Source organism: Notamacropus eugenii, chromosome 1 (assembly GCF_028372415.1).
Source record: "Notamacropus eugenii isolate mMacEug1 chromosome 1, mMacEug1.pri_v2, whole genome shotgun sequence".
In the NCBI taxonomy this organism is placed as follows: domain Eukaryota; kingdom Metazoa; phylum Chordata; class Mammalia; order Diprotodontia; family Macropodidae; genus Notamacropus; species Notamacropus eugenii.
This window is the reverse complement of record NC_092872.1, coordinates 550,381,994-550,637,061: the sequence shown is the minus strand read 5'-3', so window position 1 is coordinate 550,637,061 and position 255,068 is coordinate 550,381,994. Positions and strand designations below refer to the sequence as shown.

Sequence of the window (255,068 nt, the reverse complement as noted above, 5' to 3'; positions counted from 1 at the left end):
CCCCTTTTCTCTTTTTCTCTACTAACAAAATCTTTGTGGATGAAGACCAGATATGTCTAACTTGCCCCATAAGAGGTAATCATATCTAATGCCCTCCAATATATAGAAATAATTATGTACTGATATTTCTAGAATTATTGTTAAGGAGATTTGCATTTGTTCAGTGGGTTTCCTTGGCATGCTTGGTAGTTTACATTATACTAGCTTGGTATGTTTGGTGCTGAACTAAGAATTTCTCTAGGGTCTATATCTGAAAATCCCTATTAAATATTTCTTTATAGAGCAAAAACTGAGCAATTATTTTGTACCTTTTTCTTCACTAGGATCCTAAAATTAAGTCCAAAAGATCCTAGGAATCCTGGCACCCCAATCTATTTTCAGGGTGTAGCAATCATAACTAGTGAAAGTTGGCAGGGATTCCCTTCTGCCTCCCAATCCCAGGCCTGTTACCCATTTATATTCACTATCAGTGATAGTGGAAAGAACACAGCTTGTAACTTAGGACCCAATGTGAAATACACGATTACTCACAGTGAGGCAGAAGAAAAGAAAATGGATCTTAAGAAGTTAAAGTCAAAACAGGTAGCTAGACTAGAGTTAGGATACCTAGATGATATTGGTGCTGAAGGTGACACCATTTTGAAGGTGCTAAGGGATTCAAGGGATCTTCATCAAGATCTCAAAGAAGGGAAGATAAAAGGGCGTTTACTGGAGCCAACTACTACAAGATTTTTTAAATTTTCAGTTTGAACACTTGTACCTCAGAATTCAGTGAACACTACAAATTAAGGCTTGATTTCTTGTTTTGATGACTGTCTAGACTCAAGAAAGCAATGGCGAAAATGTTAATAATGAAAATTGGTCTTAAAAGTGTGTCGTGTATGTTTTGTTGTTAAATATATTTAGTAGCACATTCCTAGAAAGATACCAAAAGAATGGAAAAATCAGGGGATATGATTACTGCCTCCTCCAAAAGTGAGTGAAGAAAATGTTAACTTGCTGATATAGATTTACTTTTTTATCTTTATAAAACCTTTATGATAATTCCTTATGATGTACTGAGAGCACATAAGTCAGTAAGCATTTTTAAGTACTTCCAATGTGCCAGGCAATATACTAAGTGCTAGGAATACAAAAGATGGTAGAAACATGTTCCTGGGTCTCAAAGGAGCACACATTCTAATTTGTTGTTGAGTCATTTCAGTTGTGTCTGATTTTTCATGACCCCATCTGGGGTTTTCTTGGCAAAGATAATGCAGTGGTTTGCCATTTCCTTCTCCAGCTCATTTTACAGATGAGGAAACTGAGGCAAATAGGGTTAAGTGACTTGTTCAGAGTCACACAGCTAGTGTCTGAGATCAGATTTGAATGTAGAGGAAGACAATATTCAAAAATATGTATTTAATTGTAGTGTATTTTAAAATAAATAACATATACACATATAATCACCAGGAAAAGCAAATATACATACATATACTATCTATCAATCTAGCAAATAGAAGATAGGGACGGAAGTAGCAGCTAGGAGGTATTATAAAAGGTTTCTGACAGAAGGCAGGATTTGAACTGACTTGAACAAGTTAGGGGGAAACTAAAAGCTAGAAGGGAGGAGAGCAAGTATTCTAAGTACAAGGGGCAGCAAAAACATGGAGGAAGGAGATGGAGTGACATGTGTCAGTAACTACAAAGAGGCTAGTATAGATAAATTATATAACACATGAAGGAGAATAAGTTCTAAGATGTATGGAAAGGTAAGAAGGGATTTTGAAGAGTCAGAAGAAGTTAATTTGATACGGGTAGGAGGGAAGGAGGGTGGCATGGTCAGACATGTACTTTAGAAAATTCACCTTGGCAACTGAGGACAATAAATCAGTGGTATTACTTGTTTGGGAGACTAGTTAGAAGGCTATTGTAGTAGCCCAGACAGAAGATGATGAAGGCCTTCAACTAGGGTAGTGCTATGTGAGTAGAGGGAAGAATAGATATATGAGATATATTATGAAGGTAGAAACAAACCATTTGACTTGTGAACAGGTTGGGGTGAGAGGAAGTGAGAAATCCAGGATGACAAAGATTGGGAGCCTGTGTGATTGGGAGAATGTTCAGAAGAGGGAAGGCACGGTTTGAGAAGCAATGATAGGGAATAGATTGAGTTCTGATTTGGACATGTTGAGTTTAAAATATATACAGGACATTTATTTTGAGATATTCAAAAGGATATTGGTGATATAAGACTGGAGCAGAGAGGCTAGGGCTAGATACAAAAATGTGGGAATCATTTGCATAGAGATAACTGAATCCATGGTAACTGATGAGATCATTAGTGAGATAGTATAAGGGGAGAAGAAGGCCTAGAATATAACCTTGGGTGATACTAATGGTTAGAGGACATGATCTAGTTAAAGATCCAGCAAAAGAGATTGAGAAGGAATAGTCAAGCGAAGTAGGTGAGAGCTAGGAGAGAAAGTAGTTTCACAAAAGTCTAGAGAGGAAAAAGCATCCAAGAGAAGTGGATGATGAACATTGTCAAAGGCTACGGAGTTGACAAGAAGAATGAGGACTGAGAAAAAAGTCGTTAGATTTGACAATTAAAAGATCACTGGTAACTTGGAAAGTGTAATTATTTAATGATGAAACCAAAAGCTAAACTATAGAGAAAGGAAAAGAAATATGGGCACTGATTTTACATTGAGTTCTCAAAGACTTAAAAATAGAAGTTAAGGGATGATAATTCATGGGGATGCTTAGATCAAGTGAGTTTTGTAGAAAGATTGAGGAGATATGGGCATGTTTGTAGGCAGTAGGGAAGCAGTCAGTAGATAAAGAGAGATTGAATATTAGTGGGAGAATGATGATAGTGGGGGCAAACTTTTGAAGACCACATGCGAAGGGATCAAGAGTGCATCTAGAGAGGTTTGCTTTGGCAAGGACGACTGCCTGTTTTTATGAGACAAGAGTGAAGGAAGACCTAATAGTGGAAGGTATCTAAGTAACAGAAGATGAAGAGGGGAGCAAGGGAGCTCACAGAAAATAGTCTTAATTTTCTTACTTAAGTATGCTTCTAGTCTTTGTCAGTGAAGGTGTGGGGGAGGAGGTCCCATGGAAGACATGAGAAGGGATTAAATGGTTTGAAATAGGCACTGTGGAAGGTTAGATGACTCATCAATTAAAGAGACATAAAATTATTGCTTTGTTGTATTGAGGATCCAGTCTAAATTACCTAGTTTAAATCTATAGTGGACTCATTCAACATGGTTTCCTGATCTTTTCCAGCTCCATTCAGAAATATGTGAATGTGATAGATGGTGAGAGTAACCCAAGGTTGGGGTTTGGTAAGTCATGATTGACAACAAAGGGGCAAGATATTCTCTTGCAGAAGACAGTGTAGAGTTGGGTGGCTAAGATTGGGAAGGAAGGATAGTGTCAATTGACCAAACAAAACCAAGGCTGATATAGTATCCAGTATTTGGAGATAAAAGCAATCACATGGAAGGGAGTCATTAGTACTCTGACTAGGCAGCAGCCTCACCTTGCACTAATGTTAGATCTGGCCTATGAGTGAGGTTCTGTGTAGGAACAGAAAGAGGTACCGGTAGTGTTGTCTGCTGAATGCCACCAATCTTGCATTATGTATCCTTGCCTTGTGTTTGAGGATTCACATCAGATCACTCTAATTCTAATTCTCAACATTTAGGCCTGACACCATATCGTTTTGTATTAGAATCAAAGTGTGGTAATATTAACTGGACAAGAACTTACCACAAATGACTGAGTCAGTCAAGCAATCAAAAAGCATTTATTAAGCACCAGCTCTATGCCAGAAGCAAAAAAAGTCTCTGCCTTCAAGGAGCTCACAATTTAATGGGAGAGACAACAGGCAAACAACTATGTACTAACAAGCTATATGCAGGATAGATAAGAAATCAACAGAGAGAAAGCACTAGAATTATGAGGGATTGGGAAAGGCTTCCTGTAGAAGGTAGGATTCTAGTTGGAACTTTAAGGAATCCAAGGAAGCCAGGAGGTAGAGATGAGGAAGGAGAGCACTCCAGGAATGGGGGATAGCTAAAGAAAATGCCTGGAGTCAAGAGATGGAGAGTTTTGTTAAGAGGAATGACAGAAAAGCCAGAGTCACTGGATAGAAGAGTTTGTGAGGGGGATATAAAGTATATGGCTGAAAAGATAGGGGGGAAGATAGATTATAAAGGACTCTGAACACTAAACGGGATTTTTTATTTGATCCTGGGTATGATAGAGAGGCACTGGAATTTATGGGGGCAGGGAGCAGGAAACAGACCTAAAGTTTTGGAAAATCACTTTGGCAGCTTTAAGTATGAACTTGAGTAGGGAGAAACTTGTGGTAAATAGATGAGCCAGCAGGCTACTGCAACAGTCCAGGTGAGGAGATGGCTTGTACTAGGGTGGTGGCAGTATCAGAGGACAGAAGGGAGAATATTTAAGAGCTGTGGAAAATGTGAAATCAACAAGCCTTGGCCAAAAAAAAAAAAAAAAAAAAAAAAGATATGGGGACCGGGGGCAATGAGCAGTAGAGAGAAGAGAGTGTGAGCCTGGGGCACTAAGAGGACAGGATGATGGCACCCTTAACAGTAACAGAGACATTTGGAAAAGGGGAGTGTTTGGGAGGAAAGATAATGGGTTCAGTTTTAGACATGTGAGTTTAAAATGTCTGATAGACATCCAGTTCAAGATATCTAATAGACAGCTGGAGATGCAAGACTGCAGATCAGCAAAGATGTTATTGAATTATCAGCATAGAAATAATACTTAAATAAGTAATAATTAAATTAAATTAAACAAAAAACAAATAAATAATTAAATGAGATCACCCACTGAAGATGCAGAGAAGAAAAAGAAGACCCAGAAGAGAGCCCCGTAGGACACCTACAGTTTGTGGGCATGACCTGGATGCAGATCCAGCAAAGGAAATTAAGGAGGAAGGGTCATATAGATAGGCAGAGGGCCAGGACAGTGTCCTGAAAAACTGAAGAGAAGAGAGTACCGAGGAGAAGATGACCAACGGTATTAAAGGCTGTAGAAAGGTCAAGAAGGATGAAGACTGAGGAAAAGTCACTGGATTTGGCAATGAAGAGGTCACTGATCACTTTGCAGAAAGTAGTTTTGTTGAATGATGAGGCTGGAAACCTAATTGTAGAGTTAAGAAGACAGTGAGAGGAAAAGTAGAGGCATATATTGCAGATATCCTTCTCAAGCTGTTTAGCCACACAAAGCAGGTGATATTGGGGTGATAGTGGAGATGGAAAAATCAAGTGGTGGAGAAATGATATTTCCAGTAAGTAGGGAAGCAGTCAGTGGACAGGGAAAGACTGAAGATAAGTGTGAGAATGAGGGTAAAAGAAGGGGCATTCTGTTGAAGGAGACAGAATGGAATGGAATTACTTGTGAAAATAGGGAGGTTTGCCTGAGAGGCCCACATATATGGCATTCTGACAAAAATGTGGGAAAACTTAACTACAATTCTTTTCTGTCCCATAACTGTGCTCAGTAATACTTGGGCAGTGTTATTTATGATTACAGAATACACATTATCTGCTGGCGTTTAGGAAATTGGAGTTCCTGGTTTTACTTGATGGACAATTGTCTCTGGTGTAACTTTTTCAACTAGTTACTGCTACCATTTTTGGGTTGGATCAGATAGCAAAGAGATGATGTCTTGCTTGGGTCTCTTCATTGTCTGTACTTAAATAAAAAAAACAAACAAATAAAAAAGGATCTGTCATCTTGTATCGCCACAACTCAGAACCATACTTGTGGAGGCCATCTAGTCGATTTTAGAGATGCTGAAACCAAGGCACGGGAAGCTTACATAACTTGCTCAAGTTTGAAGTGATAGAAAGCATCAGAGGTAGGATTTGAACTTAGGTTTTCTGACTCCAGAGCCTGTATTCTTTACCTTGTATCACAGTCTCCTGAATAAGTCTATGCCTTCTGACAGAGGAGCTTCAGTGAGAGTCATGACAATGTTGCATCATCATTGTTCACGTTAGGACATGATTGATGAAATCGTTCCTTAAGGAAAGCGTTCAGTTATTTTTCTATATACTTGTTTAAGAATTCAGTGTGAGCCACTATAGTATGCTGAGTAGTCAACAAAAATGCATTAGCCTAATTTTGTTAATTTTGAATTCTTGAAAAGTATTCATGTTTCCAACAATCCCATTTTATTAAAACAAACACATTCAGTTATACTTATGAATACATGAGTTCAAATGCCAGAAGATCATCCAGTGAAGGGATCACTTATGATAACTTCAGGTTAAGTTTTTAGGCCTAGTAATAAGTTGAACAGAAAATTTTCCTAAAGGACTTTACTTTGCTGTAGTTCAATCAGAAGACTTTGAAATTAGTAATGACATTCAAATTTTTTTAAACTACTGTTTAATCAATTTTAAAGACACACAAATTAGAAAAACATTTATATGTAAGTTAAAAACACCTTTAAAACATTGCAGTATGCTACCAGTGCAGCTTTGACAAAGACTAGAAATGGATAATTATTAAAATGACATCACAATGTAACAAACAGTGGTATTTTAAATTTACCAATCACCAACACCTAGTTTATGGATGTGTTGAAAAATAACACTTTTTAAAAAATATATTTTGTAATAATAAAAATGAAAATCACAGACACTATATTCCAATTTCAACAAGGGAAGGCAAGGGGAGAAATACTGTATTGACTGCTAGAATTGTTAGTTTCCCTTTAAAGAAAGGGTCTCTCTTCTGCAAAGACATAAAACTCTTTAAAGCAGAACCAAGGCATGAATTAAATTAATTACACATTCCAATTTCTCAAATGGAGTAGCATCCTCAGTTCCCTGAATGAGTTTTTGCTTTCCCTCCTTTTGCTTTCTGCTAGGCCCTTTTGAAGACAGAGATCATTCTTTTCTAGCTGATCTAATATAAATTTTGTGTGCTGAACTGGAACAAATGACTATTTAGTGGTCAATTCTCTTTTCAAAATGAAGAAAAACTAGAAACAAGTTTATTCTTATAGACAAACCAGTATAACTGAATTTAAAATATACTTAAACTGAGGAATCTTATGCAGATCATCCAAAATCTATGTTAGGCATTTTGACAAATGAATAATTGTTCCATTAAAGAGACAGCACAGATTATTACCAACTAACCTCTCAGAGAGAGATCAGACTCAAGTAGAGATTGTGTAGGAGCCAGATACTGTCCAGCAGATGGCAGCTTGTGCCCTTCTCTCCCTTAGGACTTGGACAAACCATTTATTTCCTTGGTGGGCCGTCCAATCTCTAGTAGTAAACATGGCCAAACACCACTGGAGAGATAGCTTCGGATGGGATAAATGTGGTTTGACCTGGGCCTTTACACAATGATTTTCTGCATTAAATAGCTTGGTTTTTTTTTCTTTTAAAATGTAGCAGTAAAACAATAAAATAAAAATCACTTTTAAAGACATGACAAATTAGCTTTGAAGTAAAAATGTGCATTGAGCCTATATTTTGGAAAATTGTTTTCTTCCTCAAGTCCTACCCTGTGGTTTACATAACATTAAAAAATCTATTAAAATCATTAGGAACATTATATTAAAATCATTAGCCAATGAGACTGAACTGGCTATTTCCATTATACACTAACAGCCTAGATAAAAGCAGCTAAATCACTGATGATGAGGGCATGATTACAAAATACCAACAAGGCAAATCTTTTTCTTTTAAAAGGATATCTATAATTTAAACAACTATAAATATATACTTTTATCACATTGTATATGCAAACATAAATAGGAGATGTGGGTCTTAAAATTTGTGACATCCTAGGCTCCAAATCCTCAGATTTTTAAGAGAGAAATTTTTCTTTTTGAAAATAATTTTTTTCTTGTACATCAGAAATAAACATCAATTTCTAGTGCAAGAGACAGACATAAACAAAACACATATCCAATTAAGTCTTCCAGTTTTAATCTAAGACAATTATAAGGTAGGTAAGGGCAGTATGGAATAATTTCACAGTGTTCCTTATAATTCTATCTATATTAAATCTGATATTTTATTTTTCAGCTTGGATGGAATTTTAATGACTTAGAAATCTCCTTAGGATATAGATTTATAATAAAAATTCTAGAGAAACGTTTAGCCAAAACCATAATAACAGGTACCATACAAACTACTTCTCTTTTATGTCATTTATATCTGTCATGATAATGCAATAGTCTGGAAAACTTATGAATGCATAATTACAAATAATTGGTAGCAAGAGGAAAATTAATTAAGCATATATTAGGAATGTATTAATTCTCCAGCTTTTCCATTTATGTTCCAAATAAGTGTATATAAATTACAAACAATGAAAATTAAATATTTAACCTTGCAAAAACCCTATCTCAACCTTTATCTAACATATGAATTCTCTGGTTAAATTAATGGTAAATATTTAGTTTTATTCAAGTAAAGTACTTCTTGTAATTTGAAATATAAAATAATTTTAAAATGAAATGTCTTAAATAATTTATAATGAAATAATTTAAGAAACAATTAACTGGTACTATTTTCTGGGTAATAAAATCAGTAAATGAGAAGGGGGATAAGGGATTATTTAGTGTTACTTTTTTTCTTCCTGATTTAAAATCATACTAGAAAAAAAAAGCAGAGAAAGCAAGAGGAAAATTTGCCATATTCTCATGTATGCAATTTGATATATTATTAGGGAATCATTTTAAGAGATCTATTCAGCAGAAATGCTACAAGGACAGGCCTTTTGATTCATTGGACCCAAGGATTTTTTCCTATGTTACCATGACAACCTTTTGCACAGTTACAGCTCTATTTCATGATATTAAATGAAAACAATTATGATGGTGGTCATGTTCTTACACATATGTACAGAACTTGCTTACTGATTCCACCCATGGCACTCCAACCCCTCTATGTACAGTGTGTCAGGATTTTGGAGTTGAAAAAAAACTAGCTAATAGCTAATCAAACTCTGTAGTTTTATAGATAAGTAAAAATTGAGACTTGGGTAAGTTAAGTGACTTGCCCAAGGCCACACACTGGTCATTAATCTAAGAACCAGGGATAAGAACACAGATACCTGGACTTTCAGTTTTACTAATACCAAGGGACAACAATAATATAAATGAACTGGATTTCCTTAAGTGTTCCCTTGGCCACACACTTTCGTAAGTTCAAAATATTCAGAGCTGGGAGGGACCTCAGAACTCATCCAATTTAATTTCCTCATTTTACAGATGAGAAAAATGGTGCTTTATGTACACATACACACACACAAACTCACACATCCTGATCCTAATAGAGTAAAACCCAAATGTTGATGCCATGAGGTGAATGGACAGGTGGTTTGTCAGACAACTCCATTTTCTCTATTATTCACAATTCCAGAGAAAACGTGTATTTTAAAGTTAGAGAATTGTACTATGTAAAACAGTGATGGAGTTTTACTGATTTCAGTCAATATGATATTGATGATTGCTCATTTAAATTATAACAGAAATGAACTATGATTAAAAAACAAAAACAAGGAGGAAACTGTAAGAATAATTAAAGCGCACACTAAAGGTCTAACATCCTCAAATCTAAACTGTGCATTTGACAGAGTTTGTATGTAATCATCACAAAGTAAAATTATGTGCTATTTCACCAATGCCAATTTAAGAAATAAAAAAATAAAAACTGGCTCCACTATTATTTCAGTGTTTTTTTTTAAAACAAGTGCCCATTAGAGTATAGTCCTCCAAAAGAAGTAGAAACAACATATTAATCTTTATAACATTTCACCAATAATTGATCAATCAACAAGTATTCAGTAAGGTCTGCTTATCAAATGCCAGGCACTGTTCTAGGGATACACATATAGTATAAGTGCTCCTCTATTTTGACAGAAGATGAAACAATCTCTTTTTTAGTGAAAAGTAAAAGCTAAAAAAAAGTGCACTGATCTTTCTGAAGCAAAAGCCTATGCCATAATCCTTCCTGGACCTGAGGAAAAACACTTATTTAATTTGGCAAGAGGAATCAGCTACTTGGATATTAGGTAGATTTTATGCAAACAAACTGAGTGACTGAAAAAGATTTTCACTTTTTGAGTGGCTACAGTATTATCATATAAGCAGATGATGACCAGTGAACCTTATAAAGTAGTTGCTTAGTGTGGGAGGCAGCATTATGGGATGAAAAAGCTCAGTTGGAGTTCCAACATTCACCAGGTGTAAGACTTGGGGAAAATCACTTTACCCTTCTGGGCCTCAGTCTATTCACTTGTAAAATGACAGACTTGCTTAGATGATCTTCCAAGGTCCCATTCAGCTTTGTAAACAGATTATAACATACTATAATGGATGGCTATTTCCTTGAGGGCAAAGCAGACTAATAAAAAGAAAAGTATCTGAGCTTCCCTACTTACGTACAAGGCTGCAATCTGGTGCTTGTGCTTTCCACTAGCCGGAATGTCTTAATAAAACCAGTGCCCTTATGGTTCCTCTTAAAGAGCGCTTAGATCCTCTGCTACATTCATCAATGAGTGAAAACTCTTTTGCCAGCAAATTTAACTGGCCTTTCGGTGTACATTCATTCCTGTCCTCTTGTATTATTTGTGCATCTTAATTTCAATATGTTTCCATTTTCCATTCTTTCCTGGAAAGTTCTTAGGACAGGGCCAGCCCCACCTACATTTCCAAACAGGTGTAAAACAAGAAGTTTCAACAGAGACTGAGCCAAGGCAGTCTGTGATATTATTTCTAAGGCTCAAAAAAAGTTAGATCTACATTTTTGCTGATTAGAACCTGCTGAATGGCATGTGTCTTAGCTTTCTTTGCTTTTCCTAAAAAGAAAAAAAAAACCACCATAAAACCCACCACTATTTGGTAATTCCTACATCACAGGCGGTTTTACCCTTAACTCAATTTGCTAATCATAATTTGTAAATGATAACATATCAAAAAGGAATTGGACAATGTGGAAAGTTTGCATTTAATGAAAATAAGGCAAAATAAAATGTCAGCTAAAAATAAAATGAAAATACATCTTTCTTCCTTTCCTGTGCATACCAAATATCACAAGGTTTAGGAACTTTGCATGATTTTGTGATGCTTCCTGCCAACTATCCTTGTACAAAACTGTGCTATATTTTAGTCACGACTAAGATCAAATTAATGTAAGGAATTATGTGGCCCTTGGGAATAATGAGAAAGTTGTAGTATATTTCAAGGGAATTGTAAGCACGTGAAAACGTGCAAACTGAAACAAAAACATACTTCTGTACTTAGAGAACTTAAAAATCCCATTAAAAGGTGCTGACAGCATTTTATACAATATCTAACAATTCTAAATATTACTTGGATAGGCTTTTCTAAAGATATGGTTAATTTTTTCTACCAACAGTCTTATGTAAATCCCCTTAAGCTTTTCAAAACATGAATTAGGTTGGTCTATTTAAGAGGCAGATAGTTCATGATTAACCTAAAGGAACTTGCTTTTATTCTTAACCAAGTAAAAATGTTTTACTTCCATGATACTGTTTTTAGCTCTATTATTTAATAATGCTTTCCTAATTCTATAGGTTTTTATGTCTGATAAGTTGAGTTTTAAAATTCTAAAGAAATTTAGTTGTTAAATCTGTGAATATCCTAAATACAATAACAAAATAAATTCAGACATATAGGGGTAAGTAGCACTTCTGCTGAGCACCTGGTACTTACTTACAATATATTGATCTGGGTCCTGTGATTGCCAACTTGTCTCTAATTGCAAGGTCCACTTAGTGTTTTCTTCTTTTTTTTTTTTTTAAAGTAAAAAAACCCCATAAAATATCAGTTTTGCTATATTTAAATTATATGTTTAAGAAAATCTTCTTAGAAGGGCTCAATTTGACTGATACAATATAATTAAAATCAGCCAATCTAGGTTACCTATATTTTGGCATTGGTAATGTTTACAATTCTGCGTTCCATTTAAGTTGTTTTGAGATAACTGTAAGAAAACCCTCAAAATACTGAGATGTTTATTGCATTTTACAAACCATTTACAACATTCTGTTTAAATTCTTTCTTCTAATTTCCTTTACAGCATTTAACATTAAATATCTGAAATCTGCTTTTTACACAAATATTAAACATGAAAATACCATTTAGAAACAATTATTTCAGTAAATAGAGGGTTTAAGGCAAAGCATTCATCTGGAAAAGTTAAATTTCCCTCTCTTCATCTAGGTCGACACAATTGTTTCTACCCCCTCAGTGCCTTAGGATACACAACGTACATTCATCAAAGGGGCACACATATGACCCTATGGACATACGTTGAAGTCCTGAGTGCCCATTGAAATAATGGAAATATTTTCATATAAGGCATGACCCACAGGGACATGGCACAAGAGGGGTTAATTCATTCTATTTGCAGTCTATTATACAAGATATTCCCTATATATATATGTCCTTTTTGTCACTTAATTTTGTTTCAGTTGAATACAAACCCCTGTAAAAGGTGCTAAAACTGTTTTCTGAAAACATGAAAAATAGCCAGCTTAATATTCTCTCCATCATTGTTTTAGTGCTGAATATCTGGGAGATATTTTTTGCTGCGGATTGCGGATGTTATTTGTTGCTAAATAACTGTTCAGTCCCAAAGGACTTTCTTCTTCCTCTAATTTTTTGGATTGTGAAAGGTGGTCTTCTTGCAGTATTTTCTTTCCTCTGTTAGTTTTTTTTCCTGGCAATAATACCACTACCAAGATGCCAGTAATGTGAAGGCAATAATACCAGGAGCTAAATGAAAAAAAAAATCATTTCATCAAATTGTGAGTTATTATTCATGCAAAAGTACATGTTTTGTAGATGACATATCCAACTTAGGATGTTCCAACAAAGTTTCACTAATTTTTTCTCATGTTATAATTTGTAAGCTATCACTGCTACTGGATATTCTTAAAATACTACTATTTAAACCTGGACTGCATATAAACCTGCTATTAAGTATCACATTCTATTTCCCCATAAGGGACACAGTGTGACTAAATATGGTAAATTAAAAACAAAAAAGATACTCATGGGTAACCAGATGCCCTGAAAATGACTTCCAAGAATCCACATTATTCAATGAAATGCTGAAAGTAGTAACTCAAAGACAGCCCAGTAACTCAAAGAACAGCCCAGGTTAAATTTTTTTTTATAGCCTACTATGCCACTATGCCTACTATGCCACTATGCCTACTATGCTACTATGCCAGTGGCATAGTAGGCTATAAAAAAAAATTTAACCTGGGCTGTTCTTAAATATTTAAACTAACTTCTAACAAAATGGGATATAGTTTTATGAAGGCCATGCAAACTCAACAAATATTAAGAATGTGAAATTTTGATAAATTAGACAAATGGAAAAATAGATGAAAGAAAACAAACCCTTTAAATACTGACATGATTTAAACGAAATACCATCAGGCACAAGCAACATTATTAAAAGGACTCTGGAAACAAAATCCAGTCCACATTGCTTGAGCATAGCTATAAAAATTTAACAATTTAGTTCAACAGTTTTTCAGAGTAAGTTTTTTGATGTCTCACACTTTATGATGATGACCAGGAAAACGGAAAACATACATCTGAGAAATAGCATTAATAGTTCTTTAATTGAAAGAGAGAGAGAAGAGTTAAACATTCCATATAGGAACCTGCCATTTTAATTGTTTATTAAAATTAATTTCATCATTTGATTAGTCAACCAACAAGTATTTCTGTGCTTGCTATGTTCCAGGAACTGTGCTGAGCTCCAAGCCTTCAAGATCTTTCATGCAATGGTTACCCAGCTTTTTTCTCCTTTCAATATGGCCAGATATTCATTTGAAATGTCTGGTGAAAATTATTCCACCCAGAAAACTGGCTTCCACCTTCATTTAAAAGTCTCATCATATTTAAAGAGCATAAACTGATAATGTATCCAGATGTAAGTAATGTGGCCAAAATCTATTCTACCTCATTTCCAAGGAAATTCTTTTAAAAATAAAAAACCTTAAAAAAAAACTCCACTGAGACATTTTAAAAAGATATACTTACCTGAAAAACAAAATGGAAGGTTTTATAGAGAGAAGTACAAATGGTACAACTGTGTAACTTATTGCTACTTGAGTTGCTATCCATGTTATAACATCATAAACTAATTTAACCTCTGGAGGTTCAATAAAGTAATGTCTAATGTTATTTCTCATCTGCAAGACAAAAATACAACAGCAAAATTATTAGCTTTCTTTCGTAAATTACATGATCGTATTTAAGATGCTTTAACTTTTGAACTTGTTAAAAACAGATGACATGCATCATATGGTTATCAAGTAACGTTTATTGAAACATGTCAATACTATAATTTTATCAAGAAATGAAGAGCAACTACCTCTAAAGAAATTGTTCAGAAGAATATTTCAAAGGCACAAAACTCAGAAACACCTTTTTTTTTCAATTTCAAGGTGGTCATACATCTAAAAATAATAAATTCTTAGAATTAAAAAAATAAATGCTTATGTTTCATATAGGGGTAGATGTGGTCATATTTAATTTATATGGATACTGTATCTACCTTTCAAATAGGTTATTTAAGGCTATTTAATTGAACTAATGGTTCCCTCCCCTTGGGGGTGTCATGGAGCATTCTATATTTTTTAAATACAGGTTTGACTGTGTCACTCTACTGCTCTTCTGTTTTTACTTCTTTATAATACTTCCTCCCCACAAAGTGATGGTGATTTCTTCTCTTCTCTGATCTTACTGCAGCTTTATCCTGATCTTATGAACTTGTTCTAATTTTATTAGATTAGCATAAACTTGTAGAGGGAAGGGACTATTGTCTTATTTATCTTTTTTTCATATTTCCAACACCTTGACACTCAACATGTCAAGTTCCCAATCAATATTTGATAAATGAGTGGATCTTTGCCAATTCACTTTCTTCCTTTCCTTCAAAATAAATATGAAGGATTTCTCCAAGAGATAGTTTTATTTATTAACTCTACTCCACAGTGACTAACCATGGCAGGGCTCCCTGTTTTAACTCTGTTTTGTACTTGCTCCTCTTCTGTGTGCAGCCCCTGATAGATTTTAAAGTCTTTCTAGGCAGAGGCACTCCTCTTGTTCCATTTGATGTGGAAGGCACAGTGATCACACTGGTAATGGAGAATATACCATTTAATCAACTCCTAAGGTCAAAGCAGAGCTATTTCTAGCTGGCAGTGCAATGAAGTGATGATTTGAAACACATTTTAAAAAATGAAACTGCTGAATTGTCCTTGCAAATATCCTAAAGGTAAAAATACACTGATTTTGAAACATATAATATCTAAGTACTCACAGTTCGTGCTGCTAATGTCATTACCATCCCTGTTAAAAAGGTTAAGTAATATCCTGGATATACACCATGCCAAATGGCTGAGAGGATGAAAGTCTGAATGGTTGGGCTAAAGGAGGCTCTTTCATAACAGACCCTAGGGACATAAAGGGAAAGACACATACATATATGAGAAAAATGATGATAATGATTACAGTAATACCAAATAAATGTCATATAATCATATGTCATTCCTTATAGCTAATCTGAATTTTTTTTTAGGGAATCTTAATAGACCAAGCACATCTTTCTTCTATCAATAACTTGCTGTCACCCTAGGTAGGTTACTTAACCTTTAGGAAGGTCTACACTTGGAAAAAACAATTTCCACCTATTTAATTTGCATATTGTAACATTAAATGCAATATTCAATGTATTGATGATTCTTACTTTTTATATAATTTTATTTACATTTCACAAAACACCTAAATTTTAAATATAAGAATTATAAGTGGTAGGTACATGTGTTCTTTCTATACCAATTATTTGCTATTGCTAAAAGAAGGTAATGCTCCCTCTTATCCTCAAAAAACAATGTGGTATTAGAGATCACCCCCATTTCAGAGAGATCAAAAATTAGAATAAACCTTAATGCTATTTTAAAATGTGGAAGACACTACTAATTTAGCCAAGGAGTAGAACTCAGCAATTTTCAATGGAGAAAAATGCAAAATGCCAACAAAGACTGAGTTGATAAGAATCACATGTCTAAAAACACTTACCTTTTAAGCCAAAGAGCTGTCTGAATATTCCAATTATCAAGAAACATTTTAAAACTTGTTGAAAACTGTAAGGAAAATGTTCTTATTATTTTGGACCAACAAAAATGAATTCCAAAGACAGATAATGTTCATTCCTTTAAAATAACTTATGCATTTAATACTTTTACAACTATATATACTTAAAAATGAATTTCTATACAGATCATACCTGTAACTAGTATACAACACTATTCAGAACACTGCAGCATGCAACAGATTACTTATTATACTGGGCTCACTGCAAGCAACAATTAATTCAATAGGCTGGATTCCTTTGGACTTCTCTATCATGCCCCATACCAGGTGCCTTCTCTCTAATCCATCCTACCCTTGTACCTCCCCCTTATTTTTCAGCCTGCCTTTTTGTATTGTCTTCTCCCTTGGATTGTAAGTTCCTTGAGGGCAAGGACTGTTTCTTTTCTGTATTTACATCCCTAATGCTTAGCACAGTGCCTGGTACATAGTAGGAACTTAATGAATGTTCAATTGATTTATTATCAAATGTTTACTAAAGGGAAAATCATCTCTTAAACCCAAATGATATACTTTTATTGATGTAGACTAAGAGTGCAGTAGTTTTCTTGCCTGCCATATTAACTGTTAGACCTACCTAGTGGTAGCTGTTCACTAAAAAAAAAAAAAACAAAAAAAAACCGGGTCCTTTTTAGTAAAGTAGACTCTTTGAACCTGAGTAAAACTTTAAATTTATTCATATTGAACTTAGTCTTATTTGACCTAATCTAATGGCAGGGATTTTTTATATAGTCTGTCTCTGCCATTTAGTGTGTTAGCTATTTCCTCACCCCATCATCTGAATATCAGATAAGTATGGCTTATATGTCTTTATCACTTGCATTAATAAGAAATGTAAAGTAATATTGATTCAAACATGCATCTTTCGAGCACACTCCTTGGGAACTTCTTTTCAAGCTGACATCAAACCATTAATGACTTCTCATTGTCATTCATCCGGTTCCAAATTAATTTAATTTTTAAAATTTATTTTATTCTGAACTTAAGAAATAAAACAAGCATTTCCATAACAAAGTCGAGTAGAAAAACAGAGGATTGCATCTGAAATGGCAGGTTCATTATGTACCACTCGCTATTCCTTCCAAATGTACAACAAAATTATCATGTAACTTTTTTTTTACCCTTATCCCCCCAAACTTAAAGATGGCTATCGTTAGACACAAATGTGTGCATGTGTGTGTACGCATGTGTGTATGTGTGTTCTTCTGGATCCAAATAGCATCTTCCTTCATAGGATCTTTATGGTTAACTTGGGTATTTATAATAGAATGACTTGGTTGCTCAAAGTTGTTCCTAAAACAATACTGCTGTTACTGTATACAGTGTTCTCTTGGTTCTGGTCATTTTGCTATTCATTACTTTGTGGAAGTCTCTCCATGCTTTTCTAAAATCACAGAGCTCATCCTTTTTTATAGCAGAGTAATATTCCACCATGAACATACACCACAATTTATTCAGCCATTCCCCAACTGATGCGCATCCCTGAAAATTCCAGTTCTTTGCCACCACAAAGAAAGCTACTATAAATACTTAAGAATATATAGTTCTTTTTGTTTTGCCCTAATCATCTTGAAAAACAGATCAACAGATCTGTCAGATAGTGGCATTTCTGGGTCAAAGGGTAGAGGCAGTAATTTTGGGCATAATTCCAAATTCTCAAAATGGTTGGGTCAATTCACAGATCTACCAAGAATGAATTAAGGTCCTAATTTTTCACATCTCCTCTAACATGTGTCACTTTTCCCTTCTATCATTTTAACCAGTCTGATAGGTATAAAATGATATCTCAAAGTTGTTTTAATTTGTATTTCTCTAATCAGTAATGATTTAGAGTATTTTTTCATATGATTATAAATTGTTTTGATTTCTTCATTGGAAAATTGTCTGCTCATATCATTTGACTATTTATCAATTGGGAAATGACTTGCATTCTTATACATTTGACAAAGTTCTCCCTGAAGAACTGCCTATAAATTTTTCTCTCAGTTTTCTGTTTTGCTTCTGATCTTGGCTACATTTGTTTTATTTATACAAACCTTTTTTAATTTAATGTAATAAAATTATCCATTTTACAACTCACAATGCTATCTCATTCATAAATTGTTCACCTATCCATAAATCTGATAGGTGATATGTTCCATGTTCTTCAAATTTTCTTGCAATATTTCCCTTTATATCTAGGTCATGTATTCATTTTGACCTTATATTGGTAAATGGTATAAGATATTGGTCAAATTCATTTTATTAATAAACAGTGTCTAGCTCAAATCTATTTTTTCCAAAAGAAGAGCATGAAACTTTATCAATTGCTTTACTAAAACCTATTTGAACCACAACTACAGAATTTTACCAGCTTACTAACTTTGTCAAAAAATGAAATAATGCTAGTCTAGTATATATGGCCTATTCTTGATGATTCCATGCCAATTATTCCTTTGCATAGCTTCCTTTGCGAGACATTCAATAATTAGTCTTTCAGTAATATGTTCCAGAATTTTACCAGAAATAAAAATCAACCTCAAGGACTGTTAGAGACTTCATCACCTGGTAATTGAATGGCTCATCTCACATGTAAGACATCTAAATATATGAATATATTCAACAATTAAGCCCCATCTAAATGTTAACCTGCTTATTACACCTTTACCATGGTTTTAAGAGTTGACTCAGAAATTCAGGCTCTTAACAAAACAAAATGGCACCCTTGTTCTTTGTTTTGCCATGTTGCCCCTTATGAACTCATAAATATCTATGTAGAGCAGTGAACCCCCTGGGTTCTGGGTAAGTTTCTCAAAGTCTATAAAAGGACATGGGAGTGAGCATAGGAATCCTTCAGCTTCAATCTCTCTCAGTATCAAGGATTACAGACATGGATCACCATGTCTGGCTTCAAATTTGCTTTCTTGTGTTGGATAGTTCTTTTTGCTTATTACCTACTAGTGTATTAGTTTAGAGATGTATGAGGCCATGGGTTTTATTACGAACTTATTTCTTGAATTTTGTCTCCTGACAACTCTAGATGTCATTATTACTATTTTTCCTGACCTTGCAGTTACTCTTTATGGTCTCTAGTTTGGTTGATCTAGCTGATATGTGTAAGCATATCAACAGAACTGTTCAATGGAAAAATGCTGGATTTGGAGTCAGAAGACATCACCACCTGCACCTCCAAGATCTTTCATTTCTTGCCTGTGATGCTGTCATCTTCTAAGTTGTTCCTCACAGCATCACTGTGCTCATATAAGTCACAAGAAGCGTACAGTAATCATCCATCTGGGTAAGTATTGGGTATCTCTGCTTCCTTTCAGATATATATCCTTTGAAGACTTCTCTGAATGCTATCAGTGGATGAAGAGCTACCCAAATATCCATCAACAGAGAACCACTGACCACCAGTTCTCCTCATTTTTTCTTCTGATCGTTATGGAATAAGTTTTCACCAGAATAATTCTCTCTCGTCATAACTTGACCCCTTACTACCTTTCCAGTCTTTCTGACATCTTACCCCTCCTCTCCATGTGTTCTACGATTCACTGACACTGGCCTTCCTTGCTGCTTCTTGCACATTTCTTGTACATGCTGTTACCTGAACTGGCTGTTCCCCATGCCTAGGATGCTTTCACTCCTTTGCTCTATCTCTTGATTTTCCTGGTTTCTTTCAAGTCTCAGCTAAAATTCCCACCATCTAAAGAAAGCCTTTCCTGATCCCCTCAATGCTACTGACTTCCATCTTATCTTCTCCATACCTTGTTCATATACAGTTGTTTCTATGTTGACTACTCAATTAAATTATAAGCTCCTTGTGGTCAGGGAGTGTTTTTTGCCTTTAAAAAAATCCCTAGTGCTTAGCACAGTGCCTGGCACATAGCTGGCACTTAACAAATGCTGGTTGACTTGAGTTGGCTAGTGGATTCACTTTATTATTCCTTAAAGGACAAGAGGCTGCTTCCTCTTCTATGGGAAGAACTTCAAATAGTTTCTTAGGTCCAAGTGTTCAGGGTTCTTTCTCTTTCTCTTCTTTCTATGTAAAACTGTTCACTGTCCTCCAACTTTTTGTTTTGTTTTTTCTTTGTATGCACCTGAGATGCATGCTTAATAAGTGCTTGTTGCCTGACTGGCACAGAACAGGATTCAAACTCTGTTTTTTTTCAGATCCTTTTCCCTCTTAATTTTCACACTGAGACCTTATTTTTTGCTTTAAGTGATACTTTTGTTAACCCTGAAAGGCAACAGGGAAGGAGGCAGTAGATTTAGAGAAAATGAAAATCAGAGAAGAATGAAGTTCAACGCAGAGCTTAAAAATAACCTCCACTACCACAGGCCCAGTAAGTAGTCACTCACACTTTTTTGCTGAAGACTTCCCATCAATCCACTCATTCCTGAGGCTGTCCATTCCTCTTTAGTAGAGTTTTAATTTTTATTAAATTTATCCTGACATCAAATCTAAGTCTGACTCTTTGTATCTTCCACTCACTTTTTTCTAACTCTTCTATCTGGGGTCAATAAATAAATAAAGTCTAAACCTGCTTCTAGGGGACAGCCCTTAAAATCTGAAAACACCTATTTTGTCCTCACTGAATGCTGTTGTTCTTCAAACCCGATGTCTCTAGTTCTTCCAGCTAATCCTCATATGGCATGGATAAAAGGCTTTTCACCATCCTGGTTTCCCTTCTTGGAACAGTCTCCATGTTACTGACGTCCTTCTTAAATTGTAACATCTGAAGCTGAACAACAGAGGTAGTCTGGCTTGGGTAGGGAACAGTGTAATTATCAACTCCTTTTTCTTGGAAGTCCAAAACTGTATTGATTTTTCAACTGCCATATCATATGGTGTACTCATATTGAACTTACATATCTACTCATAATTCTAGACCTTTTGTCAGACAAATAGTCATCCAATCAATCAATGCTTTGCTTAGCTTAAACTTGAGAAGAAAAAATTTCAAGGCTAAGTATATATTTTTCCAGCAGCTAGCACATACAGTGGATAGAATACCAGACTTAGAGTCAGGAAGACTCATATTCTCAAGAAGATGAATTCAAATCTGGCCTCAAACACTAGATGTATGACCCTGGACAAGCCACTTAATCCTGTTTGCCTCAGTTTCATCATCTATAAAATGAGCTGGAAAAGGAAATGGAAAACCCCTCTAGTATCTTTGCCAAGAAAAACCCCAATGAAGTTAGGAGGAGTTGGTCATGACTGAAAATGACTGAACAACTGAACATTTATCCATACTGAGTTTTATTAAATTCAGCCCAGTGCTCTAACCTATCAAATTCTTACTGGGTCCTTTGTCATCCAAGGAAGACAAAATTTATATCAACTGAAAATCTGATTTACACAGATGTCTTGATCCAACTTATAGTTAAAAATATTCAACATCATAGGGTAAGCTTAAATCCCTGGGGAATTCACTCCAGACCTTCCAAACTGAAGTTGAACCACTAATGACCACTCTAGGAATCTGGATATTCAAATAGTTCTATATCAGATTTTAAATATTGCCTAGTCCAGTGGGTCTCAAAATTTTCCAAAGCAGCAGACCCCCTTCAATGTAAGCAAAACTTTTGCAGAACCCCTATAGTGAAATCTTGTAAAATTATTATTATTTTTAAAGCCTATTAATAAACAACATAAAGTTCATTTAAAAAATCTACATTACTACCCTGAAATACTCATTTAGTAATGCCATTAAAAAAAGAAAGAAGGTTAATCTGGCCTCACCTGTTTTTCACAAGTGATAACAGCTCTTTGTGATCATCACTTCCTTTTCTAGAAATTCATTAATCGTCTTTTTTATTAATCTATTCTAGAATTTTGCCAGGGGTAGAAGTCAAGGTCAGTAGTTTATAGTTTTCAGATTCTACTTTTTTGGGGGGGAAAACTGGACATTTGCCTTTCTGCAGGCTTGACGTACACCTCTTGCATCCTCCAAGATCTCAGCAGTCACATCTGCCATTTTCCCTATGATTAAAATTCCTCTGGGCCAGGTGACCTGAGTTCAATAAAAAAAGCTAAGTGCTGTTTTACTATCTCCTTACTTATTCTATCAGTCACTTTTGTCCTGTCCTGTCCTTCCCAGATTATGGAGTGGAGAAAAAAGAAGCAAATTAAAAGTAAAGCAGATTTGTTTTCTTTCTAATGGCAGTTACCACTGTCCTATCCACCCTGAGTAATGATCCTATATCTCTTCTATGATCTTTTTTCCCCCAATATAGCTTAAAAAACAATACAAAATGCTTTTTGTTACCTTGGCTTTTCTTGCCTAAACTTACTCTGATCTTTAGCACTCCTGGTATTATCCTTAAGGGACAGTGCTATGCTTTTGTATTGATCATGGTATTTCCTCTTGCTTCCATTCTCTGTATAGATCTTGTAAAAATTTGAGCTGGACGATGAGTCCTGTGTGCAGCTCCAACTCCATTATTTCTCCTTAATGGATTTCTTCTCTTTCTGGTCATTCTGTTGGTCTGTCAGTAAGCATTTATTAAGCACCTATTATCTGTAAGGCACTGTGCTAAGTGAGTGCTGGGATTATAAAAAGGCACAAAAGTCAATTCCTGACTTCCCACGCTTCCTGGGTTGTTTTCTTTTGCAGAATTTTAGTCTATGGGATCCTCCTTTCTATTGAACTCTTTGATATCTGCCCTCCCAAAATTAAAGGAGAGATCTGAAGAACTAAAATAAAATTTGGAATAGCTGCTATGGGGAGGATGAAAGTAAATCAGGGAAGAATAAAATGGTATCTGTGAAGTCTTCAGAGCCCAGGTGAGTTTAAAATAACAATTTTATAATTGGCTGAGTCAGCACAATTTCTTGTAAATTAAGCAGCATATGAGTAGAAACCAAGAAGGGAGATGAGGGAGGTAAGCTAGGTTTGGAGTCTGGCAAAGCATGAGCAGAGGAAGAAGAAGCCAGAAACAGATTCAAGGGTAAAGGACAATGCAGATGAAGTGTGATGGAATGGAAAGAACACTGGATGGAGACTGAGCAGATCACAGTTTTCTAATCTTACCTCTGTATTTACTAGCTGTGTGACCTTGGGCAAGTCATTTCACATCTAAGTCTTATGTTTCTCAGATGTAAAATAAGGAGGCCAAGGTTCCTGATAGCTTTAAGATGCACACACACAGACATACACACAGACTTTATTGTTATTCTAGTTTTATTTCATTATAACTCTCTTTATATTTTACAACATGCTGGTAGGCAATGTCTGTGAAAATTAATTAATGTGTTCTTTTTTCCCTCTTGAGGATGAATTAAAATTCATGGACTTCAGTTATACATTTTACCAATGCCTTACAAACTACATATCTTCAAATACTGTTAATAAAACTTCTATTCCACACTTACTTAGGATATTATAACTTAAGCAGTAAGGTCGGGTCTATAAAGCACTATATAACAAATCATTCACCTACCTCTATTTGCTGGATTCTCAAATTGGAAATTAAATCCCAGCGTTCTTCTCCATTTTTATCATAGCCCTTAAAACCAAATCCAGCTGCATTATTAATAGCATCAGCTGTATTGAAAAAGAGTCAAGGAAAAATGGTTATTGTTACTAGCGGCCATATCATCCCAAGGAAGCTTTACCATTGTACACCATTTGGACATTTGCACCACATTTTGACAGTCTAAGGTTATCCTAATTTTAGTTGATTACTGTTGAAATGACATGCTGGTAGGCAATGCCCTTGGAAATGACTGTAATATTTTTGCAAACAGTAAAGCATATACATGAGGTGTTAGAACACAATTATTTTAATTTTGCACTTTATCATGCCTCAGCCAATCTAGTTCATGTATGAACTGTCCCTGATATTTAGCACATATGGTCTTTTCTCAAATAATTTTAATTTTATATATTTACTTGAAAAGTAACAGAGAAATATGCTGCCTCAAACGGTCCATTTCCCAGCAAATCACGCAAGAGAAAACAATTTAGAGACTATGTGTTGCTCAACTATTTGCCTAGGGTACGTGACTGTAGGGTTCATTAAATAGTAACAAAATAATATAATATGCATATACATATCCAACAAAGTAACAGAAGATATGTGTGTTCATAACAATGCCTACTTAATGTTTTAGCTATTATAGCTATTACCACCCTCCTTGATCTTAGTACATTAAAAGGGCATTTTAAAAAGAAGTCTTGGAAATAAGAGAAAATCACAAATAGAATATAACACATTGACAGATTCAACAATAATTTGCTAATATGTATGTTACCTGTAAAATTTCAGGCAAATCACTTTGCCTCTGGGCTTCATACACAGATAAATCTGAAAGGAACCCTAAAAGGCATCTAGTATGTTTTCCAGAAGAACAAACTGAGTCCTAGAGAACTTCAATGATTCTCCCAAGGCTGCAGTACATGGCAGATACAGGATAGAACACAGGTCACGGGATTATCAGTTTAGAGATGGAGGGGACCTTAGAGGTCATTGAAGTTTAATCCCTTCATTTTTCAGTTGAGGAAACTGAGGCCCAATAAGGCTGTGACTTTCCCAAGGTCATATAACTATCAAGTGGAAGAGCCAGGACTCGAATCTGGGTCTTGTGACTCCAAATCCAGCACTCTTTCCACTGTATAGCACTGCCTCTAGCTTCCTCATCTATACAATGAAAGGAGCAGACTAAAAGATCTATAAGGTTTATGATAACTTTAAATATATGATCCTACAGATAGTTTGTAAAGAGGTCAGCAATGAAGTAAGCTTAGGCTACAATGTAAACTGAACTAAGATAAAACAAAAAATCGTAAATAAAACAAAGATAAAATGGTGATCAGTCACTGTCTTAACGTAAGACTTTCCTTGCTCAAGTTCACACCTATCCCACAAAAGAATAATTGGGCCTTTTTGAACTATCTGAGGAAGCACAATATAAATACTAGTTGTTACTGGGATGATAATTAAGATGGGAAAGCCAATATTGCTAAAGGGCACTGAATTTGAAAACAAGAAGACCTAGATTCAAATTCTATTTCTTCTACTTAACTACCTATATGATTTTGGGCAAGACCAGTGGTAGGGAACCTGTGACCTTGAGGCCATATATGGTCTACATCCTTGGGTGCAGCTTTCTGACTGAGTTCAAGTTTTATAGAACAAACCCTTTTGTTAAGGGGATTTGTTCTGTGGAGTTTGGATTCAGTCAAAGGGCTGCACTTGAGGACCTGAGGGTCACAGGTTCCCCACCACTGAGCAAGACCCTTACCTTTTGGGGGATTCACTCATCTATAAAATGAGGGCATTGAACTAAATGATGTTTGAGATCCCTTCCAGATGTAAATCTATGAGCCCATGAGCATCCACAGTGGGAACTGGTAGCAACAGCATTTAAACCCCTCTGGGCTTCAGCTGAAGTAGTTAAAATAGGGCATCATACTAAGTATGCATTAGCTGCAGCTGCATTTCTAATCACTATTAGTTTTTAAAGCTTAATTGGTTTTTCTTGAAAAAGTGAGAGTCAACTTACTGCAAATGATTTTTTATTTATTCTTCATTTTCCAAAGGCCACAAATTTAAAAATTAGTTTTGTTAATCATTCTGCAAATATTTTTATCATTAGTACTGCAATAATTAAGAAAATGCTGATAAGATAATAGAATCTCATTTTATAAAACTACAATGACATTCATCTAGATTTCAAAGTTTTTTGTGAAGATGAACGGCAGTTCCCAGCAATTCCACAAATTTAGCTGTATTACTAATTCTGATAGGTTTGAAAATATTAAGAGGCCAGCCTCACAGAGCATTTTCATGTAACCTACAGATTGCTCATCTCCTTAAAAATCCTGCATTCTGACAAATGAGCCACACTTGTTATAGAAGCCTTAGCAGCATCATAGGACATAGATAAACACTCATTCCTAAATCAAAGTCAGTATTTACTTTAGGTAACAGACATGACTGCATTAATATGCTGTCTGTAAAGATGGCATTTTTAAAAAGTTGTCAATTTTAGATATTTTTAGGAATAACTGCTGTTGAAAATCATGTTAATAACATTAAATTCTACAAGAACAAAAAAAAAAACCTTTAAGGAATACTGTAAAATTCACATAAGACAACAGAGTATTTTAATCTATAATTAACTATAAAAATTAAAATAATAAGCAAATTCATTTGTTTGGTAAGAAGAATGGGAAAAGTTGACCAAATTACATGCTTACTTCACAGACTAATAATAGACCAGATAATAAATGCAAATCCAAAATGGCCTCTATATTACCTTAACCCTCTTTGGGGTTAATATGCTGATTTATTTATTAATTCATATAGGATTTATTAAGGACCAATCCTATGTGAGACTAATAATAGTTTCTCTAAAGACATTAATGAACTGGATATTAAGACTCATTTAAGGGAAAGGTTCTGGAGGCATGGATTTTTGGGAACCATAGTTCTGACACACAGTGTGAGTTTTTCTCCCTTCAGCTTAGTAAGCCTTCAAAGAGACGTGGGCAGGTCAACTCAATGTTTTGAACTACATTTCCCAGAAGTTCATGCGCCAGGTTCCAGAATATTTCCCTGTCTATAGGGAAATCAGTCTGATGCCAGGTATACAAAGATAAAGAAGAAACATCTGGCCCTCTGTGAATTTACAAACTAACTCATGAAATAAATCACAGAAGAAAGTAACTATAATGGAAAGTAGTTGAAATTTGCCCAGTGCAAGGATAGAATCAGTGTCTTATGTCTTGTAATCTAAGATAAAACTATTACAAGTAGAACTTCATTTGGAAATTGCAAAGGAAAAGGTTTTTGATGAAATGTACCCTTTTCTTTAATAAACTCTCTTTATGGAAAAAGATGGCAAGTGAAAGAATAATGGCATTCATCATTTACTCTCTATTTAATTTTAAGGAACAGTTAGTTGATAAATAAGGCCAGTTAGCTATAAATGATAATGATAACTAACATTTATGTAGCACTTTAAGATTTGCACAGTGCTTTGCAAATATTATATCATTTGATCCTCACAATAACACAAAGAGTAAAGTGCTATTATCATCATCACCATTTTACAGATGAGGAACTAAGGCAAGCAGTGTTGTTAAGTGATTCACCTAAAGTCACAAAGCTCCTAAGTGCCTCAGACCAGATTTGAAATCACAGCCTCCTGATTCCTGATCCAGTATACCCACTATACCATCTAGCTACAACAGCCACTAAGGCTACTATGTAATAAAACTGACTGATTAAAATATGGTCTACTGGTGCACAAGTGAGACACTCTTTTAAACAACAGTAAATGTATTTGCAATAACTAGGCATTTATTACAAATAGAAGGATAATAACATCCTGAAAGGTGAACTTAGATGTAAAGGAATAATTGGAATATGAAAAAAATGAGGCTTACAGGTCACAGCTTGAAAGGACCTGAAAGGTTATCGAATCCAACGTTTGAATTTTATATGAGTAAACTGAGACCCAGAGAAGGCAAGTGACTTGCCAAAGGACACACTAGTTTCAAGTGGAAAAGTCAGACATGCTTAAGGGGAAAATATAGTTTTATTTGCTAAGTCACCTAGTAGCTATCAAAGTTAAACTTTTCCATTAGTCATTGGAAGGCAGAAAAAGACAGAAAGAAGAATATGATCAATGGTGCACATGAATTTTATTTTATTTTTTGCTTAGATTTCAAAATTGAGATTTTTTTTGCAAATCAAGTGAAAGTTACCAATTTATCTGGCAACAGTATGTTGTATAATTGAATATTTAAACACCAAATTATAGTACATTCCGTTTAACAAGTCAATCAGAAGGGAAAGCTTAAATACAAATGTCCAAACTTCCTTTACCTTGTTTCAAAAACAAATCCATACTCAGACAAAGTCAAGTTGTGACTAGAAATCTGGGGAAAAGTTATTTTTTTAAACAGTTGCTAACAAGCTTCGAAATTAACTCAAAACAACTGTGAGAACTCATTTTTACAACATATAATTTTACAAGGACCTCACATTCACTCTGGTTCTAATTTAAAAAAAAATACCTACCATCATCCTCAAGATGGCACTCTCAATCACAAAATAAACTGACATAAATAGCTTTAAATGTTACTTACCTAAAGTCCATGCAAAATAATATTTGGGTCTGGCAGCCATAAGTGAGACATATAAGTAGATAACCTTTGTTGGTAGTGAAGCTGTAGCTTGAAAATGATCATCAATGTTGTATTCTACAGGTAATGTTTTGGAGATAGTCAAGTGAAATAATAAGGAAAGCCCACAGATTAAGAGCTTCTGCATTACTGCAACCTGAAGCACACAATGCAAAGAAAGATTTAATTACATCAACTCCCTGGAATGGAAAGAATATAAAATCCTTCTAAAAAGTATACAAACATGAATTAGTTTCTGTTACAAACATAGAGAGATGCTAGAAGTGTAGGGAAGTCACCATTTGGCATGTAAAAGAAAAATACCCTCAGTTTTTCATATATATATATATATAAAATCAACCAGTCCATGAGGATAAAGTTGAGACTATCTAGAAATCAATCAATCCTACTCTCTCCTTCTCCAATATACTCTTCAGGTGTTACTTTTGTGACTCTTTTAAGAGCATTTTTTGGAAGTGCTTCTTTTGAAAATAATAAATGTTGGAGGGGAATGTGGAAAAATTGGGGCACTAATGCAGTTGTGACCTGATTCAATCATTCTGGAGAGTAATCTGGAACTATATGCAAAAAGCTGTCAAACAGCGCATACCCTTTGACCCAGCAATATCACTACTAGGTTTGGATCCCAAAGAGACTAAAAAGGGGGGACCTATTTATACAAAAATATTTATAGCAGCTCTTTTTACAGCACCAAAGAACTGGAAATTGATGGGATACCCATCAATTGGGAAATGGTCAAACAAGTTGTAGTTTATGAATGTAATGGAATAGTATTGTGCTATAAGAAATGATGAACAGGCAGATTTCAGAAATACCTGGAAAGACTTATATGAACTGATACAAACTGAAGTAAGTAGAACCAGAACACTGTGCACAGTAACAACAACAATATTGTATGATGGTCAAGTGTGAATGACTTAGCTATTCTGAGCAACATAGTGATGCAAGACAATTCCAAAGGACTCATGATGAAAAATGTTAAGTTCAAATCTGAGGCCAGTTGTTTCTGGGTAACACTGAGCAAGTTAATTAACATTGCTGAATTCCCGAATTAGACAATTTACCCAGGTCCCTTCTATCTCTAACAAGCTATGAAAATAAAGATTTATCCCTGCTGCTTACTCCCTGGGAATTTCTATACCAACATACTGTATTGATCCAAATAAGAAGCCACCATTTCCCATGTATGTGTTAAGATCATTCAAAACGTCTTGGTAAATGCAATCATGGAGATTGATTTGTTGATGGATCCTGACCAATGTTAGGTCAGGAATAAAACCAGAAGATACAAGTACACCAAAAGCGTTCACCATTATAACACAGAATGTCCAAGCCAATTCAGTTTTCAACAAGCATGTGCAGGACAACACTTAGCTGCTAAAGATACAAACATCAAGTGAGAAATTGTCTCTGAACACAAGAGGCTTACACTGTTCTTGTTCTATACAAACATAGGAATGTATGTATATACATATTGATCCTTATATGTGTGTATATGCATACATGTATATATAATGAAAATTATTTGAGGAGATTGGCAGCACTTACAACTAAAGAATCAGTTCAGATTTCCTATAAGAGGTAACCTGGCACGTGAGTTGAGCCCTGAAGGAAGTCAGGAATTCTATGAGGGATGGAGAAGAAGAGAGAGTGAATTTCAGGCAAAGGCCTATGAAAAGGTAAGGAGACAAAAGGAGGAATGCTCAGTTTGAAGGAAAAGCAAATTGGGTTAGAGTGGCTGACACATAGACCATGAAAGGAAATAAAATATGGCAAGAACAGGAGACCTACTTTGCAAAGGATTCTGAAATGCCTAGATGAAAAGTTTTTGTTTTATCCTAGAGGCATCAAGAAGCCACTGAAGGAGTGACATGACCAGATATGTGTTTTAGAAAGATTAATTTGGCAGCCATGTAAAGGGAGAGACTAGACATTTTTAGGTTTTCTTGGAAGAAACAAGAAATCCAAATAGGAAGCTGCTGGAATAGTGCAGGAAGAAGTGATGAGAACATAATCTAGGATGGTAGCTAAGTACAAAGAAGGGGACAGATGAGAGATAAATTGTGTAAATAGAACAAGTAACTGTCTAGAAATGGAGGGAGGAGGGGAAAGATTAAAGCCACGGCAGAGATTTCAAATCTGGGTGATGAAAAATAATAGTACTCTTAACAGAAATAGGGAATTTTGGAAAATGATAGGTTTGGAGAAAAAACATTGAGTTCTGTTTAGGACATGCTGAATTTGAGATGCTTACAGGACATCCAAGCAGTAATGTCCAAAAGTCAGTTAACAGTGGTGAAATGAAACTCAGGAGAGAGATTAAAGCTGGATATACAGATCTAGGAGTTATTTGCATAGAGATGATAACTGAACTCACAGCTGATAAGACCAGAGATAGAGTATAGAAAGGCTGGAGAAGAATGAGCAGTCTAGAGCCTTGCTGGAATCCACTGGAGAGTGAACATGGATAAGGATCCAAACAAAGCCAAAATGAGGAGTGGCTACATTGATAAGAGAACTAGGAAGAAATAGGGATTATGGAAGCACAGGAAAGAAAGTATTTACGAGTAAAATACCAACAATGGCAGATGCAGCAGAAAGTTAAGAAAAATGAACAACTTAATCTCCCTCTACAAAATAGCGTGAGAGAGGAATTATGCCTGCAGGCAGTAAGGGGAAGAGGAGACATTTGTATATTTGTTCTTGCTATACCTTTGAGGTAAATATTCCTTTGTAAAAACTTTTTTTTTTTTAAAGAGTTCACTGGTAATCTTGGAGAAAGCCGTTTCAATTGAATGGTGAAGTCAGAAGCCAGATTAGAATGGGCTGAGAAGTGAAGAAGAATGTATGGAGATTTTTTTTTTTGGAGTTTGGTTGTGAAAAGATCATTCAATAAATATTTCATAGGTTATAGGACTCATCATACATATGGAGCAGGAAGGAACTTCAGAAGCCATCTAATCTAACCTTGTCATTTTACAGTTGAGTAAACTGAGATCCAGAGAGATTAAATGTCTTGCCCAAGGTCACACAGGTAATAAGAGAACAGAATACAGTTTTGAACTTAGGTCCTCTGACTTCAAATTCTACATATGTTTTACTGTACTATATTGCGCAATAACTTTTTTAAACATCAACTGGGTCTTAGGCCAATAATAGAAACATAAAGAAGACACAGCCCTTGCCCTGGAGGATCTATGGAGACAGGAGATAGAAGTTTATGAGTGAGGGACACTAAGCAGGTCAATTTGGCTAGAACAAAGAGGGTATACAGGGGATTAACATGCACCAAGTATGGAAAAGCAGGCTGGATCCATACTGTGAATGAATTGGTGATGTGGGGTGGAGTAAGGCTGGGTATACAGATCTGGGAGTTATCTCCAGAGAGATGTTAGGTGAGCTTCTGAGAGCTGATAAAGTCATATAAGTGAGACAAGTCTCTCAGGAAGAGAAGTCTCAGAGAGATAAGTAAAATGACTTGATAATTGGTAGGTTGATCATCTATTTGTAAAGCATGTGGGAGACCTAGACATGTTTACAGGCAATAGGGAAGGAGCCAGTAGACTTAGAGAGAAGAGGAATGATGGGAAAATGCAAGTTTCTGGAGGAGATGAGAGCAAATGAAATCAGGGCACTAGAGGATTTCCTGCACATGACAAAATCTCCCAAGATGTTCATGTTTGCAGAGATATCATTCTAATTTTATCATTCCCCAATGACTATGGAACCTCCTCAATGAGATCCACACCTAAACAATGGCCCAATAATCCAGAGAGAGAAAAACCAAACTATAACTATTCACATGTACATGTGCATTTTACACTCTCCACCCCCCCAAAAAAACCTTAGTGAAGTAGGAATAATAGATGAAATACATATTTTGCCCAGATTTTGATATGTAGTTGGATGGGCAACCCATTAAGTTAGTATATCAGTATATATTTATGTCTTTAGAAGAGCATTATAAATGTAGAATCCAGAGTTGAATAGATGGAAGGAAAGGATCTATAATTCACCTTCTTAATAACAGTATTTTTTGCTAATGCTATATAATACAAATCATGGAGCCCTACAAATGCTAACAAATAAAAACTGTAAATGATACAAAAGGCAAGGGACAGATATGTGGTGGGCTTTGGTTGGTTGCAGAATATTGCTCATGATGAGCTTTTACATGCAAAAATTATTTAAAAGATATGATCCAGGAAAAAAATGATCAAAATGGAGGCAGAATGGTCATGTTTCAAAAGTGAGGTGTTCAGAAATGGAGAGCTTAGTTGTTGCATGATACCCCTGGATAAGAATTATATTGGATGGAAGGCACAAAGTGTCTACACTTCACCAATGGAGGGAACACCCACACTGAGGAGACCTCAGATTCCATGAAGCCCAAGATTCCTAAGACTGGCATGGATATATGCAAATATTGTAATACCTCACATTGTTTCAAAGCTTTTAAAAAAATAACAAAAATATGAAAGCACTGAAGATGTTCTCAGGAATATGAGCACTGTCTTAATATAAGGAATATCTGGAATTCTCTTCCCACTAGAAAAAAAAATTACAGAAAGTCAACCGATGTTAGAGATTATCTAGTTTAAACACCACATTAATACAGATGAAGACTCCACAGAAATGAAATGTCTACCTAAGGATATTTTGGGAGTTAATGAGTAGCAGAGCTATGTCTAAATTCCAGGTAACCTAACTCCCTCTCTGGTGCCTTTTCCAGTATTGGCACAGGCTTAACTTCAGTTATAGCAAATAAATCCTTAGAAAAGTTGTGCTGAAGGTAATAAAGGAAAAGACCATTCACTACAGTGCTATATAGACAGGAGAGGTAGCTAGGTGGTGCAGTGGATAGAAAATCAGTGCAGTAGTCAGGAGGACCTGAGTTCAAATCTCACCTCAGACACTTGACACTCACTAGCTGTGTGACCTTGGGCAAGTCACTTAACCCCAACTGCCTCATCCTGGGTCATCTCTAGTCATCCTGATGAATATCTGGTCACTGGATCCAGATGGCTCTGGAGAAGAAGTAAGGCTGGTGACCTGCACAGCCCTCCTTAACTCAAAACAAAGTCAAGAGCAAGTTATGTCATCATTTCTCTGATGGCATGGTCTTCTTCAGCAATGAAGGATGAACACACATATATACAGTCAAGCTATATCTACTCAGGTAGACAGAGGGCCCAACTTCTTTTTTTGTTTCTGTTTAGTAAGGCTGGACTAGGCCAATCTAATATGAGGACTAGAAAGCCTTGGAGGGGAACACTGAAGAAACAAGAAGCAGTTAGAGTGCACTGAGGAAAAAGAAGAAAAAAATTTAGTTTCTCTTATACTGCAATTAAATATTGAAATTAAACTAATTTGTACATTATTTCTTTGATTCCAAGTGAACTTTAATACTTTCTGCAAGAGAAATACACAATATTTCTCCACAATAATTGTCTATAATCATTGGTACATAGATCATAGAGGATCATAGGATTTAGAGCAGTAGAAAGGCACAGAGATCATTGACTCACTTATTTTACAGATGGAGAAACTGAATTCAGGTGAGGTAAAGTGGTTTTCCCAATGTTAAACAATTAAATGGCAGAGTTGGGCTATAATCCCAAATCTTCTGACTCTAAATTTAGTGACCTTTCTACTAAATCTGCTATACCACTGAATTTCTTCAAAATATTTCCCCCCCTCAAGAGAAATAGGAAAAAAAAAAGCCAAACCTCAAGGACCTGATCGATGAAATAAATCAATCAACCAACAAGTGTTTATAAAGCAGCTACTACAGTCAAGGGTGGACTTGTTGCTGAAGGCAAAAATGAAGTAGCTCCTCAAGGAATTTATCTTCAATCAGAATTTCAGACAATTATTAGGTGGATAACCAAAAGGTATTCTTTTCCCCTAAATTTTATTCATTAGAAAAACTTATATCTCATTAAGAAAAAGCAGAAAAAGTACCTTTCCACAGAACTGTAGCCATGGTATATTTAAAAAAAAACAGACCTGAAATATTTCCAGTAACTGATAACTCACTGGACATCAGACAAGGATGTCTGATTCACCGGTGTGAGAGAAGGTAAAACAATTAAGTTTCTGTCAAAATTCAATTTCTGTAAAGTTTTTTGAACAGGACCTATGGTCTCACATATAGTGAGGAATTACCCCCATCAATGCAGACTGGCAGCTTCTTGGTAACATCTAGTCTTCAAGAGTTGCCTTGGAGTAGTAAGAATTTAAGAGACTTGCTCAAGGTCATATAACTAGTCAGAAGCAAGACCGGAACCCAGGTTTTTCCAATTCTAAGGCTAAACTCTCTATCTATTATGCCACACTGCCTCAATCAAAATTATTATATATTGTAATAATTAAGTTCATCCTATCAAAGGAAGCAATGAACATCAATTTTTCTCCCAGATGAAATCACATTTATACAATAAAGCATAAAATAAAGGAAAAATAAGTGTACAGTCAGTTCATGACCTCTCTTGCATGCTTGGCAAATTAAACGCTATTTAAAATTATTTTAAAAGTGAAAAAAAAATGCTCAATCAGCTCTTCCAAGGTAAGTTTTTACTCTGGATCAGCAATCAAGATAATGACCGACAGTAAAATCACAGTTCACATTATGTTCTCAGACAGTCAAATTCTGATTCATCATAAAGTAAGACTAAAGAACACATCATTTATTGAACATGATCAGGGAATGAGATAATTCATATGAATTAACTTTCCAGAAAAGTGAAGGTTATCTTTTTCAGCATCAAGTCTTTATTTACAGAAATCTTTCTAAAAATTATCATTTCTCCTTGATGTCTTAAATACAGTAATGATAAATAATCTTAACTGTCTTGATGACCGGGTCATCATTATGATCTTCATTTATCATACATGTTCACGCAATGAAGAGATACCCTCAGGGGCTCCTGAGGTAAGTGGCGCACACTGTTATTTGCCTCTACACTGAATAGCCCCATAATACTGAGCTTTCTGAGCTCCTGTATTATCTTTTTTGTTTATAATTTATCTCACTTTCATCTATTGCTTCCTGTTACTGTCATATGCTGGTCTCTAGCTAGCAGAAATCTTCACCACCCTTTCCCGCATTTTTAAACTACATCAGGCAGGGAAAATTGGACAAATGACTTGCTAAAAGTGTATTTAATATATACTTGGTGAGGACCCTGAATGCTTTTCCTATGGATCAAGTATGTGGATTTTAACATCTCTTAAGAGGTTAAACCATTTCTTTGTGAAATGAAGGGAGAGGGACTCTATGATCTCTAAGGCCCTTTACAGAGCTTTAGCACTTGATGGACTATGTAACACTTATTTTGGGTTCTCAGAGACTTTTGGGGGGCTTAGTCCCAATCGTTTTGACATGTTCAGGTTAGATGAGCTTGCCTACAAGGTGATGTCCAGGTAGATGAGGAGTTTGCTAAATTATTGTTAGCTATTTGTATAATTTCAAGCTATTCTGAATTTCTATAGTAAAAATCTAAAACATTAATGATTATTTTAGAATTTTAAGTCATTATCTAAGAAATAACCTTTAATGATCCTGATTTCTCAAAAAGTCTTAAGATCACAATGAATTTTCAGTGATTAAATACTTCTATAAAGACGTTGAGAGTTTGTTTCAAGTTGTATAGTAAAACCAAATGCTTTGAATGATATCCTTTTATCTTCCTGATTTTATTTATAATTATTCATTAGAACTAAACTATGAGAAGCTCTCAAAAAGTTTCTGAACAGTAAATAACCCTATTCCTTAAGCTACAAATAGCCAAAAGTAGCTAAGACCTATAGAAAAGTATCTCTATGCCTAGATAAAATTTGGATCCACTCATAACTCTTGTTCTAAAATCGCCATCTTTTCAGAAGCAAAGTATACTAAGAATTTGTGTGTTTAAATATTTGTGTTTGTGTCTAATATTCCTCCTCTGGCTCGTACTCAATATACTTGACTCCTAATCTCTGTTTCTTGTGATCACTTATTTTTCCTTCATAGTACTCTTCTCTTTTTCCTATATTGCAGTATATCTTATATGTAACTTTTATATCTAAGAGAGAAGCATGCTCAACTTAAAAATGTCCAAAACTAACTCATTATCTTCCCCCAAAATGATTCCCTTTTACAAACTTGCTGATTTTTATCTAAGTTACCAGTCTCCTGGGTTCATAACCTTGGTGTTATCCTGGACTTCTCACTTTCCCTCACCACATATCCAATGTCTAAATCTTACCATTTCTGTTTCCACAATATCTTCCATTCAAACCCTTCTCTCTACTCAGAGATCTCTCACCTAGAGACAGCCTCTTAATCTTAATTGGTCTTTGCCTTAAGTGTCTCATCTCTCCACTCCACCACATATGCTGCTGTCAAAATGATATTCCTGAAGTGTAGATCTGACCACATAACTCACCTAAACTCCAGTGGCTTCCAACTGCCTCTAGGATAAAATATAAACTGCTCTGTTTAGCTTTTAAAGCCCTACACAATTTGGATTCCAGCTTCATCAGACATTACTCCCTCTCTCTTATATCTGAAATCCATCAAACAGTCCCTCTCTCTTTTCCTTACACATGATGATAATGATGATAAGCACCATTTATATAGTGCTTTAAGATATACAAAACACTTTAAAAGTGTAAATTCATTTATTCCTACAATAACATTAGAATCCGAAGCCAAGATTATTGACTCCAAGTCTAGCGCTCCATCCCCTACACCACCCAACTGCTCTACCTCCCGTCTCAGCCTGTATGAGGGCAGTACCACATACCTGGAATGCACTTTCTTCTTACCTCTTTCTCAGGGTCCCTCTCTTCTTTTAAGATGTACCTCAAATACCATCTTCTGCATGAAGCCTTTCCTGATTTCCCCCTCCAGCTGCTAATGCCCTCCCTTTCAAACTACTTTATATTTAACTACTCTGTATATATTTGCATCTATTTTCTTTATATGAAATAGTCCCATAGTATCACAGTATGTATCTGGAGTTGGAAGGGACCTCATCTAGACCAATTTCCTCATTTTTAGGAAACAGAGGCCCAGAGAGAAGTAGCATACCTTAAGTCATACAGGTAGGATTAGTCGTAGGATTCAAACCCTGATCCTATGAGTCTAGACCCCATGTTTTTCCCAGTCACAAGGACTGGGAAATACATAATGCAAGGAAAGTGCTATGTAAAATCTCAGATTTCAAACAGATTTGCAATATCACTGATTGCATCTCTCCCTCCACTGAAGGGAATTTTAAATGGCTATGCCAGAGGAACACAAACTGTGTAAAGTTCTATATCTGCCAGAAAGGCTTTAGCTATGGTTCCAGCAAAAGTACAGTCTACTTTTCAAGGATAAACCTAGCTAAATGTGGAGCTTCATCCTCTGTAGGATGGTCATTTGGCAATGAAGTTCTTATTCATATCAATGTATAAAAAGAAAAGAAAAATACAAAATAGCCTTTGTCTCATGGAACACCCACAGTTTCAACCTTGTAATACTATTGGCAGAGTGACAGGAAGGGGGCAGGGGCAGAGTCTGCTAAGAAATACCTCATTTTTTAAACATCCATGAACTAATGTAGTTGATGACATTTTGTACGTGAGCTCCTCATCCAATGATCAATGAGTAAACATACTGCTGTAAGAACTTGTTATCAAACTCAACAATCCCATGTATAAAAAAACCAGAAAACAGAAGGAAGTTTTACACTGTTAATAAGCAGAAAGATGGCTCACAACAACTTCCTGGAAAGGCAAATGGAAGAAAAGGTTTTATTTATCACCTGTTCACAAATATGAGAAACATTATCTCATGGGATAGTTGGTCATCTCCTGTGGCAATGCTGATAAACACCCAATACCTTCTGCAGAGAATGAAAAGGTAGAGGAATTTCATGAAGCATCCAATAGGCCCCTTACAATTAATCAATATATACTTTGTAGCACCTTTGAAGCATCACACAAATAGCAGTTATTATTAATTTTTATTATTTTTAGAAGCCACTTTCCCCATGATCTTCTTCGTTAACTCCTGCTACTTCTACTACTTTCCTGCAGTTTCATGCAGGTGGCCAAGGAAAGGAATCAATAATCATCATCTACATTTATAGACTGCCATATAGTTTACAAAATATTCACATGAACAATTACATCTTCTCCTGATAACAACTCTATTATAAAGTTAGGTATGAAAAATTTATTACAGCTGGAGAAGCTAAAGGCAAGAGAAGCTACTGCCCATGTTCACAATCTACTAAATGGTGGAGGTGATGTTCCAACTCAAATCTTCTTAATCTAAGCTTTTACCTATTTATACTCTGGAGCCTCCTGGACTTCAACAAGAGGGCAACCAAGGTAAAAGTGTTTTCCGAAGTACCACCTAACAGTATTATTCACAGGAACAGTCATGAAGTAACAAACTGCTTTTCCTCTGGGAGATGTAGATAACTAGGACTCACATACTGAGTCAGATTAATCACTAAGGAACTTTTCATCTTGAGTTTGGACTATATCTAATTGCATATTATTGATATACCCCTTCTATGAATACATAATTTTTAAGGCCAAAGAAGACAGAAGTATTACAAATAAAGGATATTCTTCTTTGTATCTAAATGTCCCCTTAAGTCTGTTATAGAATTACTTGTTAAAATATAACAAAAAGCATGTAAGAATCATCAAGATATTTATTCATAAGCATTTCTTACTATCTTTTCAATGAATATGTTTTGAATACATTTTCCCTTAATAGTTAATGTTTCATTTTATTTGCTATGACATATTTAACATATTCACTACTTGTGTGACCTAGGGCAAATCACTTAAGCTTTGAAGGCCCATTTTCTCATTTATAAAAAAAGTAAGTTATACTAAAGGACCTCAAAGGTCCCTTCCAACTCTAAATCCATAAACCTATAAGCATCAATTACATCATCTGAGGTAGAATTTAACATCGTTTCTGAGGGAAGCAATCTCGTCTTTGTCCATGAAACCAACAACAGGTATAGATATTTATCTATTTAAATATCCTAAAATATTTTAAAGAACAATTTTGTTTAGATAAGATAAATCCCAAAATATACTTGAAAATACTGATGTCTATAAATAAATAATTCAAAATAAACTTTTCATGCAACATTCTGGTACATAATAGCCCCATAAAATTTAGAGATCTTACATTTGGAGATGGTTCTGTTCTTTCATATTGTATTTCTTCTTTTCCATTTGCTTCAGACTGTGTCAGTTGGTATGATCTGCCTTCAATGAAAGTAATATAGTCTTTGTAAGAGCATAATGGGCCTGCCAGGATACCCATGAAATTACAGTTGTAACTTAAATACTCCAGTAGACTTGGCATGCGTCTGGAATTTAAAGATAAGCATCTTGTAAGATGTAGCATAATATTTTAAGAGGTCCACTACAGGACTAGCCAGTCCTCCTACTACTGTTTTTTCTATTTCCAAAATAAATGAGATGGTTTTTTTCGCTTGAATTTCTGTAATGAGAATGTGTGATAACAGAGTGCATCAAAGATCAATGATGAGTTTTTAGATCATAAATCACTGTAGAAGTATTCATTCTTAAGTTTCCCACTAAGAATAACTTAAAATACATGTATAATGATGTGGAAATCTATGTATATTATTAGCAGACAGAGAATTTTTATTCTGGGGTCTGCTCATTATTCTATGTGAACACTGTGAGTCCAAACATGCTGCTGCTCAATATGGAAAAAAGTTAATAATTTTGATAAATCTTAAGTTGTATATGAATAAGGAGAATTTATGTTTTTGTCTTGTAGACCTAGTTCTACGACTGGGGGCTATGGATTTCTGAAAAATGAAAAGCTGTCAAAGAAAAAAGGAATATCCTGGAATATTTCAATACTTCAACAACCTGTGATTTCAATGGAGTGAAGATTCTCTCTACTCATGCAGACTACAACCTCTCTATGACTTAGAGGATCTTTAAAAGTTACTATAGCTGAAAAATCTCATCACCTGACAGCAAATATGGGTATGTACCCCTCCAAATTTTGCTAGGCTGATCCTTGGATAACATAAATAGACTCTATCATAGGGTCTGGCCTTGAAGCCCTTGCAGTGTAGAAAAGCTTGTCAGAGCTTGCACATGGAACTTCATGGTCATCTCCATGCCATAAGGAGACATGGCACCAAACTAGGGTTTGAGTGGAGAATCTTAGGACATGCATTTCCTTAATTTGAAATATCTTTCTCCCTAAAAAAATAGCAAGGAAGGACTATAAGTGGACACATTTAATTTTCAGTAAATGGGACTAAAATATTTTCTATGTCACATAAATATCCTATCAAACACAATCATTTAGCAATATTGGAAAACTGGCATGTTCTATTTCATTTAAAATTATTCTTCCCCCTCCTCCGAGGTTTAAAGGCAGTCACATGAAAAATTATTCTTAATAACTATTTAAAAAGATGAACTGGAGTCAAATACTTTTCCTTTAGGCTTCAATACCATGGAAATAAGAACAAGATTTATTAACTTATAGTTTTAGTCTTTTGGTTGAAGTTCTGAAAGTATATTCTCCTTCCATCCCTTCCATCATCCTTCCCATTGCTCTGTCACCCTCCTCCACTGTCAAACATCAGAATGTTTCTGATGATCAAGAAAAATAATAAAAGGGAGCTACAATAAGTCTGTTAAAAAGATTTGAACTTGAATCACAGAACTTATACTCAGGCAACTAAGGTCATTTTTATGATCAGTCACTTCAATAACAAAAACAAAACAGTTATTAAAACATTACTAGCTTTACCATGGTCAAACTGGGTATAACAATCTATAGGGACAGAAGATTATAATTCTAAAACTTCAACAAAAATGAAATTTACTAAAATAATGTTTGGTTCAACATTTATAACAGTCAAGAAAATCGTTTAAATACTTAGGCTTTTTTTTTTTTTAGTAACTTGATATTTGCTAAAGATTTATATTTCTATATTATAATAATGAGAATAGCTAGGTGGTACGGTGGATAGAGTACTGGGTTTGGAATCAGGAAGACGAGTTCAAATGTGGCCTCAGACACTTACTAGCTGACCCTGGGCAAGTCACGTGACCTTGTTTGTCTCAGTTTCCTCATCTGTAAAATGATCTGGAGAAGGAAATGACAAACCATTCCAGTACCTTTGTGAAGAAAACCCTAAATGGAGTCATGACTGAAAAATGATTGAATAATAGTACTATAATGATGATGATAATTAAAATTTACATAGAGCTTTACAATTCACTAAGTACTTTATATACATGGTCTCATTTTGGTGCTTACAATAGCCCTATTTCCCATTTTATAGATAAGGAAATGGAAATTTAATTAATAAAACCAGTGACACATCAACCACAGGAAGTAAGCCTAGGTCTTTTGACTGTAAATCCATCACTTTTTGTACTATATAATTTTGTCTCTCTGAGTCTACTATGATGTTATCCCATTTATGTAATTTAATAGATCAAATAAAATTAAATTTTCCATAATTTTATTAACTGTCATTTTGGTATCCTTTATGTATATTCTAACTTGTTTTCCTAACAACTTTCTATTAGCTCTAGTTTTATATATAGCAAGAGATTTCTTAATGAAACTATTTTTGTGTTACAAAGGATAATTAGAAATTTTAACATTTTTAATACATTAAAATTGATAGCCATATAAAAATGAGGTACATACACTACTAACAGTTAGCAGAGTACAATATTAAAGCAATGATCAAGACATAAATAATAACACAAATGTTCATTTACTAAGCCAAAAGATCCAGCATCTCCAAATATGCCATTAGCCAAATCAATAAACAAAGTCATTTATTTGTGAAAATCAGAGTTGTTCAAAATTTTGGAAATTTTCTGACTCTATTAACATGGTATTAACAAAGAAAACCACATCAATTCACTTTATTATTTATATTAAACCTTAGGTCATGATAATAGAAATGAGATCCAGCTTATAGATATCCTCTTCCACCTCTCCCTTCTCATCCCTACTCATCATAGTCATATGCACTTTAATATTCATATTGAAAAATCTAACAAATTGACCTCATAATTTCTATGCTTTCTCTATAAAAACAATCTTCTCTTTATCCATCCTACTTCCACAAAATATTAGCACTGTCACATCTTAGACTTCTTTCTGAAATAGGTCATCTCTAGGATCTGGAGACACGTCTAAGATATAAATATACTATCTTTAAGACCTTGAAATTCCCCTCAGACACAACCTCTTATCTATCTCTCTCATTAAGTTTACTTGTTTTCCCTTATCATAACCAACATAGGGGATAGGTCCAAGATCTGAGATTTTATTCATCTAGGGAACTCCTAGGTTAGGAAGCCACCTCTGCCAATGCAGGTGGGCATCATCTCCACAACTTACAGTCTTTGAGAACTAACTAGAACACAATAACATGCCCAAGGTCACAATGAGTATGTGTCAGAGGTGAGATGTGAACCCAGGTCTTTCTGACTTTCAGGCGAGCTCAACATCCACTAGTCCCATATTCTCAGAACCTGCACATGAACCTTTACTCCTGAGCTCTGGATTCATTTGCCTCCATACCTGTTCACTAATCACTACCCCATAACCCCTGATCTCATGATCTTCCATCACTCTCCACCTGTGAATCCTCATCTCTGGGTAGTCTTTACCATCCAATTTCTCTGATTCTGCTTCAGAATTAGTAAATTTGCTGGAGAACATAATGAAATGGAACTGATTTCATTCTCTATAAATTTATGGGCACAAAATAACAACAATAATGATGGAATGTACATAATATTTTGAAGTCTGCATACATTCATACAGTGTTTCACCTAAAACAGCACTATGAGGTAGATGCTGCATCTGTTGTTACCCCAAGATTTCTAATGAAGAAGATAAGAGTCAGAAATATTGAATAACTTGTCCAAGGCTGGTAATGGCTGCAGGCAGGAAATGAACTCAGATTTTCCTTACTTCAGCTCTAGCAATGTATCCACTATACCACATTCCTTACCTAGCCTCAGCTAGACCCCTCTTGTTGCTCTTTCACCCTTCTCTGCTCCGTGTTTCAATGCTCACAGTGACTGTTTCAGACCAATCTCTCATCTTTTAAGCTCTAAATGTACTCCTAACTCCCATCCTTTCAGCAAGATGTCCTAGCCTTCAACTTCACTGAGATGATTAAGCCCGTGTGACAAGCTCCCCAGTCCTGCCTCTGTTCCTCAAAACTTCTTGGTTTCATCAAATACTTTTTGTCCTTGCTTCTAGGTACAGAGGAAGACAAATTCTTAATTCGGCGAATGGCCTTCACTTGTTCTCCTTATCTCCTTCCTTCCTATGTCCTCCAGGAATCTGAAGAGGCAACCATTCCTTCTCATGTATCTTCATCTATCTACAAAAATTCTCAGGTTTTTCCAGCATTAAAAAGTCTTTTCTTAAACCTTAACATCAAAGGCACTATCATCCTCTCAGACATTCAAGCTCACAACTTAGGTGTCATCCTCAATTCTATACTCTCTCACACTGTTCTCCCTTCTTCCTCCCATATCCAGTTAGTGGCCAAGTGTCAAGATTCCACTTTCCCAATATCTCTAGAACATGCTTCCTTCTCTCCTCTGACATTGCAACAACCCTAATGCAAGCCCTCATCTCCTCACACCTGGATTACTGCCCTAGCCTGCTGCTTGGTCTCTCTCCACTCCAGTCCATTCTTCACTTAGCTGTTAAAGTGATCTTCCTAAAGTATACATTTGACAAATTCACCCCCTGTCCCATTCAAGAAACTCCAATGGCTCCCCATTACTTTCAAGATCAAATACAAAAACCAATGCTTGGTTTTTAAAGACTTAACTTGCTCCTCTGCAGTGTACAAAGTCTCCCCCACCCCATACCTCTCTAGCCTTCTTACAACTTACTCTCCTTCCACATACTCTGATCCAATGACATTAGAGTCCTTGCTGTTCCTTGAACAAGGCACTCCATCTCTTGACTTCAGGCATTTTCACCAGGTATCCTCCATTCCTGTAATTCTCTCCCTGTTCATCTCCATCTCTGTCTCCTGGCTTCCCTGACTTCCTTCAGATCTTTGCTAAAATCCTACTTTATACAAGAAACCTCCCCTGATTCCCCTTAATGCCAGTAGTGCCTTCCTTCTGACATGATCTCCAATTTATCATATGTACATATATATATGTGTATATATATATGTGTGTGTATGTATATGTATATATATATATACATACACACACACACACACATATATATATATATATATATATATATCTTGTTTGTACAAAGTTATTTATGTGATGTCTACCCCATCAGATCGTGAGTTCCTTATAAGGAGGAACTGGTTTTTTTGTCTTTTTCTATACTCAGCACTTAGCACAGTGCCTTGGCACATAGTAGGTTGCTTAATAATGCTAGACTTCCAATACAATCTGCCTACAATTCCTTCTCTCCTCACTTCAATGTGAAACATCTTGATAGGGGGTTACACAGATTGCTTCCACTTCCTCACAATCCACTCCATCCTAAAAACCTTCAAATTTGACACTGACCCTCACCACTCTACTGAAACTATTCTTTAAATGATCACCAATGAGCTAACAGCAAAATCTAATGTTTTTTAGCATTCATCCTGTTTTACCTATCCATAGCAGACACCACTGATCACTTCCCTAACTAATCACTTTCCTAACTAATAGTAAGTCACACCTGTACAGTATGTGATTTAAAAATCGTTTACCACAAAACAGACCTGGTAAGATATTAATACATTTCAAAAATGAGGCTCAGAGAGGTAAGTGATTTGCCCATTATCACAGCACTAGAAAAGGATTTGAACCCAGGTCTTCTGAATCCAAGTCCCACATGTTTTCTACTACATAATGCTTCTTCTTTTCCAGGGCATTGTCTATCATTCCTCAGTCTTATGGACACCTCATTCCCTTTTATTCTCCTACTGCCACTTCTCTTTTTTCCTGTGCTAGCTCGTGATCTTTCTAACCTCATATACTAGTCTTCCAAGGGGCAGTAGGTGGTGCAGTGGATGACCTGAGTTCAAATCTCACTTCAGACTCTTGACACTCACTAGCTGTGTGACCTTGGGCAAGTCACTTAACCCCAACTGCCTCATCCTGGGTCATCTTCAGTCATCCTGATGAATATCTGGTCACAGGATTCAGATGACTCTGGTGGAGAAGTGAGGCTGGTGACCTGCACAGCCCTCCCTCACTCAAAACAAAGTCAAGTGCAAGTCACGTCATCATTTTTCTGATGGCATGGTCTTCTTCAGCAATGAAGGATGAACATACACACACTAGTCTTCCAAAGGCCTGTCCTTGTTTCTCTTTTCTTTATCTATACATTCTCCCCAACATTTTCCTTCACTCAGAGTTTCAGCCTCTAGACAGGTGACTGTTCAATCACTCTCTCTAGTCTTGACTTCCCTTCTGAAACTGAAATCAAATCTTCAGTGATCTGTACGATAATGGCACTGGTGTGTTCTATTTGCATCTTCCTAAATCTAGTCCAGAAGGATGATTTCTCTAGTTATCTAAGAAGCCATCTGTTTCCCTATTTTCCATACCTGAAATGTGCAGTGGTCTTTCATACTTTGTTCTCCCTCACCTTTGGCAGTATTTGTGAATTTCTCTTCCCCAAGATCTCTCACCTATCCTCTTCTCTCTATTCCCACTAATATCACTATCATACAAGCCCTCATTAGGCACTGCCTAGACTACTATAATAGACTCTTCAAAAAGTTTTTCCACCTTTTTCTCTTCAGATTCAACTGATCTTTTACAATCCTTCTAGAATAATCTTTGCTTCACACAGATCTGTCTATCATACTCCAGAGATAAAAAACTTCCAAAAGATACTGACTGCCTATGTGTAAAGTATGAATTCCTTTTCCAGGCACTCCTAGCCCTTCAGGATCTGATGTCACCCTACTTACCCTACTTTATCTTATATTACTCTATCTTGCTTTCCTCCCCATTCCAATCCTACTCCTCCAAGCATTTTGCACACTCTGGGGTCTTTGTCTTTATTCACATCTTTCATTCTCCTGGGAATATTCTCTTCACCTATTGAATTCCTACTCATTCTTTAAAAATCAATTCAAGTACCTTCTTCACCCAATGAAACTTTCCCTGATTGCCACCCCAAAGAACTGCTGATGACCCTCTCCTTCTGGTCTCACATATCACACTTGGTTTTACAACTCTTGAATGGCCTATACAACTAATATTGCATATTACAGTAAGGTGGCTTTGTATTTTTACCCCTCATTGTGAGATCCACGAACTACATTTCATCCAAATCCAGAATCTAGCATAATGTTCAGCATACATCTAATATTTGTTACTTGAAGGCTAGTGAATGAAAATAGGGGAAGATGTATTTTTTGCTTATGAGGGAGATGATTTTTTTTATTTCTTAGTTGTCACATATAATACACATTAACATTCTTTTTCCTCTCCACAGTACACAGTAAACATTCCAAGAAAGAGATTAAACTTATCAATAAATACATTGTAAAAATATTATTTGCTTTTAAAAACTTTAAAGACTATTGAACACAAAAGCCCAAGAGACTAGGAATTAGGTATTATAAAGAACATACCTTACAGCCAAACCTTTCTGTGATGGAGTTAGTTCTTCTTCTTTTCGAAACATACCTATAAAACAAAAATAAGCTACTTCATAAATGATACTTTTTTTAAAGGACAGACAGCATCTTACAAAACTGGAAAGGGACTGTATAGATATGGTCTATGCCATTTTACTAAAAAGAAAACTGGCACACCCTTCAGTTGCTTGAGAGGGTGAAAATGTAGAATATAATAGGATCACAAATTTTTAACCAGAATGGGCCTAAGATGCCATCTAGTCCAAATCTTTCACTTTACAGAAGAGTCGGACATGACTGAAACAACTAAATAAAAAGAACAAAGGCAAGTCACTTAATTTTACTGCATGCCTGGTGGTTCTCAAATACCAATTATTGCTTTTCTATATTGTTGAGAGCAATTTTCAATTCAGGGAGTTTATTTTAAATCAATGAAAATACTTCTGGACCAAAAAAAAAACCCCACCAAAAAAACAAAAACCTGACAATCATTCTTTTGTAAGGTACCAGGTATAAAAGTATAATTTCCTTTGAATGCTGTGCTTCTCAGTCCTAAACACTGAAGATGATAAAGATCTCATCATGATATCTAAGTTATACTTCCAATCCAGGAAGCATTTATTTGGCACCTACTACGTGCACCAGAGATACAAAAACAAAACAAAGGACAGTTCCTAACCTCAAGAAGTTTATCTTCAACTGTACATCTTTAAGTTTCAAAATCTAACATTGTTATCAGCTGGAAAAATGTTATTCATAATAGTTTTACTGATGACATTATTATGGGTGCACTGTGTTGGAATATAGATGGCAGTTCCCCTGATTAGTCAAATAATTCCTCATCCACTTAACAGATCTTTCCACTCTATTTGCTAAATGACTGCATTAGTAAGTAGGTTACTAAGTACCACCAAAATGCACAGCTGAAGGGTCAGGTTATTAGTGCTACTGAAAGTACTCTGGAAGAAAATATTTAAATATCATCCCACAAAAAACACAGGAAACTGCATTTTTAAGGAAATGCATGTTAGTATTTAAAAGCACTCAGCAACTTGCTAGTGGAAAAACATTTCTTTAAGAACACTTTAAAAAATGTAATTGAATATAACAAAAAATATATTTGAAGCAGTACATTTTGTCGGGTTCTAAACACCTTAATTTAATACCCAAATCCACCACCCCTTTCAAAAATAACCCTCTGGTATCACCAACACCCACCAAGAGGATTAAGAACTTGTAAGAGGCCTATTTTTACCACAAATTTAAAATAATGGCACTGACCATTATTAGCTGAATGACTTTAGGCAGATCTCTTCCTAATAGTTCACATTTACATAGGGCTTTTAGGTTTGCAGAATGCTTTACATATATTCTCTAACATGATCCTCACACAGCTACCATAAGACGTAGATGCCATTGCTCTCTTTCTTTATAGATGAAATAACAGGTTCAGAGGGATTGTGACTTGTCTTGCTGATAATTAATACTATAAACAGATAATGATCTTGCATCCCCAACTGCCTTTCAGACATCTTGAACTGGATATCCTGTAAATATCTTAAATTTAGTATGTCCAAAAGGGGAGCACATGATGTTTCCCCCTAAACTCTCCCTTTCTCCTAGCTTCCTTATTTCTGTAAAGGATATCATCTTTCCAGTAACTCAGGCTTGCAACATAGGAGTCATTCTGGATCTCTCATTATCTCTCACCTACTATATCCACCTCTGTGCATTTGACCATACTTTCTCATGCCTGGAATGTACCCTTTTCTCATTTTCACTTATTAAAATCTTTATCATTCTTCAAGGTTTCTGTAAATGTTCCCTGAGACATCTGGTTATTAATGCTCTTTCCTCATTCAGAGTACCTTAAACTTACTTATCTGTATACAGATCGCATCCCCAGTTCCAACAGAATGTAATCTCCCTGATGGTATGAAGTTTGTTTTTTTTAAACTTCAATTCTCGAAAACCCCAAGTACCCAGCAAGTGCTTTGTACATAGTAGTTTTAATGTTTATTGAATTAAGTACTGGATCAAGAAACACTGATTAAACACACTTCTAGGTGACAGAACGCAGTTGTATCAAACAGGGTTGAGAATGATTGAAAATGAAAAAAGAAAAAATTGCCAGGTCCCTTGGCCACACATGATCAAGTCATGATAAAAATTTGTAATAATTAATTCATGACCAATTGTAGCATTTTATCAAACTAAATGGTGGATATTTTATTGATAAATTCATTACATAACTGAAAATGTTAAACTTGTATTGCTGTTCTTTATTTTGTAGCCTAGTATATTCTTATTAAAAATGAAGACAATAAGAAGAGGACAAGAGTCTTGTAGAAGAGTACAAAACAGTACTACTGACAGAAAGCTGATTATGTGAAAAACAAAGCATATGTAGTTTTATATTTATTTAAAAATTGCAAAACTCTCATGAGACATTATGTTTTCATACAAATTCCCTGAAAGGAAAAATCACCCAAACTTATACCAGAACATTTCAGCATAGCACAAATAAGATTTTGTAGGATGCTCTGGTAAGAATAGTTAATACTAAAAATTTTGTTTTCCTTTTCAATTGGCATAATTAAGAGTTTGCCATAATAAAATAAATTTTACAACATTCCTATAAATATGAAGACTCAATACTTTTTAAATGCTGAAAATCAAAAATGTGCACATTACATTGGATTCTGATTATATTTACAAATAATACACACCAGAATACCATTAAGGAAACATATATGTGAACCACCACCAAATGAATACATTAGAACATTATTTAACTCAAAAGCACATACTACATGTAAGGTACTGTACAAGCCACTTTGAGGAACAGAAAAATAGGGCATATCACTCAAGGAGCTTATAGTATAGAGAAAATACACAACCAAATCTAAAATGAAATACACAAAAGTACACAAAATGTAGAAAATAAGGTGGGAATTCAGATATTTATAGTAGCACCAAAGTTCAACTCCTGCTCCACTACGAAAAGGCCAAAAACAAGGTTTTAGAGTCTAACAAGGATCCTATTTCAGAATTTCAATGGAGGTATGACTTTGTCAATATTGATTCTTCCTTCACCTGAACACCATGACGCATATTTCTGTCATCTGCTGCTGTGCAATTCTCTTTCATGCCCTCATGTGGATCATCCATGGGAATCTACCTCTAAGATCTAGAGGCCTTCCTATAAATGGATCAGGTGGATTCTTTACCAGCAAGCCCTTACTTTCTCTAAATGACTGGCTCATCTCCTTTTACAGTCACACATCTCTCTAATGATAGTGACTTTTTAAAGTTTTGATGTGTTTTGTTTTTACATTACAAACATTTCCAGACCACCTACACCCTGTGAGGCTTCGCTTATAGCAAAGTAAAACAGTTAAGCAAAACTAACAATACAGTGACCTTTATTCAAAGTACCTATCACATTTCACACCTGTACACTGCCCCCACGACCTCCAACTTAAGTATTTTTTGAATAAATAGAAATCTATTTTCTCTCCCTCTTATACCTCCTTCTAACCCGTTGAAAAAAAGAGAAAAGAATAACAAATTCTAAGTAATAAATATGCATAGTAAAGAAAAACAAATGCCCTCATTAGCTCTGTCTAAAAATGTTTCTCCCTTTGTACCCTAAATCCACCACTTCTCTGTCAGGGTGTGGATAGCATGTCTCATAAGTCCACTGGAATTGTGGGTAGTCACTGCACTGATCACAGTTCTTACAGGTTTCAATGTTGGTTGTCTTTATAGGGTTGTCACTGTATAAACTGTTCTCCTGGCTCTACTCATTTCATTCTTCATCAGTTTACAAGTGTCTTCAAAACTACTTCATTTTATAATATTGGTAACATATATATAAATTGTTCATCTGGTTCTACTCACTTCATTTAGTATCAGTTCATTTAAGTCTTCCTATGTCTCTGAAATCATCCATTTCCATACTTATTACAGCACAATTCATCACATTCATATACCACATTTTGTTCAGTCTAAGTGACAGGCATCCCCTTAGTTTCCAGTTTTTTGTTGCCACCAAAAGAACTGCTACAAATATTTTATACATATAGAGCCCTTTCCTCTTTCTCTGATCCCTTTTGGGTATAGGTCTAGCAATGGTAAAGATGGGTCAAAGGGTATGTATACACTACTAAATGACTTTCTGTGTATAATCCAAATTGCTTTCCAGAATGATTATATTTATTCATAGGTCTACCAAGAGTCAATCAATATATCTGTTTCCATAATCTCTCCATCATTTAACATCTTCCTTTCTGTCATCTTTGCCACTCTGATGGGTATGAAGTGGAACCTCAGAGTGACCTTAATTTACATTTCTCTAAAAAGTAATAATTAGGAGAATTTTTTAATATGTCGATTGATAGCCATGATGATTATCCTAAGGGCTGCTTTTCCTGAACAATTCTAATGGGTAATATCTTGAAACATATTCACTATTGTTGAGGGCACTGCCCTTAACTTTGGTTGTATCCCCAACTCCTCACTCTTACAGCCTGATAACCAATCTGTTGCCAAGACCTGATGATTTTCACTTTTGCAATATTTTTTATATATGCCCCTTTCTCTCCTTGCAACCTTGAACCCACCCTAGTGCAGGTCTTCATCATTCCATGCCTGGAACTATGGCAACAGCTGGATACTGGGTCTCCCTGCCATAAGCTTCTCCCCCCTCCACTCTATCTTCCATTCAGCTGTCAAAATGTTTATACTAAAGTACAGGTCTTTCTATGTCATTCCCTTATTTAATGTATTCCAGTGACTCCTTATCACCTCCAGGATTAAAACAAACAAACTACTGGTTGTCAAAACCCTTCATATTTTGCCCCCTTCCATTTTCGTTACATCTATGCCCTGCCCCATCCCGATATTCCAGGTACTCTCTGATACAGTGACACTGGCCTCCTAGCTATTCTTCTAACAAGACACTCCATGTCCTGATTCTGGGCATTTTCATTGACTGCCCCCACCCCCCCACCCCCCCGGCCATGCCTGGAATGCTCTCATTCCTCATCTCTGCCTCCTAGACTCCCCTTCAGGCAGAAAAAAAAAAAAATCTCATCTTCCACAGGAAGCCCTCTGGTCCCTCTTAATTCTAGTCTCTTCCCTCTGTTGTTTATTTCCAATTTATCTTGTATGCAGATTCTTTTTATAGATAATTGTTTGCATTCTGTCTCCCATTAGACTGATAATTCTTTGAGAACAGGAGCAGTTGTTTGTTTTTCTCTGCATTCCCAGTGTTCAGCACGGTGAACAGCACATCATAGGTGATTAATAAATGTTTATTGACTGACTGGTTCATGTCCATCATCCACCACTCTTTGGGAGACCCTCAACTTGAGTTCTTCAGAGCCTGTGGTGTTCCAGGATGCATAATACCACCAGAAAATTAGTGTTAAAAGATGAATCCTTGCTTCAGGGAGAAGCCTGGGCTAATTAACAAGCTGCTAGAATCCTAAGAAAATCAAGATCATTCTGTATATAATGGATATAACACGATGGGGTTGCTAGCTAAAAAGATTTTCCACACATATAAACCAATACTCTCAAAATGAGGGAATTAAAAAGAAAAGCAGGATGAAGAAACTTGCCTGATTATCTGAGCCCACCTCTGTCACAATAAAGGACCCAAAGAGAAGAGAGAAAGGAAATAAGCATCTAAACAGCACACACCATGTTCCAGGCACTGTGATAAGCATTTTTACAAATATTATCTCAAAATTTACTGGGGTCCTTTTCCTAGTATATACCTCTGTCTACTTGCAATGACAATAAATTTGCTGTTAAAAGGGAATGCCTGTCCATTCTCTTATGCCTATTACTCCTGAATTGGGTAAGGGGAAAGATAAGTGCCTCTGAAGACACAAATGGGGAAAGCCAGGAATTGAGCTGTTTCATCTCCAGATCCCAAAGCTGCCATTACAAAAATCTCTGCAATCTCCTTTAGGACACAAAGGAGGGAACCCAGGAACTTGGTGAGGTAGAAACAACACAGGACCTGAGGAGTCACAAAAAAGAATTCAGTACTGGTTTTGATCATTATTAGCTATATGACAGAAATCACTTAACTGTGTCTGAGCCTTGATTTCCTCAGCTCTAAGTACTGAAATGATAATAACATATAGACCATCTTCTGATGAAAATATTTTGTAAATCATTGTGTTGAGTGGAGATTGGACTCATATGTAAATGAGTCATTATTATTGTTGCTCCGCACAATTACTCTTCTGGTAATGTGATCCTAGATCATCAGGATAGTAGAATGGGAGCCATGTATAGCATGTACCTCAGACTGAAAAAATTTAAAATACTGGCCTAGCCACATGCTGTTTGTATACTCTGTAAAGCCTGCTAGTATGGAGAGGCTCTTAATTAGACAGGCGATCACGAGCTGATGGATTTTTCATAATGACAACTTTAAAAACTGTGATAAACAGGAAATAATCCTGTATGAATCCTTTTTTCTGTTGCTTTGATGCTGGGAGAGTAGGGGAGAGATAGACAGACAGTGCTAAGAGACTATCTGAGACTATCTAGAAAGTTTAGTTCACTGTTAGTACTTTTCAAGGACACTGTTTGCCCAATGAATAATGGTCTTACAATAATGGAAAACTGAACTGCTGCCATAGAAATTAATTTTCCCTATATATTAAATCAAAGAACATGATGATGAAGTTGCTTCTATGTAGAGAAACAGCTCTTATGTTCTCTTTTAAGAGGCCAACAAAGGAATTGATAGAGTTGGTGTTATCTTATATCCCAAAGCAAGAAGGCACATTTCATTGGACACTTTATCTCTTCCTACAACACGTAAGAGGAAGATAAGCTAATAGAATACCATGAATACAACTGTAGTTTATGGGCCAACTTCCAGATTAGGAGATGAAATAAATGATTTGTAAGAAGAAATGGCAATATCTTTCAAAATAAGTCAGTGTATACTTTGATATTTATGACTTCCATGAATAAATAGAAAAATATTAAGGTGAAAATTATATTATAATATGATTTGGGGAGATAAAATAAAATACTCAAAAAATCTCAATATTTAATATATATTCTCTTCAAGAAGGGAGATGGAGAGCACTAAAGTAAACTATACTGTACTATCATAACAAAAATGAAATTGACTTTATCTTGATAGATACAGCATAAATAGAAAGAGAAGTCATCAAAATTATCTTTCTGTGTTCAGTCAGGAATATCAACTGATCAAAATGAATGCCAACTTAGCAGAAAGGACAAAGATGAGAAGCAGAATGTAGTTTAAGTAGGTCAAACATGATCACTTTTTTAAAAAGCTGTTAACTTCTTCCAAGACAAGCAGTTAAGGTAAAGATCCTAAAGATGCAGATTTCTTAGTAAAGCTGAATGGACACATAACAGTCACCACAAGATGACCACCAAAAAAGGGCCAAAAAACCACCTCAACTGGGAGACACAATCTTTATATCAAAAGAAGATGCAGCCACCAGGGACAATAATGGTTTAGAGTACAAATTTATTTGTAAAACAATACAGAGAAGCAAGAATAGAAAATTCTAAGCAGCGTTACTTCATAATACAATGAAAAGGAGCTAGACAAAATTATGGGGAGATGACATACGAAGACCTAGAAGAGCCCACGTACCCCAGAAACACTCAAATAAAACTCTAAAAATGCACTATTAAGGAATACTGATGAAGAATCACAGCTATAAACTTCTCCATTCAGTCCAGGATAGCACAAAAAGACTAGCAGAATCCTGCTAAATCATGGAACGAAGACAAGCTAGGGTAGGTAGAAAGTAAAATATGAAACCACCAGACTCCACACTGAGACAGTGGACCAGGGCAGTGCCCAACACAAGCTACTCTGGGCCTTTAATCCCAACTGAGGCAAGGGACAGAGCTGGCGCAAATGCCAAGGTGGAAGGACCCAGGAGCCCAACCGGTGGGAAGAGACAAGGTGAGATCAGTGACCATCGTGGGTGATCTCAGAGTTCAATATGAAGCAGGAACAGGAAAAGAGCAGCACCCAGTACAGATGATTCAAGGGCCTTCCCCATCCTCACCCACGATTGGGAGACAGGAATATAATAGTGCCCAGTACAAGTAAAAGGAGTCCATGCAGTGCCCAATGTGGGGTGATTCAGGAGACTTATATGAGGCAAGAAACAGGGCCAGAATCCAGGCAACCTGTATCTAAAGTAGAATTCAGGCAGCCCATGGTCAATTCAGCATTCAGATAGTCTGGGTCAGAATCACAAAATACAAGGTTAAACAGTTTCGACAAAAAGTGGAGCCTAGTCTTAATCACTGAACTCAGAATTAAACAGAGCCTATTCACAGCATCCAGGAGCGCAGGAGTGTATTTTGACCTGAGCACAAGCCCACAATCCAGAAAGTGAGGCTGGAGAAATGCATAAGCAGGAGAAAATGTCAAATACAATGTAGAAATACCTTGGACTGAGAGAAGCTCAAGGGGGTAAACCCAGAAGAAGAGAAAAATTCCACAAGTCCAAGTAGAACCTCAGAGAAAAAGAATGTCCTGGCCACAAGGACTACAAGAGTACCTGGAAGAAATGAAAGAAGAGATACAAAATGGAACATATAGGGAGGAAAAAATGGCAGGGAGAATTAATATCTTAGAACAAAAGGTGGTAAACTGGACTCAAGAATTCAACTTTCTGACTCCAGGAGACAGTAATAAATATTAAACAAAACCAAAAGATTGAAAAAAAGAATAAAATGTATGGTATATATTATCAAAATAACTGACCTGAAATGTAGGTCAAGAAGAAAGAATCTAAGAATCAGTGGACTACCTAATGACCAGAAAAAATAAAGCTCAAATATAATATTTCAAGAAGTCATAAATGTAAATTGCCCAAATAACTTAGAACTAAGTGCTTCTAACAGAAAATAGAAATAATCTCCCTATCATCTCCTAAAACAAACCTCAAAAGGAAAACTTGTAGTAATGCCAAAGCCAAAATTCAAAGCTTCCAAATTAAAGAAAAAATACTGCAAGCAGCTAAAAAGAAAGCATTCAAGTACCAAGAAACCATAATGAGGATCACACAAGACTTGCCGATTGACACTATAAAGTAATAAAGAAGTTCCAAAAGAAATAAAGAAGTTCCAAAAGGAATAAAGATAAAACTAATCTTTATCAATATTGACAATACTTAGTAGGTAGAGAAAATCAATTTAAAACACCTATAAGAATGTAAAAAAAAATGCTATAGAATTAGACTATAGAATATAACTACCAAACATTTTATTGAACACATGAAGAGATCTAAATAATTTGAGAAAAATTGAATGGGGTAGGTTGAGCTAATATAATAAAAATGACAGCTCTGCATAAATTAATTTTATTTATTCCATATCAATGAAAACACAAAAAGATTACCATATAGAACTAGAAAAAATAATAACAAAATTCATCTTGAGGAACAAAAAGTCAAGAATTACAAAGAAAATAAGTGTTAAAAAGTCGGAAAGAAGGTAGCCCAGCAGTACCAGATCTCAAACTATATTACAAAGCAACAATCCTCAAAATGATTTGGAACTGGTTTAAAAAAAAAGATAATCTAATGTCTGATAAATGTAAAGACTCCAGCTACTGGAGTAAGGAGTCACTATGTGATTTTTTTTTTTAAACTGCTAAGAAAAATGAACAGTAGTCTAGGAGAAATTAGATATAAGCCAACATCTCACACAATATTCAAAGATAAGTTCCAAAGTGATAAATGACTTAGATATAAAGGGTGACATTATAAATAAATTGGAGGAGTAAGGAAAAAATGAGCTTTCGGATGAATGGATATAGGAAAACTTCACAACCAAGTGGAACAGAGAGAGTTGTAGAAGACAAAATGGACAATTTTAATTACATAAAAAGGTATGACCCAAGCAAAATCAATATAGCAAAAAGTAGAAGGGAAAGAGGCAAGTGAATGAAGAAATCTTAGTAGCAAATTTCTCTTATAAAATTTCATATTCAAAGTATCTAAGGAACTGACTGAAATTTATAAGAAAATCATTTCTTAACAGATAAGTGGTCAAAGTTTTAAAGGAAAAGAAATCCAAGCTATCAACAACCATTTTCTAATAATTAGAAAAAGCTCAAATTACAGTAACTCTTAGTTTCCAACTCACAGCAGTAAGAAGGGCTAAGATGACAATCTTTAGAAGAGCTGTGAGAAACCAAGCACACTAATGCACTATTGGTAGAGCTGTGAATTGGCTTATGCAACAATTTGGAACTATGCCCAAAGTCACTAAATTATACATATATCTTTGACCCAGAAATATAACTACCATATCTATGCTCCAAAGAAATCAATGTTCTTGTATTAGCAAATGGCTAAAGAAATTCTAGTATATCCAAGTAATGGAATATTATTGTGTCATGAAAAATGATATAATTAATAGTTCCAGAAGAAACATATAAACAGACACAGAGTGAGGTAAACAGAACCAAGAACAATTTATATATTTGAAAAACAACTTTGAAAGACTTTCAAACTTTTGTCTTCAAGCAAAAGAGAAACCATGATTCCAGATGATCAAAGATCATCTACAAGCTACTCATCTCCTGACAGAGTTAATGGACTCAAAATTCAGAGTGAGACATATATTTCTAGACTTGACAGTTTGCTTTTCTTGAGTATGCTTATTTCTTACAATACTTTCTTTTTTGTTCAGTGGATGAGTCATGAGGAGCAGATGGGGAAAATTCAGGTGAGGGTCCAAGAGGAAGAAGGAGAGAAAAAGAGAAAATAAGTGCTCATTAAACAAAAAGAAGTTACCTTTCAGATCTTTGGATAGGGAAAGAGTTTGTGACCAACATAGGATAGAGAGGATCGCAAAAAAAAAAAAATGAACAATTTTGATTATAAAAAATTTAATTTTTCAAATTAAACATAATTTAAATTATGTTTATAACTACATAAACAAAAACAGGACAGTTAAAATGAGGAGGAAAACCAGTTTAACAGGTGGGGAATAACTTTGTTGCAAGTTTCTCTGAAAAAAGTCTCATCTCACGTCCACAATATATAAGGAACTGATTCAAATTTATAAGAATAACAACTATTGATGTTTGGATAAATACTCAATGGATATGGACACACAGCTTTCAGAAGAAGGAATTCAAACTATAACTCATATGAAAAAATATTTCAAATCACTACTAATTAGAGAAATGCTACTGACTGCCAATCTGAATGCTATCAAATTGGTAACTACAAAAGAAGAAAATGAAAACTGTTGGAAACCAGGGAACCTGGGAAACCTTCGGAAACCAAGCAGACTAACGCACTGTCAATGGAATTATTAAATGGTCCAGCCATTTTCAAAAGCAATTTGGAACTATGCCTAAAAATTCAGAGAAATTATGCATACATACCTATTGACCCAGCTATATTAGGACTATACTCCAACAAGATCAAAGAAAAAGAAACCTAAAAAATTACACATAGTAGCTCTTTTTATTAAACAAAGAACTAGAAACTAAGGGGGTGTTTATTGTGAAACTGTTAAACAAGTTTTGGCATATGGATGTAATAGAATACTACATGGTAAAAAATGACATAATGCACAATTTCTATGAAATCTGGGAAGACCTGTGTGAAATGATGCAAAATAAAGCAAGCAGAACCAGGAAAACAATTTATACAATAACAACACTACACACATAGAAAAAATGATGACGAATATGACAACTCTGAGCAATGTAATGACCAGTAATGATTCTAGTGGACTGATGATGAAGCTCAGAACTAGCCACTCAGCCCTTGACAAAGATGTGCGGGACCCAGGATGCTGCCTATGACATATATTTTCAAACACAGACAGTGCAGGAATGTATTTTGCTTGAATATGCATATTTGTTACCAAGGTTTTCATTTTTTTTTTCTTTTTAAACAAAATGGTGTGGGGTAGGAGGAAGAGGAGGAATAAGGATGTGGGGGTTAGAGGAAGGAGGAAGAAGAAGCAGTCAATTAAGACATCTTCTTTAAAAATGCTGAGACACAAAAAATAACAACTGAGAGGCCAAGAAGAGCCATAGAGAATCAACATTGCTCTGAATGTTAAAAGGTTGAACTTATCATATACTTAGTAAGAAAAAGCAAGCTATACAAAACAGATTTGCAGTTTTTTGTACAGTCCTCTTTTTATGTTTTATTATAATGTTACTTCTACCCTATGATGAGGTACTGAAATAAAAGTGGAGGCAGGATAGTATTGTTTTATTTATTTTAAATGTTAACTATATCTTTTGTAGTTACATTGCCTTAATTTTTTAACATCTTTCACTCGGTGAGCTAGCTCTTCTAACAAAAATAAAAAGCATTTTAACAAAGAATAAAAAAGAGAATAAAGCATTTCAGTAAGACTAGTTAACACATTAAATGAGTTCAACCTAGGTTCTCTGAGGAAATCCTCTATGCTTTCCACTATACTATTCTGCTTCTAAATATATTACCAAATCATTCATAGCTTTTGTTTCAGTTTTGGTTGCTAATATGCATGTGTACATGCATACACATATGTATTAGCACACATGAATATATGTATAGTGTACATACATACAGATACATTGTATCTATATGAACATAGAGATATACTATAAATAACTAGTATCTAAGCTAGTTATCCTTCCCAAATTCTTCCATAGATTTTTCTGAGATTTGAAGTACTACAAAAATGTCATTGGAAAAAAATAATTATTGCTTTGATTTTTTTTTAAACTCTGAACCTATGATTTCATTGTTGTAGGGAACTCCTTATGTAGAAAGTCTTTTCTTAAGTGGAGACTGGCAATGTTTTTAAAGTTTCTAGTCTTGGAGGGAACCGAGAGGGTAAGTGACTTGTTCATGGTCACATGGCTAAGAAGTGTCTGAGGTCTGACTGAAGGCCAACCCTCTGTCCACTGAGCAGTACTACTTCTACAGCAAAAATTACTTAGCTAAAATAACAGGGGAAAAAGTTTCAGGGAAGAATTTAAAATAATTCAGCTTAAAATCCTTACCATCGTGAATCTCATAAGCCAAACTAGTGATCTTCTGTGTAATTATCATCATTGGGCTGTGGCAAAGAAAATGAAAACATTTTAAAAGAAAAATCATAAACACAGTATCTACATATTTCAAAAAGATTTCTTCATTGTTTCTATGACGACAAAAGTTGATTAGAAAAAACCTCATTCCACAATTTGTTTACAAAGATACAAAGATTTTGTTGACAAAGATATGTTTCAAGGATGTGAATAGCAACAAAAAACAAGGTATCTTCTTTAATTCTTCAGTTTAGTTATAACATTTGTTTGTATAATCTTTGTGTAATAATTTGTAGGAACAAACAATATAAAAATGAACTTCTTAGGTCTATAGTAAATCACGTATGCAGCTATTTCAATAAGGGTTACATTTTTAAAGAAAAAGATTTATATTGAGAGAAATGTCTTTTCCTGATCCCTCTGGACAGGTATTTCTGGGAAGCAGTCCTTCACCTCTTTGTAGACATTATAATTTACCTGTGATAGCTATCAGAGATTTAAACCTGTGTATAATAATGAAATTGAGTACCTATGAAATAAAGAAATAAAGTGCACCTAACAAGAGGATTTCAGCAAAACTAATCAGAGCATTTACCAAGTCTAACAGCATATGTAATGTTCTACACACAGTCCTTTGCCTCTGCAAAAAAAGAAAGTTAGGTGAACCTTCTCATCTTTTCTGTGGTAACAAGTCAGGTTATTATAATTGCACAGCAGCATTTTATTCTTTTTCATTGTTGTTCTCTATATTTACACCTTTGCAGTCATTATATATGCTTTTTAAATTCTGTTTACTTCATACTCTATCAATGAGTATAAATTTTTCCAAGATTCTCTGAATTCTTCATATTGATAATTTTTATAGCATAGGAAATTTCATTATGTCCATATAACAGAATTTGTTTAGCCATTCTCCAAATGATGGGCATCTACTTTCTTTTTACTTCTTTGCTATTACAAAAAGTGCAGGTATGAATTCTGCATTGCATATGGGACCTTTCATTTCGTCCTCTGTCCTCTTTGAGTATGTATCTAACAGTGGAATTTCTAAGTCAAAGGGCATAGACATTTTAATCCATTAAAAATGCCAAATTGCTTTCCAAAAAGATTAAACTAATTCACAGTTCTACCAGCATTAGTGGGTACCACTTCATATTAAAAAAGTATACAGGAACCACAGGGACCAGATATGGGGGAGGGCCCTTGGATGAATATCCAGAGAGGTAGAAACAGAAATTACAATTAGTGAAGTATATTACAGACTCCCTTAACAGAAAAGAGAACTAGACGAGGAATTTGCCTCTGCCCTGCCACAAAGACATGACATCAATAAAAGAAAATTTCAATTATCAGTCAATCAGGTTTGTTAAGCATTTACTATGTACCAGGTACTGTGTCAACAGCTGAGAATACAAAGAAAGGAAAATACATGGTCCCTACCTTCAAGGAGCTCACATTCTAATAGGGGACACAACAAGTAAACCAACTATATACATATAATACACACATAGTTGTATATGTAAACTCAGAGAAAGAGTAGCATAAGGTGGGGGAAGAGGGGAGACTACCCCTAAGTAAAGCCCTGAAGGAAGCCCAAGGATGGAGGTGAGGAAGGAGAACATTATAGGCATGAGGAATAGACAGTGAAAAAACATGGAACTGGGAGATAAAAGTGTAGCATCGGAGAACAAGAAGGGTATGGTCGATGAACTGTGAAAAGGTAAGGAGGCGTCAGACTGTAAAGGGCCTCAAAAGCCAAGCAGATTTTATATATGATGCTGGAAATAATAGGAAGCCCCTAGAGTTTATTTACTAAGGTGGTAACATGGTTACAGAATTGAGGTTGACAATGATAGTGTGAATATGGTCCTTAGGAGGATGGCAGTGCCCTTAACAGTAATTAAGTTGGTAAGAAGAAAGTGTTTGAGGGGAAAGATAATACTTCTGATTTGAACATGTCAAGTTTGAGATGTCTATAAAACATCCACTTCAAGATGTCCAAAAAAGCAATTGGTTGTGTGAGATTAGAGCAGTTTTAAGCTTTAATCATTGAAAACTGTGTTAAGATTTTTTAGGACACCCTGTAGAAATGAAAATCATCTGGAAGACAATAACTGAACCCATGGGAGCTGATGAGATCACCAAATGAGATGGTATAGAGGGGAAAGAGAAGGAAGCCCAGAACAGAGCCATAAAAGGAATACCCAAAGTTAGTGAGTGTGACCTAGAGCAGGAGTCAACAAAGCAGCCTGAGAAGAAGCAAAGAAACAGGGATGAGAAGTAGGAGAGACCAATGTCATGAAAATCTGGAGAGGAAAGAGTATCTACGAGAAGAGGGTGACTGACAAGGTCAAAGGCCACAGAGGGGTCAAGAAGGATGAGAATTGAGAAAAGACTATTAGATCTGATATTTAAAGCATCACTGGTAATAGTGTCAGTTAAACTGATGAGGTTGGAAGTAAGATTGCAGAGGGTTCAGAAGAGTGAGAAGGAAAGGAAGTGGAGACACCAATGGCTTTCTCCAAGAGTTTAAATACAAAAGAGAGGAAAGATAAAGGATTATGTCTTTTGGGGACCATTGGATCAAGTGAGGATTTTTAAAGAATAGGGGAAGATACCAGCACATTTATAGGCAACAGGGAAGCAACCAGTAAAAAGGGAAAGAGTGAGAGCAATAAATGGAAATCTGCCAGAAAAGATGAGATTATGGGCATATGTTAAGGATTTTGCCTGGGCAATGGGAAGGGTCACTTCAATTAATATGGACAACTGCTGGACTTTTCTCTCTGCCAAAAGCAAAGCAGGAATAAGGTTCCGATTTGCCTTAATGATAATTTCATCTTTCAAATGCTTGAGGAAACAATATGGAGAAACAATTTTGAGAAGCAAAAAAAAGAATTATCTAAATTATCTAAAACCATACTATGGATAATTCACCAAACACCTTAACTTTTTAAAACACATGTAATAACAGATGAAAGAAGTATAGATAATAATGTAAGAGGAATGCTACAGTTTGGCACAGTCCTATAAGAACTGTGTTATGAATGCTAAAGCTCAAAATAAACTTAGTCTAAAAAGAAAGCTAAGAGGAACAAAAATAATTATTTTCAAAACCATAGTGAATTTTAATAAAATGTAAAAAAGAGATAACTTTGTTCAAAGACTCGTCATTAACATCAAGATAGGCACAAGACATGGACATGTACGCAAAAAGGCTATATTGTCATATAACATGTCTAGCAGCAAAGAGTCCAAATAGAAGAGGGGTTCCTTACTGATCATCAAGTTCCCCCAGATCCTCTTTGCAGACAACATTCTGGTGACTGCATCATGACCAAGAACAAGGCAATTTCCTAAAAGAGATTCATAGTCATTTAAAAGAGTTTGGGCTGCATTAGGATAGGTATCACTTCCAAAAATAAAGTGGTGATAGTCCTACTGCACCACATGCTTGAGTCAGACTACATCTGGAAGGACACTGGCAATCTGAAGAATATCCAGAGGAAGGCAACCAGGAAGTCACAACAAAATAACAACAACAGCACAAAGGATTGTACATGAAATCACAAATTTCTATTGCACGCCGTTTGCTTTACCTTTTCAGCATGTAACAAATTCAACATTTTACTTTCAAAGCTATTCAGCCTATTTCCTTCTCATCTTCTTTCTGTTCTCTTCGATGAATTAAACATTTTTTCAATGACCCTCTTTGGTTTGTTTCTTTCTATTTTATAATCTTACTGTTGCTCTCCTCATTCCCTTTGCCTTCCAGCACTACCTCTCCCAATTGAAAATAAAATCCTTGCAACAAACATGCTTTGTCAAGCAAAAACAAATTTCTACATGAGCCTTGTTTGAAAATGCGTCTGAAGTCCATCTGTCAAGAGTCAAGTAGCATGCCTCTTTATTATTTCTGTAGAATTGTGACCTCTGCAGTGAACCAGTTCTTCTATCTTTCCACATATTGTGGGTTTTGTATGAGTTGTTCTCAGGATCCTGTTCACTTTGGTGTATATCTGTTCAGACAAATTCTCCCAGAATTCTTTGAAATTGTCCTTTTTGTCACTTCTTATGACACAATAATATTCCATTATATTCCCACACCACAACTTGTTCAGCTATATATTGATGGGTACTCCCTTGCTTTCCGGTTAGTTATAGCAAAAAGAACTGCTATAAACATTGATCTCTTTGAGGTACGCAGGTCTAGTAATAGTGTCCCTGGGGTCCAAGTATATGCTCAGTGTAGTGACTTTTGGGCACAGTTTCAAACTGTCTTCCCAAAATGATTGAACCAATTCACAGTGCTACCAACAGTATAACAGAGTGCCTGTTTTTCTGTAGCTAACACCTCTAGCAACTGTCACTTCCTTTTCTGTCACCCTTACTTATTTGATGGGTGTGAAATGGAATCTGAGGAATTTAAATTAAATGGAATTTAATTTGCAGCATTTAGTCTTCAAAAATATTCTTCACAGCTAAGGCTCGGGGTCCATTTTAAGGATACATCCTCTACTAATCTTTTGCATACAGATGTAGAATAAGTGATGTTCTATTTATGTTTTAAAGTTAATTAAGATGACCATTAATATTTCCTCTTATGGTAAAAAAAATTCAAATTTTAATTCTTCCTCTTAAGTTCTCTATTCTAACCTTTTAGATATTTTTATTCTGCCTAATAAATTCTAAGAATACCTAGGCTTCCTGGGAGTTGAGTAAATCAAGACTGATTTCACTCAATAAAAAGACATACTCTTTAGTATAAAATGTACCTTCTTTAAATGAAGAAAATTAGAAAATTAATGTCTTAATTTTCACAGTATTTTTCAATAACTTCATATATTAAAGTCTTAGATTCTATAATTCTATACAAAATACATAAATGATATAAATGTAATAATGATAAATATTGTATTTTGCACATCTTTGTACCTTTCTTCCATGATGAAATAGGATTTAAAAATTCAGCTGTACAACACTCCTGTGTATTTAGGTAGTTGTAGTTGTTAAGACTGCACATGTGAATGAAAGCAGAAAAATTTAAAAGGATTTTCCCTAAAGTTACATGCTATCAGTGGCAAAACCAAGAAGGCTGAATTGAACTATTACCTACTTCTTAGTGAAAAGACTATCCATTCTCATATTAAATGAATGTGATAAAGATTAACGAAGTAGAATAAATCTATCAAACTACTTTCTAAAAAGTATAAAAACTAAATTGGCTTTGTCTTCTACTAAGATAGTATTAAAATTCTATTTGTAAAAATACTTATCCTAATCAACTAGGTCTTTTATTATCTGGCCCCGATCACAGGACAGACTGAAAACCAGAGTTCTCCATAAAATAGTCTTTTAGACAAATGTACATTTGGCATTAGAACATGAGCCAGCCCATCAGAGTTGTGCTCTCTACAGCAGAGTTTCAATGCCTGGCAGTTTGAATTGAGAAAGGGCCTCGGTGTACCTTATCCTGCCAGATGTTCTTCAGAATCTTCCTAAGACAATTCAAATGGTGATTCAGTTTCCTGGCATGGCACTGCTATCTATTGTCCAGGTTTCACAGGTATACAACAATGATGTCAGCACAACAACTCATTAGGCTTTCAGTTTGGTAGGTTCTAATATCTCTTCTCTCCTACACTTTCCTAAGTAGCCTCCCAAACATTGAGCTAGCTCTGGTAATGCATGCACCAACTCCATTATCAATGTGCACATTCATGGAAAGTATATTACCAAGGTAAGCAAACTTCTGCACAGTATTCAAAACTTCTCCATTTGCTATATGGTTCCATGCATGGATGGCATGCTGCTGGCTGGTAGAGAACCTGTATTTTCATGGTGTTAACTGTTAGGCTAAAATTAGCACAAATAGCAGAGAACTGATCCATATTCAGCTTCAGAGGTTGCACTGAATGCACAATCATCTTCAAACAAAAAATTTATGCACCAACTCTCCCTCTACTTTAGTTTTGGCTCACAGTCTTTTCAAGTTAAATAATTTACTCTGATTAAAGAGGGTAAACAAATATACCTTTTCATAAGAAGGAAGAAGATATACATGAGGATTTTTATCACCTAGCTCCCTTCTTCTACTCCTTGCCACCCCCCTCCACTGGCTGAAGATCAGAGATCTCCTTAAGAATTGGAAAATAGGGAAGACTTGCTATTGCTTACCTAATAGCCTTTAACAATCTTCAGTCTTATGGCTGAAAACTATCTTTACCATTTCAAAAGAAACAGGAGGCTTAACAAGTTCCTAAAGATATGACTAGCAAAATTGGGGAGCTAAGTTGGAATACTTCCCATGGAGCCCTCTGACTTCATCAGGAGGGACACGTGTACTTGGACCTCTTGATCATGGTTTGTCCCTTGTTCCCTGTGACATACAGTGGGAAAGAGAGATGTGCTAAATAGTTTAAAATTATTAAAGCTTCAAGCAGCACTAAGGTTTTTGGGACACTGTATTTATATGTAATTGTGATTTGCCCTGTTGGAAGTGCAGATGAGGTGGGATCTGGGATGAGAACCTAGATCCATTTGAGTAATTTATATGTGTACATGTTTTCTATCCCCAAGAGAATCTAAGCTTGAGAGTAGATATTTCATTTTTATCTCTGAATCTCCAATGCCTAGCACAGTACTTGTCACATAACTGATGCTTAATATGTGCTTTCTAATTGAATGACATTTTACTATTAACAGTATAAACTTGTTTACGTAAAAACTTTGTTGATCCCTTAGCCCCCGTTTAACTTTGATTGTAGAGATACCTTCAAACTTCATCACCTCTGTCACCTCTAAAAAGATTTGAGATAAGACAAACCTTATTTGAGTCATAAAAATCAGCCTATTTCCAGGGCAGAAGGCTTCCAAAAGGAGTTGCTTATTGTTTTAAGAAAAGCAATAAGGAAATTGAACAGCTTCTTACCTTCTTGCTATAATGGAAAGCACGCTGTATTCAGAGCTAGAAGATCTAAGTTAAAATCTGGTTTTGTCACTTATTACCTTGGTGATCTTGGGCAAGTCATTCAACCTTTGGGGCTTTGGTTTCCTCATTTGTAAAAGGAGGGAAGAGACTTAGGCAACTTCCAAGTTTTCTTTCAGCATTAAATCTATGATGAAGTTTTACTCGTGGGTATTGACTGAACAAATAGAACAATGACACTCAGCCCTTCAGGTAAAATTCAAGATGTTATCATGACAACTTTAACTAGATGAGAACTCTTGCCAACTTATTTGATTCTAGGTTAACTGCCAAAAAAACCCAAACAAACCAACCCTGGAACCATTTATATGACTTTGAAAGCCATTTGATGAACCTGAGTGATATTGCATAGCAAGCCTGTTTGGAGTGGATGAAAAAATCTAGTCATGCTCTGAGAGTCCTCTATAAACTAACACAGAGTTCAAAGCCAAGGATTCAAGCTTTTGACAGCTTAAATGTTGTAGATTATGAGAAGAACTACTGAGGGGTGGAAGAGAAGAATCCACACCTTGGTCTGAGGAGGAGCATGTGAGTTTCAAAGGGTCTGGCAAATGTGGGATTTCCTGTCAGCCCCCCACCACTATCCCTGAGGAGCTGGCAGCAGCATCTTCTACTGGGAGATAAGAATATACTGGATACACTGAGGAAAGGCAGTTTCAAAGCATACTAGAAGGAAACCAGGAGAAAGGTCTACCCATATCCAAGGAGAAAAATGACGTCCAGCAACCAGGAGCTGTGAATTACCTCTTGGTTACATATGCTCTCAAAGCTTGGGTCCACTTTCCCCTGGACTTTGTATGTATTTGCTGAAGAATTTATCATAGTCTTTTTTTTCTTCCAGGAGAGCAGGGTGGTGGTACAGAGAAAGATGTTTTATACCAGCTCTTTTTAGTATCCCACCTTTGTAAATATTCCTTTCTAAAAGCTGGTTAATTCAAACTGACTAACTGATATCAACAGATAAAGTAGGAAACACGCCTGTGGGGGCTTGTGAGCTATAATGCATTAGGGAGATGCCCCCAACCCTTCAGAACTATCCTCTAGGACCCTGAAGGGAGATATACTATTTGAGCTCTGGTTTGCTAGTGTCAGTTGAGATTGAGTAAGTTCAGAGCCTATATATACTACATTCTGGTGGCTTGAATCAGGTTAGGTATAGCTACATTTTCTCTATCCACATCTGAAGTGAGGAACAAATGCTTCCTCTACTAAGGGAAAACGTCCCAACATTCTCTGAATAGTGTAATTTGTATGTAACATAAAGTGTTCCCAAAATGTTATAACTAATGGAATATAATGGGTTGGAAAAGGACAAATTGTCCAACATTTCACAGTTTCAACTAATAGGAACCAGGTTATCAGTCATGGGATTGTATCTTTGGAATGAGAAGGGAGTTTGCCTAGTCCAATTCCCTCATTTTACAGATAATGAAACCAAGCCCATGAAGCTTGAGTGATTTACTCAAGGTCACAAAGAGAGCAAGGATCTCAGTCAACATTTGAACCCTGAGCTTCTGACTTCAAATCCTGTGTTCTTCCTACTACACTAAAATAATCTTAAAAATGAAGAAATATAGAATTTATTTATTATAAGAGAGGGTAGTATTTCCACCATAAAATACAGTGGAACATTTTCAGAAAATTAACATTAAAATGGAAAGAGAAATTTTAATATCAATTGCAAAGATCAAATGCTATGTATAGAAGACTGTTAAACTAAGCTCCAAAGCTGATATTCTCATATAAAACTTGTGCATGATTAAACTTAGATTGTAGAGCAATTAGCATCTCTGATTACCTTGCTTCCAATAATAACCTAAAGACAATACTTTTACTCAGTTACTTTAAAAAGTGAGAGAATAGGTATTCTATAGAGTCCAGAGTCCAACATATATGTAACTTTACAGGCTCTATGCTTGGATAGTGCTTCTGTGAAGAAGAGGGACCCAAGTAGACATTATCCCACAACTAACCAGTTGGTGTTATCTTTGGAACTTGGCTTCTGGGAGACAGAAATCATAAGCTATAATGAGTAGCCATTTTTATTTCCCACCATAGAGCAAGCATGGACAGAGCTGAACAGGTAACTTATCTCTGAGTACCAATTCCTCTGCCCCTTCCTCTGGTTGTAAACAGTGGGAATTGGAAGTGGAGTAACCTTCCTTCCCCTTACTGGCCAGGAATTAATGAGGCATGAATAGTGTGTTATTGAAGACCAGCAGGAAAGAACTTTGCATTTCCCCTCACATGATGGTTAAAGGGTGATTAGTAACTTAAAGTCTGTATCTCCATTAAGACAGTGGGCATTTTTTTTTCTCCTAGTCTTAATTTAGAAGAAATTGATTCTGCCTCATAGATGACAGCAGAAGTCCTGAGATTTTTCCTATTCAGACTGCTTGCTAACCTTGATTCTATGACTTATCCCATACATACAGTTTATGTATGTTTGTCTTTGCCTGATTAATGCTGCCATGCGAAGAGATTTGAATCTTTGAAGAAAGATGAAACACCCCTGCTTTAAGCTGAAGTTCAAGGAGAAGAGGAGATATTGTCTACATTTTGACACTCATTGAAATACTACCCCTCTAAAAAACCAGCTAGTTTCCATAAGAAGAGTCTGTAAGTGGAGAGACTATGTGTGTATACATTTATGTGTATACATGTATGTTTATGTACGTATCTTCTTTAGACTTTAGAGGTTCTTAGCCCAATTAATTGTCACACTGACAAATAGATCGGCTCAACTGTAAAACCCAAAAGGTCCTTTATCCATTTTCTACTCTCACTGGTAAATTAAGCCTGGAAAGCAGGAAGCTATAGACTTCTCCTTAGGGTTCTAGAAAGTACACCCTGAAGTGACAGTGGGTATTTTCCAATGTTATCAGCTAGAGTCTCCATTCCAAGGTGTTCCTCCCCCCTGAATATTATTAGTTACTAAGGGGCAGCTGGGTGATGCAGTGGATAGAGCACCAGTGCAGGAGTCAGGAAGACCTCAGTTCAAATCTCACCTCAGACACTTGACACTCACTAGCTGTATGACCTTGGGCAAGTCATTTAACCCCAGTTGCCTCATGCTGGGTCATTCCAGTCATCCTGATGAATATCTGGTCACTGGATTCAGATGGCTCTGGAGGAAAAGTGAAGCTGGTGACCTGCACAGCCCTCCCTTACTCAAAACAAAGTCAAGTGCAAGTCATGTCATTATTTCTCTGATGGCATGGTCTTCTTTGGCAATGAAGAATGAACACACACATATTAGTTACTATCAGCTAATCAGCCAGCCTTAATTATCTTTTATAAAGAAATATTTATAAGTCCTTTGGTACAAAGTTGACACAAAACATTCCCCCAAAAGTCTGTGATACACTCACTCTACAAGTACATAGCTGGAGTACAAGAGAAAGTGAACTCAAGTGTGGCAAAGGGGTAACTCAAAGATACTAGAGTCCTTCTGCTGGAGTTCTCAAGATATTCTCAGGTATGGTGTTTCTTTTGTGCCATTGATGTCCAGTCTGTCCTTAGCTCTACTTTTAGATGCTGTAGTCAGTTGATTTAGGAACTATGCTGGGATGCAAATGGGAAGGTGGAAAAGTCTTCCAGACCTCCTAAGTTCATCAAGTGGGAAGGGAGCAGACTGGACCAAGGCTCTGATCACTCACTTCCCAAATCAATGCCTTCCTAGGCTGTTAGCTTGAATGTTCTCTCCTGTCAGTCTGTTCAAATCTCCCTGTGTTCTGAATTAGTTCTCTGATTTTATGTCAGCTCCAAAAGGAGTTACCTATAAAACCCAATTCCTGTGTAATATCATTCCAGATGACAACTGATTTGCTCACTCAATACCTTTCCTTACACATATGTTATAAATATACGCATATGTATACATATGTGTATGGACATATGTATAATGTTTCTAAAATTTTAAGCTTTAATAGCTTAAATACAAATACATGTGTGTATATATATGCATATATACATCTTTCTCCCTACTCCTCCCCACCTTCTCTCTCTCTCTTCCCTTCCTCATAAACTCTTAAAGTAAAAAGGTGATCTTTGCTGCCCATAGTGTGTTCACCAATGAAACTTTCAGCTACAAAAAAAAAACTTTCCTCAAATTATCTGAGTTACAGGTGAAGGGGACCTATGTCTATATTAGGAAATCTAGCAATCAACCCACCTGCTATGCTACTTGTCCAGGTTACCACTGGCCTTAAAACCTGACTGGCCTTAAAGAGAAATACATCTCCTAATGCTATAGATTGGACCCCATAAATTCCTGACACGCAGGAGCTTTCTCCATTTAACACTGTATAATATAGTTTGATAGAACATAAATCTCTCAGATAGAATGTAAACTTCTTGAGGGCAGGGTCTGTTTTATTTTTACCTATGTACTCTCTAACCTAGGTACCTATTCACAAGGTCTAGACCTTGGCAGGTAATAGGCACTTAATGAAGTGCTTGTTGATTAACTAATATGCAAACACATAAGCACAACAAATTTAAGACCAAGAAAGACTAGACCTGGGAGATAAATACATAAATGCTTTTTATTTTGAGGAAACTAATACATACTGTATAAGAAATTAAAAGAATGGATCTGTTTATCCAAACTTGGGAACTAAAACTAAATAGTAATGATTAAGATGGGTTACTGAACTTGTGACCCTGACTTCATGGCAAATTCAACTTTGAGGATACCAATAAAGCAATGGAAGGATCTGCTACTTTGCACTTAACTCTAACTAGTCAGGAAGTTCAGTCAAATCAAAGTTAGTTATAAGAACCCTAATTTGACCACACAGTCTGTGCTTAGAGATCTTAAGAGAAATGGAAGAATATAGTCAGATATATACTTTAAGTTAAAGAATTAATAGCTATGATCTTAAGAGAGACTGAGATCTCAAAAATAGAGAACTCAAGAAGAATGAGAGCCTCAATTGGCAGTGCATCTGCAAATGATTCTGATCAGAAACAAAAGGGAAGTTATCTAAGGTTAACTAGAATGCCTACAGAGGGAGTTCTCTATTTGGCAAATTTTAAAAGGAAATGTACAAATGATAAAAGATAAAAGAACAACATAGAATCTTCCACAAAATCAAGTTTCACCAGCCTTTAAGAATACTCTGCTCCAAGAGGCAGAACCAAGATGTGGGGGAAAAGGTAGGAACTTATTTGAGCTTTCTCAAATTCCCTTCCAAACAACTTTAAACCATACCTCAAAACAAATTCTGGAGCAGCAGAACCCACAAAAGGATGAGGTGAAACAACTTTCTAGCTCAAGATAACTTAGAAAGACTGCAGAAAATGTCTGTCTCAGGCTAAAAGGGAGCCCAGCACAGGTGGTATTACCAGCCAGCAGGAGAACCCAAGTCCCAGCACAGGTCAGCAACTGTAGCCCAATGGCCCCAGAGCATATGTGACAGAGCAGACCAGCTGTGAGGCCTCCAGTCCCTGGCACTGCAGGCGACTGGCCAGGCCCAGAGGCCATAGTGCAGCAGGTAAGTTGCCAACTCTGGAGATCCTGGAGCAGCAGGCAAGTGTCCAGGTGCAGAGACTCCAGGACAGCAGGTCAGAGGCCAGGGAACAGACCTTTGGTACACGGAGCAAGAAGCTTAGAACAATGTCCCCTGTACCTCGTGAGCAGAGCTCAACTTTACAAGTTACTAAATAGGCTGGGAAATGAGCAAAAAACAAAACAAAACAAAACCCCTGACCATGGAAAGTTACTATTGCAACAGGGAAGATCAAAACAGAAGAGGGCAACAATGTCAAAACGCCTACATGTGAACCCTCAAAAAGAAAGACAAATTGATCTCAGGTCCAAAAAGAACTTCTTGAAGAGCTCAAAAATGATTTTTCAAATCAAATAGAGAGGTAAGAAAAAACCAAAAAGAAAAGAGTGTTATACAAGAAAATCATGAAAAAAGTCAATAGCTTTGTAAAAGAAACACAAAAAAATTGAAAAAGATGTACAAGAGTTAAATTAAGAAAATAATGCCTTAAACTTAGAAATGGGCAAGTGGAAGCTAATGACTCCATTACACATCAAGAATCAATAAAAAAAATCAAAAGAATGAAAAGATAAAAGATGTGAAATATCTCACAAAAAAAAAAAACAAAACAAATCCTGAAAATATATTAAGGAGGGATATTTAAGAATTATAGGACAACTTGAAAGCCACAATGAGAAAAGAGCCGGGACAGCATCTATCAACAAATTATCAAGGAAAATTGCCCTGATTTCCTAGAATCAGAGGATAAAGTAGAAATTGAAAGAATCCACTGACCACCTCTTGAAAGAGATCCCCAAATGAAAATCTACAGGAATGTTACAGCCAAACAGAACTCTTAGGTAAAGGAGAAAATACTGCAAGCATCCAGAAAGAAACTATTCAAATATCAAAAAGCCACAGTCAGGATTACACAGGATTTAGCAGCTTCTGCATTAAAGGATCAGGGGGATTAGAATATGATATTCCAGAATGCAAAAGTGCTAGAAATACAGTAAAAAATCATCTACCCAGCAAAACTGTCTATAATTCCTCAGGGGAAAAAAATAGACATTCAGTGAAATAAAGAACTTTCAAACATTCCTGATGAAAAGATCAGAGCCAAAAAGAAAATTCAATTTTTAAGTATAAGATGCAAGAGAAGCACAAAAGGGAGGTATGAAAGAGAAGTTATCCAATGAAATTAAATTGTTTACATCCTTACATGAGAAGATTATACTTGTAACTCTCAAGAACTTTATCATTATTATGGCAGTTAGAAGGAGTATATACAGATAGAAGGTATAGATATAAGTTGACTTTGACATGATGATATAAAAAAATTAAGGGGTGAGAAAGATTATAGCACCGAGAAAAGGAAAGGGAGAAGGGAGAGGTAGAATGGGGTAAATTGTCTCACATGAAGAGGTATGAAAAATCTATTAAAGAAGATGAAAAAAAAGGGGGGGGGGTGAGCATCATTTGAACCTTACTGTCACCAGAAGTGGCTCAAAAAGGGATTAACATGCACACTCAGATATAGAACTCTATCTTGTCCTTTAGAGAAGTAGGAGGGCAAGGGGATAAGAAAAGGAGGGGGAGTTGATGGAAGGGAAGAGCAGATTAAGGGATGTGGTAGCCAGAAGTAAAACACTGGTGAGGAGGGACAGTGTAAAAGAGAGAGAGGAGTATGAATGGGGCAAAAGTAAGATACAGGGAAATACACAGTTAGTAATCATAATTGTAAACGTGAATGGGACAAACTTACCCACAAAACAGAAGCAGGTAGCAGAGGGGATTAAAATCACCCCAGTCCTTTCATGTAAAAACTGCTAAATTCTGCACAATCCTGACTGTGGCTCCTCTATGTTTGAAGTGTTTCTTTCTGACTGCTTGCAGTATTTTCTCCTTGATCAGGGAGCTCTAGAATTTGGCCACAATATTCCTGTGAGCCTGCATTTGGAGAGGTCTTTTAGGATTATTTCAATTTCTATTTTCCCCTCTGGTTCTAGGACTTCAGGGAAGTTTTTCTTGACAATTTCTTCTAAGCTCTTGTTTTTCATTGAATCTTTCAGGTAGTCAAATAATTCTTCAGCTATTTCTCCTGGATCTATTTTCCAGGTCTGTTATTTTTCCAATGACATGTTTTACATCTTCTTCTATTTTTGCCATTCTTTTGATGTTGTTTTATTATTTCTTGATGTCTTGTGGAGTCATTAACTTCCACTTGCCTAAATCTAATTTTTAAGTAATTATTTTATTCATTGAGCTTTTGTACTTCCTTTTCCATTTAGCCAATTCTTCTTTTTAAAGAGTTGTTTTCTTCAGTGAATTTTTATTCATCTTTTTCCCTATTTTGGGGCTTCCTTTACATCAAACTCTTGACTTTTTTTCATGACTCTCTTTTACATCATTCTCATCCCCACCCAACTGTTTTTTCTACCTGTTATTTTATTTTGGAATTTTTAAAAATTATTTAGTTTTAGTTTGCATTATTCATTTCCACAAGGTTTTGAGATCCAAATTTTCTCTCCATCTCTGCCCTCCCCCAAGACACTGTGCATTCTGATTACCCCTTCTCCCAATCTGCCCTCTCTTTTATCACACCCTTCCCTTCCCTTATCCTCATCTTCTCTCTTTCCTTGTAGGGCAAGACAGATTTCTATACTCCATTAACTGTATTTCTAATATCCCAGTTGCATGCAAAAACAACTCTTAACATTCATTTCTAAAACTTTGAGTTCCAACTTTTCTCCCTTCCTCCCTCTCTACCCATCCCCACTGAGAAGGCAAGCAATTCAATATAGGCTATAGATGTGTAGTTATGCAGAAGACTTCCTTAATAGTCATGTTGTGAAAGACTAATTATATTTCCCTCCATCTTGTCCTCCCCCCCCCCATTTATTCTATTCTTTCTTTTGACCTTGTTCTTCCTCAAAAGTGTTTACTTTTAATTACTCCCTCTTCCCATTTGCTCTCCCTTGTATCATCCTCCTCACACTCCATTTACCACTTCTCCCTTATTTTCCTGTAGCGTAAGATAGGTTTTCATACCAAATTGAGTGGGCAGGTTGTTCCCTCCTTGAGTCAAATGTAATGAGAGCAAGCTTCAACTTTTTCCCTCTCACGTCCCCCCTTTTTCCCCCACATTTAAAAATCTTTTTCTTGCCTCTCTTATGAGACATAATTTGCCTCATTCCATTTCTCCTTTTGTCTTCCCAATATATTCCTCTTACCCCTTTAGTTTTTTTAGATATCATCCCTTCCTATTCAAATCACCCTGTGCCCACTGTCTATACGTATATAATCCCTCCAACTACCCAAGTACTGAGAAAAGTCTCAAGTTACAAATATTATCTTTCCATGTAGGGATGTAAATAGTTCAACTTTAATAAATTCCTTATGATTTCTCTTTCCTGTTTACATTTTCATGCTTCTCTTGATTCTTATGTTTGAAAGTCAGATTTTCTATTCAGTTCTGGTCTTTTCATCAAGAATGCTTGAAAGTCTTCTATTTCATTGAATGACCATTTTTTCTCCTGAAGTATTATACTCAGTTTTTCTGGGTAGGTGATTCTTGGTTTTAATACCAGTTCCTTTGACTTGTGGAATATCATATTCCAAGCCCTTTGATCCCTTAATGTAGAAACTGCTAGATCGTGTGTTATCCTGACTGTATTTCCACAGTACTCAAATTGTTTCTTTCTGGTTGCTTGCACTATTTTCTCCTTGACCTGGGAACTCTGGAACTTGGCTACAATATTCCTAGGAGTTTTTCTTTTCAGTCTCTTTCAGGAAGTGATGGGTGGATTCTTTCAATATTTATTTTACCCTCTGGTTCTAGAATATCAGGGCAATTTTTCTTGATAATTTCATGAAAGATGACGTCTAGGATCTTTTTTTGATCATGGCTTTCAGGTAGGTCCATAATTTTTAAATTGTCTCTCCTGGATCTATTTTCCAGCACAGTTGTTTTTCCAATGAGATATTTCACATTGTCTTCTATTGTTCCATTCTTTTGGTTTTGTTTTGTAATTTCTTGGTTTCTCATAAAGTCATTAGCTTCCATCTGTTCCATTCCAATTTTTAAAGAACTATTTTCTTCAGTGAGCTTTTCCATTTGGCTAATTCTGCTTTTTAAAGCATTCTTCTCCTCACTGGCTTTTTGGACCTCTTTTGCCATTTGGGTTAGTCTATTTTTAAAGCTGTTACTTTCTTCAGAATTTTTTTGAGCATCCTTTAGCAAGCTGTTGACTCACTTTTCATGATTTTCTTGCATCACTCTCATTTGTCTTCCCAATTTTTCCTCCACCTCTGTTAAGTGATTTTCAAAATCCTTTTTGAGCTCTTCCATGGCCTGAGACCATTGCATATTTTTTTGGAGGTTTTGGATGTAGAAGCCTTGGCTTTCATGTCTTTGTCTGATGGTATGCTTTGTTCTTCCTCATTCAAAAAGATGGAAGAAAATATGTGTTCATCAAAAAATTAACCTTCTATAGTCTTATTTTTTTTCCCTTTTTCGGTCATTTTCCCAGCTGGTTACTTGACTTCTGAGTCCTTTGTCAACTGGAGGGTATACTTGAGGGACCTGTAAGCTCTCAGTTCCTCCAAGGAGGCACAATCAAGTGAGAAGACTTTACTCCTCTCCTGGCCTGCCCTCTGTTCTGGGAGCAACAACAACCTTTTCTGCCCAGGATCTGCAAACAGAATCCCCTCTCCAGAGGCTCCAGCAGCTCCAGCAGGCCAGTGCTCCTCCTCACTCCAGGGCAGCCACTCAGGGCTGAGACCCAGATTTGATTCTCCTAGGGTCTTTAGGCTGAGGGCTCCTAAAATGGACACTACTACAGCAATGATAGCCCCTGCTCTGGGGTCAGGGTCAGACCTCATTCCCTTCTCACCCAGGTGAAAGTGCTTTCTCACTGATCTTTGAAGTTGTCTTTGGTGTTTATGGGTGGAGAAAGCTGGGAACTGCAGCTACGGCCCATGATTTCACACCTTGAAGTCTGCTCTCATCCTGTGTGAGCCACGATAGCAGCCAAGGCTGGGCTAGGCCCTGTGGGCTACGCTCCACTCTGAGCCTATTGCAATAGACCTTTCCTGACGGCCTTCTAGGATGTCTTGGGCTGGAAATCTCTTTTTCACTCTGTCATTTTGTGACTTCTACCACTCTTGATTTTGTTTAGAGTCATTTTTACAGGTATTTTATGGGCTATGGAAGGTCTGTCCTTCTACTCTACCCTTTTGGCTCCGCCCCCCTCTGTCAACCTCTATTTTTTAAAAAACCTTTTTGAGCTCCTCCAGGAATTCTTTTTGAGTGTGACACCAATTCACATTTTTAAAGTTTTGAGGCTTCACATACAGTTGTTTTGATATTTCTTTCTAAATTTGTTTTGATATTCCCTGTTACCACAGTAACTATAGTCAGGTTCTTATTTTGTTGTTTGCTCATTTCTCCAGCCTATTTCTTGACTTTCACTTTTACGTCAAAGTTGGGCTCTGCTCCTGAGGTGGAGGGGGCACTGTTCCAACAATAACAACCTCTCCCAAACTTCAGGCTTTCCATGTTGCTGTTTTCAGAGCTAATTCTAGGGACTTCTAAGTTATCAGTTCTTTCAAGATAGTATGATCTAAGGAGAGGTGTCATCACTGCTCTGTTGACCTATGCTTGGGTTTGTGAGCAATTCCAAGCACTCTTTTCCAACCTAGACCTGCAACTAGGATCCCTGCTCCCCTGTGGCTGTACACTGTAGTATGCTAGTGCTTCTCCTCACTTCACGACTGTAACTTGGATCTGTGACCCAAATTCCCGTTGGGCAATGCAACAGAGTCCAGTATCCAGTGTCAGCAAAGTGTCCCCTATAATATGATTCTGACCAGTTGTCTGTCCCCCTTGTGGGCTGAAAACTCCAGAAGTCACTGCTACTAATTCAGTTGCTCCCCAGGCCTGCAGTGGCCTACTTCTGGCCAAGCATAGGGTCTCATTGCAAGGGACTTCACTGCTAGTTCACAGAGGGGCTCAGAGGCTCCCTCCTAGCTCAGGCTGCTGCCTTGCTTGGGAGCAGCCTGCTACTGACTTAACCTGGGTCACCTGAGCTGGACTATGCGCCATTCTCACCTGGGTGAGACAGACTCTTTCTGTCAACTGTCTAGGTTGTCGTGGGATGGAGAATTGTTTTACCTCATCCTTTTGTTGGCTCTGTTGGTCAAGAAGTTGTTTTGAGGCATTATTTTAAAGTCGTTTGGAGGAGAATTTGGCCATCTCGGCTCTGCCTTGACAATACCTTCTCTACTGGATCCTTTCTCATGACATAAAAATATCCTCAGGGAAACATTATCAAATATGTTTCTGTGTTCCTGTCATTCTGTCATTCTATCATCCCTCTTTGTTGCTTCTCTATGACATTATTCTCTTGGTTCTCTTTCCTTCTCAGTCTGCTTTCTTGGTTTATCAGCCTTCTCCCATCCTCTAAGTCTTCTCAAACAATCTGTCCACACCATTTTTTTTTCTCTACACTCTTTGTTATCCATTCTCATGGCTTTGTCACCTCTAATCAAATGACTCCCAAACCTACATATACAGTCACAATCTTTCCCCAGAACTTCAATTCCTACATCTCCAACTACTTGGTGGATATTTTCACTAGGATAAATAGTAACAATTTAGATTTATCTAACACATTACAGCCCTTTTTGAGGAAAGCACTTACAATATTCTGACAACTCAAAATCAATATGTAAAAAATTGAATTTGTCATCTTTTCCTCATAAACCTCTTCCCTCCACCCAGCTTCCTTATTTCTGTTGATGCTCCCCATCACCCATGTTTAAAACTTTAAAATTATCTTTGATTCATCTTTCTTCTTTATTTCCCATATTCAATTAGCTATCAAATTATGTCAATTCTACAATTTTCATCCTTCTTTTCCTTCAAGTTAGTGGGTGTGACATGGATGACAATTCAACAAAGGAAGCTAAAAAAAACCAAGTAGAAGAACCAGGAGAGAGCAGAGTCATAAAAACCCAGAGAGAAAAGGGTAGTTACCAGTGTAAAATGTTACTGATAAATTAAGAAGAGTGAAGAAGCTTCCAAATAGCTATGGCTCTGTCATCAAATTTTCTAATAGCACTTTCTTAAAGCCCATGTCATTTTTCATCTTTATATCTCCCATCAAGACAGACTGAACTAAAAAATGCTCTAAGGGGAATAACAAAGTTTGAGACAAAATCTGGTAAATACAGGAAGAATTAAAAATTATGTTTTGAATTTTTTCACTAATTTAATTCAATTCACGAATGTTTTACAGTAAAATGAATATTTAAATGTATTTCATGTCTAAATTGGATTACTTGAATAAAAAACAAACAGAAATGGTAAAATAACAGAGATAAAACTAAATGTGGTTCAGAATATAACTATTTAACTATCAAAATACTTTATACAGATATTATGTAATGTATCTTTCAAGATAAAAATTTTACTCTTACCCTGAAAAATCAGCAGAATATTGTCCATAATCGAAGATATAGACTCTGGTAATTTGGCACACTGTAAGGTATCCCAAAGCAAACACAAAACAGTATCTGGAAAGTAAAGAAACATGATAAATTATATAATGGAATAATTCCAAATTTTCTACACTAAACTCTAAAGTAATTGTTCATTAAAATCCAACTAACATTACCATGGTCTTCTCTTAATCCTCACCATTTTCAACTTCTCATTAGCATTTTGCACTGAAAACTATCCCCTTTTGTCTCTGTATTTTCACAACCCTGCTCCCTTCTGGTTCTCCTACCTTGGTCTTTCCTGATTTCTTCTGCTGAATTGTCATCCATGTCATACCTACTCACTGCAGGTATTTGTCAGTGGTCTATATCTTAGACCCTCTTCCCTTTCTATATGTTCTCATTTGGCTATTTCAATTTCCACTGGTTTAGTTATCATCTCTATGCAGATGATTCCTTGATCAAAGTATCTAGTTATAGGTAGTACAGTGAATAGTACTGAGCTTGGAATCAGGAAGACCTAAGTTCAAATCCCACCTCAGATGCATACCAACCATGTTACCCTGGGCAAGTCACTTAACTTCTGTCTGCCTCAGTTTCATCAACTTTGAAATGGGGATAATAAAAGTTCCTACTTCACAGAGATGTTGTGATGATCAAATGAAGTTACTGTGAAGTACTCAGCATAGTGCCTGGCATATAATAAGCACCATATGTTTCATACATACATGTACAAACACATATGTGTGCATGTAAAGCCCTAATCTTTCTCCAGTGCTCTAGCCCCTCATTACCAACTGCCCACTGGATATTTCAAGTGACTGGATATCCCAGAGACATCTCAAACTCCTCATGTCCAAAACAGAAGTCATTCACACCTTCCCCCATTCAGCTTTCTTCTATGGGTTTTCTTTCTCTACTAGAATGTAAGCTTCTTACAGAGGCTGTCTTTTGACTTGTATTTATTTTCCCACCACTTAGAACAGTGTCTAGCATGTAGTAAGCACTTGAAAAATGTCTGCGGACACAATGTTTTTTATTGTCATTTAATACCTGGATGTGTTCCCTCATACTGCTATTAAATCTCCTCTCCAAGTACTGAGAGTATTGACAGTTAAGTTCTTTATTGAGGGATTTATAGAATCAGACATCTAGAGCTGGAAACAATCTCAAAGAACATCAGCCCAACCCCTTCATTTTACAGCTGAAGTACAGAGAAGATAATTCTCTGAGTTTACATAGGAGTTAATTACAATCTGTGAATTATCCATTTCAGCCCATTCATACATTTCTCCTTTAGACTATCTGTCTTTTGGCTCAACATCATATCCATTACACATGGATAGGGATAATAAAGGGTAATGAATTTCTTCTGATAAAGTTAGCAATTTTGGTTGGGTTGGGATGGAGACAGAAATTTTTCACATAATTTTAAAATTACCTGTGGCTTTCAATGACTTAAAAGTATATTTATCTTCACCACCAATGAAGAGGAAATTAAAGCACTAATTAGGAACTATTCTGCCCAGCACTGTGCGAATAAATCTGAATCTAAATAAAATGCATGAATATTTACAAAAATATAAATTTCCTAGAGTAACAGAAGAGGAAATAAATGACAACCCCATTTTAGAAAAAGAAATTGAACAAGTCATCAATGAACTCCCTAAGAAGAAATCTCCAAGGCCAGATGAATTTACAAGTGAATTCTACCAAACATTTAAAGAATAATTAATTTTTAATACTATATAAACTATTTGAAAAAACAAGTGAAGAGCAAGTCCTAGCAATTCTTCTTGTGATATAAATATGGTCCTGCTATCTAAATCAGGAAGAGCCAAAACAGAGAAAGAAAATTATAGACCAATTTCCCTAATGAATATTGATGCAAAACAAATATTAGCAAAGACATTACAGCAGTTTGTCACAATGATAATACACTTATACAGGTAAGATGCAGGGCTGGTTCAATATTAGGAAAATTATCAGCATAACTGACCATATCAATAACAAAACTAACAGAAACCATATGATTACTCAACAAATGCAGAAAATTTTTTTGACAAAATACAGCGCCTATTCCTATTAAAAACACTAGACAGCATAACAATAACTGAGTTTTCCTTAAACTAATAAGCAATATCTATCTAAAATCATCAGCAAGTATTAAACGTAATGAGGACAAACTAGAAGCATTCACAATAAGATCAGGAGTGAAACAAGGATGCCCAATATCACCACTATTTCAATACTGCACTAGAAGTGTTAGCTTTAGTAGTAAGAGACAAAAAAGGAATTAAAGTAGATAAGAAAGAAACAAAATATCACTCTTTGCAGATGACGTGATGGTACACTTAAAGAATTCTAGAGAATCAACCAAAAAAACTACTTGATTCAATTAACAACTTTAGCAAAGTTGCAGGATATAAAATAAACCCATATAAATCATCGTCATTTCTATATATTACCAACAAAACCCAGTAGCAAGAGGTAGAAAGAGAAATTCCATTTAAAATAACTTTAGACAATATAAAATACTTGAAAGTCTACCTGTTGAGACAAACCCAGGAACTATATGAACACAATTACAAAACACTTTTCACACAAATAAAGTCAGATCTAAAGAACTGGAAAACTATCAATTGGTCATGGGTAGGCCAAGGTAATATAATAAAAATAACTGTACCTAAATTGATTTACTTATTTCGTGCCATACCAATCAAACTACTAAAAAATTGTTTATAAAAAGCTAGAAAATCAATAACAAAATTCATCTGGAAGAAGAAAAAGTCAAGAATATCAAGGGAATTAATGAAAAAAATGCAAAGGAAGGTGGCCTACGCAAACCAGATCTAAAATTATATCATAAAACAATAATCATCAAAACTACTTGATACTGGCTAAGAAACAGAGTGGTGGATCAGTGTAATAGGTCAGTACACAAGAAACAGTAGTTAATGACTATAGTAATCTACTGTTTGATAAACCCAAAGACTCTGGCTTCTGGGATACGAACTTACCACCTGACAAAAACTGCTGGAAAAACTAGAAAGTAACATGGCAGAAACTAGGCATAGACCAACATCTCACACCTTATACCAAGATAAGTTCAAAATAGGTACATGATTTAGACATGAAGGTTGATACCATAAGCAAATTAGGAGAGCAAGGAGTAGTTTTACCTGTCAGATCTAGGGAAAAGGGAAGAATTTATGACTAAACAAGAGCTAGAGAACATCATGAAATGCAAAATGGATAATTTTTATTACATTAAATTAAAAGGTTTTGCACAAACAAAACCAATGCAACCAAGATTAGAAGGAAAGCAGAAAGCTACAAAACAATTTTTATACCAGTGTTTCTGATAAAGGTCTCATTTCTGAAATATATAGAGAACTGAGTCAAATTTAGAAGAATACAAGTCAATCCCTAGTTGATAAAGGAATTAAAGCTATCTATAGGCATGTGAAAAATGCTCTAAACCACTACTGAGAGAAACACAAATTAAAACAACTATGAAGTGCCACATCACACCAATGAGATTGGCTAATACAACAGAAAAGGAAAATGATACATGTTGGAGAAGACGGGAGGAAATTTGAACACTAATGCATTGTTGGTAGAGTTGTGGACTGAACTAACTATTCTCAAGAGCAATTTGGAATTATGCCCAAATGGCAATTAAACTGTGCAAACTCTTTGATCCAGCAATACCACTACTAGGTCTGTATGCCAAAGAGATCATAACAAAGGGAAAAGGACCCACATGTACAAAAATACTTATAGCTGATCTTTTTGTGGTGGCAAAGAATTGGAAATTGAAAGGATGCCCATCAATTGGGGAATGGCTGAACAAATTGTGGTATATGAATGCAATAGAAATACTATTGTTCTATAAGAAATGAGGAGCAGGCAAATTTCAGAAATACCTGGAAAGACTGATGATGCTGAGTGAAGTGAGTGAGCCAAACCAGGAGAACACTATACACAGCAACAGCAACAATGTGTGATGATAAACTAAGATAGACTTATCTCTTCTCAGCAACAGAATGATCTGAGACAATTCTAAAAGACCTGTGATGGAAAATGCTAACCTCATCCAGATAAAGAACTGTGAAGTTCGAATGCAGATCAAAGCACAGTATTTTCATTTTTTTTCCTTCTCATGGTGTTCCCCTTTTGTTTTGATTCTTCTTTCACAACATGACTAATGTGGAAATATGTTTAACATGATTGTACATGTATAACCTATATCAGATTGTTTGTTGTTTTGGAGGGGGGAAGAGGAAAGGTGGGAGGGAGAAAAATTTGGAACTCAAAATTTTACAAAAATGAATGCTGAAAACTATCTTTACATGTAATTGGAAAAAAATTAAATACTATTAAGGAAAAAAAGAAAGAAAATAGATAATCTAAACTGAGGCCACTTGAGAATTGATGGCACTAAATTCTGAATCTAAATGAAAAATATATAATTATGGAGGTCTTTAGGCAAGAAAAAGCATAACAAGTTCAAGAAATGTAATACTGAATAGTAGTTATTAGAATAACTGGCACTTACATAACAAAAAAAAATGTTAAAGAAGGTTTATAAAGCATTTTAAATATATGATTCTCATATGAGAAACAGAAGACCCTACAAGGAAAACCCTACACTGTTATCCCTTAGAGACAAGGAAATAGCAATTATCAGATGTGAGATTCCAACCAAGGTCTCTCTGTATTTCAATCCCAAAGTGCTTTTCCACTAAGATGAAACAAAATATGGAGATGAAAATTATGCTAGAAGTAATAATGAAGTTGTATTTTTTATTGAATTTTTTAGAAATCATACCAAAAATGAAAAATATTTTCATAACTGTCAATGTTTCTATCATTATACATATGAGTGTGCATGGATTTACAATCCCAGAAGCTGTTTGCACAATCAGAAAATAAGCAGTCACTTCATTTTTTAAGGTTATAGCTTCCTCACCTATAAAAATGAGATTGGAATAAATAATTTCCAAATCTTTCTACTTCTTCTTGGGTACTACTACTACAGCTCAGATAAACTCACAATGCAAGTGATGGCAGAGCTATGAGCTTATCATAGTGAAAACTCCCATAGGCATTTTTAATAGTCACAAATTGGCATATTTTACCACTATCATTAAAATTATATCAAACTGCAATCTACCATTGCTAATATGATGTGAGGACAGATTAACTGAACTTCAGAAGCAATGATTTTGTATATTTAATCTTGTTTTTTTCCTACAAAAACAGAACTCATTACAATAACTAAGCATAAATATTAGTACTGGTTTCTCACAGGCACACAACCTATTTTAACTGGCATTATAAGGCATTGTTAGGTCAAACGATTCTATGAGGTCATTTAGTTTTTTATACCACGTTTGAGAAGAGCATAATTTTCTAATTCAAAATGAACCTTCCTTGTTGTCTGACCCTCTGAGGCCTTATCAGTAATAGCTTGAGGATGCTCTCTGTAATTTCACAAGGTATTAATACTATCTTCTCATTCAATTTTTTCTTGTCTTAGTGAAAGAATCTTTTCTAAGGAAGCTTTATGGCGTCCTAACCAACTTCATTTGACAATATCACAATAACATTGTTAAGATATTATAATCAAACTCAGAGCAGCATCCTAAGAAATATATACTTAACATATACTTCAAGGGATCAAGAAGATAAGGAGCCAGTGAAAAAAAACAGAAGAGCAGTAGAAGGGTATGATGACTTAAGAAAAAAGACAGTATCTTAATAATGGAGGGGCAAAAGTAGTAGCAATGTTGTTAAATGCTCTAGAAAAGTAAAGAAGGATGCTAACTCGAGAGGAGAACATGGAGAGGGGAGGATGGTGGGAAACAGAAAATAAAGCGTGAAGAAAGAAAAAAGAAAGAGAAAAATATTGGATATTTTAATATCCATTAAAATAGAGAAGAAAAGGATCAGATAATCTCGAGATTCAGATCTAAAGGGCACCACAAAGGAGAAAAAGTCACTTTACTTATTTATCATTTTTTTTAAAAAATAGGAACCTAGATCTAGAACTAAAAAGGCCATTAAAGCCCTTCTAGTCAACATCCTCATTTTTAGTCACTGCACTGATAAGTTTCTAAGTCAAAGTTAGCTATCTTTGCAATATTGTTATTATATAAACAGCTTTCCTGGTTCTATTCCCTTCACTTTGAATCAGTTCAAACAAGTCTTTCAGGTAATTCTTATACTTTCTTGGGGAAGGTTTTGTACCTCTTTTTTCCAAGCTGTTAACTCTCTTTTCACATCATTCTTCCAAACCTCTCATTTATTTAACCCATTTTTCTACTATTGTTCTCATTAGGTTTTTTTAAAAAAATTTTAAACCCTTAAAACCAAAAGCTCTTGCTTTATCTGTTTAAGGAATTCTGAGTGTACCTGTGTCCAAACTGCATTTTCCACTGAAGCTTTTGTCTATAGATATTTTCAAATCATTCTCTTATTCTAAGTTTGTCCTGTGATTCCCTATTTCCATAATAGCTCTTTATAGTGGATTTTTTTTTCACTTTCTTCTCTCAGCCTACTTCTTTGACTTTGATCTTTATGTTAGGGCTGGGTTCTGCACATTTATGAGGCGCATATCTGAGCTGAGCTTTTGTTCTCTTGCATCCTGCTGCTTTCAGAGGTCAGGCTGGGGACTTGCAACCTTTTAGTGCTCCCAAAGTGGTATCTGTTCACTGCTCTCTGTGTCTGAGCAAGTTTCTGACCCAGGTTTGGGTCAGGCTTGTCCCTGGTTTGAAGTTTCATTTAGACTGCTGCTGGACTCAGCCACCGGGAGGTTCTATAAGTTCAGAGTCACTGAATTTTAGGTTCTTCTTTTGTTTGGAATTCTTGTCCTGATTATTCCATTACAGGTTTCAGCCTGAGCTAGAAGTTAGGACTGAATTCCTGTTCTCCTCCTTGGATCAGATCCACAGAGCTACTCTTTGCTTCCAAACTTGTTTCTTGCTCAGTTCACAGTTAAGGCTCACAATCCTCTCTGCCACCCCCAAGTGAAAGCCCTCTCCTCTGCCTGCCCTGGATCTGTAAACTATCTTGGCCCACATTATCTCCCAGCTTCCAGTCCAACTCTTAACCTTCTCAAACTCAAGGGTATGAGAGTTTGGTTGGTCCTGGCATGGAGAAACTCCATAGCAAGATGGCCACAGCAATTTTTAAAGCACTTTACCCCTCTGGTTGGGAATCCCCTGGCATAGCAGTCATGGTCCCTTTAGTCTGAAAAGTTGGTCAGTTTCAATTATCTCTGCTATTGAAAGTGCAGAGATTCAATTCAAAAGCCATTTATCAAGCACCAACTATGTGTCAGGCCCTGTTTTAGGTTCTAGCATTGTAAATACAAATGAAACAGTCTCTTATCTTCAAGGGTAAGACTTTCAGATTGATTTACTACCACAAGGGACAGGAAAAGAGTCACCATAGATAAACCTTGAAACAGATGCCTATTAGGTTTCTTGCACTTGGCACAGTGGCACATTGTAGAGCTAAGGTGATACCATGTTGCAATGGAAAGAGTATTGGGCTTTGGAGGCTAAGAACCCAAATTTGAATTCCAGCTTTGCCTGTATGACTTTGGGTAGGTCAATTCATCTCTTTGGGCTTCAGGTTCCTCATCTGCAAAATGAGAGTTGGATTAGGTGGCTAAGCTCACTGAAAATTCTCATTATTTGATCCTGTAGTTAGGGTGAATGGGAGCTTCAGAAAGTTGGCACCTCCCCTGCTACTTCAAAGGGCTTTACATTAGAGAGGAATTCCTATCTTCTCTTTCAGCTGATGATACAAAATGATCCCAGCTTTCAGCACAACCAGAATGTGATCAATGATTTTTCTTTTTAACTTTTAACATTTATTTTCACAAAATTTTGGGTTACAAATTTTCTCCCCTTTTATCCCCTCCCCCCCCCAAACCCAAGCATTCTAATTGCCCCTGTGACCAATCTGCTCTCTCTTCTATCCTCCCTCTCTGCCCTTGTCTCCTTCTTCTCTTTTGTCCTGTAGGGCCAGATAGCTTTCTTGACCCCTTAACCTGTATTTCTTATTTCCTAGTGGTAAGAACATTACAGTTGATCCTAACACTTTGAGTTCCAACTTCTTTAGCTCCCTCCCTCTCCACCCCTTTCCTTTGGAGGACAAGCAATTCAATATAGGTCAAATCTGTGTAGTTTTGCAAATGATTTCCATACTAGTTGTGTTGTATAGGACTAACTATATTTCCCTCCATCCTATCCTGTCCCCCATTACTTCTATTCTCTTATGATCCTTTCCCTCCCCATGAGTGTCAACCTCGGATTGCATTCTCCTCCCCATGCCCTCCCCTCTATCCTCCCCCCGACCCTGCTTGTGCCCTTGTCCCCCACTCTCCTGTATTGTGAGATAGGTTTTCCTATCAAAATGAGTGTGCATTTTATTCTTTCCTTTAGTGGAATGTGATGAGAGTAGACCTCATGTTTTTCTCTCGCCTCCCCTCTTTATCCCACCACTAATAAGTCTTTTGCTTGCCTCTTTTATGAGAGATAATTTGCCCCATTCAATTTCACCCTTTCTCCTCCCAATATTTCTCTCTCACTGCTTGATTTCACTTTTTTTTTTAAGATATGATCCCATCCTCTTCAATTCACTCTGTGCACTCTGTCTCTATGTGTGCGTGTGTGCATGTGTGTGTGTGTACTCCCACCCAGTACCCAGATACTGAAATGTTTCAAGAGTTACAAATATTGTCTTTCCATGTAGGAATGTAAACACTTCAACTTTAGTAAGTCCCTTATGACTTCTCTTTGCTGTTCACCTTTTCATGGTCCTCTTCATTCTTGTGTTTGAAAGTCAAATTTTCTTTCCAGCTCTGGTCTTTTCATCAAGAAAACCTGAAAATCCTCCATTTCACTGAAAGACCATTTTTTCTCCTGAAGTATTATACTCAGTTTTGCTGGGTAGGTGATTCTTGGTTTTAGTCCTAGTTCCTTCGACTTCTGGAATATCCTATTTCATTCCCTTCGATCCCTTAATGTAGAGGGTGCTAGATCTTGTGTTATCCTGATTGTATTTCCACAATACTTGAATTGTTTCTTTCTAGCTGCTTGCAATATTTTCTCTTTCACCTGGGAATTCTGGAATTTGGCCACAATGTTCCTAGGAGTTTCTCTTTTTGGATCTCTTTCATGCGGTGTTCTGCAGATTCCTTGAATATTTATTTTGCCCTCTGGTTCTAGAATCTCAGGGCAGTTTTCCTTGATAATTTCATGGAAGATGATGTCTAGGCTCTTCTTTTGATCATGGTTTTCAGGTAGTCCCAGAATTTTTACATTGTCTCTCCTGAATCTATTTTCCAGGTCAGTTGTTTTTCCAATAAGATATTTCACATTATCTTCCATTTTTCCAATCTTCTCGCTATGTTCTGTGATATCTGTCTTTCTCATAAAGTCCTTAGCGTCCATCTGTGCCATTCTAGTTTTGAAAGAACTATTTTCTTCAGTGAGCTTTTGAATCTCCTTTTCCATTTGGCTAATTCTGCTTTTGAAAGCATTCTTCTCCTCATTGGCCTTTTGAACCTCTTTTGCCAATTGAGTTAGGCTAGTTTTCAAGGTGTTAATTTCTTCAACATTTTTTTGGTTCTCCTTTAGCAGGGAGCTGATCTGCTTTTCATGCTTCTCTTTCATCCCTCTCATTTTTCTTCCCAGTTTTTCCTCCACCTCTCTAACTTGATTTTCAAAAATCTTTTTGAGCTCTTCCATGGCCTGAGCCCATTGGGTGGGCTGGGACACAGAATCCTCGATTTCTGTGTCTTTGCCTGATGGTAAGCATTGTTCTTCCTCATCAGAAAGGAAGGGAGGAAATGTCTGTTCTCCCAGAAAGTAGCCTTCAATAGTTTTATTTCTTTTCCCTTTCCTGGGCATTCTCCCCAGCCAGTGACTTGACCTCTGGATATTCTCCTCACACCCACCTCGCCTCCTGGTCCTCCCAGCCAGTGTTTGGGGACTGAGATTCAAATGCTGCTTCCAGCCTTAGGGCTTTTGGCGGGGGCAGGGCTGCTATTCAGTGTGAGAATTAAGTTCAAGTGCTGAGGTTGGGGCAGGGCCACCTCTCAGGCCCATTTCCCTCAGGGGGTTTATGTACAGACCTTCCACAATGGATCCAGGCTCCCGCCCGCTTGGGGAGCCCCTGTCTGCAGCCGCCTCTCAGCTTCTATCTCTTGGGGGGGGCCCGAGCCATGGGGGCACCCCACTCCCCTCTCAACCCGCCAAAGAGACTCTCTCACCGACCCCCGTCATCTGTGGGTGGAGGGGCTTGTGCCGCCGCTGGAGATCCTGTCCCTGAAGCCTGCTCAGATCTGTACCTCTCAGAGCCGCGGCCGCCGCAGGTCTGGACTGGGCTCCGCGTCTGCAGCGCAACGGACCTTTTGCGAGAGGTTTGCAGGTCCCTCTGTGGGTGGAGGGACCCGCGTCCCGCGTGGCCACTGGAGATCCCGTCCCCGTAGCCCGCTCGGATCTTTTCTTCACAGTGTCGTGGCCGCTGCAGGGCTGCCCTCTGCTCCCAGTCCCAGCGCCCAGTCTGCAGCGCGAAGGACCCCCCGTGAGAGGTTTGCAGGTCTCTCTGGAACAGAAATCTACCTCGCTCCAATATTCCGTGGCCTCTGGGTGCAGAATTCACCGTGAGTTGGTCCCCTCTAGCCGTTCTCTGAGTTGTGGGTTCGGAGCTATGTGTATGTGCGTCTTTCTACTCCGCCATGTTGGCTCCGCCCCCCCAATGATTTTTAATATCAAACTCAAAGTACTTAAAGAAACAAATAGCAGTCTTAGACGAATTAATATCAAACAACTTAGAAGGGTTTTTTAACTAAGGATCTACGAACTTCACAAAAATTTTGATCACTTTATTTCAATAAAATTGATTTCCCTTGTACTTTTATTTATTTTCTGTTATGCATTTAAAAACATTATTCTGAGAAGGGATTTACAGACTTTGGCAAGTACCAAAAGAGGTCATGACAAAAAAAAATTAAGAACCCTAGCATAGAACATTATGGAGGAGACTATAAAGCAGCAAAATATAACTAAAAGAGCAGCAGATTTTTGGGTCCAAAGCACTAGGTTTGAAATTCCAACCATTACTACTTCTGTGATTCTGAGGATATTATTTAATGTCTCTGGGCTTCAATGTCCCCATCTATAAAAGGAACTACACTGTATGACCTAGTACTGAGGTTTCTTCCTATGATCTTGTGAAAGAGCAACACAACAACCATCTACGCAAAACCCTAAGGAGGTGTCTAATAAAACAGAAGCAATACCTGAAGAACACACACTGGAACTATCAAACTCAAGTGATTTTCTCCATCTAGTAAAAATAAAAGAGTCAGCTTTGTCAATTTAGTTAGCAGAAATTTAATACCTGTGATATTACCAAAAACAGTATTTCCTCTGGGTTATTTATACTCAAACCAAAACAGCAACACACTCATTCAGTATATTCAGCACATGTTCAAAAACGACCTTGAGCCCAAATCTGGTTTTGCTGCGAAAGAATTGTTACAGTTTAGGATACATAATAAATTGTTGAAACCTTTAGAAGCAATGCAGCAGGGGAAGATAGGACTGAACATAATGCTATTGGGAAACAAAAAAAAAAATAGCATAGAATTGTAGGGCTTAAAGCTGTTAGGCACTTTAGAGTTTATCTAGTTCAATCCCCTCATTTTAGAGATGAGGTAACAGAGGTCTAGAAGGATTAGATTGCTTGCCCAATATCACATATGGGAAAGCTGGTCAGCACTGACTTTCCTTTCTTTTTAGTTACCTATTATCCCTATCCCAACTTTAATCACATAGAATTCTTACTTCCTGTTTTGTTTCACTTATATACAGCTCATTTCAAGAACTTTATTTCGCTAAAGGACTAAGTCAACTGCTAAAGAGAATAAGATTCCATTGAACTTTTATAGCAAAAGCAAGTAGAAATAATGTAAGAAAAAGCATTACACAGAGAAATAGCATGTTTTAACGGAAAGAACACTGGATAGGCAGAGGAAGTAGATCTGAAATCTTGGCTCTGTTACTTGGTAGATAATGTGATCATAGAATCTCTATGTCTGTGGACCTCATTTGTATTATTTAGGAGACCTACTCTCATTAACTAAAGGTTGTTATGAATAAAGTACTTTGTAACATTGAAGCATTACATAAATGTTAACAGTGTACTGGAGGCTTGGAAAGACAGGAATGGACAGTATTCACATAACATCTATTCTAAAAACTGTAGGTACGATCACTTTAGATATGATTACTTTAGAGCAACTCCAAGGGGCCCTCCTTTGTCTGAGCAATGCAAATGAACTGATATGGCTTGCTGGAGGACAGATATGTTTATATAAGCCATAGTAACAATTACAATGATGAAATGAGGTTATTCATTAGCAATTAAGACAGATTTTCTTATTGATAATATTTGATAGAAGCAGCATAGTAGATACAGAGCTAAGTTAAAGTACTGTCTCTCACATATGCTGGCTGTGAGGCCAGACGCAAATTTCCCAACCTCACTGTGCCCTAGGCCAATGGTGTCAAACTCAAACCCAAACAGGGTCACTAAACAATACATAAGAATCCTAGCAGAGTACATCATGGCTTAGTTTCAAATTTTAATGTTAATTATGTTTTAGTTTGTTTTCATTTATTTTGTTAAATATTTCCCCATCATGCTTTAATCGGGTTCAGGCTATACTCAGGAGTGTCAGGGCTGCACATTTGACACCTCTGCTCCAGAGAAGGTGCAGACCTGTAATGATAAAGTTCCTCACTGGAAGCTTCCTACATCAATGAAATCACAGACCCAGTCCTTATGTAATCAAGCTTTTGCCTTCTTTCTAGGATCTTTATGTATTAGAGGTTTTTTCTTCTTCCCCTACAGAATTTAAGGTAGTATTCAGATGTGGAATCCCAAAAGAAAAAGCTATAAGCACCTCATTCAAAAGGCCCTTGATTGTCACTTGAGAGAATTAACATAAGACCAGCTTCTTGGCCCTGACCAGAGAATTTAATGACAGAACTTCTCAGGAATACTCAAGCCAATAGTAATTAGCTAAGTGTTTCCTGCTTTCTTGTGTTAACTTCTAAAACCATCCAAGTTCTCCCCCAAGTTATCCAATTATAACTTCATAGATAAGTATATACCTGGACCCAAATGGCCCCTATGGACAAGGGGGGAAGAGGGATCGCAAATAAGATCCTTCACATGTTGTTAGCCAACTGTGTATACCCTGGGGAACATTCCAATACCACATGCTTGTCTACCTTAGCCAATAAATGCTCAAAGATCACAAAGCATAAATCTAGAAGCAGAAGAGTCTTCCAATACATGAGGATTCTAGTATCTTACTCCCAATCAATCACCATCCTGTAAACTCTGATACTAGAGATAAAGTTTCTTCTATACAGAAAAGGAAAACTGAAAAGCTATTTTGAGAGCTACTACAACCTCTTAATCTAGGTGCAGATCTGGGTGTTATACTTCCTGTCTATCCTTCCTGAGGCCTTAGTAAGCTGTACGGAACATTCTCTAATAAATGTCATTTAGACAAATAAGTCTTATTGCAAGGGGTTTTTCCTCTTTCTCCACTTTTGTGTGGATGCTGAGTTACCAAATAATCTTTCATACGGAGATTGCTATCAAATGTAGTAGTTAATTTGGGTGGGAGAAGCTAATCAAATCTCCTCATTTTGAGACTCCAACTTACACCAAGAGCTCTCTCATTCAAATCGTTGTGGTAAACAGCCATAATTTAATTTGGCTAAAGAACATAAGCTCCTTTTGAGCATGGATTGTTTGTCTTTGTATCACTAGCACCTAGCAGGGCAATCAGGCAGTGCAGTGGATAGAGCACCAGTGCAGGAGTCAGGAGGACCTGAGTTCAAATCTCACCTCGGACACTTGACACTCACTAGTTGCGTGACCTTGGGCAAATCACTTAATCCAAATTGCCTCATCCTGGGTCATCTCCAGTCATCCTGATGAATATCTGGTCACTGGATTCAGATGGCTTTGGAGGAGAAGTGAGGCTGGTGACCTGCACAGCCCTCCCTCACTCAAAACAAAGTCAAGTGCAAGTCATGTCATTATTTCTCTGATGGCATGATCTTCGGCAATGAAGGATGAACACACACTAGCACCTAGCACCATGTTTGGCACATAGCAGGTGCTTAATAAATGCTTGTTAACTGATATAAGACAAAGTTTGAGCAGATTTTTACCATGTAAGGAGAAAAAAATTAGAAAAAGTGTCATAGGGAAAACAGCATTTTATTTGTGCTTTTAAACTGTGGTCAAGAATTTTTTTAATGTTACCTTTTACTTTTTAACATCATCTTCATTTGCAAATATACCATTGCACTATCCAAAGAGCCATCCACCATAACAAATAATAAACAAAGAGGAAACGCACTTCAGCAAAATTAACCAATATTTCAACCAAGTATAATGGTACAACATTCTGTACTCACAGTCCCCTACTTTTACAAAAGAGGGAAATGATAACATTTTTTCATCACTTCAGCCAGGACAGGCTTGGCCATTACAGTTACACAGTGTTTAGTTTCATCTTTTTTTCCTTTCCATTTACATTATGTATATTGTTTTTCTTGTTCTGTCAACTTTACTCTGCATCAGCTCATGTCTTCCTATGCTTCTCTGTACTCATCGTATTCATAATTTCTTATGATATAGTAATATTCCATTATGTTCTTATATTGCAATCTGTTTAGTCACTCCTCAATTTATGGAAATCTATTTTGTTTCCAGTTCTTTGCTGCAACAACGTGCTGGTATAAGTAATTTTGTATATATAGGGCCTCTCTTTCTTCCTTTGACCTCCTTAGTTTGTATGTTTAACTGTGAAATCTCTAGGTAAAAGGATATAGATATTTGGGTCACTTTCTTAGCATAATTACAATTGCTTTCCAGAATGGCTGGACCATTTCACAGCACCAAAAGTGTCTGAGTATGACCATCATTCTACATTCTCTTCAGTATTGACTATTTCCCTTTTTTGTCATCTTTATCAATTAGTTGGTAAAATGTTAATCCTCAAGACTGTCTTGGTGTGAATTTCTTTTATTTTTAGTGATATGGAACCACATGTCATATGACTTGATAGTTAGCAACTCTTTTGAGAAATCTTGTACATGTTCATTTGTGATTTTATATATGTGTTATTTCCCTATATATCTTAGACTTCAGAACCTGATCAGAATGTGATACAAAGATGCTTGCCACATAACAGCTTCTTTTCTTATCCTAGTTGTATTTTTTGTTGGTAAAAGATGCTGAATTTCATGTAATGAAAATTATGTATTAAATCTGTCACCACCTCTATCCCTTGTTTGTTGAAAAACTCCCCCTTGGCCATGTCTATTATAGTACATGATATTGTCCCGGATCCAGTTCTAATCCTTTTATGGTATAACCTTTAAAATTCATGTCATGCATCTATTTTGAACTTATTGTAGTATACAATGAAAGATGTTAGTCTCTAAATCAACCTTCTGTCAAAAGGTTTTCAAATTTTCCAAGCACTTTTTGTCAAATAAAAGTTCTTCCTCAGTTAACTTACATTCTCTGTGGTACTAAAAGATTAAGCCAGTATGTGTCAAAGGCAAGCCTTGAACTCAGGTCTTTCCAGTCCCAAGGTAAGCTCTCAATTTCTGACATGACATCATCTTTCTATTTAATAGACAGCACTAACAGTTCTGATGACTACTGTTTCACTGGATAACGAGGCATGATAGTGCTATTCTCTTTTCATTGCTATTTTTTCATTTTCTATTGAGATTCTAAACCTCTTGTTTTTCCAAATGAATTTTGCTATTGCTTTGTTCAGCACTATAAAATATCTCCTCAGTAGTTTGATGGGAATAGCATTAAATTTGTAAATTAAAGTAATATCAATTTTATTATTTTGGCATGGCCCCGTCATGAGCGTTGAATAGCCCTCTAGACAGGCCTTTTTAAAATAAAGTTCTTTAAAGAATGTTTTGTAATCATATTCATACAAGTTTTGAGAGTACCTTGGTAGGCTGACCCCTAGATGTTTTACATCTTTTGTAATTACTTAATGGGATTTTCTATTGTTTCTTACTGTTATATAGAAATGTTGCTAATTTTGTTATTTTGCTGCCTGCTACTTTACTAAAAGTATTGATTGTCTCAATTAATTTTTCTTGTGACTCTGGGGTTTTCTAACTGATCCATTATGGGAACAATAAATAAGGCTGGTTTTGTTTAATCTTAGTTTTGTAAGCATTTCTAAAACTATATCAAAAAAGCAATGGACAGGAATTTAATAAACGAAGAGAGGAAGGAGACATCTGAAGAAGATGGAGACCATTTAAGAAAGTGTAAACGAAGATACAGAGGTGGGAGTCAATGGTGATTTTAGTGTGACTGGAGTAGAGGACATGGACTAGAATAATATGAGATGAATTTAGAAAGAAAAGGTGGTACCCAATCATAGGTACCTTGAAGACTAACAAAACAGCACAAACTTTTACTAGAAGGGCAATAGATGGCCAGCAAAGATTTCTGAGACTAGCAACATGACCAGTGATCTATATACAGGAAATTTATTTTAGTAGCACTATATAGGATGGATCTGAAGGGCAACAAAAGAAAAGCCAATAGGTGTTTTAGGAGGCTTTGACAGTATTCTCAGCCTATAGTAATGTGGTCCTGTTTTGGAAAATTTAGCAATGGGTAAAAAGCATATGGACACAACAGATGCTAAAAAGATAATAGACCCTGTAGTTAACTGAGAGTTGAAAGAAAGGAAAAAATCAAAGATTACAACCTGGTAAAAAGTGGTATTTCAGATAGAAAAAGCAAAGTCAGTAGTATTTTAAGGCAAATCACTTATCTCTGGGTCTCAGTTTGCCCATCTATAAAATGAGTTGAACTGACTGACCTCACACATCCCTTTTCAGCTCTAAATCTACAACTACATGATCTTGGGGGGAAAGATAGCAAATTTTATTTTGAACATTCTGACTTTAAGCAGTATAATGCTAATTAGAGAGTTAAAGATCTTCCCCACACATTAATGGACCTTCTTCTTAAGCACACTGCACCCATTATTATACCCCTAATCTTTTCATTGACTGGTTTCTTCTTTGCTGTCCACAAACATATAGTGTCCTTAAAAAAACAAACAGAAAACTTCACCATACTCTACCAACTTTGCCATCATTCTTCTCCTTTTCCCTTTCTCAGCCAAATTTCTGGAAAAACTGTCTATACAGAGTATCTCAACTTCTTTCCTTCCATTCTCTTCACCACTCTACATTCAGGTTTCTCACCATTCAACTGAAACTGCTCTCTCCATATGTGATTACTAATGACTTCTTCACAGCTAAAGCAAATAGCTTTTTCATTATTTCTCATCCTTCTTACCTCTATGTAACATTTACCACCGATTACCAACTCTTTTTTTTTGGTCACTTTCCCCTTTCTGAGTTTTGCGACAACTTCTTGAGTCTCTTTCTATTTCCATAACTTCTTTTCAGTTTTCTTTGCTGGATCATCATTCATGTCATGCCTACTGTAGGTGTCTCCCAAGGTTCCATCGTGGGCTTTCTTCTCTTAACACTCTTGACTAGAGAGATCTCATTTAGCTACAACAGGTTTAATTATCATTTCTGCTGATGACTCTCAGAACTACACATCTAGTCATAGTATCTTCTGAGATCAAGTTCTTTCTCTTGGACATTTAAATTGGATGTCCACAGGCATCTCTCACTCAACAAATCTAAAACAGAACTCATTATCTTTCCCCATAAACCCATTCCTCTTTCAAACTTTCCTATTATGGTGGAGGGCATCCATCATTTTTCTAGTTACTCAGGTTCACAATATTGGTGTTATCTTCCTTTCCTCACTCTCACTCATCTTGCATGTCCTACAAAAAAACCCCAATACCTCTCTGTTGGTACTGAAATTAACAAAGGGCAAACAACAACATCTTGCATATCTAATAAGAATCCAAATCTTGACATTTCTGTCTCTACAACTTCTCTTGTATTGATCTTCTTTTCACCAATCACACAGACATTATCACCATAGTCTAAGCACTCATAACTGCTGGTGTGGAGTAAGCCTACTGGTTCTCCCTGTCTCTAATCTCTCTCCCTCTCATTCACTCTCCAAACAGCTGCCAAAGTAATTTTCCTTAAGTACAGTTCTAACTATATCACCCTGCCCCTCTCAAACTCCTAATGCCTCCCTACTAGTTCTAAGATCAAATATAATTTTATTAGGCCTTTAAAACCAGGACTTTCCAGTCTTTTAAACTTTACTCTCCCCCACTGAACATGACTCCAAGTCTTTGCCAATGTGGTCCATCATGCCTGGACCTACCAGGTATTAATCTGCCATCATCAGCTCTGCCTTGTAGGAAGCCCAACAACCTTGTTTTCCAGTTTTCACGTGATTAGCTGAACATATTTTACAAGAACTTCTATCTGCCAAATAGTAAAAGGCAAAGAGCCTTCTGAAAACTTTTCCTCAGAGACACAGAATTTTTAAAAATATCCTATAATCCATGAGTTAAGTAGGTTGCTTCCTTAGGTATGACATATCACTGGAAGTATGGTTTGGTTTTTTTTAGCATTTCCTGATCACATTCCTTTTGCATATCAAGTCCAAAATAATGTTTTAATGAAGTTGGTTTCAAATATTTCTTAAACAGTTACCATTAAGTAATAATAGTAAGATCAATATTTCACAAAGGGGAAGACGAGAGCAATAAAGTATATCTAATTTGTTAAATACATTTCTTCCAAAAGCAAAAATGGTAATATAAAAGTTGAACTTCTACATATTCTACTGAAAATGGACTACTTCTCTCATCCTCCAATTCCATTCAATCCAACAAAAATTACTATCTAAAACAACTTCTACCATTTTCCTTAAAATATCAAACAGAAAAAGTCACTTAAAGAATGAAATCATAAAATTGCCTAGGCCAATTTCTTTACAATGAAGGTAGCCCCCAATTTACAAACAAGTAGTGTCACAAAATTCAATTTATAGGTCAACTGACAAGGTTGAACTAGATGGCTTTTGGGGTCCCTTTCTGTACTTTTGGGGTCCCTTTCTGTACTCGTTATAAGTTTCCATGAATTGTATGGAACCCATGAGAAATTTTCCCTAAGAACAATGTTGCACATGGTGGTTAGCTAGCTTATACAAACCTATTTATTAAAGTTTATTCTAAGAAACAATGCTTCTGAATTTCAACTCAAAAATCAAGGCTTCCAGGAACTTACCTCCACCCTCCACTGCTATGATGACAAGGGAGTTCTCTTCTTTCAAACCTGCCTGGAGAGAACTACTGTCTTACCAATATGACTTTGTGTGGTCAGAAGCATTGTGTAGTTTCTGAATGCTCCCCAAAAGAGAAGGCTAAGTATGCAAGAAATTTTTATAAGTCATGTATTCTTAAGACACAAGCAAATGCTTGTGTAGCCAAATGTAATTTCATATATGTGCATTAAAATGATTTTGGTACTTTTTTTAATGCAAACTGTAAGGCAGGGCTTCTTAACCTTTTTTTTTTTTTTTAATGTCATGGACTACTCTGGCAACCTAGTGAAATTTATGAATCTCTTCAGAATAATGTTGTTAAATCCATAAAAATAAAATATACATGGTTTACAAAGGAAACCAAGTATATCTAAATGTAGCTATCAAAATATTTTAAACAAGTTCATGGACCCCAGGTGAAGGATCCTTGCTGTAAGGGAAAGTATATCTTTTAATTTTTTTTAAGCAGGTAACAGCTATGAAGAACTACTGTATCATAACTATAACAATATTGAGTTTGAAGGGCAGCTAGCTATGGGTCCTGTAAGTTTCACTTTAGAGACAGACATGGTTGATCAGAGAATTACTTAACAGGACACAGAAGACACCTCTCCAAACCAGAGATGCTTGTTGTTTTTTCGACAGACAAACTTGGTTAATGTATCAGGCTCTAGAGGTGTTCTGAGGTCTCCTAACCATATGCCCAGACAACGTACTCAGAGTTCCTTCATTGAGGACCAGGTTTATTATTCCCTAGACTAGGTTAGTGTCTGGGATAACCTTCATAAATACCCACAAATAAATAATCAGTAGCAACTCTTTATGATGCTGTATCACTGAATCCAGGGCCTCCTAACCTAACCTTTTAGTCAGATGCCTGCCCTCACAGTAGCTCTATGTCTGCTTTGATAGGGCAGAGGTCTATTACTATACTGTAAAACCATTACATTATAGCATGCCAGACAAATACTGGCACCCAGACATTTGTCACAACTTAATTCTATTCTATTCATTCTTAGTTTATTAAACAAAGTAAAATCAGAAATCTACTACTATATTATCTACTTCACCCACTCACATTCCAACTTTTTCTGCCATACTTGGTACAGATGAAAACATTCAACTGACATTTGCAAATAAACCTGACAAAAATGTCTCCAGAATATAGTAAAAAATATAAAAAAAGATACTTCCTATCAGTACACCAAAAAATTTTATAGGTCATACAAAGCAAGTCAGTTCTGGTTTGTGTCAAATATTAAGAATGTCCAATAAAGGACTTTTACATTCCTCTACTAAACATAATTTCATTACTTATGGCTTGAAAATAAATGGTTTCTCACATTTTATTATAATTGCTAAAACAACTATATACTTTTGCAATACTTACTAAAGCCATATTCTTGTGAAATTGTATGAGTAACTGGAATCCCTTTCTAAGCCTCAGTTAATAGGAAGAAACTGTAATGCAGAGTATTTCTTGCTCAAAACATTATACCTTGCCCTCCTCCAACCCACAATGAGAATGAGAAAACCTCCAGAGTGTCCTGACAACTCAAAATTATATGAAGATGACACCTACAGGTGTAGGTCAGAGTAAGGATTCCCTGTCACTTCTGGAGAACTTTAAAAAGTTCCTTCCCTTACAGTTTCATTTCTTTATTACCACTAACTCCAAGCCTCTCCAATGGAGCTTTCCAGAAATCTCTGCCCACTGTGTTAGGTGCCAGGAGTACAAAGGAAAGCAACAACATATCCTCAAGGATCCACCTCCTAATCCCTTTACAGGATAGATTCAGATAGTCCTGATTTGATTTGCAAAGTGGGAGAACAAAACAAAGAATGTGACACTCCCGTTAAAAGATCCACTGAATCACCACTGGCTCTTACCATTCAGTGACCAATAAGGAGATGGCTTCACCATCCTCAAAATGCCCCAGTCACACATAGCTGGTAGCAGAAAAGGGTCATATCATTCCCAAAGCACCAAAAACCAAGAGTATGCATGTCCAGCCAGAGTCAGAGAAGACAGTTTTGTAGATGCCTTAGTTTACACAAAACTAACTTTCTTCATAACAACCCTTTTTTCAAATGAGAAAATGAGTCTTAGAAAGGTTAAGTGACTAAAGTGACTTAACCAGTAATCACATGGATTACTAAGCAGCAGAGCTAAAACTCAAACCTAGTTCTTCTGAGGCTCACAGCTTTTCCTTCCCAACCCCCTGCTCTCATACCAGGGGACTTCAACATACATATAGATATGTCTTCAAACTCATTAAATTTCTAGTTTCTCAATTTACTCATTTCTCGACTTACTCCTCCACTCCATCTCAGCTACATAGAGAAGTGGATAAACTTTTGATTCTGCCATGACCCACCAGTGTTCCACCTCCATGATGATGATCCTGAAAATTCCTTTACTCAATCATCATCTTTTGTCATTCTATCTTTCTCAGAACCCTGAACACTGTTATTTATCTTCACTATGATTTCCCATCACTCCCCACAGACCAACACCTCATGGCTCTTTCCCATGCCATCAGCCTTGCAATGACTGTATTCTCCTCTTTCCTCTGTTCTCTTCTTTCAAGACCCTTAATGTCTTATTCTACCATCATCCTTGCCATGCAAAGCTCCATCTGGGCATTATTCCCACAATCTGCTCAGCTCTCCTATTTATATCCTGCTAAACAAAGGTGGAGAAAAATCCCAAAAGCTAACCTGATCCATTATAAATCCATGTTACAAAATTCCAACTGGACCTCCTTTGCAGCAAGACAATCTTATTACACCTCCCTAATTAACTCACTGTAGCTCATATCACAGTTGTTTAATCATTTAGACATGTCTGACTCTTCCTGACCCTATTTGGGGTTTTCTTGGCAAAGATACTGGAGTGGTTTGTCATTTCCTTCTCCAGTACATTTTACAAATGAGGAAACTGAGGCAAAGAGGGTTAAGTGACTTGCCCAGGGTCACACAGTTAATAAGTGTTTGAGGTCAAATTTAAATTTAAGTCCTCCTGACTGACTCCAAGCCTGGCATTCTATCCACTGTGCCATTTTAGCTGCCCCCATAACACAGTAGCTTTTCCAAATGTTTTCTTCTGTTCTCAAGCCTCCCACAGCTTTCCCTCTCCCAATTAACTCTCAGCTGATAGCTTTGCCTCATATTTTAGTGAAAAAAAACTGAGGTCTTCCACTGAGAGCTCACTCTTCTCCCCTGTTCCTCATCTTACAACATGCAGATGCCTTTCCCCACTATCTCTTCACCCATCTTACATGAAGAGGCAGTCTTTCTCTTTGAGATGACAAACCTTGCTATATGCACAAGTGATCTCATTCCATCTTGTCTTTTCCATTACTCCCTCTCCTTCACTTTCAATCTCTTCTTGTCTAACGGTGACTTGTCTACTATCTACAAACAGACCCATGTCCCCACAATCCTCAAAGAAGCCTCACTAGATCCATCTATGCTTCAAGCTACTGCTCCACAGCTCTACTCTTCTTGTGGCTAAACCCATTGAGAAGGCTGTCTATATCAAGTGCCTTTACTTCCTCTTAATACTCTCTACTTTCTAGGTTTCTGCAACACTGCTCTCTCCTGCTTAACCTCCAATCTGTCTCACTACTCTTTTTCAATCTCCCTTGGTGGATCTTCATCCAGGTCATACCCATTAATTGTGGGAATCCCCTAAAACTCTGTACTGGACTCTCTTTTTTCATCCCTTAATACTATCTTATTTGATGATCTCAGCTTCCATGGATTCAATCATCATCTTTATGTAGACAACTGCCAGAGCTATTTATTTAGCCCAATTGCCTACTGAACATCTTAAACTGTATGGCTTACAAACAATTTAAACTCAATATGCCCAAAAACTCTATTCATTATTTTCTCCTCAAATCTTCCTTGTTACTGTTGAAGGCACTAACATCCTTCTAGTCACCTTCCAGTCAATCTCAGAGGTATTATCCTCAACTCCTCACTATCGCTCAAAACCCTTATCTCATCTGTGACTAAATTCTGCCAATTTACCTTTGAAAACATTTCTTGTATGTGTCCCTTTCTCTTCTTTGATAGTGCCACCAACCTGACACAGGCCCACATCCCTTCATGCCTGGATTATTGCCAATAACTTTCTGGTTGGTTTCCATGCCTGATGTCTCTCCCCATTCCAGTTCATCTTTCACTCACCTGTCAAAGTGACCTTCCCAAAGTGTAGTCTGACCATATTACCCACCTTCTCCTTGCTTCCCTATTCAATACTGTAACAGTCCAATGGCTGTCTCTTACCTCTAGGATCAAATATAAAATACTCAGTTGGCTTTTAAAGCCCCCCATAACCTAGGCCATTCCTACCTTTCCAGTTTCTTACCCCTTCCTCCCTTCCATACTACTCTGCAATCCACGGACACTAGCTTCATTGCTATTTAAGACATTTGAATTTATTATATCCTTAAATTGAAAAGTAACCTGTACATAAGGAAGATTCATGGTTTCCTGTATAAAAAAAGGAGATGATACACAAACATGTAAGAATCAAAGTTAGAATAAGCTTTAACTCTGAAAATCAAATTTGAAACAGCAATCACAGAAGAGTCAAAAGATAGATACTCAGTTGAACTGTAAGGTATAATTGAAGTGACAGAAATGAGATAATTTATCTGAAAATACTATCCTGAACTATGAAAAAGAATGGCAAAATAAGAACTAAAGATTAAGTCTAGCAACAAATATATAAAATGTAAAATGAAAAGAATGTATGAAAATAAAAAGAGAAGACTGGTTTGAGATGAAAAACTAAGTAATATTCCTGCCTATAGAAGGCCATAAAATTATGTTAGTCATAGGAACACAAGATCTGGAAACTTAGAGATCACTTAAATCCATTATCCTCGTTTTATAGAAAAGGAAAACTAAGTCCCAGAGAGGTTAAATGACTTGCCCAAAATGACAACCAAAGTTCAAATCCAAGCTCTGTCTGTATTCATATTCTTTCTTAAGCATTTTAAGATTTAGAATTAATGTATTCATAAACTACTAAGGTATGTGTTTCAATATTTAAAATCTTATACACCAAGGATATTTTAAATAATGCTTTTAAAAATTTACATATTCTAAACTATAGCTCTCCCTACTCTAGTTTGTTTAACCCTAAGGAGAACTATATATGCAAAGTTCTGTTAAATTATAAATACTATTCAAAATGCAAGACTCTGCCTTCATTTTTCTAAGAATCATCAAACTTCAACTGGGTTGGTGTTTCAGAGTGAGTAAGTGAACACATAAATGAATGAATAGCATTTATTAAGGGCTTACTAAATATGCCAAATACTGTCCTCAATAGTAGGGAGTCAAATATGAAAGGAAGAGAGTTTTTGCTATGGTGATTGTTGTCAGTGTTTTGCTCTTGTACAGGGTTTTTTCTTCCTACCAGAAATTAATAGTTTTAAAATTTCTCAGCTTCTCAATTTACACAGCAAATGAGTGTTATGCAGGTATTTTCCAATATGCAAAAAGTGATACTATGCCAGAATTCATTTCTAGGTTATGAATAGGAAAAAAGCTATGGAAATTATCATGTATTCAGGAGCTTCAGTGGGTTAAAACCAAAGCTACATTCTGACTAAGAGAAATAAATGTCCATCATTACTTATAACATCCTTTCACTAAAATGCCTGGCAGTTATCCAAGTCAGAAATTTCCTCTGTTATTCATTGTCTGTTTTCCCAGTAACTACACTGAATAGGGATTATGTTTTTCAGGCCAGTCCCAGAAAATGAAAGAAAATCACATCAGTTTTACCCTAACATAAAGCTAATTTATCCGAGTCTTTAAAAATGTTCATGCACAGAAGTCTGTTAAAACAAAATACTACTTGTAAAGACCATATACTGTTCATCAACTTTAATAAATTTCTGCCTCAAACATATTATTTATACAACTGAGATCACAAAATGCTTTTTATAAAGGGGGAAAAACCAAATCTGTCTAACCAATTTGGTTAAAGCTTTGGCAAACAAAGGATTTTAGGGGATTAAAGAAAGTATTAGACTTTTTAAAATGACATCACTATCCAAAACCATATAAAGAAATTCCGAATCCAAAGTGATTTTAAAAGCGTTTCAAATGTTAACTTATCAAACAGCTGCTCAAACAGCAAAATCAACCATTCAAATCACTCTTTCAAAAATATTTTCAAAATGACTACAACAACATAAAGCACAGAAAAGTGAATGTGAATGCTGTGTAACTGTAACACCAATCATGACTCAAAAGAGGATACAAGGAAATTCATCTCCATTTTGTTTTGGAAGTGGGAGGCTATGGGGGGGTTAGAATGCCATGTTTTCTGTTAGAGGTCCTCTGTTAACATGCTGATTTTCCTTAACTTTTTTTTTCATTTTTTGAGAAAGAATGATGTAAAATTAAAGGTATCAATAAAGTTTTAAAAAAACATAGCTGTAATTATTACCAAACTATTTAAAAACACAAGTTATAAAATTTTATCTTTGTTTACTGTTTTAAAAAATGAATGCTTAAAAGTATACCAAATAAATCTTATTAAAAACTGAGACTAGTGATAAGGGGAAGGATGAAGGAAAATGAAGAAATAATACTATCATAAATTAATACTAAATACTAAATGGAAGATTCAACAGTTAAATTCAATAAATAACAATGTAACACAAACTATGTGGCTCCTATATAGTGGAAGGAAGGGAAGGGGTAGAAAGGAGGAGAAGTTATAGTAACAGAATACATTTTCTTTGTAAAATACAGAAAGGTAAGATGTTCCTTATGCTACCTCACTAACTAAATATGCTTCTACACCAGGAAGCTACAATACTTAATTTTAAGTCATTTTTCATCACATCCTGTCTGTTGACATCTATTTCTTCTCCATTCCTTGAAATCACCACTCTTAACTCAAAACTTAGATGGATTAAAGCACAGCTCTGGTGAGATTATGATCATTTATTAAACTGTACAATATTTAAACTGACTGCCCCTGCAAATAGAACAAAATTAATTCAATCATAATTGTTGTTTGGCTTAAATATCTGAAATTAATTTAATCATATATCATCTATTATATCCCATCCTCAGCTCCAGTGTCTAATATTATATTGTTATATAATATGATATTATATAATATCATATTATAAATGTGTTTGCATTCTAAATCTCAATCAGTGTACCTCTCTCTACCCCTCAAAAGAGGGATACTAGGGAAAAAGCTACATCTTACTTCAAATGACTTTTCAAATCCCTTGACTCTTAAAAGGCTCTTTAAATGCCTGAGATCTAAAAATTACTTGGATTGTGTAGTCAGCTCTATGAGGAAGGGAGAGGGAAGAAAGACTGATTGTTAACTTGTCCTGCCTTGTATTTTGAATGAGTCTTAATATTCCAGACAGTAGTACACATCAGAGATAACAAAACATAAAGCAATGAAATTATGACTCAGACTGGTTTAGCTTCTAGCAAAAAAGTTTGGCAGTTTGACAGCTGGAATGACATGTCTTACAAAATTGGTAGCTATGTCAATGTTATGGAAATTGCTTTCAAGAATCAAAAAGTAGACTACATTGAACAGTATCCAAAAAACATGTGTTCAGTCACAAAAAGTTTTATCTGACCATAAATTCAACTCTAGTTGATGTACTTCAATATGATATTTGTTGTTCCTTTAAAGTGAAATCATGAAGAAAATATATTCTCAATTTTTCAGAATACAAGACTGTACAACTGCTAATATGCACCAGTCCCAAACCACATTTTTCTGAAGTTGAATGCTAGTTAAAATACATATGCAATCTGTGTACTCTAATGAAAAATCACTGGCATGTAATTAAGTGATACAATGACTCAGTCATGTGCCAGAAATACATTCAGCTCTCAATAAATTCCTGTTGACTGGTTTATGAGATTAGGAAAAATGCAAACATGCTGACCATGTTTGGTCATATGAGATTGGGAAATGTTCCATATGAGATTGGGAAATGTTTCATATTAAAATTTGAATGAGATATATGATAACCATAGACTAGAGTTTCCCAGAGCAGCCCCAATTTCAAGAAAAGACAGTGGACTTTATGTAGATATGAAAAATAAAGAATCTTTTGTCAGGCCACATATCCCACTTTTAGGTTTGAGAAACATGATCACTGTACATAAATGGTCTATCTATACAAGAATACTTCTCATCAGTATCCTTATCAACATAAAGCTGAAGACCCATTTCCTAATTACAAAAGCTACAATCAGAACGAATAAATATGTCTACAAATGATAAAGAAACTAGTGCATTAAAACGAGCTTCTAAAAAGGTTGGAATTAAAATTCATCTAAGTAAATCATAAAAACATAAGCTAGATATTATAGTAGCTCTCTGTGGCGGCAAAGAATTGTAAATTCATGACTGAAATTGGACATGCCCATGGATTGGGGGACGGCTGAACAAATTGTGGTATGTGAATATTATGGAATACTATTATCATGCTATAAAAAATGATGAGGGGGGCGGAGCCAAGATGGCGAAGTAGAAAGACGCACATACACATAGCTCCGAACCCACAAACCACAGAACGGCAGAGGGAACCAACCCAGGGCGAATTCTGCACCCAGAGTCCACGGAATATTGGAGTGAGGGAGATTTCTGTTCCAGAGAGATCTGCAAACCTCTCGCGGGGGGTCCTTCGTGCCGTGGACTGGGCGCCGGGACGGGGAGCAGAGAGCAGCCCTACCGCGGCAGCGACACCATGAGAAAATGATCCGAGAGGGCTACGGGGACGGGATCTCCAGCGGCCACGCGGGTCCCCCCACCCACAGAGGGACCTGCAAACCTCTCGCAAAAGGTCCGTCGCGCTGCAGACGCGGTGCCCAGCCCGGACCTGCGGCGGCCGCGGCTCCGAGAGGTACAGATCCGAGAAGGCTCCAGAGACGGGATCTCCAGTGACGTTACAAGCCCCCCCCCACCAACAGGGGACTGACGGGGGTAGGTGAGAGAGTCTCTTTGGTGGGTTGAGAGGGGAGTGGGGTGCCCCTGTGGCTCGGGGCCCCCCCAGGAGATAGAAGCTGAGAGGTGGCTACAGACAGGGGCTCCCCAAACGGGCAGGAGCCTGGATCCATTGTGGAAGGTTTATGCATAAACCCCGGAGGGAACTGAGCCAGGGAGGCAGCCCTGCCCCTGACCACCTGATCTTAATTCTCACACTGAAAAGCAGCCCTGCCCCCGCCAAAAACCCTAAGGCGGGAAGCAGCATTTGAATCTCAGTGCCCAAACGCTGGCTGGGAGGACCAGGAGGCGAGGTGGGTGTGAGGAGAACATTCAGAGGTCAGGTCACTGGTTGGCGAGAATGCCAAGAGAAGGGAAAAGAAGTAAAACTATTGAAGGGTATTTTCTCGGAGAAAAAACACTTCCTCCCTTCCTTTCTGATGGGGAGGAACAACGCTTGCCATCAGGCAAAGACACAGAAATTGAGGATTCTGTGTCCCAGCCCACCCAATGGGCTCAGGCCATGGAAGAGCTCAAGAGGAATTTTGAAAATCAAGTTAGAGAGGTGGAGGAAAGACTGGGAAGGGAATTGAGAGGGATGAGGGAGAAGCATGAAAAGCAGATCAGCTCCCTGCTAAAGGAGAACCAAAAAATCTTGAAGAAATTGGCACCTTGAGAACTAGCCTAACTCAGTTGGCAAGGGAGGTGCAAGGGGCCAATGAGGAGAAGAATGCTTTCAAAAGCAGAATCAACCAAATGGAAAAGGAGATTCAAAAGCTCACTGAAGAAAATAGATCTTTCAAAACTGGAATGGTACGGATGGACGCTAAGGACTTTTCGAGAAAGACAGATATCTCAGAACATACCGCGCAGATTCAAAAAATGGAAGATAATGTGAAATATCTTATTGGAAAAACAACTGACCTGGAAAATAGAATCAGGAGAGACAATGTAAAAATTCTGGGACTACCTGAAAACCATGATCAAAAGAAGAGCCTAGACATCATCTTCCATGAAATTATCAAGGAAAACTGCCCTGAGATTCTAGAACCAGAAGGCAAAATAAATATTCAAGGAATCTGCAGAACACCGCATGAAAGAGATCCAAAAAGAGAAACTCCTAGGAACATTGTGGCCAAATTCCAGAATTCCCAGGTGAAAGAGAAAATATTGCAAGCAGCTAGAAAAAAACAATTCAAGTATTGTGGAAATACAATCAGGATAGGACAAGATCTGGCACCCTCTATATTGAGAAATAGAAGGGAATGGAATAGGATATTCCAGAAGTCAAAGGAACTAGGACTGAAGCCAAGAATCACCTACCCAGCAAAACTGAGTATAATACTTCAGGAGAAAAAATGGTCTTTCAATGAAATAGAGGACTTTCAAATTTTCCTGATGAAAAGACCAGAGCTGGAAAGAAAATTTGACTTTCTAACACAAGAATGAAGAGAACCATGAAAAGGTGAACAGCAAAGAGAAGTCATAAGGGACTTACTAAAGTTGAACTGTTTACATTGCTACATGGAAAGACAATATTTGTAACTCTTGAAACATTTCAGTATCTGGGTACTGGGTGGGAGTACACCCACACACACATGCACACACGCACACATACATAGAGACAGAGTGCACAGAGTGAATTGAAGAGGATGGGATCATATCTTAAAAAAAAAAAATGAAATCAAGCAGTGAGAGAGAAATATTGGGAGGAGAAAGGGAGAAGTTATATGGGGCAAATTATCTCTCATAAAAGAGGCAAGCAAAAGACTTATTAGTGGTGGGATAAAGAGGGGAGGCAAGAGAAAAACATGAGGTCTACTCTCATCACATTCCATTAAAGGAAAGAATATAATGCACACTCATTTTGATAGGAGAACCTATCTCATAATACAGGAGAGTGGGGGACAGGGGCACAAGCAGGGTGGGGGGGAGGATAGAGGGGAGGACATGGGGAGGAGAATGCAATACGAGGTCGACACTCATGGGGAGGGAAAGGACCATAAGAAAATAGAAGTAATGGGGGACAGGATAGGATGGAGGGAAATATAGTTAGTCCTATACAACACAACTAGTATGGAAATCATTTGCAAAACTAAACAGATATGGCCTATATTGAACTGCCTGTCTTCCAAGGGGAAGGGGTGGAGAGGGAGGGAGCTAAAGAAGTTGGAACTCAAAGTGTTAGGACTAAATGTAATGTTCTTACCACTGGGTAACAAGAAATACAGGTTAAGGGGTAAAGAAAGCTATCTGGCCCTACAGGACAAAAGAGAAGACAGAGACAAGGGCAGGGAGGGAGGATAGAGGAGAGAGCAGATAGGTCACAGGGGCAATTAAAAAGCTTGGGTCTGGGGGGGGGGGGAGAAAAGGGGAGAAAATTTGTAACCCAAAATTGTGTGAAAATAAATGTTAAAAGTTAAATAAAAAAAAAATGATGAGGATACTTTCCAGAAAACCTAGAAGACTTGTTTGAACTGATGCAAAGTGAAGTAAGCAGAACCAAGGAAACAATTTACACAATAATAAAAATACTGTAATAATGATTTTGGCAGTACTGAGAGTTAAAAAATAAGGGTAGAATCAATGCAATCAGATCCTAATGAATTTTTCTAATTTAGGAGAAAAAGAATCTAACATAAGAATAAAAGTATTCATAGTCTTTCTGGAAGGCACTATTGAAGTTGGTGTCCTATAAGCAAAACAAAGCTATCTGAAGAATAACTGGTTGAAGAAATGGTGGAAATTTATAGAAAGCTTAAGAAAAATGTTCTTCAGTAATGGAAAATTTGAATCATATATTTAATCCAGCTAAGATGACAGAAGATACAGTTCAAAGAACATAATAATCTAAGGGGAATTATACAATATACAGGAAATCAATAGTTTACAACTGAAAATGCACAAAATTAACATTTAAGAAAGAAACTAAGAACTGCATTTTTAAATTAATTTAATGCACTTGCTTATGTTTCCTGAAATGGAGGGGATGGTAAACTAATGAGTGGGAAGGGAATAAGAGATTTAGTTTAAGAAATACCTTGTTATTTTCAAAATTAACAACTAATCAGGATAATTTTTTCAGGGGTTTCTTTTTCTACACTGCCGCTGACAAAAACAGTTGCATTCCATTCCATTAGTATACACTGACACTAAATTTCAAGGTGTCCCTATTGTCTTAAAAAAGCAAAGATATATTCATATTATAATGCTAGTATATTACGTTATTGATGGTGTCTCTGCAATATTTGAATCTCAAAGTTTCCACTGCTTTGAAAGTTTTCATTGCACTCTGGTACTAATGTCAATAAAACCACATTTTATCTCACTTTCTAAGAGGCAACCCTACATTCTTCCTCACTGTCTGCCATGCACAGTTAGCCCTGGCATCAGGGCTGCTCCTGTTCTTCCCTCTCCCTAGAACGTCCTCTCCTCTTCAAATCTTCCAGACCTGAATGATGATTAAACTGCTGAATGAAGCTTTCCCTTTCTTTTAGGAAGCAAAGGTGGAAGCTTTCCAACTTAGATTATCATTTTCAAGACCATAAGATACAGAGCTAGATGAGACCTTAGAAATCATCTTGTCCAACTCCCCATTACAGAGGGGAAGAAACAAAGACTCAGAGAGTTAAGCAGCTTGGTCAAGACGCACATTACTGTACTAACAAAGCTGGAATCCTTCACTAAATTTCACTTAGATGATACAGTATCATTATAATCAAAAGACTTAATCAAGTTACTACTATGAACAAAACAGTGCATTAAGCAACACTGAAAGAAATTCAGATGTAGCGGATAGGAATGTAAGCCCTCTTTCCCTGCTCCCATTCACAAGAAATTCATTTGGGGCTGCTTCTGGATCTAAGAAATTACAGACTGTGAGGAGAGATAGAGGTGCCAACCTGAATGTGGTGGCTAGAGAATGGCCTACATGTTCACATGGCCCTTGCCGGGAAACAGAGGAATCAAGAACCTGGGACCATATGGAGACACTGATAACAGTGACAGCCATAAGAGGAAGGAGCAAGCCTACAGATCCAAAAGATTAGCACAGCAGAGAAAAATGCAAACCCAGACTCATGTCTTCATCAATACTGAGTCATGTGGACTATATAACAGACAGGGCAGGGCATGAAAGGAGATGGACTCTCTAGTGTGGGTTGGAATAAGTAATATGGGTTGGAAAACCTATGTAGCTCACTTATGGAAAGGGAATGGGTTTTCTTGACAGTCAGGAGGCTTTGATATGAGTCTGCTCCTTCCCCATCAACTACCACATACAGGGCAGAGAGAAGAAGGAAGCATTTTGTGATAGCCAAGTCAATCCACCTCCACATGTACTATGACAAAGACAAGCCAGGACTCCATGTCCAAGACATGCAGGAACAGCAGTCCCAAGAATACCAGCCCTGCTTCCAGCCCAGTTCTAACATCCATTTTCCAGAGTATCAGCTCTTGTAAAGGGAATAATAGCAAATATTTCTATAAAGCTTTAAGTTTTTCCAAGGGTTTTACAAAGTCTCATTTATCTGTACAACATGACTGTGAAGCAGATGCTATTATTATTATCCTCCTTTTACAGATGAGAAAACTGAGGCCCAGAGATCAGGGTCATACAGCTACTAAGGGTTTGAGGCAAGACTTGAACTCAGATCTTTCTGAGAGCAAGTATAACACTATCCACTGTGCCCCCTAGTTGTCTAGATGCAACCTGGCAACTGCTTCTATGAGTTTCACAGCCACCAGAACTACTGAAGATTTGGACAAGGAAGTTCTCACCACCAAAGTCCTTAACACATCAGTGGAAATAATATTAAAGAAGATGAATTACCATTTTCTTTGCCATAGACTCCTACCAATCATGGAGCCTTTCCATTTGACTTAAAGCTGAAAAGTGTATTGTGTGTTTTCTTCCCCTATTACAGTGTGACCACCCTTAGAGCAGGAACTATATTTTTCTTCTATTTGCACTTGCCACAATGTTTTGTACATAGTAAGTACTTGAGGGTTTTTTTCATTCATTCATTGTTCCTTTTGTATATCCTGAAAGCTCTAAGCTATGCTGGACAAACAACTGGAACCTAATATTTGTTGGTTCACTGATAAAATAAAATTTGACTTGAGGGCTGGGCTAGGATGATGTTTGCATGAATATAAAGAGAAGAGGGCAGATACAAGAGATGTATTGGAAGGAGGAAGGAGATTTGGAAACTGGTTGGATATATAAGGAGTCAAGAATGGCAGAGAATCCATGTGCCTGTGATGTTGGTGGTAGCCAGATCAGAAAAAGGAAAGTTCGGAAGTTGGCTGGTTTTGGTGGGAAAGCTAATAAGATCTACAGTGCCAAATGCAAATTCACTGGCTACTGTCTCTAACTCCAAATCTAGTAGAGGTCTGCTTGCTCCACCCAGAAGTGATCTAGATGGCAGGCAAGGTACAATCAGCTTAGAGAAGGAAGGGATTTTTCCCACAGTCCTTGGCTAGTTATTCCTAATGCCTGGGTCTGGTTAGGTGATAGTCACCCTAAGGGGCAAATGTCTGTATCAGAAGGGGAAATATTGGGACTTTGTACAGTGGTGAGAGAGGGTACAATGAGAAGGTGTTAGGCAATAAAAGGTGAAAACAGTACTGGGTTATATTAAAGACAAGTCTCCATTTTCCCCACTGTCTGTATGGCTGGTTCTGTATACCAGCCTTAGAGACAGACCACAGGTCTAAAGCTTCTCTTTTGCCTTTACTACACACACTCTATATTGTGGGATACTTACTTGTTTATATGTCTTACTCCCCACCCTGTCCTGCTCCATTAGACTCTCTACTCCTATAAGTCAGAAATTAGTTTTTCTTGTCTGTCCCCAGAGTATAACCTAAGGAGCCTTGTGCTCCTTGAAAGCTCAATGAACTTAATGTCTTGCTAATACTACACCTGAGCTATATCCTTTAGTAATTATTTTGCAAGAATAATTAATTTATTTTATGAGCACCTATTTAACCTAAAATTTCACATTAGGATATTCTAATTTCTGAATAACAAGTCAAAGAAGCAGCTCTGCCAATTTGAAGACACTCTCTTTTAATACTTCCTTTTTCTTTCAAACCCAAACTTTTCTTCCAAACCTAAAAATGGACAAGTTCCTTAAAATTTTAAAGGTTTAAGTTAAAGCAAATCTCTTAAATGAATAATGATTTTATTTATTTTGATATACTGTGTACCTCTTAGCAAGAAAATAATTCAATTGAACAAACATATTAAGTGGCTTCTATGAGCCAGAATTATTGTTAGTTCTGGGGACATAAGCCAAAAATTAAACAATCCCTACTCTTAGGTAGCTCACATGCTACTATGTGGAAACATATATGCAGATAAATATAGATTCAAAGTAAATGTAAATATATCTAATTGTAGAAAATTTATAAGTACATGGCTATTTGTATTTTATTAAGCGTTTTGAAGGCAAGGACTATGTTTATGCCTTTCTTGATATGCTGTAACAGTAAGCACCCCAATATATATGAGGGGACTGCTACCACAGGTTCTCAAATCTGCATTCATAAAAGGAAAGGCAACTTTTGAGCGGTTAATAATCACTTTAACCAAGCACATAAATCATTCACCTAATTCAGGGGAGTCAGCATCCTAAACTTCAAAGAAAATACAGAGAAATCAGAGATCTACAGACATGACTTCCTCTGCCTGATTTCAACCGATAGGTCCAACTGTCTGACCACAGTTACCAGAGAGGGAAGCACCGACATCTGGGTTTTCTAAACAGGAGGGCTCCTTAGTGGCTTCCCAGAGTCCTCTTCTGGCCAAACAAACACTTCCAGTCAATAAGGCCCAAAATAAAATCTCATCTCAGAATATTTGTACCTTTTTAAGAGCCAGAGGGCATCACAACCTTTGAGAACCAGTGCCTCATTAATAAAAGGCTTGGGTCTTCTCACAAATCTTCCCTAATCAAACTGCCCTTAATGTGCAGGCCCATTAATGGGTGGGGAAGATCTCTAATCACATTAAAATAATTAACAATACAAATGCATATACTGTTTCTAGCTAAAGAAACTCTTGTTTATATACTTTACTCCTTGTAAAGACTCTTGATTGATAAAGTCAAGATTCAATCAGCAGCACTCAATTATACTAAAATAAATACAGCAAAACATCTTATTTTGCTTGCCATCACATATGCCCAGAACTTAGCACAATGCCTGATAAGTAAGTGGAAAACGTTTAATGACTGCTGGAATGAGGGTATCTATGGGAAAATGTGGACAAGAATCACACAAGATGGTAAAGCACAGCAGAGTTTCAACACGCTTTGGTGGAAGTAACATCAACATGAAGGAAATCTAAGCTCCACCAGAGCACCATCAGCAAAGTTCACAAGTTGATTTGCATAGATAGCCCTGTTACCTGAGTTACCTAAAGAAAACAATTCTTCAAAAGTTCATTCTAATTCAGAGATAAAACTACACTAGAAAACCCAATATCTGGAATCTTGAAGTCAAGACCATATTAGAACAGAATTCATTTATTAAATTTATCTGACATGGCACCAGATTGGAACTTTGACCTTTTATGCCCTTTTTTTTTTAATCTGGTTCAAGGCTGAGTCAGCAGGGAGGAGACTACAAAGTATATACTCCATGTTTACAAATGAAAATTTACTTCAGTCTAATGTTGATTCACAACTTACAAGTTCTACTTTATAACTTGAATAAACATAGATTAATATCTGTTATCTGAAAAAGACCAGCATGTTTCCTGCTACAAAACATTCACTTTCTTCCCTCTAAGTTCAATTCTCCATCTTCATGTATACTTTTTAAAAATCTTTTGATGGTTATATTTAATTAGGCAATTTAATGACATTTCAGATGCATCAATATGGGATGGGAAACACAAGGCAGGGCTGGGGGTCAAAGACATGTTATGTAGAGGAAGGGGAGGGAAATAAAACATGAAAGGAAAGGTTAACCATTTAACCACTTGTAGAAAGGATGTTGACTCAAGCATTCTGAAGAAACTCTAGAGTGAAACTGTGGAACCTTAAAGGCTTTGCTTAAAGCAAAATAATGTCACTTGTAATTCTTTGTTTAAAATCCAAGTAAACTGCCTAATTAACAATCACAAGGTTCTGTGCCTGGCCTCACGTATGTGACCTGTTAGCTTCTAAGACTTTCTCCTAAAATACAAGTAGAGGCAAGAAATAGGTTGCTCACCTTACACCACAACAGATCCCTGGCACAAGGCCAGATCCAGATCAGGGCTTCCCAACAAGTCAAGACCTCTTCTATCTTCTCTTCTGCCCCTCCAGGACTTTCTCCAGTAAAACACAACATCTCCATTTATCAAGAGGTAGAACCTCAAGGGAAGCCCTGGAACATTAATCTTCTTCCTCTTTCAATCAACTTCTATCTAGCCACTGATAACTCTGCATAAACTCACTGCTCGATGGTTAGCTTACTGTCAGCCCTTTATACTCTTGCCTCTCCAGTGATTCCCCAATCCTTATCAAATGATATACTAACCCTATTCTCCATTCTCATGTGGCTACTCCTTTAGGCCTCCCACTTCAACCTTATCATCCCTATGTTCTACGGCAGATTTGCCTATTCTTTTCACTGTACTCAGTGGAATGCTTGATTCATAATTAACAAACTTCATTTTAAATTTTTCTCACTCCTTCCATCTTCTAGCTTTTGCTGAGACAAAATATTCATATTTCTACTCTTTGTGGTATTAAAGAACTAGAAACAAAAGTACCACCATTTGGGAAATGGCTAAAAAAATGATGGTATGTGAATTTAATGTAATGGATTATTGTAAATTAAGGGATAACAAAGAAGAAGAAATCAAAGAAGTATGTGGAGATTTGTATGAACTGATGCAAAGTGAAGCAAACAGATCCAAGACAAAAATATACATAATGACTACAGCAAAGTAAGTGAAGAAATTATTAAAAGGAAGTTGAACTCTAAGCATCAGAAAAGCCAATAAAGCTTTTGAAAAAAAGTGAATGAAAATATACGTCCTCCCTTCATCGTAGAGAGATGGAGGGCTACTTGGGCAGAACATGGTATATATGACAAAGCAGTAATTCTGTGAGATGTGTTTGCTTAATAGTTTTCCTTCATAGAAAAGCGGAGTTTAATCTGATTTTAAAATCCTATAACAAAAATCAGAGCCTTGAATGAAAGCAACTTTTGATAGAAGAGACCTCCAAAAAATAAGAAACGAAAAAACAAAAAAGGTAGAGAATGGAATTATTTTATAAATTTAAATTACTTCATAATTTTGCCTAGTGCTGACTTTTATATGATTTTGTAGTAAAATTTTAAATTTAGATGACAAATAAAAGGGATTTGAAGGGTTTAAAGAATTTAAAGTAGTACCATCAAATCATTTTATCATCCACCTTTTGATGGAATCATAGTAAAGTTTCAACCAATTCAAGAGGTACTTCTAAGCTGTAAGGGAATCAGGAAATTTTTCCTGTAGGAGACAGCATGCGACTGTACTTAGAATGAAGTTAGGGAGTCTAAGAAGCAGAGGTGATGAGGGACATGAAACAATTGACACATTTTCTGATGTAAATAAATTTTAAAAAAAAGATCAAATGATAACAGAATTTTCTTCCCTCTGTTTTTGGTATAATATATCTTCTTGAATAGACATAATTAATAGTTCCCTATTTAGAATATAAGGAATAATTCTAATGTATAGCTCAATCACTGGGATACTGTAACATATTATAGCCACAAATACTTTGTCCCTTTAGTCCAAACTACTAAAAGGCTAGTCTTAAGTATGGTCCATAGAGAGAACAAAAGAGAAAAACCATTGCCCTTAAGGGTCCAGTTTACTTCTTGCATTATTCTGTTGACACTCTTGGGGAACATGGAATTGTCCTCAACAGAGGCTGTTAACATTTCCCCCATGGAGATCCAACTGGGCCACTCACCCTTGCTAATTAACTATCTGAAAACTGACTTAAGTAGGTTTTAACCTACTGTATTTCAGGCAGCATTTACAGTAAGGTAGGCATCTATCCCTAGCAGAAATTAGAAAAGGGAAATGTTTTTATTTATGCTTCCAAATTATAGGTGCTTTGGTGGCTTATAAGATAACAGAGAAAAACAGAAGACCACAAACCTGCAATTTTTAATGACAATGTTAGAGTAGAAATAAACACAAACTTCCTATCTTGATACTCCAAAAATTAATGATTTTATTGGTGTGGACAATACTTCTATCACCAACCAGATTTCAGTCCACAACCCCTACAAAACTGTAGAGTTGAAAGAGATGCTATAGCCATGATCGTCCTGTGGCAAACTTGGTAGTGAGTCTCTCCAAATTTAATGGGGTTCATCCTTTGATGAGAAACAAATGTACAACAAATGACCAAGCCCATATGAAAATCCCCAAGGCCTGAAAAAAACTATAAAAGCTTTTTCTCCTCTGACACAGCTTAAAAGAACCCAGTGGTAACCTGCATATCAAGATAAGATACAAATGACTGTGGTAGAACGTTCAACTGAAAACCCCCAAACAATATTTTGATTAATTATTTTAGTTGTCACATGGAAAAGTAAAGGTAAATGAAGGGAAGGGAAAGGAAGAGACGGGAGGGGGGAGAAGGGAAGATGTAATACTAGAAAGTCACACTAAAGCAAAACTTCAAGTTAATGGCTACTAGCCATCCATCTTTTTAGTCATGATCACATGATCACACTGACCCATGATCATATTGACAATCAAACAAAAGTTTATAGGATCCAGAAGGGACCATAGAGATCTAGTCCAATTCCTTCTTATATAACTAAGAAAATCCAGTCCTACTGACGTAATGGGACTGTCTGAAATCATACAGCAAATAAGGGAATAAATCAGGATTTGAAACCAGGTCTTCTGACTCCAAATCCAATGCTCTTTCATTTACATGCCATCTCTTCCTCAAATGTAATTAATAATATATTACATATATTGCTTCTAGAACTATTATAAAATAGGTAATACCTAGGTGACAACATAAAGGGAAAAAACTTCTCAAGTAAAAAAATTCAAAATTATTTAAGGAGATTTTAGCTAGGAATTCACTTCTCACAAAAGCTTGTAATAATTATTAAGTCTATCATGCAGACCCAACTGAAATATACAATGTGAAGAGCAAGTGTACTAATGTTGATCATGATATTAAGTCTGTACAGTGAAAAGGCCATGACCAAAAATTTGTAAGGATTCCAAAAAGCATACTGTTATTTCTATGACTGTAATAAATGAAATAGGTTCTCTGCCAATTTCAGTCATGCATTTTAATCCTATTTCCCTCTATGCCTATTTTGTAAAGTCTTTTGCAAAATTAAGTGTTGTACTTTTGTCAAAGGATTTTTCTGATATTATAATCATGTAGCTTTGGATGTTTCTATTTTTAATAGGATTATGTTAACTGTATTCCCATGTTGCATCATACTTGTATCCTGGGTATAAATTCAACTTGATCACAGTGAATAAATTCTTCATGATAAATCATTATGGTCATTTTGTCAGAATTTTATTATATTAAAATTTTTTAACTGATATTCATTAATGATATCAATCTGTAGTATTTTTTCTTTGCCTTATCCTAACCATACAGCTCCCATAAAAAGCATTTGGGTAGAGTTCTTTCACAATTTTAAGAATAATTTGTGTAGTATGGGCATTGTTATTTAAAAGTTTCATAGAAATCTTCTGCAAATACATCGGGACCAGATATTCCCTCTCCCACCATGCATCTTTTCTGGGGCTGGACTATTCAAGACCTTCATTATTCCATAAATTTGAGTATTGTATACTTTGTAGGGAATCCTAACATAACTCATCTTTTACTACCATGACTGAATTTATGACTTCACCCTCACAACTCACTTCTAAGATCAGAAGTATGTGTCAGGTGCCTCACCATAGGCAAACGTTCCAAGATCCCAATCCCCAAACAAAAACTCAAACACAAGATCTTTTGCTGCCAGTCCAATGAAGCACAATGGTGCAATGAAAAAGATGCCACACTGGGAGTCAGAAGACAAGGGGTGGAGTCCCATTTCTGCCATTTACTGCCTTTTCTCAATCTTTTTCCTGTTTAAATACCTCACTGAGGACTAACTCCCTCCTGGTTATTCTCCCCTCTCTTGGTTGTCCTGGCATAGCTTTCTCTCTTGGTTCTCTTCTAGTTTGAAAGTGTCTTCAGTCTCCTTTGTTGTATCTAACTACAGTTAGGTTCACCCCTAAGATCTGTCCTGAGCTCCTATCTCCTTTCTCTCTACTCTCTCCTCTTTTGGTGACATAATTAGCTCCTATGGTTTTAATAATCATCTGTACATAGATGACTTCCAGATCTACAGAGACAGCCTTAATCATGTTCCTGGGCTCAAGCCCCACATCTCCAACTGACTTCTTGATAAGCTGAACTGGATACCTCAGAGACACCTCGCATTCCACATGTCAAAAGCAGAACTCATTATCTTTTCTTCCCAAACACACCTCTATATCAAACCTTAGTTCAAGTGCCACCATGAACACCACAATGAGGCTCTGATTTTCTTACCTGCTGATGCCTTCCCCTCCAATTACTTGAAATATGTTTTTATATGCTTTTATGCAAATATGCTATTTTTCCTGATTGAATGGGAACTCCCTGAAGTCAGGAACTGTTTTACTTTTGTCTTTATATCCCCACTGAACAGAATGATGCCTGGCTCATGGTGATGCTAAATGCTTGCTGACTCATTATCTAACTTTGGGTAAATCATTTAATCTCTCTGGGTCTCAATTTCCATATCTGTAAAATGAGAGAGTTGGATTAGATGAACTCCGAGGTCCCTTCTGGTTCTAAATCTGTCATCTGATAATCTCATCTAAAGGAAAGACCATGAAGACCGCAGAGTAAGAGCAATGACTCACCTAAGCTCTTAAACAAACACCTTCAGATACCTCTAAGGAGAGAATCTGACCAAACTTTGGAGATGCAGAATCCAACAGGAGACAGACTGTGGCAGATTCACAGCCCAAGACAGATTGGAAGGTCAACGGGAAGGATCTGTTCCGCAGGGGTGAGGCCACACCACAGTGCTTCCAGTGCAGCAGAGTGAGAGGGCCCCGGGGAGGCCTGAGGCAGCAGCAGGTTGAATGGCCAGAGCAGCAGCTCAGGGTGAGAGACCAACAGAGCTGAGGGTGAGAGACCAACAGAGCCGAGAGTGACAGCTGCTGAGCCCCAGATATCAGCTGCAGCAGCTCCTGAGACTTTCAGCCCACAGATTAAATGTCTGTCACCTACTTGAACTTCCGGGAGCTAGGATGGCAGAGCAATCAGTAAATGCTCTCTCTTCCCCCCTTGATAACCTTAAAAGAACCATAAAACATTTCCCCAGAAAAATCCTGGATCAGTGGGAACAGTGGAGGGGGCAAACAGTCTCATAACACCTGAGGCTCAGAAAATAGCTAAGGGGGATTCCTCCTACTATGGCAGAGGTGACCTGGAAGGAGAGGGGCCCCAGGGCAGTAGAAACTGGCACTAGGACCCAGGCAAGCCTCAATGCTAGGAGAGGAGCCCTAGGAGGGGTGGAAACTCACACTAGGATCCAGGTGTGCCTCAGCACTCCAGGGGAAACAGGAAGACAATAGGGCAGGTGGGATCACCAACCCCTGAGCTTGCCTTTGCCTCAGCTCAGCTGAGGAGATCTCCCTTGACCAGACCACCCCTCCCCCATACTTAATAAGCTAACCTCAGGGCTGATCAGGGAAATACAAAACCAAAAGACAAAAAGACATGCCCTTAGTTTTTTCACATCAGTCAGCTCAACACCAAGTTCTGCAGTTTCTAACTGAAAGAACCAGAAATCACAATTCACAATCACTATCATGAGCAAGAAAAAGCAAAACAAGGGCGAAAAAACCATAGAATCTTTCTATGGGGACAAAGACCAAAACACAAATACCAAAGAGGTCAGTAGTGAGACTGTACTTCCATCTGAAACTTCAGAAGGGACTATGAACTGCTTGCATCAACAAAAAGCTCTCATGGAACAGCTGAAGAAGGAAACAGAAGAGAAACTGGCCAATCATTTTAAAAGCATGAAAAAAGAATTCCATGAAGGGAACACCTCTTTAAAAAGGAAAACTGAACAAATGGAAAAGGAAGTTCAAAAACTAACTGGAGAAAATAATTCCTTAAAAGGAATAATTGGACAGATGGAAAAGGAGAGGCAAAAGTTAACTGAAGAAAACAATTTCATAAAAATTAGAATTGGGCAAGTAGAAACTAATGACTCTATGAGACAGCAAGAATCAGTCAAACAAAATCTAAAGAATGAAAAGATAGAAGGAAATGTAAAATATCTAATTGGAAAAACAACTGACCTGGAAAATAGATCCAGGAGGGAAAATTGGCCTGGCAAAAAGCCACTATCAAAAAAAGAGTCTGGACAATAACTTCCAGGAAATCAAAGAAAACTGCCCAGAAGTGCTACATACAGAGAGCAAAATAGTCACTGAAAGAATCCACCATTCACCTCCTGAAAGGTATCACAAACTCAAAACCCCAAGAAATACTATCAAGTGAAGGAGAAAATACTACAGGCAGCCAGAAAAAAACCATTCAAATATCGAAGAGCTACAGTCAAGATCACACAGGACCTTGCAGCTTCTACATTAAAAGATCAAAGGAATTGGAATCCAATATTCTGTAAGGCAAAGGAGCTGGGACTACAACCAAGGATCAATTATCCAGCAAATTTCAGCGTAACATTTCAGGCAAGAAGATGGTCATTCAGCAAAGTAAGGGATTTCCAGACCTTCCTGACAAAAACACTTAATAGAACTTAATAGAAAATTCGATTTTCAAATGCAGGTCTCAAGAGAGGCATAAAAAGGTAAACAGGGAAAAAAAACTTGTTACTCAATTTGGGTAAACTGTTTACCTCCCTATAAGGGAAGATGATATCTGTTAATCTTGAGAATTGTACATCTATTATGAAATATAAAAGGGATATACATAGAGGGATGGGTATAAAGTAAATGCTGTAATGATAAAAATATGATTTAAGCATGCTTGGAGATTGTAACAGGAGGTGTGAAAAGAAGGAAGCGGAAAATGGTAAATTACATCACAAGAAGTACAAAATTATAGTAGAGGGAAAGAGGAGAAGGAGATAAGCATCGTTTGAGAGGTACTCTCATCTAATTTGGTTCAAGGAGGGAACAATAAACTTAAATAAGTATATAATTCTAAATAGCTCTATAGGCAGTAGGAGAGGAAGGGGGAAGAAAGGGGAAGGGAAACTAAAAGGGAGGGAAGAAGCAGTAAGGGTTAAAGGGGAGTAGAAGGAAGAGAAGGCTGCAGGAGGTGGTGGTGAAAAGTGAAAACTATTGAGGAGGGGAACGGAGATGGGAGAACTAAAAGCACAAATTGTGGGAAAGAGGATGGAGGGAAATACACAGAGTGTAATCATAACTGTGAATGTGAATGGAATGAACTCTCCCATAAAACGGAGATGGATAGCAGAACAGATTAAAAGCCATAATCCAACAATGTATTGTTTACAAGAGACACATTTGAAACGGGTAAATGTAAAGGTAAAAGGTTGGGGCAGAATATATTGTGCCTCAGCTGATGTAAGAAAAGCACGGGTAGCAATCCTAATCTCATACAAAGCAAAAGCAGAAATAGATCTAATCAAAAGAGATAAGGAAGGAAACTATATCCTACTAAAAGGCACCACAGACAATGAAGCAATGTCATTACTAAACATGTATGCTCCAAGTGGTATAGCATCCAAATTCTTAGAAGAGAGGTTGAGGGAGGTGAAGAAAGAAATAAAAAGCAAAACTATACTAGTGGGGGACTTCAATCTCCCCCTCTCTGAACTTGATAAATCTAACCTCAAAATAAACATGAAAGAGGTTAAGGAGGTAAATAAAACTCTGGATAAGGTAGATATGATAGATCTCTGGAGAAAACTGAATGTTTTCTCAGCAGTACATGGCACATATACAAAAACTGACGTTGTGCTAGGACATAAAAACCTCACAATCCAGTGCAGAAAGGCAGAGATAGTCAATGCATCCTTCTCAGATCACAATGCAATAAAAATTATTATGTAATAAAAGGTCATGGAAAGATAAACCAAAAATCAACTGGAAACTAAAAATTCTAATCCTAAAGAAGGAGTGGGTTGAAAAACAGATCGTAGAAACAATCAACAACTTCATTCAAGAGAATGACAATAATGAGACAACCTACAAAATCTTATGGGATAGTGCAAATGCAGTTCTTAGGGGAAGTTTTATATCTTTGAAGGCCTACATAAATAAAATAGAGAAAGAGGAGATCAATGACTTGGGCATGCTGCTGAAAAGGCTAGAAAAAGAACAAATTGAAAATCCCCAAGTAAATACCAAATTAGAAATACTGAAAACCAAAGGAGAGATTAATGAAATTGTAATTAAGAAAACTATTGAATTAATAAATAAAACCAATAATTGGTTTTATGAAAAAACTAATAAAATTGATAAAACTTTGGTCAATTTGATTTAAAAAAAGAGAACAAAATCAAATTACTAATATCAAAAATGAAAGGGGTGAACTCATCTCCAATGAGGAGGAAATTAAAACAATAACGAGAAATTACTTTGCCCAACTTTATGCACATAAATTTAACAATCTAAATGAGATGGATGAGTATTTTAAAAAATACAAATTGCCCATATTAACAGAAGAGGAAGTTGAATACTTAAACAGCCCCATCTCAGAAAAAGAAAATTGAACAAGCCATCAATGAACTCCCTAGGAAAAAATCTTCAGGGCTGGATGGATTTACAAGTTAATTCTATCAAACATTTAAAGAACAATTAGTTCCAATACTATATAGACTATTTTTGAAAATTGGGGAAGAAGGAGTCCTCCCAAATTCTTTTTATGATACAAATATGGTTTTGATACCTAAACCAGGAAGAGACAAAACAGAGAAAGAAAATTATAGACTAATTTCTCTAATGAATATAGATGCAAAAATTTTAAGTAAGATTTTAGCATATGAATACAGCATCTTATCACAAGAATAATACATTATTATGAGGTAGGATTCATACCAGGAATGCAGGGCTAGTTCAATATTAAGAAAACTATTAGCATCGCTGATCATATCAGCTACAAAACTAACAAACCACATGATTATCTCAATAAATGCAGAAAAAGCTTTCGACAAAATACAACACCCATTCCTATTAAAAATGCTAGAGAACATAGGAATAAAGGGAACTTTCTATAAAATAATAAGCAGTATCTACCTAAAACCTTCAACAAGTATTATATGCAATGGAGATAAGCTAGATGCATTTCCAATAAGATCAGGGATGAAACAAAGATGTTCATTATCACCACTATTATTCAATATGCTACTAGAAATGTTAGCTGTAGCAATTAGACAAGATAAAGAAATTGAAGGAATAAGAATAGGCAAAGAAGATACTAAGTTATCACCCCTTGTAGATGATATGATGATATACTTAGAGAATACCAGAGATTCAAGTAAAAAACTACTTGAAATAATAAACAACTTTGGCAAAGTTGTAGGTTACAAAATAAACCTTCACAAATCTTCTGCTTCCTATATATTAGCAACAAAGTTCAACAGCAAGAGAAAGAAAGAGAAATCCCATTTAAAGCTAGGGTAGACACTATAAAATTTGGGAGTTTACCTGCCAAAACAAACCCGGGGACTACATGAACACAATTACAAGACCCTTTTTGCACAAATAAAGTCAGATCCAAGTTAAGTGGAAAAACATCAGTTGCTCATGCATAGGCCAAGCCAATATAATAAAAATGACAATTCTACCTAAATTAATTTACTTATTTAGTGCCATACCAATTAAACTATCAGATAATTATTTTCTAGAGCTAGATAAAATAATATCAAAATTCATCTGGAAGAACAAAAGGTCCAGAATATCAAAGGGACTAATGAAAAGAAATGGTAGGGAAGGTGGCCTAGTGCTACCAGATCTCAAATTGTATTATAAAACAGCAATTATCAAAACCACTGGGTACTGGCTGAGAAACAGAAAGGTAGACAAGTGGAATAGGCTAGGTACTCAAGACACAGTAGGTAATGAATATAGCAATCTCCTGTTTGATAAACCCAAGGACCCCAGCTTCTGGTATAAGAACTCACTGTTTGACAAAAATTGCTAGGAAAACCGAATAACAGTGTGGCAGAAACTAGGTATAGACCAATGCATGACACCATACACAACAATAAAGTCCAAATAGGTACACAATCTAGGTATAAAGACTGATACCATGGACAAATTGGAGGATCAAGGAATAGTGTATTTATAGGGTTTATGAAGAAGGGAAGAATTTTTGACTAAAGGAGATAGAAAGCATTATGAAGTGCAAGATGGATAATTTTGATTAAATTAAACTGAAAAGTTTTTGCACAACCAAACCCAATGCAACCAAAATTCGGAGGGAAGTAGTATATTGGGAAAGAATTTTTACAGCTAATCTCGAGGATAAAGGCCTCATTTCTAGAATATATAGAGAACTGAGTCAAATGTACAACAATACAAGCCATTCTCCAATTGATAAATGGTCAAAGGATATGAACACGAAATTTTCAGAGGAAGAAATTAAAGATATCTATAATCCTATGTAAAAATGCTCTAAATCACTTTTGATTAGAGACATGCAAATCAAAACAACTCTGAGGTACCACATCACACCTATCAGAGCAGGAAGATGATAAATGTTGGAGAGGTTTTGGGAGAGTTGGAACACTAATTCATTGCTGGTGGAGTTGTGAGCTGATCCAACCATTCTGGAGAGCAATTTGAATCCATGCCCAAAGGGTTACAAAAATGTGCATACCTTTTGACCCAGCAATATTGCTTCTAGGATTATACCTCCAAGAGATCATAAAAATGGGAAAGAGTTCCATATGTACAAAAATATTTACAGCAGCACTCTTTGTAGTGGTCAAAAACTGGAAATCAAAGGGATGCCCATCAATTGGGGAGTGGCTGAATAAATTATGGTATATGAATGTAATGGAATACTATTGTGCTATAAGAAATGATGAACAAGAAGACTTCAGAGAGGCCTGGAAAGACTTATATGATCTGATGCTGAGCGAAAGGAGCAGAACCAAGAGAACTTTGTGCACAGCAACAGCGACAGTGTGCAAGAGTTTTTTCTGGTAGATCTGGAACTTCATAGCAATGCAATGACTTAAAAAAAATTCCCAATGGTGTTCTAAGGCAATATGCCTTCCACATCCAGAGAAAGAACTATGGAATTCCATTGAAGAATGTAGCAGATCATTTTTTTGTGTGTGTATTGTTTTGGTTTGTTATATGATTTCTCCCATTCATTTTAGTTCTTCTATACAGCATGACTATAGTGAAAATGTATTCAACAGAAATGTATATGTAGATCCTATATAGAATTGTATGCCGTCCCGGGGGGGGAGGGGAGAGATGGGGGGGTAGATAGGGGGAAAAAATCTAAGTTTTATGGTAGTGATTGTAGAACACTAAAAATAAATAAAATTAATATAAAAAAAAGGAAAGTCCATTAATACCAGGCCAAATTTCTCTTTTTACCTTATGCCCTCCACTCTTAAGAGTGGAAATCCCAGTCAAAAAGACCGCACTCCCATACTATGGCTAGCAAAATCTCTCCCTATTACCCACCCCAAACACAGGGATGCTGAATCCGTAGTTGTCTGGCATCATCACTTCTGGTTCCCTCAGGGAGGCAGGGTAGGCCCTAAGTTCCAATCCCACTTCTGAGGCTTACTACCTGCAAGACCTTACATAAGTCTGTTGGCCAGTTTCCCCAGCACAAAATGAGACGGACAAACTAGACTGCCTATGAGGTTCTCTAGAGCTCATGATCTATGACCAACCTCTACCTCTAGAATCTCACTCACCTTAGCTTTATCCTCTTCAAGTCCTAATTCAGTCCCATCCTTTCCTTCCATTGTGTCCTCTGGAATCCACATTCTATCTATCAACTATGTTCTCTTCATCTCAGACTTATTCCTCTCATGTTTTTTGTTCTTGTGGTTATTGTTCTGACACTCCATGAGTCTTCAATTCTCCAGCAAAAATAAAATAAAATAACCATACCTGGCCATCCTGTAGAAGACTGGATGGACCACCTCCCTTGGCCCTGATATATGGTCCAAGAAAGGTGTGTCCATACTTCATGCTCCCCACTGAACTTCCAGAACTTTCTCTCTCTCTCTCTGTCAACAGAGCAACCTCTTCTCTTTTCAGATTTCCTCTATGTAGATACATTACCCTACTGACATCTTTATGACAGTTATCTACCAACCTGCAGCAGCAATTATCTATCAGCCCCCTCTTTCTTGGGAAATCAGAACCTAGTTCACAGTCTCTCTCTCTACCTCTACCCTCTTAAGTAACAGAAATACTATTATCTTCATTTCACAGATGGGCTGACAGATTCATCAAGATTAAATGACGTGTTCATTGTTACATAACAAGTAATGTTAAAGCCAGGGTAACAGTTGACTAAAAAATAAACAACACAAAAACAGAGATTGAAAAAATATTTCTAATTAACTTAAAGATTGATATAAATGTTTTGATGTAATAGTATGTTTTATTTTTATTAACATATTAAAATCTTCATCAAAAAACAATTACCATTACAAAGAAAACTAATAAGCACAAAGAAATTGCTCCCCCCAAAAAATCATTTTCTGTCTATGTAATTCTGATTTATCTAAAGAAATTGAGGGTAAATATACCAACTAGATAGCACAGTAGGCTACAAGGTCTCGTAGTAAATTTACTGCAGTAAAAATTAAAGAACCAGAGGCCATATTAGTGGTCTTCAAACCAAGTTATCAACCAACATAAGCTATTAGGGCTATCATAAGCTAGAAAATTACTCCCTAGAAATAGTTTATTTGAGTTCCCCATTTATGAGTTACCAGAATCACCATAAGAACTCACCAGATGGGAAATTTTCAGATGTGCCTTCTTCCCACTATTTGACATAGAACTAAAAATGTTGGTAACAGCAATAAAATAAGAGAAAGAAATTTTTAAAAAGGCAATAGAAAAAAGGAAGTTAAAATATCTCCAAATCTGTTGAAGGTAGCATTTGCTTGGCAAATATCAGAGAATCAGTGCCAAAACTGAGATAAAATAGCTCCAGACAAGGTGTTTTTCTGTTTGATTGTTTTTTTTTATCAGGACTTGGGAGCTCCCCAGTGAGGAAAAAAAAAAAAACAAAACTTCTACCAAGTGGATCAGCAACTGTTTTGTGACTTGCAGTCTTACAGCATTGTCTGGGAAACAGAGAAGTTAAGGGATATTGCAGGGCAGGACTGATTAAGGATGGTCTGGTGCTTCAGTTTCAGAATTAGAATAAAATAAGACATTAATAGGCCTTCTAAAGTCAAGATAAGGAGGTTTACTTATCCATAGCCTGGAAGGGATTTTCAGCAAGGATACAGCATTGATTCAGCTGAGTGTGTTTTCTGTGCTTCTGTGTTAGACATACAGGCATAACCTTCAAGCCCAAAGCAAAGCCATCCATGACACTTCATGGGCTCACTTTTGTACGTAAGCCACCAGGAAGCTACACAGATTAATGGCCAAATCAGTCTCCTAAGCCAAGTGACAGCAGCTGCATTACGTTTTAAGGAAAAATTAGCTTAGTGTTATATGGCAGATATTATTCCTACCACAAGTGATTTGCCCCAGGTGCCACAGTCAATTCTATCCATTATGCTTCTTTGCCTCTCTTCAGCAAAATAACAGGATTTCATTGCATTATATGTTTAAAATGCTAATAGTCAAAAAGACTACCTTGAAATTTTTAATTTTAACATTTTGAAAAAACAAAAACAACATTTATGTCACAACATAAAACCTTCATGATAATGAAATGCTACTAAAAATAATTGCTAGCACCTTAAGATTTGAAATGGATTTTTACATATCTCGTTTGATCCTCACAGAAACCGTGGGAGGTAGGTGCTGTTGTTATCTTCATTTTACCAATGAGAAAACTGAGAGTCACATAACTAGTCAACAGGATTTGAACTCAGGTCTTCCTACTCTAAATACTGTGTCACCTTACCTGCCATTCTTAAATCTGAAGATCTCAGTAGTAATAATAAAACTACACAAATTATACAGAAAAATTCTTAAGACAACATAGTATTCTACTTTTAAAACACAATATACACTATCAACTTCTAAGACTAATAAGCCATAAAAAATGCACTTCACTTTCTGTGATAGATTTCATGTTTAAAGTTTCCTTTTTAATATGAACAATGAAATCTTTCAGTGTTCTGTCCAAAAGTAAAGCAATTCTGTGATAAAACTTGAAATAGGGACAGGGTAAGGGCCTGGAGTTCTGATTCACTGGTGTTGAGACTCCCAGGGAAAAAACCCTCTACTAATGCAAGCTGGTGGTCTCTCTGCAGCTTGGAGTCTTAGAGTATGACTTAGAACACTAAAAAGTTAAATGACTACTGTGACTCAGATGTCTGACTTGAACCTGAATCTTCCTCTAAACCACGCTTCTCTCAAAACTGGAAACAAATCCGTTTGCAAACTATCCTAAACTCAAGTTAGGCATTCTTACCACCACACTGTTAAACTATGGGGGGAGGAAAGGATATCTTGTGTTCACTAAGTTAAACAAAAAGGAACTCAAATATTTTTACTAGATTTCTTGACAAAGTGGTGATTTTGACTGTGAACAACATGTCTACCCTGAATGGTAGAAAAAGGGAATGTGGGTAATGGAAATGTGTATCAGCAGCACAGTTAAAGGATTCCCTTTTGAAGACCTGTCAACATACACTGCAAGTCATTTTGGGTGGTGGAAAGAGACAGTAGTAAGTGATATATTTAAGGAGAAAGACTACTAGATATGCAGTGACTACAATGTTGTTTCCTTTGAGCTTGCACATCTACCCACCAGAGAAGGGCTTGGCTACATTGTCAAGGTTCCCCAGAAAATTTCCTTGATGCCTGCATATTTCTGTTTTCTCTAGTAGGCTAAGTGATAGGAATAAGACAACTAAAATACATACTATATATCTCTTCTTGTGGATAAAGTGCTTATTGTGTGGGAGAGAAGAGCAGGATAAACACATACATATACATATACATACACATACACACACACACACACACACACAACTGAATGAACATAAATTCATTCCTGGTGTGGCTATTGCAGCAAGGGATACTAAGTTTTACTGGACCAAACGTACAAAGAAAAGTGTATTTTCAGAATTTTATGATATATCACATTGTACCATTCATTCCCGAATGAGGTCAAAATTATGAGAAGTCCATAAAGGGACATTCTCAAAGCTACAAGAAAGAAGCCCACTACTTTCCTAGTTGGAAGGGCAAGAACCCTGAATTCAAATCTTAGCTCTGCCCTTGACATATGTGTCTATGTATATGTACAGACAACTATGTTATATATTATATATAACTATATTCATTCCTACATTTAACCAGGGTCTCCAAAGCAAAATTTGAGAGTACTTTGAAATAAAAACATTATTAGAGTCACACTAATGTAAAGTATTAGTAGGAATGAATAAGACAACATTCACATCTTATGCAGCAAGAATTACAGTGCCTCAGCTTTTTAGGGTGTCTTTCTAAAAGGCAGCAGGTATGACTTGCTTTGGAATTTCAAACTGGAACAAGAGCAAGCAGGCTCTGAAAAACTATTCTCTTCAAAGAAACTTACATTAAAAAAAGGCAGGGAGGATTATGGTTATATCAAAGAAGTTAACAAGAAAAAATAATAGTAATAGAAAATTATCTCAAGTATTATGTATTAATAAATATTTTAATTGGTCTATTTTAAGAAAATGTGAAAATTAATAATACTTACTTGTGCATATTTTCAACTCCTATTATTATCATGATATAGTATGAAATTCCACTTTGTACAAGAAAATGTAAGGCATACCTGTAAAAAACAAAGTAACTGTTGAAAGAGCAAATTCAAAAACATCAACCATCTATCCTGCAACTAAAAATAATAGGGTCAATCACTTATCCAGGAATTTCTATTATGTGGCAGAAAACAAATGTTAATAAAATATATGTATGCATGGCATTTTCTTATAAGAACATAGATCACTGATAATTCTACTCAAATTAATTTTGCTAGTCCTATTTTTACTGATAGCAAATAAAGTAATGCTTCAATCACATGAGAAACACTTATCTAATTAAGATTTTAAAAACAATAATGTTTGAGCCTTATCTTTGAAAAGTAGTAGTCATAAAATGACATAAAAGTGATTAATATCACAAATGAGTAAAGCTTAGGAGAATTCAAGCCCTCTACTTATTCTTAAACTAAATGCTAAAGTCAAGTTAAGCTTCCCTAAATTTCTAGTCTATTCATTCTTAAAAATTCACTGCCCTCTATCCACAAAGGTTTCAACAAACATCTTAAATAAGATGGTATGGTTCTTTATGAAGTAGGCATCTAGTATTAAACAGGAAAACAACTGAGACTATGAATTCATTTGATAAGTACAATATAGAAATGTAATTATGAATCCTTCTGCTTAAAGACTGTTCTTCTACTCTAAATGTATGCGAGGAGGGGATAATGAAAAGTTTCCCCTATGAATTTACCAAGAAGAGAAAGGGGGTGGGATAGGATGAGATGATGAGGGGCAGAAAAAAGGGTAAGGAGAAAGAGGATATGAAGGGAAAAAGGGAAAGGAAAAGGAGAAAGAGGGGCAGAAGAGGAAGAAAAAAGGGTAAGGGAGGAAGGAGGGGAAGAAAGGAAAAGGAGAGAGGATGAGGAGAGGCTGAGAAAGTGAAGGGAGAGGAAAACCCGTGAGGAGGGTGGAGAAAGAGGAAAGAGGAAAGATGCAAGAGCAGGGAGATTTCTGCCTCTCCCCACAAGAATGGTTGACTTTCATCAGGAGGCCACAGGAAGCTTCAAGTTCCTATGAGTCTTTCCAACCACAACTGAAGAAGTAAATGTAGTTTCCTATTCCAAAAGATAGTGGCTGCATTTGAAGAGTGACAGAATATCAAAAGTTCCCATAGAAAACCATGAGATGTAGATACGTGCTTTCCCCTCTTGTGTCCTGTGCAGTATCACAGGGAAGTGGGTGGGTGAGATTAAAGAGCTTGGCCTTGGGAAGGAAAAGGCTACCTCCTTAGAGACTTGAAGAAAGGAGAAGCGAATAAGCAATGTTTTATAACCTCCATCTGTTTTAATGTCCACAACTGTAAAACGGGGATCATGTGAGCACTTACCTTCCACTTGTGAGAAACAAATGAAATAATAGCCATAAAGCACTTGGAACAATGCCTAAAACATAGCAAGTGCTTAATAAATATATATCCCCTTCCCTTACCCTAAGTGTCAGTGGCAGGATTTGAATCCAGGTTCTCTGACTCTAGAGTCAGAAATCTTTGCACTAAACCACACTTTTTCATATCAGCTATATTTTCAAAAATATTCTTCATAGTCAATAAGTCAAGAAGCATTTATTCAATGCCTACTATCTGCCAGGCACTGTGTGTGCTAAGCACTAGTGATACAAAGGAAGGCAAAAAACAGTCCTTGCTCAGTCATTAAACTGAAGGCCAATTTTTTTCCGAACACTATTCATAAAGTACCACTTGATTTATATCGATTCCTTAATATGTTCTTTAAATCATAGGATTCAGAATTAGTATACATAGGAAAACTACAGTCAATGGAGCAAACTGCAGCACAGGGATCATTTAGGGTAAAGATTTCCTCCCTTCAAAACTCTAATTGCTTGGGTAAAGAGCCTATGAATGTAGCTAAACCTTTAATGGTCTCTAAACAATTTTCTGACTTTAAAAAGGAGGCAGAAATATACCCTAAATATTAAAATGAAACTCAACTAGATAGAGTAGAATCCCTTGTATTTTGTCTAACATAAGAACAATTCTGAAGGAATTTCTTTTACATTATACAGTTGAACTCTCTCAATGTTAGTACAATACTATCGAAGTTAAAGGGTACATCCCTCTACTATTAATAAATGATAAGCTAATTTTTTGCCTGGGGAGGAAGGGAGAAGAATGTTATTTTGGAGAGAAATTGGGGTATTGTTGGGAAGTATATATTGTGCAAAAAATATGTCTGCATTAATATATAGCTTAATTTCTGGAATAAAACTATGAAAGGAAAACTCTCCAAAGCTTGTCAATCACTAAAGTTTCAGGAGCTTTTACACAGTGAGTAGAATAAAGTTCATTAGACCCTTCAGCACTCTATGATTTGAATTAAGGGGGAAAAACTGCTAACAACAAGGGCTCTTCAAAAGTGGTCTGTTTACTTCAGGAAGTTTTGAGTTCCCTTTCACTAGAAAGAGATCTTCAAGTAGGGAGTAGGGGCTACATCACACCACTTGTTACAGATATTATAAGAAGAGATTTGTATACCTTAGATTAAATAGACTTTGAAGTCTCTTTTCAAAACCAAGATTTTGATATTGTTAGAATTTTAACCAAGTCCTCAGCAGCATTACTTACAAGGGAAAGAGTCAAGGTATCTTTATTAGTTCTGAAGATAATAGTTTTCTCTGAAGATCTCTCTAGCCTATTTTTTCCAACTTAGAACAGTTTCTTCAATACTAAATACTTTCTCAGGACTACTCAAGTAGCTAATGACTATTTTTCTGTCAGTCTTCCACCTTTCACTTTAATACATATGTCATAGCTTTAAGTATGTTAAATCATTCATAACTCACCATCCAACTGAATCATCACTTGTACTTTCAACTGATTTCTTAAGTCTTTATATATACTAAACGCATTCTTTTCAATCAATGAATGAAGGTAACTCTTACAACAGTACATCATCTTTAAAACATCAAAAAAAACAAAACCCAACTGTTTTCCATATAAGAATTATCACTTCATATTTTTATTATGGCTGATGCATATTATAGATAACTTCAGAAATTCTAAGTTTAGAACTTTATCTTAATTCCAAAAGACTCATCATGGAAAATGCTATCCATATCCAGAGAGAGAGCTGATGAAGTCTGAATACAGATCAAAGCATACTATTTTCACTTTCTTTTCTTAATGGTTTTTTCCTTTGGTTCTGTTTCTTCTTTCACAACATAACTAATGTAAAAATATGTTTACCATGATTGCACATGCATAACCTATATCAGACTGCTTGCCATCTTGGAGAGGAAGGATAAAAAGGAAAGAAGGAGAAAAAATTGGAACTCAAAATCATAAAAAATGAATGTTGAAAACTATCTTTACATGTAATTAGAAAAAATAAAATACCATTTACATGAAAGAGAACTTTTTCTTTTATAATTGCCACAATCATAAACCACTCAAACTATATATCTACTAATTACTGACAGCTTTTCTCCTCTTCCTTAGAACTTTATTTTACTTAATTGTACTTCAAGGTTTTCTGTTTCCATTTCCTAAATAAAAGTGTAAAACTAACAGGGACACTTAAAAAGCACAGTGAATCAATCTAGAATGATGACTGTCCTTTTGGGCAATGAGTCTGTGGCAACAGATGGGCTAAAAAAAGACCTCATATTAATACACATATGAGCCATCCATAAACATTGTCACTACTACACAAAGGCAAACCATTATCATTCCTCTCCACTTCTATAAAGACAATTCAGTTTGTTTTCTATGATATTTCCCCTTAAGAGTTGTCCTTTATATGCTTTTTAACCTACTTTCATTCTGATAATAATTCTCACCATATGAAGTGTAGTGTGGATCCAAAAATCCAAATGCCAAAAGTAATGCAACCCTCATGTATAATCTTTGGCCTTGGTGCCCGGGGCAACTTTTATTAGCCATGATTAGGGTGATTTCCTAGAACATCTTAACACTAAAATTTGCTGATTTTTCTTCAATATCTTATTTTGCTAGCGTGGGTCCTTCCCTCTGTTGATTCAGATCATTCTATAATTTAGTAAACTGTGTTCACAACTTATTCTCACTGCAAAAAAAACACAACAAAACCCACAAAAAACTATTACCCTGCAACCAATATTGTGATGATGCTCAATGAATTTACCTTAGGTAGTTCTCAGATAATGAAGATATACTCTATCCATGGGTTCTTACTTCAATCCTTTAGAGCCTGGAAGAACTTACTCCATCAGCATTGTTTTCAAGAACCCAAGGTCACTTCCATACCATAATGAAACAACAAAGTAAGAATTCAGAAAGGAAGAGAAAGAAATGCCAAGCATTTTACTCAAATCTATACTCTAAAACTAGACTTCGTAAAAATTGTTTGGATAGCTATGGTACTGAAATGGTTACTATAAAATAATATTCATGTCTTAAAAACATATTATTTTTACTATGCCAATTACTGCACATGGCTCCAAAATTGCACAAAAAGCACAAAAATATTCAAAAATATTTGAAGGAAGCAATGAATCGAAAAAAAAGATTGCCTTTCTTTGTGTCCCTAGCATCTGGTCCAGAATTTACTAAATGAATCATGATAACGATGATGATGATGATGATGATGATGATGATGATGGTGGTGGTGGTGATGATGGGGATGGGGATGGGAATGGTGATGATGGTGATGATGATTATGATGTTGATGATGATGATGATGATGATGATGATAAGAAAAGCCCAAAGTGTTAGAAAACAAAAACAAGCTAAAAGGTTCCAAGATGCAAAGGTGATACCAAAGACAAACTTATAATAAAACTCAGGAATTGGGTATGTGCCACTGGAGGGAATATCCACATTAATAGAACTGTGACCTTATCAAAATATTGAATTAGATTCAAGATACAGTGCAAGGCTCTGGGAATACAAAAATAAAAATTATAGTCTGTGGCTTCATACAGCCTGATTCTAGATGCAAAGGGAAGAACTGCTAAGTATAAGACAAGGTAGGAAATGATAGAGAAAAAGGAGAAATTTACACTGTCTCTAGGTAAATTTAAAAAAGAAAAAATATGTAACCCTGGAGACAGTGGGACTTGAAAGCAGGCTACAAGGAAGCAGGCAGCACCTGAGCTTTGCCAAGAAGGATTCTGAAAGGTAGAGATAAGGAGGGAATGCACTCTAGGCAATAGGTGAATCCTGAAAGTTGGAAGATGGAATGTTAAATTTAGGTAACAGATATTAATCTAGTTTGGCTGGAAGAAACAATGTACAAAGGAGCAGAGGGACAGCAATGTGATATAGGTCTAACAAAATTAGATTGCAGCCAAAACATGGTGGGCCTTAAATGCAAGGATTTAACAGACTCTTTAGAAGCTGTTGCAAAAAATAAAATAGAAACATTACCTGCCTGGTAGCTAATTGTCTGGTGATGACACTTTTCAGAAGAAGAAAAGTTATCTAAATTTTAAATATCACTAAACAAAACAAAATAACCATAGAAGAAAATGACTGACAGAAACATGACAACCCTAAGAATGTATAAGTCCAAGAAAGTTTATCAAAAGTTAAACTGAAGTAATCTGAGGAAAGCCAAAGCACAACAAACAAAATTTAAATACGTAAGTGGCTCAAAACACAATCACTCTCAAAGAATAACAGCTATTCACTCTCCACACTGATTAGCAGTTATTCAACAAAATATCTGGAGTGGCCACAGACAAATACTAAAACAGGCCATAAAAAAAAGCATGTGTTATCACTGTTCTGTAGATACTGGGCTTTAATTGTACCTGAAAATGATACAGTAGAAACTGGGCTATTAAGATACAGATCAAGTTGAGGATGTTTTTCAACTCAGAGAATTCTCATGTCAAACAGCTCATGTAATAGCGAATGTAGAATTCCATGTCTATGATAATTAACAGAACAATGAAACATCAAATCAGCCTGAAGTTCTTAGTCAGAAAATTCACTACAATGCACTGTATCAAATTTTAAGCCTTTATGGATACTGCCAAATATGAATTACTCCATCAAAGTATTTTCTAATTTTAATCATAATCCTGTTCACGTGGCAACATTTCTTACTCAATATTCTCCATATAAAGAGAGATTATGTGCATTGCTACTCTGCTAATAATCCCCTTTCTGAATCCGACAGTGTTCTCCACTCAGTGGCAGAAGTATCATATTAATGATCATTTCAATGACTGCCTATGAAAAAGCATCCTTTACAACAAAAACTATAAGTAGTGGGAGAATAAAGAAAAACCTAGAGGGAGCAGAAATATCTCTTTATTTATTTTTTCAAAATACTTTCTTTAGAAGCGAAGACTCTCAGAAAAAGCTACAGAGCTCAATCAAAAAGACTTAATAATACTATTTTAAAATCTTTTTGATCACCAACTATACCAAAAATGTATTCAGCAGAAACTTGATTTGATGCAAATATTAGAGAGAAAAAGCCCAATTATAAAAGAAAATTTATATCTTTTAAAATCTATATTTTTTCTATCCTTTCTCAAAACTTTTCAGAATTTAAAAACTCCTAAGACTGAGTTTTGAGATTACATAGTGAAAAGAAACCTTTTCAACTCTTAAACTTGCTGCAACAAATTTGACAAATACTACACATTGTACTTTTTCCATTTATTTATCTGTTAACATCAAGTAACAGTAAGGAAGGAGATATATGCTTGTCAAAAGGACTCACTGCCATTATAAAGAATGTATAGTATGGTGTCCAAATCAAAAAGGGATTCTTAACCTATTAATTTGCTTTTTTCAACCATACATTTTGGCTACTGTATTTCAATATAATACTTCCTTTGTAATTCTATGTATTTTATTTTAAATACCTTATTCTGCGAAGGGGTTCATAGGCTTCATTGGACCGACTGCCAAAGGGGTCCATGACACAAAAAGTGTTAAGAACGCTCACCTATAAATTGTGAGGGATTCCAAATGCTTTTGTTTACGGATGGCATTATGATGATTACATTAAAATTCAGACTATTTCAGAAACTTCTAAGTGGAACTCTATAATCATTTTCATAGATGCTACCTAACCAGTCGCACAAGGAAAGCTAAGCTAATGAAGAATGCCTATATTTAGACTATGATATACAGAAGGATAGAAGTTACTCATTAACACTTTAATTATTACTTTAAAGAGAAAATTTGCTAAACCCAGAATTGGACAAGAAGAGGAATAAGACTGGGTTGGAATACTATTTGGAAACTGTATGACTTCAAGTCTCTCTCTAAACTGAAAGTCCATCTTTTTAATACCAATATTATTCTGGTGATGTTTTATGTAGCTGAATACTGTTGACTGCAATTGCTGAAAAATTTAAGTTGAAGATCACCTAAAAATCAATGGATAGGTACATAGTGGGCATGATCAGAGTTGCAAAATACTATAAACAAATAATTAAATAAAAGAAGTAGTTATGAAGGATGTTATCTGACAATAAATAACCAGAAAAAAAGATGGGTCAACTATTTAGTGAGGGTGACAGGTAGCCTACATAATCTGGAATGCCTGCTCCACAGGTTACAATCTCTTATTTTATCTTAAACTTTTTCTTTTTTTCCACTCCCTCCATCTTCTTGAACTGAGATGTTGCTTCTCTCTGATGACCTGGCTTTCATGGCTCCCCTTCCTAGCATGTTCTAGTTATACCTTCAGTAATTCACCCAGACTCACTGTGTTAAGAGAGGTTAGATTACTTCTTGCTTCCCACTGCCACTTCCAGGCTCTCCCTTCTACCACTATCACTCAGTCATCTCTTCCCTTTGAAATTCATTCAGTAAATATTTATCACTGGGATAGGATTCTATGAAATTCCAGGACATTGTCTTTCCTGCCTCACAGAGTTCAGTGCCTGGTTCACCATCTTTTCTCCTCCCCAACTCCTGCCCTCATACTACAGATCTTCAAATATATACCACTGCTCTCTCAAATACCCTTACTTCCCTCCATTCCTTAATTAACTCATTTCCTATGACCTGAATTCCTCCACTCCACAACAGCTACTCAGAGACAGTCATATCCTTGATCTTGCCATCAACCACCAGTGTTCTACATCCATGTTCAAGAACTTTTAAATTCTTCTATCTCATCATTATGTTGTTATTCCACCTCGCCTTCTGCCTCTGAATCCTGTTCTGCATCCTTACCATGGCCTCCAATCCATCCATCCCTCTATTCTTTCCAAGGTCATCAATCTTGCAATATCTACATTCTTTTCTCTTCCCCATCTTGAATCCCCCACCCCTCCCCCACCCCTGGGAATCAGTTCAACTCTGCAATATCCCCTTCTTTCAAGTCCATCCACTGCCATTGCACCTACTCACAAGCAGGTGAACAAAGCTGGAGAAAATCACTAAATTGTGGTCCCTGGTTACATGGCAAATTCATGCAACATAAACTCAACTGAGTCTCTGTGGCAAGGCAATCCTCTTACACCTTCACTATCCTACTCAGCTCAACAGTTTTTTCTAATATTTTTATCCCTCTTCAACATTCCCATAGCTTCTTCTTCCCCACGCCCTCCTCTGAGAACTTTGGCTCATTTTAACTGAAAAATTTGTGGCCATTTGCTGTTGAATCCCCTCTTCTTCCTTGTGGCTCATCTCACATCACTATGATGCCTTCTGCCACTATTTCTTCCTTCAATTCTATTTCAGACAAAGCCTTTCTCCTCATTAAGGCAAATTCCTCTACATTCATTAAGTGGTACCATTCCATTCTGTCTTCTCCAGTAGGTTGACCCATTCCATTCTGTCTTCTCCAGTAACTTAACCCTTCTTTTGTCCCCAACTCTCTCATTAATATTTAATCTCTTCCTGTCTACTGACTGTTTCCCTACTATCTATAAATATGCCCATGTCTCCCCCAATTGCAAAAAATTCTCACTTCATCCCTCCCCACTAACTACTGTTTTATATGTTTACCCTCCCTTTTGTGGCCAAACTCCTTGAGAAGGAGTTTCATTCCACTGAAACTGTTCTCTCTAAAGTTTAATGATAAACCCAGATAAATCATCTGCATTTCTATATATAACTAACAAAGCCCCACATCAAGAGAGAGAAAGAGAAATCCCATTTAAAGATATGGTATACACTATAAAATATTTGGGAGTCTACCTGCCAAAACAAACCCAGGGACTATATGAACACAATTATAAAATACTTTTTGCACAAATAAAGTCATCTAAGTAAGTGGAAAAACATCAGTTGCTCATGAGTAGGCTAAGCTAATGTAATAAAAACGACAATTCTACCAAAATTAGTTTGCTTATTCAGTGCCATACCAATCAAACTACCAGATAATTATTTTCTAGAGCTAGAAAAAATATCAAAATTCATCTGGAAGAATAAAAGGTCTAGAATATCAAGGAAACTAATGAAAAGAAATGCTAGGGAAGGTGGTCTAGCCATACTAGATCTCAAATTGTGTTATAAAGCAACAATCATCAAAACCACTTGGTACTGGCTAAGAAATAGAGAGGTAGATCGGTGGAACAGGCTAGGTACTCAAGACATAGTAGTCAATAAACATAGCAATCTACTATTTGATAAACCCAAGGACCCCAGCTTCTGGGATAAGAACTCACTGACAAAAACTGCTGGGAAAACTGGATAACAGTGTGGCAGAAACTGGGCATAGATCAATGTCTGACACCATACACAAGAATAAAACACAAATGTATACATGATCGAGGTATAAAGACTGATACTATAAACAATTTAGGGGAGCAAGGAATAGTGTATTTGTCAGATTTATGGAGAATGGAGAAATTTTTGACCAAACAAGAGATAGAGAATATTATGAAGTATAAAATGGATAATTTTGACTACATTCAATTGAAATGTTTTTGCACAAACAAACCCAAAGCAACCAAGATTAGGAGGGATGCAGAAAACTGGGAAAGAATTTTTGTAACTAGTGTCTGTGATAAAGGTCTCATTTCTAAAATATAGAGAGTCAAATGTAAAAGAATGTAAGTCATTCCCCAACTGATAAATGGTCAAAGGATATAAACAGGCAGTTTTCAGAGGAAGAAATTAAAGCAATCTATAGTCACATGAAAAAATGCTCTAAATCACTATTGATTAGAGAGATGCAAATCAAAACAACTCTGAGGAACATATCACACCTATCAGACTGGCTAACATGACAAAACAGGAAGATGATAAATGCTGGAGAAGATGTGGGAGAGTTGGAACACTACTTCATTATTTGTGGAGCTGTGAGCTAATCCAACCATTCCGGAAAACAATTTGGAACTATACCCCAAGGGCTATAAAAATGTGCACACCTTTTGACCCAGCAATATAGTTTCTAGGACTGTATCCCAAAGAGATCATAAAAATGGGAAAGGGTCCCACACGTACAAAAATATTTATAGCGACTCTCTTGTGATCTTTGTACACAGCAACAACCACAGTGTGTGAAGAATTTTTCTGGCAGACTTTTTCCTTCACAGCAATGCAAGGACCTAAAAATTTCCCAATGGACTCGAGGCAAAATGCCTTCCACATCCAGAGAAAGAACTATAGAATTGGATTGCAGAATGAAGCAGACCATTTTCTCTTGCATTATGTTTTGTTTTATGGTTTCTCCCATTTATTTTAATTCTGCTATGAAACATAAATAAGGTGAAAATGGATTTATGTGTAGAACCTATATAAGACTGCATGCCGTGTCAGGGAGGGAGGGAGGATGAAGGGGGAAGGAAGGAAAGGAAGGGAGAAAAAATCTAAAATATATGAAAGTGATTGTAGAAAACTGAAAACAAATAAAATAATTTTAAAAAACAGAGTTACTAATGATCTCTTAATTGCCAGATCTAATGGCCTTTTATTAATCCTCATCTTACTGAACTTTCTGATTTCTCTACAGCTCTTGAAACTGTTGATCACCCTCTTTTCCTTTATGTTCTTTCCTCTCCAAGTTTTTGTGGCACTGTTCCCCCCCCTGCTTCTCCTACCTATCTGACTACTTTGCTGGATCTTTATCCACATCACAACTACTAAGAGCGGGGGTCCTCCAGGTCTCTGCCCTGGGCCCTCTTCTCTTCTCTCTCTATACTTTTTCATGTGGTAATCTCATCAGTTACCATAGTTTCACAACTGCTATCTCTATGAAAATGATCTCACATCTCCAACTACCTTTTAGACATCTTAAAGATGTCACAGACATTTTAAATTCAACATGTCCAAAACTGAACTCATTACCTTCTCTTTCACCTACCCCCCAAAATCCCTCTTTGTAATTGTTTTTAGTATAAAGGATATCTCATCCTCCCTATCACCCAGTCACAGCCTAGGTGCCATTACCAACTCCTCACTTTTGTTCACCTCTCAAGTCCAATCAGTTGTCAAGTCCTGTCAATTCTACCACTGTAACATTTCTCATATACATTCCCTTTTCTTCTCCGACACTGCCACCACCCTTTTTAGGGCTTCATCAACCCTAGCCTGGTCTATGGCTGCAGCCTGATGGCTGGCCTCCCAATCTAGCCTCTACTCAGCTGTCAAACTGATCTTCAGATGTGGCCTTAACCATTTTACTTACTTATTCAATAAACAACAGCAGTTCCCTAGTATCCCCAGGATCCAACACAAAATCCTCTATTTGACTATCAAATCCCTTCAAAACTTAGTCCCTTCCTACCTTTTCATTCTTCTGACACCTAACTTCCTACCCCTCCCCCCACTTAATCTGCCATTCAGTGACACTGACCTCCTCAATGTCCCTGGAACATGATACTCCCCCATCTCTCTAATTTTTCTCACTGGCTGTCCCTCATGCCTGGAATTCTCTCCCTCCTCATCCCTGCCTCCTGGTTTTCTTCAAGTCTCAGCTAAAGTCTCATCTCATGGAAGAAACTTTTCCCAGTTCTCCTTTATTTAAGTGCCTATCCTCTGAGATTACCCTTAATTTATCCTGCACATATCTTATTTGTTGCTTAGATATTGTCTCCCCCATTAGACTGTAAGATCCTTGAAAGCAGTGATTTTTTTCAACCCTTTGTTTGTGTCCTCAAAGCTTAAAACACAGTGCCTGGCATAGAGTGAGCTCTTAATAAGTACTAGCTGACTGACTCCCCTGGCACATATGCAATGTGAAAAGAACAGGAGAATGGCATGAAAGTTGAGTCCTACATGGATAACTTACAGGAGGACACAGATAAGTCATACAGGATAGGCAAAAATGTGGTACTTGTGATATATGCTGTAGAAAAAATATTCACAACACTAAGATCACACATCCAAGGAGTACTACTATATTTTTTCTCACTTTAAATAAAATTTTATAACAAAATATATGTTGATTAATTAAAATAAGTGTATGAGAGGAATTAACACTCCAACAAACTATCGCTTTTGTCATTTAAAATACATTAACTATTACAACTACATACTGTCAGCGTTTATTAAAATGCTCAAAAACATGCATTTCCATTTAAAATGATCAAAATAACTACTTACCATCCAAAGCAAAAAAGTGAAAGATAAAGGCCCAAAAGGGTGGCAACAACATGTCTCATAAAAGAGCTAGTTTTGCTTGAATGCAGATAAGTTCGAAACCAAACAGCTGCTAGCAAGGCAAAGAGTTGGCACACTACAAAGTTGACCTGTAGAAAAGAATATATATGATACTAATATTAGCAACATAAATCTGTGTTAACTTCATAATATATTTTAAAACTTCATGATAGAAACAGAAAGCTGGGTTAACCAAGAAGATAATAGTTATCAGTTCTGAGGCAGCAGAAACCACATGTCCTCAGATAATATACAACACATAAAACTAGGCTCTATGGTATTCCCATGGACTGTTTTGTGAAATAAAAGTATACATTTATTTTTAAATCATTATAATAAACCAAGTTCATTAGTTTCTTCAATGCGTATTACCAATCAGACTTCTTGATCTTCAGAAACAAATATGGATGTTAATAGCATAAATTCCTGAAGTTTTGAAGTCATCAATATAAGGGGACCTCCCACCATTGATTTTGTTCCCAACCACTCTACAATTTTAGATGATTTTTGAGAGCTGCTGAAAGTGATTAAAAAATTCATCACTTTGCAGCCAACATCATGGTGATGAGACTCAATTTGTCTTGTCTAATGGGCCTCTACTAGACTATATCATAACAAGAGAGGGAAAAAGAGAGTAGTGTTCTGGGTGGTAAGACATCTTGATCACAAGACTAATACATAATTTTACTTTATCCCTTTGGGCTATACATATAGCAAAACAAAGCCTTTTCTAAATGGAATAAATTTAAAATGACACAAACTAATTTTCCTTTTTAAAAAAACAATTTTAAAATATAGGTATCACAAATTGCTCATAAACAGATGAATAATAAAGCTTTTTAGCAGGAAAAATATTACTTATTCTTTTCTGTGTCAACCAAAGGCACATTTTAAATTTGCCACCAATAACTGCTGAGGCTAGGAAGAAGCAACAAGGTAAGGGAGAAGACAAGATAAGCCAATTTAAAAACAGCATTCTCAAAAACAAGAGTTCTTAACCTAGAGGTCTATAAACTCTCAAAAACAGTTTGATAACTGTATTTCAATGTAACTGTTTTCTTTTATAATTCAGTGTATTTTATTTTATTCATTTTAAAGTGTTATTATGAGGAGTTGATAGGTTTCACCAGACTGTCAAAGGGATCCAAGACACAAAAAAATAAAGAATTTCTGCCCTTGATCCACCCTTGAGCTTAAGGTACCAGAATTAATTACATAGATAGAAAACATCTAGGTTTCGGAAAGGGATCTGAAAGTCTCTTGTAATATTCTTGCGGACAAAAGAATATTCTTGGTGAATAACCACAGCCAAGGAACACCAGACACTATGATCAGAGATTTCAAATCCTGAGAGATTTTTTTGTTCTTGTGTTTGTATCCCTACTACCTACACTCAGTACCTGGCAAAGAGTGGGAGATTAAAAAATCTGTTGGTTGATGACTAAATGAATAAGAATCCAACAGTTACAAACAGTTAAGTCACTTAAGGTGTTATAAATGTCTATGTCGCTTGAGAAGGTATGTAAATAGAAGAAAATGGTCCAGCAACCTGATTTCTTACTCCCTGAAGTATTCATCAGTTATATATTATAAATGCAAAATTACTTTCTTGGGAAAAGGAGGAAAGGTTTGTGATAAATATCTCTCCACATACTAGAAAATATAAGATTTTGGATGTAAAGAGGATGTTAAACATAGACAAAGAAGAAAGTTTAAAAAAATATTTTGAATAAAAAGACTCTAAATCAGTGTCGAGAAAATATCAAATGGAAATCATGAACAATGTGATACAAAGTAAGAAAGGAAGGATTAAAAAAACCCTCAGAATCATTGTAACTAATATGGATCTAATGTAGCAACAGTTCCTGTTCCATGAATAGAAATAGCCCACAGATGCTTTTAGGGTAAAGAATCCCATTATCAAATCCAAGAAGAAAATAGCTGTAGTAGTTGCTGGTGAATCTCCTGGTAAAAATACAGAAATAGTACCATAAAGATCTGAAATGGCTAGTTTAGAGGGGCGCTATGTTCTTAGAATATGTACTGAGATTAGAGTCCTCCAAGACTCATTAAAAGCACCTGCCTACCATTTCTGTTGACTGATGTGGGAATTAAAGGTACTTTGAGAAAAAAAAATCTAAAATGTATCCCTGATGACTGAAGTTTTAGGAAAAAAAAACAAAAGAAATTTGGAAGCAGAAATGTTATTCTTTATTTCTTCTAGTTAAAGGTTGTGATTATGGACAAGAAAAGAAGATATGGAAAATGAGGTTTCATAGACTTCAAAAAGTTAAATATTTTCTGAATCATTGCTTAAGGTACTAGAATAAATTACAAAGATAGAAAACATCTAGGTTTCCAAAAAAGCATTTGACAAAGTCTCTTAAACTATTCTTGTAAGCAAGAAAATATACTTGGTGAATCACCACTGCCAAAGAACATTACACACACGGGATCAGAGATTTCAATTCCCGATTTTCATTCTCTGTCACTACTTAGCACTCAGTGGCACAGAGTGGGCTTTTAATAAATGTTTGCTGATTGACTGACTAAAGGTCATCAAGGTCAGAACCTTCATTTTACAGCTGAGAAAACTGAAACAGAGAAGATGGTTTATTCAAAGTGAAACTCTAAGAAGGGGAGGGAGGGACCAGGATTCAAACCTAACGCAGGTGCCAATATGCTCTCTACTGCATCACACAGCCTCTTTAACATCATCTTGGAAGAAAGTCTCTTATGGTATTATACCATAAGTTTCTGTCCTCTTCAGCATTAACAATGACTTTGGTAAAATGCCAAAGAAATACTGAGAAAATTTGTAAACTGTAGAAAGCTGGAAGAGGTATCTAGCATACTAGCTAAAAATTAAAACAATAATACAAAACATTTATATAGTGCTTTTAATGTCTGCAAAACACTTTAGACATCTCAATCTACCTTCATATTAATCCTGTAATTAGTACCCCTTTTTCAGAAAAGGAAACTGAGGTTCATAGAAGTTAAATGACTTGTCCTTGCTAAATAATAACACAGCTAGTAACTCTAAGAAATAGGATTTGAGGCCAGGTCTTCCTGACTCGAAGTCCATGCTGCCTGGCTAACAAAAGCAGGGTGCAAATATAGAATTAAATTTAAGATGACATGACTAAACAAAAGCTCATGTGAAAGAGAATTAGGAGTTTTAGAGTGTTAGGCAGGTCTTAGGCTCCATGAATAAAAGTCAACCTTCCACAACAGAAACAAAAATTGTTACCACTATTCTTCTTACTCATCAGACACCTGGACTATTTTACCGAAAAGTTTATCCTCAAGTCAATTTAAAATGGCCCCTAAGAAAATGGACCGTTTCAGGAGAACTAAAGTCCATAGAGAACAAGAACTATTTTATTTTTGTCTCTTTATTCCTGAGGCCTAACTCAGCTCCTGGTACATTTTATATTTTTAAAACTATAGAACCACAGAATTTGATAGGTATAAGGGACCTCAATAGCCCTGTAGTCCAACCAGTAAATGACAGAAATTCCTACTATAACTGACCCTGGCATGACGTCATCTGATGTGTGCTTGAAGACCTCCAAAGAAGGACAACCTACCATCCCTTGAGGCAGATTATTCTACTTCTGGACAAATCTAATTGTTAGGAAGTTTTTTCCTGACATCAAGCCTAAATGTTTTAAGTTTGCAACTTCCACACACTGCTCCTGGTTCTGGCCCCTAGGGCCAAAGGGATTAAATCCAGTACTTCTTCCACATGGTAGCCCTTCAAATACTTGAAGACAGCTAATGGTCCCCTCCAGTCTTCTCCAGGATAAACATGCCCAGTTCTTTTAACCAATCAACAAATGACATGGGCTCAAGACCCTTCACCATTCTGGTTGGTTTCCTCTGGGTATTCTTAGTTTATTCTTCTTAACTGTGGTGCCCAAAACTGAACCCAATCTACTTGATAAGGTCTCAAGAAAACGTAATACAGTGGGACTATCATTGGAAACTATGTCCAAATTCAGCCCAAAATGAAATTAGCTATTCTGGCTGGCACATCACACTGCTGACTCATATGGAGCTTGAAGTCAGATTATATTCTTGCCCTTTTCAGATCTCATTATGGAAGGTTCAAAAAATATTTTCACTGAAAACTCCCCAAATTGCAATTTTAAAAACTTATAAATGAAGGGATATTTGTGAACATATTCACCAAAAGATTCATCAACTGAAGAAAAATGGAACTAAATACTGAATTGAGTGGTGGAAATAAAGTGACAAAATTCACTATTAAGCAGTTTTATCTTTGAGGCTTTAATCCCACTCTGAATACACACTTGTATCGCTTGTTTAAAGACAAATAACTTCCAACTTTTATTTTGTAACTTCTAATAACTACCACTGCATAGCACTAGAAGAGCTATAGGAAACCAATTTGGTTTAAAAGACAAAGCCAAACACACAACAGAACTTTTTTGTCAACTAGAAAGCATTTATTAGGTGCCAATTATGTGTCAGGAACTTTGTTAAGGCAAGAAACCCCACAAAAATATTTCCTGTCTACAAGAACCTTGCACGTGAAAGAGGAAAACATATAAATAAGTACTTACAAGATTTACTCAGAGTAGAAGGAAAACAACCTCAGAGGTGAAGGCTAGGCTAATAACAAAGTGACCAGTGGCTAGGAAGACTGGCATTGAAGCTGAATCTTAAAAAAAGCCAGCCATATTCCAGAAGCAGCAGTGAACCAAAAGCCTCCTGGTCCCCCAGGTTTGTAACTTCAGTGTCGGTTTCCACTTCTCCGTTCTTACTCATCCTACATATCCAATCTACTGCTAAACTGTGTTTCTACCTCATAACATCTCATATAGAAGATTCCTATGGCACAAACAGTTCAAGATGTCCAAAAGACAGTTGGAGATGTGAGTTTGGAATTGAGACTCCCAACCTATATCTCTCTGTAGTGATGCTACTTGTACATAAAAATAAACTAAAACAAAAACCAACTAAAACAAAAAAAGGGAGAAAACCTACACGGTTATCCTATATGATGTGATATGTTAACTATTCTTACTACTTAGAAAAATAAATAAAACTGTAGAAGAGTGATACTGCCAGCTGGTACATTTAAAGGCAAAAAGTACAGACTCTGAAATCAAAGGAATTAGGATTAAATCCCACCTAAACTGCTTACTATTTGTATGACCTTAGGCAAGACAATAACTCATAATTTCCTCATTTGTAAAGTGAAGGGGTTGGTTTAGATGGCTTCTCTAAGGTCTCCTTGAGGTCTACAATTATGATTCTATATATGAGTGCATGTGTGTGTGTGCATACACATATACACATACACATATATAAATGTGTTTATATAGATATATGCATATATAGGCATATTTTGTGTAAGTACATGTATTTGAATGTATAAAATAAAAGGGATCCACAAGTGATAAAAGATGGAAGTCAGGAATGGTAGAGACAACACTATTCTTAAGGATTGATTTCTCCACTCACATTTTACTATCTCCCCACCTTTACGCACTCCGAGAAAATATAAACAATTGAGTTATAGTCTAAAGAAAATAGAAATTGGGAAGTTATATGTACAATTTTACATTCAACTAATGATCTACAATATTATATAGTAAACTCTAATTATTATTATTGAGTTCCTAGCAAGGAAGGTATGCATAGCTTAACTTACACATAGCTTCAACCATTGTATGATACTTCATATTTTCACTAGCAGACAAGCTAATATTTATCAACAGTCTGTAATTATATTATACTTGTAGAATTCATGGGGAACATAGACCAAAGTGGACCAGGATGAGCCAGCCAGGATGGATTGTGATATGTGTCCTTGGAGGAAATATATACATAGATGAGATCTTAGAACCATTTAAATATTTGAGAAGATGTGGTCAGGAACTGCTCTGGTATAATGGTAGTATCAGAAAACCTATATTCATATCTTGGCTCTGTCACTGAACAGCTAGTAGGACCTTGGCAAGTCACTTTACCTATATGTATCTCAATTTTCATTAAGCATAAAATCTAGACAATATTTTCAACACTTTCTCACAGGGTTGTAATGAAACACAAATGAGTTAACACACACACACACACACAGATATATATAAAGCACTTTGTGAAACCAAAAAGTATTATGCAAATGTTGTTATATAATTTAGATATTATAAAATATGTCTAAATATATTTAAATACTGCATATGATTTTTAAATTTTAAAAATGCATTATTGGTACAGTGTGTTAACAGGAAGAAAGGTTTGTAGTAAACCCACCACCATCACAGCAAGATGTGTTTGGAGGGCCTATTGATCCTTTATCAAAAAGTTTCCTCATTTGTAAAATGAAAGGGCTAAACTTGATAGTTTCTAAGAGTTCCTTCCAGTTATAAATATATACTTATATTAATTTTGTCTCTTAGTGGCAGAAAGTAGAGATAATATGTTTACTGAATATGCATATGGCACAAAGCTGGAAGGGACGTTTAACACACTGAATGCCAAAAAGATCTAGTTAAAGCAGAACACTGAGCCAAATCTTCAGTGGTTAAAGGTTCCATAATTTGGTTAGCTTGGGTTCTCCCTCCACTGTAATGAATAACTCTTTTATAAAAGCAGAGTTGGCCTTAAAGCAAGGGTTCTTAACTCTTTTGTATATCAAGAACTTTGCTGGCAATTTGGTGAATCCTATAGACTCCTCAGAATAATGTTTTTAAATGCATAAAACAATACAAAAGATTAGAAAGCAAACCAATTATATCAAGACACAGTTTTAAATGTATATATGTATAGGTATATATACACATAGACATACCTGTACACATATACATGCATGTATACATATAAATACAGAGAAAGAGAGAGAGAGAGAAGTAGGGGAGGGGGAGAGTAACTCGAACCACTGGATCTAAAGTTACTATAGACAAATATTCATCACTCTAGAGATGTCCTGTTGATGAGCCTGTGATTTGAGCTGGGATGGCTCTTGGGCAGAAGAGGTACAGTCACTCCATAACTGACAGGCCCAGCTTGGTAATGAGTATAGAAATGGCAGTAGAACAATACATACTGTTGATTAGCTTTACTCAACTACTTCTCCCCCTTTTCTTTTTTATTCTTTGTTACTAAGTATGACTCTCTGCAGAGGGGAATGGGAAAACTGTATCTGTAAAGAAAGATGATTTGTAAAACAAAATATATCAATAAATTTTTAATGAAAACAAAATAAAAAGTTACTTGGAGTTCAAGCACACTTATAAATGAATATTTTATTTTAACACATCATCTATAACTTTAAAAAAAACTAATTACATAACATTTGGTTCACAAAAGGTATGTTTGATTATTTATCATATTCAATCATAGGATGAAGTGGGCAAGACTGATTTTGCAGCAGTCTGAGAGTGAAAGTTCTCTGCCAAAGCTAGAGTCAAGTACTTTAGTCTAAAACATCTTCTGCTTCAAACGGTTTTTTTGGAGAGTAGAAGAATTGGGGGTGGGGTGGGAATAGGATGGGGAAGGGCCATTGACCTTGAAAATGAGCAAAGAATGGCATAGTACAAGACTAGCTGGAGACCAAGACTGAATCCATTATGCTGAATTTTTCAAATCTGGAGTAGAACACATGCTACTCCCCGAGTGGGAACAGACTGGAACCCTATAAACTAGACTACAGACACACAATGCAGAAGAGATAACCCAGAGTTGTCACTTGTTGGCATTTAGAACCATTATTTCTTCAAGCAGTATTTTTTTAACTATGCATTAGACATCATATTAACACTAGAGAGGCTAACTAGCCCCAATTCTACTTACTTGAATGCAAGAAGGGAAGCTGAAAAGGACCTCAAAGGAAGTGAGTCCTAAATCACTGAGGTTTTGTGAACTCAAATTGGATTCTGCCAGTATTAACTATCATGCATTCAGCAAAGAAGAGTTTATTAATTCATTTTCAAGACTGCCTAGAGAGAGATAATGGCAGGTACTGTGTCAGAGGCAAGTGTGTGAGCTGAGATGGTAGCCATTTATTTTTTTTCTGGGTTTTAAAGGTCAGTAGCTTCCAAAGGAAAGTGAGATGTTGAGGAAGTTCCACCTCCACAAAGGGAGGGGGAGTAAATTCCTCAAGCATGTAAACTCAGGGTCCAACTCAGCAATCCTTGTTGGCCAGAGCAACCTGATTATTACATATGGATCTCCAGCACCCCGTGCAACAACTGTACAGCCTCCTCTCACTCACTGTCTCCACACATTTAGAATCACTAGTCTAAAGGTTTTGTTTTCCAAGTACCCAACAGATGCATAGAGTTCACTGACTCACAGGTGTGGTGGCTATCTCAGATCTGACAATGGCAGGGAAGGGTGAAAGAGTGTCAAAGGCACAGGAATTTCTAAACGCCAGAGAACCAAGATCCACAAAAGAGAGTAAAATAGGCAGCAACTACTATCTAGGGGCAGTAAGAGTTCATATTTATATAGGGTTTTATGGTTTCAAAAAATTTTACAAATATAATCTTGACACCAACAATCACCTAGAGAATTTCATTTTCTTGCCCTGTGTCACATAATCAATCAAAAAGCATTTTTAAAGCAGGTAACAGGCTCTCAGGACATAAAGACAGATATGAAACATTCCTTGGTCTCAAAAAACTTACACAGCTGGGAAGTGCATAAAGCCAGCTTGGCATATAGATCTTTCCAACTCCAAGTCCAATCCTCTCCACACACAGACCCCCCACTTTGTCCCACTATAAAGCTACTCACCCCTTTGAATGTGCCCTCAGGTAAGTTTGCTCCATAAGAAATACATCTGCTGTCATCTTAAATTTTTCACTTACGTTATCCTTCTGCCTTCTGGCTCTCACTGAGACCTGGCTCCAACCTGATGACACACACTCTGTGGTTACCCTTTCTAGAAATAGTTGCACTTTCACTCACTCCTCCCCATTTACTGATTGGGACTGAGGTTGGGGGGTTTGGAATATACCTTGCTATCCAGTACCACTTCCAAGCTCACCTTCTAGAAACTCAGGAACCTCTTCTCTAAGGCTCTCTAAATCCACATGTACCACCCAATCCAAATTCTTCTCCAGAATGCTCCCTCTATTATCCCTACTCTTTCAATGACCTTCAGTGGCTCTCTGTCTACTGGTTGCTTCCCTACTATCTACAAATATGCCCGCATGTCCTCACTTCATCCATTCATCCTCACTCTCATATCCCATTTCTCCTCCCTTCTGCAACTAAAGCAGTGAAGGCTGTCTACACTCAACACCTCCACTTCCTTTCCTGATTCTCTTTTTGGCTTTTTTGAGTCTAGCTTCTACTATCATTAAAGTGAAATCGCTCTCTTCAAAGTTACCAGTTTGCCAAGTCTAACACAGCCTTTCTCAATTCCAATCTTTTTTGACCTCTCTACAGCCTCTGATACTGTCAGCCACCTCTTCTCCTTGGTATTCTTTCCAGGTTTTTATGCTACTACTCTTTCCTGGTTCTCCTCCTCTTCCTTCTTTGTCTCCTTAATCCACATCACTCCCACAGCATGTCTACAGGACTTCACCCTAAACCATCTTCTAATCTCCCTCTATATACCATGTTTCCCTTGATAATCTCACCAGTTCCCATCAATTCAGTTATCAATAACTGAATAATTTCTATTCAAATAATTCTCGAAGATACTTGTCCAGTCCAAATCTCTCTCCAGTCCTCCAACCCTGCATTTTCATTTTCAACTGCCTATCAGACATCTCAAACTGGGTGTTCCAAGAATATCTTGGACCCTACATGGCCAAAATTGAACTCATTCTTTCCCTCAAAAAACCCTCATCCTACTAGTCACTCAGGATTACAACCTACGTTATCCTTGTTGTCCTTTACTTCCTACTCTCCCTCCATATCCAGTCAGTTGCCATGTCCTATCAATTCTATCTTTGCAACATCTCTAGGCTATGCCCCTTTCTCTCCTCTGATACTGCCATCGCTCTAGTACAAGTCCTTATCACCTTATATATAGATTACTGCAAGAGCCTATCAGCTTACCTTCCCATCTCAAGTCTCTCCCCACTCCAGTCTGTCTCCTACTCAGCCTTCAACGTGATTTTCCAAAATGCAGGTCTTGACGATGTCACTCCCCTCCATCCAATAAATTCCACCGATTCCCTATCACCTCCCCAAATCAAGCATAAATTCCTGTTTGGCTTTCAAAGATCTTCATAACCTTTCAGTCTTCTTACTACCTTATTCTGCGGCCTAGTAACAATGACCTTCATGCTGTCCCACAAACAGGGTGCTCCCTCTCCCAACTCCAGACATTTTCACTGACTCTCTTCCATGCCTGGAATTCACCCTACGTCATTTCTGCCCACTGGCTTCCTTGAAATCTCAGCCCAAATCCTACCTTCTATATTAAGCTTTTCTGATATCCCTTAATGCCAGTGCCTTTTCTCTACTGATTACTTCCAACTTATTTTGTGTCTTTTCTATACAGAGTTGTGTGCATGTTGTCTCCTCCCATTCGACTATGAGAGTTACTTTGAGACTAGGGGCTATCTTTTGACTTTCTTTGTATCCCCAAAGCATAACACAGAGGCTGAAAAACAGAAGGCACTTAATAAATGTTTACTGACTTCAGCTAGATGGTGCAGTGGATAGAGCACTAGTGCAGGAGTCAGGAGGACCTGAGTTCAAATGTCACTTCAGACTCTTGACACTCACTAGCTGTGTGACCTTGGGCAAGTCACTTAACCCCAATTGCCTCATCCTGGGTCATCTCCAGTCATCCTGATGATTATCTGGTCACTGGATTCAGATGGCTCTGGAGGAGAAGTGAGGCTGGTGACCTGCACAGTCCTCCCTCACTCAAAAACAAAGTCAAGTGCAAGTCATGTTATTATTTCTCCAATAGCATGGTCTTCTTCAGCAACAAAGGACGAACACACACACACACACACACACACACACTGACTCATTGATGAAATAACACTGCTCATTATGTTCACCAACCTCTTTTTAAAGCCTAGCAAATGAATTTATATTCTAAACTAGTTGGGCCCATCTTCCATCTCTCTCTATCCAGTTGGCAGAAAGGTCAATGTTTGCTGGTTACAATTCATTTGGGCTCTTTATTGGGTGGATGGTTTATATTGCTAAAACTTTCTTAGGAAATGGTAATAAAAGGTGTATTTTTTAATGAAATATAACTTTTCCAAGATATAGGAATCTAACAAATGCTATGAGACATTAGTTAAGTGACAAAATAAAGGGCTATCCAATGATCTGTGCAGAAAGACAGAGTGGATAGAATCAACCACCCACCATGACACAAAGGGCCAAACCAGTACAGGATCTTGCCATCTGTCTGGCTGTTGTTCCCCTTCTCCTCTCACTAGGGGCAGTGACCCTCTTGACCCCTCCACTAACCACATCAGAGCTAATTCCTGCAGCTTTGGCATTCTCCCACTGGGCTGCGTTGTACTATCTCATGGTTAAGTTAAAACTCACCTAATCCACTATTATATGTAGTTGACACTGAACCATGCTTGATGTCCCATCCACCAGAACATTCTCAACATGGGCATCTTGTCATCTGTTCTACAACCCAGGTGCCTCTCTCCTCCTTCTTTGCTCTTGCTCTATAAAGAACACTTGAATCGAAACTACTATTGTTAGGGGAAAGGTGAACAATCTACTGTTCTCCATTCGCAATCCCTGAGATTGACTATACCAAAGTTTCCTTCTCTATCAGTCCTCTACACCTGTTTTTTCCCTACTGGGCTGTAAGTTTCCTCACTCTTGTCACTGTAGCCCCAGCTGGCACACAATAACTTCTACTGATACTTTATTCATTTAATAATTATGTAGGTACAAGTTCAGCTACTGACACACACTGGCTCTAAGATCTTGGGCAGTTACTTAAGAGCTCAATACTTTCCAGAAACCCTCTAAAACAAAAATATGCTAATAAAGCTACACACCCGAATTTCTGGAAAGATTTTCCAAAGTAACAAAAATCAGAGGTCTGGATCAAAAAAAATTGTGAAAAAATATGCTGAAGCCTTATACATGGAAGAAAACCATAGCGATTGTAAAAAATGAGAACACAATCAAAATGTCTTGCATGGTTCACAGTAAAATAAAACTTTCATTAAATCTTCATTCATTCATTTAACAAGCATTTTATTAAATGCCTACTATGTACTAGCACTGGATTTGGTACTGGGGATGTGAAGAAAAAATAATAATAATCCCTGTCATATAGGAGCCAGCCTCCATCCTAGTGAGGGGGAAAATAACATAAATACAGAGAAGTAAATATAAAACATATGTGAAATAAATAAATTTAATTTCTGCAGGGAAGGACTCACAAATGGAAGAATAGGACAGGTCTCATGTAGGAGATGGAACTTAAAGGAGGAAGAGATTCTCTAAAGCATAAGTGAAGAGAGAAATATGTACCACTGATGATAAATTTAAAGGACAATTTAAAAGATATACTCAAATATTCACTTTTGAAATGAGCAGATTGGAATCTACGATCTCTTCCTATCTCTAAAGTCTTATGATTTAGTCCCTTCTTTAACAAAGGAAATGTACCATTACTAAACGTTACAATAGTACTACGCAACGTTTATATTGTTCATGTCAACATAACTGATTTTATTTCTCTATACACTGTTGTTGGAAACCAAAACTAGTAGGTCAGAAAATCAGGATTATCAATTCTCAGAGGCCATCTAGTCCAGCCCATATCTGATTAAAAATTAGCTCTATAACATGCCAGACAAGCCTTTGTTTGAAGAATTCCAAGTGAGAGGGAACACACTACCTCCCAGAATAGCTATTCTACTTTGGGATGCAGTAGTTGTAATCATTAGAAAGTCTGTCCTAATACCAAGCTAAATCTGCTTTTTTGAGACTTCCAAGCTCTGCCCTCTGGGGTCAGAAAAAAAATGTATCCTATTTTACATGATAATTCTTCAAATACTTTAAAACAGATATAATAATTCTCCACATTTTCTCCCAGCTGAACAACCTCAGTTCTTCTGAATCCTCATATGGCATCATCTCATGACTCCTTTCTATCCTGGTCTTCTTTCAGTTTATCAACTCATTGCTAACAACAAGACCATGAAGTACAGTAGCACATTGAGCTTTATTTAAATTCCCAAAGTGGTAAAATATTTTAACAAAATCAATGTTCTTGATATATGGCACATCTACATGACATGTACAGAATCCTAACATGGGAAAGATAATTAGTAACATGAACAAACTACATACATGTATAGATACATAAGATATATGTGGTGATGAACTTGCCCAACACTTCAGTATGGTCTACACAAAAAATTTAATATATATTTATTTATATGTTATAATCAGCAAAGAAATACTAAAAGCAAAATACCATGTACAATGCTGTAAGGATACAAAGATTAAGACACAATTCCCTCAGGTTATTTCTAAGTAAGACGCATGTGGACAAAGTGAGACAAATTGTACATAATCAAAACATTTCTTTAGTAGTATATACAAGTGTGTTAAGGTTTATTCCAGAATTCTGTTAATTGCCTACTGGCCCAATTCATACAGAATATGTATATGAAATTCTTAACAAAAAATCCTGGACAAATATTAACATGTTTTGAAGTATGAAGGATGGTTCAAGAGAATTCAGTTAAATCAGAAATTCAAATCATGAACATACTTTGGCATCTTCACTCTACCATGAGGTCTGTTAGAAGCTAATGGCCACCTATTCCAGAGGATGGGCTGCTGAGTTCTAGGAAAGTCTGTAGGAGCCCAGCCATAAGCATGCCTTTGCAATTCTGCTTCTGACCTCTTCACTTGACTGAAATTATTCTCTCTCCAAAGTTATTATTTCTTAATTGACAAATCTTATAACCTTTTCTCATTCTTCTTAATCTGGGTTCAAATACGATCTTCTCTTCAATCTCTTTATTCTTTTTCACTTCTCTAGTATTTCCTACTGCTGACCAAACAAATCCTCATGACTTCTTCGAATTTCTGTGACACTATTATTTCTTGGTTGTCCTACTACCTGCCTGACTGGTGATTCTCTATGTTCTTTCCTTGTTCATCATATATATCATACCCTCTAATTGTGAATGCACCCCCAGGCTCTAGCCTGGGCTTTTTTCTCTCCTTTCTGGATTACTCTAGACTAACTCACCAGCTTCAATGATTTTAATTATAATCTCTGTACAAATAAACTGCTACATTTATATATCCAGCCAAGTCTCTTCCCTGCATGCTAGAATTTTCAACTGCCTTTTGAACATTTTTAGCTAGGTATTCCATGTCTGAAGGTCAACATGTCTAAAACAAAATTTATTCTTCCTTCCCAACCAAAATACAAAACAAAACAAAAACCATAACTACAATTCTACCCTTCTAATGAACTTCCTATTTCTGTTATGAGTACCATCATCCTTTTAGGCACCCAGGCTTACAATTTCTATGCCATCTTCCACTTTTTATTCTTACTCAACTCATATCCATTCAGTTGCCAAATCTCGTCCTTTCTATCTCCAAAACATCTCTAGCATTCAACCCATCCTCTCCACGTACAGAGCCATCATCCAATTCAACTATTATCACCTCTCCTCTGGGCTACTGACACCGCCTAATTGACTTCCCTGCCTCTTGTCTTCCTCCTCTCCAATTCATACTCCACAAAGCTGCCAAAGAGATTTTTCCAAACCAAAGGTCTGACCATGTCATATATACCCCAGTTAATAAACTTCAGTGTCTTCTCTATGGCCTCTAGATTCAAGCCTTTTACAACGTGACCCAAACATACCTAACCAACTTTATTATTCTTTACTCTGTACCCTACAATCCAGTCACACTGGTTATGTTGCAGCTCCTCATGTATAAAAGACATTAATTACATCTCCTTTCTCCTGTTTTGTCCCCTACATTGGATTGTTTCTTTCTTCATATGTGTACCCTTGTCAGCTGCCATAGATCAGGGTCATAATAAATGCTCATTAATTAACTGAATGGAATGCATTTCCTCTTCATCTCTGACTCTTAAACTCCCTTATTTCCTTTAGGATTCTCCACAAACAATCTTTTACATGAAACTTTTCCTGGCTTCTTTCCTTAGTTCCCAATGCTGTCACTCCCAAAAATCACCTCAAATTTATTGTGTGTAAATTCTGTACATACATATTTATGTATGAGTTGCCTCTCCTGATAGAACATAAGTTCCTTGAGAAAAGAGCCTTTTGAATTTTTTCTTTATATCCCAAGCAGCTGACTGATAGCAGGTGCTTAATAACATTTTGTTGACTGATAGAGCACAGGCTTCTTTCACTAAGAAAACAGGCCTAAAGTCAGCCAGCAGATGAGTCAGACTCTCTTTTCCTTTCCTTTTCGCCTTTTCCTTTGCCTCCTCAACCATTTACATTTAATTATGCAAAGGTCCCAATGAATAGAGCAGAAGCAACAGACGAACACTTCTGCTTCTCCACCAAGGATCACCCCCTAGACTGGAAAACTTGAGGGAGTATCCTTAATATGTTAGAGACAGGACCTTTCCTATAAAAATGCAGGAAAGCTAAGAAGTCGTTTTTCGAACCCTTCTCCCATGAATTATGCTAGATGTATTCTTCTGCACCCCTACTATTCTTCAGTACTTCTGAGGCCTCAGGCAGCTGTAAAGAATATCCTTCAATAAATTCAATTTGGATAATTAAGTTTTGTGCATAGGCTGACCCTCCCTCCTTTTCTTTCCATCGCATGAATGCTGGTGTACTACAAAAATCACCCTTTTGGAAAGGCACTTGTTAGTAAATACAGAAATTAAAATGGGTAAGAGGATTTTAATAATTATTTACGTTTTAATAGAAATAATCTGAATCTAGAGAAATAGAACTAATTTGACAAAGGAATAATTGACGTAAAAGCATATGGTAGTACATTTGTATAAACAGAAGAAATCAGAAAGAATGATGATATTCTTTTGAATTCAAGGTCTAACATTACTTACCAGATTGGTGACTTATTTAATCTAGGCTCAGATTTCCCATACTGTTACTTGTACTATTACCTGCTTCACAGGGTTACAGTGAATATCTAACAAGAAAACAGGCATAGAAACACAGTGTAAAGAGTAAGTTACTTTCATAATTAGGATGATTATGATGCCAGAAAAGAAAATGCCCTTAAGTTCACTTTCTGAATTGAGCTAGGTTGTTCTTTCGTCAGCTAAAAGCTACACAGTCCCTCCTGATGGACAGGCTATAAGTCAACTAAAATCCTTTCTAGTCTGACAGGATCTGCCAAGGCTTGCATACAACCTGAGCAGATATTCAAGTGAGACTTTACTGGAGGCTGTATGGAATATCAATGGAAAATTTTCTGCTATCAGGTGCTCATTTATAAAGTCACTCTTTTATTTTTTAATAATGTTTTGGACCAAATTCTAAATATTTTAAGTATGAGTTGTCTATAGTATTTGCCAACCATTATATAAAATTAAATTGCTAGCTGCAATCATGATCCTTTCTAGAACTAACATTTTATAACTGGAATTCAAAGAAGTATCCTGAGTATGTTTAGAATTTCTACAATAATGAATAACAATTGGGAAAATGATATGAATCTGTTTTGCTTCCCTATCTACATCATTACATGAAAAGAAATCAAGACCACCCATATTAGTCTGAGGAAAGGGAAAGGTGGAGCATATGCAGGAGGTAGCAAGGAATCTTAGACATTCTGCTTGGAAGCAGATGAAAGCTTGCATCCGCACTAAAATGTAATCAGTTTTGTGCTTCCCCTTCCTCAATATTTATCTACCCCCAAAATTAAAAATGGCATTAGCTTTTGATGGTTAAAACCAAAACACCTAAAAAAAAGAATTTTAAGAAAAAAAAATTCAGGAAAAAGTCCTACCAGTTTCCTTAGCAGCTTCATACAAATTCCAAAAACTTTATTGCTCTCACTTGGCTACAATTATCTTTGATAAAGACTCAGACATACGTAGACCACTGTCATTGTCCAGAAAACAAACTTGTATTGTTTGTATACAATCAACATTCTTGGACCAAAGCCATTTTTTCTCCTCTTATGACTCTAACCAAACCTTGAATTGTCTATAGCACTTCAATGGAAATAAAGATAAGGTATAGGCTAGACAAGTTATACAGCAATTTTCATGTCAGTAAAATAAACAGAATTCTAAAGGACTTGTCTGCATGCTGTCTCCTCAATTAAATTAGGAGCTCCTTTTTTTGCCTTTCCTTATATCTCCAGGACTTATCACAGCATCAGGCACATAACAGAGCTTAATAATTATTTCTTTACTTGAAGTCAGAAGTAGATTAGTCACTGAGAAAGTCTGTCTCAATCATAATAACATTTCCAAGTTATTCTCGTCTTGTGTTGGGAGGCAGTATGCCACAATCACTGAACCAAAATAGAGCCAGCAGTGTGAAGAACTAGGTTATTAACCACTAACCCATACAACCTTGAATCTCAGTGTCTTTATATGTAAAATAAGTTCTGTTTACCTCCAATAGGTAAGCTGTGATGGACAAATGAGACAACAGAAGTGAAAGCACCTTATAAACTGCAAACAACACAAATACAAGATCACATTATTATCTTCAGGAAAATAACACTGTGTTCAGCCAAATACACAATTTACTGAGTTGAGAGAGAAAGGCTTCACATTCCAAGTAGGAAAGACTAAGTATTCATTTAACATAAACATTGTATACAACATGTTTCTGTTTTATCCTTTCAATATTCAAAATTCAGGTTAAGCTAAATAAACTTATCAAAAACCCTACATTTACTATTAACACCAATTCATTAAGTTGTATCTTTCTTGTAACTTCCAATCTTATTTTTATTATGGATGGATGTGAGAAAAATTTTACTGTTTAATATGAAATTCACCATTTAATGTTGAAACAATCAAGCAAGAGAGTCCTTTTTTGTCTTGTAAATTAGCTTATAAATAAGTTTGACAATCTGACAGTCATAGTCTAGTTATCCAAGTAACGTCTCTTTCCCAGTAACCACTGGTTCTAAAATCAACTTTTGAAAATGCGCATGAAGCAAACCAGCCAACAAAATTTACCAGATAATGTGATCACAGTTATATCTAAAAATTTCATCAAGATAAGTGACAAGAGAAGCAAAGGTGGGTAACGAAGAGCACTGTGGAAGTCCTGGATCACAGTGTCTTGAGCTGTGAAGGAGTCACAGAAAAAAAGGTTTCTTTAAAACAATCCTGGGGGAAACAGGAAGATCCAAGAAAAGGAATTACCCCTGGAAAGGACAGAGTGAAGGCAACCCTGCTCAGTTTGTGTTTTGCTTCCATTTTCTCTACCCAAGAGAATGACTTTTAGATGAAAACCTCGGAGTTGACACCTGGGGAAAGAGAGAGCACAAGGCTACTCCTGAAGAATTCAAGTCACACCCAAAGGACCAGCAGATGGGTGAAGGTGACATCAGAATCACAGTCAGTCATATCCTAAATACTATCCAGAACAGGATAGGCATAAAAATGTAAAAAAAGGCAAATGTTATTCTAACTTTCAAAAGAGACAAGGATAGAGAATGCAAACTACAGGCCAGTGGACTCTATTGGGAAAACACCATAATGAATCACTGAAGAAATTGTTTCTGAACATCTAGAGAAAGTAACGACAAAGTTAACATGGCTTTATCAAGAATAGGTCATGCCAGATAAACCACATTTTTTTTTTTTTACAGGATTACTAAACTGAAAGAGGAAAATGCTCTGATATATAGCTCACCTAGATTTTTGCAAAGCTGTTGATAAAGTATTGCATACTATCCATGTAGAAAAAGATGAAGAGATGTGGATTAGACAATAACACAATTAGATTTGGAACTGCTTGACTAGTTGGATTCAAAGAGTAGTTGTTAATGGTTCAGCATCATTATGGCTGAAAGTATGAAGTGGAGTACCCCCTAAGGCTGTTTAACATTTTTATCAATCAATGACTTTAAAAAAATAAAACAGATGGCAGATTTAGGGTTTCCAGGAATAGAGAAGTAATAATCCCTCTGTTCTCTGTCCTTCTCAAACATCTAGAATATTGTGTTCCATTCTGCATCCAACAATTTAAGAAGAACACTGATCAACTAGAGAGGAGCAAAGGAAGACAATTAGCCTATCTGGCCTCCCTGCCTCAAGCTTGCTCCTCCCCACCCAGCCCCAATCCATTCTCCACACAAGCTGCCCAAGGGTTTTTTCCTCAAATGCAGGTCTCATCAGCTCAAAAAACTCCAAGGGCTCCATACTGCCTCTAGGATCAAATACAAACTCCTCTGTTAGACATTAAATCTCTATAAGTGGACCCTTCCTATCATTCCAGTCTTCTTATACTTCAATCCCCTTCTCAAACTTTTCAATCCAACCACGCTGGCCTATTGCTTCACACCCTAGTCATGGCACTACCTCCTATCTCCATGCATTTATACCACATGTACCTGGAATGCTCTTCCTCTATAAAACTCTCTGCCATTTAAAATAACAGGTTTCCTTCCAGACTCACTTCAAACATCACTTTCTCTATCAGGAACTATAAAGATTCAGAGGGCTCATGAACTTTGATTGAGAAAAAAAATTGTACCTTCAATATAACTGGTTTCTTTTTTAGTACTGTATTTTATTTTATGAATTTAAAAACTTTATTCTGAAAAGTTCTTAAGCTTCAATAGACTGCCAAAGCAGACCACAACACAAAAAAATTAAGAAGCCCTAGCACCAAATATTAAAAGCCCTTCCTGTCCATCTCTCCCCCCAGTCCCGCTCCATGCCAATGTACTCCCTCCCAAAATTATCCTATATTCTGTATTTCTTAAGTCTAGTATCATGGTATAGTGAGAGCAAGCTGTGCTTAGCACCACGAGGCCTGCGTTCAAGTCTTGCCCATGACATATATTGGCTGTGTGACCCTGGGAAAGTCACCTAACTTCTCATTACTCTGGAAAACTCTCCATGCAAGTTGCAGAGAAGTTCTAATTTACATGGGTAGAAGGAGCTTCCTAAACCAGGGAGTTCCACCAGTGAAATCACAAGTCTGGTCCCTACTTCTATACACTTGGTGTTCATGTTGTCTCTTTCATTGGGAAGTAAGCCCCATAAGGAAAAAGACTTTTTCATTTTGTAAACTTAGAGCTTAGAGCCAACATGGAATAGTGGATAGAGCTGATCTCAAAGCCAAGAAGAGCTGGGTTCAAGTCTAGTCTCTGACAAATACTGGCTATAGAATCCTAGGCAAGTCACAATTCCTCAGTGCTCTAAACCAGAGCTATGGAATTCCAAGAATTCAAGAAAACTCTGGAGTGCTGTCCAATCAGCTTAAAAATGTAATTGGGGGATGTTTAACAAAATAAGTAAAAATAGAATAAAACACAGATAATGTTAATTTGTGGTTTTCTAGGACCACATAGTCTGATGCAACTACTCTAAGCAACTCTCTAGAGAGATAACTGCAACAGTGGTGCCCACCTACATTTGTAGAGGAAGTTTACATGCCTGGGAGCTCTTTATGCCAATGAAATAATAGGTTCAGTTCCCATTCCTATCCCTAGAGTTCATAATATAGCATCTGACACATGGTAAACACTTCAAAGACTAGGCTTGTTGATTGCACTAGAATGGTAAACGGCCCTGAGAAAGAATGGTTGAAGAAAATGGGAATGTTTACTCTGGAAAAGAAAAAAAATTAGCTACCTTCAATGATATGAAGGTCTGTCATGTGGAAAATAGATAAGACTTACTCTATTTGGCCCTACAGGAAAACTTAGGAATAATGCGTACAAGTTACAAAGAGGCAAATTGGTTTGATGTCAGGAAAAACTTACTAAAAGTGAGAGTTGTCCAATGAGTGCCTCCAGTAAAGTTCCATCTCACAGGAAGAATTCAAGCAGGTTGGATAACTGCCTGTCAGGTTAGCTGTACTGGGGATTCTTCTTAAGGTATGGTTAGACACTAAAGCACCTAGAAAATTGAAATTCTGTGCTTCTGTGCTAAGTGGCACAAAGCATCACATCAATGATGTCATGCGAACAAATGTGCTTTCATTTTTCAAATGTGTGTGAAAGTGTTTTAAATTATTATTAATTCTATCCTTTTCACTAACGTCCTATTCTAATACCTCATTTTGGCACAGTGGTGACCCTGGGTTATCAAAGGCGCATTATACTAGGAGAGTACAAGCTCTGGCAGATCATAACTAAGTTGGAAGAGGTCTAATGTTGCATATTATCTATGCCCTCAGAGGATGAGGCTAGTAAGCTTAGAGAGGGCTCATAATCAGATGAAAAAAGTTATTAAACCTAATCTCCAAAATCTTAAAAGGAGCTGCAATCTTTCAAGGAAAACTCATCATTATGAAGTGAAAGAGTCTTGAAGTAGTAGCGGCCTTTGTCCCTCACTCTGCCCAGTTCACCTTTACCCTCAAACGCTTGTGCTTGGCACTTCTGTTGTTTCTTTTTTCTTTTTTGGGGGGGGTGGAGAGAAGGCCAAGGAAAGAGACACATACCTATAATTTCAGTGGTATGGTAAACTCCCAGCATAGAAACTTCCTCCACCAATGCAGATCAGTGGTTCCTTTGTAACTTCAGTCTCATGAAAATTACCTAGAACAACCTTCATAGAATTAGAATACATCAGATTTGTGACTTGAATCAGTACAAGCCTGGTTTCCTGTGCACAATGTCAAATTATCCTATCTTTTGCCCAGCACACAATAGGAAAAATTTGCTGAATTAAATTCCTGACTCACCAATACTCAACCTCCAGAGTCATTCTCAACCGTTCTCAGGCTCATCCCCTTCTCTATACCTTAAAACCCATGAAACCATTTTAAGTATCTTGAACCTAGAGAAGATTTCATTGCTAGGGCTCCAGCAAGGGAAAATGTGCTCCTGGTATTCCAAGCTGTAATCATAAACACATTTTCTGAAAGAAATACCACCTATCCAACAATTTTGTTGATAAAGGCTGCCTTTTATTTCTCAAAAATATGCAAACTCAAATTTTATAAAGTGGTTTGTATTCTCAAAGTTCATATACAAATACACTGTTTGGATTTTTTCCCACAGAAACTTTTATACGATCAGTAATGAAAATTTAATACAGTAAGCTGCTGAATTACCATGGTCTATATTCTTGAGAAGGGACAAAGTGTAAAAGAAACCAGTTTTCTCCTCCATTATTGGAAACAGGGCCAATGTATGTATTGGCAACCTTCTAAAAGAAAACTTTTCTTTGGCTCTCTCTCTCCCTTACCTTTCTGTACCACCTCCCTCCCATGTTTTCATTATCCTATATCCAGGGCTGCACCATGTTCAAAACGACTCTACTATCTATAAATAAAAAGGGAAAGGATTTATATATACAAAAATGTTTATAACAGCTTCTCTTATTAGTGCAAAGTGCTGGAATCTAAGGGGAAACTCATCAAAGAGGGAATAACTGGAGAATGATATATGAATATAATGGAATATTACAGATGCTGAGGTCCTTATTGGAACTAAACTGCCAAGCATTCAAACTCTGCTTCAGAGAGAGCAACACTGATGGGCTGGCCCACATGGTTCAAACACAAAATGCACACTTGCCAAAAAGACTATTTTATGGAGAACTCACACAGGGCAAAGCATTCAGAAGAAGCAATATAAGGACACTCTCAAGGTCTCAAAAACTTTGGAATTGATTATGTAACATGGGAGACACTCACATCAGAGTAGTGCTGTGCTCTATGAGCAAAATAGAATTGAAGCTCAACAGAAATGCAAGATGCACAGGTTTAGAAAATCCACCCCAAATGTTCACACGGACTATTTGTGTTTGACCTGTGGTAAAGCACTCTGAGCTCCATGGCCTGATCATTCACAGTCCAACACATTGAAACTTGACTCTAGCACAGTCATGTCATTTTGGTCCTCTTCAAGAATGAAGGACAACAGCCAACCAACCATGCCATAAAAAATGTTTTGCTTCAAAGAAACCTAAGGAAGACCTTATGGACTAAAACAGAGTAAGCTGAAAGCAATTTATAAAACAAATTACAAAGAAAAATAACTTAGAAAGAATTTAGATCACTGCAATGACCAATCTAAGTTCCAAAGAACCAATGAAGAAGTATGCTAACCACTTCCTGTCAGAAGTATCATAAATGGAATCAAGGTGTGGAATGTGGCATATATTTTGGACACTGCCGTTGGAAGAATTTGTTTTGCCTTACAAGACATATTTGTTCAAGGATTTTGTTTTGTTTTTGAAGGGGGAGGTGGAGGTGGGAGGGAATGGGAGTGATGATAAGGTTGCAAAAAGAAAAGAGGGTCACTGAAACATATATTTTTTTAATTTAACAGAAGGAATGACAGAAGAAAACAGATGAGAAGCAGGATGGCTTTGAAAATTACAAGTTCACTATATTACATACTTAAAAGTTAAAGTAAGTTGTATATAACAGAAATTCAGTTTCATGTACAATCCTTTTTATGTCCTACTTTTTACATGGAAATGACTCATTTTATCTGCTATTTAAGTCCAGAATTTTTTAAATTTAATAACAAATTAATGCTCTCATTACAGTTAACAGTCTCAGCTCAGAAGTCTAAGGAAAACAAGTCCGATTAATTCACACTAAGGCCCTTTAACCTCTAAGAGGCATTTGTGTTTTTTAAAGGATTAATGTTAATTAATCTAAATGAATCTGAGTCTGGTAAGATTTGGGGTAGCTAACAAAGAAGAGAGGAAGCACCCTGTAATTGGTAGAGCCTGCCTTGGGGTCAAGTATACCTGAATTCAAGTGATATCTCTGACAGATACTGGCTATGTGATCCAGGATAAGTCTTTTGTTTTAAAAAGTGATTTTCCTAAGGTATATGTTTGACCATGCTACTTCCATACTCGGTAAATCTCAATGACTTCATACTAGCACATTACTGGTGGAGCTATGAACAGTACAACCATTTTGGAAAGTAATTTAGAGTTATACCAATAAAATACTAAAATGTTCATATCCTGTAGCCCAGAGATTCCATTGTACATTCCACTTATAGTTCAAGGAAGCAATGACAAGAAAAGTCCCCATATACACCCAATATTTATAGCACCACTGTTTGTGAAAGCAAAGAATTGGAAATAACCAATAGAAGAATAAACAAACTGTGACATATGGAATATTAATGGAATATTGTGGTACAATACAATACCATGCTATAAGAAATAATGAATATGATAATAGAGAAGCATGGAAAGATCTATATGAACTGATGAATGAAGCAGAGGCAAAAACCAACATATTTATTGATTCCAACAATGTAAATGGAAAGAATGACCCAAAAATGCCTATTGCAAAATTACAAAGAACTAACACAGCTAGAAAGGAAAGCTATAAGAAGACATCTCTACCTCAAATGTTTGCAGAGGTGGGAGGTCATGAATGTAGTACATTGTACATATTTTCAGACTTTTTTTGATGCTTTTCCCCTGTTTTCTGTCTTTAAAAATATTATGTTAGAGCACAGCTTTCTAGGAAGTGGGGAGTGTTTCTGGGAAAAATTACGGTGATAAAAAATACTTGTAAAATCAAACAAATGCCTCTGACATTTAAAGTCCATCATAACCTGATCTATCCCTCCTTTCTAGACTTATTGAGCATTATTCCCTTTTATCCACACTATGGTCTGGACTGCTTCTCTTCATCTCTATCTCTTGGAATCCCTAGCTTCTTTCAAGGTTTAGCAACACCTTTTTTTTTTTCAGTATTCTTTTTTTTAAATTATTCTATTTGTTTTCAGTTTTCTACAACCATTTCCATATATTTTAGATTTTTTTTTCTCCTCTCTCCCCCACCATCCTCCTTCCTTCCCCACTCCCTTCCCAATACTTAGTAACACCTTTTACATGAAGCCTTTCCTGATTTTCTCTGTCTCCAGCCCCAGCTCCTAAGTGCCTTCACCTTCAAACTAATCCTTATCTATTTTATATTTTGAATCTACCTAAATATGCTATCAAGTTTCAAAGTTTCACTCTTGTTTTTTATATTGTCAGAACCTATACAGAGTATACATAGGACTTAGAGAGTATATGTAGATACTTACAGACTATGTAATACTTATTAACTGAATGATTAGAGGAGAAATCTACATCAATTCAGGAAACTCCCCTTAAGTTTAACTTTTTTCTGTTTCTTCTTTTTACAGCTTCTCCTCTATCTCTACATCTACAGGTTCTTTTAAAGTTCCCAAGTTTATCTTTTGTTTGTTCAGGTGTTTCTGTTTGTTTGCTTGCCTTACAGTAGTTCCCCATGTGGCAGGTGGAAGAAGCTTTCTAAATATCTGAAGTCTATGCTCTGGAATGGTCTACACTGGACTCTACAATTTTCACAACACTTTTATACATATCATTTTATCCTTGTAGTAATGTCGGACAGGGAGAGCAGATATATTCATCCACTTTCCATGGATAAATTGTGATGACTTGATGAGATCATATTAATTAAGGTTCCAGAGCAACTACAATACGAGGAACTGAAAAGGAACTGAAGTATAGTCAAGAGCCAGCCTCACAGTCAGAAAGACCTGGGTTCAACTCCAGTTTCTGCCATATATTGACTGTGACACTAGGCAAGTCACTTAACTTCTCAACGCTCCCAAGGAACTCTCCAAGAGTTCAGCAAAATATTTCTGAGTGTGAACCCTCAATGTGTGTATTTACTTACTTTTATAAATTATATACACATACTATCATGCTAATAATTATGTACATTATAAAATTTACACAAAAAATAGAAACTAAAAAGGATGAGATAAAGAGGAAATAATATTTTATCTGAATCAATAAGGAACCACTGGAGTTTATTAAATAGAGTGAGATGGTTATATTTATACTTAAGGAAAATCACTTTGACAGCTGCATGGAGGATGAATTGGAAAGGGGAGAGACTTGAGGAAAAGAGACCAAATTATGGGGTTATTACAATAATACAACAAGATGCACCAAGACCTGAATCAGGGAGGTGACCATATGAGGGGAAAGAACTGGTAAGAGATTATAGAGATATAATCAAGATGATTTAGCAGCTGTCTGGATGTGTGCGGTGAGGGAGGTTGTGAAACTTAGATCAGAGAAAGAGAGATGGAAGGAAATTAAGAAAGGAAGTAAATTTGAGAGAAGGGAATATAGCAATCTGTGATGCAGACTGCAATTCACCATGCCTGCTAATGCTGTCCACCTCATTTCCTTGAAAGGAAATCTGTCAAAGTTTTAAAGTGATCTGAGGGAAAGGGAAGATATATCAGAACTATACCTGTGAAGCTGTGGCAGCAAAAAGACTTGAAGGGCCAATGAAGGCTCTGGAAAGAGGAAGACAGGAGCTGGAAAAGCAGAGAGAGGAGGTAGTTGGGTAGTATAGTATTGAGGCATAAAGTTGACCATGGTTTTCAAAGACCAGCCTCACAACTATCAAGGGAAAGATGGGATGTGACCCATCTTGCCACCTCTGATTCATAACATATCCCTTGGTATCACACCACAGTCTACCCTTAGGAGACCATTTTCCTATGACAATGAAACAGGCCCAGACCAAAAACAAAAAAACCCCAAAAAACAAAACTTTCCTCTTCCAGTCTGCTTTGGTTGTTTTTTCATATATGGCATATTAGGCTTTCATGGGCTGGGTTAAGAATCTAATCTATATTTTGCAACACGATTTCTCTAGAGAAAAACACTTATGAGTTTCACACAAAGTTTACAAATTTCTCCAACACAACCTGTTCAACTGCTTAACATACACACAAATAACAAAATCAAAGTATCAATGTGAAGTCAGTCAATCAGTCAAAAAGCAATTATTAAGTACCAACTACATGCCTGGCACCGTGTAAGCACAAAGAACCACAAAAGAGAGTCCCAGGCCCTCAAGAAGTTCACAATCTAGTGGGGGAGACAATACACAAACAAGTAAGTACAAATAAGGTATATGTAGGATAAATAGGAAATAATCAACAGAGGGAAGACACTAGCACTAAAAGAGATTGGGCAAAGTTTTCTGTAGAATATGGTATTTGAGCTAGATCTTGAAAGAGGTCAGGGAAATCAGGAGGCAGAGAGGAAGAGGGAAAGCATTCCAGACATGAGGAACAGCCACAGAAAATGCCCAGCCAAAATATGGAGTATCTTGTTCCAGAGAGAACAAAGAGTCCAGTGTCACTGGACTGAGGAATACACATGAGGGAATAAGGTATAAGACTGGAAAGGGGGGAGGGTGTTAAGATTATGAAAGGTTTTGTAAGAGGATTCTGCATTGATCCTGGAAGTGACAGCGAGCCAGTAGAGAGGGAAAGAAAGAGAGAAAGTTTGGGGGGCAGGGAGGGGTTAACTTTTCTGCACAGCTATCAAAACTAATTTTCCTACAGCACAGTCTGATCATGTCACTATTTCAATAAACTCTAGTGGCTCTCTAGGCTTCTTTCCCTCTATATGTCCTGTGTCATTCTAATTCTTAAGCAAGGGCATTTATTTACAGGTTTTGAAAGTTTCACAAATTGTGGTTGGGGTATAAGGATTAGAGAACTAGAAAAAATATCTTCTCAGTGCCAATGAGGTGGTTCTCAAATATTAGAAATACAGCCTGATTCAGTTTGCCTCAGTGCTCTTCCAGGGTCTCTCATTTTCAATAGAGGAGCCTCACCTGGCACGTGGAACTTCTTTTCCTAGCTCAAGTTTTTCCTACGACTCTTCCAACGGACCCTGCCTTTGTCCTACCTTCTTGTTCTCCTGTGTTATAACTCACAGATTGGTCTGAAAATATATGCCTATCCACCAGCTCAGACAATCAGTTAAGAAATACTATTACTGTATGGCACTGCTCCCCTATGCTGGCTTGTGTGATGTCACAACATTACAGCTAAAGTTTAAGAGACAATGTGGCATGGACAGAGCAGGCCTAAGAGAAAGCCCTTTGTGATCGAGGCCAGTCACTTAATTTCTCAGGGTACCAAGCAACTCTAAATCTATAAACTGCATTGGCAGAGAAAGCTTCCAACACCAATACAATTACAGATCTGTATCAAAAGAAAGTGTCTAAAGCATACAATAACCAGATTAATATAATCCACTACTAATTTCGCCCCCAACATTCACAGTTACCCCAGTATTTCCCAAGCTCTTTGTACCTAGCCTTACTGAATTTCAACCTATTTTTGTAACCAATCTTTTGAATTTTATGTTCCAGAACACCCTGCCTAATTTTGTATCAACTTGAGTTTCTTTCATGTACTTTGTCAATAAAAAATAAACAAACTAATCTCTTCAACTGATCATACAGAGACACCAGTTGATACTTATTCTTAGGGTAGATAGCCAAGGCATTTAAAGAATTAGCCATCAGTTGCAATCCTCAAGTACAAAATAATAAACAAGGTAGGCTTTGTATAAACAACTTCAAGGTTTTTTGCAATAAAAGCTAAAAGAAAATTACAAAGAACAAAAATTGAAAAAAAAAAGAAACATCTTAAATGAATAATGAAAAAGGGAGACCTGAATTTGTTTTTAAAATCACACTAAGCTACACATTCAAAGTTAAATTTTAAGGAGTAGCTCTTGAAAGATTTGGAGATATCTCACAGAAGTGGGAAATTTATTTTGAGTTACTTCAGAACTACAAGTGACAGAGAAGCCTATTCTGGCTCTCTGGAAGGAAGCCCTTTTTAACAATTAAATCATTTCAACAATGAAAGCAGAATCTCTCAAAAGTTTGAATGCTCTCTGTTCAAGTAAAGAATTCAAAGCAGAGGCCAGAGGACCTCCTCTTTGAGATGTGCTAAACAAGACTCCTGTTCTGAATAAGAATAGACTGGGGTGAGCAGTTCTCAACAAGTAAATTCACCAAACCTTTGGGTCCACAAGGTCAAGGTCAAAACTATTTTCATAATAATACTAAGAAATAACTTAGTTATTGTTCAGTGATTTTTCAGTTGTGTCTGACTCTTTGTGACCCCATTTGAGGTTTTCTTAGCAAAGATACTGGGGGGGTTGCCTTTTTCTCCTCCAGCTCATTTTACAAATAAGGAAACTGAGACACAAACAGGGTTAAGTGACTTACCCAGGGTCATACAACTAGTAAGTGTCTGCAGCTGGATTTGAACTCAGATCTTCCTGATTCCAACCCTGGTTCTCTGTCCTTTGCATCACTGAGCTGCTCAAGACATAATACTAAGGCTATTAAAATATTCACCCTTCTTCCAAATACACATCTATGCAATGCCAGATTTTCTTCATATATTTCATCCAAACAACATATTGCAACAGACTGAATGCAAAAGCAGATATGGGAATCCAGTTGTCTTCTTTTAAGCTAGACATTAAAGAGAGATGCAAAAATATGTAAAACTATGCCAACTCTTCTCACTTTTTGTGTTTTGGAAAAATAATTTTTCATGAAGTATGCTATATTAATATGTTACTGAGCTTATTTAAATAATGTGTTTAAATAAACTGGGCTTATTTAAATAATATGTTTAAATGATAAATAATATTAATATGAATGAATAAATATTTTTAAAATGTATAAATTTTCATTTCTAATATTATATAGATATAGATACAACCCACATACACACAAGATCTTGTGTGTCCTTAATTTTTAAAAGCACAAAGGGGTCATGTGACCAAAATGTTTGAGAACTTCTGGACTAAACAATAACTATTCACATTTTTATGTAGCTTTGAAGTAAACAAAGGTCTTTGCTCTTAACAACCCAATGAGGGAGGTATAAGCTCAAGTATTATTGTTCCTACTTTACAGATGGAGAAAATGAGGATCAGAGAGGTAAAATGACTCATGTCTACTATAAAGTATTCATAAATAAATAAAATATTTATATATTTTAATATATAAACATAAAAATATAAAATATATAAATAAAAAAATTACCTAAGTCCCATCCAATCTAGAATTCCATATTTTCCATCTACTTCACTGAATCATCATCCATGTCTTGTACCCAACACTCGGATACCCTGGCCTACATTCCTAGGACCTCCTTCTCACGGTAATCTCAACTTATCCTAGTGGCTAAATTATTGTCACTATTCAGGTGATTCCCAAATCTACATATCCAGACCTCATCTCTAGCCTGAGCTCCCGTCCTATGTCACCAACTGCCTAATGGACCTTTCTGCCTGGCAATGCCAAAGAAATCTCAAACTCACCATATCTAAAACAGGGCTCATTTATCTTCTTTCCAATATCTCTGTTCTACTGAGGATATTGTTATCCTTCCAGACACCCAGGTTCTTCAGAGTAATCCTTACCTCTTCAGGCTTCCATATATCAGTCACCAAATCTTAACAATTAATTATACCTTCACAACCTCATTCACATCTATTCTCTTCTATCAACTCCTAATCATCTCTTAGCTTTTAAACTACTGCAACCACTTCCTTACCATTCTTCCTGAATCCAATCTTTCACTTCTCTGATCCATCCTAGATACTGCTGCCCAGTTATGATTCCTAAACTACCATATTATTCAACTGCTGAGGAAATTTCACTGACTTCTTACCTCTGGGTCACAAGTTCTTAAGCTGTTGCTGGTAAATGTGTTTTTAAGATATTTTCATAACTGCATTTCCATATAATTAGTTTTGGTCTGTAATCCTATGGTTTTATGTTGTGTATTTAAAAACTCTAAGATGAGGCCTTATCAGACAGTAAAAGGAATCCATGGCAAAAATTTAAGGTTCAAGAATTCCTGCTCCAGGATAAAACACAAAGTTCTCCATTTGCCACTTAAAGTCTTTCACAATTTGGCTCTTTCTACACTGATTTCATATTTCTTCTCACAAAATATGTTCCAGCCAAATAAGTCTATTTGTTATTATCCAAACCTGGTATTCCATCTCATCTGTGTGCTTTTGCTGCTCTCCATGCTCGAAGCACTATCCCTCCTTACTTCTCTGTCTCCCTCAGACAAGCTCTTATTTTCCTGGAAGGTTAAGTTTAAATACCACTTTCTACATCAGCATCTTTTCTGACCTTTCAAATTGCCAGTGCTCTCTCCCTCAAAATAAATACTACGTATTTACTGATCTATGCACATCTTATATCTCTACAGTAAAAAGAAAAAAAAGAAAAAAAAAAGCCCCATGGGGGAAGGGACTATCTCATTTTGTCTTATATTTCCTAGAGTTTAAGTACTTTGCACACAGTGGGTATTAAATAAATGCCTGCTGAATTTATTTTTCCCATAAAATAACTATTCTCCTTGATTGTAGGCTTCTGAGAAGAAAGGTCTTAGAAAGAATAGCAATGATACAGAATTGTATGCAGTCGCGGGGAGGGAGGGGGGTAGTGGGGGGTAGGTGGGGGGGGAATAAAATCTCAATTGTATGGCAGTGATTGTTAAACATTAAAAAATAAAAATTAAATTAAAAAAAAGAAAGAAAGAAAGAATAGCAATGATGATAAGAGTAGGAGACCATCCAGCCCAGCTTTTCCCAACAAAAACCTAGGGAGAACATTAGAGCAAGTCATGACAAGGTCTGATACTGACCTTGGCTAGGAACATTTTCCTATCAAAGTTCAGCAAAGGGAGATATATACCCTTTGGTCCAGAGATATCACTACTAGGCCTATATTCCAAAGATTTCAAAGAAAGAAGAAAAAGCTCAATATGTAAAAAAATATATTTAAAGCTGCTCTTTCAGTGGCAGCAAAGAAATGGAAACTAAGGTGGTTCCCTTAACTGGCGAATGGCTAAACAAATTATGGTATATGAATGTAATGGAAAACTGTTGTGCTGTAAGAAATGATGAAAAGAATGATTTCAGAGAAACCTGAGAAGTCCTGTATGAACTGATACAGATTGAAAAAAAAACTAGGAAAAAAATGTATAGTATGCCAACAATAATGCAAACACAAGCAACTCTGAAAGGCTTAAGGACTTAAGACTCTGATCAACGCAACGACCAACCACAGTTACAAAGAGTAGAGAACAAAGAATATTTCCTCTCTCCTGACAGAGGGATGATGAATTCATGCTACAGATTGACACATATATTCTTTTGGACATGAGTGGTACAGGAATTTGTTTTGACTATGGATATTTGTTACAAGGGTCTTTATTTCCTTCCCCCTCCCCCCCATCAATGGACAAAAATGGAAAATAAAGAAAATAGATTTCTAAGAAAAAAATAACATTTTAAAGGGTCTTAATTGAGCATATTGTAGTAAAGCTGCATAATGTAGATTTATGGTGTCATACATTTGGTTCTTATTTTGCTGCTAACTTATTAAATAATGTTCATTCTATAACATGGATATATTTAATCAATTTACTATCCATGTCACTTGCCTGGGCAAAATACAATGAAGTTTTACTGGGTTTTTTCCCCCTGTTACCAATGAAATTCCAAATGACACAGACTCACTAAATGTAATATAAGAAACAAAAAGGAAAGAATAAGACCAATAATTTCAGCATTTTAGGAGCCTTCTCTTCTTTCATTAATAAAGAGTAAGAGAGAAAATGATGCCCTAAAAAGAAATACCTTATAACTGTTCCACTCTACTCTATCCACAGTGAAATGTTTCCAGAAATTTCTTCAATATTCTAGATTTTAACTTTTTTTATCCATGTACGTGTTGCACCTAGTGCCATATTTTTAACATAATTATTATATAAATTAGTCCTGTGGTACAATTATCTGCCAGAAACTTTCCTAGAATATAAGCTGTATTTGTTGATATTTTATTGTTAATATTTATTTGTTTTATTTTTAATTTCATTTATTGTTAAAACTTTTTTCATTGTTAAAATTTGTTATGAAATATTTGCTTGTAATTCATACCTGAAAAATTACCTTAATATCTTAGAAATGAATCTGTTGAAACTGTGCAGGTTAAATTATTAAATCTAAGGTAACAATATTAAATTTCTCAGTTTTTATTTCAAATGTGCCCATTAAAATTTAGTATAATATGGAAGTTCAATGTTTAAATATCAAACTTCCCAATACTTTCCCTTCCCCGGATTCCAGAGTTTAGAGAATGATACTTCCCCAAGGAAAAAGAATGACAACACAACGAGTATCTCATGATGATAGGAACGATACTGGTAACAACAGCACACTGTATAGTTTTTACAAAATTAATCCTAGCCCAGTAATCCATAAACTACCAAAGATACCACTGGCATCTCAAACTCAAGATATAAAATCAAGATATAAAAAAACCATGCTTAATAATTTTCCCTGAGACTGTCTTCTTTTTCTACTTCACTATGTTTGTCAATGGCAATGCTATATTATCCTCTCTCATATTTAAAATTATGTGCTTCTCTGACCCTTCCTTTCTCCCTCACTTTTATAGCCACTAAGCATTACCCACACCACCCCTACAGCATTTGTCATATGTGTTCCCTCTCACTATTCCTACTACAGTGCCATCACTCTACTACTCATGATATTGTAAGATTGCATCTCATCATACTCAGGTGGGCTCTTGTAATAGCTTCCTGAGGTCTTCCCACCTCTTTTTCTTCCTCACTCTCATCCATTATTCCTACCCTGCCAGAATAATATTCCTTACATACAGACCAATTTGTGTTATTTTCGTAGCTCAAAAATCTTCAAATGTTTCCTACTGTCCATAAAATAAGTTTCCAATTCTTTAACCTGATTTTTAGAGCCCTCTACATTCAACATGGCATCACTTCCCTTGTCAGTGTTTTGCTATACTTCTAAATTTCCACAAACATTTTGCTGTGTTTGGTTCAGAGAAGGTATTTATGTATCTTATTTCACTGTCCTCCACTCATTCTATCTATATACTATCATTCCGGTATAGAAACTGCACTTTTCTACCTCTCTGGCTTAGTACAATCCTTGAATAGGAATCCTTGAAAAGCAACCCCTTCCTCTTCTCAACTGTTTAATTCCTACCTACCCTTCAAAATTAAACTTAAATACCATCTCTTCTTGAAGTCTTCCCTGGTCTTCTTCCTACCTCATCATTAAAAAAAGTCAACCTTAGACTCAACATAGCACTTTGTTTTGTAACTCTTTAAAGTACTTTATCACCATATGATTTATCACAGTTTTCTGCATTTTGATCTAATCTCTCTGCTAAGCAATATAAGGGGAGTGGTTTTCTTTTAATAAACTTTGGATCTCCCATAGTTCTCTATAAATAGTAGATATTTATGAAATCTATGCCCAAAGGGCTATAAAACAGTGCATACCCTTTAACCCAACAATATCACCACTAGCTCTGTATCCCAAAGAGATGAAAGATAAAGGAAAGGACTCATATGTACAAAAATGTTTACTAGCAGCTCTTTTTGTAGTAACAAAGAATTGGAAACTGAGGGGGTACCCATCAATTGGGGGATGGCTGAACAAGTTGTGGTATAGAATTGTAGTAAAATAGTAATGTGCTGTAAGAAATGACAAGGGGAATGGCTTCAGAAACACCTGTAAAGACTTATATGAACTGATGAAGAGTAAAGTGAATAAGGTCAGAACATTGCTGCACAATAACAGCAACAGTGTAACAAGGAACAACGGTGAAAGACTTAGCTTCTCTGATAACACAACGATCCAGGACAATCCCAAAGGGCTGATGATGAAAAATGTTTTCCATCTCCAGAGAGGGAACCGATTAACCGTGAGGCCTGATTGAAGCACATTTTTCCACTTTTTTTTTCAGGATGGCTGATATAGAAATGTCTTGTATTACTTCACAAGTAAATTGGGTATCACATTGCTTGCTTTCTCAATGAGGGGGAGGAGGGGCTGGAGAGAAGGAGAGAATTTGGAACTCATCATTTTTAAAATGTTCAAAAAGGAAGAAAAAATCTATCAAGAAACATCTAATTCTATTATCTATATTCCTTCCCCTACTTTTGCTTGCTCCCTTTCATTTTCTCACCAAAAATGCACTGTCACTTCTATTCATGGTATACAATCAATTTTAACAACTGAGTTAGTAGTTCCAAGGATGAAGCATGCCTGACATCATGTTTGGTACAAAAAAATATATTAAGTGTCTCAAATTCAAACAGTTGTAGGAAGATATAGCATTCTGTCTAACTTTAATAGGCACAAATTAGGCTATTACAATCTTTCTAGGGATTACTCTATTACTAGCTAGATCAAATTTTTAAAATGATACTTTATCAAGGCTATTTTTTTCATTCTATATAAACCAATGCACAGCTGTGTTTTTGGGTCTGCAGACAGAATGTAGCATTAGTGGTGTGAAATTCTAACCTTCCATTTTTAAAGGGTGTTAACTTTCAAGCCTATTTCCAAAACTGTGACCCTTGTCATGTACAAATTCCTACAAATTGCAAAAAATTCTTCAAATTGAAATTTCTTTTGGTCAGTTTGTGTAGAGTTCTCACATAGAAAAAGAGAATTACATACAACAATCACTTCTATCCAACACAATCAATGACCACTACAACAATCCCTAACCAACTGATTCCACTTTTCTGCATACCAACGACGATACTCATAACTCACAAAGCTGTCCCTCACATCATCAACCCCCTTCATCTCTCAGGTGCATCAAAGTGATGAGATCCTTGTGTGGCATGTGAAGGGCCCTTCTCATCCCTCCAAGTTCCTCCAAGCCAATGAATTGCCAAATCCAGACCTGTTATTTCATTTATATAGGGAACTTTTGGCATAGAACTCATTTTTAATATGGTCAGCTGTTCTGCAATTTATAGACTTAGATGAAGTGAGGGGTTAAGTGACTTGCCCAGAGTCATAGTGCCACGTAGTCAGGTGGGTGCCTTGAACATGATTTCCTCCTTTCAAGACCAGTTCTCTATCCATTATTCCAACAGTGGATTGTAATATGACCTCCCATAATCTAAATATCTAGTAGTCATGTCAACAAATGACTTACATTTATCTTGTACTGGACTAAAAAGCCCTTCATCTTTGTAAAGTGAATTGCTATTAGATCAGATTCCCCTCCATCTCCCACTGACAGCTCCACTAGTCCACAGAATTTCTGGAGTTGATTTTTTTAAACCTAAATGTAAAATTTTACACTTGGCCCTAAAGATTGCATAAGATAGTATCAATCCATCTCTCAATCCAGTGGAAAGTATTTCTGAATTTCCAATCTGTTACCAATCATATTAGCTACCTCTTCTGATTCTGGATCAATTCAAAATTTTCTACACACACTGAGGACAGAAAATTTAGAACTGGAAGGTACCTCAGAGGTGGTCTAGTTCAAAGCCCCTCTTTTTAAAATCAAGGTCACTCTAGATACTACTGGAGTCTAGTATTAATACAGCTATAATTTGAAGCCAGCTCCTCTAACACCAAATCCATCCTACCTATATCTTCATCCTCTGTCAATGATAATGAAAAATTCTCATAAAATGTTAGTTTCAACCTATACTCAGAAACTTAACAGAATTTAAAAAAATAAAATAAAATATATTACTTCATTGCACTATCCCTGTCTTGCATATTTGGGAATTAAAGTAAACGAGTGAATTTTTTTAAATTGGATTCTAACCCTAGCTAAATCCAGTCAACCTTTGTGTCTCAGTTTCCCTATTTCTCTACTTTAGAGGGAAGTCAAAAGAAGAATTAATAAAAGGAAGTGAATTTAGCAAGAAAAAATGTAAAAGAAATTATTTCTTGATTATGAATAAAGTGAATATGATTTTAAAATCTGATGCACTTTAATACGCTCAGGATATGGGGTTGCCTGGTTAATTGCATTTTCTAATGGGCAGAAAGCCATACATTTTCTCCATGCTTTGTCAAAAATTTTTCAGAAATATCGTCTAGTCTTAGGAAACACATAATGATGAACAAAAGGAAAGGACCTTAAGGACAATTTAGTCCAACCCTCTCTTTTAATAAATGATAAAATTTAGTTCCAGAAAACTGTCTTACTTAAATATAGACCTAGTACAACTTATTTATTTAACTCATGATAAAACAGAATTCAAGGAAAATAAAGTGATTAACCTAGGTTCATACAGCTAGTTAGTGGCAAAGCTGGGACAAGAATAAAGGTCCCCTAACTCCCAAGATCAGTACTTTTCCTACTATATCACACTGCCTTAATAATTAATAATTAATTTAATTAAAATCTCATTCTTTAATAATAAAAATCAAAATCTTTAGTTATCACTAAAATAAATCTCATTATAAAAGTATATCATGGACACAAAAAAGGTGTAAACAATCAGACTTATGTAGACAAAAGAGATCCCCTGGAAAATTGTGTTTTAAAAAAAATAAATTGTCAATATAAGCTTGTACTGAAGACTGTTTCTTCCGAAAGTGGCATATCCCCCAAAAGTAAACTTTTAAAGAAGAGTTCTGGGTAAATGATTTTTTTATTATAAATAACTGTAAGAGAGTAAGAAAAGAATGAAAATAAGGATAATCACATGGAGCAAACAGTAAAATAAAGGAATAAAGACAAAGATATGCTTGTACTCCCTTCATCAAGTTTCTATATTTACACATTATACTTACTTGTTGCTTCTTGCTGCTGATGCTATAAACTGGCTAACTACTTCTTGATACAATATATTTCTATTGTCTCTCATGATGAAAATCAAAATGGAAGTCCTTTAAGTAGATCAGAATCTTCTAGGACATCTCAGAACCTCAAATCACAAATCTTTAAAGAGTCAGCAGAGATATTTTCCCCATTCACCACATCTCCTATCTTCACAGTTTACCAGAATTCTCTTGAAAGTGAGAAGCACAGCTAACAATTGTGATTATTCTTCACTCTAATAAGAGACTTTTACTGTGAGCCTACCACCACATTATTTCATCACCCCAGGCCTAGAAGATTACATTGCCATCAATCCAACAATGATCCCACACTATACAATGATTGCATGCTTTGGGGAAATGAAAAGTAGGTATTTCTAACCAAAAAATGTTGAAACTTCAGTCTAAATCATCTACTGCAGGCCTGCACAACATACAGCCTGTGGGGCATTTGTGGCCCACAAAAGGATTGCCAGCAGCCCGTGATACATGTACAGAGTATAAAAGAAACTAAAGATATAAGGAGTGTCTGTGCCCCTGCTTAACCCACCTTCCATTAGTCACAATTGTGCCCATCATATAACTTGGTGAGTGGGTTGCCACTGGACACTCTCTCCTGTTTATCATGTGACCCATGGTAACCAACCATCGCCAGTCTGTCTTTAGTCTGAGAGCAGTGAGAGTCGTTATCTTTTCCTGTGCTGGTCATTACTAAATATAAACAGTAACAAAAACTGAAAAATGTATTAAAACTTGTATCACTTAGCAAAGTAATTTTTAACATTAGTGTGATTTCATAATAAATAAAAATCTTAAGTAATAAGTGCAATTAATTGATATTAATTAAAATTTCCCTTTTTTAATATGGTTTATTTGCAAAATAGTATAATCATTAAGTATACCTTTACTTGTAAAGTAAGCCACTAAAAACCTATCTGCAATTGGAAGAAGTTTAGACTCTTAATTTTGGCCCCATCTACTCATCTGTTGGGAAGCATTAGAGTTGCCTAATGGCAAGAACACAAGTTTTGATTCAAAACTTCTGTAGCTTCCATTATTGTTCCTCTGCCCTCCCCCTAAAAAGACACAATATTAGTATAAGAGACTGCAGAGATCATCTAGAATGAGCCATAAATGAGTGGATACCTCTTCTAAACATGCCCCAAAAATGATCATTAAATTCTATCAGCTAGCTACTTTTAGCCTTTCAATTTCATATAACCTTATAGAAAGGAGTCATCTCCAGTTGTCCTGATCTATATCTTGCCAATGAGCCTAGATGGCTCTGGAGGAAAAAATGAGTCTGATGACTACACACCTCACTTCAATCCAATTCACTTGCAGCTTATGACCTCCCCCTTTGCTGATGTCATATTCCTCTTTAGGAATGAAGGACAAACAGTAATAATAACAATAGCAACCGTATATAAAGTTAATTTTTATGTTCCTAGTGAAAGAATGAAAAAGTCAAAAGGAATGAGACATCAGTTTGTCCAAAACCTTCAGATTTTACAGATGTGGAAACCAAGGCCCAGCAAAGGTGAAGTGACTCAGCTAAGTTCACATGGCTAGATGGATGTCAACCAATAAATACCAAATAATAAAACATTACAACGTAGCAGGAAGACATAGAAAGAAAATCATTTAAAATAACTGCAGAGAATGTAAAATAATTAGAAGTCTACCTACCAAAACACATATAGGAACTATATAAACACAATTACAAAACATTTTTCACACAAATAAAGACAGATCTAAACAATATTAGAAATAGTGATTGCTCATGGGTAGAACAAGCCAACATAATAAAAATGGTAATACTACCTAAATTAATTTACTTATTGAGTGCCATAGCAAGCTACCAAAGAATTCTTTTATGGAATTAGAAAAAATAATTAACAAAATTCACCTGGAGGAACAAAAGGTCAGGAATATTAAAGGAACCAATGAAAAAAAGTGAAAGAAAGCAGCCAAACAGTACCAGACCTCATACTATATTACAAAGTGGTGATGATCAAAATAATCTTGTACTGGATAAGAAATGGAATGGTAGATCAGTGAGGTACACAATTCACAGTAGTAAATGACCACAGTGATTTAATGTTTGATAAACCCAAAGATTCAAGCTTTGGGGGCAAGAACTCACTTTCTGACAAAAACTGCAGGGAAAACTCAAAAGCAGCCTGGCAGAAACTAAGAATAGACCAATATCTCAAACTACATACCAAGATAAATTCAAAACAAGGTACATGATTTAAACATAAAGGGTAATATAAGCAAGTTAATGGAAGAGTGAAACAACTACCTAGCAGATCTATAGATATAGGAAGAGTTCATAACCAAATAAAAGATAAAGAGGATAATGGGAAGGATAATGGGAATAATAAAATGGATAATTTTGATTATATGAAATTTAAGCTTTTGTACAAACAAAACCAATAGTCAAAATTAGAAGGAAAAAAGCAAACTAGGGAGGAAATTTTAGAGCAAGTTTCTTTGATAAAGATCTAATTTCTCAAATATATAGGGAACTGAGCTAAATTTGTAAAAAAAAATAATAATAATAATAACCATTCCCCAACTGATAAGTGGGCAAAGGATGTGAAAAGGTAGTTTTCAGAAGAATAAATCAAAAGTATTAATAGTCATATAAAAATGCTCTGAATCCTGACTAGTTAGAGAAAGGCAAATTAAAATAACTCTGAGGTACCACCTCACACCCATCAAATTGGTTAACGTAACATGAAAGAAAAAGAAATACTGGAGGGAATGTGGAAAATAAGTAAACTAATGCACTACTGGTAGAGCTGTAATCTGGTCCTAACATTCTAAAAAACAATTTGGAATTATGCCTAAAGGGTTATAAAACTGTGCATGCACTTTGACCCAGTAAAGCATTACTAGGTCAGTATAATAAAGAAATCAAGAAGAAAAAGGCAAAGGATTCATATGTACAAAAATATTTACAATAGCTCTTTTTGTGGTGGCAAAGAACTGGAAAATGAGTGGATGTCCATCAATTAAGGAACAGCTGAAGAAGTTATGGTATACGATTGTGATAAAATACCATGTGTTGTTAAAAAAGATGAAGGGGACGGTTTTATAAAAACCTGAGAAGATTTCTATGAACTGATGCAAAGTGAGATAGTAGAACTAGAACACTGCACACAATAACAGCAACATTGTAACAAGGATCAACTGTGAAAGACTTAGCTACTTTGATCAATACAAATATTTATGACTTACACTAGAAAATGCTATCTACCTGCAGAGATAACTGATGAGCTCTGAGTACAGACTAAAGCATTTTTTTCAAAGACAATATATAACAAACTCAGAAAATCATAGAAGATGCATTATATAATCAGGAAGCAAAAGCAATTGAGAGTAAGAGTAGCTTAATTATTTAAAATAAAAGTGAGTACAAAATAGATGAAAAAGTTATAGAATGAAGTGAAATCAATGTAAGTCAAAAAATTTAAGGGGTTCCCTTCCTTCTTTTCAAGTATCATCTTCCTTTATCAAACAGTACCTACTCAAACACACAAAAAAACAAAGGATTAACATGATCTCCCCCAAAAAAGTGACCCCATACTCTAACTTGAGCCATTTCTCACTGATTTTTTGTCAAACATGCCATGTTAAATATCAGACTGTAGAGATACCTGCTCAATTGTGACAGCACTAATACCAATTGTTCCTAAAGAAAATGGCTGAAAAACAAAAATATGGAAAAGTGACCATCCCCATTTAGAAATTCTTCAGATAATTATAAGGATAAATAAGTTACAAGCAGCTTACTACTCTCAAAAAATTTAGTAGTTAAAAGCACTCTAAAAAAGAAGCTTAACTAGAAATATCTTTTCTTTGTTATTATTCATCTCATTTTTGCATTCACTTTGTCCTTTGATCTCCTTTAAAATACAACTATATTAATGGTCAGAGACACAAGCTGATTCTCTTTTAGAACGCACATTCATCCTTTCCTTTTTGCAGAACTTCTTTTCTTTCAAATTTATCTTTAAAACTTTGTCTATGAACTTTTTTATCAATATCCACCCACTAAAGATAATTTCGGAAATAAGTTCACAGTACAAGGTCTGGAGAAAGCAATAAGGATGCTGAATCCTTCGAATGTTTAAGCCTCATATACTTCATCTGCATATTTATTTTTATTTCAACTTTAAGGTCACTAAAGAAAGATGGAAGTTGCTTTTCTCCTAGATTCCACAGGGTAAATGATTCACTAAATAAGATCTTATTGTTGAGAACAAAGATAGGGCCTAGGCTGTGATTCCTCTAGTATAGGGAACTCTCAGATTTGCAAAGTGCTTCCCCCAATGCAGATCAGCATCTTTTCAGCAATTTACTGTCTTACAGAGTTGCCTAAAACACTTTAGTGACTGGCCCAGGTCACACAGTCAGTATGTCTTGGAGGTGGGGTTCTGAGATCAAGGTTCTATTGACTCCCGCATAACCCCACATTGCCTCCCCTGCTTGGTAAGAATGAATTGGTGAAATAAACTGGGTAAATACCCTTTCTAGTGAATTTAAGGAAATATATAAACAGGGGTTGTCCAAGATGATAATCTGAAGATGTAATTACATCATTCAAACTCATACTGATAAAATACATAAATCAATCCAAGAAAGACTTGCCAACTTAATCAACTTCATTCTTATGTAAAATTTTTCTTTCAACTCTTTTGTGCTTTTTAAACCTTGATTCTAAAATCTTCCTTATTTTCTTATTTTACTTAAATTCTAATTCATTCTATATTCATTAATGCCATGAAAAGTTATTTTTCTTACCCTGATGTATCTTTGCTTTTTTGTACCTTCAATGTATTTTATAATTTCCTAAGTTTGTATAGTAAAATTAATTGACACAAAATTAACACATGCTAACAGATAATATTTTAACACCTTTCATTTCCCAGTTTATCCTATACTGATTCACACTATTCTGGTTATAACCAACTCACTATTTTCACTGTGATAATAATAATTTTTTTCCTTGTTAAAGGTTCCTTTTCTAGGAAACATGTATACATATATATGTATGTATAGATGTACTTATGTGTGTATATATGGGTGTGTGATGTCCAAATAATGATTAACAGTAATTTCAATGTTAAAATTAACATTTTTACAACTCTCAAGTGTCAGCTATTTAAAAATCTGCATCAATTTCTTAAAGCCTTGGCTAATGTTTAGGTTAAGTTATTACTTAGGTTACTATTCAAAGAAACAATTTTTATAACCACATAACCATTATAAAAAGATCTTATGCAATGACTACCCTATATTCTTCATCAATGTCTAATTAGAAAAAATAAATTTTCCCACAATTCAAATTCATGATTAAATAAATAAATCTATAATAAAGACAAAAGATTTTACATTATCCAGTCAAAGGTTCCAAGAGAAAGGCAAATCTCACAGGTTTAGAGATCACCTACGGATGGTCAAGAATTTGACTTTTATTAAGCCTTTTTCTTCCCTTGATTCTCCTGTTGATTTCAACACAACTGAGTTTAAAAAGTCTATTATAGAGAAGAAAAACAACTAAATAGAGTGAAAGTTAAAAAGTCATATACAAATATTAAATTATAGATAGAAAAGAAATAATGTTTTCTCACTGGTTGCATTACAACAGGTGAACATGGAGGTTGTCTGTAGCTGTGATCAAGAAAGTAAGTTATCTGACGCTACTCCACAGATATGAGGGCAATCCTTGATATACGCTACATGAAACACACTCCAGGTTGGGTGATAGAAGCAGCAACTTAGTAAAGTCAAGGATGTGAAACAATGAAAGTCATATTCCATTTGGAATATGGAACTATTTGGAAACTACAGAACATAAGTTAGAAACTATTTTAAAACACAAAGTGATCTTCATTGAACTCCTTGGTCTTTACCAGTAAATTCAATTTTTACCACCTGGGACAACAACAGTGAATAACATTTTCCTGCACCACAGGATTAATATTAGGAAATAAATTTCAATTTGTAAGAATGCTAAGCATTATTGATATTCAACACAAGGGTGGGGGGGGTACCTCATTTAAATTTTTTTTTTGCTAATCAAAAACAATATGGTGTAATCCAAACACTTACTCCATTACTTCTATTTAAAACAATTTATCTGAAGTTCAGTTGAAGTTTAAAAACCAGCAACGGCTGAATTTCAAATAATAAAACTGTTTCAGCTTAAATTAATTAAACAAATGCTCAGAAAATTTCAAAAAGCTTTAACTTTTCGCCTATTGGGGCTTGATATTCTTTAAAAGCTTGCCAAACCCACTGACATATTCTCTAGGTGAAGAAGCCTAGTAAAAAGCAGTTTCAAAAATAGGGGTCATATCTCCTAACCCCTTCTTAACCATATGTGAAATTCCTCCTGACATCAATGAAAGAAACACATTAAAGATCAAGGGCAATTCATGAACACCCTGTAATATTTATCTAACAAAGTCCTGCTGCTTTACCAGATCATGGCACATTTGTAACAACATTAAGATAGAATTGAAAATTAATTACCTTTGGACTTGGAATCGGAATAATTTCCTAACCTGTCCGCAGTTAGCAATACCTCCAAAGTGTCTCCTCACAAATAACACTACTCAAACTTTTTTTAAAAATAAAATTAATAATGCTTTCCTGGAACCGTCTATCCCTCAATATTTCTTCTCCACGTAAGGTAAAATCAGGATGCATGTAAATTCTACCTATGCACGTCTACATCAAAGCACCTCTGTGGGTTCCTTCCTTTTAGATGAAAAAACTAAACGCATATTTCTGCTGGGAAACTAGATTCCCACTTTTCTGCCTTACTTCTCCCTACCCCAAAGTGGTCCTAAAACTGATGCCTGTTAGCATGTCACTGTAGGAAAAGTGTAACACCTACAAACGCACCCGTCCACCATCCCTTCACTGGACAGCTACACCCTCAAGCTCCAATGCACCCGTACAGGTGCACCCGCGCAAGGGGTGGGGTAGGGGGGTGGCCCGGAGGCTCCGCGCTCTCTGCACAGCTGGGCGAACCAGGCAGAGGCGCTGGAGCACCCCAAGTCCCGATTTCGGCACCCCCACAAACCCGGGCACATCCTCGCTAGGAAAGCAGCTACAGGCTAGGCATTGGGGGTGCGCGCACCCTGCCCGGACCCCACAGCGAGGAAGGGAAGCACATTTCCACCATCATCATCACTGTCACCACCACCACCCCCCTACGCCCCCCAACCCATGCGCGTCTCATACACAGCCGCCACAACGTGCTTGGAACAAGCGCTCTTGCCCATCGGCGGCCCCCGCCCGAAAGCCAAGGCGGGGTGGGGGGTGCGGACAGAGATGGGGGCTGGGGAGACTGGAGACAAGAGATGGGCACAGAGGGGATCGCTGTGACTGCACAATAATAGGTTTATCGCCCTCTCCCTCGCTCCAGGGGAGAAGCGCACCGGATAGTGGGGGGGAGGATGTTCCCCTGACCTACCCCCCCCCCCCAGATTCCTGTGCAATTAATTGGGGGAGGGAGGATAAAGACTAAAAAGCCACCCGACGCCCAGACTTCGTTGCCTTTACTGGTACCTCGAACCGGCAGGGAGGGGCGGGGGCGGGGCAGGGGGGAGGGTCGTGGGGAGCGCGACCCCCGACAGGGATACCTGGTCTATGGGCAGCTGCACCGCGTTGCTGAGGGGCTGCAGCAGGGTGGAGCCGGTGGTGCTGGTGGTAGTAGCCATGGCCGAAGCCTCGTCTCCCCAGCCCGCCCGCCCTCCTGTCTGCCCCCTCACTCGCTCCCTAGGTGAGCCCGCTCCCGAGGCGGAGGAAGCCTCGCGGGCGGACGAAGAAGAGGAGGAGGAGGAGGAGGAGGAGGAAGATGGGGATGGAGCTGCCGGCCGCCGCCGCCGCCGCCGCCGCCGCCTCTCCGGCCCCTTTCGCAGCTTGCAGGAGGAGGGGGAGAAAGAAGAGGAGGAGGGGGCGGGGACCAGGCACGTCCCGCCCCTCTGGCCGCCGCCGCCGCCGCTCCTGGGCTCCGCCCCGCCTCAGACCCCACCCCCCCCGGACATCCACATCGCCTCCGGTCCGACCTGACCCCGCCAGACCGAGCTCTGGACGCCCAGCTTCTCGGGCCTCCTCCCCTTCTGACAGCTCCCCCCGAAAAAAGCCCATCAAACGCGCCTACGCCCCCTCCCCAGCTCCCACACTCACGCGCCGGACAGCCCCGCTGCCCAATCCCAGCGCAACGTGCAGACCCCTCAGCCAATCAGAGGACGCTAACCAATAAGGGGGGGAGCGTCTGGGTGTGGGGATGAATTCACTCCCCCCCTCACCTACTCCCCCCCCCACGTCGCGCTCCTTTTCCCCTCGCGAAAGCCGGAGCGTGAAGGGGTGGGCGGACTCGAGAGTGGGAAAGACGTCTTTGGGCGCTCTTCCTCGACGCCCCCCTAAAAACCCTAAATAAAGTCATTCTTGTGGTCGGGTCCCCAACACTCCCCCTTTTGGCTGGGAGGGGCTACGGATAACAAAGGGTAATGGGGTGGCAGGCACACAAAGGATCCCGAGCGTCCCTTCGACTCCGAGTCCTTGGCAGGAGGTCGAGGGGCTCGGCCGAGGAGGCATCTGGGCAGCAGCGGACGCTGCTCCCGACCGACCGCGGACTCTCCTCCGCGGCCCGGGGGGTCGGGGGGCCGGGGCCGAAACCAACTCCTGTTGCTTCTGGATGTCTCGTTCGCTGTCACCCAGCCCCCACCTGGCGGTGCCTGTGTGGGGAGAGCGGGTTTGAGGGCTGCACTGACTTCGTGTGTCCTGGGAAGCCGGCCTTGGTAGAGTGGACCTTCGTCTTCGTGGAGCCAACGGATTGGATTAAATGCCCAGCGCCCTGAGAAAGAATCGTCTTGCCTCTCTCTGTCTCTCTGTCTCTCTGTCTCTCTCTCTCTCTCTCTCTCTTTCTCTCTTTCTCTCCTCCCCCTCTCCCCCCATCTTCCCCCCCTCTCTTCCTCTCTCTCTCTCTCTCTCTCTCTCTCTCTCTCTCTCTCTCTCTCTCTCTCTCTCTCTCTCTCTCTCTTTCTCTCCCTCTCTGTCTGTCTCTCTCTCTGCCTCTCTCTCTCTCTCTTTCTCTCCCCCCTCTCTCCCCCCTCTTCCTCCCCTCTCTTCCTCTCTCTCTCTGTCTCTGTCTCTGTCTCTTCCTCTCTCTCTCTCTTCCTCTCTCTCTCTTCCTCTCTCTGTCTCTTCCTCTCCCTCTCTCTCTCTCTCTCTCTCTCTCTCTCTCTCTCTCTCTCTCTCTCTCTCTCCCCCTCCTCTCCCCCCATCTTCCCCCCCTCTCTTCCTCTCTCTCTCTCTCTCTCTTTCTCTCCCTCTCTGTCTGTCTCTCTCTCTGCCTCTCTCTTTCTCTCCCCCCCTCTCTCCCCCCTCTTCCTCCCCTCTCTTCCTCTCTCTCTCTCTCTGTCTCTGTCTCTTCCTCTCTCTCTCTCTTCCTCTCTCTCTCTTCCTCTCTCTCTCTCTCTGTCTCTTCCTCTCTCTGTCTCTTCCTCTCTCTCTCTCTCTCTCTCTCTCTCTCTCTCTCTCTCTCTCTCTCTCTCTCTCTCTGTCTCCAGCATTGCAACTCTCCTGTTGAACTTGGCAGTGTCCAAAGCTTTCAGCTTCTCCAGGCTGTTCATCTTTATTTATGAACTATTTACATACAAAAAAAAAAATTAAGACAAATTGTCTGGCCTTTAAGAATACTAAAGGCATAAACATTACAGTTTGCAGGGTTTTGTTTTAAAGGGGAAGATAATAGGAGTACGTCAAATACAGGGCTTCAAAAATCAATAAATTTACATTTGAAGTTCCAGTTTCGAGCATGACTTTTCTCTGTCTATATAAATATTCTCTGCAGATGCCACCCAAATCTACCTTGGCCCACTATTTTCTGCAACAGATTAATAGTCACACCATGAGAAATGTAGAGACTGCAAGCTCCCACTGTGTCAATTCTTGATTCTTCTGTCAGAATAAAATGTAGCCATTAAGGCACTCTTTAATCAATAGTTATATGAAACTAAGGCAAGACTATTGAAAATATTCAACATTACAGGTGAGTATTGGTATCAAGTGAAGTATTTTTTAAAGCATTCTTTTGAAGCTGAAGTTCTCCAAATATACCTATTCACAGATGACATTGTACTCACTGCCTCCAAGTATGAAGCATTATCAAGGCTCCAAGTGGAATTCTTCATAATGTGAAATTTGCCTATCATAGACACTGAAGGGAAAAAATAGATTAATATGCCCAAACTATGGCATGCAACAGGATACCAGGAAGAAGACAAAGGAGAGGGAGAGGGAAAGAGAGAGAGAGAGAGGGAGAGAGAGAGAGAGAGAGAGAGAGAGAGAGAGATTTATAGGTATAGCTATATCTATCTACTTGTATGAACATGGCAGATGGACAATGAGCTAATCCAAGAATTGCAGAGGAGATCAAGATAGATCATAGTTGAAAAACTGTCTAGTCCTTTCAATGACCCCCAAATAGTTCACTTCTAAAAAAAGTCCATTGCATTGTCATTTATAATCTTCAGGAACATTGATAATTAGAACAATCCAAAAATAGAATAGGTTTCTATGGGAAGTGGTGGGTTCCTCCTAACTTGAGCTTTTCAAGTGAAGATCAAATTATTTGTTTTGAAAGGAGATTCTTAGTCCGATACTGGTTCAACACCAAACATTCTCTAGGGACTAGAATAGATGAACTTCACAGCCCATTTCAAACTCAGTAGTGTCATAACTATATATATATATATATATATATATATATATATATATATATATATATATATATATATATATATATATATGTTACATATCTACACACTGTGGAACCTCACAGTCTCTGAAGACTCAAAATTACCAGTAACCCAAAGGTAATGGGAGGATGCATAGTGGGCATGAATAAGCTACTACATATTGCCCGCAACAGCATGCATTCCAGGAGTAGCATTAAAGGCGTTTTCAAAAACATATAACCAGATAGGATTATGGTCTGGTCATGTAGTAAGAATGGTAGGCAACAGACTGATAGTACTAGTGATCCTCCTGAATATTTTTGTTTGTTTATGCTTCTGATTTCACTTCCATAGAGGAAACTACTTCTGTCAATATCAGGGTAAGGTGACTTAGCCATAGCCAGAAGTCACATAGCCCATATGTGTAAGAGGTAGGAATTGAATCCAGACTTTCCTGACTCTAAAAACATCTTCCTATGCACAACATCACAACACTTTGACCTGCAAATTACTTTTTTTAATGAGAAGAAGGCCTCCAGCGCATCAGGGGAGCTTAAGTAGAGCATCTATGAAGTTTTATAAGAATGGCACAGATTAAAAAGGCATGGAATGATTTAAATTTTAATTAAATAAATTTTTAAAATAAAATTTTAAATAAATCTTTGAATAAAATTTAAAAATTAAAGGAAAAGCATGGAAGAGTTATCCTACTGTTGCAAAAAAAATGGATTGGTCAAGTTATCAAAGTAACTTCCATATAGATATTGTTCATTGATGAGACTTTTAAATGACATGATACAACTTGAATTCACACTTTAGGATAGGTTGTTGTGTCTGACTCAATCTGAAGAGATGGTAGATATAAAAAAAATAGCCATCTTTTACTCTTAGGCCATATTCTAATGAAAACTGTAACGAAAGTGATGGATAGGGTGGTGTAACACTAGCAGCACCTATTATTAGTGAGATTTCCAGATTTTAAAAAATTGCCTAACAATGAGATTGGGGCTGGACCTGAGATTTCAATGGTAAAGGAAACTCCCAAGTGAGAAAACTCCCTCATATAATATGGTACTCTGTAACTTGTGTAGTCTTTGCAAGTTGACTAGAGTATTGGGTAGCTAAATCCCTGTCCCAAGGTTCCATAGCCAGTATGTGTCAGGACTTTCCTGGCTCAGAAGTCAGCTCTGTTCTTTATTCACTCAGTGCCTACTAATGCCATGATTAGACTAAGACCTTTGATAGTCAATCATGAGGGTTTGTGGAAAATTATGGCAAAATTTGGTTGCCCTAAATCCATCAGTATCATATATCACTTTCATAACAGTATGCTTGTCTGAGTTCCGAATAAAGGACAATCCTCTCATGATTTTCTAGTCACCACTCAAGGGAAACAAGGTTGCATGCTTGCTTCCATGATTTTTAGCATGAAGCTTTCAGTAATGTTGTCAGACACCTTCAACAAAAATGAAAATGGCAACAAGGTCAGCTACCACACTGATGGTAAATTATTTAACTTGAAAAGGCTACAAATCAAAACTAAAGTGGAGAGAGAATTGGTGCATGATTTTTTAGTTCTCAGATGTTTATGCACTCAATGCATCCTCTGAGGCTGAGATAGAACAAAATGTGGATAGATTCTCTGCTGCTCGTGCTAATTTTGGCCTAACAATTAACACCCAGGAAACACTGGTTCTACACCAGTCAGCACCACGCCATCCATACATAGAACCATCAGTTACAGCAAATGGAGAAATATTGAATTCTGTGGATAAGTTCGCTTATCTTGGTAGTATACTTTCCAGAGATGTACACATAAATGATGAGAATGACACACACATTGCCAGAGCTAGCTCAGTGTTTGGAAGGCTACTTATGAAAGTCTGGGAGAGACAAGAGTATTAGACTGCCTACCAAACTGAAATTCTGCAGAACTGTTGTGCTGATCTCATTGTTGTATGCCTGTGAAACCTGGACAGTTATACCAGTATCATGCCAGGAAACTGAATTGCTTCCATCTGAATTGTCTTAGGAAAACTCTGAATATCACGTAGCAAGATAAGGTGCTGAACACTGAGACCCTTTCTTAAACTAACTAAATTGCCAAGCATTCAAACTCTACTGCAGAGTGCAACTCTGATGGGCTGGTTGCATTGTTTGAACGCCAAATGTACATTTGCCTAGAAGACTATTTTATAGAGAACTCACATAAGGAAGAAGCTCACATGGCAGTAAGAAGAAGCAATACAAGGACACTTTAAGGGTCTCTCTGAAGAACTTTGGAATTGATTGTGTGACATGGGAGATGCGAACAAAGGACCTCCCAGCATGGCATGCCTTCATCAAAGAAGGTGCCGTACTCTATGAGCAAAGCAGAATTGCAATACCCCACAGGAGCATAAGATGTGTAAATTTAGAGACATCTCTACTCCAGATGTTCCTGTGGACCATTTGTGCCTTACTTGCAGTAGAGCATTCTGAGTTCATATTGGTCTGATAAGCCACAGTCAGAAACACTGTACCTTAATTCCAATATGGTGATGTCATTTTGGTGCTCTTCAAGCACAAAGCATCACCAATGTAATGTCAGAAAATGTGACATGTATTGTATGTGCAGATGTAGATACATACATACATATATATAAATTATGGGAATGGGAATATGGTTTAGTGAAAAGAGAACAGAATTGGAAATCAGGAGACCTATATTCCAGTCCTGGCTCTGCCAAAAGTCTTGAGGAAATCTCTTCATCTCTGTAGACCTCAGTTTTCCCATCTGTAAAACAGGTATAATACTCTGTCTACCTAACAAGATTGTTCCAGTTGTGAGAATAAAATTAGATGCAAGTTGTTAAAAGACTTTGAAAAAGTAAGATTATCATGATAATACTAAAGATGAATAATAAACTAATATTATTATTAATTATAAATATAATACAATACTCTAGTTTTAATATATTAACCATATGAGTATGGAGTCATTGTTCTAGAGTGTGTTGTGTGGACAATGATCAGAAATTAACCTAATTAGGAATTCCAGCCCACAGGTCCAGAGCATGGAAGAAGAAAAAGGAGACCTGTGAGTGGTTGAAGTAGAAAGGTGATAAAGAAGATTGAAAAACGAAGAGATCAGGGTTTTTGAAGATAGCTGGGGTTGAGGTGGAAACGAAGATTGTGAGGCAAGTACTGAACTTAGTAGAGAAAAAAAGAAAGTGACCTGACTGACTGTCCATAGATGACAACAAGGATCTAAACAAGAAGGGAATGAATTTTAAAGTAGGAGAGGTAGTTTCTGAGTAGACGGTATTAGAGAGAGGTTCTGAAAGTGATGATAGGTAACAGGAAGTATGTCACTTTCTCCTCTGGTCCTGTATGTCATAATGTGAGAAAAGAAATAGACAGACTTGGGAAGGGTGCCAGCAGAAAACTAGCTTCAGTGAGTATTCTAAGACAAAGGAATGTGAGAGAAAGAGATTTAGGATGAAGGACAGCTGTTTTAAATAATTAAGGAGGGTTCTAAAGGAATCATTGAAAAGGCAGAGCAGAAGATAGCAGGGAATAAATTGGGTTAACTATGAGTTTACTATTGGGAGGGAATTTATATGTCTTCTTCACTTCCAAGTCCCTACTGATCTCTGGTGTCCTATGTGGTGAAAGGCATCAGGCTAGAGGAACACATCAGAGGCAATTTACCTTACCCCAGTGGGATGATGAGTCTCAGGAGAGGGGCTTAACAATCATGAAATTCTGTGGGATGACAGACTCTGGACTAGGACAGAGCTGGAATGTAAAGGGAAGGAAGCCCACATCTGCATGTTAGTGCCTTAGGCAAAGCCCCAACTTCCCCTGTTAATTCTGGCTGTGGAAATTAGCACATTAAAAGACTTCAATCTACAAGTGTTACTTTAATATGACTCATAAGATGGTTATGGTAATTGATGTCTGCTAAAAATCCTTCTTTCTTGCCAACTTACCCTTACTTACATTTCTTCTGAATAGCTGCTTTAGTCTTTTCTACCTGTATTTATTTCACCAAAAATGGCAAATTGGAGCACATATTTTATTTATTCTAGAACTTAATACTGCGACTTTGTTTATGGTAGACAATAAATGAATGAAAAAACATTCATTGAAGGGTAAATTCCTTCTCTCAGGGAACTTATTTCATCAGATTGGAGTGGTATCTCCAGAGGAGCAGCCACCACATGACTACTACTCAAATTCTTTCTTAGAATCCTAGGAGTAACTCAGATAGGTCTGATGGGGATGGAAGGTGAAGGGAATGGGAGTAGATACATTCCTACTATCTGACAGTATATCTCTTGAGTCCCCACTGCTATGTCATTTTCACAAATCAATCAGTCACAATAATACTATCAACTCTTAAATATTAAACAATGATAAGGCAAACTCAGGAATGATCATGATGTGTTCAACAAAAGGCAAGAGCAGGAGTAAGCATGATATTTATACTATAGAAGACAATATAAAAATCTACCAATAAACCTAGATCACTCTTTCCTATCAATGAGCATCATGTCCATAGAGAAGATCAGGCAAATGTTTACAAAAACCTAGTAATAACACTCCATCATCCATGGCAAATTTGGATGGCAGGCCTTGATGTCGTTGGTCTCTTTAGAGAAAAGTCTGGAATACATGTCACCTGCTGGGCAAAGTCATATCTCTGCTATCTGCTCCTCTTCTGGTCCTCACAGCTCTCCTGTTGGGCACAGCCACTTCTCTGTTCACAGGCCACTTTATAAATGACTGACACATAGCCTCCCTTGGCAAGGTGCTGAGAATCTGTTGGATTTGTTCAGTGATAAACATTTCCCGTCAGCCAGAGACTGCTAAGGTCCTCAGATCTACTCTGAGGCTCTAAGGTGTTTCTTCCTCTCTAGTAGTAAATAGGGTCATAGAACCTTTCTACAACCCTTTAAATAGCAGGAAATACTGTTTTCTCTAGTTATCTCCTAGAAAAGTTAAGCCTCATCTCAGCAAAGCTTCTTTTTCCCCCTTTCATATCTCTCCCTCTCAAACCAGAGAGGGCAGTAGAGTGCAACACAAGCAAATCCCGTGAGATGTTTCCCCTCTCTCAAACTGTACTATCTACTTAGAGATCAATAGAGCCTGTCCCCAGTCTTCTGTCTGAGCTCAAAGCAGATATTATTCTCTCCATCTATGTTCTAGCTTCTGTCTTCCACTCAATTCAAGTCAACAAGTTATTATTAAGTGCCTGGTATGTGCTGGATAATATGTTAAACTCTGCGGATACAAAGCAAGGCAAAAACAGCCCCTGATCTCAAGGATTTCATAATCTAATGGGGAAGGCAACATACAAGCAACTATATACAAATAAGTTATATATAAGATAAATTGGAGATTATCAACAGACGGAGGACACTACCATTAAAGAGAACCAGGAAAGGATCTTGCACAATGTAGGATTATAACTGAAAAATTCAAGGAAAATTGTCTCCAGGGAAACAAGGAGGTAAAAAGAAAGCATTCTAGGCATGGGGGACAGCCATCAAAAATGTACAGAATCAGAAGATACAGTTTAAGAAAGAGCAAGGAGGCCGATGTCTCTGGACCATAGAGTACATGGAGGGAAGTAAGATGTAAGAGAACAGTAAAGACTGAAAGTCAGCAGGTTATGAAGGGCTTTAATACCCAAGATAAATAAGGAGATAATAATGGATCATATTTGCCCTTAAAGTGTTCATGTTATCTGGATCAGGTAATGAAAGAACTGGCAGACATGATTGCTAACTAAGAATGATAGCCACTAAAGATTGATCTTTAAAAGAGAATGAAAGATAAGACAGGATTTTAAAAAGACAAATGTCTTCCTAAGTTTCTAAAAGGAGGAGAGAATACAGTCTGCATATGTTAGGTCAAATGAGCTTGACTTCAGCACCTGTCAATATTCCAAAATATATTATAGTGTTAATGAACATGTAGAAAACAAAATGATAAATACAAAGAGCCAAACCAACATCATTTGCTTTTTTGATAGGTTTATTTAATCAGAGGAAAACTGTAAGTATAATTTATCCAGAATTTTTTTTTGTCAAAGTCTTTCATGCTATTCTGGTTTATGAGATGGAGAAATGAGAGTTAGATGATAGTGCAGTTAGATGCAGAACTCGTTGAGTAGACAGATCTAAGGAATAACCATTAAATTTTTGATGTTACCTTAGAAGTCTCTAGGACAAGAATTTGCAGTAGGCTCTGTGATATCTAGCATTTTTTTCAGTGACTTAAAAACACCAGTATCACGCTTTTCAAATCTGCAGATGGAAATGATATGGGCATCTTTAGTTAGGAGAGGGAAACAATTAGAGGCAATACAATAGCTATCTTCAATTATCTGAAGGACTGTTACATGAGAAAAGATTAGACTTATTTTCCTTGATTCCAAACAATAGAAGTAGGAGTAATGTATGAAAGTTGCAAAGTGGGAAATTTAGGCTTGATATAAAAAAACTCTTAACAATTAAAATTATCCAATAACAAAATGGATTTCTTCAGGAGACAGTGGATTCCCCCTTATTAGAGTCTTCAAAAACAAAAGATTTGTTGATCATTTGTCAGGTGAATTAGAGAGGTGATCATTTTTCAAGTATGTTTAAACCAGAAGATCTCTGAGGTGCCTTTAAACACTGAGATTCAGTGATACTGTGATGTGCGTGTCCTTGCTTCTACTGGCTTTGACCTTCATCACCCTCCTCTTTTTAAGATCCTGTTCTTTCTCTTTATAACTCTCTGGGCTGAGTATCAAGTCCCAAGAAACCAGATACTGGATGTGAGAGCTGTCTTTAACCTATAAAGGCTTTAGTTACCATGTCCCTACATTTTCTTCTGCCTGAGAACTAGTTCATCAGAAATGAGAATGAAGTAGCCAGTTAGGAGACCCATGTTCAGTTACTGTGTTGGTTTTCATTCACATTTTAAAATTTATTTTCTCTTAAGAAAAGATACTGATTGTCTTACTTAAAAGTTTTAAAATAAATATTTTAAAGTTATGCACTTGAATGTCATCAACAAACATGAACTTTCCATATAAAAAGGATAATTACATATAAAGCAGTGAGTCTGTCATGCATATCTCAATTTCTTTAAGTATCCATCAAGTTTAACACCATAGTACTGACACTACCATCTCATCTATGGCCTCTTCTGACCTTCCTTCTTCTCTCTTTTGTGTATTTTTGTACTATTTCATTGACACTCTTTTTATTTTTATTTTTAAAATCATTCTCATTTCCCCCCTCCACTTCCCTCCAACTCTCCCCCATCTCAATAGCATCCCTCCTCTGTAACAATTACATCCAAGTAAAATAAATTTGTATTGTATTGGTAATGTTTGAAATCATATGTCTCATTCTGTTTCTACAGTCCATCATCTCTCCGCCAAAAGATGGAATCATTATCATCGTTCTGGAATCATAGCTGGTCACTGCATCAACCAAAATTTTTAAGTCTTTCAAAGTTATTTTCCTTTACAATTCTATAGTCAGCATATAAGTTGTTTTCTTGATTCTTCTCAGTTCATTCTGTAATAGTTCATACAAGTCTTTCCAGTGTAACAGGTACATGGAGTGTCCACCTATGTAGTATCATCTCACACAAGGTGTGTGCACATCTGTCCTCCAACATGTTATCACTTTGGTAAGTATAGGTTCCCAGAACAAGACTATCATCCTATGCTTACATTTAGATTCTCTTAGGCTCCTAAGGGTAAACCTGTTGAGACAGAATACATTTCCTCTACTTGACACCCTAGCTCTTGAGCCCCTACTGATGTACTTCCTTTTACACAAAACCAGCTACTCAGAGTAATGATGCTTTTAGATTTTAAACATAACCATTTACTTAACAATAAGGCAAAAGAAATAGTCATGACATTACAAGTACTCATTCAAAATAAACATAGGCATAATGAATACATAATACTCCACTCATAAACCTGAGACACACACTACAATGAACTTAGCAGCTTTGGGGGAGGATAGACATACACTTACAGAAACCCACCATGAGATTAGTAAAGAAAAACTCATATACTCAAGGTAATCTACAATTTTGGAACAATAAACTTCAATGTTTTCTTTCTAGCTCAGGAACTATCCATAAAAGTTCTTTTATGAATGTAGTTTTTGTTTTGAGCAGATGCTTCCACTTCTAAGCTGAGATGAACCATGTTATATTTGATTAACATTTAACTGGGCACAATATCTCAACCAAATTAGTTGATTTGCTATGTGACTTCTCTGATTTCTCTGCTTCTAGAATATTTCTCTGCTCAACTAGACCTACTCCTTAAAAGCAGCTATATATCCATTGCTTCCAGCTTCAAGGTTAGCTAATGCCATTCTGGAAAATGCTCTTTCGTGTCACTCTTTCTCTCCCTCTCTTTTTTCTCTTTCCCACCCTCTCTCTGTCTCTCACTCATGTAGAAGGTGTATGTATGAATGCATGTGTGTATAATGTATATGTGTATGTATACACAGATATACAATCAATTCCCTATGTATCTTGGCTATTAAACCTTTTAAGAGATGTGTGCTGCAAAGATTTTTCCTAGTTAACTGTTTCCCTTCTAAGTTCCTTTAATTTTTATGAATAATTTCTGATCTGAATTTAAAATAACATACTTCACAATGTGGTCCATGAATAAAACCTGTAAAACACTAAAATTAATAGAAATCCAGAATAAAAAAAAAGATGACATGTATCCAAAGGTATCTCAACTTAGTTTGGGAAAGTTTGCTTTCCTAAAATAAAGATGTAGATGGAATAGCCAGCAATAGTTTTTAATTTCACTCACCCAAACAGTGTTAAGTAAGAAGTTGTGAGTCATCAGCAGCAGCATCCTCCTTCTTTTATTCAACAATTTAATCACATACAACAAGAGACAAATAAAGGATGAGGTTGTAGAAGTTGCTGCTGCTATCAGCACAAACTACCTTCTTGGATAACTTCAAACCTAGGGGATTTTGTCCATGACCTAAGGAGAAGGAATATTTAAACAGATTATTATAGTCCCATGCTACCTTACCCAAAAGTGTTGGTATTTGTAGCAACAGAATTAAATATGGATGACCATCTTGCAGAGTCTTCCTCTATCAGACCTGATTTCTATTTCTAAGCCTTTCTAAGTCTACAATGGTAGATAAAAAAGTAATAAAAACCGTAAAACTATGGCAAATATGTTAATTGATAAAGGAATTTCTTAAAAAAAAAAAAGAACTATGTACATGCAAGCATCAATTCATAATCTTTAGAAAGCTTATGTATCCTTGGTGGCATTTGACCAGAATGCTTACTCCCTGATTAATGATTTGGAAAAATTAAGCTTTCATTATATGTCATCTTGTTCCTGTCTCTGTAAACAATTCCTTCTAAATTCATGAATATTCATCTTCTTTTGGTTGCTGTCCAGCTTTTAACCAATCAAAGAATCATAGAGTCTTCTAGGATAGAAGCCAGAATCTCGTTCTCATTGCATAAAGCAACTGCCTTCCTTTTTATTCAATATATATCTATCTAGTTTTTGGTCCCTGGCTACTTCTTTAAGAGTAAGGGGCAGCTAGGTGGTGCAGTGGATAGAGCACAAGTGCAGGAGGACCTGAGTCCAAATCTCACCTCAGACACTTGACACTCACTAGCTGTGTGACCTTGGGCAAGTCACTTAACCTCAATTGCCTCATCCTGGGTCATCTCCAATCATCCTGATGAATATCTGGTCACTGGATTCAGATGGCTCTGGAGGAGAAGTGAGGCTGGTGACCTGCACAGAACCTCCCTCACTCAAAACAAAGTCAAGTGCAAGTCGTGTCATCATTTCTCTGATGGCACAGTCTTCTTTGGCAATGAAGGACGAACACATACTTCTTCAAGAGATCACTTAAACTTGTACTCCACAGGACTGTTTGAATATAAAAAGGAACAAATTAATTGAGGAGTAGAATTAGCTCTTATATCTTTGACATCAATCTGCCCCTACCCCGGGCCCTTAAAGTTTACTATTTTGATTAGCAATTTGATTATATGTGTGTGTGTGTGTGTATTTATATATTACTATACCTGATCCAGTTACCATATTAAGTCATTTCAGTTGGTTTTTAAAAGCTGATTTTCTTGTGTATAAATAATACATTCATCATCTTTTGCTTTATATATTAAAATACAGAGCACTAGTTCTGGAATTAAGAAAACTTGCGTTCAAATCTCCTCTCTCTTAATTTCTATTTGTGTAACCTTAACCAAGTCACTTAACTTTCATTGGCCTCAGTTTTCTCATCTTTAAAATGAGGGAACTGGACTAGATGGACTCTAAAGCGCCTTCCTGATTTAGACCTATGATCTTATTGTCAAAACCAGAAATTTCAATTTGCTTCAGACATGCAAAGTTAATTCTAATTGATTCATCATGTAATAAATGTAAAAGCACAGTGTATTCAGGAAGACTTGAGTTCTAATCACACCTCAGACATTTACTAGCTATATGACCCTGGGCAAATCACTTAACCTCTCTGTGTCTCAATTTCCTCAAATGTAAAATGCTGCGGAAAATAATAGCACCTTTTCCCCAGGGTTATTGTAAGGATCAAATAAGTTAACCCTGTAAAGTACTTCCCAAACCTAAAAGTGCATATAAATGCTAATTGCTATTGTTATTATTGTTATCATAAAATCTCACCAAACAGATTTTGTAAGAATTAGAATTCTGCTCATTTTTAAATTTCATGCTGGAACTCCTTCTTGTTTGTCTCCAGGCCATTATAAGGCATTAGAGTAGAATTCTAGAAGGGGATTGGTAGACATTTATCATCTTAGATAGACAACTAAGATATATAAACATTCAAGGCTAGTACCAAGAAATATAAAGATTTTGGAAGACTATGTAAAAATGACCATTGCAGAATTAAGTTGTTAAAATGTCCCAAGTAGGAGAAAAAAAGAGAAGAGAATCTAGAACTATATCCTATGTAGGATTTTAGTGTTGGAAGGGACCGTATAAATCATCTAGTCCAACTTCTTCATTTTACAGGTGAGGAAACTAAGTCAGAGAAAGGAAGTTACACAATAAGTGATAGAATTGGGATTCAAACCCAGGTCTTTTTACTTCAAATCATTTGTTCTTTCTACCTTTTTACACTGTTATGTTTTATAGAAAATTATCTTTTCCTGATTTCAAGTTTTAGCTTTCTTTTCATTTACTGAAAAGAGATTAGAAGTGAATATATTTTTAAATGGTTCAATGAACTGCAGACAGCCTTTCTTATATTAATGTATCTCATTCACCTCCCTCTACCATAAAAATTACCAAACATTCATTTGAAAACTTTGCATTTATTAAATATTGGGACCCCAGAATATTAGGTAGAACCCCTGTAGAAGATATAGAGGAAGAAATAGACAAGAATCATACAAGATGAGAAGGCAAGGATGGATTATGAGTTTCAAATCCTGAGTCTTACATTTAATAGTGATGTGAAGTTGGACAAATCAACATTTGTGCCTCAGCTTCTTTATCTATATATTAAGGGAGTTAGACTATATGATCTCCAAGGCCCCTCCCAGCTCTAGAGTTATGCTCCTACCCACACTGATAAAATTACAAGTCCATCAAAGTATTCATTTTATCGTCTGCCATCTTATTCAGAATGTTACAATTGAATTTTCAAAGTAGACCAAATTTCTTTAAAATCAACCAGTTCTTTTAAAAGTACCACAGAACTAGATATTTTAAAAAATCAAACTGAAACAGAAGCCTCAGTAAAGTCAAGAAAAGAAAGGGATTATTCTTGTCCATGCTGTCTTCAAGTAGCAGAATGTAAATTTGAACCTCTTATAGAGTCTTTAAAAAAACCTAATAATTCTCCCTACTCATACTATAATACATTTTTAGCAATCTGTTATCCTAGAGAGGGAAGTTCCAGATCTTTTGCTCAAAAGCATAAATAATAATTGTAAATAAAATTACTAGAAGCTTGAAAGTAATTAAATTACTTTTATATTCCTACTGAAATGCCTTCTCTTCCTCTCCTTCTCCCCCCAGTTAATATTCCCAAGTCACAAGGAAACTACTAATTACTTCAGTGGTCTATTGTTTTTTACCAAGTAGGTCACAAAATGCTAAAGTTGGAAGGAACCTTTGAGTTAATCTAGTCCAGGTTCTTTACCTGGAGTCCATGAATTTGTTTTTAAAATATATTTTGATAATTGTATGCATTTAAAAGACATTTTTCTGAGGCATCCATAGACTTCGCTAGACTGCTAAAGGGGTCATAAAAATATTAAGAACCCCTGATCTAATGCAACACATTCATTTCACAAATGATACTTCATGTATTAAGACTGAAAAAGTGAAAAAAGAACTTTCCTTACCACAACCCTGTTTGACAAGTATTATTAACCTTATTTTATAGATGAAGAAATGGAAACCCAGAGAGATAACTTGACCAAGATCACACAGCTAGTCAGTAACAGACTGGGACATGAAGCCAGTTCTTTTTACAAGTCCAGCACTCTCTAACTATGCCAGCTCCTTAGTTTGACATTCAAGGCTCTACACCATCTTTCTTCAACCTACCTTTCCATTCTTATTTCATAGTACTTCACTGACCTGTTCCAATCACACCAAGGTACTTACTGTTCACCAAACACATCCCATATTTTCCCCTTTTTGTGTCTTTATTCGTTATTCCCTATTCCTGACTCTCCTTCTATATCTCTACCAGCTGACATCTAACTTATCTATCAAAACTTAGTTCAAATATCATCTCCATGTAGATTTTCCAGGTCTTCTCCAGCTGAAGCAATCTCTTCATCCTGTAAATTCTCACAAGTCTTTTGTGTATTGTTAAAGTTCATTGCTGGGACTTACAGGGTTTCATAGAATTAAATGATCCAGTCAGTACTTAAAGGTCTTTCATTTGGCATGTGTAACTAAAGGCCCCAAGTAGGACACTTGACTTAACTATGGGTAAAGTGCCTATTGGATATTTTGAATTGTATGACCCATAGGTATTTCAAACTCAACATATCCATAATAGAATTCATTATGTTTTCCCCAAACCTATCCCACTTCTGAACTTTTCCTATTTCTGTTCAGGGCATCACTATCCTTTAAGTGACCTAGATTTGTGATCTAGGAGTCATTGTTAACTGTTCTCTCTCATTCCCTCCACATATCCAATTAGTTGCAAATCTTATTGATTTTATATCCACAACATCTCTTATATCTATCCCCTACTCATATAGCCATTACATCAATTCTGGTCCTAATCAGCATTTTCCTGGAGTAGCTTAATAGCTTCCTAATTAGTATCTTTGCCTTAGGCCCTTCCTATCCATTCTCCACACATCTGCTCAAGAGCATACCTAAAACAGAGGCCTAATCAAATCACTTCTCTTCTCAATAAACTCTAGTGGTTCCATATTACTTTCCACCATGTAAACTTCTTTGTTTGGCATCTAAAGCTCTTTACAACCTCATTTCACCCTGACTTTCCAGTCTTATACTTTGCTCCCCATCCTAGACTCTACAGTTTCGTCGAACTGGCCTATTTATTATTCCTCACATATGACATTCCATCTCCCATCTCAGTTTGCCTTCACCTGGGCTATCTCCCATGCCTAGAATGTTCTCTCTTCATTTCTGCCTCTTAGAATCCTTACTTTCCTTTCAAATTTAGTTCAATTACCACCTTCCACATGAAGCATTTTCTTATACTCTACCCGTAGCTGCTCATGCTGCTCCCTATAATAACCTTGTACTTAGTTTATATATACTTATGGATGTACATATAATACAATATAATACATATAATATAATATGCCCCTTGAGGGGCACATATTCTTTCATTTTTGTCATCGTGTTCTTGCTTACCTAGTATAATGCCTGCCTGACACTCAGCAGGGATTTAATATTTTTAGATTAACCAATTGGAGAAAACTAATACCATGGTAGTCATGGACAAAAAGCAAAGGGCAGCCCTCTGATTCTCTTTTCACACTGGGGTTTGTACTGACATCTTCAAATAGGGTAGCCTACCACCTTCCTTCACACTATAATGGAGACAAATATCTCCAAAGTGCCACTAGGAAAGCAAAAGGAAGGGATACAACAAGGAATGTCACCAGAAAGTCTTAGGCACAAAGATCTTCTAACCATGGCAGGAAGATAGTGTCTACAATGGTCTCAGACTCCTGAATCCGTGTTCCTGGATCAACTCTAGTGTTATGGTCAGCCCTAGCTCAGTAGTTTCATAGGAAGATGCCTGTTTGGATTTTTACCTTTGAGTTAACAGAGGCAAATTAACTAGGAAATTTAGAGTCCCTAGGCTAGAAAGCTTTAAGTGTAGAAATTTCCACTAAGAAAGTGGGGGACCATTCCAGAGGAGAGGCAAGGCAGAAGGGAAGGTAACAGGCAAGGAGAAGGAGACATGATCAAAGACCCAACAGACTATTGGGCAAAGAAAGATAAGGTCAGAAAAAAAAACCCACAAGTTTTCCTGGACAACACAATACCCTTCCATGCTTTACACTATATTTTATTAATTTGAATACATGTCTTATTTCCCCCTTACTTCAATGCAAGTTCCTTAATAGTGGGACTGTGTCTTGTTCACTCTCACAGGAACTAGCACAGGGCCTCATACAGAATAGTCATTCAATAACTGTTTGATAAATTTAATTTTTCCAATGGCATACCCCTCCTTAGTTTTATTGAATAGAAGTCTCTTCAATGATACTAAATTTATAATTTAGAATATGGAACTAAATTTAAAAACATAAAATGTTTATAAGAATATAATCTTCTCTAAAAATATTTCTGTAAGCACAAGTCAATAAAACATTCGGAAAAATTCACACCATTGTGTTTATAACTGTTTAGTTCCATTGATGAGTATGTGATACAATAGAATGTAAACTCCTTAATATCAGGGATTTGCTTCATTTTTCTCTTTGTATTCCAAGTGCCATGCTCAGAGTTGGCACTTAATCAGTGTTGAATTGTTGAATTACTAACATCTAGATCATGAATCTACTTCCTTCCTGGGCCAGTTGGCTTCATTTTGTTCCTAGTTTTAAATCTTTAATTCTGGCCAGTCAGTCATTTTGTAAAAGTCATTACCCACAAGGGGAGTTGGCAAAGGGAGGATGGATGGATCAGTACACATACATCACAACTACTGGAAAAATAACTCGTCATATGCTCTTCTGATGGCTGAGTAGATTCATCTTGGCACATCTTGTTAAATAATCATTGCCATTAAGTCCTTCCCATGACTCCATTTGGCCTGGAGGAGACTCAGGGTTTTCAAAGGCTACTCCAGCAGACTGCCAATTTTGGCAGGTCCTACCAAGCTGGAAAGGCTTCAAGTATAGGCCCCATGATAGACTATGTGTTTCTCATTCAAGTAATAACCTAAGCTTAGAGAAACTCTTCAGCAGAAAGTCATCAGATGAATTTTTTGAATGAAAGCAACTCATAAAAATAAAGGTAAAGGGTGCCATAGGCATTAGTAGAAGAAATACCCACACAGATGAAATTACAAATACTTATAATTCTCAAGTGTCATTATATGCATGCTATAACATTAATTTCCAGATTTAGATTTTAAAAGTGTTATACCAAATATTGACTTTTTCAATATTATAATTCTAAGAATTTAAGCTAAAAATTAATATTTTTAAATTTGGTTATACTAAATAGCTACATCTAGTTTTTTCATTACAACTTTTAGGACTTAAGTCTGGTTGAATTAAAATGTAATAGTGCCTACTATGTGCTTAGCAACTTGTTAGGCACTGTACAGACTATAAAAGAAATATAGGGGACCTACTTTGGACTGAATATCCTACAATGCTTTGGACCTAAAGATCCTTACTTGTTGGTGGTTTGGAGTGTTCAAGACACCTAAGTTCAGTTCTTCAATATGTTTCAGTATGAGAAAGAGAAGGCCACTGACTGCTCTAGAGATGGTGAGCAAAGGAACAGAACCTGTGAAGCAGATCAGTGACATCAGACTGGTCCAAAAGCTCAAGGGGTTGGCATATGGCAAAACCATGTGAACATACAGGCTCATTGTTTCGATTTTGATGGCTCAGAGTGAGAGGAAATAGCAATTGTTTCTGTTCTGATGGGAAACTTCTGAGAGTCTTCCTTCCCTAAACAATTGTTTTGTGAAGGCAAACTAGGACATCTTTTACCTCCATTCTTACCTAGCCTTTAACTACTGAATGGATGTCACCTCAGACAAACTGAGACCTGGGAAAGACCTTAGCTTAAAAAAAGGCCATGATCTCCCACTGTGTCCTGGGTCACTGTCAGTTGTCTTGACTTCTGTTTTGCCACTAGACTCTGATGACTCTGGAGGAAAGAATGGGGTTGATGACTTTTTACGGCTCTGCCTCACTTAAATTCAATTCACTTGCAAGTTAAGACATCTCCTTCCTGGTGTCATTGGTTCTCTTGGAGAATGAAGGACGAACGCCAACAACGTGAGAGTACCTATCATTGAGGGAGGAATGAGGACAACTTCCTGATAATTCAGAGTTGACATACTCAGGAAGAAAATAAGAGAGGAAGATGGTAAATCAAGAGAGACAAAATTGGCCTTGCCTGACTCTAAGGCATTTCATTAAATATAGCCAATGCAAGGCTATTTTGTCTGTTTCTGATGTCTCCCTTAATTTTCCATCTTCAGAAGGTTTTGGAAGTGTCATGTGGAAAGTACAGAGAAAAAGTTTTCTTCTCTTTGTGATTTGTTATGTGTTCTAGGACTAGAAGGGGAGTATTAAGATGAATTATTCCAGTCACTCAATAGGGAAAAGGAAAAAAATTACTTCTTGATTGAATAGAAATTATACTTATTCTTAGGTTCAAAAACAACCAAAGTCATAAGTCCAGTATGGGAGAGTCATGGCTAGATAGCAGCTTATCAGAAAATGATATGAAACTTTTAATGGACTACTAACCCAAGATGTGTCAATGATGGGATATGCTGGTCATAAAGCTAATACAATCAGACTGCATTAAGAGTGGTATTTCATCCAAGACCAGGAAAGTAATAGTACCACTATATTCCTCTTAGGTCAGAATTATGTTCAGTTCTGGACACCAGCACTGAGTATTTTAGGAAGGACATTGAACCCAGAAGAAGGCAACCATGACAGTGAAGACCTTGAAAATCATGCTATATGAGGATCAGTTCAAAGGACTGGGAATTATTATCCTGAAGAACAGAAAATCTAGGGGGACATTTTATCTGTCTTCAAGTATTTCAATGGCTATTATTTGGTAGATTGCTTGATTTCAGAAAGCAAAATCTAGATGGAAGTTGCAAAGGGGCAAATTCTACCTATCCAAAAATGAAATGAGCTGTTTAAGCTGGAACAGAATGCCTCAGAGAACCATTCCAACCCTAAGATTCTGTTTTAATGTTTCTGTGAATATTAGTATGCTGCTCTGTATAGAATAGGTACTAAATAAATGATATGTCATTAAATCAGATTGGAGGCTTGTATATTAGAGATCAGTATTAGAATATAAAATCATTAAGACAAATTATAACTTAAGTAAGACTGAGAACTCGGAGAAATTCCAAAGCACGGACTTGATAATGATGAAAAGATTGGAGAATGTGGCTTGTGAAGAATAACTAAAATAATTGGGACTATTTATACTATAAGAGAAAGCTGAGGAGAAAACATGATATTTCTTTAGAGTTGTTTTGCACTTCCGATTAGGAATGGATTGTCTTTCTTATCCAAACCTTCCCTTTCTGCCAGTCCTCCTGGTCACCAGGTTGGAGCAAATGTCATCCTTAACCCCTCGCTTGAACTCACCTCCCACACTCAATCTGTTGTCAAATCTTGCACTTGTTACTTTACCTTCACAACATCACCTTCAACATGTGCCTTTCTCTCCACTCACAATCCTTGTTTAGGCCCTCCTCATCTCTCACTCAGGCTAATTTAATAGTCATCTAATTGGTCTGCCTATCTTAAGCTTCTCCCTGCTCCAAGCCATCCTCTGCTCACCTGCCAAAATAATCTTCTTAAACCACACATGCGCTTTAAGATGTGAATGTCAACCCTTTATTCAATAAACTCCAGTGGCTTCCGAATGCCTGCAGGTGCCTACTTTTCAGTCCTCTTAAACATCCCTATACCTACCCTAGGATCCATCTTCACTGACCTCCTTGCAGTTCCTCACACATAATATTCCATCTCCTGACTTCAAGCCTTTATACTGGCTCTTCCTTGTGCCTGGAATGCTCTCCCTCTTCACCTCTACTTCCAGGCTTCCAAGACTCCCTTCAAGACTCAACTCAAATCCTGCCTTCTGCAGGAGGTCTTTCCTGATTCTCCTTCCAGCTTCCACCCTTCCTTCTTCCTAATATCACCCTCTATTCTTCCACTTATATTGAATGTCTTGCATTTACATAATTATTTGCAAGTTGCCTACCCTATTAGAATAAGAGCTCCTTGAAAGCAGGGCTCATATTTTTACCTTTTGTCTCATCCCTGGTGCTTACTGCAGTGTCGTACATAGTAAGCTTTTTGTTGGGGTAGCAAGATGGTATAGTGGGTACAGTCCTGGCTCTAGAGTCAAGAGGACCTGAGTTCAAATCCTGTCTCAGACACTTACTAGCTATGTGATCCTGGGCAAATCACTTAATCCCATTTGCCTCCAAAGATTAAAAAAATAATAATCAGCTCTTGTTGATTGATTGACAGAACAGAAGGAAATTACTCTAAATTTCAGGGAATAAGGAACATTTTGTGTAATAGCACCACCTGTAAACCTTTAAGAAAAGTATAATTCAATGCATTTGAACAGTCATTTTTAAGTGTTTTCTGGGTACTAAGTACTGGACTAAATATTAAGGTAAAAAAGACAAAAATCAACAATCCTTACCCTCAAGGAGCTTAACGTCTACTGGGAGGATAAAATGTGTACCCAGGTCAATAAACACAAGGTGATTTGAGGAGGGAAAATTTTGGGGGTGGGGTGGGCCATTAGAAAAGGCTTCATAATAAAGGTGAGGTATATATTCTAAGTATGAGGGATAGTTTGTGCAAAGACAGAGAAAGGAGACAGAATGTTAAATCCATAGAACAATTGGTAGTGCTGTTGGGCAGGAATTGAGAAAGCATAATATGTGAAGAGCAGTTGACATGAATTACAGTCTATCAGTACGGAATATAAGAAATGCAAGATTCACAAAATCCACAGATAAGTTTAGATATGCTACTCAATCTTTAAAGAATTACACAGACAAACTGCTTCCAAATTTACAAGCTAAGAGCTTAGAATCAACAAGAGTAAGGATCACCTTGAGAGTGTTATTCAAAATTCATCATTCATTTATTCATTCATCCTATGCCTATTAAATCTCTAATATGTGCAAAATGCTGTGCTAATTGCTGTGGGGTTAAGAGGAGGGCCCAAAGATCTTTTGAGACACATGATATATACTTATAGACATCCCAGTGTATTTCCTGTAATCAAACAACAACCATTTATCAAGTGCCTATAGTGCGCCAGGCACTGTGCTGGTGCTGGAGATAGACAAAAAACAAAAAACAAAAAAGAGTCTCTTCTTTCAAGGAGTTTACATTCTATTGGGGGAGATAACATGACATACAGTAAAGGCAAAATAAATACAGAGGAGTTAGGGAAGGAGGATACCAGTATTGGGGGGAGAAACAAAAAAGGTTTTTTGTCGGAGATGATGCTTGATCTATGTCTTGAAAGAAGTGAGTGATTCTACAGGGTGGAGGTAAGGAGAGTAACATTCTAGGCATAGAGGATGGTCGGTGCAAAGGCATGGAGTTGGAGGGGTATAGTGCTGTGTGTGATGAACAGGAAAAGAAGTCCAGTTTGATTAGATTATGAAGTGCAGGAAGTATAGGTTGGAGTAAAATTGTGAAGGGCTTAAAAGCCAAAAAGAGTTTACTTTAATCCTTAAGGCAATAGCAGCTGGAGTTTGATTAGAAGAGTAGATCAGATCTGTGCTTAAGAAAATACCTTTATCGGTTGTGTGGAAGAAGGATTACAGTGGGGAAGGACTTGAGAAGGAGAGTTCAGTTAGCCAGTCAACAAGTATTTATGAAGCACTTGTTACATACCAAGCACTGTACTGAATTCTGGGTATATAAATACAAGTAAAAAGAAAGACAGTGCCTGGCCTGAAGGAGTTTACATTCTAACAGGGGAAAGAACGCATAAAAGGAAGCTGAAAGGGAGCGGGGAGGAAGGTTCCCATTTTGGGCAAGGTGGAGGAGTTTGGATTACAGCCTGAGAGTTAGCTGGCCTGGACACTCTCCTTAAATGGAGAGGCTTGAAGGAGCTGTCCAATCAGAGAGAGGGGCTGCAAAAGCTAGAGGTACTTCTTAGGTGAGAATTCCAGGACTGAAGTGATTTTCCAGGATGAAGAATTTCCTTGGAGTTGATGAAGGAGTCTGGTGAAAAATGAAATTAGGAGGTCATTAATGTAGACCAGGTTAGAGGTGATGAGATCTTTATCTAAAGTTGATGGCTATATGAGGAGAGAGAAGAGACAGGAGGTGAGAGATATAGTAAGAGCAGAAATCACAAGATTCAACAAATGCTTGACTGTGATGCAAGGGATGGAGATTAGGAGGTAAGAATAATGCCAAGGTTATGAACCAGGTAGACTGGAAAGATGGTGCTACACTTGAGAGAAATAGAGGAGGTTTTGCATGAAAAATAATGAGTTCTGCCTTGGATATATTGATTTTCAATTTCACTGGGTCACCTAGTTTAGTGAGGCAAGACTGGAGGTCAGAAGAGAATCATCTGCATAAAGATCATTATTAAACCCATGAAAACTGATGCGGTCATCAAGAGAAAGACTAGAAACAAGAAAAGAGGGAAAAAAACAGGTACACCCAGAGTTAGGGGGCATGATATGGATGATGATCCAGTAAGAAAGACTAATGAGCAATGGTCAGACAAGATTGGGGAGAGTTGGGAGCAAATAGTGTTATAAAACTTGGGGTGGAGCCAGGAAGAACTGAATTCAAATCCAGTCTGACATTTACTAGCTGCATGACCCTGGGCAAGTCACTTAATCCCTATTTGCCTCAGTTCCTCATCTGTAAAATGAGGACACACTGGAGAAAGAAATGACCAATTATTCCAGTATCTTTGTCACGAAAACTTCATGGACTTTAGGGTGGGACATGACTGAACAACATGTTTTAAAAATGCAGATTGGAGAGAGTACTGGGGAAAAGTGGGTAGATGGTCAGCAGAGCCAAATGTTGCAGATAGGTCAAGAAGGATGAGGACGGGGGGGGGGGGGGGGGGGGGGGGGGGGGGGGGGGGAAGACTATCAGATTTAGCATTTAAAAGATCCTTGATAACTTTGGAGATGGATATTTCAGTGGAGTGATCAAATCAGGAGCCAGATTGCCAAAGCCTTAGGGGTAAGTGAGCAAAAGGAGAGAAAAGAAAGACATCAAGTGTGGATAGCTTCTTTCAGTGACAAATAGCAGAGAAATACAAAGCAGCTCAGGGAGATTGGATGGTCAAGTGAAGGTTTATTTTCTTTTAAGGACAAGCAAGAGAATGTTTTGGTTTTTTTTTTTAAGAAGATAGGGAAGGAACCAGTTGCTAGGGAGAAAGTAAAGGCTAAAGAAAGGGTATAAATAAGGGGGCATTTGCTGGAGAAAAGGGGAAAGAAAAGGGATCAGAGGAATACGTAGAGAGATTAACCTTGTCAAGACCACTTCAAGGGAGAGTGAAATAAAGGCAAAGAGAATAAAGAAGGAGAGAGTGGGGAATTGTGTCAAGGGGTTTTGAGATGAAGAAAAAGGGGAAAGAGTAGCTCATATTGAATGGTCTCAGCTTTCTCAGGAAAGTAATAGGTAAGGTCCTCAGCTAAGAGGGGAGAGAGGTTTAAGCGACTGAGAGGAAGAGAATTTTGAAATTGCTTCTGAGGGAGCTGGGAGAGGGAGTCAATTACAAAGGAGCAAAAGAATTGTCTTATTGCATTGAGGACGCAGTTGAGATTAGATAACATAAATCTGTAGTGAACCCAGTCACTTCAGTTGGCTGACTTCCTCTAGCTCTGTTCAGTAGCATGTGAGGAGAGAGACTGTAAAATTCTGAGGGGGAGGATGTAGGGAATGTTGGCAGGTAGTTTCAAAATCTTGGGGATAGAGTTTCTACAGGGAAAGCAAGCACTACAAGGGACATGTTTTTCCCCAGGTGGTCAGACTGTTTTGATTTTGAATTGTAGAAATAATACAAGATGCAAGTCAATACACAGAGGTTGAAAGTGAAGGAGTAAAATGACATATAGTGGAGATGATGAGGAAAGATGAGCTCACATAGCTGCATACATGGGCATAATCCCCTTTCCAGGTCCTGGGACTAGGTAGGCAGTAATCCCTTTCATCTCCGGAGGCAGATAAAGCTAGGTGCACAAACCTTTCTGTCCTTTTGATCAGAGCAAGCAGTGTCAGCGCAGCACAGGGAACCAGAGTGTTGTAGCAGTTGTCATTTCTGGAGAAATGGCCAGCAGCAAGGTGTGTAACAACCCAGCACCCAACCCACTACTTACCCTCTGCTAGAACCCCTGTGATTATCCTCCCGGTCTCCTGTTTTCTTGGGCTGTGTTGTGAGAATTCCTCTTACACCACTCTGAACCCATAGCATTTGGAGGGAATAGGTATATTTTAAGCAAATGAACTTCCTTATCTCCTTCAATAGATTATAGGGGAAAGTTGAGATTTGCTATAATTTCTATTATGGGAGTTGCTATTACTATGATTATCATATTTTTAACTGCTTAGTCAAACAGTTTCACTATTATTTTGGTATAGGGGTAAATACTAACACCCTGCATTTGTCAGATGGAATGACTGGTGGGTAAAGCCATGGCAAACCAATTACTGACAGATAACTGCTAGATAGCGTTTGAGAGTGATAGGCAGTCAGTCCCAGTACTGGCAGGAGAGTGCTGAGTGATGGACAATCACCTAGTAGGTCAGATCCTTTTTACCTACCCCAGGTTCCTTTTGCAAAGAAGACACATCTGTTAGACCAATAACTGTATGCCCGTATGACTACTTTCCCATAATTTATACATGAATTGAGATAATATTTGATCAAGGTGTGATAAAGGAATAGGCAGGCATTTGCAAACAACATTAAACTGAAAGCTACTCATTTATAGTCACAGAGTTGACTGAATGAGTTAGAGAATATAACTTCCCAATGTACTTATTGTTTGTTATTTACAAAAAATCAACTGGCTTAGTAGAATAAAACAGGAAGGCTGATATACTTAACAGTTGTCAAAAAAAAGTAATAATACCAGAGCGCATGAAAGCTATAACAACAGAGACACCATTGTCTAATGAACTGCTGATTAATAGCAATCGAGGAAAAAACAGAAAGATGAATTCTCACCAAAGGTATTTTCCACTGTTATGGAATACATCTGCTGTTATGCTAATCAGAGTCCAAATAAAAGAGGTATTTCCTATAGATTATGATCCCCCTGATGACCTTGTTCACAAGTAAGTATGCCATCAGGTGAGTATGACTTCAAATCCAGCGACATTACAAAGCCTCTTAAATGATATCCATAATATCTCTCTCTGTCTCTGTCTCTGTCTTTCTGTCTCTCTGTCTCTCTCTCACTCATTCTAGCTCTGTCTCTGTCTCTCTTGTCTCTATCACACACACACACACACACACACACACACACACACACACAAGTTTGGCCTATCTACACAAGAAAACTCAAGTAGATGAAGAATACCCATTAGCCAGATTATGATTTGCAGTTAGAAAACCTCATCTATGGTCCATCAGTACATATATACCCTATACAGATGCTGTGGATTGACAATGATTTGGGCTCAGAAATAAATAGTAAGAATAGATTGAGCTGTATTGTTTATGGGAAAATTGTGCAGGGCTTTTAGTGGTCTCTGAAACAAAGGCTCATGTTTTTAACATCAGTATTCTTCCAGTGATGCTACATGGCTACAAATTATAGGACACCAACTCTGAAGAATTCAAATTGCAGATCATCTACTGGCCGATGGAGAAGTGCATAGGGGGTTATACCACATGGCTAATGAAGAATTTTGTAGGGGAAGCAGCATAAAGGACATCATTAGAGACATGTATACCTAGGAAAGGATACTGGCCAGTCAAGTAGTGACTGTAAGGGATAAGCAGCCCACATGCTTCGTTAATATTCATGCAATGTCAAGAGGACTAGGAGGAAGAACTTTAGCATGTGGAGGATTTATGGGAGGACATAGGTAACAGTCACACAGGGTGAAGAGTGCATTTTTGTGATCCGCCCCATTGGAGGGAATACCAATGTTCAAGAAATCAGAGATCCATTGATTTATGAAAAAAATTAAAAGGAGTTTAGTACATTCCACGTAATCCTGTATAACCTATGAAAGGTAACTGTTGTTCCACCAGAGAAGTGGTAAGGTACAAAGAGCACTGAGCACAGTCAGAAGACAATGATTTACAGTCTAGTTCAGAAATGTATTAGCTATGTGGCCTTAGGCAAGTCACTTAACCTCTAAGAGCCTCAGTTTTCTCATTAGTAAAATAAGGAATATAATACTTGTACTGCCTGTCTCACAGGATTGTGAAAAAAACACTCAAACTGCAAACTGCTATATCAACATGAATTATTTTAATTTTTATAAAAAATAATCAAGAAATTTTGATAAACAAATTGTAGTGTATGAATGCAATGGAATATCACTGCACCATTAAAAAATTATTAATGTGATGAATGCAGAGAAGTAAGGAAAGATATACATGACCTGATGCAGACTGAAGTAAGCAGAGCCAGGAAAACAATATACACAATGATGTAATAATGCTAACAGAAAGAACAACCACACAGAAAAAATAAAAATTTAAATGTTGCAAAATAATAAAGAACAAGCATGGCTCAAAAGAAGAGATATGAGATGATATTCCCTCCCCAACCCTTTGCAGATGCAGGGGGTCTACACATATTGTGTATTGTATATATTTTCAAATTTCTTGATATATTGATGAGTTATGCTGATTTTTTCCTCTTTTAAATTTTTGTCTTGAAAAATATTGTTCATATGGAATGACTTCCTTGGGGAGAGGAATGTTTGGAGAAAATGTGATGATATAAATAAAGCACCAATAAAAATTTATTAAATATTTTTAAGTAAGGAAGAAAAAATACTAATTTTATAGGACTATTCCAGGATTCCTAATTTAATTCAACTTCTTGATTTAATTCAACAAGCATTTTAAAATGCTTATGATACATATGCGAAGCATTATACTAGGTGTTAAAATGTTAGGGATAATTAAATAAAGTATTCAACCAACTTTCAAAGAGTTTACCACTGTTGCTCATCCTTTGTTCTCAAAGTGGACTGATGACATCAAGATGGTGATGTCTTGACTTGCACATGAATTGTCTTTAAGTGAGGCAGAGCTACACAAAGCCAAGGGCCTTGCTCTTTCCTCCAGAATCATCAAAGTCCAATGACAAGACAAAGTCAAGAAAACTGACAATGGCCTAAGTGAGTGACCTTGGCCTTTCTCAGTTAAGATCTTTCCCTAATCATAGATTTAAAGCTGTAAAGAAGTTCTGAAGTTATCTATCCCAGTCCCTTAATTTTACAATCTAAGAGAAGGTAGGACAAGTACACAAATAATTCTAATACAAGAGAGAGTGAAATATGTACAATGTGCTCATTCAAAACCAATGATACCAAGAATTAGAAGAAAAACAGAAAGCTGGGGAAAAATTGATACAGCAAGAATCTCTGACAAAGGCCTCACTTCTCAAATATATGGAGAAATGAGTCAAATTGATAAGAATATATGTCATTCCCGAATTGATAAATGATCAAAGGATACGAATGGCAGGTTTTAGATGAAGAAATCAAAGCTATCTATAGTTGTATGAAAAATATCTTCTAAATCATTACTGATTAGAGAAATGCAGATTATAACAACTCTGAAGTACCACCTCATACTTATCAGATTGACTAATATGATAGAAAAGGGAAGTGATAAATGTTGGAGGGGATGAGGGAAAATAGGGACACCAAGGTACTGTTGTTGGAGCTGGGAACTGATTTAATCATTCTGAGAATAATTTAGAATTATCCCCAAAGGGCTATAAAACTATTCCTAGCTTTTAACCTAGCAATGCCCAGACTAGGTCTATATCCCAAAAAGATTTTAAAGAGGTGAGGGGGAGGCTTCTATTTGTACAAAAATTTTTGTGATGGCAAAGAGTTGGAAATTGAGGGGATGTCCATCAATTGGAAGAATGACTGAATAAGTTGTAGTATATTATGTCAATGGAATATTATATATTAGAAGAAATGAAGAGTAGGATGATTTCAGAAAGGAAAAAGAAAACCTTACTTGAACTGACACAGAGTGAAATGAGAAGAACCAGCAGTAGTGTACAATGATTAACTGTGAATGACATAGCTATTCACAGCAATACAATGATCTAAAATAATTCTAAAGGTCTCATGATGAAAAATGCCATCCAGCCTCAGAGGAAGAACTAACTGATGGAGTCTGACTGAAGATTAAAGCATACTATTTTTCACTTTATTTTTTTCTGGTGGTTTTTTTTGCCTGTGTTTTCTTTCACAACATGACTAATATGGAAATATGTTTTGCATTATTGCACACATGTGACCTATATCAAATATCTTACCATGGGGAGGATGGGAGGAGTCAGGGAGGGAGAGAATTTGTAAATCACAATTTTTAAAAAATGTATGTTAAAATTTTTTTTTACATGTACTTGGCAAAAAATAAAATATTCAAAAAGTGCCCATTGATTGTTGTACACTCCTCAAAATGATTTAAAGATACTAAATGATCTAGTTCAACCATAAACCTCTACTTCAACAACTTTAATCCTCTCTAAGGTATTTGCAACACCTGGATGCTTATTTCTGTTAGAGGGTCTACATTAACCCTGGTTAAGATTAAGGAACTTGTAAACAATCATTTTCTCCAAGCTGTCATTATTGTGTTTTGAGGCTTTAAAGCAAATAGAAAGACAAAAATGATAGTTAAGAATGGTGAAAACATCCTAAAAGAAATTTTAGAGAAGACTGGACAAAAATAAAAAACAAAAACTTTCCTGGTCTCTCTTATCACTCAACATGTCATCCTATATTTAATAATGAGAGTAATGTCAATGAATTACTAATGGGACAGCATCTTAAGACTTGTGACCTGACTTTCTAACCAGATTTAACTAAAGACATACAATACAAACCAAAACAAATTCTATTCTTTGCTCATTTTTAGTAGAAAAGCTGGGAATTATGTAGCTGGACCAAGATAAATTCCTGCCACAATGACTGGAGTCAGAGTTCAGATAGATTTGTTTGGCATTGTCGTGTTGAGCAAAGTTGGAAGTATGGTTCCTTGGGTGATTTTGCAAAAAGAAAATCATTAGTAATTCTTTCCTGTCACCAAGTGGTGGTGATTTTTTTTTTTTTACTGTACCTCTTTACCGGAGTACCTACCAGAGCTGCAAAGTAAAAGATGCAAATCTTTTTCCTGGCTAATTCTACTGGAAAAGTGAAATTACTTGGTTTTTCTATATCAACTCACTTTACACAGAGATTACCTGGCAAAAGGGTTTATGAATTTTATTGATTTAAAAAAATTATGTTAACTAATAGGAAAATGGTATTATATATTCTAGGCTGAACTCTAGCCTGCTATTAGATTTTTTTTAAATTTGTTTTTGTCCTTTTAAATTCCTGTAGTTTTGCACACTGAAATGATTTGCGGTGGAGATATCCCACCATAGTTTTGCTGCAATAAAAGACTGTCATGTTAAATGTCTGCTTGATCCCCTGCCTGTTTTTTACTGATAGCCAACACAACAGGCTCCTTGTCAGAATTCCTGACTAACGTCCAAGTCCTGTTCTCAAATACACATATTTAACTCCCACAGACTTGAATAGGAATAGTGATGGTACATCCAGAGACAGCATTTGGCCTTTAGCCACATATACTGTACAAGGATCTCCTCCCATTTCCCTGCCTAAATAGCTTCAAGGATAACAAACCTGGAGTGAGCAATTTTGTTGCTTCTGGGGGAAGGGTGACCCATGAATAGAATTTTAGTAACAAAACTGCTGAGATTGCAGTAACTGTCCAACAGGTTTTCATCAGGAGAACCAGTATAACTGCTATTCAGATAGGAAAAAAAAGTAACTTCACCAGTTAATCTAGCTTTTTTCCCCCTCTGTATTTTTAGTGATATCTGAACTACAATTCAAACCTGTGTCCTAGAGAGTTTAAGGAAAACATTCTTTGGAGTAAGTTATTTAATGACAAATTCACTAGATAACTTTAAATCCTTATATAACAATAGTGGCTATTGTGTTCTCATTTACAGAGTACTAAACATAGATGTTTTATAGTTATGCTGCCTCACAGTTTACTATTTTTGTATATATTTTTTCTGAAATACATGCAAAATGATGCCATCTACTCCTGTAGTGCATCTTCTCACATAAACTGAAGTGAAACAAACTTTTAAATATACAGTGACACTACTTCAGATAATAAAGTTTCTTCAAGACAGTTATTCCATTCAACAAACACTTATTAAGATTTGCAAAAATAAATTTGTGACTGCATGCAAGACACGTTCAACATAAGCTTGTGAGAACTATTCACAGTGTTTAGCTGTTGGGTGAGTCGGTCAGCTGGGGTCCTAGGTCAGCTCCAGCTGGGTCAACTCTACTTCCCAACTTGAATGTCAATAACCAGGGTTAGTTCTCTCATGTGTCTATAGCCAGCTCTCTCTGTCCTACACCTTGGAGTTGTTTCCTGACTCAAGTGACTACCTCTCTATTTCTGGGTCTGTGCAGAATGAATGTCTATGATCTATGATCTTACTGCAGGAATTACCAATATAACTTCTTGTTAGAAATTTGTATGGTATTCTGAACAGGATGGTAACATGAATATCAGTCAGAAAAATTGTAATTGTCACAAAAACTCAAATGAATTTTTGCTGGTTATAGTGTCTCCTACTGGTTTAGTAGCACTGCTTGAAAGAGATATGGCCAATTAGGGGAAGTGAGGCTGCTTATTTCTAGTATAGATACAGCATTCTCCTTTACACCTGTCTTCTAGGTTGGAACTCCTTATAGGGCCTGGATGGATAGATAGATAGACAGATAGATAGATAGATGGATAGATAGATAGATAGATAGATAGATAGATAGATAGATAGATAGATATCTTGTGTTAGAGAGTCTCTTCTGACAAAGGGCCGAGGTATACTTTGGAGGCCTTTTCTTTCCCTGAATCATTTCCCCTATCCTGGTGAAAATTTGAAAGGTCAATATCTAGCGCTTTCTGAAGTATTTATTATAAGCTTTGAGGTTAACAAGGCTAGAAACCTAATACTCATTTATTTAAAAATTAATGAATACAGAAATGATTCATATGCAAGTCCCTAGAAAGTCAAGAACTATTTCTTCCAACAAGCAATCATAATTCACCCCCAGACTTATGCACCCAATAAGCATTTATTAAGTGCCCACTATGTGGCAGCCACTGACAGTTTCTATGACTTGAAGTATTAAACTCCGTAAGGCTCCAAGGATGGGGGTGGGGGGTTGTGTTGAGAGGGAGGCTCCTCCCCTTTGCTCTCCATCTCCTCTAGATTCTTTTAACTCCAAGGAGATGATGGTCACTCTTCACAGACCCTGATCTCTGTCCTCCATGGCCTATACTTTGACTACAGTAACCAAAGGCATTGTATTGAGGTACTACTGCCTTTCATTATTTACTGTATCTTATCTCTGAGCATCCCTATAGATCTGCTTTCTGTGGCTCAGCTGTCTTGGCTGGTTTCTGCAATTCTACAAGTGGCTAGTGTTGATCACCTTTCACTGAGGACCTGTTCTCTTTGTTATAGCTCAAAAAACATCTCTAGGAAAGAATACCTCCATTCTTTTGAAATCTTTTTTTGTAGGAACAAAAATTGGTAGACCCAGTTCCTATAACCCTTGCCTTCCAACTCAAACAGGTATAATGTAAGGAATAAAATATTAGGCAACTATTTGGTGCAGTGAATAGGGGCCTGGAGTCAGAAGGAATGGAGTTCAAATCTAGCCTCTAATACTTACTAGGCAAGTTATTTAACCCTGTTTGCCTCAGTTTCCTCATTTGTAAACTGAGCTGGAGAAGGAAATGGTAAACCACTCTAGTATCTTTTCCAAGGAAGCTCCAAGTGGTGTCACAAAAAGTCCAATACAACTTAATAAATACAAAATAAAGTGGGGAGAGAGAGAAAGAGCTAATAACTTGGGTGGGAGGGAAAATCAGAAAAGGTGTAATGTAGGAAGTGTCACCTGAGCTATGCTTTGAAGGAAGCTAAGAATCCAATGTTATAATGGATGTAAAACACTTTGCAAACCTTAGCATACTATGTAATTGTTAGCTATTATTAGACGCTTATTTTATTTTTTGATAAAGGAATACTTTTTTCTGTTTCATTCACTCCTTAGTTCTCAAAGATGACATCAGTAGAGTTCAGACTCTAGAAAGTTCTACTTTGCTGTACCATGGTCTTGGCAACAGATTATCTGCTTTCTGAGGACCAACATCCCCAAGTATGGAGAGGCTCACCACCAGAAAGGTCGCTATTTAGCGATGAATTCTTTAGCCCTAGTAAGCCACATAACGGTCTTCTACAACCCTCTTTAGCTCTGTAGGGATTGTGGCAGAGGTAGAAAATGAAGCAGAAGATGCTAAGAATTACTCTGTTTTTAGATCATCTATAAAAATTCACTTAGCCATTGGTGCTCTAAATATGAGATCCTTGTCCAGTGACCAATATCACTTGAGAACATAAAGGATGGAAACAACAGTAGGGCCATCCATTCCCGGGCCACATGTCAGAGGTCCTTCATGCACTAGGAGACTAAACAGTTTTTGTCTCCCTAGCTACCAGGGAAATGAGACAAAGAGACCCATTTGGGATTTGGTTAATTAAAATCTACATATTCAGTTCTAGCTTGTGATAGTACCAGCATTTCCCCATGACAAGGGTTAGGTCTAAACCTCCCCACTCCCTTAATTAGGAATTAGTTTTCCCTAAAAGGTGACAAAGCTGACCTTGAGATCTCATTGGCTGCTGCCCCCTTGACCAAAGCTGCAGCTAAGTAATACTATATACTTACTTGATGATAACCTTCCTATGTTATAACTAAGCATACCCTTTTTTCTAACTAGACCTATGAGTGAGCCATTTTGTCCCAACATCAAACCTGAACCGATAAGACCCTGCAATCAGGTTTGTCCCTGACACATTCAGGAGTCAACCAAGAGGCCTTTCCTTCATCCTGAGAGAAAGGACAAAAAATAGATGCAGAATGCCTACGTAAGCTCTGAAGTAGAGAGTCAGGGCCCTTCAGTTGTGCATGAGTAGTCATTGCCAGAAGCAGGATCACCAAACCCTCATGCTTTCTGAACGGGGCCCTAATTGAACAGTGTTCTTTTATATTAGTAAAGTATGACTTCTAGTTTTCTGCTGAGAGTAAGGGGAAGGTGTACTCTAGCAATCTTGAGGTGAGAAGGTTTGGAATGACTGATGTGGGTAATGGGAAAAACAATTTCAGAAATCGTAGAAGGATCAACATTTGGCTGTGAAGCTACTGTTGAGATGTGATCATATATATCTGTAGTAGGTGGGGTCAGCATGGTTGCATGATTTCCTGTAATCCTAATTGCTCTAAAACAATTGAATAGTAGCAGAGGATGTAGATGATGAGGGGGCAATCCAAAATTGGGGGTTGGAAAGGCATGAAAAGCAGTAGGACCTGAAGTAAGGAATTTGAGAAGACAGCGCAAAGTTGAACTGGTTAAGTAATACGTTCAATATTGGGGACAAGAGAAAATGAGATGGGAGCCAAGAAACTCATTGTGAAAACTAAGAAGAGATGTAGGAAGAAGGAACCCTAGTAGAGACTAAGGCACATCTAAATTTTATTTAGAACAAGGGAATTTGGGGATAAAAACTCTTCACAGAGGGGATATATCACAAGTTTGTACTTTGCATCGCTTTGCATGAATTTAAAAACATTAAACACATTTCCAGATATTCACTGTCACCACATCCCTTTAGTCCAAAGGCCTTTCTCTGGCCTTTTAACCTTAAGTACTCTTGGGCTGGTTTTCTTTCCTCCAGACTTAAATTTAAACTACTTAGTGCCTTTAGCCACCAAGAGAATTAATGGGTTAATTGCCTATTCAGGCTGAAAGGAGCCTTAAAGATTATCTAGTCCAACTTGCATCAATTTACAGATAAAGAATCTAAGGCTCAGAGAGATAAATGACTAGTATGTAGGAGACTTGAAATTTGAACCTAAGCCTCCTGACTCCAAATCAGATTTTCTTTCCACCACAGCATAAGTAAAGCCCTTTCCTATCTGGGTCCCAGATACACACCTATTTTGACTTCTGATTAAAACTATTATCAGGGTAGCTGTACTCACCAATTGCAGTGATGACCACCTTGTTCTTACCTCCAGATCTTTGCCCCTCTGTTTTAGTAGGCTGTGTTCCTCATTCTAACACTTTCCAAAACATTCTTTGACTACCTTTCATTAAAAACATTTCATTTTTGAGGTCTATTAAATCTGCTTAGACCGTCTCCTCGTTCTTATTACTGTCATGGTGTAATAGGAAAAACACCAGAATTCAAGTCAAATCTTGGCTTTTACTTACTAGTTATATGACCTTGCTCAAGTGACTTAATCTCTGGGTCAGTGATTCTTAATATGGGGTCTACAAACTTTTTAAAAAATATTTTGAAAATTGTATTTCAATATAATTGATTTCCTTTGTAATCCTATACACTTTATTCTTTCAAAATTTAATTCTAAGAAGGGGTCCAAAGACCTTCACCACATTGCCAAAGGGGTCTGACACAAAAAAAGTTTAAGGACCCCTTCTCTAAGGCTTCAAGCTTCTTTATATATAAAATGAGGAGGGTAGGCCTAGAAGTAGGTCCCTTTAAGTTATCATCTTTATGGTTTGCTGATTTACAGGTCCATCCTTTAAACTTTTTCAATGACTTTGGTATCTGGCTCATGATTTTCCTCTCTTCCCCATTTCTGGTCATTATCACTAGTTTTTTAAATATTCATGTTGAAAATTCCTGTAGCAAATTGACCATATGATACTTCCATTTTTTCACATGAAAAGACCTTCTCCACCATAAATCAGCGGCACATCTCCCTATGTTCATAGCTCACTCAGAATTGGATCACCTCCAGAAACTGGAATGACAAAATTCCATTCTCAGATTACAACCTTCTGTTCTTTCCCTCTTCTGTTTTCTTGCTCACTCTCTGGTCTCTTATCCCTGTCCTTTCTGTATATCTCCCCAGCCTCACCTGCCTCCATATCCAGCCTTGACACCATGGTCTACCTCTTTTAAAATTCAATCTCTTGCTTCCCTAACCTTCAAAACATCCCTCTTGTAAACTCCATCATCTATTTCTCCATTTCTCTTCAAGGGCTACTACACCCCACTGGGGAAAGCCATGAAACTGAGTTGATTCTACCCACTACAAATTCACAGTTCCTAACCTCAGCTGAGCCCTTACAGCTTTTCACCTCTCCTTTATCTGTATCAACTCCTTACTTTATCTCCATAGGTACTGTTTGTAACTCTTTCCCTTTTGTTCCCAGATGCAAACTACACCAAACTTACAACAGAAAACTTAACTTTCAATGTCACTTAGAGGAGGTGCCAAGCATGCAGCCCATTGCCCACAACATTCCCAAATGCAGCTGCATCAGATTAACATGTAACTGGGAAATTTTAAACAAAATAGATAAAAATAGAATAGAATATAAATAATATTAATACATGGTTTGCTAAGTCAACTAGCTAGCAGGGATCCTTATGTGTGTTTTAGTGGCACCGTTTCTATTTGAGTTTGACAAGAGTGAATTAGAAGATGGAGGCCATGTGACATGAGTTCCTTCAGCTGCCCTCTTCATTCAAACTTTCTTAGCATCAATATTCTTTCTCCACCTTCCTCCAATTAGAGTAGAAGAGTTAGCCCTACTATTCAAAAATGAATGAAAGGAGGAAGGAAATAAGCATTTATTAAATGTTTATTTTCTAGGCACCGTGTTAAGTGCTTTAGAAATACTTTTCATTTGGTCCTCACAACAACTTTGGGAAGCAAATGCAATTATTTTTCCTACTTTACAGTTGAGGAAACTGAGACAGACAGAGGTTAAGTGACTTACCCAGGGTTGCACAGCTAGTATATGTATGAGGGTGCGTTTGAACTCAGGTCTTCCTGATACTAGGACCAATGCTCTTGAGAGCTACATCACTGAGTTACCTCTAAGGTCAATTCCCTGGTTCCATACCTTCTCTAGGACCTTACTTCAGCAGTTATTCCTTTTCTGAGTCATCTCTCTTTATTCCCTTGTTTCTTTCCCATGTATATCACACTCCCCTCATATATACCCTTGCTTTCTGTGTTGTGCAAGTCTCCTTTGTTGGGTTATCATCTGTATCCTACTTCTTAACACTGAGTGTTCCCCAAAACTCTGCCCTGGTTTTTCTTCTCTCTGCACACCCTATTTCATTTAGCTCATCAGATCTGATGGATTCAATTATTATCTCAATGCAGATGGGTCCCAGATATATGCATATATGTTACATATATACATATATATTTATTTTCTGAACTCTAACCCGCCCTGTCATCATCAGTATCCATGACCCACTGAATGCTCTATAGGCATCTCAAAATCAACATATCCAAAATAGAGTTCATTACCTCCCACCCTCCAAGTAATCTGTCCTTTCTTATTTCTTTTGAGGATACCATCATTCCTCCACTCACTCAGAATCACCATCTTGGCTTAATTTTCATCATTTGTCTTTGTATTCCCAGCATCTTGTACAATATGTGTCACATGGTAAGTGTTTAAAATATGCTTTTTGAATTAAATTGAACTGAATCTTTGAATCTTCCTTCTCCCTCACCATCCCCCAATCACTTTGACTAATCTTGTCATTTTTACCTCCATGACATCTCTCTCATCTGTCTGCTATTTATTCACATGGACACCACCCCTACGTCAGATCTTTATCTTTCTTTTGACTATATCATTAAAATATCTTTCTAATTGGACTTTGTTGTTCTTCGGTGTTCAAGACACCATGAACCCACTTGGGATTTTCTTTACAAAGATACTGGAGTGGTTTCCTTCTCCAGCTTATTTTACATGTGAAGGAACTAAGGCAAACAGGGTTAAGTGACTTGCCCAGGGTCACACAGCTAATACATATCTGAGCCTTTGACAACTCAGGATTTCTCAAAATCCCAATGAAGCATCAGAGCAGGACTTTGATAGATAAATCCTAAATCTCAGTTCAATCTGGTAAATTCTAAGAAGAAAAATATAACAACATGGAGTTATATAAAGGACCTCAAATAACAATCTGAAACTTAGACACTTCCATTAAAAACCTTTCCAAAGTTTCTTGCTTTTATTCTGAAAGCTTTCCTACCCATTCTTAGTCCCAACAGTGAAGTTGATAATTAATCGCACAGTTTTAGAAGCATGATCTCACTGTTTGGGTTATGAATAGGTACGTGAAGAATGGCTGGTTTGCAAAAACAAAAAAGCACAAACTAAGCTTCTGCGTTAATTCTCTGGAATAACCAGCATTTAGGACTCCCCTCAATGCTGGTGGCTGAACTTAAAGCAATTCAATAAGTTCTCCTGGCATACATGGACTGTACTTTAGCTGCGCCTATGAACACTGACACAAAAGTTAATGCAGGAATGAACTAGCTTTGGTGTCCACCGGTTTGAGAATTAAAGTTTACAAATTCCATGGGGCCCTGAGAATGCTTCTTGGATCTTTTAATACTAGAATTGTAGTGTAGGTGAGCAGACATAACAAGGCTCTTCAGTAAACACAACCAAGTTGAGAGTTAATCCTGCATTTAGACAACCTGATGCCTCTTTTAAGGTAGAATTACATACTGTTGCTTGCTTTGTATTATGTTCTATATCCAGCACAAAGGGCCTGAACCAGTTTGTTGCTTTGCTGAGACATAAGAAGTATTTGGTTCTTATACCAAATAAAAAATCATAGTAGAGAATCATACTATAAAAGAGAGAGGGTAAAACTCAAATAGAAAGGGATGGGCTGGGGGTGGGGCAAAAAACCATATGTAAGAATCTCTGCTGGGGTAGCCTGACTTAGAAAACCACATATTATAAATATTTATATTCTCTTGTATTTTTATTTCATTAAGTATTTCCCATCGTTAATCTGCTTATTTCATGTTGCCTTTAGAATGTGTGGGCACTGTGCTTGACACCTCTCCTGTGGGGATGAAAAGGCACTTTGAGGTCATGTACTCCAAATCCTTCATTTTACAGATCTGAGGACATGCAGGGTGAGATAACTCACCCAAGACCACAGTTATTGGTGGAGCATGGACTAGAAGCCATAGTTCCTAATTACCAATTTAATGATCATTCCACTATGGCACTCCCTGGTGATATAATCAACAGAATTGACCATTCCCCTTAAGGGTATTTAAAAAAAAAGATCAGATTGTCCGTGGCTTAATTGAAAGAACATAATGGAGATAAACACTCTAGAAATGGAGGTGAAACTTTGAGTTTTTTATATCATAACTGGTAGAATGCACAATAATAATGTCACATTGTTCTGGCAGTTTGAAATTATTTTCAAAATGACTTCATAAACACTCTTTTCTGTGGTCCTCATGAGAGTTAGGATCCAAAAAGATCTTGACAGGCTAGAATATTGGGCTGAATCTGGTAAGAAGAAAGGGATAAATATAAAGTGTCAACTTGGGTTCAAACAAAAATCAACTTGAGAAATCAGAGCAGGCATGGTTAGATAGTCTTTTATCTAAAAAAAAAATGGTGCTTTTAGCAGGTCACAAATTTAATATGAGCCCCATCGTGACAGTGGCAAAACAAAGCTGATATGACTTTTGGTTATATTTAGAGGAGTATAATGTCCAGGGAAGGATAATCTTCTTGTACGCTCCTGTGTAGCTCTGTTGCCAGCTTAGGGCATGGCATTTTAGGAGAGGCATCAATACATTGGATGGTGAAGAACAGTGAAGTGTCTAGAGATAATGCTATCTGACAACTGTTTGAAGAAAGTGTGGATGCAAAGCCTGGAGAAGACTGAGGGGAGATGGGATAGCTCTCTTCAAGTATCTGTAGAGATATCCTAGGGGAACAGATTAACCTGGTTTTGCTTGGCCTCAGAGGGCAAAACCTAGAAGTGATTAATAGGTGGAAGTTACAAATGTGAAAATTCATGCTTGATGTTAGAAAAATCTCCTAATAATTAGAATTATTCCAAAGTGGAATGCATTGCTTCACGGAAGGGGGATCTGGGGCTCTGTTTCCCAGAAGGTCTTGCAAGCAGAGGCTAATACCTACACTTTAGAGGGCATGCTCTGAAGGATGATCCAACAAAGGAGACAGAGAAGTGATCAGATAGATAGGAGGAAAGCCAGGAAAGAATAATGTCCCAAAAATCTGGGGAGAAGAGACTAGGAGAGAGTGAAGTCTGCAGAGGAGTCAAGGGGAATGGGGCTTGAGGAAAGGCCATAGGATTTAGCAACTTAGAGATCACTGTAACTTTGGAGAGAGGAGTTTCTGTGGAATGGTAAGGTCAGAAGCCAGGCAGTAAGGGGTTAAGAAGAGAGTGAGAGGGGGCAAAGTAGAGGCACACATTGTAGGAAGCCTTTTCAAGGAGATTGGCTACAAAAGGCAGAAGAAAAATAGAAGGGTAGCAGGGATGGAAGGATCAAATGAGGTTTTTTTTCAGGAGATGAAGTAAAGGCAACTTTTTTAATCTTTATGATAAAACAGTCACTTGAAATTTAACAAGTTAAACCTTTTCTGCTAATATAGAACTGCATTAGGAAACCTTTGAAAGAGTATCAAGACTCATGTAGTCTGAATGCAGATTGAAACATACTTCTTTTAACTTTCTCTATTTTTCTTGGATTTTTTCCTTTTTCTTGTTTTCTGTTTTCTTTTGCAACATAGCTAATATGAAAATATGTTTGCATGACTGCCCATGTATAATCTATATCAAAGTGCTTTTGCATTCTCAAGGAGGGAGGAGGAGAGGGAGAGCAGGCATGTGGAACATAAAAATTATATTAAAAAGAATATTAAAATTGTTTTTACACTTAATTGCGAAAAGTAAAATTAAAACATTCTCTAAAAAAAGACCATTAAGGAAAAATACCAAGACAGAGAATAGAATTTGATCCTCAAAATAAGAACAAAATTGTAGAAATTAGGGATAAAAAAGGACACTCTTTTCCTGGCCAGATGTATCCTATTATTGTATCTGGCAAGTACACTTACTTCTGATTTTCAAATTGCACAGAGGAATAGAATTTCCTATGTATCACCTCACCTTGGCTACTTTCCCCAGGCTTTTACTCCAGCTCTCTCTCTCACATTTTGCCTTCCATGTCTCTAGAAGATGGTTGATGACTACCCCCTCTGAGGCACTAGATTTCTAGCACTGTCACTGATGAGTCCCCATCAGTGTGATCCATCACTAATTATCAGCTAGACTTAATTAACTTTTAGAAAAGGTATTAATTAGGCAGGTATTACAAGGACAATTGTTACAGAAATGCCACCCACTTCTTAATCCAAGGAAACCTTCTCTTTGTACACACACATGATCTCTAGAGGGAATAGTTTCAAACTTAGAAAGCACATGTAAGCCAAAAGGTAAACTCACAGATCTTTATTACTGGAAATCCTTTTCTTCCTTTGTGGAGTATTCCTGAAGTTTCCTTCCCCTGTTGCTCTCTGCAAGGGTCAGTGCACTTATAGAGACCTGAAACTATCTTTTCTCAGTGGGTCTAGTTTGTCTTCTGTGTGTTTCTCATCTCCTGATGCAGATGTTCTTGTCAGTTACTGCAGCACTGGGAATTCTACTGGTTTTGGTGGACAATGCTCTCTCTCTCTCTCTCTCTCTCTCTCTCTCTCTCTCTCTCTCTCTCTCTCTCTCTCTCTCTCTCCTTCCTTCCTTCCCTCCCCTATCCTATCCTCTCTCCCAGGTAAATTCATTTCAGACTATGCTGTCTGGATTTGCACAAGCTTGCTGTTTTTACACATATCTTCACCTGGCATAACTGATTCTCTTCAGCCAATTATAAAATATTTCCTTTGTGGTATCACCTGATTTTATCTACTGACCCAAAGGTCATATGATCCTTGAACTTGATTAAAGACTTATTCACACCTAGTTTACTTTTTATTGATTGATTCAATCAAGATTCCCTGGCATTCTGCAATTAATTGAGGTATGGTCCTCCCAAACCTTAAACTTGTTTTTCCATTTGGAAAATTACCCCAGGAGACAGGAAAGAATATTTCCAACTTATTATCAAAGAAACTATCTCTTCCTCAATCCATTCTTGATGATTTGCCTTTATGTAATAATAAATACAATAAATTCCCTTTCTCTTTTAAAATTTACTGAGCAGGACACTGTACTATGTGTCCCTCTCTGTCTCTGCCCTCAAAGAGTTTACAATCCCCAATCTGAAGACAATTCCATCCTAGATAGCTAGGTGGTTTAGTGGATAGTGGATAGCTGGACTGGGAGTCATGAAGACCTGCCTCAGACACTAACTGTGTGATTCAAGACTTAACCTCCATCTGCCTCACTTTCCTCAATGAGGATCATAATAGCACCTACCTCACAAGATTGTTGTAAGGATCAAATGAGATAATATTTTCAAAAGTTCCTGGCACATAATAGGTGCTAAGTAAATGCTTATTCCCTTTCTGTTCTTATTTAAACAACTTATAATGTTTAATGACTTTTTACAATGAGTTTCCCAGCCACTTTTGATATTCTGTATTCCCTTAAGATCTTTATGGAAATGTTTCCTGAATTCTAATATGTGCTTTTGGAACAGAGAACCTGCACCTTCTTACAAAGGCTTTAACACTAACTAGCTGTGTAATGATGAGCAAGTGAGTTCACTTTTCTAGGCATAAATTTCCTAGTCTTTAAATGAAGGGACTAGTCATGTTTAAGGCCCTTTCCAACATGAACATTCTATGGTTGTTTTCAATTCTTAATAGCTTTGGGGGCTACTATTTCTTGTATCTACTACATTTTATAAAGGATAATTATTCTAATCTCCTTCCCTTACTAAAATAATGGTTGCTTGCATTTCTATATTGCTTTACATTTTACAAGACACTTTTCATCCAATAGCACTGTGAAGTAGTTGCTTGCATATCACTGTGCCTGTTTTTAAGGTGAAGAAACAAAGACCTAGAGAGATGAGTGACTTGCACAAGTTCACACCACCTATAAGAGACAAAGAGGGGAGCTAAACCCAGTAGTTTGACTCCAGATTCTGCTTTCTTCATTCTAACTCATCTCTCATGATGAAAGCTCTGGATTCTAAATGTAAAATAGTGAAATGCAGGATTTTAAGGCCCAAATTACTTTAATAACTTGAGGAACTAGATGGTACGGTATGAATTTAGTGTAGGGCCTTGAGTTAGGAAGACCTGAGTTCAAATCCAGACTCAGATATTTACTAGTTCTGTGATCCTGGGCAAGTGTCTTAACCTCTGTCTTCCTCAGTTTCCCTAGCTATAAAATGGGGATAATAATAGCACTTACCTCCCAAGATTGCTATGAGGATCAAATAAGGTAGTAATTGTAAAGACTTAGCACAATGCACAGCACTTAGCAGGTATCACATGTATTAGCTGTTATTATTATGACATTTACAAAAATTCTAAATTTTTAATACTTACCTTTCCTGCTCTTTTTCTAAATAAGTACGACTTTACTGTTTTCAGTTTTTCCATGTAGAATATCAGCATCTCTGGGGATCTTCTAAAGTTCTCAAAGCATTGGTATAGGTTGATTTGGAATTAAAGGCTTAAAATAAAAGTCCCTTTACTTGTTATGAGAAGATATCTAGTACCTTTCCTAATGGATATAGTTTATTAACTGCCAAGTACTATTCTAAGTGATGAGTATATACGTACAAAAAAGTAAGACCCTCCCTAAGCAGAGGCTGCTCATTGGATAGAGCACTGGGCTTGGAGTCAGGAAGGTTTGAGTTCAAATCTGTCTTCAGACACTTATTAGCTGTGTGACCCTGGGCAAGTCACTTAACCTCTGTTTGCCTTAATCCACTGGGGAAGGAAATGGTAAACCACTCCAGTATCTTTGCCAAGAAAACCACAAGGACAGCATTGGTGTAATACAGTCCCTGGGGTCACAAAGAGTCTGACATGATTGAGCAATCAAAAGATTATTTCTCTCCTTAGAGAAACTTGTGTTCCAATGGGGGAAGACAACATATGAAAGGCAACTGGAAAAGGAGGGTGAATACTCATGTGGCAACTTAATATAGAGGTTACAAAGTGAGATGGAGGTCAAAGCTCACCTATCAGGAAACATAGTCTGAGGCAAATCTTTGGAGTCAGTCAGGAAGAGTTTGGGAATTTTCTAAGCTCCTCACACTTGTTTGGTATTCATTTGGTTCAGTCATATTCTAGTCCTCACGACCCTATTTGGGATTTCTGCGGCAAAGATGCTGGAATGGTTTAACATTTCCTTTTCTAGATCATTTTACATACGAAGAAAGTAAAGCAAACAGGGTTAAAGAACAGGGTCACACAGCTAGTAAGTGTCTGAGGTCAAATTTGAACTCAGGTCTTCCTGACTTCAAGTCAGTTGTCTAGCCACTAGGCCAGCTAGTTGCCCTCACACTAGTGAAAGTCACATATAAACATTAGATGTGAAGTGTGAATTTAAGAAAATCAAATATTAAAAAAATGAAAATTTACACTGTGTGATTATGGGACAAGTGTTCAATCAAAGCTTTTTATTTGGTAACAGCAACCTTAGTTTACCTTCTTGAGTACTTTGGGTGTTCAAGTCTTGTTACTAAAATGAACAGTTGTGCAACTTTTATAGAAGTCTGACATTTTTACTGATTCTGAATGCCAGAGAGTGACAAAGCAGATCTTCTAATCTGTTCTTTGATGTATTACATAACTTCTTTAGTTCCCTTGCCAATTTGTCTCTCCATCCAAATTTATTGCATAGTGGGATGGTCATTTTAAACTCTGGATATTTCTTTTGATATAAGTGCTAAAGAAAAAAATATTAATGCCAATTCTTAATCAATTAATGAGTTTTTAGGTTCACATTCACCAGAAACAATTTTATTTATCATTCATCTATATTCAAGTAATTTCTAGTTTGGAGACAGAAATGTCTGAACTGACAGAGCTCCCTCACACCTTCCAACAGGACCCAAGAAGACTTCAGGATCATAAATAAGAAAAAGATATCTTAAAATAGTGTGTGTGGGGGGTACCATTCCAGCACTGAGCAACTGTGACTCTTGTGAATTCTGGCTGTCTCCCCTCATTCCCAGAGTTAAACAAAGAGACACTCTCCCTTCCATCTACATTTCTCAAAGGAAAAGGTTGAGTTCTAGTATTAAACACTTCATGTGGGTGAAAAGGAAATCATGAAGATGGCGGAGTAGAAAGATACACTTATGCTAGCTCCTAACCCACAGCCCATAAAATACCTGTAAAGAAGAACTCCCAACAAATTCTGGAGCAGCAGAAGCCACAGAACAATGGAGTGGAGGAGATTTCTGTTCCAGAGAGACCTGAAAAACTGACACAAAAGGTCCATAGCGTACCAGACCCAGAGCAGAGCCCAGCCCTGCCTTGGCCTCGAGGCACCAAGAGGAGCAGATCCTAGCAGGCCTCAGAGATGGAATCTCCAGAAGCCTCGAAGGTCCCTTTACACACAGGCGCCAAAGGTCAGTGAGAGAGTCTCTTTGGCTGGCCGAGAGGGGAGTGGGGTGTCCACATAACTCAGGCCCCCTTGGGAGGCAGCAGTGGAGGCAGCAGCAGACAGGGGCTCCCAAAGTAGGCAGGAGCTCTGATCTCTTGTTGAAGGTCTCCACGTAAACCTCCTGAGGGAACTGAGCCCCGTGTGGCATCCCTGCCCCCACCCGAGCACCTGAACTTAATCTCACACTGAATAGCAGCCCCAACCCTGCAGAAAGCCCCAAGGCTGGGAAGCAGCATTTGAATCTCATACCCTAAGCACTAGCTGGGCAGATCTGGAGGTGTGGTGGGTGTGGAAAAGACACTCAGAAGTCAAGTCACTGGCTGGGAAAATGCCCAGAAAAGGAGGTAAAAAAAAATAAGACCATAGAAGGTTACTTTCTTGGTGAACAGATATCTCCTCCCTTCCTTTCTGATGAGGAAGAACAATGCTTACCATCAGGGAAAGACACAGAAATCAAGGCTTATGTATCCCAAACATCTAAAAGAAATATTCCATGGGCTCAGGCCATGGAAGAGCTCAAAAAGGATTTTGAAAATCAAGTTAGAGAGGTGGAGGAAAAACTGGGAAGAGAAATGAGAGAGATGCAAGAAAAGCATGAAAAGCAGGTCAACACCTTGCTAAAGGAGACCCCAAAAAATGCTGAAGAAAATAACACCTTAAAAAATAGGCTAACTCAATTGGCAAGAGAGGTTCAAAAGGCCAATGAGGAGAAGTATGCTTTAAAAAGCAGAATTAGCCAAATGGAAAAGGAGGTTCAAAAGCTCACTGAAGAAAATAGTTCTTTCAAAATTAAAATGGAACAGATAGAGGCTAATGACTTTATGAGAAACCAAAAAATCACAAAACAAAACCAAAAGAATGAAAAAATGGAAGATAATGTGAAATACCTCATTGGAAAAACAACTGACCTGGAAAATAGATCCAGGAGGGACAATTTAAAAATTATGGGACTACCTGAAAGCCATGATCCAAAAAAGAGCCTAGACATCATCTTTCATGAAATTATCAAGGAAAACTGCCCTGAGATTCTAGAACCAGAGGGCAAAATAAGTATTCAAGGAATCCACAGATCACCACCTGAAAGAGATCCAAAAAGAGAAACTCCTAGGAACATTGTGGCCAAATTCTAGAGTTCCCAGGTCAAGGAGAAAATATTGCAAGCAGCTAGAAAGAAATAATTCAAATATTGTGGAAATACAATCAGGATAACACAAGATCTAGCAGCTTCTACATTAAGGGATCAAAGGGCATGGAATAGGATATTCCAGAAGTCAAAGGAACTAGGACTAAAACCAAGAAGCACCTACCCAGCAAAACTGAGTATAATACTTCAGGGGGAAAAATGGTCTTTCAATGAAATTGAGGACTTTCAAGCATTCTTGATGAAAAGACCAGAGCTGAAAAGAAAATTTGACTTTCAAACACAAGAATGAAGAGAACCATGAAAAGGTGAACAGCAAAGAGAAGTCATAAGGGACTTTACTAAAGTTGAACTGTTTATATTCCTACATGGAAAGACAATATTTGTAACTCTTGAAACTTTTCAGTATCTGGGTAGTTGGTGAGATTACATACAAACACACACACACACACACACACACATACACACACACACAGTGAGCACAAAGTGAATGGAATAGGATGGGATCATATCTTAAAAAAATGAAATCAAGCAGTGAGAGAGAAATATATTGGGAGGAGAAAGGGAGAAATGGAATGGGGCAAATTATCTCTCATAAAAGAGACAGGCAAAAGACTTTTTAGTGGAGGGAAAAAGAGGGGAGGTGAGAGAAAAACATGAAGTTTACTCTCATCACATTCCACTAAAGGAAAGAATAAAATGCACACTCATTTTGGTATGAAAACCTATCTTACAATATAGGAAAGTGGGGGATAAGGGGATAAGCAGGGTGGGGGGGGATGATGGAAGGGAGAGCAGTGGGAGGAGGGAGCAATTTGAAGTCAACACTCTTGGGGAGGGACAGGATCAAAAAAGAGAATAGAAGCAATGGGGGCAGGATAGGATGGAGGGAAATATAGTTAGTCTTATACAGCACGACTATTATGGAAGTCATTTGCAAAACTACACAGATATGGCCTATATTGAATTGCTTGCCTTCCCAAAGGGAATGGGTGGGGAGGGAGGGATGAAGAGAAGTTGGAACTCAAAGTTATAGGAACAACTGTCAAGTACTGTTCTTGCTACTAGGAAATAAGAAATACAGGTAATGGGGTATAGAAAGTTATCTGGTCCTACAGGACAAAAGAGAAGATGGGGACAAGAGAAGGGAAGGATGATAGAAGAAAGGGCAGATTGGTGATAGGGGCAATTAGAATGGTTGGTGTTTTGGGATGGGGGGAGGGGACAAATGGGGAGAAAAATTTGAAACCCAAAATTTTGTGAAAATGAATGTTAAAAGTTAAATAAGTAAATTTTAAAAAAAGGAAAAAAAAAGAAAGAAAAGGAAATCATATGAACAAGTTGAGTCCAATTTGGTTTTTACCTTTAATCCATTCACCTAATGGAGAGCCTCCCTTCCTTCTCCCCTTTGTCTAGAGACCCTAGATTTATCACCTTTCCAAGGGGCATCCCCCCAAAATCTGGAAAGGGCTTTAGAGGAAAATATTGTTTTTTTGCAATTTTACCATAGTTGTTGCCCTTTATTCTTGAAGATGACCAAATGATATCACTATGCTAGAGACAAGTTACAGTGTGTCCAACTGTGGCTGATCAGACCAATATGGGCTCAGAATGCTCTACCACAAGTCAAGCACAAATAGTCCATGTGAACACTTGGATAGGGTTCTCTAAATTTGCGCATGTTTCTTTTGAGCTAATTCAGTTCTGTTTTGTTTATAGAGCACAGCACTTTCTCTGATGCGGGCATGCCATGCTGAGAGGTCCAGTACCAGAGTCTCCCATGTCACACAATCAATTCCAAAGTTCTCAAGAGAGACCTTGAGAGTGTCCTTGTATCGCTTTTTCTAGACACAAGGTGAGCACTTGCCCTATGTGAGTTCTCCAGAAGATAGTCCTTTTGGCAAGTGTATGTTTGGCGTTTGAACGCAGCCAGTCCGTTGAAGTTGTGCTCTCTGTAGTAGAGTTTTAATGAAGTTTTTAAATAAGCTGTCACACAAGCTACCTGACCTTCCAATAATTTTTTACTCTGTTAACATGTATCCTCGTGCTTTTCAGGAGTTTGTTTGAGATTGCAATGTACCAGAAAGATATTTGACCTTGCTACAATGTAGAACACTTCCTATAGTAACAGAAAAACAAAATTCTATATTCTCTGAACAATAATTTCTGATGAAAAGAAAGCTTATGAGATGGACTAGGCTGAAGTCCAGGAGAATTATATTGGTTGAATAAATATCACTTACCCTAATAGAAATCTGCAGACAAACACTAAAAAACAAGTATGAGATACTTGTTTTCCAAGGTCCCTTCAAGCTCTGATCTTCTGGTTTTGTCTACCATGGCACCCTATTCTCTGTATTCAACTTCCCATACTCTAGCGAAAATGCAAAATTTATTGAGTCTCTTAAAGAGGCGGGCAAAACATACCTCCTGGAAAGACAGGGTGGTTCAGTGGAAAGTACAATGGATTTGGTGTAAGAATGCCTGTGTTTGAATGCCTCTTCAGCTTATTGGCACTTAAGCACATGGGTGACCTTGGGTAAATCATTTATCTTCTCTGGGCCTTAATTCCCTCACTGGGTTGGACTAAATGACCTTCCAGGTCACTTCCAGGTCTAAATCTAGGATTCTAAGCAGCTTCTGCTGTATTCTCTTCCACTATGAAAGTCCCATCTTGGAAAGAAATGTCAGAGGAAAGTATTTGATCTGTTTTCACTAAGAAAGTTTGATAAGACCCAAATCATTTTAAGTATTCCTTTTATATCTTCATTTCAAGATCTTACCTTTGGAACAGCTAACAATAATAATAACTGAGAGGCCTTAGATGATCTGATAAAAATTTCTTCAGCTTCCCTTGTCCACTCTTCCAGACTTCTAGGTTCCCCGCTCCCTCCCCCATTCCCATCATTTCCTTTCTGTCTCAGAAAAAGAGATATTCCTACTCCTTGTTAAAACTGATCTTCCCCGTCTTTTATTCTATTCTTTTCTGCCTCCTAAGGTCTTTGGTCAAGCAGTTCCCTCCTTCCCCACATCTTTTTAGTCTATTTTGTATCTACATGGAACTATGCTCAGATCTTTCCAATCTCTCCCCTCCCCTGAAATCCCTAACACAAACAACAAAACTCACTCTCCTGGGACATTCTATATTATCTCACTACTGTCTCCTCTCTGTCCTTCCTTTAACTTGAAAGGAAGTGACTTCTTGAAAAAATTTCTTGAAAAAGTGGTACACTTGTTAGTTGCTTCTTGCTCCCTCATCACCCTTTGTCTCTTTAACCTAATTCAATCTAGCTTCATCCCCCACCATCTACTGAAACTATTCTCTCAAAAGTATCAATAAACTTTCCAAAAAAATTCATTGGTACTTTTTTTTTGTTTGCTTTTCCTCATAATCATTTTCTTTACCTATGCTTGCAGATCCCTCATGACCCTCCCTTGTGACAGTTAAGCCGTTTTAATTATACTGCTCTGACAGCCTATCAGCATCCCACCAAAGTCCCCTGATTGCAAGCAAATGGAAGGAGGAAGTACATCTCCTCATCTCTTTTTTTATCTCTTAATTTCTTTTTCCAGAGCTGATACTGATCATTATAATTATACAGTTGGTTCTAGTGTTCTTTTCATCTCCGTTACTCATCTCCTTATGCATATTGTTTTCCTGGTTCTTCTTTCTTCACCTTGCTTCAGTTTATACAAATATTCCCATGTTTCTCTGAATTCCTCATATTCTTTTTAAAAATTGTTATACTAATGTTATTTGTTTTACACCATTGTCACTTCCTAATGACTCACAGACCATTCCTGTATAATAAATAAACAGAATTAAGAACAGATCAACACTAAAAACACCCCTGGAAATGTATGTCTTATTCCAAATCTCCTTTCAAATGTATGCCTCAGTCCAGTCACCTTTTTGATAAGAGGTGGAAGATATATTTTCTCTCAGTCTTCTGAAATCATGGTTTATCACAGCATTCTTCAAAATTCTGATGTTTTTCAATGTTTTCATTTAAATCATCATGCTTGTATGAATTGTTCTGCTGATTCTATTTATTTCTCTCTGAACTAGTTCATTCTTTATGTTCATCATTTCTTATGGTATAATAATATTCTATTATATTCATATATCAAAGTTTATTCAGCCATTTCCCTAATATCAGAGGCAGTTAGGTGGCCCAGTGGATAAAACATTGGATCTGGAGTCAGGAAGACCTGAGGTTAAATCTAGCCTTAGACGCTTACAAATTGTGTGACCCTGGGCAAGTCATTTAATTTCAGTCTGCCTCAGTTTCCTTAACTGTAAAATAAGGATCATAATGTAACCTACCTTCCAGGAAGAAATGAGGTAATATTTATAAAGGATTTAGCACAGTGCCTGGCACATGATAGACATTGTTCCTTTCCTCCCAACATGTTGGGCAACATACGTTTTCCTTCCATTTCTTTCCTACTATTAATAGTGAGATCTTTCTTTCTGTTATCAATTAACTCTCAATCACCAAACATGTGTTTGTGAAGAACTCTGCAAACTGAAAATGCTTTAGTATTATCATCATTGTTAATAATAACTGGCATAATAACATAGCAATGTTAATAAATGTTTTATTACTGTTCATAATTAGCTTATGTAAGAACATTAATAAGTGTTTTATATTATGATTATTAATAACAATAACTAGCATTTATATAGCACTTTAAGATAGTCTCTGCCCTTAAGGAGTTTACAATCTAATATTGAAAACAACATGCAAACAAATATATATAAAGAAAGCTATGTAAAGGATAAAGAGGAAATAATGAAAAGTGGAAATACCTGGGGGTGGGGAAGGCTTCCTGTAGAAAGTGGAATTTTAGTTGGTGCTTAAGGAAAGCCTGAGAGGCTAGTAATTGGGGAGAGAGTGTTCCAGGCATGTGGAATAGCCCGAGAAATTGCCTGGAGCTGAGAAAGGGAGTGTCACATCGGTGAAACAACCAAGAGGCCAGTGTCACCAGATGGAAGAGTATGTGTTAGGGAATAAGGTGTAAGAATACTGGAAAGATAGGAGGGAGCTAGATTTTGAAAGGCTGTAAATGCCAAACAGAACAGTTTGTATTGACTCTGGGAGGCAATAGGAAATCACTGGAGTTTATTGAGTATGGGGTGACAGTCAGATCTGCATTTTAGAAAAATCACTTTAGTGACTGAATGGAGAATGGATCATCTCATAGGATTTCTTTCCACACACTTTGCTTTGTACTGCTCACCTTTCTCTATAAATCACCCCCTTCCCACACCCACCTTTTCACTGTTCCTTTATGTTTTTATTTACATAAATGCTTATTGACTTCAATGAGTGGTCTCCTGTGCCCAGGATGACCTTTTACCCACTGATATTTTTCTTTGTCTTTCTTTATGTCTTATGTCTTTCTTTAAGAACCTCAACTCAAAGACCAGACCATTCAAGCTTTCCTGGTTTTCCAAATAATGACATTCCACTCCTCTTGGGAACTCATATACTATTCTGATTGCCCCTTCTCTCATACACGTATGCATTTTACACAATAGAGAAAAATGGAGATGAAAGGTTGAAGAAATTTCCATCAGATTGTCAGAGCCTTCTCAGTTATCATTATGGTTAAATGTGCCAAAGGTAGATCTTAAGATGAAGATCTAAAGAGAATATTTAAAATGATTTGAGTCTTAGGAAATTTCCTTAGTGAAAAGAAATCAAATACATGCATTTTCCTCTTCACTCCTCTGGCATTTCTTTCCAAGGTGCGACTTGTGTGAAGGCAGAGAATACAACAGAGGTTGCTTGGAATCATAGATTTAGAGCTGGAAGTGACCTTGAAGGTCATCTGGTCCAATTCTCTTATTTTAGAGAGAACTAAAGCTCAGAGGAGTTAAATGATTTGCCCAAAGTCAAAGTTGAATTGGCATTCAAACATCAATGCTCTTGCAGCAAAGTCAGAGTTCTTCCCACAGAACCATACTGCTTCCTTCTCTGGACGTATACTGTTGAATTAAATTTATTTCTTCATATTCTTTGTATTGCTGTTTATATTCTTTGTATCAAATTTATTTATATCATGTTTATTTTGTGTCAATCCTTTCCCCTTCCTAGACTACAAGTCCCTTGAGGGTAGGGATTATGTCTTATCTAAATATTTTTAATTTCCTTCAAAGAAGAAAACAGTCCTCTGTGCATATTAGGTAATTAATAAATAGTTGTTGAATTGACCTCAGCAACAAAAAGAATACCACATAGCATTTCAATTCAACAAACATTTATTTATAGGTTATATAATCATTTATATCATTTGAACTTGTCAACAACTCACTGTGATAGATGGGGTCAATACTATTGCCTTCATTTTATAGATTTGGGAAGGAAGGATGGAGCAGCTATGACTTGCCTAATTTTACCCAGCTACTAAGCTAAAGAGGCAGAATGAAGATATGGGTCCCATAACTCCATGTCTTGTAATCTTTCCATAATCCCATTGCTGAATCCTTAAAACATTAAAATAGGCCAATGTTTCTAGTAGAAGGAGATGTGATTTAATGAATGGATCTTTCTATATCCAATCAGGAAACATCAAGTCTCTTACAGACACTGTCAGTCCTGTGTCAATCCAGGGCAAACTATTCAAGAACTTCGTGATTGTTTTTTCATCTGCTTCCCAAAATTTTTCATGGGAATGTAATATTTATGAAGACTAATGTATGGTAGTAATAAAACTACTTTTGGGTTTTTTATGGTATTATACTGTAAATTAAAAGTGTAATTACAAACATGTTATAATGTTCTTATCTAGTCTTTTTAACTTAAATATATTCTTTTTTATTTTTCTGGTGCTGCAAAGCCAGAATCACAGTACTAGAACTGAAATGGATTTTAGAGATTATTTTCCATACATGGGAAAAAATGGAAGGAAATGTGTATTGTTCAGACTATGAAAAACAGCTGAACAATGAAATCATCAGTGTATATATCGTGTCTCACTATTTCATCCTTTTTCCTAGGCTCACTACCTATCTCACTCCTTATTTTTGCCATCTCTAAGCATTTGACAATTTTTGACACATTCTATTCTTATTTTCTACTATTCTACTTTCTATATACTTTTTTTTATTAATTAATTAATTTATTTCACTTTTAACATTCATTTTCACAGAATTTTTGGGCTCCAAATTTTCTCCCCCCTTGTCCCCTCCCCCCACCCCAAAACACCAAGCATTCCAATTGCCCCCATCACCACTCCACTCTCTCCTCCATCATTCCTCTCTGCCCTTGTCTCCATCCTCTCCTCTGTCCTGTTATGCCAAATAACTTTCTATACCCCTTTACCTGTATTTCTTCTTTCCTAGCGGCAAGAACAGTATTTGACAGTTATTCCTAAAACTTTGAGTTCCAAATTCTTTTCCTCCCTCCCTCCCCTTCCCCTCCCTTTGGAAGGCAAGCAATTCAATATAGGCCAAATCTGTGTAGTTTTGCAAATGACTTCCATAATAGTCATGTTGTATAAGACTAACTATATTTCCCTCCATCCTATCCTGCTTCCAATTACTTCTATTCTCTCTTTTGATCCTGTCCCTCCCGGTGAGTGTCGACCTCAAATTGTACCCTCCTCCTCATGCCCTCCCTTCCATCGTCCCCCCCACCCTTTTATCCCCTTGTCCCCCACTTTCCTGTAGTGTAAGATAGGTTTTCATACCAAAATGAGTGTGCATTTTATTCCTTCCTTTAGTGGAATGTGATGAGAGTAGACTTCATGTTTTTCTCTCACCTCCCCTCTTTATCCCTCCACTAATGAGTCTTTTGCTTGCCTCTTTTATGAGAGATAATTTGCCCCATTCCATTTCTCCCTTTCTCCTCCCAATATATTTCTCTCTCACTGCTTGATTTCATTTTTTTTTAAGATATGATCCCATCCTCTTCAATTCACTCTGTGCACTCTGTCTCTATGTGTGTGTGCGTGTGTGCATGTGTGTGTGTGTAATCCCACCCAGTACCCAGATACTGAAAAGTTTCAAGAGTTACAAATATTGTCTTTCCATGTAGGAATGTAAACAGTTCAACTTTAGTAAGTCCCTTATGACTTGTCTTTGCTGTTCACCTTTTCATGGTTCTCTTCATTCTTGTGTTTGAAAGTCAAATTTTCTTTTCAGCTCTGGTCTTTTCATCAAGAATGCTTGAAAATCCTCAATTTCATTGAAAGACCATTTTTCCCCCTGAAGTATTATACTCAGTTTTGCTGGGTAGGTGCTTCTTGGTTTTAGTCCTAGTTCCTTTGACTTCTGGAATATCCTATTTCATGCCCTTCGATCCCTTAATGTAGAGACTGCTAGATCTTGTGTTATCCTGATTGTATTTCCACAATACTTGCATTGTTTCTTTCTAGCTGCTTGCAATATTTTCTCCTTGACCTGGGAACTCTGGAATTTGGCCACAACGTCCCTAGGAGTTTCTCTTTTTGGATCTCTTTCAGGCGGTATTCTGTGGATTCCTTGAATATTTATTTTGCCCTCTGGTTCTAGAATCTCAGGGCAGTTTTCCTTGATAATTTCATGAAAGATGATGTCTAGGCTCTTTTTTGGATCATGGCTTTCAGGTAGTCCCATAATATTTAAATTGTCTCTCCTGGATCTATTTTCCAGGTCAGTTGTTTTTCCAATGAGATATTTCACATTATCTTCCATTTTTCCATTCTTTTGGTTTTGTTTTGTGATTTCTTGCTTTCTCATAAAGTCCTTAGCGTCCATCTGTGCCATTCTAATTTTGAAAGAACTATTTTCTTCAGCGAGCTTTTGAATCTCCTTTTGAATCTCCTCTCATCTGGCTAATTCTGCTTTTGAAAGCATTCTTCTCCTCATTGGCTTCTTGAACCTCTTTTGCCAATTGAGTTAGCCTATTTTTCAAGGTGTTATTTTCTTCAACATTTTTTTGGGTCTCCTTTAGCAGGGTGCTGATCTGCTGTTCATGCTTTGACTTCATGTCTCTCATTTCTCTTCCCAGCTTTTCCTCCACCTCTCTAACTTGATTTTCAAAATTCTTTTTGAGCTCTTCCATGGCCTGAGCCCATTGAGTGGGCTGGGATATAGAAGCCTTGACTTCTGTGTCTTTGCCTGATGGTAAGCATTGTTCTTCCTCATCAGAAAGGAAAGGAGGAAATGCCTGTTCACCAAGAAAGTAACCTTCTATAGTCTTATTTCTTTTCCCTTTTCTGGGCATTTTCCCAGTCAGTGACTTGACCTCTGAATATTCTCCTCACACCCATCTCGCCTCCTGATCCTCCCAGCCAGCGTTTGGGGTCTGAGATTCAAATGCTGCTTCCAGCCTTAGGGCTTTTGGTGGGGACAGGGATGCTATTCAGTGTGAGATTAAGTTCAGGTGCTCAGGTGGGGGCAGGGCCGCCTCATGGGCTCAGTTCCCTCAGGGGGTTTATGCAGAGACCTTCAACAATGGATCCAGGCTCCTACCTGCTTGGGGAGCCCTGGTCTGCTTCTGCCTCCACTGTTGCCTCCCGAGGGGGCCTGAGTATGGGGGCACCCCACTCCCCTCTCAACCCACCAAAGAGACCTTCTCACCAACCCCCGTCACCTGTCTCTATATACTTTTGAATTAGTTCTTTGGTTGTCTGTCTATAAATGTGTATATTTATGTATATATATGTATATGTGCATGTATATATACATGTATGTGTACATGTTTGGACAGATACTCCAAATGGAGAATGAGTTGTGTTCAGCACTGAATGACAAGAAGAGATTTGGCTGGATTATCTTTAGGAAGCAATAGAGTTCTTTTAATGACTCCAAGTTTCTCCCTGGACAATGGGCATACCAACATTCTTTCAGGGTGTTTTGGATGACTGTAAATCACAATGTCATAGTCTAGGAAGAAATCAAATTAAGGGACCTGTAACACAATATGTGTGAAGGGTCTGTAACACATTATGAACAAGGAATTACAAATGAGAAGAGGTATGAATGATGTCATCAAAGAAATGTATAAGTAGAAAAAAAAAGATGGCCTGATCACATGGCAAGAGTGAAGGATAATTAATAGACATCTCGTGTACTCCATTAATATTTTTGTAGTGTTGAAAAAGGCAGCACACTGGGTGAATCCCCTGTAGAATATTTATGAGAGGAAATGTACAGAAGTCATGCAAGATGGTCAGGCATGAATGGCATGTAATCTATTATTTGTGGAAGGAAATATCCATATCAACAAAACTGCAGATCCATTCAAGTACCTCTCTCACCTCTTGCAATGCCTCACAGATAGTATGGTGCTTAATAAATCCTTGTTGAATCATATTTTATTGATTGAATTCTTAAGCATCCTTTTGTTTTCCATAGTGACATTATGAATGCAAGGTATTTTGTAAACTATAAAACACTATGTAAAATCAATTAATATTCTGGGATACCTCTGAAATGTCTTATCCCTTTACCTGGGTTCATTACGTGTTTCATCTTCCCTGCATTTTTGGCATTGCTATATATTTGACAATTTTTATAATTCTGACAAATCTTATTTTCACTTCTTCCGTACTTAGTATACCTTTCAAATTCTCTCTGAAAGTAAAATTCTAGCCTTTCTCTGAAGTCTACCATGTTGAGGATGAAAAGAATGGAAAGATCAGAAGTAAGGAAGGAGGAAAAAAGATAAAATATAAAGAAAGCTTTCTTTTTCTTTCGTATTGTCTGCTTTCTTGCTTTCTTAACAATTGTCTTTATCTTGCTTAATACGTAAGGTTCATTGGTCATGAACTGTATTTTCTAATTGGTTGCATCACGTTGGACTCTATTATCAAGTGTCCACAACTTGCTCTGTATTAGAAAAAAAAACAAAATATTTTACCTTAGCAAATAAGAATTTGGGACAGGAATTGAGATAACCTAAGTGCCCTGGACAGAATCAGAGACTTAGGAAATGTTTCTTCTCTCCCATACTGGTTATCCTCAGTTTATGAATAGTTTGTATTTCAAACGGTTTCCTAAACAAGGACCACATTCCCTTTAGACAAGTGTTTTAAATGGTAGTTAGGTCCCCCAGACTTGTCAATTAAAGTCATTTTAACTCATAATACAGCTGAAAACTAGTACTAACATGAGTTCTATAGATTCTAACCTACCTTGGTGTATTGAAATGGGCCCTGGACTACGGAATCAAAAGGCTTGGGTTCTAGTCTTAAATCTTCCAGTAAATCTTTAAACCTCGTTCAGCCTTGTTGGCTTATTTGTAAAATGAGGATAATAATAGTAACAGTATATACTTTCTAGATTTGGTACAGGGAGAGTGTTCCATCTGTTTATAGGTACTCATAGCAACTAGACCCCCCCCTCCCCCTGGCTCTTATATAGATTTTTTTTTTTTAAGTAACTTGAATAACCCAGCTCAGCAGCCCAGGATGAGGAAGAGGGCAGAGAGATTATCGGAAAGACAATGGTTCTCCTTGAGCCTCTGGATCAAGTGGGAGGTGTTAATGACATGGGTGGGACATGTACTACCCAGGTATTGAGACAGAAAGTAAGCAAATGGTAATGAGTCACCCTGAACTTATTTAGGGTTATAGTTCACTTGTGAGACATGAAGAGAAAATGTTCCTTCAGATCCTAAGGAACCTTTATGTGTGAAGCCTGGGGCTATGGCGAGGAAAAAAAAGACAAGGATAATGGAGCTGTGTTTTGAGCTATAAATACACCTAGTGTTTTTTCCTTACATGGAATAGGTATTAGAGAGTTGGTCCCAAGGAAAGTAATAATAACACCATCAACTACAAGCAGAGGAGACAGTAGAATTGTGGAGGACAGTGAATGGGTCTGACCACAAAATAGCTATTACAGTTAAGAGCCAAAGAGAGATTCACTGGAACTATGGAAAACAATGACGGGGAACAGCATCGTGATGCCACAACCGGTGATACCTACTGGGAATGAAAGAAGACAGTGAGACCTTCTAGAAATAAACCATTTTAGACATAGCCAGAGAGTCCATGGAAGGGAGCATTGACGTAAAGGAACAAACCCCAATTGCCCATTTCAAGAACGTTAGAGCTGTGACCTGTAGAACATTATATCTGTGAGTCACAGCCTACAGAGTTCTTTGCAGAAAGATTGCTCATTAGAGTTAGTTACTTTTTGTGGGCTCAGTTATAAGCCCTGTTTCCATTTGTTTGTGAATAAAATCCTCATGTTTTGAGTCTTGTGAACTTTTATGTTTGTAAGAGGTGCTACTGAAATTCCCATGTTATCTGGGAATGAGCCAAAGAAACAAAAAGTCCCCAAAATGTAACCAGTCCTTTTGTGTCAGGAGAGAGCTTCTGACACAACAGTTGTATTTGTAAGCTGTAAAGTATCATACAGTTATGAGCCATTATTACAATAAGAAAATGACCATTATAACATCATTTCTATAGAAAAATTCATTCTAAGTTTCAACACGATGTCTAAACATTCTTTTCCTTTCCCCAACTCATCACTGGCCTTTTTATTTGAAACAGGGACTCTTCCTGGCACTAACAGCATTGGCTTTAACTGCAGAGGGGTAGGGACATTGGTGGGATAGGGGAGTTATGGGATGGGGGTGGGGTGGAAGGAATCTGGTGGCAAAGGCTCAGGTAGAAGGCTGAGCTATAGTGAACACTATTCTCACTTTAGTAGCAACTGCTGGTAGGAGAGAGATAGCAAATGCAATTCATGTGTTTACTCATTTATAAACCATGCATTTATAAGCTGGAGCAATCTGTACTTTATTACCAGCTATATATCTTTATATGGGGTTGATAGCCAGTATCCTGGTCCATTCAGTAAGAAGCGTAAGTGGCTGAACAAGTCCCATACTCAACTCTGGTGCTCCACTCTACTGAGTGGAAATGTGCCAAGGTTTCTATGGTTTTCAGAGAGTGGATGGATTTCTGTCTCCCAGCTTTGCCTTTCTACAGGTTAATGCCACTGATGTGTTAAATAAGGGGTATAGATTAGTGTGGGTTTTTCAAGTAAGACTCACCTCTAAGCCCCAATCCTACTGGAAAATCTTGTTTTCTCCTTGACCTTGCTGTATTTCACTGAGACATACTCTGTAAAATTGGCATAATGGAGTTGCCAAGGAAAAGAAATAGGCAAATTTGCCTGGATAGTGTATATAGGATTTTGCTCATAGTATCAAAACAATAAAACCATAGTATCAAAACAATTACAAATAAAAATTCATAATAAAGCATTTAGCTATCAACTGTGCTTCCATAGACTCTCTTAGACCCAGGTAACTTCTAGATTCTTCTTAAATTAGAAGTTTTAGAAAATTCACAGTTCAGTTTGCTTAACAGTCATGCCTATTCTAGCTGTGAACAGGTAACAGAGAGTAGATAAGCCAACATGGTTGATGACTGATGTTCAGTTCACTCATTCAATAGAGTTAATATCTTGGTGAAGACTCAGAGACTTTGGACTGAGAGTCTCCTGCAACCTGGGATATCCACTCAAGATCCCAATGCACACTGGAATTCCTGGAGGCCAGTGCTTTTCCTATTTGGTGTTCTATTATTATCAGGGACCTCTCACTGCTTTGCTTCTCATAGCAGGCACTTCATCACAGAGCAAATGGAAAAGATTCAGCAATTGGTCCCAGAAAGGGGATGTTACTGTGATTCTGCTCTGGTGCTCTTCTCATCTTTCTAACCTTACAACCGTTAGTCTATGGTACCTCTTTTTGGCTTCTTCATGGAGTCACTTCCTGTTTAGCACTTCCTCTGCTGCTCCACCCAACCTGGGAAGGAACAGACAATATGAGGGTCATTATGTATTTTTAGTTATTTTCTCATATTTTTGTAGCCAGTTTGCTTAAATGGAACCAACCCCTCTTTTTCTCCCTGAGTAGCAAAAAAAAAAAAAAAGTGTGTGTGTGTGTGTGTGCGCACGCGTGCGTGAGAGAGAGAGAGACAGAGAGATAGAGAGAATTAACTAGCTAATCATTTATTTCTCTATTTGATCTGGCTTGTATAACACCTATACTTCTCCTGACTTCTTAAATCTTACACTTCTCCCTTCTCAAAGGATTTAATTATTACCATGTAGAACAGAGGGTGGTGGCAGGAATTCCAGCTGAAAGAACTTTAGAGAAACTAGGGCAGGGTTAACCATACAGTGCTAATCATAAAACACACATGCTCATGGGCCAGTCAAGTGGACAAAATGAAATTCCTCCTTCTCAGGGCTGGGAGCTTGTTATTTGCTCATAGTAAACAGTTGCAACCACAATCTTGGACCTTCCCTTTTACTTGCCTCATCTAGGATCCTATTCTGATTCTTCATTTTGATTCCTACCTATGCACCTTTCAGCCCTATTGCTCATCTGTCTGGGTTTTGATCTTGACTTATTCATCCTTTGAACTTAACGCCACCTGAATAGGAATTTTCCAGCTGCAGCTTCCTTCAGTTCCATCTGCAGCTAACCAAACCAGCATGGAGGACTCTGCTCAGTTAACTCTCCTTGGTGGGCCTTTAGCCTGCAGTACCCTAGGATCATAAGTTCCAGATCCAAAGGGAAATAAAAGTCAGCAAGAATTCATTAAGTGCCTTTTGACAGGCATTAAGTGCTGGAGATATAAATATAATTAAAGAGAAAGACTGTCTATGTATTCAAGGATCTGACAATCTGTTTCCTCCATAATCAGTTCACTATCTCACTCACTATGACAGCTTTCTAACCCTTTTCATCCCTCCTCAAACTTCCATGGCTCCCTTTTCTCCCCACTTTCTCAGCTAAGAACCTTGCGTCATGTCATTGAAAAAATTTAGGCCATTCATGAAGAGCTCCATTTTCTCCCCTCTTCCTCATCTCACATCACTTGGATCTTCACCTTCACTCCAGTCTCACATGAAGAGATGGCCCTTTTCCATGCCAGGCAAACTGCTCTGTGTACACAAATGATCCCACTCCATCCCATCTTCTCCAGAAGATCTCTCCCTCTATCACCCCTCTTCCATCACTAATTTTCAATTTCTCCCAGTCTTCTAACTACTTCCCTACTGCTACAAACAGATCCATCTTTCCCTCATCCTCAAAATAGCCTCACTTGATCTATCTTCTGTAGCTATTTTCCTACATCTCTCCTCCCTTTCATAATTAAACTCCTTGAGAAGGCCATCTACATCTAGTTCCTTCCCTACTTTTCCTTTCACTCTTCTTACCTCTTTGCAGTCTAGCTTCCAACTACATCATTTAATCAAAACTTTCTCAAAGTTACCAATGATCTCTTCACGTCAAATCTAATATCTTTTTCTGTTCTTATCTTTTTTGACCTCTTTGCAGCTTTTGACACTTTTGATCACCTCCTTCTCCTTACTACTGTCTTCATTGTAGGTCTTCCCAAACTTCTCTCTCCCAATTCTCCTTCCTGTATGACAGCTCCTTCTCAGTCTTCTTGGCTGAATTTTCATCTACAGCATGTCCTCAAACAGTGGGGGGGGGGAGGGGGTGTCCCTCAGGGCTGGGTTCTATTCTACCCAATATGATATCTCTTGGTGATTTCATCAGCCCATGGATTAGATGATCATTTCTATGTAGATATTTTTTCTGAGTTCAGAAACAACTTAAAACTAGCTCTGTGATCCCCAGGCAAGTCACTTAACTTGTCTGTCTCAGTCTCCTCATCTATAAAAATGGGGATAATCACGGCATCTACCTTCCAGAGTTGTTGAGACTAAAATGAGATAAATTTTGTAAAGTGTTTTGTGAACCTTAAAAAGTGCTATATAATTACTAACTGTTCTTGTAGCCATTATTCTCAGATCTATTTGCCCAGTTGTAAACTCTCTCTTGACCTTTGGTTTTGCTGAATTTTAGACATCTTTGACTGGATGTCCTGGAGACAGCTTAAATTAACATGTCCAAACCTTCCCCTCTTCCTAATTTTACTATTACTGTTGAAGGCACCACTATCTTTCCAAGTTTGTCCTCACTCCAGTCAATCTTCCACTAAGCTGACAAACTGATCTTCTTAAAAACTACAAGTGTGACCATGCCACCCTACTCCATCCACTCAGTAAACTCTTATGACTCCTATCACCTCCAGCATCAAGTCTAAAATCCTGTTTTACATGTAAAGTCTTTTATAACCTGGCCCTTCCTGTCTTTATAGCATTCTTATTCCTTACTCCCCCTCCTCACTTCCATGTATTCTGCAATCCACTAACACTGTCTCCCTTGCTATTCCTTGAGTGAGAAATTCCACAATCCAACTCTATATATTTTCAGTAGCTGTCCTCCTTGCCTCAAATTCTCTCTCCTCACCTTTATATCCTAGCTTCCTTAGTTTCTTCAATTCCCAAGTAAAATCTCACCTCCTACAAGAAACTTTTCCTAGTCCTCCAATTTACTGCCTTCCCTCTGAGATTATTTCCAATTAATCCTGTATGTTTTGTTTTTACATGGTTGCTTGCATGTTATCTCCTCCATTTGATTGAGAGTAGGCACACTTTTATTTAGCCTTTTTTTGTATTCCCAGTGCTTAGCATAGTACTTGGCACATAGTAATAGATATATGTTGATTGATTGATAGATAATGAGGGTAGACCACACATAAAAAGGTGTGGAAAAAGTGCAGGTGATGGGGGGTAAAGGTACCTTGGAGGTGACATGGTGGCAGACTCTGGAGAATGAAACATGGCTGCTCTGGCTCTTTCCTCAAACTGAAGGTTTAGGGAGGTATTCATCACTGGGCATTCAGTGGCAAAGGGAGAAGGCAGCTAAAGTATAGGGACAAAGTCTATAGAGACCTAAAAAATCACCTCATTCAACTTCCATATTACACAGAGGACACAATAAAGACCTAGAAAGATTAAGTGATCTATATAACTGACTGACTCTTCAAAGTCACAGGAATAGTAAGTAACACAGCTGAGATTAAAAAATTGGTTCTTCTAAACTCCAAATCTGGTGCTCTTTTCACCATACAGTTCTAAGAGGAAGATAAACTACTCATTTTTTCCAGCTATTCAATTTCAACTAACTGAAGATTTTTGCTAGATAGACCTGTCTTTCTTTAACTTATCAAGTTATCAGTTTGAGAAGCTCTAAAATAAAAGCATGCCAATGTAAATAATAGCCCAGTTACAGAACTAAGAAGGAAGACGATTCATGGAATTAACAGCAAAGGTACCAAGTTAGATGAAACTGCTCAAGCTTTTACTCAGTTCAATTATGATTTTTGTTTGAAATGTGAATTTTCTGATTCTGAAGCTTTTTTTGTCTTTCCTTCTCCTGTTTTTGATCTAGATAGAGAATGGAACATTTTTCTAGGAGACACTTATCTCCTCCTGAGTAAATATTCCATTCAACATTAAAAAAAACAAATGAAGTCTTGTTTACAGTATGTTGCTTCTTATTAATGGGCAATTTCCTGCTCTTTCAGCAGGAAAAAAAAGATGAAAGGAAAAACAAAAATTAAAAGAATAAAAAATGAAAACAATAAAAACAGTAAGTCATGAAAGCAGTTATTCTGAGAGGGTGGGAAATGACATAGTATAATCATATCCTTTTGGAGATA

At 36.9% G+C, this 255,068-nt stretch overlaps 1 protein-coding gene across 2 annotated transcripts; it reads right to left on the bottom strand.

Moving 5' to 3' along the window:
* Window positions 1–12,019: 12,019 nt before the first annotated feature.
* Window positions 12,020–190,599, bottom strand: MBOAT2 (membrane bound glycerophospholipid O-acyltransferase 2). Of its 2 annotated transcripts, XM_072634275.1 has the most exons (14): window positions 190,254–190,291; window positions 171,347–171,413; window positions 144,942–145,087; window positions 132,415–132,492; window positions 80,053–80,148; window positions 60,064–60,119; window positions 46,998–47,052; window positions 39,527–39,710; window positions 28,282–28,474; window positions 23,624–23,727; window positions 16,124–16,188; window positions 15,366–15,498; window positions 14,081–14,232; window positions 12,020–12,796 (listed from the first exon to the last, which is right to left on the bottom strand). In XM_072634275.1, exons 3-14 carry the CDS (start codon window positions 144,998–145,000, stop codon window positions 12,571–12,573), a joined length of 1,401 nt encoding a protein of 466 aa, XP_072490376.1. In that variant the 5' UTR covers window positions 145,001–145,087; window positions 171,347–171,413; window positions 190,254–190,291; the 3' UTR covers window positions 12,020–12,570. The 2 variants fall into 2 exon arrangements, with proteins under 2 accessions (XP_072490376.1, XP_072490377.1); XM_072634276.1 differs by lacking the exon at window positions 171,347–171,413 and having other exon boundaries at window positions 190,254–190,599.
* Window positions 190,600–255,068: the final 64,469 nt, after the last annotated feature.

Coding starts and splice junctions, on each gene's coding strand:
- MBOAT2 (XM_072634276.1), bottom strand. CDS start 190,331: ATGGCTACTACCACCAGCACCACCGGCTCCACCCTGCTGCAGCCCCTC. Junction 145,088..190,253: donor TGCAGCTGCCCATAGACCAG/GTATCCCTGTCG, acceptor TCTTTTCTACAG/GTCAACTTTGTAGTGTGCCA. Junction 47,053..60,063: donor GGCTTATGAGATTCACGATG/GTAAGGATTTTA, acceptor TTTGTTTTATAG/GTATGTTTCGAAAAGAAGAA.